The following is a 274,397-nucleotide window of genomic DNA, read 5'->3' as shown; positions in this document are numbered from 1 at the left end:
GGCATGAAGACAAACAGATTCTTCTCTCCCATTTTTCACAATAATAAGTTCACTCAGGGCAACAGAAGCTACTTATTATGTCTTGTAAATATAGAGTGTATGTGTTTATCAGAGTATTCTCTATTCTGTACTTTTGAAAATCTGATGAAGCAAGTAAAATATTGCAAAAATGCTAGGAAACTGCGTTAAAGCTGGGCAGCTAGGTAATTTATTTCAGAAGCATTTTTTGTCATCTCTGTTGAAATTCTCTTTACATCCTGACAGCAGTCAATAAATCAAATGCTCAGACACAAAACTGAAAAACATCCGGTATCTGTAGCTGTTGCAGGACTGTAATAAGCGTGGCCGGCCTCCCTGCCTCTCCACCTGCGAGGGGGTGACATTTTTTCGGTTGGACACTTCTCCAACGTTGCCTGCCCCAGCATTAATGTACCAAGCAAGGTTTCTGAGTAAAAATTCTTTATCAGCCTAAATCATCAGCTTTGGCTGCAATTCCCCCTGCCTTACACACACACACAAACACACACACACACACAGGAAGTCACAAATTAAAACGTTTGCAAAATGCACTATTGAGAGAGACCTTCATCCACAGAAATCTGGACTCACTATCAAAACTTTAACTTCCTCTTCAACTCTATCCTGACCACACACTGAAGTCATGGTCGCATTATACTTCTGTCCTACGACCATTTACCCCATCTCCCTTTCACTTCAATGGAAACTCCAGCCACCTCCGGGGGACTCGCAGGTCAGGGTTTACCTCGGACAGAGAGGAGGAACTCGGTGAACCAATAGAAACACTGATGCACTGTATGTGGAAATGTATTATATTTATAGAAGCTATTATTCTAGCATGTTTACTACAACATTACACTGCCAGGATCACAGTGATCGCTCTGATCAACATTAGGTTATTCCCCACTTCAGATTTGTGACATCACATTATTTTTCGGGACGGTTCAGGGAAATATCATTGAACGGAAGACTAATGTGACCGAACCAGAGCCATTTACTTTTCTCAAGACGACTTTTAAAGATTTCTGGGAATTGAAGTCGTCCAAAAGCGGTAACTCTAAAAGATGCTGACCGCCAAGGTCCAAATGTCATCCCACAATTAAAGGACACTCCAATGATTTAGTACTGAACTTCTATAAAGCTGGGGGACTGACAAGGGACAAGAAAAAAAGAGCAAAAAAAAATCATGACAGATCCTGACTTTTAGTCCCTGTTATGAGTCAAGCTCCAAAAACACTGGATCCTATACTTTGCATTATGCAACCAACATAATTTTGTTTGATGCTCCAAAACCACCCAAGTCACTATACAACTTTTTTTTACAGGTTAACTAGTACTAGCCATGACAAGTATAGTGACCTTCATGTGTAAAATTTTTGGAGCCCTCCTAAGCAGGAAACAGTACAGGATGCAGAGAATGCAAGAAACAAACACAAACATATCAACAGTCAACAGTCTAATTGTCTAATTATCAGTGAATTATCATGATAGGATTTCCTCACAGAGAGGAATAGTAAAAGGGACGTCTCTCTTAAACCTCTGAGGGTTTGTTCAATGACCCATTGACAGATTACCTGATCAGCCGTCTAATCAGAAAGGCAGTGACAGTTGACAGGTCACACACACACACGTATATTTATCAAGCTCCTCATTACCTGCCCGGTTTCCCTTAAGCTCATGTGCACTCATCCGGTGTGATAATGTTAACTCGATTTACTGCTAAAAGACTAGTCTAACATCATTTATCAGAGCGGTGGAGGCTTTATAGTGAGCTGCTTTATTGTCATATACAGCACAAAGAACCAATGCAATCAGACGTCTACATAGCTCTACAGGACGTCCTCCTCATGAGGATCAGATCAGCAGATCAATAGAGCCTTTTATCCTCTCACACTGACAGACAACAGGACTCTATTCTGAATCAGCCAACGTCTCTGTGCAGGATTACAGCGGTTCCCACACAGTGAAAGATAACTGTTTAATCTGGACTGTCCTTGACCTGCCTCTGCCAAAACACTGAGCTCATACACACACTGTCACACTGAGGGAGTGTGTTTATGATCAGACTGTAAAAAGATAAAGGCAGAACATCAATTCAAATTGAATTAATAATAGAAATGGAATAAAATAAAAATCAATTTGCATGAGAGTTATTACACAGTTGGGAAATAATACATTTAAGCAGATGTGGATAATAACCAGGGTCCTATTGACAGATTTGCCAGTTTAAGTTCATTTAAATTCACCCCAAACCAACCTGTGGAATCGTTTTAAACCTGAAATACATCTTAATGACCCAAATCCATACAGAATTAATCATAATAAGCAGAAACCTCTAAAGTGATCTTAACCAGTTATGTTAGGACTGAATAAAGTTACTTAAAAAGGCAATGTGGACTTCATTCTGTTTTTGTTTTTTTGTCTAATTACCATCAAATAAACAAACTTAACAGTCTAGCCAATAAAATAAAGTTATTAAAAAGGCGTCATAGCTGGATCAGTTCGCAGTAGGGATACCAAAGATATGCCCTAAATAAACCCCTTAAAAACTCACAGTTGGACTTCAGTAATTACAGCCATAAACAGCCCACCTACATTGCCCCAATGCTGCCAGTAAATAAGGATCCGAACAGAAACCACACTCATCTACTTAGGCCGATGCACAAACAAAAGCAAAGCAGTGGAGGAGACTGTATCGACCGCATGTATCGATCACCACCAATCAAACATCATAATTCCCAGCAGCCCAATAATCTCCGAACACAACAAAGTTGAAGTTTCCTTCTCACAGAGGAGCAGTGCACTTAAAGCTCACCCCGAACACGGGGGGGATACTCACTCTGTCTGCTGGAGCTCAAACGGTCTCAGAGTGAACTCATCCCTCAGAGACTGGAACCAAGACATCAGCACTGTTAGTGGGCTAATGATTGGATTATTTGTCTCGGTCCTGAACGGGCGTTCACTGCTCCACGGCGCTGCGTTCAGTGGCGGCTCGGAATCCCCTAAATCCTGCCTGTAGTTGCCACAGTCACAGCCTTAGTCGCACTCTAGCTTTCCTAGTTTCATGTCAGCATAACACAGTGTGAACTATAAATAAATAAAAACATAAACGAGTTCAGGTTTACAATATACGTCACGTAGCCTATAGAGTTTGTGGCCTTTTTGCAATATACAGTACGCTTCATTTTGGACAGCACCTGATAGTCCAAACACCAAGGCTATTACTGAGCTTGTTGCTGGTTTAGTTGGTAAACTGATTTAATGAAATGTTAATTGTCAGATTGAGCTATGATGTTTCTTTCTGAAGCATTTGTTTTCTGGGAGGTTCACAAAAAAAAGGTTGGATTTGGAATTATAGGCCACTAAGCCTACTCAAAGACATAAATGTGCACATAAAGGAACAGAATAATAGATACAACAAAAACAAACAACAACAAAACAAAGACATTTGTCATTCAGTTATTTGCAGTTTGAAATCAACTCCGACAAAAGTAAAAAGCTCACTCCTGCATCCCAGTGTTTCCAATATGCGCATGATACAACATTTGGAATTAATGGTCACAAAACAATATCTGTGTGGTTATTGAAGACAAACATAAATCCATTTTATAATCCCCAAATCCTATTAGGCCTATTACTATTTTCAAGATCCCACTGATAACTCAACAACTTTCAATGATTAATTGTTGACTTTTTGTAGTTTTAAATGTATGTGTCCATCCATGATCATATTGCAGCGTGTAAACCTGAAAACCCAACTTCCACAGACACTTTTTTATTCATTTGAACCCTTCAGAAGTTGTAGCTTTTAAAGGCTCAACCGACCTCTAATGGGTTCTTGACTTGGTGCCTTGTTGTAATGAAACAGTTCATTTTATACCCTTACAGGTTTGAGGGTACAGGTTTCCTGTTCAATCAAAATGTATTTAGAGCACTTTAAGCAACTAAAGTGGACACAAAGTGGTGTTTCGCTAGTCTGTATTTTTACGAGGAACACCTGAAGGCACCTTAAGCACAAAGCAGAGTACCGCCCAACAGGCTTCAAATAAGAAAACGATGTCCGCTGCAAGAAACGTCCACATAAACAATATATTCGTGTATCAAGTCTGAACATCTCAAGAAAAAAAACCTCTTGGTCTGTACAGCTAGATTTCAGTTCTACAAAAAAGCAGCTCTATCACAGTTGATCTGTACCTGAAACTGCACTGTCTGCCAACTTCAGTACAGGAATTAGTGTTTGTGCATGTACTTGTGACCTCTGGCGTTGTGGGTATCAATCCAACTAAATATGGTACTTGAGCTCCAAGAGAATGTAAGCTGACTCAGGTTAAATATAGTTTGGTGGAGAGTGATAATAGCTTTGTGTTTACATGACCTGCACGGCTATGGCACCTAACATACTATTATCTCTCTTTTTTGTTAAGGCAGACAACATACTGTAAGCCCCAGCTTATTACTGGTATCCAAAGAGTGGAGCTTGTTTTTGCGTTAATTTAGTTTCACAGTAAAGAAGTTGGACCCTTCAGGATTAACGCTGCCATCTAGTGTTGTGGCTGGATCATTGTAAGAGCTTGCTATATCTTTTGAACATTTTGTAAACCGTGGCCATTTGAATTGCCTCGTGTTTGAAGGCTGCAAAACAAATAAACATGCCTTGTCTTAAGTTAATGCATCTACCACTTTACTTTACTTGATGGAAAAGGCCAAAAGTGTCTGCTTTTGAAACCAGCCGATTCGGTGATTTTGATCGTATTCCAAAGAAGTACAGCGTTAACAGGCCGAGTAGAAAAAAGCCAAATTTTATTCAGTCAGATACAGTTAACCTATAGAAAACATTAAAACATAGATTGATAGCAACTTCCACTTGTTTGACTCATGATGTCACATCCATTTCTCCTTTTCTCGTAATGAAAGCAGGAATAATGTGAAAAGGTCAGACTCAAACATGTATCCACACAGTATTAAAACACGTATCAACTATGCAGACAGTGTTGGTGATTATTAATCAGCCGAAGTGTGAAATACTCAAACAATTATTTTTCTGGAACATTATAGAGTTGAGTTGGGAATCAACAGTAGAAAGATATAAAAATCTCTTTCACAGAGATAAAATCATAGCCAAGCAATTGATCTGTACTCCAGGTGTTGATAGGAGGGTACAGCTTACTGGCCAGCACTGTTGGTGTTGTCAACCGAACTGATAAAAAAAACACATAAAAGAGAGCATTGGATTTGGTCTGACACTCTAAAAAACACAGTTTGAGGGGAATTATGAGCGTACAGCACGCTACAGCCTTCCTGCCTCCTTGAACTTGCTGAGCAGTTCGTCGTCCGCCCTCAGCGGGAAGTACAGGGTCCGGGTTTTGTAGTACAGGGGGTCTGACTGGAGGTTTTGGATGACGTCTGTGAGGAGGTGTGCCCGCTCCACGCCGCAGCCCGGCGCATCGTAGCCCAGTTTGGTGAAGTGGACGTGGAGGTGGTAGTAGGACGGCTGGTAGTGCAGGTAGACTCTCAGCTTGCTGCCTGGAAGGTTGTAGCGCTGCAGGATGGCCTCCTGAGCCAGAGGGAAACACAGACTGTCAGTCTTTGTGCATGTTTGACATTATGAACATGTCCAAGGCTATCATTTGTCTCCCATTATCCTGAGCCATGTCTTGTTCCCAGCTCTCTAAAATGGAAAGCAATGACGTAACTGGTTGAAGATCATGATTGTAATACTCAAGGTCACATTAATGGTAGCTGCTGGACGAAAAGGCCACTTTCTGCTCCAAGAATACTCCCCGAGGTAACCTTTTAACCTCACCTTTCCTTTCTGAAGGATGTTCTGTAGCAGTGGTAGCTGCTCTGACGTCAGGTCTCTGAGACTCCCGATGTCTCTCTGATGCGCTATGGCAAGCAGGTATAAATCATCAACCTGAAAGAAGAAATGAAGTAAAGTGAAGTGAACCTCACACTACTGGGAGTTTTAAAAAAGGACTTAAAACATATCTTTTTAGCAGAACCTGTAACTTTTAATTAACCTTGAAGGTTGCTGCTTTGTGACCAACTTTGCTTTTTTTTGTATTTTATCTGTTTTTTTATTGATGCTTTTAGTTTGTAGCACTTTGAGATTTGTCTTAAATGTAGTGTTTTATAAATTAAATATTATTATTATTATTGTTCCATCTCATTCCCACTTTGTGTTGATTAGAAAGTTCTTTTAAAAAGGGGGAATTTTTTCAGACTAAACACTTGTTTATCTACTATACTTATCATATGCTCAGATCGTTTACTTAAGTAAAAGTAGCAATACCACAGTGAAGAAACGAAGTGCTTAAGTATTAGCATCAAAATATAATTTGCTCCAAAAGTAAATCTACTTATTTCAGAATACTGTGTGTAACTGGATGATAATTATTGATGCAGTCATGTTTACATCAGTTTGTTGTAGCTGGTAAATGTGGGGGCTAATTTTAATTACCTCATATAGTGCTGTTTAGTTTGAGGATTGCCCCCAGCGGATCAATAGAGTCTTATCTATTATTATCATAACTGATTTGTTGATTATATTTTGTATCATTAATCTCAAAGTAAGTACTGAAGTATGTCAAAGTTGCACTAAAGTACAGTGCTTGTGTAAACTGGATTTGGAGCCATAACTTATTGCCACATAAACACTGTCTGATCACCATCTTGGATGGATTATCTCAGCAAAGGAGAAGGGCTCACTAACACAGATTTTAGACACAGATTTGAGAATAATGTTTGAGAGAAATAGGCCTTTTGTGTAGAGAAAGTCTTAGATCTTTGAGTTCAGCTCATGATGAATGTTGCATTTATAATTTTGTTCAGTGTATATATAACATTTTTTTTTAAATCCCCCTCTCACCCCTTGTGGGGCTGTATGTGTCATCCTCAAGCTCGGGTCCTCTACCAGAGGCCTGGGAGTTTGAGGACTCTGCGCAGTATCTTAGCTGTTCCTAGGACTGCACTCTTCTGGACAGAGACCTCTGATGTTTTACCTGGAATCTTCTGTGGCCACTCTCTCAGTCTGGGGGTCACAACCCCAGTGCTCCGATTACCACTGACACCACTGTCGCTCTTACTCTCCACATCTTTTCTAGCTCCTCTTTCAGCCCTTGGTATTTCTCAATCTTCTCGTGTTCCTTCTTCTTGATGTTGCTGTCGCTTGGGATTGCCACATCTATCACTGCAGCCTTCTTCTACTGTTTGTCTGGTTGGTTAGCCATCACCAGTTTGTCAGTCTGGATCTTGAAGTCCCACAAGATCTTCGGTCATTCCCAACTACCTTAGGAGGTGTCTTTCATTTTGACCTTGGGACTTCCAGCCCATACTCATGGCAGATGTTCCCGTACACTATGCCAGCTACCTGGTTATGGCGTTCTATGTACGCACTTCCTGCCTGTGTCTTACACCCTGCTGTTATGTGCGGTACTGTCTCAGGGGCATCCTTGCACAGTCTGTACCTGGGGTCCTGCCTGGTGTGTCTTGTACTGAGTGCCTGTTCTTGTGCCGCCATGATTAGTGCTTCTGTGCTGTCCTTCAGTCCAGCCTTTTCCAGCCACTGGTAGGATTTTATCAGCCACTTCTTCTATTTGTCTGTGGTACATGCCGTGTAGCCGCTTGTCTATCCATGAAGGTTCTTCGTCTTCCTTGTCCTCACCCTCGGGTTTCTGCTGCCTGAGGTATTCACTAAGCCCTTCATCTTTGGGGGCCATCTTCCTGATGTACTCTTGGATCTTTGTTGTTTCATCCTGGACAGTGGTCTTGACACTCACTAGCCCCCGGCCTCCCTCGCTACGCTTGGTGTACAGTCTCAGGGTGCTGGATTTGGGGTGAAACCCTCCGTGCATGATGTCAGTAGCCTCTATCTCCTCCTTTGGCCAGTTTATTATACCAGCGGGGTATCTGATGACTGGCAGGGTGTATGTGTTGATGGCTCGGATCTTGTTTTTCCCCCATTCAGCTGACTTTTCAGGACCTGCCTTACTCTCTGTAGGTATCTGGCTGTGGCGGACTTCCTTGCTGCCTCCTCATGGTTTCCGTTAGCCTGCGGTACCCCAAGGTATTTGTAGCTGTCCTGAACATCTGCAATGTGGCCTTTTAGTAGTTCAGCCCCCTCGGTTTTGATCATCTTACCTCTTTTTGATACCATGCGACCACATTTGTCCAGTGCGAACGACATTCCACTGTCGTTGCTGTAGATCTTAGTAGTGTGGATCAGTGAGTCGATTAATTTCTGGCATACAGCTTGATGTCATCCATGTAGAGGAGGTGACTGATGGTTGTTCCACTTCAGAACCGGTATCCGTAGCCAGTCTTTGTGATGATCTGGCTGAGGGGGGTTCAGGCCTATGCAGAACAGCAGCGGGGATAGTGCATCGCCTTGGTATATGCCGCACTTGATGGTGACTTGTGCAATTGGCTTGGAGTTGGCTTCCAGACTTGTTTTCCACAGCCCCATTGCGTTCTTGATGAAGGCTATTAGTGTCTTGTTGATCTTGTACATTTCCAAGCATTCCAGTATCCATCTATGTGGCATTGAGTTGTAGTCATGGACTAGAGCAGAAATATGGATCTGATAAGCATTTAGTATATGCTTAACTTCACAGGTGAGTTTGACATGAAGTACTAGTTGCAGCCCTGTAGAGTATAATTGTCTGAAAATCCCAACACTAACATTCATAAACATGTCTTTCTAGTCAATATTTGTGGTGTCTCACCTGTTTCTGGTCCCATTTCAAATCTGGGAGGAGGACAAAGCCAACCTCCGGGTCCGGATCTTCATAAACTATCTTGTCAGCCTCCGCCTTCTTCTCCAGGATGTTGTACACCCACTGGGGTGGGGTGAAGGGGATGTTAAGTTAATCCACAGATAATGTTCATACATTCACAAGTATGCATTGTGATGACAATGGAGGAGTTAACACATACCTGCAAGCTTAAACTCTGCTTCTGAATGTAGGGCAAAGTGATGGACTGAAAGTCCTCCCCCGTCTCCTCCACCAGAAAACTCTCCTGACTCTGGTATTTCTTTATATGCTTCTCTGTGGCTGGACACACCACTGTAGTCTTTATCTCTGCAAAACAGAAACACACGGGCTACCTAACTTTCCTCTAGCTGGCCAATTCACTATACCTTGAGTCAGTTTATTTCTTCCTGGCTGTACCATTGAGGTGAGAGGGAGCCTGTAAGCGGTATTTGCTGTAGATGTCGTTCCTCATCTCCAGCTTCAACCTGGAACCACTGAAAAGCTCATCCAGGGTGTCCTCTCTGATGGGAGTCTTCTCCAGGATAACCACAGCCTCCTGATCAGCAAGCTGGTGACGACATGATCAACAGTTTCATTTCTGCCTGTGCTGATAATGAGACTGGCAAAATAAATAAACATATGCACATTGTTGTCATACTCACTTCATCCATCCATATTTACAATAAAGCACTCTTACACAGACTAGTATTTTGAAATATTGGACCGGAAGTCAATAATAATTTTTTTTCTCACAAAACTACTCACCCCAGTTTCAATAAATGTGAAACAATAAAAACCTAATAATTGCTCTCACCATCATAAACAGATGTCGATTTAGCTAAATATCTTCCAACACCTTAGCTAACTGCACAACGACCTTACCTTTCCATGGATGAACATGAGTTTCTCTCGGGCGTAATCACTCAGCACTTTGGATGTTTTAAACCCAGACAGAATATTTTCATATTCAGATTCCTTTTTAACGTCTCCTCCACCATTCTCATCATCAGCTTTCACCTTTTTGACTTTATGAGATAATTCATCGCCTCCAACACTGTCGGCTTCTCGTTTAGCAGCGGTGTCCGCCATGTTCCGAGTTGCTGTTGTAGCCAAAGATCGTCTGTGTTTAAGGTGATACCTCACTCAACCACCGCCTCAACTCCACAAGGCAAACGTGCAGCTGGGTACTCTTGCCGTCTGGTGAAGTGTCAGCAAGTATTTTACCCATTCTAAAATATTTTTCAAAAATGTATTTAAACCAGAGACTGTATATAAAGGTACACACGATAACCGCAATGTTTTTCTGTGATTCTGGGGTTTCAGAATTTACTTTGTGTTTAGTTCCTAAATGTATTGCTATTCAAACTTCAACGGTCTTGTAATTAGGGAGAAAAAAACTGTAATTTATCTTGTCACAAATGCAAAAGTTCATTTGGTGCAGAGTGAGACCTCGCTTTGTTTACCACCAATCAGCACCAGCATTGTCAAGTTAGACAAGATAAACACATCCAACCTCCCTCTTTACAAAATATAAAAGCCAAATAGTCTGTACTATTACGACGGATTGTTAGGGCCACATTGACGAGATTATGAGAATAAAGTCGTAATATTAATAAAGTAATAATATTACGAGAATAAAGTAGTAATATTAATAAAGTAATAATATTACGAGAATAAAGTAGTAATACTACGACAATAAATATGACGAGAATAAAGTCGTAATATTAATAAAGTAATAATATTACGAGAATAAAGTAGTAATATTAATAAAGTAATAATATTACGAGAATAAAGTAGTAATACTACGACAATAAATATGACGAGAATAAAGTCGTAATATTACGACAATAAAGTTGTATTTTTAAACTAGCCTACATGTTAGGGGAAATATATAACTTCACAAAATTCTCCACGTTCCTCATTTTAACCATAGACTGTATATAAAAAGATTTTAACGCATGGAGGCGGCAGGCTGCTCTTCTGATATTTCCCCTAACATGTGGCTTAAAAATACAACTTTATTCTCATAATCTCTGATTTTTTTTACTCCTCAATGTGGTCATAGTAATCAGTCGTAATACTATGACTTATTTATATCTGGCCTGTTTACTCCATAGCAGCAGGTGCAGAAATAATTTCAGTCTGCAATAATAATGTGAGGTTGTTTCGTCTATGATTGTACATCATGGTTTGGACGTAATATACATAGTAACGACATGCAAACTACAAGCTTATGTATTAAGCATTCTGTCTGATCAGGGCCTAAATTAATAACAATGGCAGATACATAGTAGGTTATCCATGCAGTTTCTTTTCTCTTTACAGTATTCTGAATATATTGTCAATGTCAGTTATCGTATCAGATCTCGTCATTCCAATAGCTCTTTGAAATTGGAAATTAGATTATGTTTTCATTAATTAGACCAACTGTGCCTATTTAATAGTCACTATGGGTCTTGTAAGGACCATAGACTATATGACAGCTATAGCGATATTAAAATGATTGACACATAATTTAACTAATTATGATTAGCGCTCCGGGGCGGGACAACTGCTGAGTGGACCAATGAAAACATTTCACTCGGCTCACGCAATAATCAGGAAGTTTTCTAATGACGACAGCGACACGCTCGTTTGTTTTGATGGGAGACGGTGGGAAGGCAGCTGAAACTGTCGAGGAGATGCGAGATGAACTCTTTATCGGAAGGATATCGTGTCATTAGTGTTCTCCAACAAACCAAAATGTACATGTGTGTAATAATATGGCTGCTCCTCCTGCTTCCTCACACACAGGCTCTCGGGGTTGTCCCAAGAAGAGGTAACGAAATAGTCTAGTTTTTACTTAGCAAAGATTGAAAAGATAGCTATCAAAACTTGTGAAAATGTGATATAATATGTGAAGTCTGCTTGGGCATTATGATGAAGAGACTGCTTGTTGCTTGTAGATTTGTAGATTTGACCGGTTTCTGTTAGGCAGTCAGCAAGGACAGTAAATCTCAGTAACTAGTAATTAAGTTAGCAGACGTTAGTGGTTGATGATTGGGATGTTTATTTAGCGGCTGTAGCTAGAGTAAGCTGGAGTTAATTAAATTTTCTCATTGAATGGTGCTTTGTAAGTTTCACTTGTAAGCTAATTGTGTTGAGCTTTATATTTGTTGAAGTGAAACCTGAAAGTTTCTGTTCATCTTTCTTCTGTGGAATTTGTTATCCTCTGTCTCTTGCTTTCATTTAGCACACACTGTACTTGCTTCTGTATTTGCATCTTTAACAGCACCTTGTTCTTGTTTTGTTCTAGTTTCCATTATCATTTTACCCCCACCTGCTATTAAGCTTAGCAGCAGCAACTATGCCTAAACTCTACTACTACAAATATTAGTTTGAAAGCCTTAAAGCAATCTAAAACATTAATTAACTGCGGTTGTTTGCTTTCAGATAGGAGAAATGTCCTTCTCATCATGGCAGATGATTTGCGGACATCATTGGGCTGCTACAGTGACTCTGTGGTAAAGTCGCCAAATATTGACCAACTGGCATCCAAAAGCCAAGTTTTTCTCAATGCGTATGCACAGGTCTGTTGGTGTTTTTAGGTTTTATTGTCTGAAATTGTCCAAGCAGTTCAGTCAATTTGGATGCGAGACTAATTGGATCATATAACCTCATCGAAATGTTTGAAGGTGTATTTTTCTCTCTCAAGCAAGCGGTGTGTGCTCCCAGCCGTACGTCCATGTTGACTAGTCGCAGGCCGGACACCACCAGGCTCTATGACTTCAAGTCCTATTGGAGAGTCCATTCTGGAAACTACACAACTCTACCACAGTACTTTAAATCTAGAGGGTACATCACCATGTCTGTGGGCAAGGTATTTCATCCAGGTAAGATTAATAATATTAGAATAATAATAAGTGGTATGCTGGTACAGCAGCAAACTTAGGAAGTGCTACAGAGACCCTGCTGAATGGTTACCTCTGAAACTGCAGTAAGAACCACAGATTTACTGCTAGTTAATGATGGGCTGCATTTTTCAGAAGAACCCAATGAGGAATTTGTTGTTTACTTGGAAAAAGTCTTGACATTTTTCTGTCTATCCTATTGTGTAGTTCTAACAATGGTAGTGTTGTATTTTCTCTTCTTAGGTATTGCCTCCAACTACACTGATGACTACCCCTACAGTTGGTCCATCCCTGCCTACCACCCAGCTTCATTTAGATATGAGAAAAAAAAGGTATGGAGAGGGAAGAGTATCTCTGACACACTCACAGACATGTCTGACATGTCACAGTTATGTCTGGGTCTGACTTTAATTAAATTAAAAGACTAATGTAGTTTAAAATGATGGCACACCATTCCTCACATGCCTGGTGTACAATTTTGAAAAATCATGACATTAGATTTCTTCATATTTACTGCCATGGCTCACTTCTGACGGTACCTTTTTTTTCACCAGCGGTTGCTGCAGTCCTTGGTCTGTAGAAGACAGTAGAACACGTCACACGTGTAAAACTTCACCTCTCTATCTAAGGCATTGATCCAACTGAATAGTAAAGTAATTTGTATAGACAGTAAATAAAGTGAGACTTATGGTTACAGGAAGTTCAGCAGGTAAAATTTTTAGGTTATTGATAGTGGTCTAACCTTCAAAAACATATTACAAAAATTGTAAAACCAGTAAAGTATAATCTGGCCCATTTCAGATTTATAAGAAATCTAATGAGTACAGATGCAGCAAAACTGTATAATGTCACATTAGTCATACTGTAGCAGAAGTTGGTCTCAAACAAGTAGGGACTGCAAATGAGAATGACCTTTTAGCTAAGTCTGGTACAATACATGTATTGTGCATTGTCCCTGTCAAACAAATAAAGTACATCGATTTAAGCAGATTGTACATTTTGTCCCCATACCACAATGTGGAGGTCTGTAATAGAGCCCTTCATGCCAAATAGAGTTGAGAGCATTCTTGAAGTCAATAAAACAAATGAATTTGTTACCATTTAGGTGTACATGTTTGTTAATTAATTAAGGTATGGGGGGTATATACATGGTCTGTGGTGTGTGAGTTTTGGGAGGAAGCCAATTTGATTTTTTTTTTTCTCAAAATGGATGTTCATCAAGGAAACCTACTATATTTTTATTTAGAATACTACAGAATCATTTAGCCAGACAACTGCTGACACAGATGTCACGGTAGTTACTAGTGTCTGATTTGTCCCCAGTCTTATAAATGAACATCCTGACTGTAATACGATATTGAACAACTTCAGCACCCCTCCCTGCTGGCTGCTGTATTTGCGCTGTGCTGTAGGAGACGCCGTCCTTCAGATGAGACGTTAAACCGAGGTCATGACTCACCATGGTCATTAAAGATCCAGTGGCACTTATAACAAAAAGTAGAGGGTGTCCTGGCAAAATTCCCAACCTGGCTCTCCATCTGGACACCTCTATGTTTCTTGCCCTCTCCACCCCCAGCTGATGAGTGGTGAGCACTCTGGTGCACCCAGGTAGGTGCTACACATTGGCGGTGGTTCAGATTAGTTCCCCCCCTTCACTCTAAAGCTCAAATATTATCTAAGATAAAGTATATCTTTAGCTATATAAATGTAATCCATTATTAGTTTGTTTTTAATTCTTTCTGGGTATAATTTTGGTCATATATATTTTTGTTTAAAAATTTCATTGTATCCAATGCACATGGCTGGGTTGCGTGGTTGGCTATGTTGTTTTCTAATTTTCAGGTCTTTTCTGATTGTCTTGCATTCTTGTTCAAACCATTTGTTAGCGTTTTAAAAGTGTAGTAGTGAATGCACCAGACAGTGACCATTAACCTTTTCAAGTGATTCCTCCTTACCAAATCATCTGGTAGTTTTCAGGTCTGAATAGAAATAGCTGTGTCAACTCAATGTGAACTTCCAGGCGTCAGCTGATCAAATGAGGCCAACAGAAGCCCTAAAATGTAGATTTCGGCAGGAACTGCTCATAAACTCTTACTTGTAATAATTTTTATAAAAACCTTGTTTCTAGATGTGCAAAGGAGACGATGGCAAACTCTACGCCAACTTACTGTGTGCCGTGAACGTGACGGAGCAGCCTGGGGGAACCCTCCCAGACATGGAGAGCACAGACGAGGCAGTGAGGCTACTGAAGAGTCGGGTCAGCAATGATGATCCTTTCTTCTTGGCAGTGGGTTTTCACAAACCACACATACCCTTCAGGATACCACAGGTACATGACTTAATATCAGCACCTTTAGGCCCTTTACACTGCTTGAGATGTAACGTACCTAATGGTTAGATAACAGTTAAATCAACAGTTGTATTTTGAAAACCAGTTTTGAAATTAGGGGTAGTGTCATAGTGACTACTTGATCTACCAAATAACCACCAATTTTAGAGCCAAGGGCATGACTTAAATACGCAGTTTGTTGGTATTGAAGAGTGCTGAAAAGTGCCAGCATGGCTTTTTAACGGATTTAAAAAAAATGATGTTTGGTGTGTATAAATGTGATAGTGTAAGATATCTTATGCGATTTGGCTATGTCTAAGAAAGATTATATCAACTCCATCAAGCCATTCCACAGATTGCCTTTGGCATTCAGGTCAGGCTTTAAATGGCCAGAACATCCCGCTTGTTCTTTGTAAGCTGCTCCATGGTAGCTTTGGCCTTGTGCTTCGAGTCATTGTCCTATTGGAATAGGAATTTCCCATCCATTTTCAGTCTTTTCGCAGGCCGCTCCTACAGAATCTTCCTGTATTTGGCTCCCATCCATCCTCCCTTTTTAATTTTGACAGTTTCCTTCTTTAGATGGAAAAACATTTTGAGAAACTGCTTTTTCCTTTGCACCCTCCAGACTGCACTTCCAAACAGAAGGGATCTTAAAGGCATTTGGTTATTCCTGAGAGAGTTAAGTGATGCTTCAGTAAATTCAGTAAAGGGTGTTTACTTATCAAACCGAGGGGTGTATTCGTATTCTTTCCACTGTATCTTTTGGCTAACTTTTCTCCAGCAAGCTTTCAGATTCATATTTTTCTCATTCAAGCATTTTCTGAGATATGAATCAAATTAATATGAGCCCTCCCTTTAATGTACCTGTTCCAAAACATGTTGCTGTAGATGTGTAACATCCATTTATATTTAGTGGCCAGAAAAAACCTTGATGTGATAATAACCTGCTAGAACAAAGGTAATTTGTTAACACTGTTTTTGAATCACCTGGGGAAAATGCTTGATCTCTGTATCTGCCCGCTGTATCTGAGCCACAAATTCGAACCATTGTGTGGCATCATTGTTTATTTACACAGGCCTTTACAGTGCAGTGTAAAAGAGCAATGTATGGCAAATTATTCTCCCGTCAGATGATCCCCTGCTGTAGATGTGTAAACAGCATCTGTATGCTCTTTTGTGCAATAACAGCCCACATAAATACACTTGAAAAGATAATCATTCACCGTCTCTTAAATGCTGTGTGCTAAACTTTGGACATCTTAAATACATTTTGTGACTCTGACAGTGACTGCATAAACTTTCAGTACTGTGGATGAGCTGCTGATAAGCATCGGTGGTCATGCACATCTAATGTGAGCTACATGACTAGATAATGCTGTGAAGAGCCCTTGTGAGCCCTTGAGGTCGGTACTGATGATGATATTCAAATAACAGAAATCTGATTACTTATCTATTGGCCCAATATTCATTTCCCTATCTGCATTAAACTGATATTTGCTGTCTAATCAGAATAACCTTATTGAAAACCCATGGATTGAAGATCCACAGGTCAGCAGACAAAATACAGTGACTTTAATTGGCTTTGCCTGACCGCAACTACACTCACCGGCCACTTTATTAGGTACACCTTGCTAGTGCCGGTTGGACCCCCTTTTTGCCTTCAGAACTGCCTTAATTCTTCATGGCATACTTTCAACAAGGTGTTGGAAACATTCCTCAGAGACTTTAGTCCATATTGACATGATAGCATCACACAGTTGCTGCACATTTGTTGGCTGCGCATCCATGATGCAAATCTCCCGTTCCACCTCATCCCAAAGGTGCTCTGTTGGACTGAGGTCTGGTGACTGTGGAGGTTATTGGAGGACAGTGAACTCAATGTCATGTTCAAGAAACCAGTTTGAGATGATTTAAAGCTTTGCATTATCCTGCTGGAAGTAGCCATCAGAAGATGGGTACACTGTGGTCAGAAAGGGATGGACATGGTCAGCAACAGTACTCAGGGAGGATTTAAACGATGCTCAAAAAAAAAGTACTAAGGGGCCCAAAGTGTGCCAAGAAAATATCCCTCACACCATTACACCACCACCAGCAGCCTGAACTGTTGATACAAGGCAGGAGGGATCCATGCTTTCATGTTGTTTATGCCAAATTCTGATCCTACCATCTGAATGTCGCAGCTGAAATTGAAGAAGTCCACACAACTTCTGCTCACTGGATATTTTCTCTTTTTCGGACCATTCTTTGTAAACCTTAGAGAGGGTCATGTGTGAAAATCCCAGTAGATTAGAAGTTTCTGAAATACTCAGAAGCCCGTCTGTTCATGCCACGTTCAAAGTCACTTAAATATCCTTTCTTCCCCATTCTGATGCTCGGTTTGAACTTCAGCAGTTGTCTTCATGCCTAAATGCATTGAGTTGCTGCCATGTGATTGGCTGATTAGCTGTTTGTGTTAACAAGCAATTGAATAGGTGTACTTAATAAAGTGGCCGGTGAGTGTATTCTGCTTGTGGAGTTTCTGAATTCACTCACTGGGATGCATTATACAGTTCACTTAGCCTCCAGCTACTAAGTGAACACACATGGCTGTCCATGTGGAGTGGAAAAGTCATTGTCCTCCTGCGAGAGGCAGTTTTGCTTGAATGTGTTGCTGTGGACATCTTGGACATAAACGGATCCAAGATTTTCAGGAGACAAATTATCAAATGATGCCTGCGAATGAATGCCAGTGTTAACATGGAGGAGAGAGCAAGTCGGGACCAGAAGACAAGAGGAAGGAGTGAGGAATAAGTGCACATGACTAGGGTTCATTAAGCTCCCAGAGAATTAAAAACCCTCTGAGCATTGATGTTTTAAAAATACACTGCATTTTATGAAGGGAAAGCCCAAAGATACACCCATCAAGGAGCTAGTTTTAATGTGGGGCTGTGTATTTAAAACCTAGGAGGAGACGAAAGAATGGGAACCTTGGAAAGCTAAAATTGAGAGATGCACACTGTATGTGAAGTGAATTTAATGAGGACCTGTCTAGATATATGGGGGATCCAATTCGGCATAAATGAGGAAGAGAGTATGATGAAGTGGAGGTTGAATGAGAGCAGAGACGGGCGGAAATGAGACGCATGTCAGCATGCTGAAGAGATTTCCCACAAACTATAAATTGAGACGTGTTGAATGAGAGCAGAGACGGGCGTGATTTACACCATGCTGTCTGCACATACAGCGATCTCTGCTCAACTCAGTCAAAAAATGCAGTTTCTGGAATGATGTAAGTCGATAAAGACATGTGCAATACTCGAGTGTCAGAGGTCTAACTTCCTTTATGGCTGTAAGGAAAGGGGGATCCCTGTCTGCCGTAAATTGACAATAATAACCAGGTCTGTTTAAAAAAAATAAAAAATAAAAATCTCAATAGCCCCAAGTTAGTGCTGCATTATCAAGGTTATTAGAGGCAACAGTAAATATCTTAGCAGTAACAACAATATAGGTAGGTAGGTAATAAGGTAGTGATTTCACAATACTAATGGTGTAATATTAGGATTGTACTATTGCAACTTCACACACGATCATCTGTAATTACAGAAAATAATGGAATTCCTCTTCCTTAACCAAAGTTCAAACTCCAAACCTTCATCTTTTGTTTTTAAAGTAATACCTTCAATATTTTTACTTAAAACACAAATACTGTAGTAAGTTTAATGCAATAGCCATAATCAGAATGGGAAAATGCAAGCAGGCAAACTTTTTGTAATCTATATAGCACTGAAGTGCAGACAGAGACACAGAAGACAAATACATGAAGGAGAAGTGTGCAGGCCATAAAATTAAAGCTGTAAAATCAAGAGAAATAAAAACATGGGTTTTAGATGCTTCTTAGAGATGTGGCTGATTTGGCCTGTCTGAGAAATGGTAAGAGCTTGTTTCAGAGTGAAAGAGGAACAAACGGCAAAAGCTCCCATCACATTTTGTTAAACAGCCACAAGTCCCGGCTGTGAAGGCCTGAGGCTGTGAAGGCCTGAGGCTGTGAAGGCCTGAGGCTCCTCCCAGAGGTCAGAAGAAAATATAATACATTCAATAATAAACTGTATGTGATGTAATAAAAGCATGGATGGCTGTTGGTAGACTTATTTTTAGCATTGTTTCATGGCAGAAAAATGGGACCATAGCATTGTGGGTAAACAGGACAGTTAAATTTAGATAATTTAAAATAACTATTAATAGTATCTGGGCCCAAGAAAATAACTTCTGTTGTCACAAATCAAATCCACCTGTTATGTAAATTGTACCTGGCTTTATTTAACATAGTTTAAAAGTTGTTGCTTTTATATTCTAGGAGTACCTGAGTCTGTATCCCATAGACCAAATGACTCTGGCTCCTGACCCCAATGTCCCTGAACTCCTTCCACCTGTGGCCTACAACCCCTGGATGGATGTGAGGAAGAGAGATGATGTCCAAAAACTCAACATTAGTTTCCCCTATGGACCAATTCCTAAAGACTTCCAGGTATGATCTGGCTGCTCTCAACACTTTTAAAACATTTATAATTTGGTTCCCATGTTGCTACTCCCTGAAATATGCGCTAATAATATTGTGTGTCTTGCGTTCCAGCTGCGGATCCGTCAGCACTATTACGCTGCTGTGTCTTATATGGATGCTCAAGTTGGACGGCTGCTTAGCACTCTTGATGAGCTGCGGTTGACTGACAGCACTATGGTGGTGTTTACCTCAGATCATGGTTGGTTGACACACTGTCAGTTTTCAGGTGCACACAAGTTCAGCATTTGAGGGAGATTTTACTTGTTTTTTTATGTAAACATTACAGAGTTTTTGCTTGTCTGTTTCTCCACCAGATGGCAGTGGCGTAACAGCATATTGTGCCATTACCTCCTTCCACAAGTTCGGTCTCCTCTAAAAACCTGGCTCTTTTTTTTTTTTTTTTTTTTTTTTTTTTTTCACTACCTCCCTTTTTTTCAAAACTTTGTGACTTGGAAACTCAATTTCTTTTAATGTCTCCTTCAGTGGAGGATGCTAGAGTGAATCCTTTCCATGACTGTTTGATATATATATATCCAGTAAAGCTCAATCAAATGCCATCTTTTTTAAATGGAAGATGGCTGGGGAAAGACATCAGTGAATGGGATTGCCTCAAACCTTTCTGTATCTAAAATGTTATTTGTATGATATAGATTTACAGTTTTTCGTTCTCTTTTTTCCCTTCCATCTGTCGTTTTGAACTAACATCTTCAATAATCTCTTGTTACAGGTTGGTCGTTAGGAGAACACGGCGAATGGGCTAAATATTCAAATTTTGATGTGACAACACGCGTTCCTCTCATCTTCTACGTTCCTGGCTTCACCTCACTCGCACGTGATCGGCTGGGAGAGTCTACATTTCCCTTTATTGATGTCCTCGCCCAGTCAGAGTTCAGCTTTAAGAGTAAGACATGAAGAACAAACTATTCTTTTATCATTTAATAGCACCTTGCAGTTCAAGTCAGAAAAGGGAACTGAAGTCTCATTTTTGGTCCTAATTCCTCAAATAAACCTTGTTAAAACATGTATTATTATGCCAACTCGGCTTTAATGAAGTCTTTGATATAGAGCTCCCAAACGTATTTAGACAGGGATCCACTTTGATATTTTACCTCGGACAGTTTTCACTCCAAGTGCAAATGTTGCAATGATGATGAAATTTCAGAGCAGAGCTTCTTATAAATTTTAGTGGCTATATAAGACTTTCTCTAATTGGCTGACCACTCTCTCTTCCAGATGACCAACTTATAAGAAACATCGTGGAGCTGGTAGATGTTTTTCCTACCGTCTCTTACATGGCCGGCCTCAAAGCTCCTGAACCTTGTCCTGATGTTTCTTTTCGGGTATGAATGGATGAAAGTTAAATCCAATTATTGTATCTAGTAGTTTTCACTTAAGCTATGCACCTCAAGCTATGATCATACTTATAAGCAAAGTTTACTCATTCATTGGCAGAGGTGACATGGCTGTAAGGAAGGCAATTGTCAGTCGGTCTGTTGGTTGGTCCACCCTCTTTGGTCCAGTCTGAAATATGACCGCAACTGTTGGATTGATTGCTATAAAATGGTGCCTAGAGGATGAGTCATAATGACTTCTGATCCTCTGACTTTTCATCTGGCGCCATCAAAACACTTTTAATTTGTTCAATACTTTGCTAATTTCTGACAGATGTATCTTCCACTTAGTGAAAAGTATTACGCATCAAATGGCTGGCAACAGGGCTCATTTCAAAAAGAGCTTCACAACATTGGTTTGCTTTACCTTGTTAACAAACTGTTACAAATATGTGACACAACAAAAGGGCTAATTCAGGTATTAAAAGTCTGACTCTAAATGTAATACTCTGTAACACTGACTGAACGCCTTGATATTCTGTAATCAACTTCCTTTGGTCTTTAGTTGAAACCATGTTTTCATGTCATTTTTTTGTATTTTTTACAAATCACACTGCAAGAACGGAACTGAGACCTTTCAGCCGTCTTTGTACCGTCTGTTCCAATGCCGTTGTCTTGAGATTGTCAACCAAAATGAATCGAGATGTAAACACCAATAAACGGGCCCTGACACGCCTGAGATGAATGTGATCTAAATGACTCTGACATTCCTTTCCTTCACTCTTGGGCCTGTTTTCTTGCTTTCAGGAGGAGTTGTGTACAGAAGGAGAGAACCTGGCCTACACCTTCTGGCACCGAGAAACAGGAGTTGAAGAGGAAGCCATAGCTTTTAGCCAGTACCCTAGACCTGCTGATACACCACAGGTACCTGAGACGGGAGTGTTTAGAAAAGCAAATGAAAAGGCTTTCATGAGCTGTCTAAAGTTTAAATTGTGAGTTTTCTGCCAGCTAGCAGGTATATTTGTTTAATACATATATCACACTGTTGCTTTTAATGAATGGTTTTTCTAGTTGCATTTAAAATGACAAAATCTGTGAAGGTCGGGAAAGTCCTCTTTACACGACTGCCGCTCTTTGACCCTCTGCATTGTGTGCTTGGCTCATTGCTGCCTGCTGCAAGGTCTCTGGATGAACACATCCAGATGAGTGGTGCACCTGCTGTAGGTTAATTTCTGTACGGAGCAGTTTGGCAGCCTGGCATCAGCTCATTGGCTGGCTCGCAGGATGAGTTGGCAGCTGTAGATCTACAGCACTGCAGAAAGCATTTTACAGTTTTAAGATACTTTTATAGTTCAATGTTCTTCTATTAGGTGAACTCTGACCTCCCTGACCTTAATGACATAAAGGTCATGGGGTACTCGCTACGCTCCTGGGACTATCGATACACTCTCTGGCTGGGATTCAACCCTAAAACATTTCAGGTTGGTGTATTACATACCTCTCTTATCTTCTGTGTGTGTGTGTGTGTGTGATGGATCCATCCATCTTGTCTGGCACAATATGTTGGAGACATTTTCCATGACAGTAACAGATTATATTTGTCAATCATCCATCTAGGTTAATGTGTCCGATGTCCATGCTGGGGAGTTGTACATGTTAGCAGACGATCCTGCTCAGGACAAGAACATCTATAGTGACTCTGACCCCAGTGTGATAATGACAAAGATAGCCAGCCTGCCTCACGTAAGCTTGAATTCATTTTAGGAATATACCAATTTTCTACTCAACTATTCATTCATTTACTTGTTTACTTCTTTTCTGACTTGTGGTTGTCATCCAGACTGAGAGTCTGCAGATGCGAATGAGGCTGCAGCTCCTCTACCTCACAGCAGGGATGAAAACAAGTAGAAGGAAGGCGTGATGACGAGAATAAAACACAACAGATGGACGGACAGTGACGAGGACAAAGGGAAGATGGATGGATGGAAAAACTTTAGAAAGGGAGAATGCCTTGAGTATTTCTTATATAATGCATACTTGATTCAGTATTATGTGGTATCACTGTTAGTCTTTCATGCTCGTGTTCCTTGTTAAGAAGTCATTGGCAGACAGCTCTGAGTCCAGCACATGAGCAAAGTGAAGAAGAAAGCACGTGTACTGTTTAAGACATTTTAAAGAAATTTATGTTTTAGTTTTTTTTTTATTTCCACTGTTATCGTTATCACAGGTTATGTTTCACACCTGCGAATGACACCAGTGTAAACTTGATTAATCACTTGTGAGAAGTGTCCATCTGATTTTACATGACTCCAATATTAGCAGCCAGGTTTTTGATAATCTACAGCAGTTCAGAGAACAATAAGATATTTGGGGAAATCAGCTCATTTGCTTTCTATCGGAGAGGAAGATGAGCAGCTCGGTGCTGCTCTCATGAGGCTAGCCTTCTAGCTAGCAGGCGCTTGGTTTAGCATTAAGACTAGAAGCAGGGGGAAAGAGCTGGCCTAGCCATTTAAAGCTTGAACTTTTTTATCTTTGTTTAATGTGTGCAGAACTGACTGTCAGCAGAAATGACAAGTTTAAGTTTCCAAGACCTGAGTGCGCCCGGGCAGAATGTTCCAGCACTTAACCCCCCATAAAACCACAGCTTGTCAACAACTTGTACAAACAGAGCTAAAACATGTTAATAAGTAATATTAAGGGGTTCTGACTGGAGTTACTTATAAGTGTTACTAGACCCAGGCTAGCAGTTTCTCTCTGCTTCCAGTCTTTATGCTAAGCTAATTGCTAGCTGGCTCATATTTAGCATACAGACATGAGTGTGGTATAGGTCCTCTAATGTGACTCTGGGGGCAAATCAAATAGCATATTTCCCTAAATGTGACACATCTAACTCCCAAAGAACACACATCTGAGCAGCTGAACCAGGCAGCCTTTTTGTCAGACAACTTTACTTAGAAGCATGGACTCCTGAAAGACACGTCTGATTGGCTGTGACCGTACTGGCTCCTCTGTGAAAATCCTTACATCACATTTTACAATCCGTTTTCTGCTAATATGTCTTTTCATCTTAGGGAATATTGAGGAAACCTGAAGAATTACTCCTTTTGGCTAATAGCAACACCAGTTTCTCTTTTTGGAATAAGTGCTCTTGGGTATACTATTGATCATCCAGTCTGCTTCAAGTGGAGGCCATTCACCTGAAAGTACAACAGCTAAAAGGGACTTGCTCAGTTTTGTACTGTAGTGTTAAACAATATGACATTTCTATTTACACAAGATGTCACTAGCAGCTATTTACCTCCCTCCTTGTAAACAGCCAGTTCAGATCAATTTGTGGACCCAAAATGAAGTGAGTAACAAGCACCCATAATAATTCAATGCAAATGAAACGGAGTGTTGCTACGTTTTACTGCTGTTCCAAGCATGAACATTTTGTGCTGTGGCAATTTAGAAGAAAGCAATTTCAGCTTGAATTCCAGGGCCAACAATGAATCGAGGGGATGTGGTCTGTCAACTTTTATTGTAGGCTGCACTGGCTTCATGTTAATGGGATATAGATGAATCATGTCGTTTTATCATGTTGGGATGTTGACGATGTCTTAAGATGGAATTAGCTAATTTTTGTATTTCTGCCTCTCTTGACCTCATTGCATTTGTGCTGTTAGCAGGTGTCCGTGTGTCATGTAACACATTTAACATAATGGAAAGTGGATATAATTTAAACTGTCCATACACACACTGACAGTGGTAAAAAATTAGCTTATCCTTGAGTTTGGTTGCGTCAGAGCAGCTTGGAGTCTGAGCTTCAGTTTTCTGAGGGGAAAATAAAAAATAAATGCTGCAGAAATAATTCAAATCTCTAGCTTTGCAAGGACACACTGTTAATATATTAATGTCTGTTTCGATTGGTTTCTAAGAATTTGCCAGCAAAAGTTGACTGACTTTTTTGGTAACTTATGATCACAACCTCCTCTAGTTTGTTTGTGTCTGTATTTTTGTGTGTGCCAGCGTGTGTGCGTCCTGTACACTTTGCTGCCTGTACGTACACACCCCATCACTCTGTTATTGTAAAGCTGCAGAGTAGTGAGGGAGCTCCTCAGGGACTTCTCCAGTTTTCTGTCCTTCCTTACTCTGTCATTTCCCTCCATGCAGGCGCCTCGCTCTCTGGCACTGGAAGAATTGGGACCGAACTGAACCTTTCCTAATTCGTGCACGATTCCACAGAGTCAATCTCTCCGGACAACACAAACGGTTAAAAGCCTTGTAATTGCATTTTGAAATATAGCATGAATTCAGTCTCATGCCTTTAGTTTTTTTTGTTTTTTTTTACCGTTTTCAATTTCCAGGCAATCATGCAGAACCATGTGTAGAACTCAGCTTGAAGTGAAGTCTGTATGCTACAAATGAAAAGTCAAAAATATCCAAAAGACCAGGGAAGCACTTGACATCTCTCCCCTGCCAATTTCACCTTTTCTAATAATTTCTTCTCCTCTTTTCATTCCATTTATCTTCCTGTCTTTTGAACACATCAACATTCATATTGGCTCATCAGTTGCAGTCGTACATTTCTTTATGATCTTTTTGTAACTTTGTAACTGTATAATGGATAGTTAATGATTAAAAGCATTTGCAAAGTATCAGCAAAATTTACAGTACACAAGAACACAATATTCCAATATCAATCATTTTTGCATCACATGCTATGAAATCATGTTATATTTATTAAACGGATTATATATAAATTATGTTATATTTTTTTCAGGAACAGTCAAAATCACAAGGCACCTTAAATTGACATAGCAAACTTGTTAGCATAGCAAACTGTTACCTGTTCACACATCCAGAAAGTTTCTTATTTACACCAGCAGAGCAACGTTGGTATTCATTTAGGGTTGTGTTCCTGTCTACCTGGTGAAAGTAAGTCCAATATTCACTTTTAGCTCTGTTTTTGGTCTCCACCAGCCACCACCTGAGCGAAATAGGCTCTGTAGCCACTTAATGCTACGTTCACCGGACAGTTGCAAACTTTGTCTGTCTGCTGCTTGGTGCTAGGCAGGTGGTGGACAGTGGGTTTATCAGAGCTTTTTCAGCTTGATTGTCATTGTCATGTTTTGAAATGGAGGTCTGAGTGCAGCTCTAACGGCTCTCTTCTACTCTGCCTGTATTCATGTCAGCTCATATTTCTGCCTCAGTAGTTTTATTGGATCAATATTTATCATCACAAGCAGTGATCTCTGACCATGATTAAATTGATCTAATAGCAATTACATTACCTACTGTGTACCTGCTGTTCTTTCCCTCTGTTCCTCTGCAGCTGCCCTCTCATTTTCTCCCCCTCTCTCTCTTACCTGCTCCTTGTCTCCAATCCACTCTGTATTTGTCTTACTCTCATTGTCTATCATTATGTTTCATACACTAGTAATCGCATTACTGTTATGGGCTCATATTGTGGCAGGTCACACTGTCTTTCTGTTAACGTTGGCGACATACGCAATTACGTTAGAAAGAGGAGAGTGTGTGTATGTGTGTAAAAACCGCTTAGCTCAGCTGCATCATGACTGGGGCTTGTCTCAAGGGGGTGTGTGTGTTTATTGTGTGTGGATGAATAGTCAACACTGTAGTGTACTTGAAAAAGTGTCTCCAGAGTATTTTCTCAGAGGAGCTGTTTTTCACCAGAAATGCTCTTCAAAATTAATTTTGTATACTCGGCTGTCTCCTCCTTGTGAGGCTACTAAGCTGCTTACAGTATTTTATTTGGCCAATATTTACATTGTAGAGATGTTGTAAGAAAGTTACAGAATACCATAGGTAGTAGCTTCATATGAGATTTTACAGTCAGTAAGCTTCTTTACAATAATGGACTGAGGTACAATGGTCTGCATTTGAATCTGAACATAACTGGAACATTAAGTCCCATTGCAACCTGTAGCACAATGTCATAGTTGATATAGAGAAATGAAGAATATGGTTTTTAAACAGACACAGAATGGCTAGTGAATTAGTCCACAGTGTGATGAGGTTTGTGACAGAATAAATGTTGGAATATTGATGTTAAAAACAAACCTTTAAACATGATTTTAGTTTTATGCTATATTTGAGCTTCAAAAATGGATCTGTATTAATTAGCTGTTATGTTCGATTGTATAGATAATAATTGTCCTAGTAAGCCACATCAGCTTATATAATGACAGGCCCCTACACTGGAACACCTAAATGGAATGCAGCCATAATTACTATTAGTTGATATTACAACATGTATACTGTGAGTAAAGGTCTATAATAGCAGCTGTATTCAGTTGTTAAGTGTATGCTCCTGCAGTGCTTATTTCTGAGCCATTTCTTGTACGTGCTTTACTTTTACATAGTATCTGGAGTACTAAACCTGCCAACGATAGCACAAGCTAGTAGAGGAGCTCATAAAAGTGCAAAATATTTTAATGGCTATTTCCTCAAAGTGCTAGTGAGAAACTATTTACAGAAGAAATACACAGTAAAATATATAATCTTCATGGGTAACACTTAAGCTGAACACCAATTTATTGTTGCACCCCTACAATATTTTCAGACTCACAATGGGCAGTTAAAACAAAATCTAAATTGAAGCAGCAGAACCAGAGATATCATCTCTTTCATTTCAAATATCCTTCTTTTTCTTGTCAAAACCTGCTGTCTATATTGCCCACAATGCAAGTTGACAGCTGACAGTTCAGCTGGAGCAGCTACTAGCTGCTAATGTAAACTTGTAGTTTTCAGCCCCAACTGACACAGACTCAAGGGACATCACATGAGGACATTTGCTAGACATCGTGCAGCTCCCTCTGGAGCTAAAAAAGGCTTTATACATATTCAGTAGAACTCCACAGGACCTGTAAACATGAAAAATGGATACAACAAATTAACAAGAAGATGAATTAAGTAAGCAACTTTCCCAAATTGCTGAATAATTCTTAATAGGTGCTGTGAAGTTTTTTAGCTAGTGTACGCAAGCGAGCATTTTTACTTAAAATATCTGCCTCCTTCCGCTGGACATGACGCCAGTGAAAGCAGAGAGACTTGGAAACAGTTGCCTACTTGGGCAGTTTGCCTTCTGTTTTGACCCCTGACAGTGGGAACATGTTGGAAATTTGATACCACAAAATGCTTAATATGCATCTCCTTTATTAGCAGGCTATTGTGTCTTTTTGTACTCTGTATTAAGCCACTGTGTTTTATCTCTTTAAACATGCCTGTTCTTCTCTGCACTACTGTCCGCTCTGACCCACAATGTAGACATCTGTATCTGCAGGGCACGTGGAGCATCAAGGAAGCAGCCAATTAGAAGCCAGACAAGATGTGATATGTTGGCTGTGAAGCCAGTTTAATCAGGAGTCATTCAATTAGAGCTGACGAGCTCTGCCCTTGTTAGCCCCTCTGAAGCTGTAAACCGAGGAGCTGAATAGAAAGCTGTTTTAACTTGACTTTTGCAGTGGTTAGCACTGTCGCCTCACAGCAGGGACGTTCACCAACCTGCTGGACAGCAGGTTTCTGTGCGGAGTTTAGGTGTTCTCACTAAAGACATGTAGGTTAGGTTCTTTGGCAACTCCAAATTGCCTGTTGGTGTGAATGTGAGGATCAGTGGTTATCTGCCTCTTTGTGACAGCCCCTTTACTGACTGGCAACCTGTCCTGGGTGGACGCCGCCTCTCACCCAGTGTCTGCTGGGATTGGCCCCAGTGAAGGGTAAGCGGGGTATAGCTAATGGATGATGAAGTTTTAAACACAAGGCAGAGAATGAGAGGAAATCTATTAAAATTGCCACTCTGCACAATGAGACAGAGGGAATTAATTTTCTGAGTGGGTTTCTATTAATGAAGTTGAAAGGATGTAATCAACTCTGGTGGTAGCAGGTAAGGGAAACCTGTGGTTTTGAAAATGGGCTAAAATGCATTTTCAGTTCAATGTCAATTATAGCAATAACTGGGTACTGTTTGGAGAATGAGATTAAAACATAATCATCAGGAAAAAACTATTTTAAATACAAAAGTGTTCGGTTGTTCTTTTAGGCTTTTGTGCTTGTGGCAAGAAGGCAGAAATTATGTTTTGTTGTCTCTAGATCAGGGGTCTCAAACTACTAGCCTGCAAGACAATTTCCTAAGGTCCCCCACATGTTTTGAATTTAAAAGCTTTGAATTTTCTAATGTCCTTTTTTATTTTAGACTTTCTTTACAAGGCTGCAAAATAAAAAAAGGAGCATAAAAATGAGCTTCTTTCACATCTTTAGTTTACCAGACTGCATTTAAGTGCTCAACATAATCACTTCAGTGGTAACCAGCAGCACACTGTTATCATTACCTTGGAAGGAGTCATGACATCAGAGTTTCTCAATCCTGGCCACGGCCTGGTCTGATTCACTGCGGCGCTCCAAAGTGTATCTAAACATAAAAGAAAGGTTGACAAAGGTTTTTATGTGTTTGCCTCTAAAGTATGAAAACCACATGTGCCTAAATAAGTCCAGACCTGGTCTGGACTTATGAAGAACCAACACACCCTGAGATGTAGGAGGATATTGTAGATATGCAGGGCATCACAAACACTTATAAGTAATTATAACAGGTTTTTTCATACATTTGACTTCATGAGCTCATCAACAAAGTCTGTGGTCATTTATTTCTTTCTGTTTATCATCCATTTATTTGAAGAGCCTCTAGCTACTGTTAGTGTCAGGGAAATAGGACAACTTTATGTTGTTGCTTTCTGTATCCCATGGAAAATGCTGACTTGCTTTGTGTTTAGGATCAGTATACTGTTCTGTATATTCTATAGCAGCATATTGCTGTCACCATGATAAATGTATTTGTTCAGTTTCTTACTATAACAAAAATGGATTGTTTTAACACAATCCTTTTCACATTACAATAAGATCTTATTCATCTTATAATGACACATTTCTCTCATTCTTTATACTTTTACTGTTGTTTCTTTTTTTGTTATAACCAAATGTTTACAGCGAATACCTTATAAGTGCCTCATCCCCACTTTGATTCCAACCAGGGACCTTGGTGCATGTTGTACCTCTTTCTCTACCCATATATCTCCACACACTCCAATCCAAGAAAAACAGAAAGAAAATCAGCATATCACTCGTATCTTGTTACATCACAAAGCACAAAACTTAAGTTACTACACAAAACCGTAAGCTGGTAGCCTATATTGGCAACTAAATGGACAATTACTTGTTTGCGTGGTTTTATTAAACTTAAGATGAGACACAATGAATGTATCATGTTGTCCTTACCAACTTATCCTTAAGGAGTCTGGGGCGTTTATGCGACAGCGAGCCTAGAGCCCAACCCAGCTCACATTGATCAAGAAGTGGGGTACACCTGGCAGGTGAACAACAATGTGACTGCCGGTTTACACAGAGACTTCATACTTACATTATATTACACATTAAATTGACTTGTCATAATGAGGTGTAAAGCAGAGTCCTTTTTTATCTGCTGTAATATTCACTTTTTGCTTGCATTTGAGAGTCCCGTTCACATCCAGCATCGGATGTTACAATTCTGACTCCAGCCTTGAATTCAAATCGACTCACCGCTTCACAACCAGATGCTTTTATTTAAAGAGTTTTTTATTCACATAGTCTATAGGAATATAACATGGGACTAGATAATGAGCTTTTCACCATTTTAAAACTCTGTCAGCGTGTTGGGACCAGACTGCTCACACAGGGGGAAACTAGCACATTGGCTGCCTTGATCACAGCGCCATGCCACATGTAAAAGTCAATAACGGCAGTGTGCACGAGGCTCTAGTGCTCATGCTACATTAGCTGTGCTTCTATCCCGCTGCCTAAACACACTTTTGAAACGTCACAAAGAATAAATCCAGTATGTTTTAGCTGAGCCATTGAGTGGATGTGGAGATGCAATAATTGGACACTTATTAAACAGCAGTGATATGTTAAAGTCATCGTGATCTTCAGCTATAGTTGCGCATATTCATGGTTTAAGCTGCAGCATTACAGTCTACTCGGGTCAGATTTCCTACTGGGGCTAATGGACACTCATTGCTGCAACATATGTGTGTGTGTCCCTATACATTTTAGTCTCTGTGGATGTGTGTTTTGGGTGTGTGTGTGATGCTAAACCATATATCAGAGAGCTTATTTGACTGCATGGTTACCTATGACAATTAAACCTATAAATCTCAGCTGTCAGTGTGTTGGCTCTACACCAAGGAGACACACACACACACACACACACACACACACACACACACACACACACACACACACACACACACACACACACGCGTCATCTAGTATGTCTGCAAATAGGCTTTCCACCTCCTTACTCATTTAGGGAAATACTTAACGAGATGGGATTTATGTCTCCCAGAAAATGCTCACTCTAAGACACCTTGTTTTCCCTCCATCTTTATTCTTCTCATTTCTCTCACACTCTGAAGTCCACCTAGCTCTTTTCCATCTCCTCGTTTACTTTCTGAAGACAAACGGCCGTATTCCTCCCTCTTGAATTCTAATGTGCGGCTATATTCAATGAATTAATCATGCATGGTGAAGTAGGCTAATAGTTGTTATGATGTAGAAATAAGAGTCCATTAGCACTAATAAGAAGACAAGCTTAGCACTTATAATGTTATACATCAAGCCCTCTCAAAGGCTGGTGTCTTATTTATAAAAGAATCTTGTTGAGTGTAAAGTTGGAGAGATTTTATTAATCAATTATTGCAAGAGTGCATTATGGTGTTTATGTTTTGATTTTAATACGTTGGGAACTTTGGTTATTTCTTTTTGCTTTCTCTTGTTTCATTTACTGAATAGGAATCTTTATAATGCAACATGAAAGTAAGGTTTTATGTTTACTTGCAGCGAATATGAAAACATGATGGGTTTGCAAAACTTCATTTTGAGTCCAAATCTTCACAAAAGCTATACACAGCTCTGTAAAATATTGCATTGCAGACTCAATTAAGACCACGAGAACAGCAGGACCACTGGTTCAAACAGATTTTAATCCATATTTTAGAGACATTAAATATTTAAAAACAATGGAACTGCATCACAACTTCTGATCATCACATAGAACAACTTCATTATAAAAAGAACCATATAAAAGGCCAAAAGATAGCACTGATAGAAACAGAAAAACAGCTGAAGTTGTGCAACACATTTAAAAATACAATGCGATCCATGTTGGACAGATGTGTTCTCAGGTGTTATTTTGTAGAAATCTTTACAATGTTGCATTTAGCCAGTGATGTACATCAGAACCACAGAGATTTGTCAGGCTGAATCCGAGGCACCGTGTTGCCGCCCGTCTCAAACCCACCAATGTCTAGCTTAAAATATGCACATTTTAGCATTCTTTAAAGGTGCTGTCTGGCATTTCAACATCAATGAATGCCATATGAATTTGGATTCTGTGTAACTGCAACAACCAAAGTAGATCATCACCAAAAATAAGGTCTACTGGTATCGACATGGTTTACTTTAAAAACCGCTACATTTTGCACCTTTAAAGATGAGTTTGGACAAAATCTTAAGTTGTGGAGGTAACTGAACTGGACCGTTTTTGAACATCCAGTTTTATGGGTTGTTTTCACCTGGGCCATTTTCAATCACTGCATGATTATTGTCCGAGGAAAGATACAAGAATAGCTCCTGTATTACAAAATAACTGCACATGGGAGAGTGAAACCATCAAAGCAACATTGGCAGAGGTTAACATGGTTTCAAAGAGAATATTTCTGTTTTTTTAAAAGTTTATCTATGTACTGTAAAATTGATAGCAAACAAACATATTGTCTTGTTAGTTAACAAATGAGCTCCTTGATTAACTTACTGATAGATTTTTAATTAGATGACTTGTAGGTTTGGTAGGTTGTGTTTACTACTATATTACCCTAATATAGTATCAACTTCATGTCAACCGCCTACAAACTGCCCGTTTAACTGGGTGACATTTCGGGAAATACGCTTCTTTATATTTGCTTTCCTTCCAAAACTTAGATGTGAAGTTCTATACCATTTTCATCTGTGTGTGTACGAAGATAGAGCTCTGAGACAATTATCCTAGCTTAGCATAAAGACTGGAGGACCAAAGTCCAACAGTCTACCTAGCAGCACTTCTAGAGGTGCTACACAGCTTTCTTTACTTTAGAGAGGGGCAGGCTAGCTGTTTCCCCTTGCTTCCAGTCTTTATGCTAAGCTAGGCTTATTAATAGTTCCTTACTTAATGCACAGACATGAGGGTGGTATTGATTCTGCTGTCTGACTCTTGGGGGAAAAAGTGTATACATGGTATTGTACTGCGCAATAAATCAACACAAATCCAGTAAACTGTTTTTTGAACTTATTTGCCAAAGAGGTGTATTCTGTCACAGCTGAATTATCCCACAATATGATTGATTTTAGGAAGGAATTGAAGCGACGTATATACTGGTTACTACTTAGTAATTAAGCATAAATTGTAAAACATGATGTAACATGCTACAGTCTATGGTAACAGTTTAGCATTTATTTTCTTGAACTGACCTGTGCAGTAGTGAGAGTGTATTGATGTCTCCTCCAGTGACTACAACAAATGATTATTCATCAGATGAAGAGAGACTGATCTCTTTCAAATACTTGTTTCTCACACTGACAGTACAACTGAGGACAATCAAATGGAAAAAAAAACAAGAGAAAAAGCAGCTTTCTGGTAGATTATAGGAATTTGAGAAGAAAAAAAAGTATTATCTTTATAAATACTGCTAGTTCATTTACTGTATGAGGCAGTTTTGGCAATTTCCTAAGCAATCAAAGTGTATCTGTGATTTTCTGAAATGACAAACAAATATTAGAGACACTCATCACTACTGGAGAGATTATCAGTGTATTATAGGCTTTTAACCATCTGTTGTAAAAAATAAATCAGTCTGTTTCACTCTCTATTGTAATCACAACAGCAGCGACGCTGTTTCTGTCACTGCTGCTTTTGATAAACAAGTTGACAACTGTGATAATGTAACAGGAGCTAATGAGATATTTAACAAGATGTCAGCAGAATAAAAGGCCATGCTGAGGCAGCCTGTCTCCGAAATGTTTCAGAATATATCGACATATTGACATTGCATATAGTCAAATGAACTGTTGCATGAATTCAACATTTACCATAGTCATCATGTGACATGTAGCATAGTGGGATGAAACCGAGGCTTCCCGTGATGTCACCAATGCAATGTTTTTGACATTTTACAGCATATTATTGTATAAGTATATTGTACCGCTGCATATAATAAAAATAAAGACCATTGTGTGAAATTAACAATAACCATATAGTAACATCACTGTTTCACCATAAAACAAAACAACATCGAACATCATTGAAATGGACTGAGCAACACTGGATCAACTATTGACTTGTAACAGCTGAGGTCTAACAGAAAACAGTTTGTGGGTTTCTTTGTTGGCTGTTGTAGAAGTTTATTGGCTCATTGGGGGACACTCCTAATTTGGCTTCATGACCTCAAATAATAATTAAAAAAATTTTTTCAGGCTTTCAGATGAAGAACCATGGGTCCATTTCAAAGGAATAGTTTGACATCTTGGGAACCGAACATATTCACTTTCTTGATCAGAGTTACCACTCTTAAGTCTGTCCATGAAATATGAAGCTAGACTCAGCAGCCAGTTAGCTTAGCTTAGCACAACAAATTGGCTAGCTTGGCTTTGTCCTAAGGTAATAAAAGCACAGTCATTAGCATGGTATATCTTGTTTTTTAGTCCATACAACCCCCCCCCAAAATAGCATCTACATTTTTTTTAAGCTTAGGAACAATTGACGACTTGAATCATATTATGCAGAAAAAAAACTACTGAAACATCATATTTTAGAACTGTATGTGTAAGATAGGTGAGCAAGAATAATAAAAAACCTGCATATTCAAAAAACACAGGTTATCCCATAGAGCTACTGACTACTACAGTGATTAATGCTTCTACCAGCGTTAGCTACCCAGCAGGTAGGGGCACACTGCACAAAGTGGAATCCGTACACTGCTACAAGAGAGGACACCTCGTCTGCAAACAAAAACCAAGTTGTCAGACCAGTGTGCAGTTAATGTAGCAGCTATCATCTACATTACTTTTTGACTTACACCATGCACAAAAAGGTTATTTTAATATTTTGATTGTCTTCTTACAGACATTTAACATATTGTAAAAAAACAAAAAAAGAAAAAATCCAGCCCATAAACAAACTAGATACATTTAGTTAATTAGTGAGCTTTAGGGGTGCTAGCAGGTGGATTCTGTAACCTTTGGACAAAACCAGGCCTATTTCCAGTCTTTCTGCTAAGCTAAGCTAACTAGCTGCTGGCTTCATATTTAATGTACAGACGTGAGAGCGGTATCAATCTTACCCTCTGCAAGAAAGACAATTAACAGTATTACCTAAAATCTATTAAATGACTTGGTGTTGTTGAATGTAATTACTTCCATCAGACTGTTAACTTTAGTGTTGTGCATTTAAAGTGGCTCTGTATTCTCAGGTGATGTAGAACATTCACACTGTAAATGAGTATGTGACAAGAAATACGCTGACTTTTTTGTCTTTTTTTTTCAAAATGGACACAAGTAGTTCTTGGTCTGAAGCTATCCTTTATTGCATGCGATGGTTTACATTTTTCAGGCATTTCAGACAAACCCATACTTGCTCAAATAATCAAGAAAAAAAAAAAACAGCGACTAATGCAAATTTGACACGTTAAAATCACACATTTTTCTTAAAGCCAAACTCTGGTGTCATCATAAACGCCAGTAAAAAGCTTGTGGAAACATTTGATTTTACGAAAAACAATCTCATATTTATACCAATATGGTATGGAAAATCATTTCGATTAAGTCTTTGTCCTTAAATAAATAGAGCAATTCCCACTGGACACAAATAGAGGCACTTGAGTTTCTTTTTTTGTCAAAGTGAAAATTACTTTTCACATCCGCATTGTCTTCCATACACATTCAGCGATGGTCAAATGATCCAAAACTTAAAAACTCATGCTTGATGTGCTGGATTTACAGAGACCATGAAAAAAAAATCCAGATTTTAAGTCTTTATAGCACATGTGAAAACAGAAGTGAGGCCACGAGAAAACAGGAGGGTCTCCTTTTGTTTTTTTGTACCACAAAGGTTTAAAAATCTGATTATGTTTGGTGCTGTGTAAATGCAGCCATAGCCTGTGCATGGACACCCACAGTCATACACACAGACACACACACACACACACACACACACACACACACACACACACACACACACATATAGATACCCTATTTTCGTGTTTCACTCCCTCATCCATTCACATTGAATCATTCACAAGACACTAAAAAACAAACAGGATCACAGTCTGTACATTATGTTACACAAACATCATTATTGTCCAGCCAGGTAATGCTTTAAATAGACTTGACAATCAGCTGTACACGTATACACACTAACAACACAACACGACAAATGTTGGTAAAATGACTACAAGATTTCCAGCAGGTGATCTGATCTCATTAAGTGTCGCACAAAGTCGCTGCTGTTGCACAGATTTTTTTTTACATCTGGGGCGAAATAGCCGATGTGAGATTTTCACCCTGAGTACTTGATCTGCACGTGGGTGGGGGCTTAACTAGAGCCAAATCATACTGAATCTTGTAGTCACCTCCCCGTAAGTGTCTGACACCTTAGTGGGTGGGTTACTATGGGAAATAGAACTGAGTGGAATTTCACAAAAGCCCATAACCAGTAAGAGAAGAACCAGACAGATGCTTTTTTTTGATTGGAAGAAAGCCCTCATTTGTAGGACCAGAGAACTGAAAGCTTTTTCTGTTGAGCTGTTAACCCCACAGACTGCAACTTCAAAGTCTGGTTAGGCACATCTTAATATTAGGGTTATCTTGATTCAGTTGTAGAGGCTCCAAATCTGAGTTTAGTATAAACAAACCACTGATCCAGGTCACATGTGAGTTGCTTGATGGCAACTGCACAAACGGAGGCTATCTTGACGTCACCTGCCTACACCAGGAGTGGCTACATTAAGAGGTAGGACTGGGTGTCAAACCGCACTACCTTTTTAGACCAAAATGTGTCCGTTGCTGACTGTCAAGTATGAAAAGCTGGCATCAACTGTCAATTTCATTATCTTGTTAACTTATTCATCGATTGATAGTTTATAATTTAAATAAAAATGTTGCCAGTTTAAGACAAAATTCCTATTTTGCTGAAAAGGGTTTTGTAGAAAAATCTTTCTATTTCTTAATCTTTGTTTTGGTATTGGCGCTCAAACTCAGGAATCATATTGGCAGAGTATAGAAAAATGTCACACAGTAACTGGCCCTGTTTAGAGGTAGGCGAGGACATTCGAATAAACTTGAATAATCTGATTTCATGAGGTTAACCCGATAATATAGAATAAGAAGCTAATCTAATTTATATAATGAAGTTGCTAATTCAAAGTTATAACCCTTAAGATCTTTACTTCTTACTTCCTTTGAGCAGCTACTCTGCCAGAATTACAACAGAAGAAGAAGAGCAGCCTGTGTTTCTATACTTCTAGCTATTTAGCTATAGTTGTACCTACGCAAATATGTTTCCTCTTCAAAATGCCTGTGACCAGCTGTTCTGCTCTCCTGTATTATTACATCATTACATACTGCCCTTTGTTCTGAACATGCATTATTCCCTGTCAAGCCCTGTGACTAATTATTGCATTTTGTTAAATTATCGAAGGAATACACAACACAGGCGGGTTCGTCAGCTTCTAGCTTCTGACTGAAATACAAGCAGAGGACTAACTTGAGCCTTCATAAGTTCAGCTCTAGTGGTTGTAGCTGAGCCTCTTTCCTCTACCAGCGAGGACCTTACCTAATTGATTGAGCCGACGCTCCTCTTCTTCATCAATATTAGCCTGAGGCTTTAATTCTAGTCTCAATCACAGACACGTTTCTAGGTCACTGCTGGGGCAGATGTGCCTCTATTTAGCTCCTTCCCCACCTTCAGCATCCTTAATCACATCAGCCTCTCACCTATCCTTTTGAAAATGATCCTGTCTTCTCTGGTTTCTATTCAGGGATACAGGGAGGTTTGTAACATCTATTGTCCCTTTCGGAATTTAGGCTACCTGCGCTGATGTACAGCTGCAGTTGCCCCGAAAAGCAGCAGCAGCCGCATTTGTATTCTTGGATTTACGGTTGAAATTCCCAAACTTAGCTACTGTGCAGTCCTAATTACAGGTGAATTTAGGCCAATTAATCCACCCAGTCTATCCCGTTACATTACTGTGGGTGGTGTCGGGTCATTTGAAGGATCCCAGTGGGAACTGAAGCATCGTCCTGAGTCTCATCTCACTTGTCATCCCAGTTCTAGCTCCCAGGCCCATTTCGTTTTTTGTGTGTAAAAATTTTGGCTCTGGTCCAGTCCTTACAGCAAATGAGCCTCTATGCGGAGCCAGTGCAGTCCTTGCCTGATGTATCGGACCAGCTCAGTCATGCTGCTCTGCTGACTCAACGGCTCCATCACAGAGTCCAGCTCCTGGAAGAACTCTACATGAGGGTGGGGAGAGACAAAGTTACTGGGGGTTACTATATCTGCTGCTGCTTGTGCTGAAATGAAACATAAAGTTTGGTGTGTTTTTTCTGATGCTGCTGTGGGCATCAAGCGGAAAAGTCAGGTAAGTCTGGCCAAACAACTGAAAGTATGTGGGTGTTGATCTGAAAAGACATCTAGTCATGTAAAGTAATTTGTTTGTTGTAGTCCTACCTTGGCTATAAGTGGCCAGTCTGTCGGCCGTCTCCCAGTGTTCATAGCTCCGCAGGATGTTGTTGGTGATGTTAACGTGACTAGCAGCCATGTGGTGAATCCGCTGGGGAATAGCCACACTTCCTGACGAGACTGGGGCACCTCCAGATCCTCCTCCTGCTCCTCCACCTCCTCCTCCGCTGCTGGCTGGGGAGGGGCTGAGTGAGAGGGGAGACGGAGTCCCATTGACCCTGGAAAATACAGGGAGGCAGTGAGTCCCAGGAACAGAGAAGAGAATTAAACAGGTTGGAGGTTCTGTGTGCTAGAAGGGCTTTTGATTTACGTGATAATACACAATGAGGAAAGTGTGCATTCAAGTCTGTCAGCAAAGTGTTTAGTTATTACAAATTTTCCACACTGACTTACTGGCATTCAAGATGTATCAGCCAAATACTGTCTTTATTAGTTTTTTAAAGATTCAATTATAATTTTTTTGAAGATAACGCCACATTAAATTTTGGAAGGAGGAAAACATAGCTGCATTGGCCTCTATGGGTTGAAAGTTAAAAGTTGCACAGGGTGCGGAAAAGGTCTGTTGTCACCCCCAGTTGGCAGGGAAAGATTATTACACTTTATGCAGTTACTCTTTAAATGTTATACAAACTCAATGGCATTAACATAAACCAGCCATTACTATATTATTTTTCATATATTTCTATTTTTACTATAAAAATGGTTAGATTGAAGAAAGTTTGTCAGCTTCTGTATTGTACAGATGTAAAACAAACAAACAAAAAAAAACATTTATCCTCTTCAAAGTACAAATTGGAAGGCAAAAGATGTCAAAGTGTGGGACTAAGAAAGGAATAAGAAACACCAAATTTGTCACAGGAAGCAACAAGTTTAATAGAAAATGTTGTATAAAAGCTACCTTTTAAAGCAGTTCTGGGGAACGTGTTATTAAACAGTTTCCTATTTATACATCCAGCAGACATGCAGTGATGTTTGTGGCCACTTGATAAATGTGACTTCAATTATTCAGTCTCCTGCTAGCTCTTAATTTTGTGTTTACTAGTTAATCGCTAACTTGTCTGTCTTCAATTTAGTTTAGAACAACGCTGATGAGAGACTGAAACAAAACAGTACATTTGCAGGGCCATAAAATGAAAACAAGGTGAAAGTACTGAAAGGTGCTGAAAGACATTAGATGCTCTATATAATTCTCTGTGGGTTCATCAGTCGCACCTTTCACAAGACACATAGTAATTTGAACCCTTGTTAACATAAATTAACTGATTAGTGCTAACACTAAAAAGAGCACAGGTAAAAGACACCAATTTATATATATATATATTTTTTTATATGTGTATCTCGACTAAATTAACAGTGACACAGTATGCTAATGTTTATAATGCCGCACATTAATTATGGTGGAAATTAGACAGACAAAATCACAGTCTCTTGTTGTGGCTTTGAGGGAGTAATCGTTTCAGGCCTTCAGGCTATAAAAGGTGTTAAATGTGAGAGCGTGTGTACAGTAGCATGTCCTATATTCAGCATAGTATCATCAGTCATGCTAGTACAAACTGCTCCCCTGCCTTGCACAGCTGGGTGTGTGGCTCTGTCGGTCATGTAATGTCTGTGATGTAGCCTTGACCCTTGCTGACCCAACGACTTGTGCCTTATTCAGTGCTGCGCATGCACACACACACACACACACACACACACACACACACTAAGCTCCAGCCCTGCTGTTGTGCAGCATCAGAGCTGTCCAAACTCATTAGCTTCACATCCATAGCTCCTCCGCCCCTCTCCTCCTCCATCTATCATCACTCCCTCCATCACTCCTTCTCACCCGGCACTCAGCAGCCCCTCCAGTCTTCTCCTCCTCACATCTACAACAAATCAATCCTTTTATTTGCTTCCTGAGGGGTTTGTTTGAGCAAGTGGCTGTCAGGAGCGGCATGGTATTTTGCAGCAGAGCTCTGGTGAATTATAAATTCTCAATCATCTTTGTGAATGAAGGGGGGCGATACTGTGTGTGTGTGTGTGTATGTGTGTATGTGTGTACATGCGTGTGTGTGTGTGTGTGTGTACACACTCACTTCCCATTGGTCCTCCAGGGAGAGGGTGCCTGGTGGGAACTCTTGGCTGAATTCTGGTTCACAGAAAGGCACATTTATTAAAACATGTTTATTATGGGAAAGAAAGAGAAATGACAATATGTAATATATTGGTATTAGATACCAATATATTACTGTGGGAAAGTAAAAAAATCTACCAGCACCTCTAAAGCTCAGTAATTAACATTTTATATTTTGTTTGTTTAGTCCCTACAAAAGGCCAAGTATAAAAATTATGTAAAAATATTATAGAGACAGGTTAGCTTTGTTCCACCTGTTTCCAGTTTTTATACTTGGCTATGCTGACAGCCTGCTAGCTGTAGTGTCATATTTAATAGAAGGATAGGAGAGTGGTCTTCTCTTCTAACTCTCAGCAATAAAGTGAGTAATTTCACAAAATGTCCAACTTTTCTATTTTTTTATTGGTTTAACAGAGTCAGGTCAAGTTTTGCTTGTAAATGCCCAAAATGCTATTTGCAGTAAGCTATTTACTAAGTGACAAAAAAGTAATTTACTTTAAAATACAAATTTGTAATAACACAGCAAGTTAATACAGGGAGGTTGATATATATTAGAGCCCGACTGATAAATCTGTGTGCCGAAATTATTGGCCGATATGAGCTAATTGCAAATAAATTTGTATCGGTGTTTATAATAGCTGATAAATGACAATTAAAAAAGAGGAGAGACAGAAGATGGATCCTTCAATCATGTTATGAGTGTTGTCACAAGAATGCACTCCCCAACTCACCTGTTGGCAACACACATATTTGGAACCACAAAACAGACCACAGCAATCAGCTGTACTTTTGTTCAAAGTACTATTTATAACAAGAAAAAAGTTTATTTTTAAACTGCATTATGTCACGTTATCTTTGTGAGGTCTCATAACTACACATAACTAATGTTAGGGATAATCTTTGTTTTTGTTGTGTTTCTGAAAAGAAATAAATCCTCAAATATCAAAATTGGTCTCAGTCTAAAACAATGCCATATCGGTCAGGCTCTAATATATATTGCTGTTTTTCCATAAATACATAAGATATATTTTGGATTCACACTCTTCATTTATTCAGTGATATGACAAACCATTGTAGACAAACGCATCAGCTAAATATTAATGTTAATATGAGCTGAACCCCACTGAGCCACCAGTTTGCCCCATACAGTATTTGTAATCTCTCAACAATAACTTGTGTAATGTTATTTAGTGACAAGCGCTAAACATCCACATTAATGTGTCATGTTGATAAGTACATTACAGAATGGTTTAGACTATTATGGGCCATTTCTCTTTTAAAATGAGCTGCTCTGACTGTTTTTAGTTATTTTCTTCTGTGTCAACACATCCTGTATGTACACTGCCTGCGCACACGAACACAGCTGAACCCCCAGTCAGTTCCTTCCCAGAAATCCAATCCCATCAATGCAAATGCAGCATTGTGATAATGACATCCTCAGTAATTAATTAAACTAAACATAATTAATCAAAACAAGCACATTAAACCCTAACAATCCACTGTGATGATTGATGGCGCTAATTAATACATTAATATCAAAGAGAAAGAATGGATTTTAATAACGTCATGCAAAATTAATGCACAGGCACCATGAAAATGAATATGAAATGTATTTGAGGGATTGTAATTAGCTTTTCATGTTTTTCAACCACAAAGGGAGAAAATGAGAGAGAGAGAGAGAGAGAGGGGGGAAGGTCCAAGTCCATGTGTATGCGTGTGTGTGTGTTACCTTGAAGTACTCCATGAGCGACCGCGAGTACTTGACAGCGTGGTCTTTCTTCAGATGGAACATCCTCAGATACAGCAGAGACAGACAGCGGTTACTATGGAAACAAAACCATTAGAAGGCAGATGAAACCTCGGTACAAATTCCCTTTCAAGCTCCATCCTCAATATTATTTTCATGTCATCCACACAAAATGCACCCGGATGTCAAACACAAAGTCCTCAAGTCCTCGTGGATTAAGAAGAACTTCAGTGAAGTAAAGATGAGGTAAAATGTGGGAACCTATTATATGATTATCTAAAAATCCACAGCTGTTTGCTTGCAAATTGTAAAGTCATTAATTCTGCAAAGAGTGCACAGGTAATGTTTTTTGGATCACTGGAAGGAAAGGAAAGACAAAGGTTTTAGGGTTTTGGCAACCTTAGGGAGCTTTACATTCTAGTAGAATGTGTACATTTTTTATGGAAAATTAAAAACGTACACATGGAGAGTATTTCATCCTGTAGCTACATTCAGATCCAACGGGCTTCATGCAAGAACAAAAAAGGAAGAACAGATTTGTTCTTAAGTGGCACGAACAAGTGTTTTAAGAGATTTGTCCCACTCACCAGTTTTCTCTTAGGTATGAATGAAATTCATGAGTGGTATGAGTCATACAGATTGAAAACCCTTGTTTGGCTTCGAAATGAAAGTGCCTTTATCTGAATGAATTTGGAGTTTCTCACTCAGCAGCCTCACAGTCGCTGTCAATGTTGATGCTGTCAAGTCGTTGCACCCAACAGTGTACCATCACATGCTACAATATTCTGCTGTCCGTCTATGTGAATGTCAGAGCCGCCCGCCTCCTGCCTAAAGCCGGGCAGACGCGGCACGTTTTTAATCTTGTACACTGTGCTAACACACACTACATGTTTTAAACAGCCTTTCTGCACGGCCAGAACCACGGAACTGCTCGACTGCAGAAGACAGTCAACCAAAATTTCAGACATGACAGAAATCTGTCTGAGAGCCAAATCGTTGATCATTCAGGCAGTTTTGCAGACGTCCAACTAGAGTGAACTTTGATCGCAGAGTATGCTGAACCCAGCAGCGAGCACAGCGGAAACAGCGGGCACAGCGCAAATCGTGCAAACTGTGTCTGAAAGGGACTTCAACAACTTATGTAACTTCAAACCATTCTCTCTTTATTTCTGTCAGAGGACACGTCATCAGATTTTCAAATTGCCTTTATTTGACGACTGCCACTGCTTAATTTAATATGTTTTTGGCTGCTGATTTCAGACAGCAGGTGTTAAAATCTTTTTACTCTTGGGAGACATTTTTGTGAATGAAATGCATCCACAAACGGAGCGGCACATGTAGCCAGTTTGGCTGGGTTTTGATTTAGCTAATAAGTAAACCTCAAACGAGTTTTAGGTAGGAGTAAGAGAGATTTAGGATAAGAATATGAAAATGTGCTTGCATGAATTGCCGTAAATGTTTAAATTTGTGAAATTTGTTAGTTTTTAACTTTTCCACTTTCATGTACTGCAGGGAATTGCAGATATGTTTACAGACAAGGGGGGAGAGAGAAGGTACGACATGCAGCCAAAGTCCCTAGCAGTGGGGGACACACTAAACCTTCAGGCCACCAGAAAAATCTACCTTTTTTTTTTGTTAATTTAATAATTAAATATAAACAATCTAAATAGTAAGAAATTATTTGGAAACATTTTTGGTATCTGGTCAGAAATCCTGGCAGATGCACACACACACACACACACACACACAAGCACGCACGCACGCACGCACACAAAAAGAGAATCATACCACAAGACAGCGAGTTTCTTCTCAGCGATGGTGGCTGAATTGCTTGTGAAGTTCTTCAACCTCATGGCATACCTGCATAGGAGAGATCCTCATTACTCATCTGACGGAGTGAGAATATGTTCACTCAAGGCAAATTTCAAGAAAATCAAGGTTGAAATCATCCAAGCAGCTGCTCTTTCAGAACGTAAAGAATATAAAACAGTGATCAGTGATTCGTTCCTTCAGCATCCACCTGCTGAAGTGCCCTTTGGCATGACAAGCTACAGGTCACACCCCTGTGGAAGGATACATTTCTCCTTTGGTTATTGATTAGGTATTAAAAAGCTGTAACGATGTTGCCTACTGCCCTCAGTGACCCGGTCTGATTGCTTAGTGAGGTGGTTAATCCGTCAAAATGAAACCCAGCAGTGACGGATGAATCAAGGGAGAGGCATACGCCTTTATAGATCTCTGTAGGAACATTCTTGTCCTTTTCTTCTGCTCCCTCCTCAGGGAGGTCAAAGAGGTCAGAGTCACAAATCTGCAGCCTTGCAGCTGGTAACAATTCAGCGTCTTGCTCAAGGACACGTCAGCAGGATGGATGGATGAGTGCAGACAAGCAGAGCTTGAACCTGAATCCTTCAGTTAAAATACTCTGACCCACTACAGCAACCTGCCGTCAACCTGCCTGCTTTCAGAGGTAGCAGTCATTTGTTAGTCTTATTTGCTCTGACTTCACATATTGGCAGCTCTGAAAGGCTGAAAAACAGCAGAGATCCTGAAATGCAACACTAGTTAAACTACACTCATTAGCAACCCTGCAGGTCTGTGATTCTCTAGACAAAAAAAAAAAAAAGAAGGCAAAAATACAATGTTGGAGAGTTTTTTTCGGATTAGAGCACTGGCTTCATGCTAATTAGGGTTTAGTTTTTCTTCAAGTTTTGATTCGTCATTTTGTGTGGGCAGAGAGGTGACCCTATGCAACCACAGAGTATTATTAAAGCTAATATGCTACATCTTCAACAGGTCAGTAAGGTTGGACTGATAAGAGAGTTGTATAATATTTTAATATTTTACATCTGCATCATGAGTAGTGCCTCCTGAAATGTTTGGTAGTAATTATACAGAAATGAAGACAATGTTCTGAGACAGTGCACATGGGTAGTACCCACACATTTATTTGAGTTTTTAAGGAAAGAATCAGGGAATTTCAGTATATAATAGGTGCACAGTTGGGTAGATTGTATCAGCAGTTGATTTCCAGAGACTTTTTCTTGAAAGAGCTCAAAGTAATGAAAAAGTACACAAGTCAGTTTGTGTCCTCCTGTCAGCCAGAGCCCTGATGACTAAGCTGTCCAGGCAGATACAAAACCTCATTAGCAACAGTTGAAGTCTACAGCCCACATTTGGCAACATTATCATTAACCCCTGCTGCTCTGAACACCATGCATTTTATTGGATAGTTCATCAAGAGGTGGTGATAAAAATATGAGAACATATTTTTCACAGCAGTTCAGCGCAACTGCTTTGAAAAATATTTTAAACTCTTCTTTCTGTTTCACTCTTGCGTAAAATATTCTCAAAAGGCTCCACAGTATTTTTTGTGCTACATAGACTAAGTTTTAGGATTTAGTATTCGTCTTTATACAGAGTCATTTGCTCTCAGCAAATTTTGATGGCCTTCCAATATATTGGAATTAATCTTATATGTACCAATTAAACATGGTATTCATTTTCCCTATAATTACTACCAACTGGCATAATGCTTTGAAGGAACCTTCTTAAAAAATGACATTGATTATCAGTTTCATTTTACAAAATCATTAGGAAACAAGAGACTTGTAAAACAATCCATTTTCTTCATTTCACTTGTCACCTTTCTGTCTGTCTATCCATACCTGATTAGCTCTACAGTCTCAGAGTACATGGTATATGGTGATTTGGCCTCTAGCGGATCTCGCTCCATAGCATTTCCGCACTCTATGAAGGAGAGGGCGCCGTCTGCGTAGTTCACCGCTTTACCAAATTTGTCCATCTACAGACAGAGTGGAAGAAAGAACAATGACAGACAGACAGATGAGTGACAGAGAAAAGGAAGAAATGTGAGAACAATGAAAAGACATGTAACAGAGGATAGATAGAGAGAGGGAGAGAGAGAGACATGAATAAGACGGAGAGAGAACAAGCAATGTCTTAACAGCATTGTGGCAGTCGCACAGTCTGCTCTTTGAATAATCTCCTGCTAAGATGCAAATCCCCAGATAAATCTGAGGAAACAACGCGTAAACATAAGACAAATAACAAGTTAAATAAATCTCATTTCATTGTTTGGAGGGGGATCAGATAATTCTTTTGATATTGTATAATCTTGCAGACATCATCAGTCCTTGAATGCAATGTTCCCTTGGAGACAAATGGTGCAATAAATAACACAAATTATACAGTGCAGTCTTTGATATGAAATAAGATTTTCATTCTTGGGCGACACACACATGAACAACGACACACACATCTAAAGTACACACATAATTACAGTCTAGGCTGTAGGTGTTAACATCGTGTGTTTTCAAATCATTTTCTGGCCATCTCTGCGTGTCTAACTGTCTGTCTTCTTCCTCCTACATGTGCTCAAGCATTGTGTGTGTGTGTGTGTGTGTAACCTGGGTTCAGATCGAAGAAAGAGTCATCTTACCAAAGCATCAGCCTTGTGCTTCAGTCTCTTGGCCTCCTGCATGTAGTAGTCTGCACTGTGGACTCTGCACAATGACAAAAGAACATAAATAGCGTGTTTGCACTGACGCATCGTTTAACAAAAATTTTCTTTTTTTTTTTAGCTTGCACACCTCAGGCTTGGTGTCACCTTAGTATAACAACAAAACATAATGTTTCATGAATAATGCAGGAACCCTTTGGGACAAGATGCATCATCTTTCCAGGTTTCAACTAAACTGGACCAGAGGTGAGGGAGTCACAGATATTTCCCCCCACATACGATACACACTAACAGGCCACCGTTTGGCCCATCAGCCTGGTTGGCCAGTGCAATGAGGATACTGTTGAAATCTCTTCTCTGTCTTGATTGAATGTATTCTGTTATCTCGGCTTACAGAGATGACTCATACGGCATAATTAAATTGTACGATGATACAAAATGATGAAAAAACAGTGCACATTACATTTATACAGTGGAATAATCAAGAAACCTCCTGTGTAAAGAGGAGACACCTGCTGTTTCCTAACAAAGGAAATGTGGGAATTACCTAGACAAGAGTCAAGGGCGTTACGGACATAACTGTACATACATATGTGTTTGTGTGGTGTGCACTGCATTTCTACATACGTGTTGCTGAATGACAGTCTTGGCCTGCGAGGTTCGGCAGTTTCCGTCAGCGGTTCCGACCACGCCTCAGAGTCTGACTGTCCGTTGGCATGGTAACCATCTCCACCGAGCTTCTCGCCATGGGGATCCATTTCCTGTAGTAGAGAGGGCATTTTAATCCATGGTTATGACATATATTAGTGTTACAATGTATTGTTCTCATCAACCAGCTACTTGAACTTTATTATTGGCTTCTCATTCACAGTGATGGATTCACTTGTGGCCATAGGGGCTGAAAGAATGAGATAAAATTATCCTGAGAGATGTGGTTTAACTGACTCAGCAGTCTCAGTCACAAACAAATGGTCTTTCAAGCTACAGCACCTAGAGTCATTTGTGCCATATGTAGATCCTACAGTGAACTTTGCTTATAAAGTCACTTTGTAAATCCACATGACAAAACATGTAAATGTCAGAAACATGCAATTCCATAAAATGTACTAATGCCATTTTAAATACTTAAATCCTACATTTAGTAATTTACTGGGACATGTTCTTTTTTGAACGTACTGCTTTATGTATCTGCCCTGCTGTTTCTGATGCTTTAGTGAATTTGGCTTGTGAAAGTCAGACAAACTGCAGGTGAGGGAACAAAACTCACATCAGTGGGCCGGTTGTACATTTATACGCTTTAACAATTGCATGTCAGTGTCAGATGAGAAGATTATGCCACTGGCGTGCTATCACTCAAACATAGTGTGTGCCAAAGTGTGGAAAATAAAGCACCAGAGCCAATAATCTAGTTGGGAGTGCTGCATTGGTTTAAGGTCCAAGTTATCATAATTTAGAGTGAAAGTTGACCGGCAGTCAAATCCCTTCAAAACATGGTGTTAGTATCTGAATAATATCTGAATATGATATATGGCAACACGTAATAGTATACTTGAGCACTCACGCTGCCATTTCTTGCGTGCGATGACGCCTTGCCTTCACCTCTCCTGTGTCTGTGTGAGGAAGAGGAAGAGGAAGTGGAAGAGGTGGAGCAAGGCAGCATCCCAGCGGCGCCGCCCTCCTGGCTGAGAGAGGAACTGCTGTCACAGGTTCGTTTACGAGGGGGATCGTCAGAGAGGGGGGACAGGAGGGGTGGAAGCAGCTTCTCATCGCGCCGCCGAGACGGCTTCCTGTTTAGAGAGCTACTGAACACACACAGACAAAAAAGGTACAAAAATGACAAAGCAGTGTGATTATTCATTTATTTAGCCTAACGTTTATTACAGCTCATATAGTACATTCGTTAATGTCCTTAATAGAAAATCCATTTCTTTAGAGTTGGGCTTGTTGAAACTTCTCCAAAAATAGTCAGCATTATCTTGACAGTTTGGGGAAATGATCATAACAACAAATGATAACTGATGAACGATCTATCATCTTATAAAGCAAAATCTCAAATAACCAATCTCAATAACGTCAAAGCTTCAGTAACCTCAAAGTACTTCATCATAGCAGATACAGATACATGTGTCATTATCGCACAAATACAACCTAAAAATATACTTTTCTTATTCACGTTGTTATTACTTTTGTCCTTTATGGTGCTAGCCCATGCCTCTCTGCAAATAGAAATACACATGCTTTGGGGATTCTGCTGCAATCAAATTTCACATGCTGTCAGTCTCGGAAAATCACTGCACTTAAAAGATTAGGTGGTTTCCAAGTTCTGTGCAAACATTACATTTTACTTGAGACCTCCTGATAATGACCAGGTGTCCTGATGTGTCCCTGTTTTCTGCTCTTTAAAAGAGCTGGTCCATTTTCAGGGCTACACTAATTAACAGACTTGGCTTGATTTTATTTGGTCCGTCTTCACCGTCACAATATTTTTTCAACATGGTCAGCACAAAAGAAAGAAAAAAGTACATTCTAATGATGCAAACATCCAGCATTTAAAGACCCACTTCAATAGGCTGAGCCAGCAATGTCTAACTACCTTGTTGCAACTTCATTTGCAGTTGCTGAATGATTTTTTTCTTTTTAAAATTGTTGTTATTCTGCCTTCCCTGATAGAGCATCAACGATTATTCCCTCAGCTGCCTTATTGTAGCTCTTGTGACTCATATTGTTTGCAACACAACAGATAATATTTTTATGTTTTTCCTCTGCCTGGAAACTCTGGGGGTTTGAGGCAGCGAGAAAAGTTGCTGAGCTCGCAGAACAGCGCCTCGGGCCCCGACATTAGTGATAATACACAAAACCAGCGAGACAAAGACTAATTAGTTGCTCTAGTGTATGTGTGAATATGTGAGTGTGTGTGTGTGTGTTTTTTGTGTCTGTGCACAGCATAATGAAGGTGTGCGAGTGTCCTTGTATGTATGACTATGCTAATGTGGACGCGTGTGTGTATGTCCTTAAGTGGGTGCCAGTGGGTGTGTGCAGGAAAGCGTGTGAGAGCTCTCAGAGCTCTTTTTGTGCCATTGGGTTGTAAATTTCTGAACTTATTATCTCTTTAAATGACCACAGTATATCTGCCAAATATTCCTCTGTGATACATTTGCAATGACTCAACAGTTACACGGCCAGGTGGGAAGATTTCTGGCTTTTAAAGCACAGCTGAATTGCACACATTTCAGCTCTGTAAATCACTTGTCCTGTGTTCTCTGAAACCAAAATTGATATTTGATATTTTTTGGCTTCATGATGGTGCCCCCTAATTTAGCATTACAGAATATTGTTATCCATCTCCGTAGATGGAGACCTTATTTCAATACAGCCAATCAAATCTTGCATAAAGTCAGCATTGTATCACAGGCAGCGCAGTAGGGGCTGCAATGCATTGTTTCTTATTTTATAGAAACGGAATCTCGGTGTCCTCTTGTGCGCACAGAGCAGCAACTAAACCTTGACCAACCTGTGGAGGTCAGGTGATAAAAACAAACACTCTGCAGAAAAAGTACCGACAGGTGCTCTGACAGGGCTGCGGCTCTGGAGGTAGAGCGGGACATCCACTAATAACAGGGTTGGCGGCCATTTTTCTGTCACCATCATTGTGTGAGTGTGAAGCCAAATATGAAGTGCTTTGTCCATTAAGGTAGAAAAGTATAATACAAGTGCAGTCCCTTTACCACTCTTGAGGACAACCAGGATGGACATTTATCTGATACATGACGCAGCACTGATAACATGTTGTGGTGCTAATCACTGTATAACTCTGTCTCTTTCCCATTTTGCAGTTTTGACCAAATGAACAGTCTGAGTGTCCAGCAGGGCTAAATATCCTCAATTAGAGTATATGGATTATTTAGTTTATCCTGCTGTTATTCCCACACAAGTTTCAGATTTAACTATAGAAAATGTACTACCTCTGTCAGTTGTTGTTGTTATAAACAATAAGACACGTACCCTACTCCCCACTGAACATATGTTCCCACATACAAAGACCTCTTTTTTTCAGTTTAATAATAAAAACTATTAATAATAATTCTTGACTGCAAAAAACTAAGACTATTTATGGCCCTAATTGACATTTCCTGTGCTCAAATGCTCGACAAAATGAGGACAAAGGTAACAAAAGGTTTTACAAAGGCAAAACAAAACTTTCCTGGGGTAAAAACGCAATGATTCATCCATCTCTTTTCCAATTATCTGTTGTCACTGATTAAAACAGGGTGTCAGCAACTGTCAAAAGTTGCAGGTTAGAAATTGCTGAATGAGCTTGAGCAGGATGATCAAATCATTCACTTCACAGCTTCCATAAAAAGCCTCTTGGATGATGAAGAGACTCTCTGAGACGTCTGCCGTACAATGTCATGGGTTCATGTCCAGGTCACCCCCTTTTCCCCTCCCGCCTTTTCCTGCTGTGTACTCTTTGATAATGCTGAGACATTATAAAAAACATTTCCTCTGTAGCTGTCACGTTGAGGCTTATTTATGGTGACAGCCAGCTTAGTCTGTTTTTAATAATTCACATGGAAAGCTGAAATTCACAATTTGTCATTCCAGTGTCACAGTGTGAATTGAACTCTCCAGTGACTTCATAACCACATTAAAAATGTTAAGCCTCTCCCTAAAAATACTCTACTAGTGTCTGTCCCAGTCACATGAGGACGTGGTGTTTAGGAAGCGTGTGAGGGGATGAATAGGGAAAGGCAAAGTGGAGCCTTCAACAGTTTACAGGAATTACTTATTTCTTACATTCTGTCATGTCATGCAGTCGTTTTTATTGGAAGGTAGGGTACTTTAAGTCTGGATTCACAATGAGCGTGAATACCTGCCCCCTCTATTTAACATGGTTTGGAAACACTCTCACTGACATCACTGAAGCAATGCATGACAGTGTATTTTTTTTCCATTACATGGTTGAAATCTCATTCTCCACACCTGCTTTGTTGGTAAAAGACAGAGCGAGAGAACACTGTAAATGCAAAGGATGAACATAATAGTGGTAAAATCTCAGCATCTACACTGTTATATCATCAGGCTGTGATCTTCAGAAGATTCCTGGAGTCAGAGTGTGCAGGAGTGAAAGGGGTTTGTTTTGGTGTGAGTGCTTTAAAGATGCCCTGTGGAGTTTTTGACCACTAGTAGCGCTGTGGAGCAATGTTTTAAGGAGGAGACACCCGTTTGAGGATGTTGATGCAGGCAGGTGAGGTGATACACGGTTCTGTCGATAAGTGGAATAATGTCAACCCCAAGGCACGTAACAATGCAACAGCAAAGGGAACGAAAGAGGTGACTGCTAGCAAGCAAACGTGGATGTAAACAAAAGAGGTTTCAAATTTGCATTACGAGGAATGCATTCAACAGACGTGTAAGGGCTCAAGGATGCTTATAACGGTCTTTTTTGCATTGTAATGCAAACATAGCTTTTTTGGTTTGTAAAAATAAACATAGGTTACTTTTAATGTTGATGAATGCATTATAAAACCTTTTTCTTCAACTTCTGTTGATTGATTTAATTTTCAGGTAATAATGCGCAAAAAAACCCCCACAACTATTTAAATAAACTGCTTCATATGAGAATACTCACAAAGAATGCCATTGATACATTATTGTATCAAAGTATTGAATACTTTTCCTCCTGTTTAGTCCTTCGGTGAGGTGATCTAGCAGCTGTGTGAAGTACGATAATACTCACTCTGTAGAGCTGTTCTTGTGGTTGTGTATTGGAGAGATGCAGGGTGGGAGGAGCTGACAGTCTTTATCCAATCGCAGCTTCTTATTCCCGTTGACTGATGCCTCACTGTGGTCCGACTGGAATGTGAAAGAACACACTATAAGTAGTAGTAGTAGTAAGTAAATCATATAAATTTGAGGGGGAAAGGACACAGATTGGGGTGTTGAGAGTCAAATTTATGAGCAAAACAGGAGCGGGAATGGTTAGGCACATATTGTGAAGAGAATTTTAGTGAAAAATCTAAAAGCAACTCCCAGCCACACCTTATGTTTCCTCTTGCTCTTGCTGGTGTGTTTCTCTGCTGGGACCACTATGTTTCCAGCTGCCTGCCTCCTGTGTTTGCCTCCATTCTCTCCTCTCTCCGTCCTCCCAGCCAGCCTGGGATTACTCTGCTCTTGCGTAGGGGGGTTGTCCAGGACCCCCAAACCTTGGCACGCCTTCTCTCTGTCCCTGCCTGTCATTCGCTCCCTCTCCCCGAGCCCCAGTCTTTCTCTGTCCTCTCTGTCCGTCTGCCGCTCTCTCTCTGTTAATCTGTCACCTTGCCTCTCTCTGTCCTGCACTAACCGCTCATTTTCTTCTTCCTCTTTCTCCCCTTTAGGTAACTTCTGCCTCTCTCTCAGCCCTGGCCACTCTCTCTCTTCCTGCTTCTGTCTTTCTCTCTCTGCCACCCCTATCCTCTCCCTCTCCCCCTGTCTCTCTCTGTCTCTCCCTTCGCTCCCGTCCCTTTCTGCGATTCCCGCTCTGGATCTTTCCCCCGAACCCTGGCCTGGCACCCTGCTGAGCAGACTGAGGTCAATTTTCACCCATAAACTCTGGATCTCTTGGTATTCCCTCAAGGGGGAAAGAGGCACCTCATGTCCCATGTTGGAAGGTGGCGACATGGACTCCAGGTCTTTGCACTGTCCTCCTAACCCTCCAGGATCAGGAACAGAGGTTCCAAATGAACCACTTATGTTGCTGATGCTTAGGGAGTTACCGCTATTACTGCCACCATTACCACCACTGCTGATGCTACTATTATTACTGCTGCTACCATTAGTGGTCACATTGCTACCATCTTTGACTCGAAGTCCTTTCCCTCCAAATGTTCCCAGACTCCCCACAGTGCCAACAGAGGCCAGGCATGGGAGAAGAGGCGTGTGTACGTGTGTGTTGGACACAGTCTGTGTGTTAATCGCAGAGCGTGTCGTCTGAGGTGGCAGAGTGGGGATTTTGACGGCTTCCTCTGAATCTGACTGGCATTCAGAGGAGGAGGAGGAGGAATCTGTTTCGATGAATTCTCTGGACTTGGGTGTGATTTTGGCGTTTGGACCTCTGTTTTTCCGCTTATCCTGTTGTAAGACAAAAATGACAAAAGACAAAAGGGGAGAGAGCTTTGAGTTGAATAGTACGGCTAATAAGTATGTCAGTAATTTTCACTGCACACGAGCCACACAGCTGAGAACAGGCAGCCTGATGTTTGTCACACGCAAATTGAAAGATGCACGTCACATTGGTTATTCCGAATTCTTTCTTAGTTGTAATGGTCTCAAAAAAAGACCCTTTGTATTTTTATCACAGATCATTCAAAATTGTCTCCTCACTGACGCAGGCTACATTTTGAAAAATGGCAAAAGTGAATGAGTGATGCATTTTTCTTAAAAGCAGCAACACATTTCTGACTGCTACTTGGCAGCGGCCTTTCAGCCCAACAAACTCTCAGTACATCATCACGCTGAACTGTCCCAGTTCCATCGTAGAAGTCAAGTTTATGACTTCAGTAGAAATCATAATACTTTTTCCATGATAAATCTATAATTTATATATATATACTGAATTGAAAGTTCTCCGCGAGCGCTTTTTCCTTTAGTGGTGAGTCGCATACCTCCAAAAACGACAGTCACAAATAGAAAACAAGTAAGGGGTCTGTTTAAACAAGTCACTAAACTACACTAAAGACTCCCAAACAGAGGAAAAGAGAATCTGCACGTCCAGCCAAACCAACTACACCTGAAGCAGCCGCAGCTGCAGGCTCTGTGATGAAATAAAAATGTACAAAAAAGTGTTAATTGATACCAGAAAATGAAACCAACGGTAAGTCAAGCTTGTGGTGATAAACTTGCAACAGTGACAAACATGCCTGAGACCGCAGCCGAAGTTGAGCGGATGTTAAAATCAAGCATGGACTGAGCGCCTTTTTTTTTTACAGTTTATAGTGCAGGCACATAAGGGAAAAAAGGAGTGCTCTTCTCTTTCTGTCGGTGTTACTTGTGTGTTTGGCTGCAAGCAAAACTATACAAATAGACATTTTTTGCTGCAATCTGGCTACAAAAGTATCGAATGATGAAGTACTGGTTTGACTGGAGACGTTTCGATTCTACTCGATACTGGGCTGTTTCGGTCGGTACCATGAAGGTATCGAGCAGCGATATCCATCCCTATTTGTTGGGGACTATTTTCAGCTACAGGTTAATACACATTTGGTGCGCTAGTATTTACTAGGGGTGTGACGATACACTTACCTCACAGTTTTGAAGAAATCTTCAATGACAAAAATATATGACTGGAAAATTTGTCTTTTATTTGACTGAATATCACATACCCAGTCTGTCACTCAGGACATCTTCCACTAGTAAGTTTGGTGTGAAAGGCTGCCATTGATATTCCCTGAGCTGACTGCTGTGTGTTTGTGTGAGACGCGGGCGCAGCAATATGCTAACATCTTCTTCACCTCGACGAGAAATTTTGTCACATTTTAATATCACAAGATCTCGTCACACTCCTAGTATTTACAGCAGCAGAATTGATATCAGGCTTTGGATACACAGAAAATACTTTTGAGTAGGATTGATTCATTGTCGGTTTTAGTCTTTTGATGGGAGTTGTAGACAATAATAAATAAATAAAATATCACCCAGCCTTATCCTTTAAGTGAACAAACTGTTTTTTGCATCCTGACATTCTTCTTGTGTGCCAGCAAGCTCAACCAGCCTGCATCTGCTTTGTTTATTTTCCTGGTAGCTCAGCGGAGTTACACCTGCATCTCTGACCTTGTTTTGTATCCAATCAAAATTGGCCTTCAGATGAGGGATGCTAGATTTTCGATGCGAAATGATCAATGATTGTTGTTTGAAACAATCATTGATCGCGAGTCACAGAGCTGCGAGTGCAACAACAACATGAGAAAACAACAACAGAGGTAGATGCAGCGAAGAGAATTCCACTAATGTTTCCAGTCTTGAGCAAAACCCACATGCTTGGCAGCCACAAAGAAACAAACTTTTGGATTCAGTCCAATGCATGTTGCCATCTGCAAATCCATTTTCAATAAGTGCCATGCTGTGTTTTGTTGAAAAAGAGAAACAAACCCTTTATAATGCTTATTTCCCGAGCAACCCCAGTTTGGATCCAAAGTTCTGACAGTTGACACTAACATTAGCCGTCCTGCCAGCTGTTGTGCACAGCTAAGGCTGGCAGCAGATCAGGGGCTGTGGCTCAGGAGGTAGAGCGGGTTGCCTGTCAATTGGAAGGTTGGCGGTTCAATCCCTGGATCCTCCAGGCTGCATGCCCAAGTATCCTTGGGCAAGATACTGAACCCTGTGTGTGTGAATGTTAGTTTCTGTTCTGGTCCCATATTTACAGTACTGTAGGTTAGTTAAAATTGTAGAATCTGCCTTTTAATATAACAGATGTAAACTGATAGCCCTTGAGATTTTTTTTTTGTTATATCTACTTAGTGAAGCAAAGTTTGAACCTCACTCTCAGGTCAGTCTTGTCATGTTTGCTAGTTGTTAATGTCAAAATGTAGTTTTCATTGGTTCATTGTTATCGACAGTTGTCTGTTCATTTATTAACTCAGTTTTTCAAGCATATTTTCTTCCAAATGACAGCATAAAAATGGAAAAGAAATTTAATGAGGCGAGGCACCGGTGCCATGAAGATCAACCAAGATCAAAACATGGCACATCCTTAAAAAAAAATGTCTAGAGTGCGTTGTGTGAACTGATGTTCACTCCTTTTGTTCTGCCAGAGATGAGCGTGTATATTCGGCTCTCTCATATGTCAACCTTATTTCTGTAGATTTCAGACATTTTTCTCTCGAGTTACATAAGGTCAACATTTGCAAGATTATTTGTGACTATGGGCTCATTTACAGACTGCTGTCTCGGCTTAAATCACCCTGTGGTATTTCAATGTCTAAAATTGTAGAGACTTAACTCTTTGTTAGTGACAATGATATTTTGAATTTGGTATTATTAAATAAAGGTATTTGGAAAAACTCTACTTTCTCTTTTTAATTAAAGTAAAGTATAGAGGAGGGATATTTCCATCATCTGTAGCCATGGCATGATTGTTATCTAATCTTCATTCCTGTCCTTTTTCTATCTATGTCTTACATAAAGCCTGCTTAGTGAGTGGTTTTCTTTCTTTCTTTTCCCATCTCCTTGAAACTACCCAATCTTCATAAAACCATAGAGTGTTAACTCATTATAGGTTAAGACGATGGTCGATGACTCAGTTCTGTCTCTCTGACACCCTCTCTCCCTTTCCATATTTCAATAAAACCAGTCAGCGTTGAGCTGTAATAGTCATGTAATAACACAGTTTTTATCCTGTGGAATTTTAAGAGACTATAAGTATGAAATGCTCATTACAGCATACATGGACAGTGTTACATGCGTGCAGCTGTGTTTTTACATATTCTAGATAAGTAAAGTTATAAAACTGGACTGGATGATACTCACTTTGTATCATATCCTTTCACCAAAGATACACAGTGCTGAATAACTACTGAATAAACTTTGAGACATTGGTATTATTATGAGCAACCATTAAGGCCATCGCTGAGAAGACAGAAAATATTTACACCCCCCAACAACTAACCTGGTTTACACTGACAGCAGGTATTGGCACAGGAGTTTGCTGTAGTGCCGCTGGTGGAGTAACTGTGTTGTTGTTTGAGTTGGTAGCACTGCGAGGTTCTTTCCTGGGGGCTGTTTTCCCACTGGGGGGTTTGCTTCGTGGCCTCAGGGGGTTCTGATGCTCCAGGGAGGGGGGAGGCAACAGGTCCTTCTCCCTTGCTGCAGGGCTGCAGCGGGAAAAGAGGAAGCGTCACAATCCGATTTAGATTCACCCTTGAGCAAGGCACTAGTACCGCAGTGGAGTTTCACACTGACAAACAGTAGAAGATAATGTTTGCCTTGGCCAGCTCCAGGGGGTGAATGTGTGTTAAAATGAAAAAAATATATAAGACAGCATGAAATAATTGAAAACAGCATGTATTCAGCCCAACTTTGGATGAGGAAAGCTTAAAAATGGAGAGGGGAAGCGGACAAGTGATTGAGGGAGAAAAGAATAAAGAAAAGAGTCTACGAAGTCAATGTTTTTTTTCTAATTAGCCCAGCATCAAGCTGAGCAGGCAGTTTGGCATGGCCTCTACTCAGTCTGAGCATTTTTCACAACAGATGTGGGAGTGACAGTGTTCAGTGGCTAGCTGCCAAGATGCTCAGTGATCCACTAGAGCCTCTGTAAGTTCTTGATACTGGCAGTAATGTCTTAACAGTAATTGTAATAGTTTTACCGATATTCACTCAGATGCACACAGGCACAGGCACAACTCCTTCCTGTAAACTCGTTCGTGTAGATTATGAAATTTTGCTGTCCAGATTAAGAGCCATTGGCTTCGGTGAAGCAGCAAAGTGATATTTCAAATTCTTCTTCTTCTTATATATTATAAGTGATTTATTTAAAATCGAACCTGCACTGATTACATTAAATAAAGTTACAACTGAAGTATAGAATATGTCTCAAAAATAAACACACCCCTCATTTAGGGAAAACTGAGGCCATTTGTGTTGGATATTGAATCAAACTGTTTTTGTTTGATTTTAGATAATTAGCTTTTAGATAATTACAAGAGACAATGGCACTGAAAGCACTAAAGACTAAATTGTTGAGCAGGAAAGGGCTGGGCCTTGAGTTCAATGCCATTTTGAGTATGTAGCCACTTCCTGGTACAGCAGAAATTTTGTGGGTGTAATGGAAAAAGCAATGGATCAAAAATTAATAGAAACTGTTGCTGCAAGGAAACAATCACTGCTAATTTTACATTTTATATAAATAATAATTAAGTCATACGTTTGGGATGCAGCTACTAACTGATTGTAAACACTTATAGCTTATCCCAAATGTTAAGGATGGGTCTTGTCCTCCCTTCCTTACCTATGCTGGTTTGCTCTGCTCCATGTCTGGGTCTGATTATCCTCCACACTGTTTGATCTCTCTGTCCGCCTGGGCTGTTTCTTCCCTGTGGTGTTCCTCCTTGGGGTCATGACTTCTGGTCCTGACAACAGGCCCGGCGACAACCTCATCCTTGACCTCTGGCCGTCCCCAGGGGCCTTCTGGTTGAGCTTGGCCTTGGCCTTCTCTCTGCCTGGGCTGTGGGGAGCAAGAAAATTGTCTTTTCTTTTATAGTTAGAGACACATTTTTGCCAGTTGTTGCCAGATTGCAAACAGATTGCAAACAACTGCGAATTGCGAACAAATTTCCAAACAAATACACTTGCAGCTCCTACCAGAAGCCCCCCCTTGTATCCTTGTGTTCCACCGTTGGTGCAGCTGGAACAGGGGTGCTGTTGGATCCGCAGGGCTTGGTCTTAGCAGCTGTACCCACTGCTGGTGATTCACTCCTTGGAGAGAAAGTGTCCGGACCCTGGGTGACGGAGCCTGGGAAACATTGTACCAGAAAAAGTATTCCAGATCAAACCAGATTTTTTACTACATACCATAGTTTCTTTAAGACACAGTAGGTGTAAGTGTCCATACCAACCTGTGCTATGGTGTTCTTGCTGTGGGGGAACCAGGGGTTTGGTTTGAGCTTGGACCTTATTCAACCAGCTGTCCAACTGCCACTTGTTGGTGGAGGGGGGCTCAGGCTATAGTGGGAAAAACAACTTATTTTATTATTAAATATTTCAGAAGTAACTGCACTCTGTAACACCTTCATTGAATTACGATGGCTGTATAGTGCCACAGTTGTAGCAAAATTATATTAGACTCAAGGGAAGTTACAGATGTGATTTCCTTTGAAAGGGATTTTGTCTTTAAATCATAAATCATTAAAGTGCTTATTGTTTGCAGAATAAAAAGAGAAGTTATTTTAGTGCGATATGAAAGTAGCTGTGTTTTAACATATGGCCGCTTCTGTGTTGCATGCTACCAAATGATTTTTCTCTTTCTCTACATGTCTCTCTTTCTCTCAGTGGGTATGACTGCATAAGCCCATCAAACCAGGCAGCGTTGAGCCATTAAAATAATGTGATAAATAATGTTATAATTCAGCTTTCTGCAGCAGGAGTTTTATGACTTTCAGAGCACCACCCAGAGACTGTCGCAAGTGACTGTTTAATGCACAGGCAGTGTATCAGGGAGAGTAAAAAAGGACAATGAAATTGCATCTGTCTCTTTATGAAACGTAAACAAAATTGGAGACACTTGTCAGAGCTGGAGACACACATGACATGTCAATATTTTCTTACTGCCATTTGTTGAATAATTGCTTAATGAATATAATTTCTGTATTTCCATTCATAAAAGAAAGTGCACCAGGAATATGAGATTCTTACAGCTGGCATAAACATAACTTTGCATCCAGAAATGATAGATTGGATCCAAACTGGGGTTGGAAATAAGCATGTGGCAACTGAACGGACTGCTTACTGAATGATGGGACAATACATATATAAAGGATTTTTTATATTATAACTTTTTAAAAAACATTGTGATTGGTTTTGTATTGATAAACACTTGATGACACCTAGCTCTTACTTCTCCTACTGTGTAGAGGTTGAATACATGTATGTTAAGTGGCCATGGACCACTGCGGCAGCTTAATGACTGAGACTGAGTTTTATCTATGTATTTCTCAATGTATTAAATATAATAATGGATATTTTATTAATATTAGATATTTTCACATTCATTAATACAGTTGTGTCTTCCGCAAAAATTTTAATTTCTAAAGAATAATGTTGTTATCCATTCCATTCATTTCATCCATAAACTCATATTCACATGGACTTCACATAAACACACACACTCCCACACAGAAACACTCGTCTCACCTCTGGAGTGTTTGTGCGGGTGGCCTGATTGTACTCGCTGTCACTGGAGCTGCTCTCTGATTCGTCTGTGTCCGACTCTGAGCTGCTCTCTGATTCGCTGCTGCTCCCTGAAGCTCCACTAAAGAAGAACGAAAGACAGAAAGAGTGTGTAACATGAGAGAACTGCAGAATTGAATTTACACGTCACACTGTAACAAAACAAAGGCAGTTACAGTGTCACAAGATAGTGACAAAGCACATCGATGGCCACTGTGACTACTAACAGGGTTACATCCAAGGGGGAACCTCCGGATTTGAAAAGTAAAGGGAGTGGTGATGGTGCAGTGGATAACATGCAAGTCTTTGGTGTGAGAGACTCAGTTTCAAGTGACACATTGTGACACGCACATTGATATTTCAATACTACTCTGATATAATGGCTGCTGTGGTGTTTATCATTGCACTGTTTAGCCACCAAATACTTGATGGATGTTGGGTTAAAGGAACATTGCTCAGGGATGCAAATAGTCCCTGAGCAACACACTTAACCCCTAATTGCTACAAAGGCATGCAACCTCTGACATACTTAGAAATTGTAAGTCGCTTTGGATAAAAGAGTCAGCTAAATGAATAAATGTAATGTAAAGCCAATTCGGAAAACCTGCATTCTTTCTAATGACCAGCAGGGGGCGACTCCACTGCATTCAAAAATAAGTCAGATTGGATGTAAGCTTATGAGGAAAAAGACCCTACTTCTCACCTGATTTATTACTTCAGTAAACACTTTCCTAATGAGTGTATGGTCTTCTTTGATATAGCATGATGTCACATCACTGTGGCTACGCCCACAACTTTTATACAGTCTATGGATAATTCACAAAGTTTCAGACTTTAACACACCAGCGAGGGTTGCTCACTCTCTCCCTTACTATTTGATATTTGAAACAAACCACCTGCTAGCTCTATCTGGCAGAACTGAAAAGAAAAAAAAGGGATTTTCACAATTCACAACACACGAATCACTTTTATGCAGATGATGTTATACTTTATCTTCAAAAACGATCAAATGCGCTACAAGGTGGAGAACAACCTCATTCGCTCTCAGAATGTACCATGGGCTAATTACGCCAAACTTATCTACCTATCTTAGCAAACCGAAGGCCAGCAGTGAGTTGTTTTATTTTAAAATGAATGTAATGCTAGCGGAAACATGTAAAAGGGAACATTTTACCTTAAGTCAACTACCTCTTTCTTATTGATTCCAAAGATTTTAATAGAAAAATGGTAAATGTGTCCACTTTACTTTTTCCACTGTGACTTAGCATATCAGATGCATTACCTTGCTATGTGTATCTTTCTCTGAAACCATCAACATTTCAAGATTACCCTTAAGGTACAAATATCAAATATTACAACTGCTTCAAAACCATTCTAAATTCCCAAATGTTTGACAGCCATGTGTATAGTTCTCAAAACTTGCACATGTGGTAAGTGGGAACATGTTTTCTTCATTGCATTTAAATGAAGCCCTGTCATCTTTACTGACTCATCCTGCCAGTTAGTCTCAATCAGTGTCAGGGTTATTTAAGGAACCTGCTGGCACATCTGGTTCTCTCTCTACCTCTAACTTTGTCCTGTGGCTTTGGCTTCAGGATTGTAGCTTCTCTACCTGTCTAGCTGACCTGTGAGTGAGCTGAAATGTTTGTTTGCAATCCCCATAAAGTGGTAAATAAGGTGCTGGACAAGCATTATTGATTTAGTCATGCTAATACAGTGCAGTTTCAGTGCAGCTCTTGTTGTGCTGGTGTTAGATTTACAATGATATGAACCAACTGGTGCATGTTGTTTGCTCATCTTCTCTTTAGATTACAGAAGCTTAATACTGGCCTGTTGTTGCTAGTCATCCTGAGTAATAAAGTCCCTAAATAAGTATATCTTTATAACTCTACTTTTATAATAAAGAATTGATTTCTTGATTTCTTTACATATATACTGACTTTCTATATATACTAACTACTAATCCATTCGTTAGTTCCAGCTACTACAGATTTTTACTGTAAGACTTATTTTCATCTTTTAGTGACATTGTGAAAACCTGCGTGTCTTGTCTTAGTATCTTACTCTTCTCTCTTGTTATTTCCTGTGGTGAGATTCCCCAGGTGGTGTAGTTTGATGTTCATCTCATTCTTCCTCATCCTTACATACTAAATCTCCTCTACACTCCAGCACAGTTGAAACAAAACAAACATTTTCACCACAAATACTAGGACAATACATTCATTTCATCTATGGACGGGATTTAAAGGTATCTTATTTTGATCAAAAATAAGATAATTCATAATCTACTCCAACTGCCAAAATTAGTGTATCGTCTCAGTAAACTCTTAAATAAAACAGAACTCTCTCTAAGCTGTATAAATTAATCTTAGTTTATCTGTTCTGTTGTGTTTTTGTCTTGTTTCACCAATTTAAAAAAAGGATAATAATTGGGGAAACCAGCCACCCTGTCACTGATCTGATTCAATAAAAATGAAACATCTGACACAGAATATAATCAATGGCTATTAATAAACTTTTTCTCATCCTCTGTGGTGCTTTGCTTTGGTTGGCCTTGTGTTCATCCATCCTTCCACAGTCCTTTGAAATGGCCTCCTAAAGGCAACACACCCGTTCGTCCCGACTTAAGAATACACACAAATGCACTCGCACACACAGAAATTGCAATTAAGTGTAGTTCTCTTTGTGTGTGTGTGTGTGTGTGTGTGTGCGCGCACACACGTAATTTCAGTTCAAGGCTGCCATCACAGCAGGCACCAATCTGTGTGAGCAGTCAAGCAGCAAATCCATCAACTGTTCCGCAGGCAACACACACACACAAACACACACACACGCACAGTGACAGATACTGTATGAAAGCAGCGTCTGCCTTGTTTTTTTCTATCATTACTCATCTCTTCCATTTGTCTCCCTCTTTCTCTCTTGCAATTTCAATTAAATTTTCAGCTCAGTTTGCTCTATTAGCATCACAGTTAAAACAATATTGGAAAAGCGTTGAGTTAAACTCCCTGTGTGTGTGTGTTTCAGTTTTCCCTATGCAGACCCTCCTCTGTGCAATCACTGCCAGTTGTGTGTTTGGAAACTGTAGTGAACTAATATAAGAAAGCTGGTTAGTTTCTGATTTTACTAAACAATGCAAGTAGCTACAAAGTGGGGTCTTATCGAGTTTTCATTTTGGTTTTCAATGTTGGTGCATCACAATAAAACAAGAAATGTAATCAGAGAAATGAATCCCATTAAGTAAGTTATTGCTCATTACATTCAGCTTTCTGTCTAAGCAGGAGAATTTGAATTTCTTTCACCCACATTATTTCTGAATAACCTGGGGGAAATTATTGATGAGGCCAAGCACGTACAAACAAAGATTTGGCAGTGTATCACTGCAAGCAGAACACAGAAATACAGCAGAAGAGCTAAAGACAAGGCTGTGAGAGACATATTCCACATTACATACATCCAATAAACAGCGTGAGTAATACCGTTTTAAGGGTAGTAAAGGTTAGTTGCTAACTTTGTCTGCCTGCCATTTCGTGCTGAGTAGGTTTTGTACAGTGAGTTTATCCAAGCTTTTTTACTGACAACAGCTGCCTGCTGCTGCTGGAAACCAAGTGGATTTGAGAGCTAGCACTGAACCAAAACAGTAAAGGTGCTTGTTGTAAAACCAAAACAATGACCTGAAAGATGCTGAAACAGAATTGCAGAGTCCGGTGATAATTCTCTGTGGGTCCATCCCCAAAAGCAACACCTTTCACCTTACATATAGTTATTTGAGCTATTGTTAATATGAAAATATTGAGTGGTGCTTTAAACATACCATATTTTCATGTGCAGATAATGTAGAAAGGAAGAATTAAAAAATGTTTGGCACTAAACATTAAAAAAAGAGCTGTTTCTGAAATCAGTTCAGTTCAGTGTGCTTTATTGTTTCATTTAAACAATGTTGCCAAAGCAGTTTGGAACAAAATCAAGTAAGTTTACATTTGAATATGACATAACAAGATTAATCCAATCGAGACCATTCAATTTAGCAGTTATACATTACAAAAACATAAGTGAACAAGATGTAACCTGCCATGCAGCGAACGTTAGGTGCAACAGTTGGCTGAGTCACTTGCTGTGAAATCGTTAGCAGAAGGTAAATACCGTGGACACACTGGACTTGTTGAAGGCCTTATATTGTGTATAAATTACACCCTACTAACCCTAACCCTAACCCTAATGTAACGCACTACATGGAAACTAGGGAGTGATTTCTGAAACAGCCATTCTCATTAAACATAATCTTTTTCAGATTTGTCCAATATTAATGTTCTTGTCTGGCAATGGGGTTGCTTTAAATTTACAATATCTGTTTTGCTGGACTATAATGTATGTGTCATGTATCTGCTGTCACTGCCTGAAACGCAAACAAGATGTGCTCATACAAATAGTATGTGAAAGTCACTGAGATGTGATGTTTCTTGTAACAGGATTGTCACACAGTTTTTCATTAGAGTGAACAGCCAATTCATACATGGATTACTTGGATATGCCAGACAGATGACGATCCTGGACTCCCTGTCCATTTTTTGTCTCTTATTGCCTTTAAAGAATCTTTTGATGTGCAACTATAGAGTCCTGTGAGTCAACAGCAGCTCTCTGATGTAGAAAAGACTCATTAGTATTCGTGATTCAGAAGATCATCTTTCAAACTGACAACTTTCTGAATAGACAAACAGCCAAAAAAAGGAAGTTTACGTTGCTGCTGAGAACTACATTAGTCAGTAAATACATTACCATCCACCCGTTTATATTAACATTTTGGACAGAGTGGAAAAACTACTACTGAACTACTACTACTACTACCACTAAAAACTACTGAATCCAGTTGGAAAAAAATACCTGATCTTAAAAATACTGACATTTATTTAATATAGAAACTCCTCCAAGGTAAGTAAAACTAAACAAATAAAAAATATAACAAGTATAAAATGAAAATGAGTATAAAATTTTTCAGACAAAAGCAGCTTAGATAACAAAAACTAGCACTTTATTTTTCTGGAGAATAGTAATTAATGGTTTGAGATTCTCCTCTACTAAATCTGCACTGATTGGAGCTAGCTGTGCAGCCTGTTTAGACAGAGTAATCTATCACAGACATTGTGCCACAAAAATAATACCAGTTGGCGGATGATTTTTTATCCAAAGCGCCTTTTTGTTTGATAGGAGCCTACATTTTAACTCTCGGAAACAAATCACTTCCCCCGGTGGGCTAGCCCACATTGTCGATACATTTGGCAAAAAATCAAGGTGAGAACAAACATCAAGCGAGTGTCTGCTTTGTAGGAGTGTGCTGTTCTCACTTGTCATTAGTGCTGCAAATGCTGGATAAGATAGGATTTCTGGGATCGCTGGGCTTTGTCCTGTATGAGCCCAGGGCCTGAAGCAGTGCACTGAGGAATGAATGATTGAATGAATGAAGTTTTCTACATGTCATTTTTTTTTCGCTGTCATATTATCTGGACGTTTACAACATGAAATGGCTCTTTTACTTGATGAGAGAAAATCTCTAATGGGTTGAACATGTTATACGAAATCGTGCAAGGCACATTTAATACATTTGATGGTAGTCTTTTTTTATGGCATTTCATATCATCCTTTAATTTGCCAAAAGATAAAATTGGCTGGAAGCATGAGACGAGTCTGTATTTCCCACACTGATATGCTTGTGTTTTTGTTTAAATAGCACTGTGTGAAATTAAAGGAAAGCGTGAGTGTCTTTTCCTCTCAATGGGATTTTCACTTGAGTGCTCTCTAGCCTATTTTATTCTGGCAACATAAACAGTATGTGCTGGAGGAACAAGATGAAAGGAGATGAGTGTGTGTGAAAGCATTACATCTGGCTCACTTTCCTCTCTTTTTTTCCTCAGGAATCAGCCATTAGCTGTCAAAAAAGATTTTAATGTCGTGGTCGATGCCAAATTAAAATGCAACGCCAGCTGGTGCAGACTGACAGACTGGCTTTTTACTGGACATTTTAGATACATTTCTGTGAAGTTTTGTTGAAGACATATAAACTTCATCCAGGAGTACATTTGTTCAAGTTGTTCAGTCTCTTAATCTGTGTATGAAATACTGTAGTTCTTTATCCACAAAGCAAATGCTTACATGAGAAAAGGTACTTTTGTATCTTTTATTCAGGTATACATCTGTAAAGTTTTATTTCAGCTCTCATTAACAGCTACATATTCTTGGTATCCTTTGCTTCCCACAATATCTTTCCCCATTCATGCATTTATTATCTCTTTTCAAAGTCCATGTAACAATAACAACAACATAACACACTAAGGAAGACATTGACACAGACAGCATTTGAACACAATTAAAGACAATTTACTTTTCGTTTCAGACAGGTGTCTTTCTGTCAGGTCTATATCGTCCGCATCAACACAAGTCTTTGGCTTAGTTAGGACGCACAGCCTTCACTCTGCATTTTCTGTGTGTGTGCCTGTGTCAGTGTTGCATAAGTAACACAGATAAGACTTACAACATCGCCTTTGTCAGATCTTCAGGCTCTAGCGGAGGCTGTGTCTGTTTATTTGTGTGATAACACAAGCACAACAGGGGAAATGAAAGCCCTACAGCCTTGACAAAGTGATCTGTTGGTTTGATATGTCCAGTGGGCCTCATAACACGACACCCACATACTTACAGGCTAGTAGCAAAGCTAGCAAAGCTAGTAGCTACACTTTGGTATACAGTGACTTAAAACGCTGCCAGGATTCATGCTTGGCACCTGACACAAGGTCAAGTGGAGAACTGGCTGTTAATCAAATAATATCTTTTTACAGTACACCTGAGAGTTACCTGAAAAAGACTGCTGTGTGGATGCAGGTCACTTCACTAATGTTTCAGTAAGAGGGAAAGTAAAGTAAATAGTTTCCAACTCTGGGTCACTAAAACACTTTAAATGTCGGTCTTTCATTTGTTTTTATGAGGCAGCGGCATTGATGCAGCTGGTGGGGGGTGGAAGGTGGGGGTGTAATTCAGTATCATCTTCCTCGGTCAATCAAATTCATGCAAGCACAGTGCAAGTTTACTTTGTAACATGATTGGTGTATTTCTACCGTTTACCTTGTGATCATCACCACAGAGGATAAAATGATTGTCTCATAATATTACAAATGTTTGTGCAGTGATGTTTTGCTCAGACTGGACTTCAGGGATCATTACTCCTCGTCTCGTTAGCTAACATTCCCCCTGCAACAAACGCAGTGCTGTTTTTAGTCTGAAAGTTCACTTATTTAAATTAAACTATTGATATTTTGCTTTGTTAGTCTGCTAACTATCGAGTAGCAAATAGCAAAGCAATCAAGACTAATGTTAAAATAAGATTGCTAGTAAGCACAAATTTTAACTGTGAGTCAATTACATTTCCTGCTCCCTTCACTCTGCCCTATTCACCAGTCCTCATTATATTTTACTTGAATTGAACTAAAATCCAACACACTAAAATTTATTTATTCAACTTTGTTGTCACTGTTTAAGCACATGTTCTTTAATTAAAGGTCCAAATTGCATTTTTCAGCTATATCATTTATGTAACTGAAGTGTTTTTACTATGACAAAAATATCAAACAGTCCTAGCAAGTTACAATCCTGTGTGTTGAATTTTGGTGGTAGTGTGATCCTCCACGGTTTGATTATATTAAGCAATTAATATAATTCATTTATACTTAGGACCTGTATTCTTTTAGAATGCTAATGCAATCATGACCTTTGTGTCAGGTTCTGTTCTGCTTCTTAGAACTTTGTACCAAACATCATGTGAGAGCTCCAGCGCTACACATTGGACTGCTGCGAGCTTATCACGACACTGACTTGTTCTTGATGTCACAGGAAGTGGTAGCAGGTCAGGGCTGATTTTTATCCTCTACTTTGCGCTTTAAAACTTCAGCTGACTGTCTAGTCACCCGAGACAGGATGTCGGTACTATTTTCCCTCTTCAGACTGATGCTTTGCATGTTCAGCCTTGACATGAGCAAATTTCTTGTCTACCACCTGCATCTATTGATCGTGTCCTGAAGGCTCTTGCCTCCCTCATGAACTCTTCAATCTCCACCATCTTTGCTATTTTCTTTAGAGAGCATCGCTTGAAGATTAAGAAGGGTCTGATTTTATATGTCATCCTAGGTTTTTAGAAAAACATTAACAGGATAGTGAAAACCTGTACATTTTACACATGACTGGATCTTTGATTATGTATCAAACTACCTTGACCCAAACAATAATAGCAATGCAACACAACAGGGATTACAGAAACTATGTCTTTCTTCAGTTGTATAAGTGTTGTTTTTCCAGCGAGTTTTAAATACAGTGGCTTTAATATAATTTGTCAAATTAAATATTTTAAAAATAGTAAAATTTTAGACCAAAAAACTAAATTAAATTAAAGTGATTTAATATTCTCAGACAGAATTTATACCTGGCTGGTTAGAGAAGGCTTTGAACCTACATTTAGACCACAATGATGGAAGTAATAACAATGCACCTAAAATGTGAAATCTTATTTTTTTGGTAAATCCTAAAATTTGGTTGGTGGCTTGTCAAGAATCAATAAACTGGGTGGGATTGGGCCAGGGGGAATTAATGACATAAATTTCTCTAAAATTGGCTAGGCTCCTGCATATACCCGCGATTCTAATACAATACATGTCGTCATAGTCAAAGTCAGCGAATATCTCCTCACGTCTGTGTTTGTACGGAGCCCTGGCTCTGTAAATGGGAAACAAACAAAGTGGCTTGGACTGAGCCACACAACACTATTCCAGCCGTTCCAGCTATGATTTGTGTGTCAGTGACGTTGAATTACTCTCCCACAGACATTCAGTTATGTAGTGTATAAAAAATATACTGATGTATTGTTTAGGCCGTGTGCAATATTGTGTATCCTGGATCGATTAAGTATTCATGCATACTGAACTGTCCCATTCCTCATTCATGATTACAGAGAAGAAGCAGATATTAGCATCCTATAATCATTATGTTTATCTGTATCTGTTCGGTTTAGTTTGGACTGTGTCACCATTAATTAACCAGCAGGAAGTGAACATAAGGAGGACATTCAACAGGCAGTTGCAGCTTTTTTTCTCTACTCCCAATCGCTTCTGCTGGAAAACTGAATTGATCAGCCAAACAACGGCGCAGACAGACCATGGCTCAGATAAACTGCAGTCAGTAGAGATAAGATGTAACAGAGTGTGAAGCAGGAGGATCATATAGTCAGCTTTCATACACAGTAGGTAAATATAGGTTCTGAGTGAGAATATGTAGAATTATAAGGGTATTACGGACTGATAAGTGAAGATGTGGAGGCCATCTGGGCTCAGTTCATCTGTCATCTTATCATCTGCCTGCAGTTCACTGGTTCTGCCCTCCACTTGGCAGGTCTTCCTGCTGCACAGCTGGCTTTACAGTCTCTCTCTGTCTCTTCTCAACCAGTCATGTGCGTGTGTGTGTGTGTGTGTGTGTGTGTGTGTGTGTGTGTGTGTGTGTGTGTGTGTGTGTGTGTGCGTGTATACACTCCAGCATGTGTGTGCATGTGTTTGCAAGCATATTTGCATGTGTGATTGTTTATCTGACTCTGAGGTGCGTGTTTGATATGCAGTGCATTTTGAGAGTATTTATAAATTTATTGCAGTTACTCTATAGCAGTCTACCAAATTTATAGGTAGTTTATTTATTTTATATTACTGTTTTATTTCATGACTTGCATGTGTTGCACTAGCCTCACTTCTGTGTTTATGGTGGACTTTTTCAATGGAAGCTTTTCTTTACTCCATCATATACACACACTATTTTACGCAAAACATCAATTCGGCATTACAAAGGAGGCTAACCCCACCTGGTAACACATCGGCCCGTGACGCCAATGTACAGAGCAGTATGGTTAGCCGGTCAACATGCATATATTTGCACAAACTTCTGTGATGGTTAAGCCTAGGATAAGTTGCCTCATGGGACTAAACACAAACTTCACTAGCTAGCTAGCAAGTTAGACCAAGTCGAGACCAAGACCAGAGTTTATCGAGACCGAGACAAGACCAAGACTTTTAGGGGCTGAGACCGAGGGAGGGCGAGACCGAGCGTGTGTAGGATGATGCTTGAGATGAGAAGAGGCTGTTATATGTCTAAGTTACGTTAAACAACTTTAAAGTGGATGTCTTTATATATATATATATTTTACAATTTGGAGCTAAGGTTTTCTTTATTTTCATGCATAAATCTGTGAATTATAAGAGAACTTAGGTGAGAAATGTGTGTTGCAGGTCTGCCAAATAGCTTAAAATGCTAGAGTGTACTGCTGACCATATTGGCTAGCATGGAGCGTTTTGTGACTCTTGACGGTATTACATTGGCACAGAGAACACTTATAAAAGACCCATGTGGAGTCTTTGTTTTGCTACAGTTGCAGGGAAAATACGCTGATTTAATTTCTGGTAGCAATAAAATAGTGAAAGGCAGTCCCTGAGAAGTGTGGTCCTTATTCAGTACAACTCAATAAAGAGGTAAGCCCACTACATATGCATGCACTGTTTGACTTTGTATGGTGAGTGTGCGTAGGTCTCAATCATCAGAGTAGTGTTTTCTCATGCCTTAATCACTCAGTACAAGTCATCTTGCACCGTGCCCTGAAATTTATCATGTAATTTGTTAAGTTAAACGTACAATACTAAGATTATATATCAAGTATCAGACAAAATCATACAGTGCATTTATTATAGTGTTGCTTGTGTATCATAAATTATGAATTTCACTTTTCACAAGCACATTTGCTGATGGGTTCATTCAGCATTGCGTCCATTAGTGTGTGTATTTGTGGTTGCGTGTGTGTGTTTGCCCGGGGCAGTACTGTGGGGAAGGCTATAATAGGTTTCCATTCCTACATATGTAGTGTAATGCTCCCTGGCAGCAACGGGAGTTTGAAGAAGTGCATCATATTTGAACTTATGTCACAATTGATACACCTGGCTGGCAGGATGCATCCATACTGCTTAAGCTGTCTGTGTTTCATATTATTGATCATGATTGTAAACACTATACATTTCAGCAGAAGAAAGATGACTATGGATGACTTTTTCAGCAGATTTGCATTCCTGCAGATACATTTTTTAAGATAAATAACTGATTAACAGTAAACTCCTATTTGTCACTTTTGATATAAATGCTGTGTAAGTGTAACTGTCATTTTTATTTAGAAGTAAAGACTACTTTGTCAACGTTTTACCCATAAACACATATAAACACACACCACCTGCTTGGAAGAAGACTGAGACGCATTTTCCCCCGGGGTATTGCATTTCAAAGGGCATCAGTTTCACCAGGCCCAACTATTACAGACTTTTACAAATTACAGAAGTAAAAAAAAATGCTCAAAATATGCTACCAGTAAATGTAACCTTAAAAGTTAGGTCACACCAGCTTATAACAGGCAAATTTCAGAGCAGACTAAGACTGAATATGCACATATATCTTGTTTAATGTTTTGTTTGTTCTAAAACAGAGAAAGCTGTAGGATATTATCTGTTGCGCAATTAACACTTTATTTACAGTTACAATTTAATCTTTTCTGTTGGAGTATAAACTGCTCCACAAAAGTGGACTGCTAAATGACAGTTGGCTCAATTGATGGTTAACACGCAAGCTAGCTTGGAGAACTGTTATGGCTGAGCAGCGCTAGATTGCTTCTGGTTGACTTGTTAGTGGTTAGCTACACTATACTAACACTGCGTCACCAAGATTCGAGCACGACTTATTTATTTTTATGTCATTATGATGACATTATGTCAGTCCGTGTTTATTCGCCCACAAAAAGCCAGTGTACGTTAGTTGTAGCTTGCTAGCAACTTATGTAAGCCAAGTGTTTTAAAGCTCTGGCTGATCTCTACCCTCTACTTTTCCCATTGTCTCTGTATACTAGGGTGACCAGACGTCCCCGTTTTCTGTGGACAGTCCCCGTTTTTTTTGGCATGTCCCCGCCTGGAGCTGTCCCTGGAAATGTCGCTGTTTTTAAATGTGTCTTCATGATAGACTGGATAAGGTGTTAACAGACCTGAAATCAGATTTTACCATAGACTGTATGGATTTTACGTGGCCAGAAAGACTGGACAGCAGAGCAGACGGGTGTCGTCCCGTAAAGTGATCATCCGCAGAAAACTGACTGCCGTCCGTGGCAGAGCGCACAGCATGTTAAAGCTGTATCGCCCAGTCTCTGTACGACTACAGCTGCATCTGGGTCAAACAGACATAACGTGCGAATAAACATCATTTTATGTCCGTGGTAATAGCAAAGGTATGTCTCTGTGATATCTTTTAACAGAATAATCACAATTGTGGCCAAATAAGTGTTTGCAGTTGATAGCGCAACCAGGCCGGACATTTACGTAATTATAGGCAATAATAGATATAGATAGATAATAATAGTATGTGTTTGGTAGGCCTATTTGTAATATTCTTTTTTATATTTGGAAAATGGAATGAAGACTATAACTAACATGACTTACTGCTGAGTTATATATAAAATAAAGACATGATCTCTTTTGCAATTGTCCTTACAATTTAACAGTCCTACATTATTTAACTTGCCGTGTACCAACCAATTCATTAATTTTACCTGTTAAAATTCCTTTAAATGGCAAATACAACCGATAACATGAAGTATTCCACTGCCAGAAAGTGATTGCAGCTTCTACTAATTGACTGAAAGGTAGTTTCTGCCTCAGAATTACTTGATTTCATTCAGAAGAGTTATAATTGACAGATTATAAAACCAAAATTGTCCCCCCTTTTTTATTTCATATATAATAACATTATATTTTTTAATGACATACTGACCACCAAACCAAAAATGTCCCCGGTTTTCATTTTCAGAAATCTGGTCACCTTACTGTATACGAATATATTGCAGTCAAAACGCCTCAGGACAAACCCAACCCTTTTGCTCAAGTTGAAACTGTCAACTTCTCAACTTACACGGTCACCTCCCCTGTTCACCTCAATATGTGTTGCCCACGGTGAATTATTATCCTCTCACATCTTTTACTCTGTTCAAGATCTTAGCCATGCTATTACTACTAAAATAATTAGAATAAAAAGACAAATCAATATCTTATTCCAGGCAGTTTTCCTCAACAGGGTATATACGATAAAAGACGCACGTAGCCTAATGACGAAATTAAAGGGAAGCAGCTCGCACAAAGATTTTAAAGATTACAGGGCAGAAATGTAAAAATGATACGGTCTAATATCCCACCATGGATGGATGGGGGTAGGTGGTTGTGTGTGTGTGTGTGTGTGTGTGTGTGTGGCAGCAGCATAATGATTGGTATGTGAGTGAGGTTGTCAGAGCAGAGGATTTTTTTTTAAATGTGTGTGTCTGTGTGGATTGTGTGAGGAGTGTGAGTGAATGTGTGTGTGTGTTGCTATCCATGGGGGATATAGCCAGTGGATCGCTCGCAGCATCTCTAGTCCCAACGTCCCTGCGGACATGTGTATGTGTGTGTGTGTGTGTGTGTGTGTGTGTGTGTAGTGTTCAGTAGATTGGACTGCAGAGTGAATGGGCTCATTAGCGGTAGCAGAGTAACACATGGCCTGGGGCACACACAGACACACAGCACACTCTCACTCTCTCTCTCTTACACACACACACACACACAGTCACACTCTAGACTTGCATACTAATGCTTTCAGACTGTGAACACAACTAGCCTCATTTATAAAAGATTCTTATATTCGTATGCACCAGTCTGGGCTTTACAACACATTCCAAGCAAAAGATGAACTTATGCAAAATTGATCTCGAAGCCAAAATCAACTGTTTACATGAATTATCTCCAATGTTCTGTGATGTTACAAATGCAACATTTTTTTACTAATGATTAATTAGGTGACATGTTCCCTCAAGATGTCACAGGAAGACAATAATGTACCACAATGTGTAGCCCACACAGAATGTAACCATGGAAAATGGAAAAAGACTTTATTACGCTCAGAAATTACAAAGTAGAAGGGAAGTTATTATGGACTGTTGTTCATCTACATTGTCTCCTGTCTGTTAGAATTACCTCAGTCTAAATTACAAATTGGGAGCTGCAGGACGATGCTCTAAGCATTTCTAGGTCATGATGTGAAGACACTGCCAACCAATACAGTGAATGAAACTCTTCCAACAGTCACTACTGTAGCTCCGGCCCCCCTGCTGGAATGATTGACAAGGACGGAGTCTTCTGCCTCAGATCCCACTTTGAAATGAGCAAAGCAGGGGAAAGATAAGCTTTCATTGATCCTGAAATTTGTAAATATTTTCTGCTCTGTCACTGACAGCCAGATGTGGTCAATTATTTTACGTTCACTATCAAATAGAGTCAAGATAGTTATATTTTGATTTTAAATTATGGAATAAGATACATACACCACTACAGTGCACAGTGTAAGTGTCTTTGGTTTTGTCTTTGCTATGGACAGCCAAACTTTAAAGGTGCCTCAGAATGCTCATTTTCACATTCATACTTTAGGGTTTCTACTAGAAATTATGCTTTAATGTTCAAAAAACACATTATATTTCTCATACTGTCCACTGCTTCAGCACCTCTTTTAACCCTCTGTTTTAGCTCCTGTATCTTTAAGACCCCCCTCTCCGAAAGCCCACTTGCTTCTGTTTGGCCAAGAGTGGCCTGGATTAGCGACACCGCGCTGAATCAAGGCCTCACTGATTACTGTACAAAAACACAACTTTATTCACTGATTTTACTGATGGAGAAAATATTGTCTGATTTTCCCTCTGATGTCCTCCAGCTGCTCTGCCTCCACTTTTGCCGATTTACGGAGTTTATGTTACTGGTTACTTTAACTACTGCTAACAGCAGCGGCTACTATGTTAGCTACTGAGTTAGCTGTAGAACTAGCTGTCCTATTACTGATTCTGCCCTGACTGGAAGCTTGGTGCTCCGGGGTTGTGTTTGTGTTTACACCTCTAAAATTACTTCAGAAGCTTTGGACCACTGGTTCAGAGCCAGCTGATAAAGAGAGCTACTGTTAGCAACAAGTAAAGCTATATGTCCATCAGGAAACTTTATAAATCACAGAGTTGAGGCAGAGCAGCCAGAGGACATCAGAGGGAAAACCAGAAAATATTTACCTTCCCTTCATAAGCATAAAAGCACTTTCTGTAAGATATGCTGCACTGCACTGTACAACCTCCAGCTGTGGCTCTGTGAACTTCTCGATGACCGCTTCTCTGGAATGTGGGCGATTCTATGTAAAGCTTTGAATATACTCTGGAGCGGACGCATACACCACGGACACCACAGACACGGACTACTTCTGTTTGTACTACTTTCTGGAGTAAAACATGGGAAGCACGCAGACGTCCGCACAGAGCCTACATGTGCCCCCTCTGATGACGAATTTTTTTGTCACACGCACCATAGCGGACCCTCGTGTACTCGTGGAAGTATAATCCTTGCTTAACTTTGGGGAGCGTAAACATCCCAGATGTTACGTAAAATCTAGCGCTTGTTAGCACGTTTTTCGGGGGTATTTTGGGTGAGTAAGATTTACATATGAAGGAGAAAACACTGGAGAGTGAGTCTCACGGTATGTCAGTTACATGCACTTAACTCTTTTTATTCAACTATGCCAATGAAAATACAGTTTTCCATTCTACAGCACCTTTAAGTGAACCGTGTGAATTGCACTTCATACACAATATGAGCAGTGGTTAAAGAAGTGCTTTTAAACTGCTCAAGTCAAGTCAAGTTTTAGCAACAGCTGTTTCAGGAAAAAAGCTCTGATTAACTCACTGTACACCTGCTCAAAAGCAAAAGGCAGGCAAGACAAAGATAGTGACTAGTGGGTGAACGTAGCATTTAGAAGCTAAAGAGACAGATATATTTCCCTGAGGGGTTGGTGGAGACACCAATAACAGAGCTAAAAGGAGAATGAATATTAGACTTATAGTGGCCAGAAACACCACTCCACAGTTTGCCCTATCAACTTTCCAAGGTAATACTACGTCAATGTTAAAAAGCCGGAAAAGAGGTAATGACACATTTTTCATTACAAGTAATGTTTTTGCAAATTGAGCTTGAAAGTACGCACATATTATCTGTAACATATCTTAAAAGTATCAAAAGTAAGAGTAATAATTATTCAGTATTACACTAATACATATATTATTACTTTTTATTTTTATAGAAATGAAATATAGTGGAGTCAAAAAAGCATAAAAGTAAAGTATAAGTGCCTCCAAATTACAATAAGAACAATGTTTTATCTCAAAACAATATTAAAGGTTAAAGGCTTTGACACACATCAAGTTTGATAAAAACACAATATTACAGCCAGGACAAAGCTTTGGATTTCAAAGACAAATTGCCTTATATGTTCACCGTATGTATGTTTTGGATGACTGTCAATGGTTAAATGGTTAAAAGAGGTCTAAAGAAATCTTACTCAGTGACCTTCTATCATGTATACTTGTATGATGACAAAAAGGATGTTATGTTTCATCCTTTGAACCATAATCCCAGGTGAGCGTGCAGAAGCCCTGTTCAGATGTGGAAAGATTAATGTACTAACCTACAAATAGTGTGTATAGAGGACATCTGCTGCCTAATTTCATATGGTACAGAGTTGAGTGTGTGAGTCCAGGCTGGTGACTGGGGTTATCAAGTGGGCACCTGTCGTCACAGATGCTTCTGTGAATTAGAGCCTCACCTGCAGAAAGCTTAACAGTGGTTGTATTTGCAATAACCTTCAAACGTTACTAATCCTAGAAAGAATCTTTGATCCGCACACAAACACTTCAACAGCACCAGGTAACCTTAGCCTCTTCATCTTTTAGATTTAAGGTGATATTGACTAAAATAATAGATCTGTATACACAGCTGGGATATACAAAATGTTAACACATTTGCTACCTTTTCTTGTACCACAATAGATATGCAATTGAGATAAATAAATCACATGTTACAACACAGAGTTTGTCTTACCTTACGGCTGTGCCTCTGGCTTTGGGCTTGTCAGACACCTGTCAATACACATACACAGAAACGTTATATTAATATATGCAGTGTAAAATTAAAGTGCAATTTTATTTTTGCTTTGACTGAGCTCAAATGCCAATGATTAAAGGATGCAGAACACATTTTCGCAGACAGGATTTTGCCCTGATCTGTTTCCATAGATTGTGATTGTTTCTGTAGATTGTGGTATAATGAATCTGTCTGTGAGACAACGGCGTAAATGACAAAAATCACGGATGTTGGAGCTTCTTGTCTGACTGGTCCTGTTTATGTTATATTGCGAATGTGAGGCTGTTTGATGAAGCCATGATAGACACCGAAGGTGATGAAACAAAGATCTGCGTTTCTTGATCCTCTAATAGTTTCATTTGCTAAATCTCTTGACAGTTTACAATATCAATTAATTGATTAGCTTATTAGCATGATACGATTAATCAGGATTACATTACATTAGGTAGACCAACTATAACTACTTTGTCAATGCCAAATCTTCATGTTATTAACCATTAATATTAAAAATAAAAATGTATATGTACCAGTGAAACTATTTTCTTCTACTGCTACTAATATTATTAATACGCGGCTATACGCTCCTGTGTCTTTATTCAAGAGTGTGGTCTTTCAATGACTTATTGATTTCACATTCAGATGTTGCTTTCCCTTAAACCCCTGCCCTTGCAGTCAGACAGCCCCTGCTTGTGTTTACATTTGTTCTGCCTCTGCTCAAACTGTGTCTATTTGTGTGTGCTTGCACTCAGATATATTTTTGCTTGCACAGATTTCCTGGTCTCCAGCTTCAGCTCTTCTGCTGACGCTCAGGCTGCATCTGTGCGCTCGTGAAAAGTTTGCTCTCAGATTTCTGTTCTGCGCTCAGATTTTTTGTGCAGTAGCCTCCAGCCAGGTGTAGTGTTGACCAATGAAATGATCCCTGACTTGCTGAGGTGCCCCTTTCGGGCGGTTACTCCCAGGTTCATCCCCTCTCACCCTTCACGGCTTTATTATACCCTTGCTTTCTTTACAACTTTTGAAATATATGATATACCAGTGCCCATACTTTGTACATTTTTTGATCTCCTTACATTTTATATATTTCTATTTCTATTTATGTTCATGTGTACTGTAAGCACCAATTTATACCTAGGCAAATTCCTCATATGTAAAAATGTACCTGGCAATAATCTGATTCTGATTCTACTTTTTACTATAATAGCTACATACTGTATAATACTAGCTTTTTACTTTAAACTTCCTTCAAGTTGAATTGATCCGTGACAAAATTGGCTTTTAAGTGTTACGGTATGGGAACACTGTTGCTAGGCAACTAACAACAGTGTTCCAGTATATTTTGAGGATGAAGTCGTAATTTTTCAAGAAAAGGGTAAAAAAAAAAAGAAAAGTTATTTTTCCAGAAAATAATTTTGATTTTGAGACTAAATTAAATGTTTTTTTGAGAAAAAAGTAAAATGAAACAAAGCCTTAATATTTAGAGAAAAAAAGTCTCTTCTTACCAAGGTTAGTTAAGTACTTTACACGGAATAAAAACTGCAATATAAATCATAGACCGTACTAATTGATACAACTTGAAGACACTACCCAGCTTTTCCTTTTCACTCGCTTAAACCTCAACCCTTCTGAAGCTCACTTGTCCTCCCTCAATCTGCTCTTTTTCTCTTCCTCTCTTATTTCTTTATGAGAAGTGGGTTTCCTTTCATTCAAATGAGAGAAAAACCTCTCTATTTTCTCTTTATCTACTCTTCCTTTATCCCCTTCTTCGCTTGTTTCCTCCCTGCCCCTCCGTCTTCACCCCAGCCTCTGTTCATTTCTATTCATACTTCCCCTCCTTTCAGTAAAAGAATGGGGTGATTAAGTTTGCTAGTGAAGCCTTTCCTCCCTCCCATTCTCCCCTCTCATCCTCTTTTCCTCCCTCTGTCAGCTCCGAGTCAATTTTGTACATGACTACATCAATTACAATAACAAAACAAAAACAGTAAACTCAATTTCTGAAAATTTCAGCAATTAATTCATCTTCAAGCACTGAACCCCTACAATTACGATGAATTACTCAAACAAAAACAGGACCTTTTCCTCGCCTCTGGCTTGTTGTTTCTATCTCTCTCTCTTCAGAAATAAGGTGATTAACTGGACCAGTGAAGTTTCTGATAGATCGATGCATAGCTGCAGGCTGGAACAACAAACCTCCTCAGATCTTTGGCTTTGGAAGACTTGCAGGGCTCATGGAGAGGATCTATGTGTGAGTATATATTTAGCCAGCTGGTGGCTTTACTTGGATTTAAATAAAGAACAACCTAACCTGTATTTATTCACACAATCTCCTCTGTTACAACACGGCTGTAAGTATTGTTCCTGACAAAGACGACAAGCCTTTTGACCCAAAGCCAATCCGAACCTTAAAGCTTTAGAAAGCACTCTTTATATGACTTGTGTTTATTTGTAAGATCTCCATATACTTTTCTCCATTCTTTCTCTTGTGGGTGCAAGACGTCACAGTGTTTCACATCAGGCCTGGTTATACAGTTTTAACAAGGCTTTAAACACCCCCGCACCATCTTGAACAGTGGCTGAACAATTCATTCTATGCTTGTCTATACGCTGTCGCTTTACTTTGCGTGAGAGACTTTATAAAGCATTTCTAACACCTGAACACCGGTGTTCAAAATCCTGGATTACTGATGCAACTCTTGCACAGAGGTTGCACTGCTGATAAACAGCAGCTACTGGATTTTCACAAGTGCAAACAAAGAGGCTCTATATCCCGAATTTTACCATCTTTCCATCGGTTGCCAGTTGGATTTAATTCAGCTAGCTCACTGAAGACTTTTATATTGCCATTTACATCTGGCTGTGAACAGAAATAATATTAGCCTTTAGAATGGTATGCACGTCTTTCATCTTTTAGAGCCAAATTACATATTCATAAATGATTAGATATAAAAAGTGTTTTAATTTCTCACATGTCAACCAAGATTTCTCTATTTACTCGCCTGCCTTTAAACTCAAATAGTCACTTTCGCCCCTTCCATATACTCGATTGATCGAGTATACTTCCATTGATCTATGCTTTTCTGTACCCTACACGCACTTGTGTTTGCTGTACTTTGTGCTGACCGTCTAGTTTGCTCTGACCATCTGTCACAAGTTTTCCCTGTTTCAAGGTCAATTAGTTGCCTCTGCACTCTGCTTTTTTTGTCCGGATCCGTTCTGCTGCAAATTCTCTAGTAGACTGTGTACAACCTGCTGTTCTCTGTTTGACATAACACAACCTGAGAGCCCAGTGATCTGAGACGCAATGCTAGACTGGTCATTACCACAACAATAATGAAACGATAAGATAGCTATCCAGCATTGTAGCAGCCTTCCAGCAGCTGCTGATTATACAGACAATATAGCAAACTGCATGATAAGCACAACATCAAAAATATAAATAAATCAAAGCATAATTATTCCAACTTCTTTAATTAGGGTGGTGCATCACTTTGACCCTTACCCTGGTGTCCTGGACTCCTCCACACATGCTTCACTTTCACAGATTTTCCTTATTTAAGAAACGTTCGCAACTGCACATTTAAACCAACTCAAACTGTGATTTGAGGTCAATTGTAACTACATGCTTTAGTTGCATAATGGTAAGTTGCCATTGGTTAAAAGTCTGAGTTTATGACCATTTTCATGCAGATTCCACATGTCCACTTTACATTCAGTGTTTCTCCCCCAGGCATCCTTAAGGCTTAATAAATATGATAAAAGTATTTTCTTCCACATAAAACACATCGACAAATCAGACCTTTTGATCATATTTTGGTCCTGCATTGTTTACATCTATGTTTGCAAGCTAACAGTCTACTTGATTTATTTTTCCTGATGTGTTACCGCCACAAACGATTCATCAATGGAATACCTTTCACTACATTGTCACATTTTGCGGTCCTACATCAAGGATACAGATATATGCCCCGACTCGCCAAAATTAAGATTCACTCCACTATTGTCAAAGGAAATTATTGCATTTTTATGAAATTTAATATGTAAGTAGTACATAATAGTAACATATTGTAATAAGTGTCAGGGACAACGAGCAGTGGCACTACATCATATCACAAAGGCCTCATGTGCTCTGTGCTTTTCCTACTATGAGGAGTCAAAATATTTGATGTAAAGGACGATAGAGTTTGCATTAAGTTAGAGTTAGTTGAAAGTTGGTAGTGACCAAATGGTTTTATATCATCAATGGCTTTGGTTAGACGTGATTGGCTGCGCACAGCACTTAGCACCTCTGCTAATGCGTTTCCTAAGGCAAACCCTGAATGCTATTATGTTTATTAGCTATAACTGCTTTTACCCAAGACATTTGTCTCAAAGCTACACAGCTGAAAACAGATCTCCTGTGACATTTTTTCAAGTTTATTGTTGTATGACATGTACAACAGTAAATATACTGCACACGTATGGAAAGCTGTCTAAATATATTCACATCTAGCTGACTGTGCCACAGTGTTTAGTGGACATGGCCTTGTTCCCCAGTGTGCTAGACATTTTCACCAGCTGCAACTGTATTTTTATATAAAGAGAGAGCTTTTAAGCTTGACTTTGCTCTGACCGAGGTGATCTGTCATCACAAGCTCGCAGAGAGAAACGAGAGAAATGCAGGGAGATAGAGAGACAGTCCTGCAGAGGTAAAATGGGTTGCTGTTTGTCAGTTTCTAAAGTCATTAGGAACATCTCTCTCTCTTTCCTATCTCTCGTTTCCTTTTCTCTTTTCCCTCTTTCTTCCATCCCTCCTTCCTCTGCTCTTTCAATTCCCTCCTCTCCTCTGTCTCTTTGCTCTGTGCCAAAAACATATTCATCATACTCCTCTGTTGCCCTCACAGCGCTGTGCCACAGCATACTAATGACAGTGTGTGTCTGTGTCTGTGTGTGTGTGTGTGTGTGAGAGAGAGAGAGACTGTCAGCATGTGTTTTTATTTATGTGTTTGCTGGCGTAAATGCTTGTGAGTATAAATCGGCTTGTGTACACTCTATGTGCTTGTGTGTATGGGTGAAATGTGTGTAACACACGCACATCTGTGTATTTGATTAAGAATGTATGTGTGTGTGTTGTGTTTTACTTCAGGCTATAAAAGCTTGATAATACACCATGCACTCATTTGCTATAAGCCTGTTAACAGCATGCACAGAAAAATGCCACTGAATTCATCTCAGCCTCTCTCTCTCTCTCTCTTCGTCGCTCTCATTCTGTCTCTTTGTCTCTCGCTCGGTCATCTTGTTTTTCCTTCCATCTTTCCCTCTCTTTATCTTCCACTCCTGTCTGCATTGTTATCTGTCTGTCTCGTCTGTCGTTGTCTTATTCCCTTTTTTCTCACTTTCCTCTCTGTTTATTTTGATCACTCTCCATGTCTGTCTTGCACGGTCATCCAAAGAGAAAGAGATTGACAACAAGATAAAAACAGAGAGACAGAGTGTGTGTTGGAGAGACTTAAAGGAATAGTTAGGGTTTTTGAAGTGGGGCTGTATGAGGTACTTGTCCAAAGTCAGTGTACCTGCAGCAGAGATAGGCACACACAGTGACTTCAGATTTGACTTGAGACTCGTCCTCAAAAGACTTCTGGATTCGTGCACAATGTTTATTTTTAGGAAATGTCTGATGAGCTTGCTGTTATTCCCCTCCCTTCGTTATCTATAACCTGCCTACGTAACACATACAACGGATCTGCTGCGCACGGCCAGCTGCTGTGCCATTCATCATATTCTTTGGCCTTAAAACTTCATACAACAAGGCCCAAACAAAGAAGCACTGAATGCAAAATAGGTTAGTAACCTGAGGTTAGTTAACATGTTTAGCTCAGCATTGGCCAATTAACGTTAGCTTGCTTCTTCCTTTAGTTGCGACCTACGGGAGGTTAACTCCAACTGTCGTTTGCTATGCAGTCTTCTAAGCAGCCTGGATACAACACACATTGTAACCATGAGTGACTTGAGACTGGACTTGGACTCTAGCTCAAAGACTTGAGACTGGACTTGGACTCTAGCTCAAAGACTTGAGACTTGACTTGGACTTAAGCTCAAAGACTTGTGAGCATCTCTGACCTGCAGTAGGCCATAAAGCAGAGTTGTAGCTCTGAGCAGCTGATATCCAGCGACGTTATACAGTACGCAGCCAAGTTGAGCTTACGCAGAGGAACACAGAAGTTCTATGGTTGAGAAAATGTAGTTCTAAAGGAAATGGCTGTTTGACAGCAAAGTAAAGCTGTGAAAATATTAAAAACATAGCATACACTTGAGATGATTTTGATTATTTTGGTGGGCCTTCTTTAAGGTGGCTAATATACATAATGCTGGTGACCCTGTCCACAGCAGGACATTGCTTAGCTTCAGTGCTGGTAAAACTCTCTGCTTCTTCAAACTGGGGACTGACTAAGTACCTCATACTTCAAAAAAACAAAAAAGAATAATTAATTTGTGGCGTTAGTCCCCCTAACACCACAAATGAATAGACAGTGCAATGACTGTGTCTTGTCATCACAGTGAGGTTGCCAAGTTTGGTAACGTTGTGCCCGTACAGAGACAAAAACCTGTGCAAAATTATTTATTAATTCTTAAAAGAAAAACTACAGTAAATTAAAACCTTGGTTATATTTTTGTAGCTTCGCCAATCAGTTCTGTCAGTTATGATAACATCGTGCTCACCAAAGTTACCGTTGAGTTAGCAACATTGCAAAAAAAAGGAAAGTGTAACGCGACACAGGTTGGAAACAGCCGACAATTGAGTCAAATTTGTCAATATAAGGAAAAATCACAACTAAGTATACCTGAAATGTCAGTAATCACCCCTCATTACACAGGAAAACCTCGAGGATGCATAACTCTGATATGTACGGTAGGTAAAAGTTGAACCAGGATGTTGGTCTGTAAACTGTAAGGGATGTTTGCAACAGACAGTTTGGGTAATAATTTTACATGTTGTTTACGTTTCCAATTGTGTGACTGCTCATGTTTTTTTGGGCTTATTTTTAGCGATGTCCTAGACCTGAGCCATTTCATTGGTGAATCCTTTGTTGTCCTTTAAAGTCACAGTGAAGCGGAAGTTCGAGGGTCTTATCTGTGAAACAGAATATGTCAGAGTATAGCTACAAGAGGAATTTAAATTAATTCTTCAGATTTGATTTGACTTCTTAAAAGGGTGTGTGGCTTAGTGGACATAGTGATACGCCCACCCAATTTTAAGATGAGTCGTCAAAAATATTTTTATGTTTTACAGTAAGTAAATAAAACATTTAAAATTTATATTTTTAACGTATATTTGGTAGATACCAAGAGATACTTTTCACTGTCTTTAAGGAAAGATAAAGGCATTGTGATCCAGCAGGAAATAGAGCAAGAGAAAAAAACGAAGATGCATTTCTGACAGAAAAGGGCAATAAAGAGAGATAAAGAAATAAAGAGATAAAGAATTAAAATTAATTGTATCCAATCCATCTTGTCTATTCATCCTAATACTAAGAGTAATCACATGTAACCCCCATGATTAAGGAAGCCACTTGCTACACTTCTGAATGTACGCTAACTATCTGTAATTAACAGATCTACTTTCAGCATAATTATAATAACTAAAACCACTATAAATGACCTGCCATCATTTATAATTATAATATCTGCCATTATAGTAATTATACAATCAGAAGGCCAGTTAAAAGGGGATGAGAGGAATTGGTATCTTTTCATTAACAGAAAATATCTCACGGACTCTTTGATGAGCGCTGATATCAGTCTGCACAGTGGGGGGAGGGGACAGCAGCATGACCCCCACTGACTGCTTTGAACTCATCCCTGGCATCATTAGTGCATGATGATAGTGATTAGAGGAGAGAGGGCCACCATGCCAATTTTCATACTGATAAACAAGACAAGAAGAGCAGGACAACTGCATCGCTCATATGCCCCGGCGGGACAAACCCGACTGAACTAAACGTGCAGAAACACCCCTTTCGGGCAAAAACAACAACATGATGCACAGTCACTCCAAGGTCTGTCAGTATCAGACCAATGGTGCAGTAGGTATGTCCTTTCAAAGTTTAATATTGTGACCTGAAGTGATAGAGCCTGAAGAGTGCCACCTGAATAACTATAGACTTTAAGCATGTTTAATTCAAATGATTTAATAATTTAAAAAAAGCTATCACGACTTGATGAATTGAATTTGCATTTAAATGATTCTTTACAAAACCTAAAGGAAGAATAATAATAGTAAATTGTTAATAAAAGGAGAAATCTGAGAGCTCCAACTGCTGTTACTCTGTGGGTTAGAATTTATTTGTAGGTGACACACTGATTATAGTAAAAAAAAAAACACAAAAAACAATATGTAAGTAAGTAACAGGCTCCATACACACACATCCTTCCATAATTGAATTCAGACCAGTGGTGCATATTACCTGAGCTATCATGTTTGACAGATGAATGGAAATAGCTTGCTCTGTGGTCTTTATCCCCTACGTGGTTCACATATTGTATGTATAACACTAATAAGTAATTACTGTTATAAATAACTAGCTCTTTGCAACATCAACAAAGCAATTATTATGAAAGTCACAACTGGAAGTCCTGCCTTGGTGTCTCTGAGTTGTGTGACATTTAGGGACCACATTCAAAGGGAATATAAACACTTGTACATCAAGTTCAGAACGTTTATAAAGCCTTTCCAAGTGGGTAAACTGTACAATAAGCTCATTTATGGGAAAGTATTGCTTTGATTGCTACAAAGTATACACTTCGACCGGCTAGTGTAAACTCACAGCCCTTCAAGATAGTTCATGGAACTGATTGGTAGTTAAAAAGTACTTTTAAGAAAGAGGAGCCCTATTCCATAGTATTTATACAGTGAAACTCAAGCCGTTACAGCCTAAACCTTTTACGACTTCAGTGGAATCACATTACTGGAATTTTTGGCCAGAGTTTTTATGTAGTTTTAAAGCACTTTGTTTCTTAGCTGTCTGTGATATAATGATTTGGTCGCTTTTTGGTTTGACATGTCAACGTGTTATCACGCAAGAAGTTGTGGCATCCGCTTAGACTAAACGAAGAAAATAGCAATGTGCAGGTACGTTTTTTAGTGCAGATTATCGATACCTAGCAACTGCAAAGAATTTAAATATGTGCAAGTGCCCCCTTTTGATTGTTATTACTATTCTTACCACATTTTACCTGTTAACCCATTCAGTAGCAGCAGAAAGCTGGTGTTCTGTTTAGGTGAGGCTTGCACATGAACCGACTGTTCGGTGTTTCTCGCTGTCAGTCAACTTATCAACAGCTTGGCGTACCCTGGTGGCCTGAGGGTTAAGGTGCTGATGACCCTTCACTGCAACGTTTGTGTCCAGCCCGTCGACCGTTGTTGCATCTCTCTCTCCCTTTTTCTCCTTTTATCTCTCTACTGTCAGCTGTCTAATAAAGCCATGTGCAACAAAGTTTGTTTGTGCCCCGTTCTCCTGAATGGGAGAAGAGTTCACTAAATAGTTGCCTGTTATTAGTTATGATGCTTTTGTTCTTTTCAACTTTATACATTTACTCCACTACAGAGGAAACTGACCCTTGCTAAGCCACATCTCCCGTAGCTACTGTTGGTGAGTTTGACAAACTGTCTGACCTGTCGGATATATCACAGCGCTGCCACTGTCTTAACTGCTCTCCCTGGAGAAATGCTGTCTAATTTTTGGAAAAAGGAAAAAAGCGATCTCAGAAAGGAGACTGAAAGATTTGTATTATACGTTTGAAGGTTGTATTCAGGCTGTCAAACTTTTAAAACAAATTATTAAAGACAGAAGCTAAAGCCTGCTGATCATAGAGTAAAAGTGAACCACTGCATCACCTGAGACCGAGGACAACGATATTAAGGATCAACAATGTTCCTGTAGAGCTGGGTAGGTCTCTTTTCACTGTTACAATCATTAAAAAGCAGAACAGTAGGGCTTTATAACTTTACATTCAGTAGTAATTTCGCTAGCGTTAGCAAACTAACACTACATTAGCAACAATCCACAGCCGACGTTTTACTGGATTGTTTTAGATTTTGGAAAGTGAATGAATCGTACTTCTCCTTTCAACCTCTCTGGGTAGGCACTGTGACTATTACAAGTGACCCTGGAACAGCTTTGACCATACGTTGGGGAAAAAACAGCAAAAAACAAGCTAGACTCCTTTTGCATACAAGTCAATGGAGCGCAGCCATGAAAGTGTCGGACCTCAGCGAGTCCTATACTGCGCTTTGATTGGTCAGCTGTATATTCGGGGCGTGGCTTTGCAAAGGGTCAATTATTAGAGATTTTATTCCACTTTATTCCATTTGTCTTCCAGCTTTAGTTACTAGATGCTATTCCGATTACTAATTTCATACCTTGTATGGGTTAAGAAAATTCTACTCCCTCCCCCAGGACAGCGACACCACATACATCTGATATAATGATTTGCTGTAGATTAAACTGTCCAACCGTATATAAAGAGTTGAAATGATCAGTGCGGTATTGCTACTTTTACTTAAGTAAAGTCCACTACTGAGTTTAGTAACTTGCTTTGACCTAAGTAAAGGATTTTAGTTTCAGTTTAGGCTGTACTGATTTCTGGACAGATGAATGAATCAGTAACAAAGACACACAAAGATGAATTTAATCTAATGTATGTGAATGCATAACTGATTGGAGGACAGGTGGAGGGAAAGCTGGAGCGAGGGATGATTTGCATAGATACGGACTGCATGGGGGCGCTCACCTTTTGTTCGGCTTCTTCCTCATCGCTGCTGATCTTCAGGTCATCCTCCAACATTCTGCACAGAGACAAAGGGACACGTGTTATTGCAGCCATGAACTCCTTTCTGCTTGTATTCCCTTTGAGGAGCCTTTCTGGCAAATGCATTAATTACACGGCAGAAACAGCGCTGGGTCATGTTAGGGAATGAGGAAGTGGACAGTGCACGTCGCTGATACAAACCTACCAGATGTTCAGCTTTTATAGCTTGGAGAGGAAAGCCAGATTGTTTTTTCATCTGGAAACTTTCTGTCTGACAACCGCTGACCAACAGCCAAGAATTCCTTGGAAACAGAGAGGACGTGCTCGACTGAGATCAGTCCCTCAGTCAGGATTGTACGCAGATATTTTGGGGGCCTTCTAATCAGAAAAAGGACCTGCTTGTTGCCCTGTGTCCTTCATTATTTCTGCCTTCTCCCCACACTAGAGATGAAATTCTAATAATATAGATGTATAGAGGCTATAAAACAGATATACAAGACACAGTCGATAACATGACCTCCCTCATAGCATCACCTGCTCCTTACCACACAAATTATTCAGTATTTATGTGCTGTGCATTGGCAAGTTCCTGTGTTTTATTGCTTTATATAAACCCTCCACACAAACTACCGTTATTTTAAGCTGGCACTGCTATTGTTATGACAGGAGAATCCCCTAAAGGGATTTTTACTGCCTCACGAACCACTCTTGTCAGTGCTTGCACCGCTAAAAAACACTCCCCAGTGTTGTGGTGTTTTCAGAAGGGACCGTACGAGTCGTGAATAACTGAGGCACAATAAGAAACAGGTTTGCAGATAAGCACGCGGCGATGATAGATATGTTTGAATGAATGAATAATGGATTCATGTTTTATTTCATAAGAAGGGACAGATGGAGAGAGGGAGATAGTGAGTGAGATGGAGATGATAATGATGGAGAAGGGGAGCGAGTGATGGGGGGATAGAGAGAGGGAGATGGAGGCTAAATAGAGAGGGAGGAAAGGAAGCATGGAGGGGGAAAGGAATAAAACGCAAGATAGAGTGGGAGCATCTATGAGGACAGACGCAGTCAGTTATAAATGAGTTATGGACTAAAGCATCCATGACACGCAGAGCTTAGAAAGCACAGCATCAAGTTTCTACAAGGCTCTTAATTGCCTTCATAAAATGGAGTCTTTTTTATTTCTTAAAGTAAAGCGCTAGTAGAGCTCCATTACTTGCGGAAGTTTATCTGAGAGGATGTTAATATTTTCCAAAGCTAAATCAAAGCCACGCTCAGCTAATGACTAATTGCTCAACACTCTGATGTAGACAATTTCAAATGCACATGTACTCAGACTGCAAAACACTTGAGTAACTAACTAAGCTGAACAAGTGTCCTGCCAATGTCTCTGTATTACTGTCCACTATCACCTTATTCAGACCAGCTCACAGCCTTAATTCTGTCCCTTTCGGCCTCTTGTCCTGCTGGGTTTAACTTGAGAATGTGTAATTTCTTGGCTCCATTTTGGCACTAAGCGAACATTCACCTTTGATCTTCCTTTAATGTTTAATGTTCTATACGCGATGCTCTTCCCATTGTTTTTTAAGGTGGTCCTTCACTGCTCGTGCAAACATCCCAGTTTAGCAGGTATTTAAAAGCTATGCCAAAAATGGGAAACACATACTGTAACTTGTTGCATGTCAGTAGGTAAGTGTTTCCCATCCTGGGGGTTGGGACAAAAAAAAGATTTCTGCTGCACCTAATTAACCTTTTTCAGACTGCCTTGTTTTCATAGTGCAATACTCTAATAATTGTACCTCTAAAATGTATTAAAATCACCCTTAGATTGATTAGGCCATGTATGAAAGACATATGCAAACAGTGATGAGGGGTTGAGAGTAGACAGTTTCATTTTAAGATGTCACAAGCTGAAAAGGTTTAGGTACATAAATGCAAAAACCTAGTAGTTGGAGGCCGAATACTACCAAAGTTCAACATTCAGCAATCTTTAGAGGTCTTCTTGCAATTCTTCCATATTTTCTATAACAATAACACAAAGAGCAAGATTGCTATGTTTGAAGCTATGTGATCTGATTTTTGCTTTCAGTGTGAGGCTTCATTGGCTATTCTCTTTCATATTGTGTGTTATTATTGAGGGAAAAGATGTACTGTAAAAAAATCTATCCCTGTTTACACCTGAATGCATTAGAAAACTTCAAGAGTGCACGCCAGGTGTGTCTGGGGTTTTCAGTACCAGGACGGTGGTTCACTTCTTACCGGGGGTAACGGCTAACCTGCTCCAGAGCAGGGTATGTTCCAGATCAGAGATTGACTCTATAAAAACGCCGCCAACTGACCAATCAGCTCTCTTGGAAAATTACATATAGGAGATCCCACAGACTGTTTTATAGGCTGCTTTATGTTTGCTGCGGTGATGTGGAAAAACTTTTGTAGACTATAGAATATCATCCTACAAAGACCAATAAAAAGCCTTAGGCTATTGTAGGCCTACAGGTTTTTTACAGTAAGCCTACTTATGCTTTGATGTGTTTTATATTTTTATTTGCTCCCAGTCCGTTTCAAACAGTCTGTCGCAGTCGTTAAAGTAAATGGGTTTCATTTTTCTTATGTTAGGCTGAATATTATGAGCAGTTTGGTGGGGATATTGAAACACTAAATTTTGATATGAACATAGGCTTTTTATTTGAGGTTGTAACAATCATTCCTACTCCCACTATACCATCCCAATAACACTTTGGCTGCTTATTGTCCTTTTGTCCTCCTCTGACCAGTCACCTGCTACTTGGTGGTGACGAAGCATCAGAGTTAACATGGTTTGATGGTATTCTTTACACACTGAGCAAAACAGAGAACCCATAACCCGTAGTCTTGTGCTTTCTCATCCCTCTCCTCTCTCCTTCTATCACTTTCTTCAGGTGTTTCTGGCTCTGGAGCTGTGGAGTCTGGATCTGTGGTTGCGAGTCACCTGCTGCCACCATGTTCCTGCTCAACACCCTTTGCTTCAATTGTTATTTCTAGTCCTATTATTTTTATATTATCATTAACATTACTATAATTATCTGTGCCATTATTCATTTTAATTCTTCAGCACTACTGTCAGTGACAATAAAAAGTAGAACCCAGGAGTTCTCTGGGTTTCTGTTGCTGCCAGCAGGTGAGACAACCACACTGTAGACTGAGCAAACACAAAAGCTGCTTCCACTAGACACTCCACTGCTTCCACATCTTCTGCTCTGTTACATGCATGCAGTTGTCTCAATATCATGTGATTGGATCAGAGCTTAATGAAACTCCTACAGCAGGAGGGTATAGTATTCAGCTGGATACAGTAATGAAACACCACAAGTACTCTTGCTTTTGTTATGGCTAATGTGGCATTAAGGTACAGAGCCTCTTTGAGAGGGATTACGGTTGGATGAGTTTTCTGTAATGGTCAGACATAGTAAACATTCAGCAACATTTTACGCTGTTGAGCATCACAGTAAAAGTAGAGAATAGCCTAATGGCTGCAATAAACTAGGCATTGTTTTTAACCAATAACAATTATTTCACCCTAATAAACAAAGCAGCATTTATGCATGAATACAAGATGGGGGGAATGACACCTCAGGGCAAACAATAGTAATCAAAAGGAATAGGCTTATCAGCTTTGGCAGCAAAGCAGTGTAATAAGCCACAAAAAGCACTACAGCTCCAGCAGACATCATCCTAATAGAGATGTAATTAACCATTTAACTACATATCCAAAGAGGAAAAAATAAGAGTTTACATGCTGACCTGGAACTTTAATCAAACAAGCTAAATTACTGCTAACTATAGATTGCCTCGACATCTTCTAAACTTGCAGGATTTTTGCATCATCTTCTGACCAACAAGTTTTTCTCATTTTCAAAAGCCCCTTTTTGACACCACGCTTGCCACATTTTCTCTCCTTTTTTAAATTAGCTTTCATCAGATGCATAAATAATTCATTGCACTTGAAAACTCTCATTAGAGGTAGTAACACAGGAGTTGTCATATTGAACTCATTTTTAAGGGATATTGTGACAGTGGAGCAAAAAACCTCACGCCCAGATGAATGAAGAAATTAAACAAGAAGTAGCAAAACATTTGAAGGAAAGCAAAAACTACTGAAGTCACACTTGTGTCTGCAAGTGGATTAAGATAATATTCTGATTGATACATTGAAACAGTTCCACCAGTTTCTCCAGTCCTTTGATGGCAGAGAGATGTAGACAAAAGCAGGTTTCTCATTTCTTGTTGATGACTATACAGTTTTGCTAGCTAAAATGACAGCTGTGACTAGCAGATTTTATCAGCGATAACTTGCTAATTAAGCTAATGTTTGCAGCATGAGTAGCAAAAACAGGCTCTGGCTGACTTTTTAGTTTCCATTTTAAAATGTGCACTCGATGGCTACACACAGGTAGTACTAAAGCTATATATCTGAGAAGAAAAGTCCGCTTTCTCACCAGTTTATGATACATGTGATCATCATCCAGCATCCTTTGCACTATGCTCCATCACACTGTGTACATGTGTACATGTATGCGTGTATGTGTATGTGTACCTGATCACTGCACTATTTGTCAATATGTCTATATTGTTTTGTTCATAGTGTGTATATTAGTGTTGTCTACTCTGTAGTTTGTGTCTGATTTTATTTTATTATAATTATATTATTATTTATTATTGTATAAGTAAGCACATCGTGAGCAATGTACAATCCTGAGTCAAATTCCTCATATGTGTACACATACCTGGCAATAAAACTGATTCTGATTCTGATTCTGATCATGACATGGAAGTAAAAGAGCAGTATTGTTCTTGTAATGTTACTGCGTTGTTCAGTAAGGAACTGTAAATGTAAAATCAGACTCTTATTTCATTCTAACATAACTGTTAGACCAAAATGTTTGGCTAACATAAAGCTATCTTGGATAACACATTTGGCTGGAGTAGCTGGAGTGCAAAATTCCCCAAATCCAATAAAGATCAGGACAGAGCTGCTAACGTTACACTCTGATTTAGTAGCGTCCGGCACCAGCTTTCAAACAGTGGGAAAATAATACACAGCAGATTTACTATTTTATTTTTATTTTGCCTAACCTACAACCCCCACAAAATGTAGTTAGCTAATAACACTCCTAGCTCTTGGAAGTAAAGCTGGGTCTGGTTACTTCTGTTAGTAGCAAGCTAGTTAGTTAGACACGCATATTTTTGCAGCTTACATTTGAGCATTTTTCATGCTGTTTAATCAATTTATTATAGTTTTCCTCTTGTGTTTTTTATTTTGGAAAGACTTAAGGCCTTGCCACTACAGTTACTAAGCTATGATTAGACAATCACTAGACAGAACTATCAGTTTCTAAAACAAAAATTATTAAGCTTGTTGTGGTGAGGCACAGGATAAACCAGAGTCATCGCTATCGCAACCTGCCATGGATCCTGTGGTACAGCTCTGTGAGTGAAGTGGAGTGGGCTGCAGCCAGAGATGTTGCAATATGTTCCTGGCTCACGGTAAATTAATGTAGCTGCACTTTCCCGCTCTGATCCACACAATCTTTTTTCCTCCTACTAGCAGTGAATTTCATCCACGAGTCAAGCTTAATTTTACCTTGAGGCAAATGCAGCAGCAGTGGGTCAAAAACTCCCTGTGTGTGTGTGTGCGTGTCAGAGAGCAAGATACTCACGACTTTTGTGGTGCAGTTGGAGGTTTAGCAGCAGGCTTGTTAGCTGATACAGTACATCGCTCTGCAATACAACAGAGGACATTCGAGCATCACTGTTTTGCATGTGTCTTGGGTTGTTAGTACTTACTGTTTGACAAGGAGCCAGGCTGAAATCACTGCAGATGTGTAATGCTTTTGTCACATTGGAAAACATGACACTCTGCTCCAGTGTTATTTAATTAGTGTGCGTGAGTGTGTGTGTGTGTGTGTGTGTGTGTTTGCTAGAGAACAGGAGGTTGGATAAAAACACAAAGCAAATACCCATTTACAATAACATTTAAACTGAAATGCCACAGCCTGACAAAATCTTGAGGTTGTGGTTCATATCTTAAATTCTAGTCTGGGGTATTTCTTCTTTTCATATCAGAGAGAAAAACCCTGCCAGTGGGGGAATATTTCAGTTTTATATACATCACAAACATATCAAAACACTACAAGATGAGGGTTAACAAAAGAGCACCAGTTCAGAGGAGCTTTTGATGATCTGATGCCAACACAGAAAGTCAAAACTACAGTAATGTACCACATGCAGTATTGGGCAATATAATTATTTATATATATATATATATATATCATGAGACAAAAGAGAGTCTATCGACTGGTCTGGATTTTACTATGCAGTAGCTATCGCCTCAAAATATGTTATTGTATTGGACAATTGAGGCCAATCAATGATCAGGTTTAAGGCAGTATTGGTGGCCAATACATTGGTCAATATCACACATTTTTAAATGATCCAGCAAATCTGATCACATTCTGACCATAATCCTTCATCTCACAATACTGTAACATGTTGTTACAGCCTGTATGGAACAGACAGTGTATAAATGGCAGGTATAAATTGGATCTAACAGTCAGATTATTGTATTTTTATTACTATATGTATCAATATTGCCATCTAAAATAACATATATGTAATATATAATATAGTATATTAAATATACTGTATGTGACAAAGTTTTTCCATATTGCCCACTTGATGCTGTAAGTTCAAACACAAGCACATGATAAGGTCCTCCACTCAGCACTTTACTGTAAGTGTGAGCTTGTATAAAAAAAATCCAAATGTGTAACTGTCCACAAATGGAATAAATCACAGTTTGGTGTATTTCAGTACCCACATCTAAACAAAGTCTGTGGTCCTATTGGGGGAGCTGATTTTAATAATTAAAAAAATATTGGCTCCAGAATCATTGAATCAACTGAAGTGTGTTTAAAATCATGTTTTTTCTCATCGCTTGTTTAGATGAACACAAAAAGATAAAAGCAAAGGTTTTCATGCTCCTGTGGCTATGAAATCATTTGAACATCAGCTGCTTTTCTTACATTTCTTCTGGGTGGTATTACCTTTATGGCCTCACCAGTGTTAATTATCACAGTGCTAGTATGTGAGTGTTGATGCCGGGAGACTTACTCTGAGTGTTGTAGCCCGAGGTCACATGCTGTGACTCCTAGAGAGATGGAGAGAGAGAGAGAGCCAGAGCCAGAGGGCGATGAGTTGAATGAATAAACCAACAGATGTCATTATTGATTTCACAGCAGTACAACGATGCCATTACACAGAATTCAGATCTTCTCATCTCCCTGCGTCGACGCTCCACCTCATTCTTAAAACTCACTGTCAGGATTAGTGTCACGCTGGGGGCTGAAAGCGCCACAACAGTATTTCCTAATTCATTAACTACTAGGTCAGATTTGCTGCCTCGTGTTTACTTCTGTTTCTTTTGACATAACCACCAATGTGACAACAACATTCCTGCCATTTCTGAGATAAATGTTGATTATAACAATTGTGTTTTAACGTCACTATGATTCCCTCTATTTACATTACATGGTGTCATAAAGCATTTTTGTAGTGGCAATTCTTCAGTCTCTGCTTTTATTGTGTCTCAGTTGTTGTTAATATTGTCATATTTCTGCACTTCACTTCTCAAACATGTTTCTGTTTTTTATGAACAGAAAATCATTTGTTGCACACCACAAGTTTTTGAAATAGAAAAATGGAAGTGGACTGAAGTGTTTCTTTATGTTAAGAAACTGACATTAGTACACTTTCTAATAAGGCCTCTTCTTCTGTGGGCCTGGTCGCACCAGTTTGTATCATCATAAATAAACATATTCCAATTGACTGAGTGGAGGGAACTAAGTAAATCAGTTAAAGCTGACCTCTGAAGAAATTTGTTCCAGATGGAGCAAGTTATCGTCGCTTATAAGCGTTGATGAACCATCCACTTTTATAAAAACTGCTCTGCAAAAAAGGCATGGTTTGCAGACAGCTATGAGACAGGAGTAGAAATAATTGTAAAATTACCGTCCCGCTAGTGTGGTCATGGTTAGTAAATAATTTCCTAATGCTTTACATATCAGTTATAGGTCATTCATTTAAATATATTTTGGGTAGCCAGGTTGGGAAAAATCTCTTTAGTTGTTGACTTTTTAAATAGCCAAGTTGTCAAGAAGGTAATTTGTAATAAAATCCATGTTAATATTACAATAAATGTTAATAAATTGTTAAATAGTAATATTAATTTTGATTTAATAAATTAACAATGAAAAGACCATAAAATGTCCGACTAGAGGAGAATAAACACCAGCCAAAAGATTTTCCCAACCTAGCAACCCAGGATGTGTTCTATTTAATGGCTTACAACTTACTATAAACCATTAGATTAAATAATCATTAATAAAGTGATTAATTTCAACAAAAAAAAAGGATTTATAAAGGGTGCCTTGTTTAACAAGCAACTATTAACAGCTACAGAGCAGACATCTTTAGAGAAGAAGTGACTCTCTTCAAGAGCATGTCCACTTTCTCACAGGAGGTGAATTAAACATGCATTACTTAATTAACATTGTAATTTCATTGGCTGTCACTTGTGCCACTACACAGGATGAGGCAACAGTAATCTGATTCAATCGCAGCTATCACTGCCGCCGTGAATTTATGAATCAGATCTAATTTAGCAGCCTGAATATTTCCAGTGACTAGTTCTGTGATGAGCCACTACTAACTGAAGGTTTTTCAACTGTTTCACATATTTCACATATATAACTTACTGACTCTTGCACTAATAAAGGAAAAGGATGCAGTCAGAGTACAAGTAGAGAACATGAAAACACCATTTAAGGAAGCGTACATTACCAGGCTTGTCATCTAAAATGAATTTGCACTAATAGGCTTCAATGTGAGCAGGCTTTATTTTACTTAGGGAAACAAAGGTGTCTGACAACGAAAGAACTCATACTAACCTTGTTTGGGATGGGGAACTTGGTCTGATCAGCCTTCCCAGGGGTGTGTATGGCTGTGAGAGGAGGAGGCCAGGAATGGGTCATCTCCTAAATACACACACACATTTGTAATACATGAATACAAATCATTTAAAATAACTTAGCATCTCTGGCACTCGTCCACACTAAATGAAGTACATAACTCACAGTAAATGTACTTTTGCCCTCATGTGGAAAGTACCTGATGAATAACAATGATGACTAAAGTTGAGCAAATTTGTGCAAAGGGCCTGCTTATGCAACATCTTTGATGCAGAGGAGTTGAGTCAGCGTTCGATCAAGGTTGTGCTGAACCGTCCCCGTTAAAACTGGACTTTCTTATAACTTAGAGTATAAACTGAGAAGAGCATGGGGAGTTGGTGGCACACCAGGGATCAGTGTACTGAGAGTGAACTGAGTGCAGAGTTGTTCAAAATAAAAGCTGACTCCAGTTGGTTGCATTACAGCTAAGCAGCACAGCAGCAGCCACAGACTCCCCTTTCAATTATTCCAATCACACAGTCTTCTCAGTTGAATTCCAGTTTCAATATGCAGAAGCTTCAATTAGTTAACAAGATAAGCATACTGTGTGTGTGTGTGTGTGTGTGTGTGTGTCCTGCAGCTACAGAATCTGTTAGGTGTTAGCTGCTTCTTTTTCTCACAAAGAGTGAATAGGTATAAATTGGGAAATCTACTATTTTTCTACATTTATTTCTATATCTATATTTTTCATATAAGGAGATTTTCTCTTCCATTCCGGCTCTTTCACACACACACACACACACACACACACACCTACCACACAGCAGGTCATCAGTTCAAAGGGCTTGAAAGGTCACTGACATCACAATTTCCCATCATGCGTCTCTTCAACCCCCTCTGGGGTGGATGACTCATATTTATCAGATGACTCACATATTTGTGTGTTTGCCTGTGTGTGTGTGGGAGTGTGCGTGTATATGTGAGCTGTGTAGCTCTACATTACTTAAGATCCCTGAGTATGAGTCTAGTCTATGTGCATGTGTGTATTTTCCCTCTGCTATCGTAATGCACTCGGCGTGACGGCATACGGTGAGTTGCTAAGCAACTCCTCTCTGACATCATCATGTCCCTCCTAGAAGAGTTCCTGTGTTTTGACAGACAGCACTTGTGTGTATGTGTGTGTGTGTGTTACTACTGCCATTGTATGCAACAAACTCTGTTCAAATGAAGTCTGTTACCCAACACACACACAGACACGGACACACATGCCACTGTGATTTTCCATTTTCATCTACCAGTCGTATCATCCATCATCTATCACATACTACACCTGAACACAAACACACAACATGCACACGTGGGGTACCACCGCGTTCATGAGTGGATCATCTGTCACGTTTTTCCCCCTCATGTTTCTTTTTATTGTCTTCCCTCATGTATGCATATAAATGGCTACTGACAACAGATTTAAGATTCATATTTAATGTAGTGTTTCATTTGTTACAGTCTTTGTCTTTGTCGTTACGTTGAGCCAACAGAGCATGTTGATCACCATAGCTTCTCTTGCGTGCTTGGAAAGGGAGGGATGAGCACTGACTGATGGTTTATTCATGTGATGTTGGAATAATCCAGACTTAAAGCAGAGACTGAATGGTCTGAATGGCCAGACATTTACAGAACAGTTTATTAAAATATTGTTTTTTTATGGATTTATTGAAAATATACCAGTCATATATGTGACGGACCCTTTTTCCCCCACTATTTTGAATGCCACATAAAATGAGAACTTTCATCAACATCTCTAAATGTCTTGCTATAAGACTTAAGGTGGCTCAAAGCTCTAACTGCTTTGAAGGGTCAGGAATATGACTTGGTGTACAGGAAACATCATTTTGAGAAAACGTAAAGATTAGCTAACGCAATAGAAACACACTTAGCATAAACATTACTGTTTGTCACATGAACACATCTCTTATAGATATATGATATATGGACTACCCAACATTGTGCTCTAGAAAACAAACTTTCAAATGATATATGAATTAATACGGAGAGTTTTAAAAAGACCTGTTAAACATTTAATTGAAAAGTGCTAACAAAGGTGAAATTTACGCAATCTGAAGTTGATGAACTTAGTGTAAAATAGACAAAAAAATTATGTTTATATATATTATTCAAGATTGTTTTGTAAATTTTATGACAGTATGGTATTGCGAGCAATGTTGTCACACAAAGATGACAATGGAATGAATTTGTAGCTCCATGATTGTTTAAAACAGGTCAGATGCGCAGTACAATTAACCTACATTTTTAATCGCAGTCTTCACGATTAGCTAATCACGTTCTTTCAAATTTCCGTTTGAAAGCGATTAATCGTTCAGCCCAACTAATAATAGTTGCTAAATAACAGATTGAGTGCAGAACAAGCAAAGTCACCATTTTTGACTGGGGTGTCTTGCCTTAAGAGCGCATGAACACACACAGAAGTCGGAAGAACGTCTTCTCAACTTGGGAATGGGACCATCTGAGTAGCTCGTGAATGCATCATGAGCCAATGGTTGCAATTTGCAACCTACACCACAATATGCCACTAAAATTTATGCACTGAACCTAAGTATAGCCACACACAAGTATTTATAACCAAATCAAAATAAAATGAGATGCAAACGTGTCTTCAGAACTTCTTAACCATAAATTATTTTGGTAAAACAATGTTGGAAATGTGTTTGCTGAAGAGCAGACAGCTTGAAGTCTTGAAATGCTTCCGGTGAACATTGGTCCGTGGAAGATACGACGGATTCAGACTCAGATTCAAAAGTTTTCATAGATTTTTTCTAGTGCTGGGCAACATTTAAATGTTTTCGCATTGTTACGCGCAAAATTAAATAATGAATTCAAAAGTAGTGTATTGCGTACTTTTAATTTAAATGTACTGCTATGTACACAAAAGCGCAATAACATGTGGTTTGCAAACACTTTCAACAAATAAGATGCTTTTTACCAGCAGTATTCCCTTTACACAGCAGGAATAAAATTATTTCTAGTAAATCTCAACTTTAACATTAATGTAATCCAGTTTTCTCTGTGTTTTTTTTTTTTTGAACAGGTATCAGCAGAAACATTTTTCTTTTATCAGGAAGCAGCATCAACAGTCGATGTTCAATCCGTATCAAGTTTCCCTGTTAGAGTGAGGTGAAGTGGTCGAGCAAGGCGTAGCGATGCATGCTCACCTCACTCACACAGACGCCCGCTGCCAATGTTGAATTGTCTTGAATTTTTGGTGTGTGACATGGAGCACAAATCATTGGAAGAGAGACTGATCGTCACTGTTTGTGAGTTTCCAGAATCTATTTCTGTTTACTAAACAGGACATCAACAGGAGGGAATTCACATGGCAGAGCATCCCCGCAAAACTAGATATAGGCCTATCAGTTATGTAGCCTATAATTTTAACTTTAGGTAAATAGGCTACAGCTGTGTGGCACACAGAAGCCGTTGCCATGATTACTCTCCATAGAGCGCCTGCCGTTTACTCGCGGAGTGCTTGTCTCCCTGTCTGATCACCGGAGCAAAGAGCGGGACCAAGCGACTACGTTGTGATTTTAAGAACGTTCCTAAGACCGACATCTTCCCCAATACTAATCAGCATGCAGTGTGTAGCTATCCACTTCGCTATGGCATTTGATCACGCACACGCTGCACCCAGCGTAGTCTGCCGAAGCCTCCAGCTGCTTGCTTGGGTGGGTGATTTGCAGGCTGATCAACATCCCACCCCTCCTGTGGCCCATGGTTTGACTGTATGTGTATTCAGAGCCAGAGAGCAATGGACTTTCAAAATAATAACAATAAAAACTGCGTTAATGTGCGATAAAATAATTGTCGGTGTTAATTAATTAATGAATGAACGCGGTAATAACACATAAACGTGCCCAGCCCTAATTTTTTCACTATAAATATTTCTCATTTCGGACTGGGGGGTGTCCATAAAATGGTTAAGTAGGATACCTCAAACATAGTTACAATCAGCAGTTTATTTGCCTTCCAAAATCACAGTGAAAAGTTAATGAAACTTTAGGTAACCATGACAACAGTCCTAATACAAACATACTATATAAACTGACCCTAAGCTAATCTTTAAAAAGCGGATGTCAATTTAAAGTGAGTTCACCCAAATTACCAGAAAAAAAAAGAAAGAAAACTAGTGGTGCTTCATCTATCAATGCCGATAGTCTTGCTTTTATTTGTCTAGGTTTTAGGATATCTGTCTTGTGAGATTTCTGCTTCCACGGCCCTCTCAGTTTTTATAGGGACTATTTTTGTATAAAGTTGTTCCAGTGAAAAGAGTTGAAAGTGAGGTCTGTGGATTTCTCAAAACATATTTCGCTGTGTGCTGTGTGGTGTGGACCTCCATCACCTCCATGTTGGGGTGGCAGAAAATGACCCTTTATACACAGGCTGCAGTCAGATAGTATTTTTTTGCTTAGGAAGGTTCCAAACTGAGTGAAATGACCTAAAAGTGGCAGCCATGATAACAGCTGGTTGAATTCTATAAATAAGTAAAGGTGCTTCAATGCTTCCTTTCTTATATCCTTTGGCAAACACTTTACCATCCTTTACAAACAGAAAGGATATAATGCCATCCCTCAATTCTTTGCAGCAGCAACATTTAAGCACCGCACTATTGTAGTTTCACTATGGCAGACCAATATAAATGTAGAAACAACAGAGCGCCTCATTTCTGCTCATGATACGATCCAAAACTAATTGAAATCCTTGCATGATTGTCTGAGCTCCAAATCCATGAATATAGATTTTTTCTCTTTCAAATCTATCCAGGAGTAATCTTGAAGAACAAGCATATTGAATTTCTTGTTAACAATATCATCATAACATCCTCCCATTGTGGAATGCACTAAAAAATGTATTTTCTCTACTTAAATGTATAAAAAGGTAAAAGGGACCCATCCCACTAATCTATATACATATGTCTGAAGATTATTTAATCTACCTCCTTGCTCAGTTCCTTATTTTAATTGAATTATTATTTTCATGGCTCAGCTTTCTCAAATTTTATATTGCCTTTCATGTTATCATATTATTTTAAGATTTCAGTCTAGTTTGTTTTGTTTTGTTTTTTTCTTTTCAATAGTATCTATTTTGTAAACTGAATTGAAGTAATTGATGGATACATGCACACTATGTGTAAAATGAAAACTTTCTTAGGAGGTGTGATTCTGTTTTGGACAGGAATCCTTACTTGAATTGTAAAGGACTGAGTTTGTCACTGTACTTATCTTCTATGTGGTAGAAATAAAGTTGGTTTAAAAAGAAAAGCCCAGTGTAAGTGCAGTCACATTCTCTCAGCAATTTCTCTTTGTCTTTACCTAAATCCTTATGAATTCATCATTCACATCTTCCCTTAACACCTCATGTCGTTTTTCACTAAGGTCAAGGGAAAGTGTTTTGAACAAGACGTAATTATTTTTGACTATTTGACCCCAACCTTGTTTTCTTTTGTTTAGTTGGCAAGTCTGAGGTGTCCTGATATAGGAGATAATAGACACAAAGGAAGCGAAGAAGAAGAGGGTGTTTCCCTTATATCCAAACTTGGGATTGCTAAATATCTATCTTTATTGTTTGGATACTTGTTTATTATTAGTTACCATGTCATATGCTAATGTATTGTATCAGAAGTCAGTTTGGTCTTCTAAAGGTTTGAACGATGGCAATTTAGAGTCAGTTTCATGCAGCTCTACTTCCGTACACAATATATCTGATACACACTGTTACCTTGAACTGTGAAAACATCCAAAACAACAATGTTTCTGTGACGACTGACTTGTAGCTGTGCCGCCACAGAAAGGGAAAAATGAACCGTAGGCCTCCGCTCTGATTCACCTCACCTCACATTTTGAACTCCTCGATCTTTCCACTTGACATGGCAAAAAACCACAGACTGTATTCAATAGCGCACCGATATTATTGGCAAAGGCTTTTTATGCAGCTCACAGCACGCTATCTGTCACACAGCCTGTTGGCCAGCATATTGATTTGTGAAAGGGAGAGAGAGGTGAATGACAGAGGGCAGAGAAGAATGAAGAGAAGAAGACAGACAGGGAGAGAAAGAGAAAGCTAGCACAGTACGTGATATGACAAAGAAGAGAGAGGAGATGGAGACAAATACAAAGAGGAAGACAGAAAGAAAAAGATAACTTGACATCAAGCAGTCAGAGACGGGGCTTTGTCTTTATAGCTGCAAATCTTCTGTCTGGCGAGAAGGTTTGTGGGAAAACATTTCTGTTTAGACATCCTGCTGAAAGAACACAGTAACAAAACAAAAAGACAGGGGAGGACAGGAGGGGAAAGAGGGGGGAAAGAGTGACGCTTGATGTAGTTTTGATGACATGCAGATAGGAAAAGAGGAGGACAGAGAGATGAAAGGAGGGTAAAGGAAAATTGTGGAAAAGATTTCTGCATGAAGTCATCCTACAAAAACAAAAACTTGTATAATCATTGACCCGAGCCAACAGATCTCTTTCTTTTCCCTCCCACTGCCCCCTATTCCCTCTGTTTCTCTTTTCCCTTCAGCCCTGTCCTTTCCTCCTTAAAACCAGACTCTCGGGAGAGAGATGAAGTTCTTTGTGAGCAAACACAAAACAGCTGATAATCAGTGCAAGTACTCTGTGTGTGTGTGTGTGTGTGTGTGTGTGTGTGTGTTTGTGTGTGTGCCCAAGCAACATACCCGCAAAATCTCTTCAACACAGCTGGAGTCATTTGGTAGGCTGACCTGGAGAAAACAAAGAAGAGAGAGAAACAGACTGACTTCAATACTTTTCATAGATCCATCAAATTACATGAGAGTTAAAAGCAAATAAAAAGTAAAGCAGATCCATCCACTCCAGTCAAAGCCACTGCCAAGGTTTCTTTTCTCACACTGCACATATGCAATTTTCTTTATAAATTATAATTGTAAATAATCTCCTAATCATTTTTGAAAAAATGGGTCTGTGATATCAGACAGAGGTAGACGGAAGCATACTTTTCATTTCTAGACAGTGACTGTTGATTTAGCTGGCCAAAATGAGCTAATGAAACTACTGTTATGAGTTGGTTGAAAATACCATCTCCAGCTGAGTTTTAAGTGTTTCCAGCTGACTTATTTTAAAACTAGAACCATGTCTAAAGGGCTTAAATATGCACTTAATGGCTACATTTATGATACCGAGCCTAAAGACTGAGGCTAAAAAGCATGTCCCAGGGAATAAGTCAGCATCCACACGAGTTGATGAAACATGCTGTGGCTCAGGAGGTTAATCGGAAGGTCGGCGGTTCAATCCCTGGCTCCCCCCTGGCTCCCCCTGGTTGCGTGTCGAAGTGTCCTTGGGCAAGATACTGAACCCCGAATTGCCCCTGGCGGCTATTCCGCCAGTGTATGAGTGAGTGTGAATGTTAGTTTCCGTTTGAGCACTTAGGCTCAGTGTATGAATGTGTATGACTGGTGAATGCAGATGTAGTGTAAAAGCGCTTTGAGTGGTCGAAAAGACTAGAAAGGCGCTATACAAGTACGGAGCATTTACATCCTAAATAAAACATTTTTCTTGTATTAAAGTTTGGAGCTAGTATAGTCCCAGTAACCTATTATACGCACGATATAAAGATAAGATCAGAGAGTTAATTTGCTGTGTAAGGCTCTTTGGCGACTGTGTTTGGCTAACGTTATATCAAGTAATGCTTACAGAGCAGGACATTGGCCGCTAACATTAGCCTGATCTCTGTTAACTTCCAGGATTGGCTCTACCACAGGGGGAAATACATACAGTAAATGTGTCCTTGTGAAGGTGGCCTTGCAAGTAACAATCAGCTACAAGCTAAGCTAAGCTCATTGTAAAGATTGCATCTATGTTAGAGTTGATAAACACACATGTTACGGCTACCGAAGGCAGCCATCTATGTCTTGTCACTGTTGCAGCAATTTTTAAAGTATTCCTTACAATTTTGCTCATGTGTTTTTGGTTTGTAAAAAGATTAAAAAAAATTAAAACATAGACACCACCTTCCAAACTCTTTAAATTCCAGGAATTGCTTTTACCACACCACTTTGGCATGGTGACAAATCCAAAGCTTGACAGACCTGCCAAGCCTAGTTGCAGTTTCTAAGCTGTAACTGGACATTCATTGTTCTGTGGAGGGATTTAGTCAAGATCAAAACATTCATCAATTTCAAAACATGAAAATAAATAAAGCCTTATTAATGCTTCTGTTGTAAATCTATAATAATACTCTGAAAGTCAAAATATTTGTCCATTTTGGTTGTCTTGTGTGATTTATAAATACTGGCTCTTCCATATGGGCAGAGAGAAGTAATGAGGGGATATTGAGAGCTGAGATATTTCAGTTTTCAAATTCTAAAAAGCCATGAAATGCCTGTGGATTGGCCTGTGTCGTGTTAACCACACGCTATTTCAGCTTGACAATTCATGGTACTGACTAGATTTTGGACAAAGAAACAGACAGTTTGAGCTTAGACATACTACTCTGATTGAATTTACCAGTTCAGCAACCGCACACTGCTAATCTGTGTTAACATGTGCCCTTGTCAATAAATTCTTTCCTACTGAACAGAAATGATCTGAACTGACGATTATAGCGACATTACACCGGGTGCTTGGGCTGTCAATTCGGACAGGTGTGTAACTCTAACAACACAATTTAAAGTGAAAGTCGAATCCAAAATGAAAATCCAGGGTTTCTCCTGCATAGAGAATAACAAAGCCTTCCCCGCATCTAGCTCTGATGCACTTTATGGATTTCTGTCATTTTCCAGGAAAAATGCTGCCAAAACTTCCAGAGAGGAAGAAGAGTCTGTTTGGCTAGACAGCAACGCAAGAGTGTGCTTTCAGAATGAACAGGTGTTGGTAACGCTCTTGCCACACAGCAGAAATAATCACTAAAGAAAACAAATCTTTTTTTCCACGCCGTTCGATATTTAATATAGTTTTATATTGTCAGCTGGAATTTAAAAATACACAATACACATAAACACATCTGTGTTCGTGAACACTGCTCTATGTGCCTACATGTATGACTGGTCCTGTACAGCAATTACAAAGCTAGTGTTTATAGAAAGTTACAGATGAACATTTAATATCGAGGAATTTACATCAGCTATACTGCAAGAGGACCCTGAACTATCAATGAAAACAGCGTATGTTTGATTTTTTAAACAACTTGCTGTTTGTTAACTGTTTATATTAACACATGAACTTTTATGTTGTATTGATTTAATGTAGAACAGGGCACCTTTGTTTTTTTATTAAATGTGCATTAATGTGATAATTATTTTCTTCAATCATATCATTATTAGAACTCATAAAATACATACATGCTTGTAAAAAGTCTTTGCTTTAGCCAGTTGAAGGCACGTTACACGTTCATGTGTGCATGTGATCAGATTGATCCAGGAAAAACCCTGAAATCTTAATGTCAAACACTGAAATGTCAAACAACAAATTTAAACACAAGTCAAGAAATGCTGTCTTTGTTGCTAGAACTCTTGTCAGTTCAGCCAAAGTGCATATTTGCTGCAAATACAAACTACAGAGTTGTTCTTCTGTTAAATAAAATGAACTGTTATTATCCGCTGTTGGAAACACATGACTTTGTTAGCTAAAACCTATAAGACACATGAATAAATGCCCATTGCCAAATTCTTGCTTCCAAAAAGGAATTGAAAGCAAAATAAAGCAATTTGCTGGGCCAGATCTTGGCTTAGATCAATCCAACATACAGGCTCATTAAAGAAGAAAGAGAGTGAGGAACAGCTGGAGGAAGGGAGAAAGACTGAAAGACTGAGAGCAAGTCACTGTAGAACCCATGTCTCACATATTGTAGCACCATAACCTCTGTCACACACCATTAGTAATAGCACCAACATGAACAGAGGAACAATTTAGTAACCATGATGAGGAGGGTGACATCATCTTCAGCCTTAAATCAAAACAATAAAAGTAATTCTAGCTGGAGTGTTTCTGTGTGTGTGTGTGTGTGTGTGTGTGTGTGGTAGACAGAGTCAAAACTGCTTGAGCTCAACAACAAAACATCCATCTGAATGTTTTTTAGACATGAGCTAAGCTCATTACACTACATCAACATTATGATGTTTAGACAGTGAGTCAACAGGAAACCATAGTGGGAGGATGAAGATGTGTGCTTTCCAACAAAAGATCTGAGGTTACATTCAACCAAAACTGTTTTGACGCGTCAGTGTGTTGGGAAATAGACTGGCGCTGTTAGGATGCTGCCGGTGTGGGTGTAACCCTAAACCTACATTCACTGATTGTGAGGCCACCAGCTGTAAACACAACATTTACCTTTTATCAGTATCAAACATTTAGAAGACAACAAACAAAATGATTAACATTCAGGATGAACTTTTTTACTTTTTGCTCTGTTTTAGCCTCCCCCAACTCCTGAGGAAAATATCTGGCTCTTAAGCTGCTTAATGTTCAACTATGTTCACCAGCTAGTTAATTATTAAAGGCTAATTAGACCAGTGAGAGTGAACCACAATAACTAAGTAGCCTGTACAACCAAAATAATCACCTGAATGACACTAAAAAGCCTTGTAGAGCTGAATAAACTGCAGATCCAGATGCTTGATTCATCACTGTGAGTGATGACATTTGCAGATACTTGATACCACTGTTGATATAAAAATATCTTTTAATGCAGCTTACAGATTATTTTTTCCATTGTGGCATTTCAATACATAACAATCTGTACATTGATGTTACAGTAATGTACTTATATGTACTAATGTACTCATTAAAGCTACTGTGGGACAAAAGGGAAATAGGTTTACAAAACAGGAAAATGACTATGACAGGATATTAGGTCAATTAAAGGTACTAAATACTAAAAATACTGTAATATTAATATTCAGATGAGCTTGTGTTATTAAAGGCTCTTTACACTGTACAAAGCAGGGAATGCAGATGTTAATAACATCAGCCATCACATACTTTCACCAAGCAGTTTTATGAGATACTTCCTTCTGTTCAAAAAACTGCAGGCATTTATAAATGACTAAGATGTGACACATGCTTTCAAGTGGCTTTGTTGCAGTCCCCCATATCTGCCTAACTGTGTGAAAGCTCCACCTCTTCTCTTATGTCTGCACTGACTCTTGTCTTGGATCATTAATGAGAGAAAAAAAAAACAGTTTTTCACAGAATATTGCCCCCCTTCCCCTGGCTCCGTAATTTATTTATTTATTTTTACCTACAGTGGCCCTAATATGCTGTAATAAAAGCTTTAATAATTCCTCACACCCGAAAAGTAAGTGTAGATGGTGGAAATACAAAACAGAAAATAAATCTGACAAAATAAATATTTAGAAAACTAGCTCGGCCACAGTCTTACTTTGCTTTTCATGATGTTCTAGGACTTGCTCCGATAGCGCCTAAATTGTATGTTACTGTCTTTACTTCGTTATACTTTGTTGCCCATTAATTTGACAGTGATGTATTGATTTACAAATATATGACATACAATTTAATAAAAACACTTTTGTCCCAAACCAATTAGAAGTAGACCCTTTGCGCAATATAAGGCACTTCCTGTGTCATGGTTTCACACTATCAGGTGGCATATTTGATGAATGCAAACATTTAAATGTGATTTTCCACTTTGTATATAAAAACCCAGCTGACAGACAAAAATGGAAACACTCATATGATTTCAGGCTCAGTGAGTCTGTCTATTTCTGTCTCTATCCATCCGTCTATACATCTGTCTCCCCCTGCCTCACTTTAACCATCCCTGTCCATCACGGTTGTGTATAGTTCACTGGAGCATAACGCTGATACTACCAGGGTTTGCTGTTTGATTCCTGTTTGCAGCACGGACCTCTCAACCAGATGGCACATTGTTTGTATTATAATAAACATTGGACCATGTAGTAATTTCAAACATAGAAGTCTGTTCTGAGCTCAGTGAATAGAAACTGGCTTTAATGGATTTTAATAGACATCTTACATGTACTTACGTGTTTGTGTGTACGTGCGTGTCTCCCTAATTGATCGTACCGTGAGATCACGGTTAATGTCAAGGACTTAGAGACAGAGGGAAAAATAAAAGAGAAATGAAAAATGAGCGAGAGCCGGGGAGGAAGTCTGCAGGAGGAGAGAGGACAAAATGCAGAGAGAAAATAGAAACCAAAGAAAAATGAGAAAGAGAGAGAGAGAGGGGGAGAGACAGAGAGAGAGAGATATTCGGGGGAAAATATAGCCGAGGCAATTACTGAGGCAGAAATCCTTTCTCTCTGAAATAGCTGCTGAGATAGATAGACGTCTACACACATGTACACATCAACTATCTCTCTCACACTCACACACACCAACCTAAAGGCAGATACACTCAGTCATAGAAAGGTACATGTGGATATACAGGGACACACAAACACCTAAGCCTAAGATTGCTTGTTTTGTCTCAGCCCAAAACCTGAAAAATTTTATTATATATAGGACAAAGAAAAGAATCAAATTGTCACAACTGAGAAGCTGGAACAAGAGACTATTTGGCGTTTTTGCTTGCAAAATGGGGATTAATGAAAACGATTAATCAAATACTATTATACTATTTTTCGGTGGAGATCTATGCACATTGTAATAATAACCTTTCAAATAATAACCTTGGCAAATCTAACTTTCACAATTGTCCAATTATAAAATTATATTATGAACAAAGAATGTAGTCAACTGTCCCAGGTTTTTCATAATCATCCACCGAGAGGGACTCATCAGAAATGACGGACATTTTACTAAAAAAGTGCAGCTATTAAATTATCAAACGATGAGCAATAAAACGTGAAATGGAACTCATCTTCATTGTCACCCAAGGTCACTTTCACACCTGTAGTTCGATTGAGTTGGTTCAGAGCAAGGCCAAAAAATGATTTATTGTTGGCTTTTAGCTCTGGTGTGTTTTCACTTTTTACAAGCAACTCAGAGCTATAGCATGGCATCACGTGTGCTGACAGGTAAAGCATACATTGGATGTGTTGGGGATGGTCTTACCCACATGATGAAATCAAATTAATTAATAAATGTTAATAAATGTTTTTAAAGTGTGTGAATAAACCCAGAATTGTAACCCTAACTCTCAAGGTAGGGCATCAGTGCGCATGTGTAGGCGTAGCGTGTATGTGTGTGTGAGTGTGTAGTGGCAGATGAGGAACTTGCTGCAGAGACGAAGCCTAAACTTCACCGTTGTTGTGCAGAGTTGTCCGCACCTCGCGGGACGTTCGGATCATTTATCACCATTGATGAACCACACAAAAAATAATACATCGTTTTTAAATAGTACTTGAAATAGACCCGTGAGGAACTGCGATGTGCGTGCAGCTGCCGCACAGCATGCACGCAAAACTCTGCACAAGACATGCAGAGAGAAAAGGGTCAACAATAAGACTTAGTTTAGCTGGAAATGTACAGTGTAAGTTACAGTAACTAATGAATAGAGACTACAGCTGTGCAGCTTCTCAAGTTCTCAAGTTCAAAGCGGAGCTACAACCCCTGCTCGCAATCGCTGCACACAAACACATATGATTCGACTATCAGTTGACTATTATAGGCAAGACTTGACAATTCTGATTGGATTATGTAAATCCTTAGTCGTGGACAGCCCTAGTTTATTCTCAGATGTCCCACATATGACATGAAATATGGCCTGACACTCAGTTCTGATTGGCTGAATGAGTGCTTATTACATCAATTTGTCATATTAGCGAGGAGCCACTTTACACTCCACAAACATCCACCTAAACAAAATTGCATAACAAACATGTTTAATGTGATTCCAGTCAGATTATTTCCTTTTACATAACTGTGTCTTTTCATGTTTCAAATCCAGCGTCTTGTTTCTTTTGTACTGGGATTAAAAATCATTAAGAGATAATTATAGTAATGTGTTTGAGACTGAAGAAAAGGGCTCCTCTCTCTGTATTTGTGTGCGAGAGAGAGAGAGAGAGAGAGAGAGAGAGATGAATGAATCAGTAAAAGCATGTGGGATGACAAAATGTGAATTAATAAAAACACCCCAGAAGACATGCAGTCTATTCATATCCACAATAACATAGAGATAGTAACATTTGACATGGAGATTGGCAGGCAGAAAAGATAAAAGGGAGAAAAGAAAAGAGAAAAAAGAGAAAATGAGAGAGGATAATGAGCAAAGAAACAGAAAGATATGCAAAGACAAAGTCAAATGGACTCAAATCCAGAGCCTGATGAATGTAAACACTTTCTCCTGCACTGCCTTCTGAGAGCTATTAACTCATCCTCTCCTATTTCTGTTTTATTTTAGAACCATTTTCTCCAGACATTTTCTCGGGAAAATGAGGAAGAGGTTTACTTTGTTGGCTAAATTACACAAAGTCACTGAACTTCATCTTTTTTTTAACTCGGCCCTCCTCGACACCAGAGAGACCCAAAATGTGCCACAGAGAAAGACCGTTGCTTTGCTGTCATGAAAAATGTCAAAGTCAAATGAAAACCGTCAATCATCCTCTTGGCCCGACTGAAGTTTTGAGTCGTATACGGTTCAGAATGAGGTCCAACAGGGTTTGGAAAATCTTCAAGGATTTTTTGTCCACAGGCTTCTCATTTATTCAGTTTCATCTGCTCCTTTTATCATCCATATTTCAGCTGTTTACAGAGCTGGAGTGACCGCCATCACTGGGATTACCAGCATGCGAGATAGATCACAAGCACTGCCCTCAGAGGAGACTCTGTGTGTGTGTCTGCGTTGGTTCAACAGCTGCTGTGTGAGATCCACTGTGTACACTCATATGTGAGCATGTTTGTGTATGAGTCAGCCTGCCTAGTAATCTAAAGATCGTTGGGTATATCCATAAGTAGGTCTTTCACCCCAGTGTACACACTTTCTTTGACCTAATCTCTCAAATAAAAAGTCAGCTGGTTTTCTGGCTTGTATTGTAAGTTTTGTGGTCCTCTTTAAAGTTGCTGCAAAAGAAATCTTTGTTGCTGTTACTAAAGGGGTTTTCACTGTCACAGTACTATAGCCATTACTCATGTTGATGATGTGCTGAACACAATTATACTTCCTGTATCTCTCTCATTCATGCCATGACTCTGCCTGACGAGCTCAGTCTCTCTGGGTCTCAGTGGTGGCTGAATGGCATACATCAATGTCCCACCATTAGCGGTGTTGGCACTTACTGGTGATGGTCATAGTTGTGTGTCTGATGTCATGCTCTGGACACTACAGTTGTTTGGAATCTACTGAGCATAAAGCTGGGCAAACAGGAGGCGGATTTTGCTCCAGCGGTGGTTTGAGAAGTTTCTGTTGTACCTCTACTTGTCACTATTGCAATCCATTGCAACCAACATGAAGCAAAGGTGCTGTTGTAACTTATTACAACCACTTTCCTAGCCCGCAGGGGGAGTGTTTGATACTCGAAAGTTGAGCCTGAACAATACACTTCTATTGATATTTGAGAGTAAAAAAAGATTTGATAAATAGTCCAAGATTTGTATTTCAAATATAAGCAGAACAGTTATTTTATATAAGTTCATTTTCTCAAATGTAGGCGTTACAAAAATGGCACAAGATACTTTATTTTTAAAGAAGCTTAACACCGGCTGAGAAGCTGGTTCAGAAACAACACAAGTGAAACTTTCTACCAGAAACAGCAGTGAAATACTGTTTCTCAGGCGACTGCCAAAATTTCTCTGCCAACATAAATGCCTAAAACAAATTTCAAATTCATGTTTTCAGATGTCTCATGTGAATGTCTAAAAATTAAATATGCCTTTTTAATGTAAGTTCTGATCACATGTTAAATGTCCAAATTGTGCATCTAGTGATTTGCTCTGACACTGAAATAGAATAAAGACATTGTAATTTCAATTAGTTACAACCAGAGGTGGAAATGAACTTTTTGGCTCACCTGCCAAGGTAGCTGGTAGATGAAAAAATCCACAGGTATTTAAGATATTTTACCGGCCAAAATAATAAATTGCCTTTTTGTGTCACACGCATATTTATTTTGGTCCTTTTAATTGAGATAATAAGGTATTCTGTCAAATACAAAGTTAAAGAAGAGGCCAGAGTGCATTAATTCTATTAAATGCACATAAGACATAACAGTAGATTGTTTTCTAAATGTACAAGATGCTTTTTAATCATTTAACTTAAATCTCATCAGACTGCTCACTTTCTACAATCACTCTCGTCTGGCCTCCTGGTTCTGACCAACAGTGTCAACATTTTTTATAGTCTATAGTCAGTGTCAGACACTAGACAGGACTGGCAACTTAATTTTTTTAATGGTCTGCTTCAGCCTCCTTTTCGTCTGTGTTTCTTCATTTTGTTGGTTTGGTTACTACACCTGGTAAATCTTGCCACATTACGGTTGTAGCTAGCTAGCTAAATGCTAAAACACTCCAAGCACAACTTTTGTAACTCCCAACACAAGCTGCTTTCACAATGCCTTATTTTCCGGAGTGCTGTGTGAAAGCACAAATGGCTGCAGATTGTGCTGCAAACATTTGCTCTGTGTGATTGAGCGAATGCGGCACACTGGCGGATATTCTTTCTGCGTTTACTGCAGGATCTCTGTATGAAAGCGGCTACGCTCTCCAGTCTTTCCCTTTGGACTCCTATCTCCCAACGCCCACCCCCCTACAAATATACACCAATCAAACACAAGTAACATGAAGCAAACAGAAACAGTAACCAATGAACCCCCCTAATCCGTGTGTTACATGATTTTAGATTCCTGGGTACAGCAGGGACCAATTTAAGTGCGACACACAACGCATGGCTGCTGTTGCCGTCAAATAGATATTATATGTTGATATCATGCGGAATACATTTACCCGCCAATGTGGTGGGTTTCCTTCCGACATTTAGTCGCCAAACAGAAAATCTACCCGCATTTGACACTTGGTGGGTGTTAATTTTAACCCCTGGTTACAACTATGCTTTTCCTGCTATGACATGTCAAAATGTTTGCAGTGGAAAAGTTGATGGCTGATAATATTTGCTTTTCTACTTTTACTTTTATTCATTCCGTTTCCTTGATGCATATCCATCATGGTGTCCATGGTTGCCTTCCTCTTTAGTTGTCTTCTAAACTAACTGTTTCCTTTCAGCAGAGGTCACTATACAGTCCCAGAGTTGCCACACTAGTATAAGTGACTGGCAAGGTTACAATATATTTCTGTACATATACATACACATGTACCAGTTTTCCTCTCTCTCTCTTTTTCTCTGTCTTATCATTTGTTTGTCTCTTGCTCACTCACTGTCCTCTCAGTCCCCTTTTTTTCTTCCATCTCTCCCTCCGTTTCTCTACCTCTCCTTCTCCATCTCATTCTCCCCACACCAAGCTGTGGAGAGGCAGATAAGGAGTTGATTTACCATCCAATTAAATGTGGCCATTGAAACATTGCTTCAAAAAAGCCTGTCGTTTTCACCCTGTGCTAATTGGCCTTTCTCTAGTAGCATGTGCATGTCTTTGGAAGTGTGAGAGCTTTTTGTGTGTGTGTGTGTGTGTGTGTGTGTTTGTGAGCTTTACTTAAGACCAGCAGATTCAGATTGGGGTTGTTCCCCACTTTAAAAAGGGTCACTTAGTTTAAACTAAGATGTATGTAGATGTTTTGTGTCCTCTGGCATAGCATGGTGCTTCACATTCTTTCTTTTCTTGCCTTTCTAAACATTCAACCGTCCAAATGAACCATGGTATACATATTGATTTTAAAATGTTGTCAAACCTCCAATAATTATTATTTTTTATATTAACATCATCACTACATGTGAAAGGGGTCACAAACCCACAGAGAGTAATCACCCAACCCTGCAGTTCTTTAGAGGCTAAAACGGCACCTTTTTTAGCTCTTTGTTATGGTTTTATAGCACATTTACATACAGTTTAGTCTTGTCTCTCACATAAAATGTATTTTAAGCAGCAGCAGGCAGCTGTTTTCAGTCAGCTTCAACAAGCCCACTCCACACAACCTGCGCATTACCAAATGGCAAAAAGACAAGAGTTAGGATAGTTGAACATCTAGCTAGCAGACTTATTTGTCAGGCGTTAGGGTTAGGAGTTAGACTAAAACAGAGCTAAAAGGAGTGTGAATATTGAACTTACATTTGTCACATGGCAGAAACATTACTTTAATGTAATTCCAGTGTTGCTCTGCTGGATGTGAAAATAAGCAACTGTTTGCTAATATGTTAGCAATAACACGGTGCTATCTCGGGGTGTGTGTCTGAAAAAACAGCAAAGCCTGTTCTCTAGAGTATTTGATATTCACACACACACACACACACACACACACACACACACACACACAGTATTAATAGTGTACCTCTCCCCATCACTTTCTTTCTCTGGCACACATCCACACACACTGAAAAGAGAGTTTTTATAGAATTTTAATAAATCCATGAGAAAGCATCCTCTAAACTCATTTATCAAACATTTAACAGTGACTTAGCCATTAAAGGGGGTGAGAGAGGGATAGAGGAGAATAGATTGAAGAAGAGGAGCTATGATCAATGCCAGTGGACCATATAATTGCACCAGGAGCGGTTTAGCTGAAAACATTAGCCTTGTTTTCTGATGGATCACATCCTGGAGCCAGCCAGCCAAGCTAAACGCTTCAATCTGTATAAGTACGACCACTAAAATGAACTAAAAGTTTTCTAAACAATTGATAGGCTGATAAAATGCTTTGTTTCCATTTTTAAGAAAGAATAACTGATAGTTACCTTAGTACTTATAGTACTTCAAGTCCCCACTCAAAATTATGATTTTTCTTCTTATTCCTACAGTTGAATATTTGAGCTTCACTGTGTAGAACGATGTACGTGCAGAGTTGGACACTCTGTCTGGCTGTTTTCACGTTCATCTGCTGAAAGTGGAAAGTTTCTCTGTGCTCACTGAAAATCTGATTTTAATCATTTGTCACATAATGCTTGGAAGACAATCCTTGACGTTACAACCTGGAAATTTGAACATACGCTAAGAACGGACCTCACAGTGAATCAAGAGACATTATTCCTATCAGACACATTATTGTTCAAAGCAGATATATATATGTTTTAACACATGTCTGGAGGGGATATTTAAAACCTTTTCTTTGTTCTTTACATTATAAGCAGACATTGAAACCAATGCTGCAACTGTAATGTTCAAGCCTTTTCATGTTCAACATATCTTTTTCTTCTCCATCGATTTGCAGGCAGAATAATGTGGGTTTTTTTCACTCACCGTCTGTACAGGAACACACACAGTCATGTTCATGAAAAGAACTACAGCACATAATTTCCTCAGCAACAACAATAACTGGCACCACTGACCTTCCGCTGAATATTTTTTCACCTAGTGCAGTACCAAGCGTGCCAAGACGTGAGTTTTCAGCTCACTTTCACCCCATTACAGAATCTTTTCTAGCTGCTCTTCTCTGAAAAATACTGCAGATATGTGACAAGTGAAACCATCCACTTCAAGAACCATTTGTCCCTGCTGTTATGTGGACATGTCACAATAATGTCACAACACTGGTCTGTGTGTGTTCCAAACGTCCCATCCTCAATGTATTGTGCTTCATTATTACACATGCATATTCTATAAATAAATATTTCTGTGATTCATAACAGCTTAACTGTCTCTGATTGAGCTAAAGGCCCGACACTCCTACACAGGTGTTTTCAATTATTCTGGCTGGTTATACCTCTGCTCAGGTTGGCAAAGCATGGCTAAAGATAATGTAAGTATTACATCCCTATAAGTGAGGTGCAACAAAACATCAGGACAGTAAGAATGATGTCATTTAAGCACACTTGCCAGGGCTCCACAGTGCAAGTATTTTACTTGAAAAAAATAAGATATGTTTAATTAGTACTCAGCACCATGTAGACCATTTTACTTGATTTAACGATAGTAATGTTTAATAGTAACATTATATAATTAATACATACAATTATACTATCATTAAACTATTAAATTAACAATATGTAAGCAACAATCTAAAAATACCTGAGTGGGTGGAGCCTAAGAACCACAGTTTTACAAATCTTTACAAACCTGGACAACAAAAAGAACTTTGGTCATTAAATAAATAATATAACATAGTAATGGAAATGACTTATTTGTGATCACTTCATATCTACTTAGCTAATGAATTAGCTTACTTTGTTATGCTAAAAAACAAACAAACAATATAAAATATTGTGCTTTGAATAATATTTTGTCCGATAAGTTTTTTACACCAAAAGTTAGATTATCCAGTCTAAATATCTTCCCTACATCTACTCCTTCTCCCGCGTCAAAAACTCCAGAATCTATGAATATAAACAGATTTTTCATTTCAATATTTAATAGATGGACACAAGATGTCTTATACCTTACCAAAAAACTTTTCCCAGTGAATGTGCACGGAGGTTTCCACATCATACTTGTGTAAGTTGCATACTGGACCATGATTGGCTTCCAAACTAGTTGTTACGTTACAAAATCATCTTGTATGTATCAAGCGGGAGCCTTTGGGTCTGATAGTGAAGCCAATGTGAAAGTGCCTTAAACCTGTATTCTTTCTAATGGCCAATAGGGTTCATTGTCTCGATTGTGATCACTAGTATGGTCCTGTTAAGAGTAAAATAGACAATAAAACAGGACATGCTTTAGGGCATGACTAACTTGTGATTGACAAATCACTACCACAGTGTTTTCGTCTAAGAACTTTGCCCCTTTCACAGTGGTTTTCAGTTCGTGAAAGTTAATTATAATATTTTGTTTGCCTAAAAACGTCTCGTTCAGTGGTCAGTTGTACTAAAAGACACTCGAGGTGTCAGCTGCTCAAACTACCAGTGCCTGTGAGTCAATGAAACTTGGTTTCTTTCATATCCACGATAGCCACTAACAGTCTTTGGACTCACCACTGGGGGTTTATGAGACAAGGTATTCTTTAAAAGCTACAAAAACAAAAACACCAAACAATATCAGATCTATACGTCCTCATCTAGACATGAGTGAACAACACAAAATATAATCGCGTAAGGTGATGTTCCAAGACCGGATTTTCAGTTATTTGAGTTATTACATTATGTAATAATGCATAATGTCAATTAGGATTTTGAATGACCCTTTCTTACTCTTGGAACACTGTATTATCTCATACTGTAAAACAGCCAATGCAACCTATGGGCATAATAATATATAATAATATTTGAAAATGTAATTAAATGATACTGAGATCAACAATACTGCTTGAATCACTTGTGCAGCAGCAGCAGCACTGTGGAGTTACTGCTGTGGATGACAACTATATTATACGACAAGGGGAGGGAGATTCACTACTATGATTAATTGCGAACAGAACACCTCCTACATACACCCACACACACTCTATCTCTTTCTCTCCCTGCACTTATACACACACATTCAGTGGCAAAGAAAACCCCTTTTATAAATATACACAATAGACACATAAACACAGCTATATTAATGGGAAGAAAAGGGCTTGATATAGTCACACACACACACACCTCTGTTTTAATTAGAAAATAAACGATTAACAGGTGTGTGTGTGTGTGTGTGTGTGTGTGTGTGTGTGTGTGTGTGTGTACAGAGGCAATATTCAAGCTGAGTATATTTGATTTGTTCTGTTGGTAGGATGTATTTTGAGTGTGCGTGTGTTTGTGTGTTTGCCGTGTGTGTGGTCTATCTGTGTGTGGTTCTCAGCATGACGTCTGTGTACCAACTAAATAAGCGCTTCTTGGGGAGGGGGGTGACGGGTGGAAGGCAGAGGGGTCCTCAGCAGTACAATAGGGCATCAAATGTGTCTGTGTTTGAGTGTGTGTGTCTGTTCTTCTATACATTTGTATAAACATAATTCCCAGAGGACTGTCTACATAATCAATGACATTATTTCAACCAAATTATTATTTCTTACATTTTATGTAAATTACTACACACGTCTAAAAAAAAATGATGAAACACAGTTTGGGTATTGGCCTCTCAGCATGGTAGATCCCTTCAGCATGCAAAATAGACCACTAAATACCTTTTCAAAGTCAAAAAAGCAGTCTTTAATGATGCATCAGTTGGGCTCCACTAGCATTTTGCTATCAATTAAAACGTTTGCCACCAGTATTGCTGGAGGTTTTGTCTCTTCTCATATAGTGCATTCCTCTTGAAACCTCTTATTTTCAACAGAATACAAAGACAAAGCAGCTTGTTTTAATCAGGACGTATCAAGTGTTTTATTTAGAGGATAATCCAGCAGCAGAACACAACTTGTTGGCTCACAGTCTTTCTAAAAATCTACTCCTCGTTAGCATGTGGCTAACAAGTAACCCGTTAATGCCTGGCTAATTAACAAGCCACTTGGTCAATTTGCAAAACTGAAAGTAACACGTAGAAATGCTTATAGAAGATCAATACAGTTTGTTATAAACTTTATTTAGACAGGTAGTCTCAATGAGATCGCTTATGCAAGAGAGACTTGAGTGCAGTAGGGGAAATAGAACAGACACACAACCAACACAGCCAGTCACACCCAAGACCTCACAAACCACATCAGAAACAGTCACACGCATCTAAATAGCAGCCCTCATGCTAACAAAGTAGACCATTTAGCTTTACTTTTAAAAAGTTAGAATATGAAAACTTATGACACTTCTTTATGAAAGGAGGATTCTGGGGAGAAGGACTGCACTAACATTATGGCTGGCAAGTCTGTTCTGATGACCAACTTGAAGAATATTTTATAGTTTGTGTGAGTGTCTTGGTCCCACACTGATATCTTTACTCCCCTCCTGTCTCTCTGCACTGTCTGTTAGAAATACCAGAAAATGTGTTAAAGAACAAGCTACATCTGCGCAGGTTACCCAGCAGAGACGTCTCAGCGCCATCGCAGGTGCCAGTGTTGGCCCTCAGCCCGGACGCTGACAACCACGGAGCTATGAAATGAGGTGAGACCTCCTGTATGTGACTTCACAGGTAAGCTGTGTGTGTTTGCACCGCAGCCAAAAGCACTGCCGCAGTATTTCACACCACGGTGGTGCAGACATTGTCATTCAAAGCTGCGGCTCTTTCCTTCCCCAGTGGGGAAGTAGCTCCCAAAAGTTAGATATTTGTATCTGTGCTTTACTTTGTGAACGTTCCTCTTTCACCTGAGTGCTTATTTAAGTCCTTCCTTTGTCTGTTTCTTCTGTTTACTCCAAATAAACACATTGTTCCCTGTGTGCTAAAAAAATGTGTCATTACTACACCAGATAAAATGAACACTTCTCTCTTTTAACCTCCCTCCTAGACGCAGAGTCTGCTATCTCATCAGTCTGGCCCTGCTCTTCTATTTTTCCTCTTTCCTTCACTTTATCTCCCCCACTTTCCTTTCTTCCCCCCCTCTTATTCATCCCCCCTTCTTCATTTCCTTCCTCTCTATGCAGTTTAAGTCTAAATCAGGGGATTTGGGGGTGTTAAGAGCTAAGGTGTAAAACACCGGCTGGTTCTCTGTAAGCTCCTAAGAGGAGAAAATAATCCAACACAAAGTCTTTTTCTCAACAGCAGCTCTCCTCCCCCTCCTCACCCTATTAGCCTCCTCTCCTCAATGGAAAATAAGGGTCAGAGACGAAACTGTTATAATAAATAAACAGATGATTTGGTGCCTGGAGTCTAATAATTTATCACATAGACCAAATAACACAGTCTTGTTGTCATCAGTCACGGTTGTTTGACCGGGTTTGTACATGTCTGTTTGTTCCTGTATTAATGTCCATTTAAATCATCAGTGATGCAGCCGGCTGCACACACGACTAACAATGACGAAGCATTTGCTCTGATTGCACCCTGCCTTTTGTTCAATCAACCAATCACACGCTTCATGTTTATTGATGCCCGAGCATTTCCATGAATCTCAGGCTTTGCGCTGAAAATAAGGTTCATCTCTCGCTGCCAGACTCCCTTAATATCAAGAAACAATATACAAAACTGAAAAATGCAACAACAACAAAAAAACCCTGGCAGAGAAAGACTGAGGGAGCCATTTAATCGTCTATCTTCCATGTAATCTCCCAATGCATTCTCCCATGCAGTCTCCCTCTAGAAGTTAATAAAAAACAGAAAAAGAACAGAAAATGTTGTTTCCTCTCACTTTCCTCCCCGGTCATATCTCTCCTCCCTCTCTCTTCCCTTCTCTCTGCCTCTCTCGCCCATCTCTCTCATCTTCCTCCTCTCACTTCCATCCTTCTCCCTCTCTCTCTTTTTTATATTCATAGGATTTTAAAATGTCTGTAATGGCCCTGGTAGATCAAAACACTCCTTCTCCCACTGCGTGTGTGTGTGTGTGTGTGTGTGTGTGTGAGAGTGTGTGAGTGTGTGATTTGCATATCGTGGCTATGCTCTGATTGGCAAACTGGCAACGCACAGCCCAGCGGGGCATTTTTTATTAAAAGGCCCTACCACACACACACACACACACACACACACACACAAACACGTACACAAAGTTAGGAGCAGCAACTGGCCTGTATCAGAACCTAATGAATAACACTAAAGAGCTAGCAGTTGGGGTTCTCCGTGTATTGTTCTGTAATGCCAAGAGCAATAAAGATTTTTATTACCATATCTTTATAGCACCAGACATAAGCTGCTATGGAATACTCGGATATTTTATTAGCTGACCATTCTTTATTATATAAAATTAAGTTGCATATTAATTAATTCATTTTTAAATTATATTATTTATTATACCAGTCAACATGTGTAAGTATTAACCAGGATATGATGTTTTATTACCTTAAAATCCTGGGGAATTAATATTACAGCAGCATGTGATTACTAATCACCTATCAGCAATGTTCTCATGACATCATAAATAAATTAGAATATGAGAATAATTTGGAATCTTGAGGAATTATGCTAAACCGCGCCCCTCTTTTTAAACTACATAAAGAATTTCAGTCTAAGTTCTGTAATGTTATGGGAAGTAGCCTACAGCCTCATGAGAGTATGATACATGGACTTACTACTGCAACAATATATTAGCTATTTTTTTTAGAGGGGAGGGGGCAATCCACTTTATTTGGCACCGTGTGGGCATAAAAAGAATAAATGTACTTCCAGAAGCGGAAGCTCCAGCTAGATCAGCAGAGATAATACAGTGGGATATAATGGGCCAGAAAGAAATACCAGAAATGTGGATTTATGTTTTCTCAAAGCCTAACTGTGTATCCAGACACATATGAAACAATGTTCTCTGCTAGATATATAAACACACTTGCCTATAGTGTTAGAAGTGGAGTGACGCACTGTGTGTATTATGGTTGTTCTCTGTGTACTGTTGTCCAGCTGTTGAAGTGGCCTTAAAGTGGACAAAGTTACAGAAGATGCTGTCCCTGTTCTTTTACTTTACCAGCCTCCCAGAAGAAGTTTCCATGCACTTCCATGTAACCACCATTACAATATGAGGTGGGAGCACAACAACATAACTTTGTGGCCCTGTCTTGCAGAGGGGCCCTGTCTACAAAAACTAGTTTTAAGAGCTAAGTTATTTTAGTTTATATGGTGTTCACATGGTGCATAATTCTAACTGGGGAAATGGTTGTGCTGTACTTTGATGATCATCTTATAAAATATGATCACTGTTATTGATGAAAATATCTAACAGTATATACAATATTAAAATAAGCTCAACTTGCTGCAACAATGAAATGTGTACATTTAGACAATAATAATAATAATAATAATTCAATAATCTAGTTGACATATTCTTGTATATTATATTCTCCATAACATGTGATTTTACATTTTGCTGCTAATACTGCTGTACTTCAACTTAAGTGGAATTTCGATGCAGGACTTATAAATGAATAGATTTTTTTACACTGTGGAATTGCTACTTTTACATAAAAGGATTTGAATACTTCTTCCACCACTGCTCATAATTCTTTTATTAAAATGTCACAGGCTCAGGCCTTAAACTATGAATTAAAGTCTTGACTGTGTGAACCCATGACATAAGGTACATGCTACTGCTGGCACACTAAGCCCCCAAATCACTCCAGCAGACCGTGTGGATGCTGCAGTTAAAGTGCAGGGATTGACTGCTGTGACCCCTGGTCAACGATCACCGGGAACCGCTGCGTGTCGAGTGCTCGGCCCTGCCCTGGCTGCAACTGCAGACCTCAGACTACAGCGTTACGTGGCTGGAAATTTCTAAAATCACAGCAGTTTCATCGGACCGGCCTCTTGAAAAATGTCCACTTCAGATGGTGTGAAAGGGGGATTTACTAAGGAGTGAGATGACATCCCTCTGGGGGGGGCGATAATACACACTATCAGCCTCTTATAATGACAGCAGAGATCAATGCTGATCATTGCAGCTAATCCACTCAGGAGAGCTATAATGTTAATCCTCAGGGTAAACAGTTCATCTGAAATCATATTCTGTCTGTTATAAACAGCATCACTAAATAACTAACTGCTCTGTGGCAACCACAATCATAAAACCACTATCCTGTGTGTGTGTGTGTGTGTGTGTGTGTGTGCACTCTGTGAAAAAAGCAATCTGTGTGAAATGTAAAGAGAAATAACAATGTACTTTTAGCACATAACATCACCATTTTGTTAACACCTCACCGTTCATGTGAAGTCATTATCACAGAGCACAGCCGTGTCCAGATCATCTCGTAACAAACCTGAAGATAATCTTAGCTGTTCAAATATTGAACTTTAAAACCCAGAGAGACTTGCCCAGGCTGCTGACCTCTCTCCTCTGTGATATCTCTTATCACAGGGCAGCTATTGCTGTGATGACACCCCAGCAGCACCTTGCTGATGGGAAACCTCCCCTCGCTATTTGGCTTAAGTATATTTCTCCCCAAGCACCCTCTTCTCTGTCTTACTGCAGCCACTCAAGTGGAGTTTGATTCATTGGACTGTATTCTTTGTTTCTAGAAGATGATTTTATGATCATTTTATTAGCAGCATAAAAGCTGAATCATTTCATCTCCCTCTCTCTGCAGAGGTAATTAGTCTTCTTTATGAAAATCAAATAAATTAAAGTGTTAAAAAGCTTTCATCGAGTCACAGAGGAGCTTAGAATTTACGCGACTGATAGAGTATCACCACTCCAACTTTCTAGAAGATACGATGTGCCTATAAATATATAGGTAGTGTCATGAGTGTGTATATTCGTGTATGTCTCGGTTGTGAGTTGACAGGATGCCTGGGGGAAAGAGAGGCCTGATGGGTATTATGCAAATGAAGCCAGCTGTTTGCTGCATTGGCAGACTCCTCGTAACTCACTTCTAGTTCTGCTGGAAGTGAGAAAATATTTTATCCCTGTTTCCCTCATCGCCACCTTCTCTCCTTCCTCTTCTTTATTTCCTCAGAGAAGGTATTTCTATACACTGCATCTTTATATACACCCTTCTCTCCACATTTTACCGCCATTACCCCGTGTCTGCCTGACTATCCATCTGCACTGTTACAGTAATGAATGTACAAACAGGGAAAGCTTCCTTAAGCATTTGTTGACTTCTGGAGTGCGGAGTAAATTATTCTGGAGGCTCTGAATCCATAGCTCACTAAAAAAACAAACAAACAGTTTTCCATGAATAGGTCTCATGTTAATTCAGATATTTTACTACTGCAGCCACTAGTCAGTAGAAACTGTCTGTCCTCATTATTTCATCTTCTATCTTTGGTGTTTTCTTTCCAATATTTCCCTTCATTTCCCAGTTTTGACTCTGCACTCACTTCAAATCAAAGAGGCCTCACTGGGACAGTAAAATGCATTTACATTCAATACTACATTCCTTTTTTTCTCTCCTTTCTCTCGCTCACTGATGGGTGTTTCCCCTAGTAAGTTACAAGGTTAAGCATCTAAATAGATTCATTTTTTAATTCTATTTGTATCTATACATGTTTTTTCATTTTCTTTACTACTTTATTTTTTGGAGACACTGACATAATAACACTTTATAAAGTTTCTATGGCTAACGTGGTATGAAAGAGCTGCCTGAGCAATATTAGCATAAGTTAAGGTTGTGTTTCTGTCCACCTGATGAACGTCCATCTAGTATTCACTGTTCTTTTAGCTTGGTAGTGCTCTCCACTAACTCCTAAGGGAACTATCTGCCTGTTTAGCTGCTAAATGCTCCACTATATTCGCCAGCTAGTTGCTAACATCTGTGTTTGTCTGCTGTTTCTTGCTTGGCGAACTGTAAAAAAACAAAACAATGAGCTGAAAGATGCTAAAAGGTTTTGTAGAGCGTCAGGTGATAATTCTCTGTGTCCATCCATCACTACAAACAAACTCTTTCACATTACTCACAGTCATTTAATGCATTGCTAATTTGAAAATATTGATTACTGCAGCTTTAAAATGACCCTTCACTCTAGAAAGCTGGCAAAGTGCTGTTTGGATGGGTGAGAAGGTAAATGTCCGCAAGCTCATCACTGTAGCTAGAAATAACTCTTTCTAAGCATGGCAGAAGGATCTTAATGCAATGACTCAGTAGAGCTGATGCTGATTTGCACTGGCCTATCTAATTCAAAGATGTAGCAAATTAATATGCAAATGAGCAAATTACATCATCTGGCACCTTCCAGCAACACTTGCAACGCTGCTTTCCCTCCAGCGTCAGCGACACAGATGTCAACATTATGTGTTTAACCCACCGGGACTGAAGTTAGTGGCTAAAATATTCCAGGCGGCTTCAGGTGACATTCGCACCCTTTCTCACTTTACTCAATGTGATATTTTGTGCCTAAAAACTGAACGAGAGGCAGCAGAGCAAAAATACAGAAGCCACATTTTAGAAAATGCTTTTTGACTAAACATGATTGGTTCTCGTGCTGTGACAATTTAAACTGGGTTTGCATCCCAACCTATTCCTCTTGAGGTTTCAAACTGCCTTGTAAAAGCTGTCCCTAGGTAACCCCTTTCAGCATATATTGTGCTTTCTGCTGAAACATAAAGAACTTTGACAGACCTCATGTTGGAGGGCAAGAAGCCAAATGTAGTAGAGAGAAAGTCCATCTAAATTCAGTTTAACCAGCTTCTTAAGCTGACACCCGTTTTTATAAACGGATTCCCACATTCACTTTTATCAAGCTGGTGTGTTATATAAAGGCAGGATCTTTTCATGCAAAGAGGCATAAATGAATGCTTTCTCTGAGAGCAGAATTGATTTGGTTGGTGTTAGCCTCATGGTGATTACTGACTGGAGGTCTTAGTCTACCCTGCTTCTTATTTACCGCTACATTAGTGGTGAGGCGCCGTGTGCACCTCTGCACGCGCCTGACGGAAACACCACAGCAGGCCTTCAAATCAGTGTGAAATTACATCAGCTCTATACTTTGAACTACATGTAAATGAAACTTGTCACAGTGCCGGTGGAAATGTCACCTGTCACCTCGATGTTTACCATCTTGCGGCCTCGCTGGCAGGGCCTAACAAATATACTTGTGTATCCACTTGACTTGGATGTTGTTTACCTGAATGAGAATGCAGCAGAGACTGTAAGCAATCGATGTCACTAAAAACATAGTGACAGCTTGACTTCAGGTGAAGAGTAAAGTGTTCTTCTGCTTCTTCTGCTTCTTCTATTAGAATAGAATTTCTGTACAAGCCTTTTGAATATATGTGACTTTGTGATACAGTAAGTTTCTTTAAAGGATCTTTAAAAAAGGTATTTTTGCATGTGATATGAATTATTTGTTTATTTATTTTGGTGGCTAGAGGTGACAATCCCACAGATAATTATAACCTGACTCTCAGCTCACACTTTTGGTTCAGTCTCATTGCTCTCATTAACCTTCTTTCCAGTCACAGCAGCAGCTGTTTTCAGTGCTCTGAAGTCCCACTGTACGCTTCCATAACAGCACCAAACAGCAGGCAGACAAAGTTAGCAACTACCTGGTGACCAAAGCAGAGACCAAAACAGGGCTAACAGGAGAGTGAACATTGGACCCACATTTGCCAGATGGCCAGACACACAACTCCAAATGAATTCTAATGTTGCTCTGTGTATGCTACATGTGTAAATATGCAATTGTTTGCTAACACATTTGCTTTGTAAGGTAATATATATACAGCATGTTCGGCTGTCCTCAAGTGGCCAAGCAATTACTAAATGCTGTGTCAAAGGCCCCGACAACAGACAACCTATTTTCTACCTATCATCTTCTAACTATGAGTGAGAGGGGCACCCTCATGAACGCATGAACACACCAATTTCTCTTGGAGTTCACTGTTCAGCTGTTTTGGCTATTTCACATTTGAGATATCAGATGAGCAGACTACATAATGGGCACTATTGTTACTATATGACAACATAAAATAGGATTCAGAGGATGTTCTGGTTGAGCATCAGCATCTGTTTGCACTGTTTTGTCACGATTATAGGAGCTACACTGGTGTGATGATGTATGAGTGTTCTTTAACGGTTTACTTTTATTCATTAGAGAGGCTGCTGTCAGTTATTTTAAAGGTTTCCATGGGCGCAGTAATGTCACAAGAAATACCGTGGGACATTTATGTGAAACTAAAAACTGTAGTTATAAACTTGACAGGACTGAGGAAACAAAACTGAACTTTTAGCTTCTGAAATAATTTAGATGCTCTGATGGAGCTCAGGATTGATCAGGAGGGCGGCTGCTTTACTCCAAACAGTTTATGAACACTGTATGAACCTGGACTGTTTGTGAGACCTTTTGGAAGTGGAGAAGAACACAGAGCATTAATTAACATTAGATTCTGACTGATCCTGTCAGCATGTCGGGAGATTTAAATATGACGTTATGCTGCTGTGCCTCGTGCGTAAATGCACCCAGCGTCTCTCTTAATGGGGAGACGCTTCACTCTATTTCACACACCCGGAAATTCACAAAATGTATCGTCCAAAACTCTGCTAACAGTGCTGCTCTCAGTTATTGCACGCACAAGGTTTTCATGTGCTTCATGTGTTTCCCCAAGTGTGGACACTGACCATGTTTAAGTTGATCGTGTTATCAGTGGTTTTTATTCTAATTATTTTATTGATAGGCTATTGCCAATAGGCTACATATAATTACAGAGGTCCGGACCTCTGTGACCTCATAGCTGGTTACAACCATGCTTGTAACCACTCTGTGTTGAAGGAAAGTGTGTAAGTGTTTGCCCACACACAGTCTATTCCATTTATTCCTCATTGAAAAATCCACAATTAAAAATATGCAAATGTATTTTAGTTTCACCACTGGACACAAGATGTCTCCTACGTCACTAAAAAAGTCCATTCTAGGTGTTTGTGCACTGGAGGCTTCAAGTTCCCACATCACACTAGAGGACGTTTCTTACTGGACCCAAACTAGTTGTGATGTCATAAATCCTTCCAGAAAACAGGAGATTAAGTGCTTAGTGCGTGTGCTAACTTGTATTGATTTTGTCTTCAGACCACATTTTAGCTTTGATGCATTTCACACAGCAGATATCACACATACGTTCGATACACATTACACATTACAGCATACACATTATTACACATTCATTTAGCTGAGGCTTTTATCCAATAAAGCTATATGTGTCAGAGGTCCACGCCTCTGGAGCAACAAGGGGTTGGTGTCTCGAACCTGGGTCTTATCCACTGTTCCATCACCACCCACAACAGCATTAATAGCTAGACATCATAATATTTCAAACTTGATCATTCCAAGGAAAATGTTGCTGTGCCTCACTTTGAGCTGCTGACAACAACTAAATGTGTGTGTGTGTGTGTGTATGTGTGTGTCCAGTGGTAAATTTAAGCCTGTAACAATTAGGAAAAGATCAATAGTATTACAGTATATCTCTCTCTCGCTCTCTCTCTCTCTCTCTCTCACACACACACACACACATACATACACACACACCCCCACGCTTGGGAATAAAGGGCTCTAATCAATAGTTCTATGGTGCTAACAGAAAGCTTCCACTGCAGTTTAAAGGCTTATTGCGCACATGGATACACACACACACACACACACACACACACACCCTTGACACACACTCACACCCACAAAATCACTGTACACTCAACAACACAACTGTGAGCCAAATATTGAGTATTTCAACACACCCAAGGCACCTGAACTAATTTGAAAACCATTAAATGCAAAATCAATCGTGCTGATTCACTCCACAGGAATTCCTTTCATTGATTTTGCATTCACGTGACACATTACAACCACCCCTGTTATTATTGTCACCTGTTACTGTGCTGCTAAACTTTCAGTTCACACGTTCACCAATCAAAGGGTAAAATGCTCGTCTTCTTCTTCATCTTATTTGCTGGCATAAAATGAGCAACAGCGTCCTCTAAGTCTTTCATTTGGTGTCTGATTTGCTGCTATTTGCTGTTTAAGCTGCAGAACACATCCTATAACTAATCTAACCAGAACAAATACAGTGATGATAAGGTGCTGTAATCAGTCAGTCACTGTCTTCCTCTATCCCTTCACACTTTCTCTGCCCTCCCTCCCACAATCTCACATCATCAGTCTCCCCTTTTTTCTCCTCATATCCCTCTCTTCCTCCCCCTCAGTCAGCATTGAGTTTACATTTTCCTTCCTACAAGCTCTCGCCGGAATAAATATGAGAGGAGTGAAAACTAAACGGTAAGCAGGCGATAACGGAGCATCCACGGACGTGTGGGTGAAACAAAGTGAAAGAAACCACTCACGGCCATGAATGTACTTACTCTCTTTCTCACCCTCCATAAGAAAGTGTTGAAAGTAAAGTACATTTTAATTCCGTCCCTGTTTCCCCTGTCTCCCTTGCTTTCTCCTTCTCGGTGCCATATGCTCAAAGCTCCATCTCGGGCTCATTTGGAGCGCTCCATACACACACACACACACACACAAACCAGCTCTATCAAAGCACAGGAACAGCTGGCTTGCTCGATATGGATGACTACTCGCCTGTCAACCAGTTTCACACACACACACACACACACACACACACACACACACATATCAAGGCTGGTGTTTCTTGCTGTTTTGAAAATTAAGTGCGTGAAAGATAGACAGAGGGGGAGAGAGTGAGAGAGAGAGGAGAGAGAGAGAGAGGAGAGAGAGAGAGAACAGGATGGAGGAGTTTGGTATTGTCAGGTACATTTGACATTACAATTAGCTAAATGTGTGGATATTCACCAAGCTATCATTCGACAACACAATACACAGCGCTAGGCAATGGCTAAGACAGAATTGCTGTTGTTGCAAACATGCACTCACAACATCAGAAGCACAGACAGCATGCTCAACGTTAACCCAACCAAATGCTCATCAATACAAGTTAGTAGGGCTGACCCCGAATAGTCGAAGATTCGATGCTTCGATGGGCGGAGCCTGATTTGACTGTCAATCACACAGTGGAGGCTTCGCAGCAAAACAAGGATCATGCCATTTTGGTGATATGGGGGTGCTCAACGTCTGATTTTACATAGAACTAACAGTTTTCTCCCAATAAGTTAATTTACAGCCTATTACAATATACATTTCAACGTTTAATTCTGTAAATAAACATGTAAAAAGAATCAATAAATGTTTTTAAAGTGTGTAAACATATCCAAAATTGTAACCCTAACCCTGGTTCATCAGTGCGCATGAGTAGGCGTAGCATGTATGCGTGTAGTGGCAGAAGAGGAACACTTGCTGAAGAGATGGAGCCCCAGCTTCACCGGTGTCGTGCCGAGTTGCCAGTGTAAACTGAATTAATAGAGACTGCAGCTCTGCAGATTATTGTGTATTATTGTGTTTATTTCTGCAGTATGAGATAACCATACACTTTAAAATTTAGCTTCTTCTTTTTCCCCTTTTTTCCCCTTACTTGTAAATCAACAGTGGATTGAGAAATAGAAAAGTGCTGCTGCACTGCTCTCTATGGGTTAAAACTGTTAACAGTGTTGTACTTCTGACCACACCCCAATCAGTGATGTCACAGCAGACGCTTCAATCATCTGTCAAGAGAAAATCTATTGTTACATCGCTGATTGTGGTGTAGCCAAAAGTGCAACATACTGAAAGTCTCTACGCATGAAGACTCACTTATCACATTGTGACATTATCAAACATTACCTGTGACCCACTTGTAAATAATATGTGGTCTGTTACTGTTGGGATAATTTTAACTACTTATCAGTAAGTGTTCAGTACACCATTCATCGCTAAACAGTTTGTTATGGATAAGTCTGTCTCTTACCTCCCCTGCGTGGCTGAGACTCAGTTTTGGCAGTTTATTCTTCACATTCCCCGAGTTTCCTCCGTAGGCCTGACTGCTGTTAAATGTCTCTGTGGCCACTAGAGGGGGTTTAAGCTGGGGAGAGTCACTAGGCGCCTGGTCCTGGCCATCCATTGGTCGAACATACGCTGTGGGCTTCTGCTGCACTGCGATCGGCTTCCCTGATAGGCTACCAGGTGGGAAGGTGGGGGTAGTCAGTCCAGATGTGGGAGTGGTCAGACCAGGAGTAGGCGTTGTCAGAACTGATGTGGAAGCCAGCGGGGAGGAGGACATAGAGAGTTGAGAACCTGTCTCATTTTCAAACGGGGAGGATTTAAAATGTCCGCCATTTTCTGTGTTAGTGGAAGACTTAAAATGGCCACCGTCCATGGTGGAAGATCGGAAATTGCCACCATCTGTAGGAGAGAAGGAAAAAGGAGGAAAAAAAAGTTAAAAATCACCAAAGCAACACCTGTTATTGTAGAATACTGCTCGGCTCTGTGCTGTCAAAATCTAATGAAGGCTGAATGCCAAAATTCCCTCTCCCAGAAGGATGGAGCCAATCACAATCAAAGCAAATTATGTGTTGCTGGGTGATTTAGAAATCAACTAAAAGATGCGGTTTTCATCGAATGCAGATGTTAATTTTCATAAATCCTACCCAAACGGTGACAGAGTCTGTTTTTCACTGAAATTATTCCTAAGCACTCATAGCTCCTGCAAATACAAGGATGTTCCATGAATATCAAAATAAAAGAATGCCCATTTTTGTTGTGTGAATGGCAAGTTTAATCAAGAATGAATCTACACACACTAGCAATGGCAGATATTCCTGGAGGCACTTCAAACTATTCTTTATGAATGGTGGAGGGGACTTATTAAGTATTGTTGCTGTATTGTAATAATGGCTGTGTCTGAATTACTAGTACTTCATGTAGTATAAAAAGCTACAAAGTCCGCGTAGGGAGGAGGTTGTGGTGCACGATTGGGTCAAACAGGATTTTAAACCCAGCAGACCTGGGTTTGACACAAACAGCAGTCTCCCAGTGGAAGTGTTTCTGAAAGGCTCTCTAGCAGAAAGCCCTGAAGGCAAGCTTATCCCACATGCACAACGCGCACAATGAAGAAACCATACGTATAAATCTAATCTAGGGTTACCATCTATTTACGACCCTAAGTAATGGGTGTTTTTCAAGTTCTTCATATTTGACATTGCATCAATGCAGCAATAGCTTAGCATAAAGATTGGAAGGTGGAAACAGCTAGGCCGGCTCTACTGAATGATTAAAAAAATCTCAAGCAACACCTTGAGATATAACATGTTAATTATTCACATTTAGAGGTGCTTGTGGACATATTTTTTAACAACTGACAAGAGCCAAACTAGCTGTTTGTCCCTGCTTCCGGGATTTATTCTATGCTAAGCTAAGCTAACTGGCTGCTGCCTGTAGCTTTAAATTTAGCGAACAGGCCATTCCTCTGAAGCCTTTCTGTCGGACTCACCTGGGAGAGGAAGAGTTTTGGAGGGGTGCCTTCTCCGAGAAGAAGAGGAAGAGGATGAGGATGAGGAAGAGGAGGAAGAAGGGCTTGAGTCTCCTTTTAGACCGAGTTCATCTTTAAGTGAGCTAAACAGCTCTTCATGCCTTTGTTCCTCTAATAAAGACATTTTCCCTCTTCCACTGGGAGCAGCTGTAACCTGCCCCTGCCCGTTCTGTCCTAACCCCAGAGTGAGGCCTGTTCCTTGGGTACTTTGTCCATGGCCTGCCCTTGACCAATCCATGGAGCTTCGGGACTTTTTAGAATTCTGATGTGGGATCGTTGTGGCGCTTGATGACGATGTGGTCGAAGCAGGAGGTTGCATTGAAGTTAAAGATGAGGAAGATGCATTTCCCACCCTCTTGTCCCCACCTCCCTCAGCTCCTCCTCCTCCACCTGTTCCTCCTCTCAGGGCTTCGTTGAAAAGCTGGGACTCCATGGCGGGTCTCTCTGTCGTTGAAGTGGTCGGGGTCTGCAGGTTGTTGCTGCCTTTGGGGATTCCCACCAAGTGGCTCTGGTTGGAGTGGCTGGTTAATAGGTCTTTCATTTCTTCGTAGGAGCCCAGTGTGTTCTGGACACGACTGGCCAATGCGTCACCTTTATTAGTCTGGAAGGAGAAGAGGAAGAAAAAAAAGATCGGGGGGAGGGGAGGGAGGAGAGAGAAGAGTATTAATTAAGTCTTCAATTTTTCCATTTCACTAGGCTTGATGAAAAGCCCTCTTTACTCATCCAGAGAGGAACAGCGAGAGATGGATAGGGTGACCACTGACCAGACATCAGGACGAGATGATTAATTAAACACATGCCACACTTAAGAGGGTCCAGTCCAGGCTGGAGCAGTAAAATTAATGGAGCAGGAATCATTATTAGCCTGACCCCAGATTCTCAAGCAATCATCGCTTGGAGGACAGTGCGGGCCTTACTGATATATGACGGTATAGCACCTTCATCTGCTACGTGGTAATGCTCAGATGTTCCTCAGAATAGCTCAAAAGTACCTTCTGTGTCAGTCAGTGATTGCTTCTTTAATGATGAAACTACATGATTTGATCATTTGGCATTTTTTAAAAGGACAATCAGCAGTGGGTTCGGTGGTTCTATATTTGGAACCAGATTCTTGCACAGAGATATGAAAGAGGGGGAAAAAGTGTTTTTTATCCAATTCCTTGACCTTTCTTTTCTACCTGAGCAACAAATTGTGAAGACACCATTAATCATGGGCCACGTCTGAATTATGCAAGATCTACAGGCTATAATTTAATCGTGGCATTTCATCATGAATTACAGACAAATGACGAACACTGGAAACACTGAATAAGATCAATGTGAGAAGTGGCAACTTTTGTGGTTTGATCAATAGATTTTAGCCATAAAGTCAAGGCATTTGACACCCTGAACTCTGTCCTGGGGTAACATAAGGTGATCAGTCAAATAAAGCTACAATAGGCTAATATCTAATTTTCAAGACAGGGTGAAATTGCCTGTATTCTGAGAGGTTAATGAATTCATGAATAATGAATTTATGTTCATAGGAAGTAGGAGCTAAACTAAACTTAGCTAATATTTCTGGTAAGAGCATCAAGTTACATGTAACAATAATAAATAATCCCTTCACTGACTGTAGCGGAACTTAACAGCAATCATGCAGATGTGTGTGAAGCTGTCAGAGTCAATTTTCAAACTACCTTTATTTTCACATGATTTGTAGATTCAAAGAAATGAACACAAAATGTGTCAGCTAAAGAACATGATCCATATGCCCTTTATTCTTGACATCTTTAGAAAGCATGTATCTTGGTTATGTGTCTGTGTGTGTTTTGTTTTCCCTATGCAAACAGCTTTGGTCGAATAACCGAATAATACTGTTGGAGGGGGGACGAAGAGGGCTTATTGCTGAGGAGGGAATTCTGAGTGTGTGTGTTTATCTATGTGTGCTTACAAGCTTACAAATTAGTATAACACTACCCTTGCATTTACTCTAATGGAGGGCAATGCAAGCATCATTTCATGGTAATTGTTATATTGCAATGTTGACATGCAGATGTTTAGCAGGTATAATGTTTACCACTTTCACCATCATATTATAATGAGTTAGCATGCCTGTACCACATTTTATGCAAGTCTGGTTAGTGGATGTTCAGAGGTTGGTAGTAACAAGTTACATTTACTACGTTACACGTACTCAAGTAACTGTTTTGAGTAAACTGTACTGTGAGCAGTTTTAATGCATTACATGCGTTACATGTTGATAACATCGTGCTACTTATTATTTATTTAGTATTTTCTTTTTATCTGTTAAGAGGTATTTAGCCAGCTGGTCCCAAGTCTGCTATTGCTTTGTTATCCTACCGCAGTCTATATGCATCTACATGACTCTGTTCAGAGCAGAATGGCTGAAGCTACAGCATGGTAGTATGGCTTTCAAATATATATTTGCAGATGAAAATTTTGTGCACAGTGCAGCGGGCTCTGGTTGTGATGTCAGAGAACCGTACTGACACTGAAGTGACAGAGAGCAGAGTCTGTTGTGCTAATGCTAATATGTTTTATAATAAATAGCTACACACAGTATATCATGCTTCAAAACTACTACTCCTGCTTTCTGTCATAATTTAAATATTCAAGCTAACAGTGTACGAGCAGTATGCATTTAACTAGTCATGCTCATTGGTTTCAGCTGGATATAAAGCTGAAAAATTATATCCACATCAAATAAAAGACTTGTGGAAGAACACCCAGTATTTTTTATTAACTTACTCGCTACTCAAGTAATTATTTTCAATAAATTGTACAGTAACTCTTTCACTCAAATTGTTTTTTTGATGACCACTTTCACTTCTACATGAGTACTTTTTTTTTATTAGTTGTGCTTGTTTTAGTAACAGTATCAGTGCTTTTACTTGAGTGCACCTCTGTATATGTTGAAATATTTTACCGGGCAATCGGAAACAAATGTCTGTGGTAAATTTCAGGGCAATCAATCCAGTAGTTGTTGTTACAGTATTTTAGTCTGAACCAAAGTGGTTGCCTGACAAATATTTTCATTAAATGGATGCCACAGCACTAGCATGGCTAAAAGTTACTGACACAATTAATGAATTATAAAAATAGATGCCAATCAATATTCTGTCTGAAAACTAATTGATTAACTTGTTTCAGCTCTGGAGTAAAGCCCCTTTTGTATTTCATGGAATTACTTGGGGACTGGGTGATTTTAGTGATACAGCCCCCTCTATGTAATAAATTTTATATTTAGTGCATTTGTGCAAGATAATGGTAGGTTGTGTTTCACTCAAATGTATGGGTCCAAATCCCAAGGATTATCTGGTGGCTGAGACATAACTCCTACTTTACCTCTCAGCGCTGATTTTATTAACCAACAAAATCAATAGCCAGATGAGTCTCTGATATTTGCACCTAACGTGCTTTTGAAGCTCTAACTAATCATTTCCACTGCAACTTGCACAATTTTCTGCCTGGAAGAGCAGGAAAACACAACCTCAAATTACTGAGATGCCAATCTAGATGGGATCAGACCACTATGTATGACAAACTTTGGTAGGTAATTTGTGGTTGAATTTTTACTTTATAGTTTGACGACATGGCAGATTTGCACAGGATTAAAAACAAAGACTGAAAGAATATCTCTGCAATTATTAAAAAATCATAAGTGAACTCTGGGTGATAGTACTGAATTTTATGACAGATCCTTGTGATGCCGTGGTCCACAAAAACCTTCACTCACACCTATGTGACTGGAAGCAACATTCATCTCTTCTACCATGTCTTTCTTCCGTTCACTGTATCCTTCATTTTTACACTCTAATAAAGCAGGAAAACTACGGAACGGCAAAGATTCAAGCCTTATTTACAAAAGATTCATACGAGAAAGGAGAGAATTGCTTTCAAATAATCTTAACAGATGTAATTTCTGTGTGTACATACACAAACACTACACACCGTGGCGAGCCAAAGTTAGCTGTGAATAAATTAGCCCATCTCTTCTCCATCTCGGGCTCATGAATAAAAGATCTGGTGGCTGAAGAGGAACAGAAAACACATTTACAGAGAGGCAAAATGGAAAACAGAAGAGAAGGAGAGGATGAATACCTATGTGTGTGTGTGTGTGTGTGTGTGTGTGTGTGTGTGTGTGTGTGAATAGATCATCCCAAATAGCTGCTAACAGCATAACGCTCTTTAACAGGATTAGAAGAGGGATTAGCTAATAGCTGACAGAGAGAATGAATACTGGCGAGAGGGAGAGGGAAAGACACAGAACTAGAGTGATGGACACATGATAAATATACAGGTACATGGTGAGAAAGATGGTAGACAAAAATGAAGAAGAGAGAGACCAGGAACAATAAAAGTTCTATAAATCCTATGGGATAATGCAAACTGGCTGATACAGATCTCTAAAGGAGCAGTTCAGTAAGTTCAGGCAGCACTTAGACACAGAGAAAGTGCAGTGAGGTTGTAGAGGTCGTGGTAAATCCACTGAATTGAATGAAGTAAAGCAACAACCTCAGAAAAAAAAAATGAAATTGTTAGTGTGGCAAATAAATCAGCAGAAGAAAGTAGCAAGGTGTGCCAAAGCCGTTTTTCACATTGAGCAGCAGCGAGAGATAAACTGGGGAAGTGCACTGAGGAAAAAGATTAGTTGGAAAGAGCTGGAATATGAAACAAGTAAACATGTTGTCCCCTATGAGTGATGCAGTCAGCCCTTTGGGCCAGTCACTTATGAGATGAATCATTGCTCCAAGTTTTATCTGAATTATTTTTACCTTTAATTATTGTTCTCTTGTTAAGTTAATCGCTGTAATAACTGAGGGATGTAGAAATCCTCTGCACAGCAGCAGACATCAGGTGCTGGTATGTGAAAGAATACAAAATGAGAAAAGGGTTTGATACACACCAAAACTCAACTCTAGTCCCACTACTTTTTTTATTTTTCTATTTCTTTTAGTAGTTATGGCATTTTTGGAAGTACTGAGCATGTGTTAATTCTCGGTGAGCTTGGATTACCTGTGAATTTATTGTATCTAAATTGTAACTGATAATAAACTATGTGTAATGAGAGAGGTGTCTATAGAAAGCCTAAGGGCCCGTGTCCACCAAAGCATTTTTTTCTGACGGCAGCGTCTTTTTTCAATTCATTCCAATGGGAGCGCTGCGTTTTTACTAGCTGGTAAAAACAGCAGGAGCGTGAGGAGGCGCTGAGCGTTTTTTTCCGGTCGCAAAATGTTCAACTTTGGGAAAAACGCTGTGCTCGTCACTGTCACTTTTTACAGTTTTCACAGTGCAGGAGGGGCGGGACAAAAACCGCACCGAGCACATCCGATCTTGAACGAAGCGATGTGCCTACTCGCCGAGGTGTGTCCTCGCCCGCAAAATCTCATCAACCCACTACGGACAGTCTGTGCTCTCATGTTTCAGCCTTCTCTTTATGCTGAGCAAAGGCCAGAGCAAGTAGGCCTACATACCTTGTGGTGACATTTTACATTCACATTTCATTTAAAAAACGCTTTGGTGGACACAGGCCCTAAGTCCCTCCCCTTCCGGTGGACCACCATGGGACCTTAGGGCCACTCAATGCCTTAAAACAGATGCTCAAGTGCACCATCCACTCAAGATTCATATAAGACTCAACGAGCCCTTTAAACTTGTGGGGTCCAACATTTTGGTCCTTACAAAGCTGTCGGACCCCACAAGTATAGTGGCCTTACAGTTTTTGGACCCCACAAATATAGTAGAAGAACCCCCCCCCCACCCACACACACACAAACACACACACACACACACACATCTTGACCTCACCTCAGCGCCATTAATTAGTTGGAAACAATTAGTTGGAGTATGGAGGCACATAGGACTAGATTCATTATCAGAACAACCTCTCTGCTGCCATCGTCCCCGAACCTCGAGCAGCGTCTTAGTGAAAAGCCTCTGTGTCCTCTGCGTTCAGACACAGCAGTTAAACACATTCTGTCAAGATTCAAAGCCAGTCTATCCCAAGGATATCCCACTTGGTGGCATAACCAAGTGTTGCAGTGTCTGGCAGTAGCAAATGCAAGTTAACAAACCAAAATCTATTTTATATACAGGGGCAGGAGAGTGGCCAGAGCGTTCATCCGAGATTAGTACACTTTTACCTAAAGAAGAAACAAAATGATGATCTCAAATACCATAGAACAGAACAGACCAGAACCTTATGCCCAAGGATATTACAGCACTGGCCTCAGGGGGAGAGCATGATTAAAAATGGTTACAATGGCCTATAATGGCCCACAGGTTATCATCAGCTTTATCATCCACAAAAACAGCATAAAGTGCATTATGGTACAAAAAATATGTTTGGATAATTGTTAGTTAGCAATGACAGTTCCTTTCAATTCATTGCTTGCACAAGGCAAATTCGTTTCAGATGAGTCTAAATCACAAAGCGGGCTGCTTTAGAGGAGAGCGGCCCATCCTCACTGATTAAGATGTCGTAAATTCACTCCATTTGCCCAAATGAAATTCTGGTGTCAGGTATGTACATTGTCCTCCCGCACAGATCAATCAAAACCTAACAGCATAATATAAAACTGTCTCCTAAACAGCAATGAGAGAGCACTCTGTGTGGTGAAAGCAGCACTCGGTCTAAAGAACCACAATGCAGCCAGGTTGTAAAGACGAGTGTGTGTGCTGTATGTAGCTTGCTGATGTTAGCTTACAGGCTCGCTTTGTGTTTCTGTCCTTACATTTAAACCGACTGTTTACTGCAATATAAGTTGTGATTCAAAGTGTTTAAGAAATAATAATGAAAAAAGCTTATTCACGTTCTTTTTGAGTTAGATGACCACTATGTTGTTACATACGTAGCTGGAGCAGGGAGGCAAATGACCTCAAAGCCCCGTTCAGACAGGATTAATATAAACAGGGGTAGGTGGGGAATGAAATATTCACTGTGCTCCTCTGTAGTTTAATTCATTGTTCTGGACGGCTTTTTAACCATCAGGAAATGACAGGACATGGTCTGTAATAGACAAGGACATCACACAGGACGAGGTCAGTAGCCAGAGCGACAGACGTGAGGCAAAGATACTGAGTGAGGTGAAAGTCTTAACACATAGACATGAAACAGATATTGATATCATTTACTGTGACTTCCCTACGTCCATCACGAACTAACATCCATAAATCCACTCCGAAATCATAAAAAGGACAATCCTTTTATCCTTTTACACATTTTTGTCAGGATCAAAGTAATCCAATGATAGTTGTCTGTACATCCATGGGCTCGGTGTAAATAGGAACAGCTAGTAGCTAATTTGGCATAGTGCTCGCAAATATAAGCTAAAATAACAGGCTTAAAAGAGAACTGTAACTACTGTGTAAATGTACAATTTTGATCTTTAATTTGTTATCAGATTAGCAGCATAAAAAATGTTTTTGAGTTGATTTAAAAAAATATGCTCTTCCTGTAGAAAAAGCATTTTAAAATACTCTTTAAGTTAGAAGAGGACCAAAGAACAGTAGGTAATTGCAGCTGTAAATATTACTGAGTTGGGGGTGAAATATTACCCATATTATGTTAAAATAACCCTACCTTCTCTAGTAAATCCAGCACAGAATGGGGCTTTAAAATGTAAGTGGGGGAAACTAACTATGTACTTTAACTATGTAAAAATGATTAAATGTTTAATTATCTAATTATTACCATTCACTAATATATCACTCTTACTTTATAAGGTTCTCCAAACAAGTTGAATCCAGTTGAGAACAGGTCTTCATCCTGTTGGACCTCCTGGTTCCTCCTCTCCCACTCTCTCCTCTTCAGGGCACTGCGCTCTGACTCCAGATGACTGGAAGGACACAAAGAGAAAAGCTTGTTAGTCTCCCCCACTGAGGCCGACACATTGCCTGCCACTGGTTTTCTAATGAGTATTGCTAACAAGTCATTTTTGGATCTGCAAAGAGCACTGGCTGAAATTCTTTTCCTGCAGTGTGATTAGATTAGCCGGGTAGCTGGTAAAGGAAAAAACAGAGTAAATCATGTCAGTGCACTGTCTGAAAATGACTCAAATTCCACTTAACATATGAACAAGGAAGATAGAGCAAAAAACGACAACTGAATCTTGGTATGAGCTTCAAAGTGAGAGCAAGAATAAATGGTTTCTGTTAAAGAAGAATTCAACAGAGAATAAGTAATGTAGACACACATATCCAACTTGATTCATCAAGCTGGATGGTTTGTTTAAGATTACAAATAATATTTAGACATTGGCTGCTTATCAAACCTGGCTCTCTGACATCGATATGTCCCTCGATATGATAGGTTCCAGAAACCATTTACTTCACTTCTAAAACACGCTGTCTTCCACAGAAACTACTATCCGGATAATCACTTAAACACATAAACGTGACCTAAGTGTTTGGATACTTTTCTGTCTCTTTAAGTCAGCTCAGCACCGAGTTTAAGTAGTTATTTTTTACTCTGGACATTTGAATGAATTCCAGTAGTCTTAAAATTGATTTGCTGCTTGATCTTCCATAAAATGCTTATCCAATGCTACGACCCCTGTGTCATCCAGCACTTTCTAAAAGCTATCGCCCATAGCTTTGCTGTATCTGCAGCAAACAGTTTGAGTCAAAAAGAAAATACTTTTTTGTCAAAACAAGATTAGCCAAGTTCAGTATACTGCAAAATTCATGAGGAATAGCACAAAGATTGTTTCATGTAAAGTGAATCCTCCCATTTGCTGCAAAAGGACTTAATAATTGTCCACATACTAGATCAACACCACATTCTTCTGTCTGTGCGCTCTGCATGGAGCTGAAGCCAGACCGCGATTAGCTTAGCATATCATAAAGACTGGAAGGCGTACAGCTAGCCTGGCTTTCTCCAAAGTTAAAAGTATTCCTAAATGAACATGATGTATCTCAGTTCAGTACACAAAGAGGAGTTACGCTGTGTAACTAACTAGCCTACTTCTTGACAGACATGTTTATCCTTCCACCCAGCACGTCACTGTACCTGACCATTGTTCACCAAGAAGGCAGACAGAAGCCATGTCCTTGACTAAATAATAAAATTAAATGAATTAGACAATGAATAATCATCTTTATATACAGCCTATGAGAGCAACCAACTCACACAATAAAGTTTAACACAGCATGAACAATAAATTGTCTGTTCCTTCAATATTAGCCAGAGCTCAAAAAGGCAAACCTTTTACAGTTTTTCTATTTATAATAAGGTCAACATGATGTAACATATGCCATTAGCTGGGTGCTTTCATTCATGAGTGAATTCATTTTTAACGCAGGTGGGCCCAGTGGGAATTGAAGTCCTAATCCAGGCAGTGTTTATGGCCTGCTGTACCCAATGAACCATGACACATTGCAAAGGACAGATGCATTTATGTTCTGTCATTGGACGGATCCCAATAAAATTTGCTTTTAATCTTTCAATATTCCTACCCTACCGCTATGAACCATGGTTTTCTGTCTGGAAAGCCAGAATTATTGCTTGTGGATATGACTCAAGATTGTTTCTTGTGGCATTTAAAATATGAGACAGCTGACAGAAGACAATGAATGATTGGGAGCAAAGGAGAGTGGTCTGTGGGTAATGGAGAGGGAGGTGAAACCTAGGTCCTTGGAAAATGTTCTTTATATAACCATGTATCTTTAGCAAAAAAAAACCTTTTACTGCACAGTTACGATTTCACCATGCCCTCCTAAACTTTTTCAGTCACCAGCCTCCACTGAGAAATCTACAAGATGACAGCCAAACTGGAATCTCGGGAGTACAAAGTAATGTGTGTGGATATGTGTGAGAGTGTGTGAGAACAAGTTATGCATGAGGCTGTGGCCTACTGACCCAGGAAAGGGCATCCTGTTTTACCACATCCACTGCAGAGAGATGAGACAGGCCGGCTAATTAGTGATCAACACAATTAAAAGAGGCTTTCTCTTTTTCTCTACAAGACCTTGCCTTCAACATTTAATCTGTCAGCAAGATGTGTGTGGGAGGGAGAAGAGCGGAGTGGCAATGAGAGGAAAGAGAGAGGGGGAAAAAAAATCACAGAGACCCATGGGAGGGAGAAAAAGCCCCAGTTTCAGGGCAACAGACAGTTTCTTAAAAAGGAAAGAAAAATAACAGAATGATGAAAGAGTGGTGGGATGGGGAGATAGAATAGAAAGAGGGGAGGAGGAGCAAAAAGCAAGAGAGAGCAGTGGGAATACCAGACAAAATGATTGACAGGTTAGGTGTTTGCGCGCGCGCGTGTGTGTGTGTGTGTGTTACAGCAGAAGATGTGATCATTGTGTGCGCTGGGACTGCTGGTTGACATGTGCATTGTCTGTCAGTGCAAAGAGATAACTGACAGAGCTGTCTCTACAACACACACACACACACACACACACACACACACACACACACAAACCATGTGTATACAGCAGGCATACACATATACACAGGGCTGCAGTCCCATGCCACAGATCACTGTCTCTGTGTCTCTGTCACACACTAGACATTCACACAGAGGGAATCAGGTCAGATGAGGAAATTAACACATCCAGGATTTATTTCCCAGGGTGCGGCAAGAACAGAGTATGACGCTACCTGTCACACACAGGTTAGACTGCCACTCTGCCTTTCTACACCTCACTGAATTGACTTTTGGTCAGATCAGTGAGGTGTAGATCAGGTCAGGTTTTTTGAAGAAATGTTATACAAAAAGTCACGTAGTATGCTAGTTGGTTATTCTGGACGTGACTCTGTCTCATGATTCAAATCACACGATTAGGTACAAAGCACTTAGGTTACAGGACTACCTATTGGTGTAAGCTTTAACAGTTATTATTTACCACAGCCACCCATGAAAGAGAGCCAGGCATTTCTAGCCCCCCCCCTTTCATTAATGTGGGATAAACACAACATTGAGCTGTGAAGGAGCTGTCGGTGACTCAGCAAGTGTTATGAACGTCCATAGGCTTTAAAGCATCATTATGTAGTAATTTTATCTTAAAATAACAGCTTAAAAATCATTTTGATGATACAATGACTTGTAATAGGGTGAATGGCGCCTCTTTCATTGCCACTCCAGTCTCGTAGCGGTTGCTATAGTTCTATCATGGCAGAGGCGGATGTTGTTGAAGGAAGTGAGGAAGAAAAAAAGAGAAAGTGACAGAGCAAGAGACCGGGTGGCAAGCTAGCCAACAAAGCTAGACATCAACCGACGCAATTACCGCTGTCCGAGTGTGTTATCTAGCAAGTTTGTTAACTCAAGATTTATAGCTGCCACAGATTGACCAAGCAACGTTATATAACTTTTCTGCCATAAAATAACTGCTTATTGAGAGTGGCACCGCTGTTGTGCAGCAACATAACCGGGCTCAGCAGCCTCTATGGACATAACGATATAGGCGATTAGACAGAAGAGGACGTAGACGGAGGAAGCTAAGAACAGAAAAGGAGACTGATGAAGCAAGAGGTTCTCAGACGTTGGCGAGAGCTTTGTAAAAATTAAAGGCAGAAAAACAGATGCCCCAGCTGGTTTGCTATGTCTTGTTGATGTTTGGCTGTGTTAGCTAAGTTAATATCAAATGTATGTGTGCAGCTGTCTTTCAATCAATGACAGCGGTGAATTACACTCTGAAACAGCAGGGAATGAACTTTAACCTAGATCCAATAGCGACGTCACAGTTGCACCTGGACCTTTCTCCATAAATGTCAGTTTCATCTGTTTCATCCACTCTAGAAAAATGGAAATAGATGTGAAAATAATTAAAATTTCAGTTTGACTTTGAACTATAAATGTTAAAATTATATCTGTTTTCATATCCATCTTCAAATTATTTTTGATTAGACTACAGCACATGATGAAAGAACAAAGATGTCAGATCTGTAAGATTGTCCGCACTGCTGACAGATAATTGTAAAAGACACACATTTGAAAAACAGACAAAAAAAAAAAAAACGGGAGAGAGGTGATGGACAGATGGACAGATGGATGGATTGGTAGGGATTAATAGCAGTGGTGATATCAGCAGTGGGCATACTGTCGATGCTGATATTTTCTGTGAATGAAAATGTAGCGATGGCAGCTTTCTTTTCTACCACTCTGCTTTCCTTCTGTGTGTGTGTTTGTGTGTGTGTGTCCTGAAGTAATGCTGATAGCCAGAGTAAGCTCTGGGAATTTAATCTCAGCAGAGCTATGCTGTGCTCCCCTGATAACTAAACACACACACACACACACACACACACACACACACACACACACACACACACACAGCCGCACTCACCAGTGTCTCTAACACAGCCTCATCACCCTCTCATTCACTTTCACTGCACAGAACTTCATCCCGTTTCCTCAGTAAATGCTACTCAGGTGCCCATTAGCAAGGCATTGAACATGCAACTCAGGTTGTGCTAGCAGGCAGCTGCCCAGTGGAAATACAGATTCCTTTCCTTATTGAATGAAAGTAAATCAAAGGGGTTATCACTGGGAAACTGGACTATCGCAGCTGTAAGTGTGATACAAAAGTTTAACTGACATGCTTACACTACAATTTATATGTTCTAATAATGATAAATGAAAAATGATAGTTTAAATCATTTATATTATAGTTACTTATATTATATAACGCAGAACCCTTCCATTTAATGGAAGTAAAAACCTGAAAACTGTTTCCAACACACTGCACAGCAGCCAGATGTTGAAGCTGGTCAGTCGATTGAGTTGAACATGTTGAAGTTTCTGTGTTCTGTCGTGAGTGGGAAGAAAGGCTCCAGTCTGCGTAAGTCATCAAGAGAGTTTCTGGAGCTGCTTCATTGAAAATCAGCCAGAGCCTGACTTTGTGGACTCATGCTGCATCTGTATCTTATGGGAATAACTGTCAGAACAGTTCAAGGCAACAACCGGAAATATATTTGAACTCATTTAAAGCCATGAAGTCATTTTAAGCAAAGCTTTCTGCACATTTTGGTCATGCGCAATCAGCTTTTCTGTACTAAATACATACGCTACCCATGGCACATATAGTCATAGTTTAGATCAAAGCATTTGTTTTAACTTAAGTTCATACATTACTCATCATTTAACGATGAGTAATGTATTATCATTTATTAAATCCTTCTGTTTCTGCTTCTCTTACATCAGAGATGGAATTTTGAAGTTGTGCTTTTGCTTTAAAAGATGTACTGTGTCCTTTAATGGAGTTACAAGATTGAGGTCAAAGCAATAGCACGGGTTTGACAAGGTTTCTCAACCTACCTAATCCACATCTTATTTTGCAGTTCAAGTTTTCCAGTGGATAAAAAACATGCGTCAAGACAAGACATTTTTGCACGCATACATAGCCTGTATGAAACGGAGAAAGCAGCCAAACTGAAACTCCTCATTGGTTTCAACTGAACTCTAAAATAATGCAGCTATGGAGTGTTTTGCTTGTTATGCAATTTATAATAATGTATACATTTTGTACATGCACTTTTGCTGTAAAATTTTTGAAAGCAAGTTTAAGGAAGACTATTTTTCTGAAGACATTGATTGTTTTACCTCAGCTTTGTTGCACATCTTTTGATTTGAAATAATCAAATCAATCTAAAAGGTACATAAAGTAACTTTCTTTGCATTAATTTGATTTCCAATCAAGATACAGTGGTAAGAATTGTTATCACTGTTAATACAGTCTTAAAACAGTTAAGATAAGATATAATAATAATAATAATTAGAATTAGAATAGAATTTTAATCATGTGATAAAACATGCAATTAATCGCAATTAAGAAAAAATTAAAAATATAAAAATAATATTCTGTACAGTTCTAAATTTGATAATGCCAACTCTCATATGTTTATGCAGGGCTTCCTCGCATTCCACAGAAAGTGCCAAATTAACTGATTAAACTGTAAAAATCACTGGAGGAATGTTGACTGGCACCATCATTGAAATAATATTATATATTTTTATATATTATATTACGTTATATTATATTATATATTGAGGTGCAACTAACATTTTAATAATATGCTTGTGCTTCCCCATAAACTCAAGTGTATTAGTTTCCATCTGTCAAATTTAGTTTTAATGTTTGTAGTAATGATAATACACCAATCTGCATGATGCTGATGAGATCAATAAATGTCCCCCACATCTTAGTAAATTATCTTAGTCATTACCACAGGTCGAGGTCACCCACAGTATAAGATGAAGAAGTCCCACTTGTTTTAGCGGATTAGCATCAGCTGCTTCGTTCATGCTTCATAATCAATGTCTCATCACAGCTGTGTGGCTATACCAGCTGAATAGTAACTTCATGCAGGTGTACAGGTGGCCATTATAACTTGACAGTCATCACTATTTCTCTGCTGATTTGTTCATGCCAATGCTGCTCTACCACCACAACCTTGTCCTTATGCGGTATTTTTGGTATTGTTGATTCAACTAAGATTTAATGGTTGATGTTTATTAAGGGGGATTAGTCCTCCCAGCAGAATCCTTGTTGCTGCTTGTTTGAGAGCTTTTCCGCCAAATCTTACTTTAAAACTATTAGCTATAAATGGTCAGTTCCTTTAAGTTTCTCAAACACACTGCCAATCAGTTAAAATCAGCACACTCTTTTCAACTCGGTGAGATTGGGTAAACACAATATTTGTACAAAAAGAAAACAAAGTAGAACACTAAGATATGTTCAACTTCATCTCAGACATGGATTGTATTATTCATCAAATTCACACACACAAATTTGTTGCATATTTGACATGGAATTTTAATTTGGTTTAAGTTTAAGCCTATCGGGAAAAACAATGATTTTTTTAAAACAAAAAAACGTTGTATTCTACCAAATAAGGTCTCGATTAAACAGTGTGGATCTTGTGTTAAAATAAATTTGAATTCTAGATCAGGACCCTTTTAAGTCTTGGAGTTTTTGTTTTTCATTTTCAAAAAACTGTTCAACAAGATGGCAATACTCATGGAGATTTTGTTTTTATTTTACTTCAAAGTTTAACCCACGCTTTTAGTGACACCTCTGCCAGTCATCGTAACAATTTGCTTTAAAACCAATCATTGTATTAATCTATTTCTTCTAGAAATTAAATACAACTGATTATTATGCCTTTAGTTCAAGTGGTGTTATAAAAAAGCCTTTCATATTTTCAATCTTCGTATTTTATTTAACCTGCATTAACCAGGCAGCTCAATTAGGAATAAGCCCTTGAATGTGTTTGCGGTCTGTGTGTGTGTGTGTGTGTGTGTGTGTGTGTGTGTGGGAGAGAGCGAGGGGATGAGGGGGTAGAACGAGTGTTTTGGAATGACAGGGAGAAGTGAGGGGGATAATGAGAGGAGGAGGAGAGGGGGAAGGAGAGAGGAATAGCTGTCAGGCAGCAGACAAAAGCTTTGTTTGAAGTGTCAGTTCAATGACGCATTTTTGTGCGCGTTTGTGTGTGTTTTCTGGTTTGTGTGTTCATTCAGACGGCATTAGACATCAGAGAAATATCAGTAGGCATTCCTGGATAGACAGAGAAGAAGAATATCCAGAATGCCATCAATATGAAAATATACAGCTTTTAGGTTTCTGTATGTGGATGGATTTCAGAAATCACAGCTTTGTGCCTTTGTGTGTTTGACATGAGAGCAGATATTATAATGAGACACAGCCTTCAAACACAATGTTACTTCCAGCTTTGTTTTAATGTACATCACACAAACCTGTGTACGTGACACTGACGAATAGATACACAGACAGAGAGGGAGGACAGAGCAGTAGTATGCTTTGTGGTTGTTTGTCCCGTGTCACGTAATACTGTAGGATAACAACATCACACAATATGTAAAAGGGCTTTTCTCATTTAGATATGTACATATTTTCTAAGTATTTGGTTCTTGTCTTTTGTTTGTACTTAGCAAACAGTGATCTCAAAGCATATCAATATGAAAAAAATATTCTAATCTGTTTGTTACTGGAACAGAACAAAAAACATCAGGGGTACTACTAGAAGTAAAGAGCTCTGTGAAGTCTAAAATATCATACCAGTGATTACGTAAGTTATAGCCAATTTACTACAAATTCCATTTACTTTAAATCACAGCCAACCATCGGAAAAACCAAGCTGTTGGGTTTTAGATTTTTGAATGTATATTACTTTTCACCCAACCACTGAGTTACACTGGCACAATTGAAAAAAAATTAAAACATTTAAATCAATCGATCTGTGGGCCCACCACCTGCAGGTTAAGGATTGGCCATAACAAACACCATGTTCAAGCATAGGGTCATTCATAGGTGTACTTGGAACCAGAAAACCTTAGGCCAAAGATCGATGATCTTCAGAGCTGGGGCCATATACCTTTGTCACTTAAAGTAAGGAGAGGAGCAGAGCTGTCAACTGATCACCAGATGGTTGTGAGTTGGATCAGGTGGTAGGGGAGGCTGCTGGAAATACCTGGTAAACCCAAACATGCAGTAAAGGGTAAGCTGGGAAGAACCTCTGGAAGAATTTTATATGAATCATGGGGGAGGATGGGGACATGGAATCTGAGTGGGCCATGTTCAAAGCCTCCACTGTAGAGGAGGCTGATAAGAGCTGTGGTCAGAAGGCTGAAGCTGAAGGAGGTGGTCTTTTGGGTTTGGTTGGCCCAGGGGTCTCCTGAAGCAGCAGACAGGTACCGGATGCAAAGCAAAAACCTGTGTGTGGAAAGAGTTCGGGGAGGCTACGGAGCAGGACTTTCAGTTAGTTTACTCAAGGAAGTTCTGGTAAACCATTTGACGACTCAGGAAGGGAAAGCAGGGCTTGGCTCAGGCTGTGCTCAGCCTGGGAGGAGAACTGGTGACCCAGACTTGGATACTGTACATCAGTGGACAGAGCACTTTAAGGAGCTCCTAAACCCAACCAACACATTATCTGACTCACCTATATACTTGGCAAATGTTGCAGAAAGGGGGACCAATTATCGAGGTATCACACTGCTGGATAGGAGGCTCTAACCTATTTGTCGCAGATTTAGCAGAAGCAATGAGGATTCTGTGCTGGCCATGGAACAGTGGACCAGCTCGTTACCCTAGCAGGGTTGTTGGGGGAGGTCTCTGGGGAATCCTGTGGGGGGTACTGCGCCATCCGGTCCTTGTCAAACGAAAGGGAGAGCTGTGTCCGTATTCTTGAAACAAAATCAAACACGTTTTCAGCGGGTGAAGAGGGAGCTGAGCTTAAAGGCATCCACGCTCCAATGTAATGAGCTGAGCGTAGAGACTGAAAGAATGAGATTGCGGATTTCAAGCGGCCAAAATGAGTTTCCTTCTTACAGTGGCAGTGCTCAGCCTTATGGCGGACTCACACAGGAGGCGTGTGCACCGCGTTACAGCTGTGCCATGGCTGCCGGAGCAAATCTCTGAGTAGAGCCACTGCTCCTTTGCGTCGGAAGGAGACAATTGAGGTGGTTCAGGCCTCTGATTAGGATGCCTTCTTCCTTTGGAGGTTTTCCAGGAAAGTCATACTGGGACGAGACCCAGAGGTAGAGCCAGAATTCACTGGAGCGATTACATGTCTCATATGGCCTGGGAACGCCTTGGGATCTCCCAGGAGGAGCTGGAAAATGTTGCTGGACAGAAGGACGTCTGGAATACTCTACTACCGCGACCTAATAAGAAGGGCAGTAAATTCCTTAAAGGGACCCTGTGGAGTTTTTTTGTGAACCTCACAAAAAAAGAAAATAATGTAGGCTATGGATGGATGGAAATCAATCGAAAATATAAATTATGCTTAAATTAGATTTTGAGTGTTATACCCAGCTCATTTCATCTCTCAAACATGGTCTCAAAACATCCCAAAATGAGCTTTGCTAATGTTTTATAAGAAAGGAAATGCATTTGCAAACACACTTGATAGACCTCAAGGTGAGGTTCACAAAAACTCCACAGGGTGCCTTTAAGCACTTATGCTTTACTTGACTACTTATTAGGACTCACTTGAGCACATTTTTGTCGGCACTGGTTGAGAGCAAGATGGATGGTTTCAAATAAATTTCTATAATTTCTATTTTAATACATTTTATTTCGTTGTGACTTGCTATGGGTTCTTCAGATCAGTGCATCAAATCAAATTATCACTGACATCTGATTGGGTGTGTCTGATATGTTTACAGTAAATTACCACTTATTCAGTGCCTTTACAGCATTAGAAAAAGTGTGTTATGTGTGTGTGTGTGTGTGTGTGTGTGTTATGTGTGTGTGTGTGTTATGTGTGTGTGTGTGTGTGTGTGTGTGTGTGAGAGCATGTATTTAATCATGTGCCTCTATCGTTTCAGGTACTCTAACATAATGGCTTTTGGAGCCCAGTGAAACAAAGGATTAAAGAGAGCGAGAGAGAATGCAATGATGAGAGGGAGAAAGATGTTGAAGTGTGTGTGATACAATGAAAACAGGCCACTCAGGCACATTTCTGAGTGCAAACACTTTTGAGCAGAATGATTGTCAGAGCAAACACGGAGCCTAGTGACTCTAGAGGCCATTCTCACGCCATCTCATCTCATCTCTCTTTGGCCATCACGTCTCCGTATTCATTGTAATTGTCTGAAATGGCCCTTCACTGCTCTTTGTCCAATGATCAAATTCACGATAACATGGCCTCTTAAAATATATTTGAATTAGGCTATGTATGATTGTTACTTTTCACATTTTTTCCAGTGGTAGAAGGCAGAAAGAAATCCTTTTAAAAAGTCTGACTCCTGGTTTGAGCCTGGTCCAATCATCAGCGATGATGACCTATTCTTCTTAAGAATACAAGAAGAGCATTGTCAAAGATGTGTGATAATTCACAGCTAAGGTGTGAAGATTCGTACTGTTTTCATTAATAATGGAACATGTACTTCCTTTTATTAATTAGGTGCTGCTGAAAAATAACCAGATTAAATGTGAAAAAAAAAAAAAAAGGTTCTTCAGAAGATTTGTAAAAACAACAACAAAAAAAAGGCTGCAAGGTGGAGGGGAGAAAGTGTTTCAGCATGACTGAGTAACCTGACTTTACCTCTGGATTACTGTGGTGCTGATGTTAAAACACAACAGGATCAATGTGTCAGCCTTTTACTGAGATGACTGGAAATATTAATGCAGCTTCACATATTGCAGATATCTAAGGTGAATGTATCTGTGAAACCATGCATTGTATTTGAGCTTGAAAGCTGAAGTGAGATTGTCTGGTTTTTACAGCAAACAGGCCTGTAAAATATTTGCATTCAACACATCAGAATTAATATAGGTCATCACACCTAAGAATTGCAAGCTGAATGTGAATGAATCTCCTTACAGCTATATTCTGTTCTGACGTACTCAAGCAGAAACTAAATAGCTCTATATTTGCTGGAGGAGTTTTGTGTTGATCAGAGAAACTACTGCTGAAACGATTAGTCAATCAATTACATTTTAAACGATAAATTGATCCAGTAATTAATCAAGCGAAAATGCTAAGGGAATGTACAGAAATGATTTGAGTGTGGAGGGGTGCTGGAGGCCTTGTGTAGAGTTTTCAGAAGAGTAATCCAAAAAATGTAACAGCACACTGTGGAGGTTTCTTGTAAATGAACAAAAGTTGTGTTTACATTCAGGGTTTTTAACCAAATGAACATTGTCACATCCAACTCTTTTACTACTACCTTTGAAGGTGAATTGTTTTTTGCCATCTATAGCTGTTGATCTACTCAAAGGCATAAAACCTGCTTCAGGAATGTGTATTACATTGCCTGTGTGCAGGATCCAAACAAAACAGGAATCCTCTAAAAACATTGCTCACTACTAGTGCTGTACACTAGTAGTGGTCAAAAACGCTACAGGGTACCTTTAAGGACACGCACCTGAGTTGAAACATTTATAACCTCATATTCTGATAACAAAATAAATATGAATAAGATGATGCTGCTGATGAGATCAGATGTCTGAATGTCTGTCGTACATAAACCAATAACATGCTTCAAGTCACAATAAACTCAACAAGGGAACACTAACATAAAATGTAGAGAGAAAAATAAAAGATATGCTTGAAATCAAAAAAGATTGCTCCTCCTTCCTGAACTAATACTTTTCATACATAACCTAAGCATTCACTGTTTATTGCTTCTTAATTCTGAGGACTTGCTGTTTGTCTTGTTTAATATCGTTATTTATTCAATATCTTTGGGACTGTTGAACATTTTTTTACTATTCCGAAATATTTTGCAAACTAAATAATTATATAAGTAATTGAGTTGCAGTAATGATAGAGATGCAAATGAAATAGTTTGGGTGTGGGTTTAAACCTACACCTGTTGTGTTTGGCTACATAATCCACATATGTGCAGAATACATATTTTATTAGATCAAAAACAGATGTTTAACTTATCGATTTAATGTAATTACCAATAATTATTAGCAAATTAAAATCACTCCTGAAATGTTCTGTGGACTTATTCACAGTGTATTCTGCCTTCAGCTGCATAGGCTCTCAATGAACTCTGATTACACCCAGCAGTACAAATGTTTTGACGCTATAGAGGGCTGCTCCCCATCATCAGATTTCAAGATTTCTTTCCGCTCTGCCTTTGATGTGTAACTCCACAAGTATGCCTGAAGGGTGTTTTCACGTGGCAGTGGGCCCAGTGACTTCCAAACTGCTCTGGAAACCCCCCCCCCCCACAAAAAGCATGACATGAATCACTGGGGAAAAGTGAGTTTGCGCAGTGGCAACGACGACACTGTATTCCTAACGTTAAAATGTGTCATGGCAATAATTTCACAGGAATGTTTTATGCTAAAAGGCTACAGGTCGTTTCTCCAGCTGCCCACAAATGACACAAAATCAAAAATGATGGTGTGAAGAAAAACACGATTGCTCACTTTTGCCTTCTGAAAGGAAAACTGATTATTCCCTGATTATCCGGATCAGGGATAAGGGCGTTCTTTATCTTCTGACTTTCACCTGATGATGAGGGGTTAATTATTTAACACACACTCAAAAAGCAAACCCCGCCCCCCTCCTCCTCCACACACAGACATACAGTACACACACACACACACACACACACACACACACACACGTCCATACTTAATCTGCAGGCTATTAGCTGATGAAGAAGAATTAGCGCTTGGTAAATTAGTTAATTAGATAATGAATGAACACACTGAACTACATCCTGTGCTCTGTGAAATCAGAGCAAGGGAGAAAGAGACACTGCAAATGATCAGATAACAGGTTAGAAAAAGAAGGACAAAAGATGGAGAGAGAGGGGAAGGAGGGAGGACAAGGGGAGATTGAAAGAGAAAGACAGAGAGAGAGAGTCAGGCCGAGGCATCTACTGATGTTAATGTTTGCCTCCAAATGCTCTAAGAGCCGAGCTCTGGAGACATAGTCTGGCTAAAACAAACACACACACACACACACACACACACAGTATCCCTCACTGTCTTTCTCAAAAACACTCACATTAGGAGGTGTTCATGCAGTCGTACACACTTGGCACACAGTTGCACAAATCCACACGCAACCATGCAACAAGCCTGCATACGTGCACACACAGACACACACACACAGCCCGATAAGAAAACAATGTTAGACAGGCAGTTTATCATAAGGGCAGGAAGAGACAGAGAAAGATTAGAGACCATCCACGTATTCACAGGAACATAAACACTGTGTGTGTGTGTGTGTGTGTGTGTCTACACAATTTCCAGAAAATGACTCAGAGGCAAAATAAGGTAATTTAGGGGGAATTAAAATTAGAATAGGTCAACACGAACTTTGTGTCTTTTTGAGTGTTGCTGTGTGTGCGAATGTACAATACACACTATGTGTGTGTGTCTCTCCATATCTAATGACATTATGTTTGGTAATATCTGTATCATATAATCCATGTGCTTTAATCTCCTTCGTTTATATGCATACCAGTATATACATTTTTGCCCATGTGTGTTTGTGTGTGTGTGTGTGTGCGGGGGGCCTGTTAATTTCCACGGTGAATGCAGTGGTTAAGGCTGTTTATATGTTAATGGGATCTGCCATCTAGAACATAATAGCTTTACTAATGTAATCACAGCCATTATCACGCTTATGATCTCTGTCTCAGACATTATCGCTGATGTCACATGCTTGTCAATGCTGCTGGGATCCTCTGACAGTGTCCTCGGCGCTTCTATAATGCACCGGTCGCTCGCACGCCGTTGACATTTCTTTTGCTTCCTCTGCTGTACACAGTAAAGGAATTATGTTATTCTGAAAATTTAATTGAAAAGACAGCCGTGTAATCCTCACGCTTTAATCTCGCTCATTCACATGTGTGTACATGACCACATACAAGCATACAATTGTGTGTGTGTGTGTCTGGGATGTGGATGCATGTGCTGTTGCCTGTAGCTCAGACATATAGCTGGTATATTGACAAATAGTTTTTTGTGTGCAGCAAATATTTGCAGAGATGGATTTATAAATTGAGTTAATATTGTAAAATGTATCAACATTATGGATTCTAAAGTGTTTGTCATAAGCGTGGACATACTGTAATGCAGCGTTCAGACCAAACGCGAATTTAATCCTCGCAACACTTTCCTCGTGGGGGTTTTATCACTGAACAACTGCAGAGTGTTCACACACGTGATAATGCAAATAAACACAACTCGCCATTACTACAGCTGTATGAACCCACAGCAAACATTTTGCTGTGATTTAATTGCAATAAATGGATCAAACTGATGCCAAAATAACTACAATATGATGCAGATTTGTTATGAATTAACATATGAATTCATGCTTTGTCAGGTTTGTCAGCAAGTCCGCATGACAACTTCTAAATTGTTTGTTTTCTGAATGGGGTTCGGATCGATCAGGACTAAGCTATGCTAACTTGTTTACAGTAAAGTACAACGATAGCTGGAATAAAGTTACAGACACATGTTTTCTGAACTTCAACTTGCTCGCTTTCTTTTCTCCAAGCTATGTCCAGTTTTGTCTGGTTTATAAATAAATATGAAGTAGTAGTCCAACAGAACTCTGGGTGCCAACCGATGCTAACAACAACAGTAGAACCAGATGTGCTTGGAAGCTAGCTGCTGAGAAGCTCCAGTGAAGATAAATCAACGTTGTAAAAAGTAAAGTAAAAAGTACTTCTCGCCCAGGTTTAGAAGCTCTCCACCAGCCAGCGGCATTTCAATCCCCCACTCTGCCTGGCCCTCTCCACACAACGCTGCGACAGTGTCATGCGACTTTCTCGCTCGAGTTGAAAATTTTCAACTCACGCAAAGGCCTTCACGGCGCCAGCAGTGCCCCCTTCACACTGCCCGACAGGAAATCATGGCTCTACGTGTCTTTGCATTGACTTTGTATGTAAACGCAACGCTCACTTCGCTTTTGGTCTGAATGCACCTTAACAGATTAGATAAAAAAGGCTTTTTCTTATTTGCACTATCAAGCATTACCACCATCATTGTGGTCTGGTAAGGCTCAACAAGTCTTTGCTTGAGACAGACTTCATTTCAAATAAGTAAGTACCAAAATGATGGACAAGTCTCTTCTTAAATCAGACACCAGAAAAAATACCTCGAACCTACAGTGGTAGGCACAACCTGCTGGGCCATCACTGGCATTTGTACCAGATCTTAAGTCAGATAAAAACATGGAGGTTGTTATGGAAGTTTAGGTAGATACAATTGTGTAACTGACATCACAAAGTCACTTTTATGACTTTGTGAGTCTTCTTACCATTCGCTATTGTTACTGTTTGTTTTGTTTTTGGCATGATAAACATTTCAGTGTTCAGATCACCTGGTGATGATGTCCTTAAACCTGCATTCATGGATTTTTGGCCGTACTACGGCAGCTCAATGAGCCATAAACACAACACTGATTGTAATATTATTAAGTTAAGTTAGTATTTTAATATAATATGGTGAATGTGTAGGCAAACAGTTAGCTATTTACATATATAGTACATACTGAGCAACATTTGTTTGCTGTTGTGGTCTCTGACCACCTAGCAAATTTAAGTCCAATATTCCCTCTCTTTTAGCTCTGTTTTTTTGTCTCTACCAACTCCTGAGAGAAATATCTGGCTCTTGAGCTGTTAAATGCTCCGCCGTGTTCACCAGCTAGTCTCTTAACTGTGTCTGTATACCGTTTAGTGCTGGCACTGTGCATTTCTGAAAACAGCTCCCTGCTGCAGCTGGAAACTAGGCTGATGAGAGTGGTGACACTGAATCAAAACCACAACAATGAGTAGAAAGACACTATAGTCCTTTAACAAGAGCAAGTGAATCCACATAACCACTACACCTCTGTGAATAATAACGATCATCTGTCTGAAATCTAAATTTATTCTTTTTTTTATAGAGTGTCAAAAAACAAAACAAAATAAAAACAGTGAATGAGGGGCAAGGGTGGGATTTCGGACATTCCAACATATATCTATGTGTAGCAGACTTAAATCTCTTTGCAAGGCTGATGTCCACCCTAAATATTAGCTAAAATCTAGCCTGAGATATAAATTCAAGTATGAAGTACCATGAGGCACTACTACACCACACCATGTACAAAAACGGAATGAACGACCCCAAAGTTAAGCCACAGAGTGCTTTGCAGAAGCCAGATAACCTTGCTTTACGGCACCTTTGCAGAGCCAAAACTACCTGTTGTCCAATAGGCTGACAACTACAGAAACACAAGAAATAATGAATGAGTAAAAGCCAATTATCCCCCTTCAGTGGCATAAATAAACTACCCTGCTGTTCTTACATGACCTCGTCTACTCTACTGCAACACTCCGCCTGTCCTCCTTTTCCTTCAACCAATTTCTCTCTCTTTCTCGGTGCATGCGTGTGTGTGTGTGTGTGTGTGTGTCTCTGTATGCTTTTGCCTGCCAGCATTAGCAAGCTGTACTGGACACACACAGATAATCACACACGCACACACACATACACACACTCATACACTGCTGCCTGCCAGTTTGTATATATGCAAGATAGACGAAGTAGTAGCGTCTGCATGTGTGTGTGCGTGTCTGAAAAAGATAATACAATTTTTGGGACTCCGGCAGCAGTACCTCTTCTTCTACGTTGCTATGGTAACAAGCTCCGGACCAGAGACTGAGAGCGAGAAAGATGGATAGAGAGACCCCCAAGGACACACACACACACACATACACACACACACACACACACTGCAAACATGCCTCTACGCCACCTCCTTCTCTCTCTCTCTCTCTCTCTCTCTCTCTCTCTCTCTCTCTCTCTCTCGCTGTCTCAGACAAAGGCTTTTCCAGCCAATTATCCGGCGTCGGCACATGAAGGGTTAACAGCTGCTTGGTGTCTGTACCACAGAGATTTTACCTCGAGCCATTTGGTCTTGGCTGTAATCGCTGCACACTATTCTGCAGTGTTACATGTATGCCAACTATGTGAAATAGCATTCTCTCATTGTGGGAAATTGCAATAACAGTGTCCCACCAAGCACACATTACATGCCAGCAGTGTGACACAGTCTGACTAACCATGTACCAGCATGAGCAAGAGCATGCTGGGGCTTATTGTCATTGGACTTATAGTGAGTCTGAATCAATATCTCTGTCCCTTAATATCATTTTACTTACTTAATTAGTATATCTTTGGTGAGCCAGAATCAATATGTCACTTTGTATTATATTTCAGTGGCTCTGAATAAATATATTTTATTAAAATAAAGCACAATCAATATTTTAAATCTATTGTAGTATATCAATATTCATGAGCACAATGTCAAAACAGTAGGTCAGAATCAATAAACCTGTGTTTATTACAGTAGCCCAGAAGCAGTACATTGATATATTTTAGCATCATCACACTAACTCGTAGATTTGTGTTTAATATTTCATTGCGTTAAACAAATTGCACGTGCAGCTCAAGCAATGTTAAGAAGAAAAGACTGTCTAAATGTTTCGATTTAAATGCACTGTCACCATTATCTATAATTTAAGTCATTAAGATGCCTACTTGCCTAATTAAAAGCTGCAGCAGCCTATTTGTTTGCTGTTTTTATACTTCCAAGTAAAAAAACAAAACACTTTACTCTAGAATTTGAGGATCTAATAGTCTGAGGCTTTCACAAACATGGGGAAAACATGAGGAAATGTCACATCACAGAGGAGTAAAACAAGCCTGGTATTTATGTTTTAAGGAAGGCATGATTCTGCTCAGATCCATGAGAGAACTGCATCTGACTCACTAAAAAAGCTACATATTTACACATTTTAGAAGTGTCCCTTCCATAATCACACAGTACTCCCCTTTGGGCAGTAGAACAAGCTATAAACCCAACATCATATTATCACCTTATAAAATTGTTACGGGTAGCGTGTTAGCAGAGGTGTATATTCACACATCCAGCATGCAGGGAGTGCCATCAGCATAAATTTGGAATCTTGTTTCTGGCCTATTCATAGTTTTCACGTGACATACTTTTCAACGTTCCCTTGGAGGGCAAAAAAAGACGCTGCCCGCCAACCAGGAAGCAAGTGATACACTGTTACTTTGAGTTTCTTACTTTTGCGTTGCCAAAATGCTAGATGGTTGTTGTGCTTTATATGGATTGCAAGTGCCCAACACTTGCAGTTTGTGTCCATATCTATCTTTTTCTTGAGTTGAAAGGTGATCCAAATAAAATTTAACAGCTTTTGCGGTGTCTCTACAAGGGGTCGTGTTGTGAGCCGCTATGTTGGTCTGTTGTTTTGCTCTCCAGGTCACCAAGCATGTCGAGTGACTGAAAACTATGAATTGAGGTTTTTAATTTCAAAAGTCACTCTCCTTTTACTGTTTTTGGTCTCCAAAAACTCCGGGGAGAGATACCGTTTTTGACTCTTCAGCTGCTAAATCTTGTTAACTTTGTCTGTTTGCTGTTTGGTGCTAGTGGGATTATCAGTGCTTTATTCTGAAGCAAAACGGTGAAGTTGAGCTGTGGGACGGCGAAACACTTTGCAGAGCAGATCGCAGTACGCTGTAGGTTTGTGACTACAAGCAACACTTTTCACATTATACATGTAGTAATTGGATCCACCGTTAATATATAAAATTAATTTGTGCAGCTTTAAAGCTTGATTTGCACTTTATTTTCAGCATCATCGCTATTAGTTTTGTGTTCTAGTCTCACTTTCAGTTATTGGGATATCTGGCATCAGAAAATATTTGGTTGAATATAAAAAATACCTTATGCATATTTAATCATAATATAAATAAATATGGGTTTAATATGAATAGAATTATTACTTCACAGCAGGATACAAACAATGCTGACAACGCAGCCTCCCATTTTCAGGTGGGTAAACTCAAAATAGAAGAGTGAGTATGACTGCACTGGGAAAAGGAGGAGAGGCTCTTACAAAGTGGCAGGACTACTGTCACTTTGATCAGACAGATCGAAAGACATGACCTTTGATGTGATGTGCGTTTTTATCCACAACAACACCGAGTGTAATTTGTACAGAAAAAGTGCAGAGGCATATAAACCTCTATTAAGCACGAAGATCGGATTGACCAGCTGGTGGTTGAAAACCTGATACGGACCGCTGTCAGGGATCTTGTGTGAGCGCTTTAATCACAAACTGTAGATGTATGGAAATCCTTGGTCAGTTATCTTATGCATGTAAACCCTCTGCTGATCCTGTTGAGTCGTTCCTAACAGCAGGTCCGATTCAATGGACACTCTACACACTGTATCAGATCTATCTCTACAGAAAAGCCTTGAGCGTTCTGTATTACCACCAGCGCTGTTTGCTTTGCATACAGATGACTGCAGGAGTACAGACCCTGATATGTTCTCTCTGAAATACTCTGATGACACCGTAATCCTGGACGCATGTAAGAGGCTCCTGAGTGCTGCCGGTGCTTTTGTTTCCTGGAGGAAAAGCAATCACCTCCATCTGAAGGCATCCAAAACAAAAGGAATGGTTATAGACTTCATGTGTAACCTAACACCCCCATGAAATGCGACAGCGGATAGCCAGGCCATCATCGAGCAGGCGGATGAGTGTAAGTACTTGAGCACTATAACTGGCCCATGGGCTTCACTTTTAAGAGCAATGATGAACAGATCCACTCGACATGCCAGAAGAGGCTCTTCTTGCAGGTGTCTACATTTGCAATTTTACCAAGTTTTTACTGAATTTGTGTTGAGGTTTGACACCGTAGCATGGTTTGGATCTCTGTTTGAGCCCCAAACAAGACTGTGTGTGGGAAAAACCATCAGCCAAGATCTGCCAAACCTCATAAAAAACGATTCTTCAGAAAGACTGAACAATACCTGCCAACTCAAACCACATATTTCACACTGATTATAAACTACTGCCAACAGGGCACAGATTCAGCTCTGTGGATTTTACAACTAATGCCAGGAAAAAGACTATACAATATTTTTGTATTACTTAGAAATTATTTCTTGTGTTTTAGCCAAGAACTATGGCAGACTGGGTGTTGGACCTGACTAATCAAAGCCCACCAAGAGATTAACTGGCAACTAAGAATAATATGCTTGAGACTGACTTCACCTGGCAGCTGGCAACACCAACAAAATCATTCCTTGTTCGATTTGCCATGTTTACAGAAGTGTGCAGTAGAGCACGCTTTGTCTATGTCACAGAACACATCATAGAAGTTGTCGAATTAGGGGAGAGAAAAATCACATTCAAGCGAATTTGTCATAACATTAGTTCAAATGAATTTGAACGCACCCTGCGTATAAACAGTAGACATAGCCATATCCTAAATTTGTTGTAGAACAAATGTTCTGTTTATTCATGGTGCCTCATGCGGGCTCACTTCTCAAGCTAACTCACTAAAAGGAAATTACTATTTACAGTACTGCCTTACCTTTCTCAATGATTTTTCCATCTGTGGCGTTGAATTAAAAATGCTCTCACAGATTACTTCTCGGGTGATTTGGTGTCATCACTATTCACTCGCACGGCTTGCTCGCCCATACTCAAATTTACTGCAAGGACAACAGAGCATGCTGTGGCTCAGACTGACAGTGCATAGAAACAACCCCAAGTACAAGGTACAGCCTATTGCCTACACTGAGAATTTAGAATTTACACATGATCATTTCTGATTAAATACTATAGCCTACTTATATTGTAATACTTTCAAACATTCAAATTTCAAATGAACATTCACAGCACTAGCAAGGAAAGGCAAAACAAATCTGTCACTAGTATTTTTGTCAGGATGCCCCAGATACTGCAATAGTTGTCTTCATTTATCACACTACACACAACAAAACGTGCAGTTGTGGTGGGACTCTCATGCCTGACGCCCTACCCATGCAGAGGCCACTACTGGGCTGATGTCATGTATTCTGATCCTGACCTAAGAGAGCTACTGTATCCACCTTTGTCTCTGCATCCACCCGACAGAATCTTGCTCATCTGCAGATGACCTTAACAGCTCGCTCAATGAGCTCATACAAGTAAAACACCATGCATAAAGAGGAGCTGTTTACAGAGCTCTGTTAGAGAGATGTAGTGACCTACTACAAACAATTACTACTACAACAAAAAATGAGAGCAGCACAATTACAGTAGCAATTTCATTTGTGTGCAGCAATGTGTGGGAAAACTAAAATTATATAAATCTATTGTACAACAGGTTCTTTCTGAGTTTAGACTTTTCCCACGCAATCCAGCTTTAGAAGGAAAGTAACCTCAGTACAAGGCTCAAAATGTTTTGTTGACCTGAAGAAAAACAACACTGTAACAGAAAGTCAAAAATGTTTTTTTTTTAAATTGTTTTGAAGCTGTGAATGAGCTGAGGTGAAAATGCGCTGACTCAGATGTGTGGTTCATTTCATCAAAACATTTAAATGAATCTCTGAGGAGTAAACATTCATTCTTTGTTTCCTTGTCTTTCTTTCTTTGTCTGCCTGTCTAGCAGGGCACTACCTGGGGGGTTCTAGGAAAGGGCCTGACAGGACAGCCGTTGTTTTCTAGGTCAGTTCTTCCTGCATGGCAGACCATCAAGGCCACCCACGTACCTGGTCGCCACACCGGGGATATGATGTTTTGAGAAGACTCGCTCTTCAGCAGACTCAGACAGACAAGGACTCTGTGTTCTGTCAGTGTGAAAACGTCGGACGGGACCTGGAATCTGTTTTCAGTTGTTATCCCTTCGCAGGCACAGGCTGGCTTACGGTGATGTAGCCTTACAAACTGACACAGCCAGCTCCAGAAGAAAAAAACCCCACTAATATGGAGTCAGACTGTAAGACCAGTTTGTCAATACATTGGGCAGACATAGTACTGCTATTACAAGTTGGATGTCGTCCAGTTAGTGTGATCCCTCACAGTGATGGATTTAGTCGAATTGATCCATGCTATTCAGGGAGGATTGTAAATGAATAGTTCAACATTTTGTGAAATACATTAATTTGCTTTCTTGCTGAGAGTTAGATGAGACAATTGAAAGCACCCTCATGTATGCATGCTAATGAAGCTGTGTTAACTTTTGAACAGAGCCAAGCTAGCTGTTTCCTCTTTATCTCTAAGTTAAGCTAACGTCTCTTGGCTCTAGCTTCATATTTAGCAAGAAATCAAATGAGTGGTGTTTTCCTTTTGACTGATTCTAATGCAAAATTATTGTATTTCATAAAAAATATTAATGAATACTGTATGTCTTATTGTTTTTTTCTATGATCCTTGACTTCAGTTCATGTAATTGGTCCAGTGCATCTTAAGATGTCAAGTCAACTAGCCCAAAATCACAAAAAACTTGCAACCCTCTCTGTCATTAGGCTGAATTCAGACACTGTTTGGGAGTGTTATTTGTCCTTTAGAACTGATCCGCTGTGAATCAATAAGAAAATAACATTTTTATTTCTCTGATTCACCGGTTTACTCGCTACCAGCGCTCCCTCTCCTCCTCATTCACTCTAGGTCGCTCGACCGCCTCTCCCTCTCTCTCTCTCAAACAAATGAATAAAAACTCCATGGAAGCTTCTTGGTATGGCCATTTTTCAGCATAGACTGCAAGCCAGACACAGACATTGAGACATATGCAAAACAAACCAAGTGAGGACACAACTGGGAGAGTCTCTTAGTTTGGTCCATGTTCTCCGCCTGGTTTCAGTGGTATTCCAGGCTGACTGTGAAACACTGTGGCCGGGTTGGCTACTGCAACGTGACGTCGGGTTGCAAAACTGCAACGTGACGTCGGGTTGCAAAACTGCAACGTGACGTCGGGTTGCAAAAATATATTGTGTTTCAACGTTTCCCCTGCAGGTAGCTGCGTTTTTTTTCAGCATCCTCTGTGGCCCCCAGCGTTGCAGCCTAAAGCGACAACAAAAATGAATGGGAGGAGCTGCATTTTTCACCGTAGCACATGATTTGGTCTGAATTCAGCCTTAGAACCTCCATTTGGATAATACAAACTCCTCCACAATACCTTTAACAGAAGCTTAATAAAACTGATTTCAGATATAGTTTCATTGCTTAAACTTTGAGTTAAGAAACCTCTAAAGATACTGAACATTGCCACAAACTATTACTTATCTGCAACTTCACACCAGAGATTATCAGTGTAAATATCACTCAGACTGCTACTTGACAAACCAGTCAACAAGTGAGCAGGCAAGTTGCAAGCATCCCACACATCTCAAAGGTTACCGAATGGCTACAAAGCAGAAGTGAATCTGACAGCTACTAAACAACAGCCCTGAACTTTTGAAGAAAGTAGCCATGGGTCGAGGTTTCTCTCAGTGATGGAGTGTAAGTGGAACCAGAGAAGACAAAGCGTCGAAATTGAAGCATTCACAATTCAGATTTTTTCCCCAGCTTAAAACCACAGGAACGCTGGAAACTTGCAAACCACGTATCACCAATGGAGCACCAATTACACAAAATGTACATTGTCTGTGTAAAACTGACAAGAGTTCATAAGTAAAACCATACACTACCATCTACTATCTAAAAAAGGGGTTGTCTGACTTTTTAGGTCTCGCTAACCACATCTGAAAATTCACCAAGATGATAAAGAAATATATCTTTAGAGAGTAATTATAGCTGGAGTCTCAGCACAGCGCTGTTTCACATTATAGAGATCTCCTTTTAGTCTCTAGAAATAAGAAAGTCGAATGTTATCGCTGACTAAAATAACTAAAGCATGATATTATAAAATAAATGAGGAAAATCCCCATGAAGCCAAAAGACTTCAGTCTGAAGGATTTACTCTGATAACATGGTGATTATACTGAGAGAACAAGAGCAATAGAAGAAGTAAACCTGGGAGAAAAAGACAAAGACATACATAGAAAAGAAAAGAATAAAGGGAGACAAAGAGCGGACTGAATGGGCGTCCAGAGAGATGGTGGGCATTATGTGTTTATGTGAGAACTTCTGGGAGCTGGTATGTATGATGGGCTTTGTGTTTTTGTGTTGTTATTTACAGTAGCATTAACAATTTGACCTGGTTTCTTTCTTTCTATCATCTTTTGAGGTTCAAGCCCCGCAGGGTCTGAGACTCCATTGTTTTTGCACAGGTTTATTATCCTTATTATTCCCCTCCAGCTGTTTCACAATATCCCCCTGGGAGCCTGGAGACTTGTGTATAACTACATATCTAATGACGTGCAAATGCTTCAAAACAAATGTTGCTCCTATTTGCCTAATGGTGGCACTAAAAATAACGCTCAGGACCCAAACCAGCTACCGCTGGTTAAGAGAAAAGTACATTATTCTGGTCCTAATGTCTCAAAATTAAGTTGGAATGACTTTTTCCAAATTCCAAATGATTTATATCCAAAAAATACATAACTATTTAGGAACTGTATAAGACATGATTAGGCAGGGTTATCTGGTTGTTTCTCATCCATGTTATATTATGGTATGGTATTATGGATGTGAAAATAATTCCACTATTAGCATTCAGGCTTACTCAGGGGTACACAGAGCTTTATTAATGACACTGGGTATGGCCTTTCTGAAACTTAAGTTCAGCCCCGGTCCCCATCCGAATAATTTTTGTATTGTCCCTTAGCCTAATATTTGATAGATTTACAAAATGCCAGTGGTTGCCAAACATTTTGGCTATGGCAGTGAAGCAAAGTCTGACAGTCTTGCCACAGGTGGTGGAATCAGTGTGGACATGAGTGACACCATTTCAAAAGGCTTTTTAAAGGCTTGGTGAGCATCTTTATCAAATTTGATAAATTTGATGTGTTTTTAAAATAACATTATTTTGAGTAACTTTGTGAAATTTTCATATGTATATTGCTATGTTCTTACAATATTATAGACTACAATGATATTCAAAGTCATCTGAGTTATTTCAAATAGGAATGATTAGACTGATGCATTGAGTAGATATTGATCTGCTAACAGATATAAATTGCAGTTACTCTGTAAGAATGTATTTCATCAAGATCAAACTCATCTCAGGAGACTGAGTAAGACAAATGGTGTAGAATTATTTCAAGAGGAGTAAGGAAATTTGCAAAAGCATTAAAAAAAGATTTATTTTTTGCCAGTTATCTATTAAATAATACACTGCAAGCTACATGAGAGGGAAATAATGATGAGAACGCATCAAAGAGATGATGTGAAACACAAACTAAGAAACACTAGAGAAGAGATGTGGTATCAGTAAACACAAACAGCAGGACCAGCTGAGCGCAATGTGCACGTCCAGTGAGTGTGTGTGCATCAAGGATAAAGCAATCGAATCCCTGTCGAATACAAGCCTTCAGTGTAGTATGTGCAAGTATTGACACAGACCCCATCTCTCTCTCTCGTCGTGTTGTGTGTATGTGTGAGTGTGTGAATAGTTGAAGCTCAAAGAAGACTCAAAAAAGGAGTAAGGAATTCTCCACACACTACCCACAATGCATCAAGTCGAACCCCTGAGAGCTGACAAATGTCCTGAGACTACTCTTAAAAATCACACTGATGAATCATGCTTCTGTTGGCTTCATCTGTCATCATTTGTGTGTGCGAGACAAACTTAATGAAACTAAAAGACAGCAGACCATCAGATACACAAAACAACACCTCAGGATCAATACACATTTAGACAGCATGTGCGTGGTTACAGATGCGCATGCACATACACACATAATGCAAATGCTCACACACACACACACACACAGTCGAGCAAGAGCCAGACTCACAAACATACGTGCACACTTAGTGTATTGATTGAGCTCCCTGTTAGCCATTTTCTCCACTAGCTGTATGGGCAGAGTGAAGGCTTACAGCTTACAGTGTGTCCTCACCAAACTACTGCCATCTATCTACAGGTTAATGAGGCTCAACTAAGGGTTTTTTATCCTACTGTGTTTAGCAGTAGTGTAGTTAGGATTACACAAAATTATAAAGAATCTGTCTCTGTTGGTAGAATAACATGTACTAAAGATGGTCAGTCCTCACTGAAAAACAGAATGGAGGAGAAAAAGTCAGTTTCTTTTCCTTGTTGTTACAGTCAATTTTTACTGAAAGAGCTCATTCAGAAAGACCTTTTAAGCCACCGCATTGTCAAGTTAAGTACCTAAAACTACTTTGTGTGGTAAAATGTAATTGGGGCAATTTATATCTGTTATTGCAACTGCAGAATATCCCCTGCCTTTATAATTATTCCTCAATACTCATGTCTTGTTTTTCTGTTGGTTATGGGAAATTATGTTTAATATTTATGCTATTACAAATGTCAGAGTGATTTTTACACAACATTTTCCTATTTTTGGAACAGAATGTGGAAGTTCTGGTTTCACTTTGGCTATATGTTTAGAAGAAAACACTTCTAGCATTTTAGAATTATTTAGAATTGTTTGGTCTTTATAATATAATGTGTAGGCCAGGTTATTTGACACACATATCAACTTTAACAAACATCGTGAAAATTGCAGTAGGCCATATTGCGATTTTGATATAAGTTTGAGTAATTATTCAGCCGTAATTGATGTGGGTATATTTCAACAGGAACAAGTGAGAAGATATATGAGTCAGGAAGGGAAGTTTCAGGCTTATCAGATGCCAAAACATTTTTCAATACTATTAGACAGAATTATATAACTTTGCAAAGTTATCACAGTAACAATCATGTTTTTTTCTGTCTCACTGATGCACTGCAACTGCCAGTAAACACTGACAATGAACTCAACTTATAATATCAACTAGTTTGCACTGTTACTACATTGTTCAAATGTATTGTGTCAGAATTTCTTCACTTTACTTGGATAAGTAAATTGGATTGGCCCTCCTGACTTATGCTGGCACAGTACAAGAGTTACACAATGTAGTAGCCGCTGTAGAAAAGTCCAGTGCATGACAGCAGACTAAACAACACACTCCAAGGCTGTACTAACAGCTGAACTATGGCTCTATTGTAACAGTACTTGCAATGACAGAAATGTTGAAATTCTGCCTGGGCTGAAAACAGCGTACATGACAAATGCAAACCTGTCTAAGGTGACAAATTACATTTAGTAGCCTACTCCTGTTCATGTGCTGGATAAGCAGTAAAATTTTCTATTGAGGGTGTGTCTGTGTATCTTTGCATAGTTGCATGCAAGCTTGGAGGCTTGGAGGTGTACACTGGATGTGGGGGGTTTTGGGGGTGAGAGCATACATTTGTAGCATTGCTACCAATACTGATGCTAGTAAAAGGGTGTAAAACTAACTCCTCTACAACAAATGTTAATGTTTTTTGCTGTAAGCTGTTTCCTAATGTCAAATGTACACAACAAATTCAATTTTCTTTTCTTTTCAAGGGTTGATACAGGACCTTAAGAACAATTACACTGAGGAGGAGATGTTATAGGTCAACATTTAAAGTGAAAGCTAATAGCAATCACACAGAAGACCCATGAACCCAGTATGGGAGCCTGCCAAGGAGTACGAGACTAAGACCACAGCTTGAGAACAACTTGGCTGGACGACACAAAACCACAGCGACAGACATACAGAGAGACACTGCTAAAGCAAGAGAAGCTGAGACAGATGGAGATACACAAGCTCACACATTCACACAGAAAATGGATCTCCGTGTCCTTCTGGCTTTCAGACAGACAAATTGTCTGTCTGTAGATAATAGAGCCTCAGAAGTGAAGGTGAGGAGCCGTCCTGAAATTCATCTATTCACAAAAATGAGAAAGACAGAAAAAGAGAAGATGCGGAAGAAGTCAGAATGAAACAGGAGACAGTGAATAAGACATCTCGACAGAGTAATAGAGATAGGAAAGACTCACACAAAGAGGGGGCATGTTAATTAGGGAGAAGGTTGATAACAAATGTATTAGCAGGCCTCTGAAGGAAGGCCGGGGAGAGGCAAGGAGAGGAAGAGGGGTGAGAGAGATAGGAAAAGGTTAACAGAAAGAGGAAAGAGAGGGGAGGCACTGAAGAAAGAGGCAGAGAGTGACACAGGATAATTATGAATTAGTTGATAAAGAGGTAATAAATGTCCTGCAGGGGAGCAGGAGTGACAGATAGAGGACACAGAGGAGCACTGCAGGAGAAAATGAGGACTGGGATCCTTTTGATAATAAGCACCGACCATCAAATAAGTTATTACCACTCTTATTAATTACACTTGGTCAACAACACTTAAGTAAAGATATTATGAGGTCAGAAATTATTTTCTCTTGTTGGGATATAAGAAATGTAATGCCTTATGAAATGTTAATGGTAAGACATTCTTGCTAAAAACGAAGCTAGCTAGCGTCACGTCAACATGGCTACATAAACAGCTAATGTTAAGTGAATATTAAATTCAGTACGGTTGAGTCCAATATTTAGCTTTATTAGAGCTGAAATTTAATTAATTAACAGTCTGGTAACCAGTTAAAATACTCACAAAAAAGTGCTAATTGTTACTACTGTTCTACGCTAGCTAGAATCACAAAACACTGTTTAAAGATAGCTGCTGCCTGTTGATAGAAACCAGCTTTCATCAGATCCATGTGAGTATCTTTCTCGCTTTTCTTCTTAGTTCTTTCCCAAACTGAGCCTAGTAAAAAGTAATTGTTCATATAAATTTTATCCATCACTTTTGAATGTGATGGACTATAACATCTTCTGTTACAAGTTTCCCTTTTTGTCTGGAGAACATCCTCCAAACAGAAATCTATAAGGGCCCTAATTTAGTCACTAAGCCACAAATGTTTCAAATTCTACAATTGATTGTAATTATAAAGAGTGTTACGATGCCGCAGCACTACATCTGCATCATCAGTATCCCTTACAAATAAAGGTGTAAAATGCACATTATAATGCAATTTTAAATTGTAATGATATAGAGAACATGTTTTTCAGCACAATCAATCATAGCGAACAATTCTCCAATTAGTCTTTTAGTAGCAACATGAAACATTTTCTACACACTTACAATAACAGAGATAAGATTGATATTTTCTTTACAGTACGTTTTTGTGCACTTACTGTGGGATGTTAATCAAATATTATGCTTTATTCATTTAAGACATTTCCTTTATTATTATATCTAAATATTAATATTTCTGTTCATTCCCAAGTCCCAAACCATTTAACTGCTAATCCCTTTGGCTCTTCCCTTCTCTGGATAGCCCAGGGGACACACAGACATACGCACACACTAAACTGGTCTTACGGGAACTGGGTCTTCTCCTCCAGGGGAAATAAAAAACATTGAAATGTCTTCATTTCACCGCTTAGCAGTTTAGTTTCTTTAATGCGGTGAAAATAACCAATGGAATTATCATTATGTAGTGTAAGATAATGCATTACCAACTCACCTTACAAATAATGATACAATGTAACATAATGTAGCTGTTACAGCATCTCACAAATTTTAAGGTTTTGTGTGAGTTTCTTTTCACCATCTTTGGCAGTTCCCATGGACCACCTGTCAATCAAACAGCTTCTGCAATGCACTTTCCAGAGTGCACTTGTCACTCAAAAAGTGTGTGAGACGTCTTCTTCAGTTTTTCTGTCGGTGGCGCTCTTTTTTTTTGTCTGTCCAGCCATGCTGCTCACACTAATTACCCACTTCTTTACCTTAAGACGAACCGAACACACCACTTCCTTAGCTCCACAGGGGTTTTCCATGAAAAAACTCACCTGCATGACACTGAGTGTTTACAGCAGTAAATAATAAAGCTTTGATAAACAGGGAGCCAGTTAGAAAGATGCCATGTCAAAGAAATCAGTAACAGAGGGACTGCAAAAATGCTGCAGATAATTGCCTGAAATTGTGAATTTAATTTTTTGTTATATAATGTCCCCACAGCTGCAAGTTAAAGCGGCGGCCTTTGCAGCGTACAGTGCAAGTTGTGCACAAAAATTAAAACATCAAAATGCTGCGCTAAAACATCTCTTTGTAGCAGTCCCGTGTCAAAAATGTAGGTGTTGTGCTTTGATAAGAGCATCATTAAGAAACGTGTTAGCAAATGTCTTCAGGGTCTCGTGTTAACACTGTAGATCAATTACAGTCCAACACACTCTTTCCTCTTCCTCTCTCTTCTTTCAGTCTCCGCGTTTCCCTCGGTCTCGCTGCCTCTTTCTACCCGGTGTAAATAATGTAATTTGTCACAGACAGGCCTCCATGTAGGAGATGACCTTTCGAAACCTCACAGTAAATTGGCCTTGGCTAGAAAAGCTACGTCATTAGCCCTCTCCGTCTCTGTCTCGCTCTCACTTCCACAATGTCTCCCTGCTTTCTAATGCAGTTTTATTACTTCTGTTTAATTTAAATTCAGCATTTAATCTACTGTCCTGTGAGGCTAACTAGCTCTAGCTGTCCGTCTCTTTATTCAAATCTCAAATGTGCACACACATGTGAAACACACTCAACTGCTTAGTGTTCCCTGCTATGTCGCTCTCTCTTTTGTTTGATATATATGTATTATTATATGTAAGTTCAGTATTTAATGAAACACCCAACTGGTCATGATTTTTATTTATCTTTTATTAATTTGTGTATTTCATTATTATGGTCAGTTGTCTGTGAGTGAGTAATAGGCCTACACACCCCTAGTTAACATGATACCTGATGAAAAAAGGAAAATGACCTTTAATATTGTTGAGTCTAATTATTTTCTTTATGTGGAATGAAATGTATAGCACAATGGTCCAGTAATCATTTAAACGTATGGATTTGTACATATACAAAAGAAGCAAATGCACTTGCTACTGTTCTATCCTAACCAGCTAGCTAGAAATCGCAAAATATCGTTAGCTGCTTGCTGTCATTAGCTGCTTCAGGTGGGTATCTTTCTCTTTACTGTTACTACTACTACTTTACTGTTTAGCAAAACTGAGCATGGTAAATGTAATTATTTATGCAATTGTACCTACAACCTACAACCTACAAGATTTTTAACCATTAACTTCAAATGTAACAAATGTCTCTATTAGAGAAGAACATCCTCCTTTGATTTTTCAAAAACATGGAAAACTGTAAGAGCCTTAATTTAGTACTTTTGTAGTGATGAATTGTTTTAGAATTTGCAGGTACAGATAAAACATTAATTAGATGCCAGCGGGCTGCGTTTGAAATAAACAGGCAAAAAGAAAAAAAATAAGCATAAAGAAAAATAGATGAAAATAATTTGCTGTGTTGTAGTCTTTATATTTTTTATCTTTACCAGCACCAGAAAAGCAATTGTCAAGGTTTGGATTTTTATCGAAAATTTAAAAAAAAAATCACTATACCCAGCTCAACATTGTAGGAACACACAAGAGGTAAATTCCCACTCATTTACGATGTCATGCCAGAATATTTAAATAATTAATGATGGTACCCAACAGGAGCTGTAGTCAGGATTTTTGAAATCCCCCCCCAACGCACCTGCCCCAACCCCGCCGAAAATTCAGACCAGATGCCAATAGAAATAAAATGTTTTGATTAACTGGAACAAGTAGAGTTTGGGGGGCATTGTGATAATAGGTAGTAATCCCAACTTGTAGGCCTAAATTCAGCTTCTAATATGTTAAATCTATACTAGAATCAGCCAATTAAAAAGCTACCATGTGTCATTTTTACAGTAATTGTAGACTGTAAACTACCCCCAGGTCGATAAAACTATTCCCAGATATAAATGTGTAGGACATGGCCTCAGTGGTAGCTACGCCTGGCGTACCTATACCCATTTCATTATTTATAAATCATAAAATAATTAATGCAGGTGGAGGACAGGTATGGGTTTACAAAGGTGGACCTGGGCAGGACTATGCGAGAAACATGTGTTTTCACCATAATGATGTTAGATAAAATTAACCTGCTAAAATATCCAAGTTCTGAAGGCTAAAACATCCCTCTAACAGACAGCTAGACAGATTTCCAATATGTCTGTGTAAAGCAAGAATTAAGTCGGCTTACTGCCTCCTTAAAATGCTCACACACACAAACACACATTTATAGAGATATACAGTCACAAAGTAGGTATCAGCAATATCAACTGCCAGCTACAGCAGAGAGAGAACTACTAGAGCACGGGGTTCAAGCCATGATGTGTGTATGCGCGTATTAAAGAAAGAGAGAGAGAGAGTTTGTGTGTGTTATCATTCCTCAGCACCATGCTCCTCTTGGCAGATGGCTCTGCCAACCTCGGGCCACGGGGTGTGTGCGCGCGCGTGTGTGTGTGTATTGTCTTGGTATCTCGGGGGCATGAGGGCAGAAGCTACCTGGTGTTGACTGCCAAGTCTCTCGCTCTCTTGTGCTCTCTCTTTTTCTAAACCCTCCAACACATACACACATAGTCCTTCTGATATGCCTTGCCCAGTCACGACTTTTATTATGTGTTAGGATTTAGTTTTTTTTATAAGGTACAGCAGTTAAAACCATTTTGGAAAGCTTAGTCTTTTTACAAGTAGTGGTAAGAGTAGCATTAGTAGTAATGTGTAAATCTGTTTGCACCCCCCCTCACCCATTTTCGATTTCCAACGGGCAAATACCAAAGAATGCGAAGGTGGCCAGACGTATCTGCCGGAGTAAATGAAACATGAGCTCCCCACAGAAATTAAACAGAACAATCGCTGGTCAATAACTCACTTATCATACAAAATCACATCATAATCAATGAACATCATTCTGATGACATCTGAATGAGTGTTTCAGACCAATTACTGTACCGCATTAACTAATTTAACTAATTACTAATCAAAATTTCACAACAAATTAAGCAATACTACTTTAAGCAAATACTTGATTAACAAATCAAACTAATTCTTAATTAGTTTAAACAACAAATTAGGGAATATAATTCCAAGCAAGCCCCTCATTAACTAATCTGACCCATTCTTAATTCAGTTCTCAGAGCAAATGAATGCAAATGATCTGAGTCAAATAGTTTACTAATTAATAAAATGTATTACTCAATAAATAAATACAAAAATACACATTTCATATTATCATGCACTTCTTCATGTTGTGCTGCGCAACATTTTACAGCTACTGCATGCAGATCCATATCTGATGGATGTTACACTTTCTGGTAATTTTCACATCAATTCTGTCCCCCTCTCTCTGTTGTGTTTGAGTGTGGTTCAACAACTCTACAACAGCCCTCCCCTTATCTCTCCACTGTGTTTTCTCTGATAAAGAAAAAGAAACCCCAAAGTAATCTTTAAAAAAAAGACATATAAAGGACTCTGGAGCAATAACTACACAGATAAATAGGTGGGAAACTCTGCCAATATTAGAACAGCAGCTACAACAGAAGCTCGGTGATCTGATCCCATGGGGAAGATCCGGTACAGTTATGTACGCTATTGTGCTTTATAGTCTAATTAGTAGTTACAAGGCTTTTAGTCACATCTATTGATTTTTGCACACCATTAACAGAAAATAATATGTCAACACAGTGCAGCAATCTCCATTTCTGCTTATTTGGTAAACTGGCAGCTTTCATTTGCAGCAGCGTTTGATCCGGGGGAACACTCTATCTTCTATTCTATCAGTCTTTTTTAATAAAGATATTGCAGCTCAGAGAGACATACCTCAGTGTGAGCACTTCAGCTGCACTCATGAGTGACTTTTTATTGCACCTCATTGAGCCACTGAGTGCCTGTTGGGTCTTATCATCTGATGTTTGTCATGGTAATTTGCTGTGTGTGAATTGACGTTGTGTTTTTTAAATGATCGTTTCATTGTCTGTGTGACATTTAGTTTTAATTTAAATACATTTTTAAAGATATTACTAAGCAAAATCTACCATTTTCCTGTATGATGAAGAACGTGTGATGGTCCAGCTACAGATTTGACATTTTAAAACATTAGTAACAATTACTAATCTGGTTTATTTAAAGATTTCATGTAAATCATTATCCAACTCAATAAATAAAGCAGAAGTTTGACTTCTGGGGATTATGGTGTTATAACTAATAGTCGCATTGCACTTTACTGAGCCTTGTGGTCTTTTGGCTAATTATCCATGACATGGATTGTGTGCAACAATTAGGGGAGTCTCAAAACTTATTTAGGAAAAGCATTGGCTGTGACATCCTCAGCCAATGCTAGTGTGAATGTCGCTAATAACGAAGTGTTTTCTGAAGCTTTGAAAGACTGCAGATTCTGTCACCATATCCACGTTATGGGGATTTCTGACAGAGCAAAGGCGTTGCAAGTTCCAATCAAGTTCTCTTAGAGATGGTTACCAGAGTTCCTACACCTGCAGACCAAAGTAGGCTGCATTACAGTGGAGCAGGTAAATCCCACCTGCAGCTAAACCAGATCCCAGTCAGTGCCCTTGGCCAGTGATAATTAGATGTCATCATTTATCCAACAAGGGGCTATGTAATGTTTGGCATGGTGAAGTTGATGCTCGGGGAACGTAGCACATAACAGAACATATGCGTTTACTGTGTCCTGCTGAGGTGCAAATTATGGTTGATGAAGCCTCCAAGACTTTCCAAGACTCCAAGAGCAGAATTCAAATCTACCTTGGACGAGACAGAAGGCCGACTGCATGTTTCTGGACATTTCACATTTATTCATTTAGCTGACGCTTTTATCCAAAGCGACTTACAATTGCTTTATATGTCAGAGGTCGCACACACCAAAGGCATGTGTCTTATCCACTGCTCCATCCACTCCTCCATCACCAGACACTCAATATGTCTAAAATAGTTTTGTCGTTTATATTGTGTCTTTGTTTATATGCTCAGCTCTGCCACAGACTGAGCCCCAGGCAGAGGTACTATATAGTATTGTAATAGCTAATGTATCTACTGGATGAATGAGTCTTAAATTTTAGTTAAAACCTTTACTTGGTTTAGGTTAGGGTGCTGTAGCTTAACGTGGTTCGGAAACCTTTTATTTTTTGTAATATTACAGTATGTTGAAAGGCCTACTCAGTTTGACTCGTACTAAGCTTATAGGCTTTGTACATGGAACATGGTGTCATTAAAGTGCTGCAGTTGTGAGGGTGGATTTTTAGTGTGATGTTGAGTTGAATTAGTTCAGGATGGTAACACTTCTTTATATTTATTTCAGTCTCCTTTCATTTATTTTCCTCTGCAACAAAAGAATGATGCCTCTAAAGTTAATAGAGAGCTTCTTCGCTGGATTAGATCTGCCATCCACTTCTAAGGAACAGATGTCCATTTTGAAAGCTTCCATTACTTTTGATGAAGCTGTACAAAACATGCAGAAGAGAAAAGCCCCTGGAGCATATGAGTGTAGCAGTGACTGTGATGAAGAGTTTAATGATTTTCTATGTATAATCACTCATTTTCTCTCATCGATATGGGAGGCGCCAATTTTTCCTTTCCCCCCTTTCTCCTGTGTCAAGAGATATGTCCTTATACAGGCCAACTGTATGTGAACTGAAGGGGGGGGGGGCTGCTCTCTCCTTACATCTTGGATGGGCAACATTTCACTGATAAAGATAAATGTTCTGCTGAGGATTTTATATCCCATCCAGATGGTTGATATTTTATTTTCTTATAAGACACTTAAGAAACTGAACAGATGGCTTAGCTCTTTATATGGAGCCAATGCAAACACTCCAACTCTCAGCATTAGATAGGGGTCTACATTTATTCACTAATAAAGTTTTAACAGTTGAACCCAATTCAGCAATTTTTATGCATTTATAATCAAAAATGACTGTATATTATCACACCAATTGTGTAATATGATAATATAAGTGGATCGTCTACTGAACAATTAGCTCAAAGGCTCCTTAATTAGGATTTCTTAGGATTGAGGCATTTTATTATGCTGGAGCCTATCCCAGCTGGCATCGGGCGAAAGGCGGGGTACACCCTGGACAGGTCGCCAGTCCATCGCAGGGCCACACATAGACGAACAACCACTCACGCTCACACCTAAGGACAATTTAGGTTAACCAATCAACGTAGCCTGCATGTCTTTGGATGGTGGGAGGAAGCCGGAGCACCCGGAGAGAACCCACGCAGACCATGCAAACTCCACACAGAAAGGCTGGGGAAACCGGGGTTTGACCTTCTTGCTGTGAGGCAACAGTGCTAACCACTGCACCACCGTGCCGCCCGGCTGACAGGACTGTATCAGTTATTTTACTTCTAGTGTTTCTATAGATATCTTTTGCAAGGTTTCTCTGAGATCCCTAAAAATGTATGATACTAAAAAGACTAAAATCGACTGTCCGTTTCAGTAAGTGATTATTACGTTAAAGATATCTGTAAGAATGCAAGAACTATGTAATCGCACCAGAGCAATTCAGTTGGGAATAGTTCACCTACTTGTGGTATGGTAGATGTCTCAGATGTGGTACGTGAATGGATTGTTTATGGCCTTGTGTCGTGTTGCGGTGATATTGGATCTAAATACTAAAAGATGAAACTGAGAAAAAAAAATTAAGTTGATTTGGAGATTCAGTCTCGTTATTACCTAGACTAGCTCATTAAAATGTATACACAGTTGGAAAGACACATCTGTATAATATTACATCCTTTGCAGCAAGGGAAAAATTCAGTCCAAGTCTGCAGTGGATCACTGACAAGTCCTCAAAATTATTCTTCTGCCCACAATGGAATAAATACTTCTGGAATACATTAAATCCACATGAAACTGGTGAGTGTGTTTTTTTTTAAATCTGAAAACTTCAGCTGCTCTATTCATTTTTTTATATTATCAATGAATTAAATGAATGGAAAAATGGAAATGGAATGGAAAACTGTGAATCGTAGTGGTAAAGCCACAGAATTGTCACTGGTAGTTTCTATCAGCTCTACGTAGTGTTTCAGCACCTTTCCTTGTTTTGTTTTTACTCCAGCAACTCAATTGTTTTGGTTCAGTCTCACTGTTCTGTCAGCGTGGCTGTTTTCAGCAGGCCAGCACTAAAAACCCACTGTACACCAAAACAACAGACAGTTAGAGACTTACTGTGGAGCATTTAGCAGCTAAAGAGCTGAATATTTGTTTCATGAGTTGGTGGAGACCAAAACTGAGCTAAGGATAGCGATTGTTGGAATCAAGCACAATTGTTAAACATTCTCTGGCTCCAGCCTCTTAAAAATGCGAAATGTGAGTTTTTCTAAAACATTGGCACAGTGCGTCCTCCTATAACCTTTTAATGCTTCTTTTTTCTTTATGCCCATTTTTTATTTAAGCTGTCAAGATTGTTTTTTGTTGAGAATATTTAAATTTATTTGTAGTTGTGTTTGTCTTTGTTCGTTTATGTAGTATTAGAACTTCAAAATGAAAAAGCGCAACAATAAAGTGAAAAGTAAAATTGAAAATTGATTGAATTGGGACTTCCAGCGACTGCTTCCACGCAGGTGATCTGACTGATTTTCTAAGCTTCTTCACTCTGGTTCACACCTGCTGACAGAGCAGTTTTTTTTTTTTTACAGCACTGAGAAATAATTGTTCCACCAGCGAGGGATAAAAAGGATTTCTTCCAGATACAAGGCTTCCTTCAGTGTTATCTGCTGTTAGTTTTTGAGCATTTGTTTGTGAATTCTTAGGAGTTTGGGATGAGACACAGCTTCCTTTCACAGCCTCCGAGCTGCCGATGATGTTGGTGTGAAGTATCATCAAGTGGAGCTGGTTTGGCAAGCTGAGGCCCATCACACAGCGAGGATGGAAATGTCTGCGTGATGAATGATTTTGAGCGTATTGAGCTCACACGTGTGACTGAGCTGATTGAGAGCTTGGGAGGATTGACGGGCAGATTGAATACTGGACTGTGAGACTGAACATTGAATGCAGTGACCATGAGCAGACTCTATCACCACTTTTTCCTGCAGATCCACTTGTGAGCTTATCCCCATGTTCAGTTTTTTTCATGGTCTGGAAGCAGCATTTTGACTGCAAGATTTTTAGTCCAATTTTTACAACTTCATACAGCATAAAAGTAAAAATCATTCAAACTATTTAAATATCCAGTGAGATCCAGTCATAACAATAATAATAAGAGTTTGCCTGCATAGATGTGAACTTTTAAGCTCCAAAACGCGCAGCTGGAATCTTATAATTCCATGCTGACAATATGTGGAATCAATTCCCTAATTAACTACCTAAATGGTTCAACCAATCACCATCAGTGTCAATTAAAAGTCAAAGCGATCTCCCCCAGATTCCACTGCCGTGATTAGCAGGCTACATGATGGGCAATTACAGTGAGGAATACCCAATATTCAATGCAAGCCCTATTACAATTATACAAAGCCTTCAGATTTCATAGTGAGAGAATGAAACAAGGAGCGAGATGGGAGGAGGAGGAGGAGGGAGAAAGAGCAACAAAGAGGAGAGGAGATGAAAGGGTATTTCTTCAGGAGGAGGAGGAGGAGGAGACCTACAGTGTTGGATTCGTTCAGATTTAACAAAGGCGTGGGGAGCTTCAAGATTGTTTTCTCTCTCGTTTTTTTCCCTTAAAGGGAAAATCCACTGTCAAACAGGAGCTACACATCAATGGCGAGTGACAGACTTTTAACTCCAATCTGACTGATTGTCATGGTTTCTACTGAAGGTGTGTGTCGTCTTTTAAGCCTGTAAAATTCATTGTACAATTTGAGAAAAATAGGTCCTTTTGAAAGTAACTCTCTCTCCCCATTGTGGTTTTCTTCCTCCAGTGGAGGTGTACTCCTGCTTATAATCTCAGTCCAAGAGTCCATTCTAACGTTTATTAGCACTGAAAAGTCAGCGACATCAAAGTAGCTTTCCAGAGCTGTTGGGAGAAGACTCTGGTTAAGAGCAGCAGCATCATGTGCTGCACTGGCTCCACTCCCAACCAAATACATTTCATTATGTTTTCTTTGGCATGGACCACAGAGGAAAGGTTGAATTTTTTGTATTGTTTCTATTTGACTAGTTTAAGGGTTCAGTGTGCTTGAAATAAACTGGTTCGTACAAGTCGACCATGTTTAAAGGCAAAAGTGCGTATACTCAGAGACACTGCTGTCGAATCCTTCTCTGACTGTATTCTTCCACGATTTCTCTTCAAGAAATCCGTCTTTCACAACTCTTTGTAGTCTCAACACAATGGATTGTACAAATGGGGTTAACAGTGCACACTTTCAGACAGTCGTTCCTCCAAAGCTTTATTTATATATTATTTATATATTAACCGTGATGGAGGTAGTACAAAGACTTGCTTGAGAGAGAAGTTCAAACCCTGCCCACTTTCACCCCTCCACATACCTGCCCAACAGCTGCGTGAAGTGGCTGTCGCAGCCTCCCCAGTGTGATGTATATGACTGTTTTCTAAGGTTATGGTTTGGTTGGGTTTAGGCATAAAAAATACTTGGTTAAGTTTAGTGAAAGAAAGAAAGTTGGCATCATGAAAGAATCCAACGAGAAATGAACAGCGGCCTCCAGTGTCAAAATCTCACAGGTCATCAACAGGAATATTTGTTGTTTAGCTAAACCTGCTAATTAAACACACAACAAATCAAGGTACTTCATCACATTGAAGCAAAGATCCAATATAATATAAAACACTGGCATAATACACCTAGAGATAATGATAAAGAGATAAAAAAGATAGCTACCATGGTATGTACAGTATTGCATATATCGCCCAAACCTACATAAACACGGGCTGTTTTAGGCTTTTGAGCAGGAGCACAGTCTCAAAAGAGCGCAACTGAGTGAACTTGTTAGTGCTCTTTTTCTCTGAGGACATCTAAAGGAAATATTGACTCCAAGCTGGAGTCCAGACTTTGCTTTATTATGCCAGACCATGAAAATGCAATTATAAGTCAAGGAGTGTCTTTTAGTTTCCATTCCCACCTTCCGCTACAGGTAAAGCTCTAATCAGATTTCAACTCATCACCAGCTTTTTTAAACAGCTCTTTCTTACACGTTGCTGTGGTTTTTGTTTTTTTTCTGTACAAGCCCAATTTCCCATCATTACCAACGGACAGCAGTGGCATGATGGAGTGGTGGAGGCGGCGGGGGTTACATGTGTAGACACCCTGAGCTTGCTGTTGAGCCCTGAGCAGCTCCACTCCACCAGCGGGGGGTTAAGTACCTTGCTCCAGGGCCCTTCCACGGTGGCTGCTGAGGGACAGCAGTGTGTGTCGCTTTCCTCGCTCACATTCTCCCCGCTGGAATACGGATTCAAAACAGCAACACGGTTGCCAAGTTATTGTTCTCCCACTATAATACATATTTGAGATGGAGAGGCTGACTGTATATACTCTACTTCCTGCAGTCCTCCTCACTATTTTAGCACTATGTGAAACAGTTCAAAATTATATTCAATACAGTATTTATCCACCAGGTAAATCCTGTGGTGTCGATCATGTCTTTAATATCATTAAACATGGATATGTTATATATTTTATTGTTTTGATCCAGAAGGGCTTGTTGATGATCACCTTATATGAAATTAGTGAATTTAAATTTTGGATATAAGAGCTACATAAATGCAGCCTAAACTGGGAGCTGACCAGTACAACCAGTGTCCAAGCTGACAAGTTGTTCTTAATTTTCATAAAGCTCCTCCATTATTTTCCATATGTTTAATTTCTGTACATATCAATTTTGTATTAAATTCCAAGAAATAGACTTAATTTTGACTTCTTTCGGCTGACAGCCTCTCAGTTGTCTTTTAAACCTCCAACATCTTTTGGCCTCCTGTGTGTTAAAAGCCTTTCTTTCCGACTGTCTGCTGCCTTTCTAATTTAATGGACTGAAATGTAAGGCACTGCAGTATATACTACAGTATGGATTAGAGCTGCAACTGACAATTATTTTCATTACAGATTATAGCCCGAACCAAGCTGACATTTTGAGGCAGACGTATCTATATTTGGAGTTAAAAAAATATCTGATTACAATATATGGCCCAATATTTTTTTTTCAAATGCGTAACATAAACATAACAATCTTGACACAGGTCCCTTATTGTGATGAAGATATGTACTGAACAGAACATTTTATAGCTGAAAAATCAACAGCTCTCTGGTAGACAAACTATGTAAAGGTGAGACTATTAAATAAATTACATTACCTCAAACCTTGTTACTTATTGGTTGATACCCTGATACCGATAAATCTGCAATATATATCACAGCCAGGGCGATTTATCGGCCTAGCTCTAATCTACAGATTAGTTGTTTATTTTTTCTTTTAACAAATTAACTGTTTGGCCCATAAAATATCAGAAAAAAAGGAATGCCATTCACAAGGTGATGCCTTCAAATGTCCTGGTATGTCCAAACGACAGTCTAAAGCCCAAAGATATTCAACTTACTGGGATACTGAAGATTTTGCATTGGCCTGCAAATGACAGCAGCAGGCAAGACTGAGCTACAGACCACCACAGCACAATGCTCACCTTTCATGTAGTGAAATTACTCCACATCCCTGTGGGCTGTGGAAGGCCAATCAAGTTTTAGCACTTCAAAACTAAACAGCTCCATTGCTTGACTACAGAGATGCACAATCAACACACATTAAGGCTCCAGTGACATCCCAAAAGCATCACAACCCAACTTCGTCATGCGTCCATGACCAACTCCGGTAAGCAGCACATTGTCCAAAAATGCCTGATTTTTAAGATCTTCACGTTCACACTGCCTGATTTGTTCCTACCGCACCGCTGCTCACCGCGTCACCGCTCTGCCACATAGCCTAACCCGGTGCGGTCTCACATTCAAATCAAACATTCCTTAATGACACAGTAAACGCCGGTGCCGCGCTGCTTGTTGGTGTGTGTGTGTGTGTGTGTGTGTGTGTGTGTGTGTGTGTGTAGACTACGTGTGCACGCTGAGCCTCCCGGTTCGTCTCAAGCAACAACGGCAGCTTTACGGTGACAAAGAAAGACGGTTTGGCTCGATCTCTCCGGGACTCACTTTGGCTGCCTCTAAATCTCAAAATAAAAAAAATAAAAAAAACACGCAATGTTGCCTCCAAAGCGGGGATGCCATGTACGTCCACCCCCTTTAACACCTTCCAGAATTAAACACACACATTGAAAACAAACAAACCCACAATGGTAATAAAGCAGGAATAAAAGTGCGCAGGACTTGCCATGGTTGTTCAAGCTCCCAGTCTCTGAAAAAGTCGAATTCAAAGAGATCCATTGCTGCTTCGGCCGCTGCTGCCGCTAAAATCCAAAGCTGGTGCTACGTGGTTCTACATGGGCTACTGATACTGAGTGTGTGAGTGTGTGACAGAGAGAGGGAGAGTAGACACAAGCGGCTGCCGCTGCCAGGAGGCTGCTACGTGGTCGAGGCAAGCTGACAGGCAGGCAGAGGTGGAGGGAGGGAGGGAGGGAGAGGGCGCGCGCGCACTCACGCACACACTGAAGAAGGCTGTGGAAGACAAGCCACACTGACATATTCACTGCAAACATTTCCCTTCATAACAAGTACAGCTATTCATACTTAAGGGGTCATACAAAAATAAATGTGCGCCCCCCACAAAGAAAATTGTGTCACTTAATGTGAAACAGTGACTTTACAGTGTCTTCTAAAAAGTGCACTTGTTGCCTGTACTTGTCAGAGTATTCAGGAAACCACCTTACACTAATGACTATTGCTATATCTGTAATCTGTTTCTTTTTATTCTTTTAGGCTTTCTTTTGGTTGCTTATTTATATACACACTATTATAAAAGCTAAGTTCAACAGTTTGCTGTACACTGCATTTCCTTGTACATTTATCTACAGTGACAATAAAGCATTATCTCACAAAAGTGAGAATACCTCTCACATATTTGTAAATATTTGATTATATCTTTTCATGTGACAACACTGAAGAAATGACACTTTGCAACAATGTAAAGTAGTGTGTACAGCTTGTATAACAGTGTAAATTTGCTGTCCCCTCAAAATAACACATCACACAGCCAACGCTGGCAACAAAAGTGAGTACACCCCTAAGTGAAAATGTCCAAATTAAGCCCAATGTGTCAATATTTTGTGTGGCCACCATTATTTTCCAGCACTGCCTTAACCCTCTTGGGCAATAGTTCACCAGAGCTTCACAGGCTGCCACTGGAGTCCTCTTCCACTTCTCCATGACAACATCACAGAGCTGGTGGATGTCAGAGACCTTGCGTTCCTCCACCTTCCGATTGAGGACGCCCCACAGATGCTCAATAGGGTGTAGGTCTGGAGACATGCTTGGCCAGTCCATCACCTTTACCCTCAGCTTCTTTAGCGAGGCAGTGGTCGTCTTGGAGGTGTGTTTGGGGTCGTTATGTTGGAATACTGCCCTGCGGCTCAGTCTCTGAAGGGAGGGGATCATGCTCTGCTTCAGTATGTCACAGTACATGTTGGCATTCATGATTCCTTCAATGAACTGTAGCTCCCCAGTGCCGGCAGCACTCATGCAGCCCCAGACCAGGACACTCCCACCACCATGCTTGACTGTAGGCAAGACACACTTGTCTTTGTACTCCTCAGCTGGCTGCTGCCACACACGCTTGACACCATCTGAACCAAATAAGTTTATCTTGGTCTCATCAGACCACAGGACATGGTTCCAGTAATCCAGGTCCTTAGTCTGCTTGTCTTCAGAAAACTGTTTGCGGGCTTTCTTGTGCATTATCTTTAGAAGAGGCTTCCTTCTGGGATGACAGCCATGCAAACCAGTTTGATGCAGTGTGTGGCGTATGGTCTGAGCACTGACAGGCTGACCCCCCACACCTTCAACCTCTGCAGCAATGCTGGCAGCACTCATACGCCTGTTTCCCAAAGACAACCTCTGGATATGACGTATGACGTTGAGCATGCGCATTCAACTTCTTAGGTCAAACATGGCGAGGCGTTCTGAGTGGAACTTGTCCTGTTGAACCGCTGTATGGTCTTGGCCACCGCGCTGCAGCTCAGTTTCAGGGTCTGGGCAATCTTCTTATAGCCTAGGCCATCTTTATGCAGAGCAACCATTCTTTTTTTTCAGATCCTCAGAGAGTTCTTTGCCATGAGGCGCCATATTGAACTTCTAGTGACCAGTATGAGGGAGTGTGAGAGCGATAACACCAAATTTAACACACCTGCTCCCCATTCACACCTGAGACCTTGTAACACTAATGAGTCACATGACACCGGGGAGGGAAAATGGCTAATTGGGCCCTGTTTACACTGTTATATAAGCTGTACACTCACTACTTTACATTGTAGCAAAGTGTCATTTCTTCAGTGTTGTCACATGAAAAGATACAAAGAAATAAACAAATGTGAAGGGTGTACTCACTTTTGTGAGATACTGTATCTATCTGACATGCCATTCTCTGACTGTTAAGAGATCATCTCTCACTTACTGTACGTTCTTATGCATCAGAGAATTTCCCATCTAACAGTCCTGAAAGGTGATTTCTGTGCACCTATTCAGACTCTACAAAGTGTGTAAGTGCACTTGCTCACTGAGCTGTGAGGGTTATTTGCTCAGTTACAGGTTCTGTATTCATGTTTGTATGGTGAAGGGCACCGCGCAGGGCGGCTTGATCTTTTTTCTGAACCTAATCAAGTAGTTTTGGTGCCTAAACCGAACCAAACCATGACATTTCACAACATTAACCACTGGTTTTAGTTTGAAATTCTAACTGGACGTTGGATATTTATTATTGCTAATTTGACAGTGAAGCCCTACATGTGCAAAACTAAAGCTAAAGGGGTACCCAGGCCATTAAAAAACGACACCAAAGGGTCTTGACCAAGCGTCCATAAGTTAGTGAGAATGTGTACATGTTGTTTCAGGATTTCTTTCATAAAGAAAAAAGTATGTACAATGTAAGTTTTTTGGAAGAAGCTAGCTCAGCATTCTCAGTTTGGATATCATGGCAGGGGCTGCAAACAGACTGAAGGCCTCAACAGCCTATATAAGAGGCCAAGGAAGCTAAGAAGAGAAACCAAGAGTGACCAAGTAAAAGGCTGCCAGATGTGGCGAGAGCTTTGTGAAATTAAAGGCTGTGAGACAGAAGCTGAGCTGGCAGGCTTTCTGTTGGACTAGTAAGTGATATTGCTATGATTTGTGCTGTCGCACTTCCTTGATGTTTTGCTGTGTTAGCAAAGTTGGTGACTTGCTAGTTTTTGACTGTAAGTAATGTATTCATAACAAATGCAGTTGTACAGCTGTCCTTAGAAAACGGTGAATTACACTCTGAAATGGTAGGTCTTACATAATTTTGCTTTAAACCAGCAAAGTCTGCAGAGGTCTGTAACCTGCTGTGCGCTCATTCCTTTTGACAGATTATGCTGTTGTTTGTATATCCTCAAGTCTATGTGCTGTCACGTCTTTCCCTTGTAATCTGCCATCGGTGATCGGTGATTAATTTCTCTGAGCATTTGATTTGTTTTCAGTACATGCACCTGACACTGCTTATCTGTTTAAACCATACTGTCAGTTGAACGGTGAGAATAACTGAGCATGCACACTGAGGAAAGCTCTTCTGGATTACAAATCAATGATACTGCAAACGTAGAAATGCAAAAAAAAAAAGAAAAAAGACCAGTGTAGCTCCAGTTGGGCAGCGTTGCAACGTTGTCTGTTCAGTCCAGTAAAGTTCAGAAGCTCTACTCCACTGTGTGGTTATTCTCTGCTTTCCCCATTGCTGACTGCTGTGCAGCACCGGGGCTAAATATAGGATTGGATGTCCAAACAACTACTCCTCTGTATCTTCCAAACTTTAGCCTCCTGAACAGCGGCGAGTGAGATCTATGTTTTGCCTCTTCCATCCATTTGGTATAAAGCGATATGTTAGCGTGTGCAATTTCCTGTTGCTTCCATTACAGGACTCCATGGTTTGCACACAGTTGCCCCTGTAATTTGGTGCCACTAGCGCAAAGTTCAGTGAAATAAGCTAATGCAGAGAGGCATCAAAGCAGCAGGCTCGGTCAGGCAAATATTCCCCAAAATATGTTGCACTACACTGTTGTTAATCCAGGTGTCCCTCCCTCAACTGTACTTGTCACCCACTTTTGACCCGACCACATCACCTTTGTTTGGGATCAACTAGATCAAGTAGCAACGTGCTAATAACTGTTCAGCAGCCCATCCTCCTCACTCTCTATCAGACACTTGCTGCAACACATGCCCAGCGGCACGTTGTCCTGTTTACGCCTTGCTATGAATAATGATTGACCAGATGGTTGAACCTTCTCACACAGCATGTGCTGTAGCTGTGGTTCCTTTGTGACATCACTGTCCTCTCCTTTAAAAAGTCCTCCCACGCAAAAGCCTGCGTGTTTTTACTCGTGATGAGAGAACGAGAGAAGTCCAAATGTATCGGAAGTAATATTTGAAGATATACTGTGTGTGTGTGTGTGTCTTTGTTTTGGATGGTGTGCCTCTGTGTGCATGTGTGTGTGTGTGTAAGTATTTTGGTCTGGTCTGGGGCAACATGCCAGCACTGCTCTGCATCACACTACCCCAAGTACAAACAGCAGCCTCACATGAAGAGGAGAGAAGAGAAGAGAGTTAAACATGGTGCATGATGGGAATAAAACACTGCCAGCCATAAGCAGAATTGTCTGAAAGTGCTGTTTCATGACCTTGATCAATTCCAGCCATTTCAACCTCACAAATCAAAATTCCAGACATCTCCAGACCTTAAAAACACCACATCGAAATTCAACCAATTTTCAAGGTCTTAAGCACCTGCGGGAACAGTGGTTGTGTGTGTGTGTGTGTGTGTGTGTGTAAGAAAGGCTGTCCAAAACTAGGTCAGACACTGTGAGACAGAGAAAGACTGGAGAGAGGGAGAGGAAAGGATAGAAAGATATGGCAGAATTTTAAAAAGCAATTGTAGGGTGACTTGATGGAGAGTCAGATGACAACAAAAAAAAGATAGAGACATTAAGATAAAATGTAATTAAGGGCAAACATACAGAGAGCTACATAAATCCAATTCCAACTCATTACACAGTCTCTGCTGCGACCAGAGTAGCTGTTTGTTTAGAGATTTTCCATTTTCTTCGTTAGTGTCTTTCGCAGTATTGTTAAAGCCACAGCTGTGCCAGTAATTTATATTTAAATGATAACACGAAGAGTTACAGTCTCACACACAGACACAGAGCCCAAAAGAAATACAAACTGATAAAATAGTCAGGAAGTTCTCAGATTTGAGCTCATTATACTTGCTGTGTATCTTGCAGAAGTTGAGAAGTGCATGTCATGAATTTTCAATATGTGCCCTGGCTTTCTCTGGCCCCCACCCCGCTCACTCTAACGTGTTCAAGCAGCAGCGCATCAACACAGTACCACAGCTCCCCCATGTGGCTAACAATAAGTACTGCGCTATGAAAGAAAACATGGGCCAAAAATGTTATCGTGATAAAAATTTTCAGATCATTCTATATCGATAAATGTCAGATTATTCTTTCTTTCCAGTTTTAAGGCTGATTTTTTTGCTCCTGGTGAAAGTTGAAGAAACCAGATGGTTAATTGTGGTTTATGGTCAGAACATGCCAAACACTTGATGCCAAACACTGGATCACTGAACAAATCTGAACATTCAAAACAATTATGATAAAATCTTTTCTCAAAAAATAAGCACGAGTAAAATTAAGTAAAATCTTTTCCCAGTCCCTTTTCCTCAACAAAATCAATATCTTAATAGAAAAGAAATGAATCATTCAAATGATATAAATCAAACATTTGTTGAAATTTTGTTATAGTTATTAAATGATTAATTATGATTGCAGTTTTATTGCCCTAAATTCAATCTAATTTCTCATCACACTTTTGGAGAAATCTCCCTCCTTCTTCTTTTGTTTTCTGCCTAACCTTTATGCTTTATCTCAAGTCTCACTGTCTATGTCTTCTACCGTTGGGCTGTTCAATAGGAAACCAGATGAAAACCATCAGGGTGACTCAGGCCATAAAACTTGAAAGAATTTGAACTCCTTTTTTCTCACAAACTTTGGAACACGAAGCCAGCCTGGGGAGCTAGCCTTCTTTCGTCCAATCTTTCTTTTCATACAAATATTTTATTATTAAATATTACAAGAAAATATGTTTTATTACAAAAGGGCACAAACTTATCTCATTCATATCTTTCCAGTGTCTAAAAATACACAGTCATATCGTCCTACATTATATCTGGAGCCTCCTAATTGCCAAGAAGGGGTTTTTCAGCCTTTTTGTGCTGGCAATAGTTCATTTGTATTCTACATCTGGTGGTCAGGCACTTCATATAGTTCATTATCATGATTTAGAACACTTACGCTATCCACTCAAACTGTGTTTAAATTCTTTCAAGAGTTTTTCCTTGTCCAATTTCGGAAGCAGTGGGGGCAGCAGTTTGGCCTTGGCGCTTGATTGTCATTGTGCTCAGTAGCCACACAAAGGGAACCTTGAATAATAATTTTCTTTTATCCTGAGCATCCTTGTGGTCATTTCACTAATGGACCAAACATGGTGATTCCATTTAAGGACACAGTGCTTTATCAAACAACGTTGTAATGAACGGAACAGAAGTGTGACCTTGAATTAACTGTGAAAGGTAAGGACCCATGAGCATCTTTAATGTTTTGGTTCACTCTCACCGACCCGTGTTTTTCCCCACACCAGGCAGCTGTTTTCAGTAAAGTCGCTTCCTTAAACTCACTGTACACGACCCGCCCAGCACCAAATAGCAGATATAGTCAGAGACTAGCATAGTGGAGCATTTAGCAACTAAAGAACAAGAGGAGAACACTAAACGGAGCTAAAAGGAGAGTGGATATTGGACTTGAATTCATCAGGTGACTCCAGAGACTCCAAATGAATGATAACGTTGCTCAGTGTGTGCTGGATGTGAGGTGGTTGCTTCTGGGATGCTGGAACACACTATGGAGCCTTCTCGCTGTCGTGGGCCCAACTCAACCAAACATGGAGAGACTTACCTGCACTCTTGCACTCACACACAGACACAACGTAGCTAAACGTTGAGTATCTGCTCTTTGCAAGGAAACTTTAAAGGAGCACTAGGTCAGAGTGCGGTGAAATGGTGAGAAATGTTTCCGGATATAACTTGTAACTATGTGTAAGACGAGTGGCTAGTGGAGCTAGCTAAGCAGGGATGCGGGCAGGATTAAACTGATCAAGCCAGTTGGGCCAACTACTGTAGTTTAGCCTAAGCAGATGCAATGTAGAAATAAGGCCGGGTTGAGTATCTGCTCTTTGCTTGGGTTTAGGATTTGACAGCATAGAAACCCACTGCAGGGCCTGGTGATAGGTCAAAACATCATTCAACAGTTAAACTGGGCTACCATTGGACTTTTACTGTTTATTTATAACTGGCAGTAAAACCCTGAAACTCATAAAATGCAGAGATCAGCCGGAGCTCACCGAGGAAGATCAACCTTTATTTATTGAAACTGCTTGCATACAAAATATATTGCACTATAACCAGACATGTCAACCCAAACATCTTAAATGCTAGTAGTATGTACAAAAGGAAACAAAAAAATGCCCAAAAGTGCACACAAGGTTTACAGCTTTTTCGACTACCCTGGTTTAAGTATCTACAGATTCTCTGCGTGTCTTCACCTTCTGACACCGTAGTGTTGAACAGCCCCACAGTAGAGTCTAGTTAGTATTTGTTGATGTTATATACATTCTGCGAATAAATAACTGCTGCGGATTGGCGAGCAACAACAAGGACGTTTTTAGGTCGTCTTATCTCATGTTGGTTCCACATGAACCATGTTGCAATCCCAGCTGGACTAGTTAAGGAAAGATGCAAAAGGGTCACATGGGACACTTTTACAGTTAAAAGGATTGAAAGTTTCTTAACTGAACTGGGACACGCCGTTTCAAATTCTTGTGCTTTCTGCATTATCACTGCATGTTTGACATCGACAGTATTTGTTCACTTTTGAGATCTCAAGTCAAAATCAAGGTTTGTGGATTGTGGTTTGGGTCAGTCCCCTGAACACATTTGCAAGACAACACAGTGTTGTAGCTTTAACAGCAATAATTGGTTAATCCAGTCTGATGCTTCGTTCAAAGTTGAGCCTGACGAAGAACAACAAATGCAGATTAAATCGCAAGCATTCACTTTCTGGTAAAAACTGCACTCTGTACACCAGAACATTAGAACAGCACACCTCTCGAGATAATCACGGCAGTTGAATATCAAGAAAAGTCAGTTACTATGCAGCAATTTGCTGAGAAAGACATGTCATTAACATTACCGACTGGCATGAAACTTTTCAATCGCCGAACAGCTGCCAAAACTTTTTTTCTGTAAATCAAAATGAATTTCACTCTCAGTTATTTCAGAAGTCCATTTACAACAACAATGCTGGAAAAATGCAAATAATGTCTGAAGCCACAAATTTCTAATCCAGTCCCTCCATATAATCTGTTGATAACAAACACAGCTAGGAGAAGACACATTTTGGAGCACGCTTTTATGAAAACAGCCTCACATCATCTGTTTGTGAAAATAGTTAGCAGAATATACAGTACCAGTCATCAGGTTTAATATGAAAGGTTTCATGTGAGGTAACAGTGCTTCACTATTTTAAAGAAGCATTACTCCACCTTTAAGGAGTAAACAGTTTTTGTGCCATTTTACTTTGTGGAGTACCAAATTACACTTGTTTTGGACTATTCTAATGTACTGGAGATAGAGGATTGCATTAAGGACAGTGTCATGCCTAAACAACAAAGACGCAGTGTTCTTGAGAGTGCCATTATGCTGAATCACACCAGGATGAAACAAAATGTACACATCTTGATCCTGGGAATTAAATGTGCGCACGCTAGTTCCTCCTCATAAACTTTGGGATCCCAGATGGTTCACATACCTATTTCTAGGGAAATGTTTCCCATGCAACTCTTCATATGACCGCATTTGCAATGTTCTCCAAAGGCAAGATACCAGACCGAGTTCTCGACCGTACTCATTTTATGTTAGTTGGTTCCATGGCAGGCCACTGGAAAACAGCAGGATTGAATAATGATGTCACAGTCATTTATAGGAGACTCATTGTGGAAATGCTTCCTTAGCACCAATTCTTCAGTGACCCCAAATGGTCAGCATGCAGCACTGCTCCCACATCTTTTTTTAAAATTTACATTTTCCACTACAGTACAAGCCTTGGCATAGCATTACAATTTGTTAGTAATGCCCCTAAAGATCAAACCAAAGCATGAATAAGCCATTAAACGGATTTTGTTTGTTCAATTCCAGCAGTTTAAGTCAAGTCTAACATACACTCTAAACCTGGTGGTTGGAGGCACAATAAAATACATCGACAAACAGGTTGAAGCACAGCCACAGATGCAGAAATTCATTGTCTCTGGGATGACACACCAAAGCTGATGTGAAGGTTAGTCCAGTGACTTCTGTAGCCCCGAGGTCTGTAACACCTTCCAAATGCATCCAACTTGCACGTGGCTCTTTTTGTCAGCTCAAGGGGAACTGGTTTTGGGAAATACATCTCACCACTAGCACCTTGCTGGCTTAACCTCATGAAACTTTTACACCCGTCAAAAAGAAAAGGAAAATAAAATGTTAAGGGAATCCAAACAAAACACACATCATTATCCATCACTATGGAGACGGAAAATTAAAGGGAAAATCCACCATAAAACATAATTCACATAGGTGACTTAAGTTACTATAGGAGGCAAACTTTCTCTACAGCTACAGTATGTTATGCTAGAAGGTAGACCAATATATGCTTTCTCTACATAGTTGAATGAATTGTTACATTTTGGAAAATGCACTTACAGTACAATTACAGTACATACAGAGTTCAATCAATACCACTCTCATGTTTGTATGCATATTGAGTAGCTATAAAAGGGTTAGCTTAGCTTGGAATTAGGACTGGAAGCAGGGGGAAACAGCTAGTCTGGCTCGGTCCAAAATTCAAATTACACCTATTTACACCTGTAAAGGTCACTAATTAACAAGCTGTGTCTCATTTGTTGAATCTGTAAAGTAACTGAAATGTGAAAACATCAAATTGCAGTTTTACAGGAACTTGCGTGCTGGAACTATCACAAGCTTTTACATTTCTGTTGGTGTTTGAAATAACCAAGAGGTGCTGATAGGTGTATTTTTGATCTTTGGAGAGAGCCAAGCTAGCCGTTTGTCCAGGTCTTTATGCCAAGCTGGGCTAAGCTAAGCTAATTGCTGTTAGTGCACAGACATGAAATTGATATTGATTGTCTCATCTAACTCTAGTGTATTTCCCAAAATATCTATCTATTCCGAAACATGGCTAAAGACACAAGTTGTGTTTCTATCTAGCGAACAGAGCTATTGAAGTTTGTTGCTTGAAACCAACTGAGTACACGATTGGACGGTGGATTATGCTGCAAGAGTAGGATGAGAAATGTCTATGGACATCGTGAAAACATATTACAATCCATTCCAACTGCTGTTCTCTATTCAGGATGGAACTACATATTTTTAAGATCCACCAAACCTACAGGTGTAAAGAACTGTATGAACTTTACATTGCAAAGGACTGGTTATCTCTGGAAATTCAGTCATTATGTCAGTCGATATTCCTGTGTGAGGTTTTGCAGTGGATTTTCCCTGGCAGATAAACAATTAACTCCCCCTCTTTCTGCAATGTAATGCTATTTTTCAAGTTCTTCAGCACTATGGACATTTCATTTTTAATGACAGCTGTGTGTGGCTCAACCCTGCTACAGAGGATACTATTTTTTCACACATCATTAAGTTTATTATGAAGAGCTCTAGCATTTAACTGATATTAAACAGCAAAAAAAGAAAATATCAGGATAAGTGCACATTTGAAACAATAGTCCAAATCTTTTCTCAGACAAATAATGACATCATTATATACAGTATGCAACCCGCCCTTCTTTTTTCCCCCCATCATGTTTTTGTTTTTTTTTTACAATACAAAGCAACTCCATACTGTTGATGCTCTATTGACAATATAGAGGCCATTTTCAATTTCACTGCAGAGAATGCTTACATGGCTGCAGTGAGAACGGCAAGTGAAAGCAAAAGGTCCTAACAGATTAGTGAGAGAGAGAAAATTGACACCAATAATATGTTTTAAAAAGAGAAATGAACTTCTTAAAAAAAAAAAAAAAAAATTCTATTTCATGAATCATTACTCGTTAGTTAACCGTTTCTTTTGACATTTTCTGAAGGTAACAGTTGCTTATGTGTCAATGACTCTAAGTTGATGGTTTTCAGAAAATGTAACTCATCACTGGCTACTCCAGCTGAACTCAGGCCAAGGAGAAATTAAACAAAGCAACACTGATTCAAAAAACTAAACTTATGTCTTTTTTTTCCTTTTTTTTTTTAAAAGATGTGTCTGAACTTATAGAAAGTCTCCAAAATCCATAATAAAGATGTACATGCATCGCAAGATAGAAAGGTACACTGATCTCTAGTAAAGACCTGGCTCAACCTCTGAAATCTTTTCAGTTCCTTTCACTGCTTCAGCTACTTTGCGGGAAGGTAAGTGACATAGGGAATAAAGTTACATGGGGTCACACCATTTTGCATCTCAAGATGACATTTAAGAAGTATGGAGAAATGGCTCTCAAATTAGCCACTCAAGGTCATGAGATGCACTGGTGTACAAAAGTAACTGAATCCATTTTACAGATCAATTGAACCAGGTCGGTCATAAGTTACAGGCTTATGTTTGTTGACTGTACAAGGATACAACACCATCAATGGTAAAAAAGGATCAGGTGGTTAAAGCAGGCAGTTTCCTGGCGAGCCAAAATCACCCTGCATTTAATATCCGCCCTTTGAGTTTAAAGGAAGCTCAAAAATACGACCCGGTCCACGATCCAGGGTGAGTCAATAATGTCCCGACAGGAAACAGCCACCTTTACACATCTGGTCCATGATCAACGTCTCATCATCCCTGATTTCCATGTCTAGGTTGTGATACTAGCCACAATTAAAGGCACATGTCACACAGAATATGGTGAGGTTTCTCTGAGCATTCGCAGCTTTCCAGCTAAAAGAGACAACAGTCCCGCCCAACTCGGTTTTTACCACAACATTTGAAGCACCTGTTGAAGATGGAGCACAGTGGATATTTTGTCCAGTATCTTTTTTTGTGTGGTTAAAAATTGATCCAACCTTGCTCACTGAAGATGCTCCTAATGAAAGCATATTTTAAATAAGGAAAGGTTAGCTTAGCATAAACACCTGAGCTAGGTGAAAACAGCTGGCCAGAAAGACGTTTAAGAAGTACTAGGACCAGCACATTACAAACGGTTTTTACATTTCAGATATAACTAGTCAATTAGGGAGCTTTAGAGGTGCTGGTAGGGGGATTTTGGACAGAGCCAGACTAGCTGATACACCCATTTACAGTCTTTAGCTACGCTAATCACCTTCTGGCCCTAACTTCTGATTTACCGCATAGACATGAGTGGTATAAATCTTCTCATCTACCTTTTTGCAAGAACGCAAATAAGCGTATTCCCAAAAATGGCAAAATAAACTTTTAAGAGCACCACAAAGAGTGAAGCTAAATTGAAGGGCTAACTTTACAAGGTTATTCCTGAACAAGTCCTTAGCTACAAAAGCAATTAAATGATCAGATTTAACCTGTTACTAAACTAAAACTGATCACAGCTAATCTGCTTTAATTTGTTACAGTGAAAAGATACAGTATTATGATGTAATGCGTATTTAAGCATACGGATGCACAGAGAAACCTTCAGAAACCTTTTTTTTTTTGCTTTTTTTTTGTTTTACAGCAACTTTCTCACATTTCAGCAGTTTTTTTATTCAAACTAATGCTATTATCAATCTCCCCTCAATCACAAATCCAGAACTACTTTCTACACTAGCCCATCTGCAGTCAGATGGGCTACTGCAGTCAGTTTGAATTTAGGATACAATTTGGGATAACTGAGGATGTCCATGGTCTTTTAAAGGCCTTTACTTTATGCCAACTAAATTGTATTCTTTTGATTTTGATAATAATGCCACTGAAGATATTTCCATGCAGAAGATTCATGAAGTCAGCAACTCTCTGAAGCGTCTGAACAGCAGGTTGGAACACCTCAAGATGAGAGCTTGATGTCAACACATTTTTTGTTTTGTCTGACGTTCCTTTGATGTCTGGACAAATCACTGCCGGCTATTTAATCACATGACTGTCTACTCCTCTTTAAGTCTGTGTCTCACAGAGCTCTAACACGAGGCACATACATTTAGAGTAAAGACAGAAAACTGGACCTGTTCTGGGACTAAATTAAGTACCACAAATTGTAGAAATCATCTTACACCGTTGTGCCACCCCAAAGGAATTCAAACACATAATCAGCGAGCAAGAAACACCCATGTCTGAAAAAAAAGGGGGGTGTTACACTGAGTTTAAACAGAATGTGTAAAAAGCTTTGATCTATTCAGAGGTGCTTTAAGAATGGGCCAAACTCACAGAAATGGCGAAACATAAATCCAAGGCACAAAGATGCAGGGAGGGAATGCCCAATTGTGACTGAGGAAGGGCAGAAGATTGACAGACAGCACACTTAATCCAGAGGGGATTTCACAAAGAAGCTGAGGAAAACTTACATTTCATTAAACCTGACTTTCTGCTCTTAGAGCGGTTTCACTACAGCTTTATTTCAACTTAGTCAGGTGACATCCACAGTACTGCAATTTCAATGCAAGCCGAACAATGCACTGTTGCATAGGGATGCACAAAAATTTCACTGCACTGTTCATGGTCACGGAACAAGACCTGATATTGTTCCATGATTACAAGATTCAATATTACAATTTGGTGAAATGAAAAGTAAATCTGTCAGGATTAAGGTTAGAAGTCAGACTCCCCTCTCTGCCCTACAATTTACAGAACGTAGCCAACAGAAAATAATAAAATTTTATTAATACACAAAATGTTAAGAGAAGCAAGCCCAGAATAAGTTGGAAAACCAGGAAGAATAAAATGTATACCAACTTACACCTACTACTTACACTTATTTTATTTTGTCAAGGTATAACCCAACTCTGTCGTTTATTCTACATTAAAACTTAAAAATACTTTTCTAACTGCAATACAAAAAGGTTAAATACAATGGTTTTCATAGATTAAAGAAAAGCTCAAGTGATCAGGCGACAGGAGTTCATGATGTTTCCACCTTCAATCGTGCAACCTGCACGTTTGTGTGAAAGCAAACGTTGCTGTACTACTTGAACTGGTGTTACTGTAAGCAAGTGAAACTAGCCAAACTAAGTCTAGCTTCCAGCCTAAGCCCTCTTTGTGAAATACCCCTCTGTTGAGGATGCCAAGGCTCTCATCAGTCTGGTACAGGATGTTGATTCATGTTGACAAGTCTTTACCAGTGACATTATGTATTGGAAGAAGAGGACGACCGGTGCTTGCTGGACCACAGCAGACATGTTGCCATGAATGTATCCAGACAGGATGGATTCTCTGTATCACAAAGCTTTTATTCATGACTGTAGTAAAGGCTTTAGTCACTGTTTATTTTATAATGACTGCATGTTATTGTCAATAGACAGGATTTTAAATTTATGATCATTTATTTTTAGTCTTTTTAGGGCTGATCATTTTTTTGTATTACGATTTACAGTAGGTGATGTGTGTGTAGGTTTTTTGTGAGAGATCTTTAAGTGGCCAATCTACATAGAACCCACGTAACACCTCTAGTCTTTTGTGAAGCGTAATATCCAGACACCTGTTTTCTTCTGCTGTTTATATGTTTTAAACTTATTAATGGTATTTGTAATGACTGATCTACACTCCCAGTTTCACCGTGAGCTTGTGTGGGGAAATAAAAATCAATTAATTGATAAATAAAAAGATATAAATAAAAATGTCTGAGATCAGTCAGGAGCTGCTGCTGACAGATGGCTGAGAGATTGAGATAGTGTGAGCAAGGTGTGGATTGAATGGAACAAACTGCATTTCGGTAGTGTTGCTCACATCTCACTTTTAATGTGAATCCCCAGTCACTCTTGGCCAAGTCATGTGACATTTTGTGCCCTGCTGAAGACTCTTGGGAGTCGGGATCTTTGCAGTTTATTTGCATCCGAGTGCCTCAGATTTATTTGTCTCCATTGCTGAATTCATGCTTAGTCTGAAGGAATTTTACAACGGGAAACAAAACACAGATGACTCTGATGATGCGATAAGTATGCATTGGTAACTTCTTTGCCCGTAGCTGTTCACATTTCATCCTGAAACATTTGCTGATCCCAAAGGCAGGTTTGATTTGCTTAAGTGTTGTCATGGTGATCAGGGCTCAAATCCCCCCCCCCCCCCCCCCCGGAAAAAAGTGCCTTCTTTTGGTGATACCAAAAGACATCTACCGCTCCTGAAAAACTGTTTGGAATTTATATAATACATTTAATACTCAGTATAGTTTATATTATAAATGCAATGCTTTGTTATAGCTGACTTCCAAGAGTTGGATTTTGGGGCCTTAGACCACCGAAAAAGGAATTCTCAACCTGTGGGAAACACTGAAGCCACCTCCTAAAACTGTGTGTTGCAAGATCATCTCTACAATAAACATCTGCCGTAAAAACACCTCTGAAGTGTGCAGCAGCAGGAGGAGGGAAAGAACACATATTTCATCCTGCCCTCTGAGAGGTTGTAAACCACTGTTTCCTTGTCAACCAATTATTTCCTTGATTTGCTTCCACTCATTTCTATTTTCTGATGTGAGAAAGTCCGAACAGGGCAGTGGCAAGTAAATTCAATCATCCAGTTTAGTAGATTGAAAAAAAATAAAAACCAAGTCTTGGAGCGGTGGGGGAGCGAGTTTGGGGTTAATGCCTCAGGGAGAGATGAGCGTTAGTCAAATCTCTCCTCTTTTTTTCCTTTTGTCCAAAAAGTGCTGTTTATTTTATTTGTCACTCCAGAGGAGAACATGTGATACCGGACCAGTCAACAAACCAGACCAGTACACTCAAAGACCTCAACAGAACAGACCAGCAGTTAACAGATCTCCTCTGGTCTACGACTACGGTAAACTCTTCCATGCTGATGAAATATGTGTATTCATGTGTTTGACAAAGACAGAGAAAGAAAAAGTGAGAGAGACTCTACCATTGTTTATGACGAGTTGCCTGCATGTGTGTGCGCATGTGTGTGTGTGTGTGTGTGTGTGTGTGTGTGTGTGTGTGTGTGTGTAAGTGAGAAGGTCCTCCAGTGGTGCATCTACGACACTCCGTTCACCAGCGGAGGAGCGTCCTGTTTGTCCTTCTTCATCCCTCGGTCTCTGATGGGTCTCTGATGGTGTTGGCGAGACAGGCCGTCACTGATGCCACCCTGGGATGAGGAAGGCCCTCCTCCTCCTCGCCCCCCTGAGGAGTGCTGCACGCTACGCTCATTGTTACTGTCCACACGGATCTGTGGGAGAACAGAAATAAATACAGTCTGGTTCCACAGTTTAAAGCCACAAGTAGAGGGGAAATATAATCAAATACATGATCACGGATGAATTGGGACATTAGATCTGGACCCATTTTTATCAAACGGCGCTACGTCTAAAGCTCTGTCAGAATAGAACAGAGTCTATGAAGCTTCCTACTGTGACACTTAGCAATGAGCAGCAACTCCAGAGTGTCTTAGAACACAGAGAGCCCCAAAGTACTGTAGAAATTCTGTTGATGTATCACAGTATCCGACATTGGTAAAATCTGATTTGAAGAAAATAGCACTGTCTGCTTTATAACTTATGTGGCCTCACATGTGGGGAAAATCCTTTCCATACTGTCAATCAAAATACACCATAGCAACGTGAACATATCAATGCTTAAACGGCAAGTTGGGTATTTTGCGACCTGGCCCATATTTCCCATGTTTTTGTGTCTATGTGACAATTTTTGTTGGTCTAGTATAGGGCTGGACTACAAAACAATAACAATAATTATTGCAATGTAATTTTTTTCAATAACAATATAACAAATGTTCAGTAAATATTCAATAAATATTTGATTTTATTTACTTGAATTAAGAACTAGGACTTGATTTTTTTAATTAAGATATTTATTTTGTTGAGGAAAAAGGACTTTGTTAAAGATTTTGTCATAATTGTTTTGAATATTTTACCACAGATTTGTGAAGTCATCCACTGTTTGGAATTAAGTGTTGACCATAAAGAAGAGTTTAAACCACAATTAACCATCAGGTTTCTTCAACTTTCACTCAAGAGCAGCCTTTAAACTCGAAAGAAATAACAATTTGATAGTTTTCGTGATAATTATCGATATCGAAAGATATGGAACTTTGTATTGCCCTAACAATTTTAGCCATATCATCCAGCCCTAGTCTGGTACTGAGCCCACGCGCTGCAGTCGGCAGCAGTGCAACAGGGCTGCGTCGTAATCATGTTAAGAGTTCTGTCTGGATGTACATTGACCTTTATCACCAACAAGCTGTTCATGCAGGGGAACATGACTGTGTTCAAATTAAAATGTTAGTCCGCTATCATTACTCAATTCGCAATTCTGCCATCTATTCCACTTCCATCCTAAATATTGCCTGAGATATGAGTCATTTCAGATATTAGGAAAGTTGGTACCATGCGTTTGTTCCTAGTTCTTAAAATAGGACCAAATGTGTGTCATTGAGAGGTTTTGAAGAAATAAAAAGGTGTGTGTTTATATTGTTTTCTTGGTCTTCAATAATTCAGTTTACAAACGGTTCTGTGTAACTGATGCGTTTCCTACATATTGTTAGGATTTAAACACAACAGAGCATGAATGTGTGTGTGTTACCTGTAGAGTGTCTTCCTGCGCTCTTGTCTTGGGATCTCTCACATGACGAGGTCTTGGCTCACTCCACTGCATGTCTTCACCTAAACCAGAATGGACAAACCACGAGTCTAAATTTACAGGTATCGTCCTCGTTCCCATCACCTCGTGGGAAATGTGAAACAAATCTGCACTTAAAAACGGAGTTCAATTTTATGTGCCATAATTAGACTTATGGCGAGGGAAGTTATTTTTGCAATGTAAATGTGGATCTCCTTGAAACGCAAACACTCCAGGAGAATTTATTAGCGACAGGAGTCTGCAGGGATCTCATTTGATTCATTCCCATTTTTCAGGCTATAATTTGCCGGAAAGCATCTCACGCTGTTATTTACTCACTAATTTCTTTCTTGAATAAAGATAATCTCCATCCATTATCTTCAAAATTAGCTTGGTAGAAAATAATATGAATACAGTTATATAACTGAGAGAAAAAGTTTATCAAGCTTTTCCGTTCTCTTCTCCATATATTCCCCAAAATATCTGCAGAGGAGAATCCTGACTGACAGGAGATCGCTACAAAAAGATCAATGACAGCCAATGATAATTACTACCTACCTTTATACCCTCCCCCTCCTCTCCCTCGCCCTCCTCGTCCCCGGGGCCCTCCTCCGCCTGCTCTCTTTCTCCCATCTGTCCGTCTAGGCAGGGTCCCACCTCCTGTCATCAGTTCCTCAGTGGGGGCCAGCGACCAATCGCTGAGCTCGTCTTTGTGGTCTGACTCTGTCTCTGAAGCGTTGGATGCCTCTGAGTTGGTGCCTGGGGGGGGGGGGGGGGGCAGAGGACACAAGTCAGACCTCATTTAAAGTGCCTCAGAAAGACAACCTGGAATTAAGCTTTGTTTATACAGCCCGAGTGATTTGCAGGACCCTCTGTCAACCATTAAACGCGCAGGTGGGGGGTCCAGAGTATAACTGGATCAAAGTGGCCTGTGGTCATTTTATTTTACCTGAGGCGAAAGCTGCACCTCCTCCTCTTCGCCCTCTGCCCCCTCGTCCTCCCCCTCCTGCGTAGGGCTTCCCTCCACCTCCTCCTGCCGCTCCTCTCCCCATCCCCAACCCCATGCCGTTATCGAACACGTAGGTTTTGTCTTTGAGGTTCCGAGGCCCCGTCCCTCCTCCGCCGCCTCCCCCTCCTATTTGTCTCAGCTGCTCGTCAATCTGAAGACGCTCCAGACGAAGCTGATCCACCTCCTGTGGACACGAAGAATAATAAAAACAAACCACGGAAATGAATATGCACTGTAGTAGCCAGGTTTTAATCACATTGTAGCATCGTGGGAGATTTGATGTAGTTGAAAGCCTCCCAGGATGTACCGGGGTAACACGTTTATTGACATGGTTCAGTCTGTTGATGCGCTTTCCCTGTCACGTCACTACAACTGTGGTTTTAAATATTTTCTTAAGATAGGTAGTTTTGGGCAAAATATGGTTAAACAATGAATGCCGTTGTGTGTAAGGTTTGGGCTCTGAATTGGACTGTTTTTAAATTTGCAAGAGTCCCGAGTCTTTTTAAAGTCGGTTCTTTTATCGGTAGTTGAAGAAACCAGTGAGTGAGTGAAATTGGTGGCTTGTAAAATGTGGTCTCGGTGATACATGCAGCCTCTCCTCTCTTGTCATTCTCATCTCTGTGTCTATGTTTCCCTGGGGGTGGGACTTCCTACACACACAATCATATTTTCCAATTCTGCACAGGTACATTTCAGTCACAGTGCGCTTGTTTGGCTGGTAAGAAATCGTTATGAACAAGCTAAAATGAAAGCTGACTCTTCAGCCTAACTTGCCACATGCCTTTAAATTGATTGTAGTTTCTGGCTGACACAGCTGCTCGCAAATCCCATACCAGCCCTCCTCTCTCTACCCAGTCAGGTCACATCAGCTGTCGCTAACTAACCTTCCATGACTAACTTGAAAGTGAAAATTGTTGCTTGCATCAATAAATTCAGCACTTCAACTTTTAGTTCTTTTCTGAGTAAGGACTTTCAGTATTTGGAGCAAGTAGCTTTCCACTTGTTTCCACTTGCTAACTGTCTCCTGGCGGTAGCTTCATTTAATATTAGAAATGCATATCAGTGATAGCAATCTTCTCATCTAACTCTCGGCAAGAAAGTGAATACACATTCCTATGCCTGCCAGTTATTCATATATTAACATTCCTTTATGAATATTGTATTTAAAATGCTTCAGTGTTATTATGCTTTTGTGGGAAAATATTTTTGCTGAAGTTATTCAGTATGTCTGCATAAAAATTCAGTGTGATTAATGACAAAGTGCCAAAAAAAGTTGTTTTAATCTTCTACAAACTTTTGCTTGCTCTAAGCAACAGAGAAAACAACAAACCTAAATTACGATTTTTTTGGTCACACAAATACATTATTATCTCATGTTAAAGGAAAAATAGTAACATTTTCAGTCACAATCAAAGGGATTGGTTAAATTGTCCACGACGCACTGATTGGCTCAGCCCCTCAGGTAGAGATGGAATAGACCGGTCTTTCCCCTTGTCCTGCATGTTTTCGATTTCTTCCACTTCAGCTCACAGCTGATTCAAATGATCAACTGGTTATAAACTCCTGAAGCTGCTTGATAACAGGCTGATAATTTAAGACAGTACATGGGCTACTCCAGGAGAGGTTTGGGAAACGCTGCAACAGCCCCACGACGGCTACCACCACCACCACAAAAAAAAAAAAATTGTAGTTCCGTAAGAAACGCTGTACAGGATGTTGTTCTTACTGGTGATTTTACCCACCTTAAGATAGTTGAGGTGGTAGTCCAGCAGTACTGTGGCATTGGAGATGCTTTCCTTGGTCCCAACAAATACAAATGGCACCATTCCCTGCAAGAGAGTAAAGCAAGAAAGAAGACTGAATTATTGTATCTGATCTACTCTCAAATGATGCATACCAGCAGTAGTATAGATGTTCGTTATTAGAATCTAGGATTTAGGGGTATGAGGATTGAGCCTGACTTCAGTGTACAGCTAGTTAGTTGTTGCGTGTTAAGCAGGCAGAGGCATTGGGCTTTTCTTTCTCACTGACCTCGTCTGCTGCTGCTGCCGCTGCTGCCGAGGGCTTTTTGTCATTCTCAGGCTCAATACGAACCCGCACCACTCCAGACTTATCAACCACTTCCTGGATCAGTTTGCCGTTTTTGCCAATCACCTTCCCTATAAGGGGAAAACCCATCATCAGGCAGTCTGCCAGGACTCTGGCGTGCAATAGTCTGGCTAATTATTAAATCAATTCAAGTTACTGCATGAATAATCTCATTGTCTCAGTCGATTTTCTCACCTACTAAGTTCCGTGGAACTTTTATGATATCTTCAGAGAATTCCAGGAAACTCCTGGCAATGCGTACAGCATCCTGGTCCTAGAAAAACAACAAGCATAAAACCAACATACTTCCACTTCTGTTCCTTCCATACCCCACTCAAGTTTATCTTGAACATAAAATAACAACAAGTTCTCAAATGTTTTCTCAGATCATACAGTATATATGGAAGGTAAACATCTCTATACTAGTAACTGTACTAATAAAATAAGCAGAGTCATTCTACCTCTCCATATATGTGAAAGGTGCATGTCTCCTCATCCAGGTCTATGTTAGTGACTCCAGGGACTTTACGTGCTTGCTGAATGTTGGCCCCGTGGGTCCCGATGGCCAGACCCATTAGATCATCCCGAACAGCAAACTGTTCATGAAACCGTGACGCCAGCTGCCTGGAACTCTGCAGAAACAGAATGACAGGGACAAACACAAAAACATGAGCAAAAAACATTATCGCTGCCACAACAGAGAAAGTAGAAGTTAAGTGTTTCCTGACGGACAATCCTTTAATAAAGCCATAATCACATTTAAACTACACAATGATCAAATTATACACATCCATACAAGATGACACGTTCATTTCGAGTTGCAGTTGTCCATAAGTCTCATTTGTGTGTGTGTGTGTGTGTGTGTGTGTGTGTGTGTGTGTGTGTGTGTGTGTGTGTGTGTGTCTACCTCCAGTTGTCTGCTGGCCTCTTCGTTCCTCTGCATCAGAGACAGTTTGGTGCGGAGGCTCCTGAAGTGCATGTCACTCATCATATTGGCCCGCTTTGTTGTGACCTCATTCACAGACTGCAAGAACAACCAAAGTTTTGATCACTCAAAGAACCTGAATTTGTAATACGTTATTGATGGAGGTTGTCTACAAAATGATGTGATGTTGTGATTGTTGAGTGTATTTGCATAAAATGTCATTTAAGAGATTGACAGGAAAATTTCCACTTATGCTCCTAGGTAAAAAAAAGAAAGAAAAGAAAATAGTTCAACAAACCAAAATGACGAGCTGCTTTTTCTCTGAGTCATAGCTGACACTGAATGCTCCGACAGCCTTTTTAAAGTCTTTGTGTGCCGATTCCTTGGAGCACCTGTCAACACAGAGTCATTACTGATTATTTAGGGACATGTTTGCACATATCTTCAATTGATCACAGATTTGTGTGAAGCTAATGAAGCATTATTTAGTCTTTTCAGAGCCCGATACAAACATGTTCACGTGTAATGAGGAACCTACAAGAGTGTGGCTCGCACCTTCTCAAACTGCTGCTACATTTTTGTCATGATGAGACATTCTGGGCAATTAAAGAGACAAGAAACAGTTCTCTGCAAAGTAGAGCCTTTAATGGCATTCAACACAGGGGGACAAGAACTGAAAAAATGCAGTAGCAAAATACAGCTGGGTTCAAGAAATGTAACAGCCACCTCACTATAATCTATAAACCAGCACAAACATGACGACATAAGCCACCATGTTCTGAACAGACACATTACAAACGCTACAAAAAAGCAGTGCAAAAATAGTACTACTAATAATATTCATAAAGACTTATTTAATATATAATGTGTATTATAACGTTTTAATTTGGAGTATAAAATGTGAGAAAAGATTGCTGAAAAGTGACTCTCATCCTTTTTGGTTGTTCTAAGCACAGGTACCATTACAGCACAAATAGACGTGCATTAAAATTTCAAGCGGCGGCTGGCTTGACCACAGTGAGCTCAATGGCAAAATGGCTCAATAATCATTTTATCGCAATTACTTTGTTTTCATAATCATAAAATTCAATCAAATTGCCCAGCCCTAGGTGATGGGAAATGTGTGTGTTCGCTACGATACTCTCAGCACTGTCTGCAGCACATGTGGCAGAGTACGCACCACAGCTGAGCAGACGGCAGTGGAGTCGACTGGTGTCTTCACGTATTGCTGGAAAGTTAATAAACAATGACCTCATCATTTACTCTTTTCAATATAACTAATATAACCCCGTCCCTGACAACAGTCATGTCACTCATGCTTATCACATCTGGTTGCTATGTTAGCGAGGTAGCTAGCCAACTACAGTTTGTCAGTACAGTCAGTAACATAAACTAAAACAAGTAGGTCTATCCGCGGGTCCACATTACTACAGGACACGCCCTCTAAACATAGTTTGGTTAGGTTAAGGCACCAAAACAATTTGGTTAGGTTTTAAAATAAATGTTAATCCAGGCGGTTAACTCAGGGGGTGTGTCGTGTAGTCTGTTAGACTGCAGATACACTCACCTAAAGGATTATTAGGAACACCATACTAATACTGTGTTTGACCCCCTTTCACCTTCAGAACTGCCTTAATTCTACGTGGCATTGATTCAACAGGGTGCTGAAAGCATTCTTTAGAAATGTTGGCCCATATTGATGGATAGCATCTTGCAGTTGGTGTAGATTTGTGGGATGCACATCCAGGGCACGAAGCTCCCGTTCCACCACATCCCAAAGATGCTCTATTGGGTTGAGATCTGGTGACTGTGGGGGCCATTTTAGTACAGTGAACTCATTGTCATGTTCAAGAAACCAATTTGAAATGATTGGAGCTTTGTGACATGGTGCGTTATCCTGCTGGAAGTAGCCATCAGAGGATGGGTACATGGTGGCCATAAAGGGATGGACATGGTCAGAAACAATGCTCAGGTAGGCCGTGGCATGTAAACGATGCCCAATTGGCACTAAGGGGCCTAAAGTGTGCCAAGAAAACATCCCCCACACCATTACACCACCACCAGACTGCACAGTGGTAACAAGGCATGATGGATCCATGTTCTCATTCTATTTACGCCAAATTCTGACTCTACCATCTGAATGTCTCATGACTAATGACTCATCAGACCAGGCAACATTTTTCCAGTCTTCAACTGTCCAATTTTGGTGAGCTCTTGCAAATTGTAGCCTCTTTTTCCTATTTGTAGTGGAGATGAGTGGTACCCGGTGGGGTCTTCTGCTGTTGTAGCCCATCCGCCTCAAGGTTGTGCGTGTTGTGACTTCACAAATGCTTTGCTGCATACCTCGGTTGTATTTCAGTCAAAGTTGCTCTTCTATCAGCTTGAATCAGTCGGCCCATTCTCCTCTGACCTCTAGCATCAACAAGGCATTTTCGCCCACAGGACTGCCGCATACTGGATGTTTTTCCCTTTTCACATCATTCTTTGTAAACCCTAGAAATGGTTGTGCGTGAAAATCCCAGTGACTGAGCAGATTGTGAAATACCGGCCCGTCTGGCACCAACAACCATGCCACGCTCAAAATTGCTTAAATCACCTTTCTTTCCCATTCTGACATTCAGTTTGGAGTTCAGGAGATTGTCTTGACCAGGACCACACCCCTAAATGCATTGAAGCAACTGCCATGTGATTGGTTGATCAGATAATTGCATTAATGAGAAATTGAACAGGTGTTCCTAATAATCCTTTAGGTGACTGTAGATCCTTCTTGACTGAAGGGTAAGTACGAAGCCTCGTTTTGATCCATTTTGCCCTGTTAAAGTTACTGCATTATGTTGCTAAAACAAACTCAATACTTCCTGTAGACGTTTCAAATTAAAAGCACCCATCACTTTCAGTGGACAAACCCTTTATTTCTTAACAAGGTTTTTATTGTGAAACATTTCCAAAAACGTGTTGTGGAAAAATCATCATTCATGGCCTTTTATTATGTTACACTTGGGAGGGATCGAGTTACATGTGGCACTTTCTGGGAAATTCAGTATTACCAGTCAGGTCTTTGTCTTAATATCAAACTCGTTTGAAGGTTTTTACACTTGCTCAACTCTTAGTCTTTACACTTATCTGCTGTATAAAAAAATCCATGATTAAGCATTTTTATTACTAATTCATTACTCAAATTCCTTTTCCTGTCTGTATGTGTATCAAACTTACATCTGCCGTAGATCCTCAGGCACATCCAGTCTGATCTTGATGAAGGTGCTTTTGGTGGCTGGTTTATTCGGGTTGACCGGCCGTAGCCGCTCCAGCGTCACTATCTCGTTTAACGTAGCGTCGCATGCAGCATACTCTATTACGTAAAACTAGAGATACATAGAGACAAGGAGAATATCTGAGGGATCCAATTATGCACATTATGAAAAGCACAATGTGCGACTGCAGGGTTGGGGAAAGAAATATGACTAACAACTGTGTATGAATACATAAAATATAAATACAATAACATAATTAAAGAACATAAAGAACTTGGATGGGAGATAAGAAAAAGAGAGACTGGGGAAGAGACCTAAGAGCTAGGGCTGCCCCCTACTAGTCAACTAAACCGATAAGAGTCTTAGTCAACCAATTTTTCATTGGTCAATTAGTTGCAGGAAAAAACACAAACTCAAACTCCACTGTTGTTGTTGGGGCCGGGACGAAAGTATCAGGGGAATGTTGCAACACAGATCTTTTCGCTTGTAACATGAAAGTCACCTGCTGGCGCATACTGCTCATGGCACTGCTACTAACGGTTGCCTCTGCCATTAGCTAGTTAGCGTTCCTATTAGCTGACTCCACCCAGACTATGAGCCTGGATCGCAGGGGAAGTGTTGCCGTTTGTTTACACCATTGTTATAGGAGCAGAGGAGTATTTCTCTGCAGGGTTTTTCCTGCATAGAGAATTAGTAGCTGATTGAGAATTCCTGGATATTAAATGTTCAGCTGCAACTTTCTGTAGTGTCTTGTAAAGGTGTGAGGGGATTACTTAAAATACAATTATTCTTAAATAATTTTAAATGCTTCAAAACAGGAGGCAATCTACTTCTAAATAATATTTTGCAAGCATAATATTCAGTATATCAGTATTTGAGGTCATGTTCTCAGTCTCAAACGGAGCTTCACCAGGTCACATGACGTGCTTAAGAAACAACAAATATTACTGGGGAAACTACAGATATCCAGGAATTCACATCAGCTACACTGAAAGAGGACCCTGAACTATAAATGAAAACAAGAGCGGATGTTAAATTTGATTTTAAACAACTTGCTGTTTGTTAACTGTGTAAATTAACACATTATGTATTTGATTTAATGTTGAACAGGACACCTTTATTTTTTTTATAAAACATGCATTAATGTGATCAATCATATCATTTTTCGAACTCTTAAAATACGTTGTTTGTAAAAAAGGAAAAAAAAGAAAAAAAAGAGTTTTCTTGAGCCAGTTGAAGGCGCGGATCAGGATGGTGCCACCTTTCATTTTGAGCCAGGAAAACACCCCGTCTCTAATGTAGCACAGTGTCAACAATGTTACTTATAACATTCTTTCTCAGCTCTGAAACCCTTTTCTGATGCCCCAAAAAACTACTAGTCAAACAGTCAGGGGCACCCAAGCATATAAAAGACAGATGAGATAAAGCATAAAAACAGGCCACAGGAAAAAACTTGTGGAATAGAATGGGGTAAAAAAAACAGTTCACAGCAGTGAGACCCGTATGACAGGTTAGCCTAAATTCTTCAAAAGTTGATATGTGAATCCTGATCATAACAGTGATACCTTGAACACAGGCAGTAAGCTCACTACCACCTCTACTCAAAATTAATACCAGCCTCCAGAGGAATGATGGTAAATCATACTACCGAAGAATTTTTCTGGGACATTATATATGAACTGATGAAAACTTGTAACCCAGACTTAGATAAAGACTGTTGTGAGACCTACCTCTCCTTTGACCATGCGAACCTTGGCCAGCCACCATCCACATGGCTCCTTGTCATTAGCCCTGGAATATACCTGGCAACACACACACACAGTAAATTATACAAAGTTTCCCGCTCATCACCCGAACCTGAGATGATTACATTAAAAAGTCCTCTGTCCCTTTGACACACACACCAGAATTTTGTTCTGATGCATTTCTTCTTTCACACACTTAAGACTGCCTCTGCTTTCTAAACAAACCACACCTGAACGCAATATTCAGTTTATGAAACAAGTATTGAATCAGTCCCACCTCGACTTCATCGCTCTCATTGATCTCCTTGCAGGACCCTGTTGGAGGAGGAAAACGCACATCCTGGAACGGGATCTGACGCTCTGGCTGCCAACTGGGACAGAGGGACACGAACACACATTTACAAAGACAAGTGTGAATTGCATCATTGGCAAAAGGTGACATTTTGCAGTAGGTTATGTTTTGTTGTGTATGAGCATTACTCACTTGTTTTCAAACGCCACGGTCACCGATCCTTCGTGAACATCCTTCACAAAGGCCTACAAGAATCAAAGAGGTGAAATAACAAAAGTTAGTTAATAAAAATAGCAATACAGCTTTACACTGGCATTAACCATGTAAAAGGGTTATAATCCTGCTACTCTACCCTGACCCAAGTCCAAAGCAATGAAACTGCTTTTTTTAAGGGGTTTGGGCAAATATGCTCTATAAAAAAAAAATTTAAAAAAAGATATGTGGGCGCAGCCACCTCTCCCCAGTTAAACACATGTTTTATTTCAGTCTTGTTGGCAGGTTGGAAAGCAACGTCGGCAGCACTACAATGAAACCAGACCAACGGTTCTGCACTAACAGAGAGAAGAGATATGTTTGTGTTGCTGAGACAGGTCTCAAACTGATTACTGATTTGTCTGTGTTAGTGTCATAATGCTTGGAAGATATGTGGTTTGCAATGATGGGTCAAATATTGACTATGGGGCAAAAGAATTTGTCGAAATCTGCGCTCACGTTTATTTCTCCAGTTGAAGTGAATAGACTCAAGACCTGCAGCTAGGCTCCAGAAGGGGAGGGGCAGTGCCAAAATCCATGTGAAACAGACACAGCAAATGACTTAATGCCATGATTCCAACAGGCACGGCTATAGCACTGCAGCTGCAACGCGACGCAGCCGTGCCTGGTGGCATCCACGGGTAAGTGTGCCCTCTCCTTTCTGAACGGTCTCTGGTTTGGGTATTGGACGGGTTTGGTTCTGTCTCTCTCTGGTTGGACACACAGTCGGCATCCATATGTGTGAATTACTGCAAGTAGGACATGCAACAACTTGAAGGTCAGTAATGGATGAAACGAAGCAAAAGCTTAATCCTGAATGGCAGCTAATCTAATCTAAAAATCATTACTGGCTAGTGTTTAATATATATTGTTATATTGTAGAGAATAGAGAAAATCTGACAAAGTGTACCCCACTCTCCCTTCAACACCATCACGTTCTGAAATCACCCAATGTATTTCTCTATTACATTAACTTATAAAAATTCCATCTAAACCAACACATTTCTGGCTAACATAACCATGTATATTAGATCGTAATCTACATGGAATAATGGAACTATGCATGACTTCTTTGTTTTGATATCAGCATTACATATTATCGGCCACCCTGCTCTCTAAATATCAGCATGGCCATTCAAAAACCCATATAGGTCGACCACTATTCACTTGGTCACTCAAAAAGTTAACAAAATCTTACAAACTGCTTTCAGGTTAAAAACTTTTCTGTTCATAAACACAAAACAACAACAAAATTATAAATAAAATTATCTGCAATAACCTCCAACCTATTTGGCTCTATTACACCCTGTACACATGACAAATTTTACATTTTTCCTCTGGCATCCTGTACACAGCCACCAAAGTGAATTATGTAAAGCAGCACTGTAGCTGAGTGAGAAACACATCTGTTTATCCTCTAGCTCGATGTACAAGCTGGGCATTTGAAGATATTTAGGAAATGAATGACTTATACCAGGGATCACCGCAAAATAAAAAAAAAAAAAAAAAAAAACACTAATCAAATTTCAATACAAAACAGTATATCAACCTAAATGCAACTAATTGAAACATGAACCATAGTCCAAGATATATAGCTAATGACATGTACTATATTGTATATACTATTACTCATTTCAAGGAAGCCTTTAACACTTCAGTGAACTAACTAACTCAGAGACTGACAGTTTTTAAAACAAAGTTGCTCTACAGTTGCCAGGGTTCACACCTCTGCATCCCACACCAGTGATTTTGTTTCAGCAATTCAAATACTGTAGAACAACATGGCTGTTCAGTTTAATTATTTCGCTCTTAGCTCCACAGCAGCAAACAGCAAAAGTTGAGCAGTTGGCTTTTATTCTAAGTGGTGATGAAAAACTGCATTTTGTGGATCCTGCTCAACTAATTTTCAGAAAAGTGTCTAATTGCCTTTTAGTGCTATAATTTGATAACAATGCTTGCCAAATAACTAAAACAGTATTCAAACTGTATGCCATAAATCACAGTTAGAATCTATAAAGTGCTATGTTTGGCCACTGCCACGCCTAACTAGGAGACAAAAATGCATCCACTGCCAACGCTGCCTTGACCATTTACTTGTATTTAAGTCATGGAAAATACAAAAGAATACACTATTTTTTTCCTCCAGAGAGGACTGATCTAGACACATGTTTAACTCGGGAATTTGCTTTACTCAAATGCTTGATTTCCTTATTCATTCCAATCGATGGAGCTGGCAGCGCGGGTTTGCAGGCCGACTCAACACTCATAACATCTCAAAATGCTCTGTGGCTGTGCTGCACATTCGCCCCATTCATAATCTTTAGTTTGGCAGCAAACAAACTTCTACGTCGTGTAGAAAGATGACAATACTTACAAGCGATCACAATTTAATATCACTAGTTCTGCAAACAAACTAGTCATTCTGGTACTGTCTTTAATGTTTATCTATTGGTCTGCTATCAGCTGTGGAACTTGAAGTAGACAGTCAGCAGACATGAGCAGAAGCCATTTTATTTATTGTTACCACCTTTCTCTTTTACTGCACTCTATAGCCACTCACTTTATTTCTGTATAAAGTGAGTGGCAATAGTTACTAATTGCTTTGCAAATTAAGGATTTCCAATTAAACATGAGTTCATAAAAAGCCAGTAATGATTTTTCCCCCCCTTCTTCTGGCATTCCTACTTTTCTTGTTTCTGACATGACAACTCCCAAAATACAGAAATACAAGGTTTTCATCCCACAACAAAACTTATTTCACAATGGGTATTTTTAATCTGGATACCTCAGTACACTAGATTACAAATAGGTGTCAACTGACACTGATCATAGGAATAACACCGGTATGCCAATACATGGCCAAGGATCCATAAGCAACACTCCCTTACCTTGAAAAAAAAACAAGCTACTAACAGACTCTCTCCTTAATCTGTGGTGTAATATCATAAGGACACTTCAAATTCATGTCCATCCTACCTGTTGACTCTTCAGAATAACCCCAAAGATCTCAGCAGCCTTGATAAAACCAAAACTACCTGCCCACTACGGGAAAAATGCAGGTAAAGCAAAACAACACTCAATTTGCTTCTGTTATCATGAATTAAGTTACTTTGAAAAAACACACATCAAGATCGAATTTTGGCACTTGTGCCTCTGCTACCGACTCAAGCCCATCACTTTACAATCACATCAATAACTCTGCTACAACAACTGCATTAGTTTATCAACGTCAGTGTCACAAATAACTAACACATTTGACAAGCAGCACGGAGGTAACAACAGCAGCTTAGCGTTAGCTTTGTTTACAGATTTTCAGCCTCCACCGGGACGTGGACAGAAGCACCAAGGCCCGGAGATACAAGCAGGTATCTCTTGGCTAGCGTTAACGTTCCTCCAGCAAGACAATTTCATGTCAGTTGGCCTAACGTTTGTACATGGTGTGGTAACCGAGTTGACAAAGCTCAAGAAAAGTCACAAACTTACCTTGTAAAAGGCCCCACTTGTTCCTCTCACTTCCACGACTAGTTCATCCATGACGCAAGTTACTACAGCTCGCTAGCTAGCTAACCACCGTTAGCGATGTTAGTAGCTAGCTAGCTAGCTGGCTGGCTAGCCTGACGCTAGCCAAGGCAGAGTTTGCTATCGTTGGCTTTCGGTAGCCAAAATAGCCTGCCAGTTGGATGCAAGAAGAGGCCACAGTAACTGTGTGTGACCGTAACGTTGTTTCCCGCTTTGCGCCGTCTATGAATCTTGCGTTTGTTTCGTGCAGATCTGTAATTCCGAATGTATGGTATCAACGGCGAATTATGTAGCAAGCTATGTTAGCTTGTACCAGCTAGTTATGTTAATGTTGTGTGATTAGTGGTGAAGCAGCTACTGCTGGTTGCTCATCTTTCCATGTGACGTCTCTGCTTTCTTCCTCTACTGAAATCTGAGGCTGGTTACACTCATCTATGCCTATTGCTGCTCTCCACAGGTAAACCATAGGAATACCTTTTTCTCGTAGCAGGACAATTCAAGAATTGTTGGGTTTCTGTAAATTATTCGCTCAAGACCTGCTCTAAATGAAAAGCGCTATGAGATAACTGTTGCGATTCGGCGCTATATAAATAAAATTGAATAGAATTGAATTCAGCCTACAACAAAAAAAAAAGGAATGTTTCCCCAACACAGATAAGACAGGATAACTTCATTGTCTATCAGACAGTAAAATAAATTTTCCTTTGCCCAAGTTCAAAGAAAAATGCACATAAGATACACAGAATCGGCCTGAAACTGTTGAAAAGGAGTGTAGTACTATTTTAATCTGTTCAGTGTGATGATTATAGAGGGAATAAATAGTATATATATAATATAAAGATAGCATTATCCCAGCAGTATGGCCATATCGATCTTATCTTTGCCTGAAAAAATATCTCTACTACTCATCTACTCAGATTTCCCTACATTTGATCATATTTTTGGCATTAAAATAACTGCTGGTCTGTTTCCAATCAGATGCCTGTCTCTTGATAGCTGATTTATTAAACCACATCATCCAATCCTAGAAAAAGTCCAGCTTCTCTGGAATATCTCAACATTACTAAATTTACAACATGCCTCAGAACCCCCAAACTTTAATGTCTTACCATGTTGTCTAAGGACAGTTTTGATGCTTAAATATATCTTTAGAATTGTAAAATGTTTTGCTCCTTTTCCCACGGATAACTGTTCAGACTTAGTCACTTAAACATTTGAACTTTCTTTCACTTGTAGACCTGGAGAGTAGTAGTACAGAGAAGATGAAGAAGAATGAAATGACTGGTACGACTTTTGTTTAACCTCTCTTCTCACACTCTCAACATTCGGCAGCACTCGTCTGCTACACTCATTCATGGACACTTGATCTGCTTGAGAATGACATTTTCCAGCCACAGACAGACAGAGTGAGTTACGGAGGCAGAGAAAGAGGAAAAAAAATTAAAAGTATTATGGGTCACCGAAACATAGACGCACTGACAGTGAGATATGAGACAGGCATAAACTACAAGGGATAAACTACGAAGATTCGGACAGAAGGTTGAAATAAGATACAGGGCAGAGAGAACGAGAGAAAGAGAGTAAGGGAATGGAAAAACAGACATGAAATGTTCCTGTGTGTGGGAGGGAAACAGGCTCTAACATTAAATACTTTCATCAGCACACAAGTTAGTATCTGGCCAAGCAGATATGTTACTGAAAACTTCATCATGTTAATGCTTTAGGGGCACATCATCTCAAAAGCTGCCTTAAGTTTAATCACTCAGAGAAAAGTTGGGTGTAGGATGATTGAACCGGTCTCCAAAGAATGAGGATCTGAGTCAAGTGAAGCTTCTTCAGCAGTTTTATCACAAGTCCTTTGTGAGATTGTAACGACCACAATGTTACATGTTATAATATGAAACATATAGTAGAAGAAAGCAAAGGACCCATTCCCCATACTGATGGATTGTACAGAGTGTACTTGACATTTATTAATTCAACAATTAGAAACCTTTTCTTGTCTTAACATTGTGACTTTTTGCAGATAAACAAAATTACAAGATTACATTTCAAAATGTCAAGGCATCCCTTTAAGAGCAAATGTGGGTTATTAAAAAAGACCCAAATTAACTGCAAACATTTTATTTTATATAAATAATAAATAAAATATAGTACAGGGGGAAGAAAAGGCAAGCACACATACTGTACATTTGTATTCTTAACTTTTAGACCTGGATAAAATACAAAGTGGTTATGAGTTCAAATGTTTGAAAAAGAGAAAGAGAGTGTAACCACACCGTGGACAAAGTTTAGGCTAACTGACATGAAACTCTCTTGCCGGACTGATGCTAACCAAGAGATACCTGCTTGTATCTCTGGGCCTCCGTGCTTCTGTCCAGCCTCCACTGGGATGTAAATAAAGTTAAAAGAGAGAGCTTTATGTGATATTTGAAATTCATATCCGTAATGAGTGATGAATGCTAATATGAACATAATTATATCTTTCTTTTCAGTCATTTGAGACAAAGTCAAATGTTATTCTATTCAGATCTGGTAAGTTTTTGAAGGAAATGCAGGCACATTCGTCTTTTCCACGTTTTTCCTCTTATTAAGCTAGCACAGTCATCTTACATGTATTACAGCGACTAAATTAGCCAGGTTATGCTAACCTAACAGAGCCATAGATATTTGTTAACAGATAAAAAGTTGTAGGGTGTGACCCATCTCTCGTGTATTACATGCTGGGATAAGATCCAGCCCCCTCCACAACCCTGAGCAGAATAAGCGGTTTGGAAATAGATGAGTGGATGTTATCTTAGTTGCCTGTACATACAATGAGAAAGAGAAGAGCTTCTCCTGGTATTTTACAGTGATTTGTTCTCCTGTGACGGCTGCTTGATCCTGCTGCTACTGATACAAATGTGTTTGAGACTGAGGAAGAACAGAGGAGGAGAATTTCTGGATAAAAATCAACAAACGTGAAACAGCACAGACAATAGCTCTATGGATTTCACTATAGCATTTGCACAGTGTTTATGTTGCTGGATCGGATGAATTAATTAGGTCGTCAGGCTGTCAGCTTGGAGGCTGAAATGCTTTTTTTTTTTAACATATGGTATCCAAATATATTTATAGCATTGCTCAAAAGTAGGCTACAGTGTTAAAATAGGGTCAGATATGGTGAGTGTGCTGCTATATCAAACTGACAGCATCACTGTCAGGCTTGTAGATTGATGCCTTATTGCAAAGGCTTAATAGCTCCAACACTGAGTTATGTACAGTGTGTTCTTCTATCCACAATCCAGCTGGGAGTTATCTCAGTGTAAAGCGTACTGCATCATTGTGAACAGTAAATAACGAATATGGCTTTCTACAGTGTTTCATGCAGCCTGTGTCATCCATGGCTCCGTTTCTCCTGGACTCATTCCTTTATATGCACACCAGGCTGAAATGTCCACTCACACCACACATCCAGACTCAGGCTGTGGAGCAGTATAAATATATCCATCGTGTATCCAGGGGGTGACAGCTTTCTATCATCTTTCCTGTCCTCTCTGAGACTGGAGGCAGTGATATTGATGTGGAGAGCACACCATCCTACACAGACAGAAGGCTTTTACCTCAAAAAAGGTTCATTATAGAATATGGAATTGCTGTGGGTGACTGGCTCTCCTGAAGTCACATACTGCAAAGACTGGTTGTTGCTGCATTGATACACGAAGATGAATCTGGATAAGCCACTCTGCCAGAAGGTAAGCATGGAGTGGATCTGTGTGCATCAGGGTAAGATGAGAAAAAGGAGCCTTACCATGACGCCCCTTCTTTGCAGAAGAGAGCATTTCTCTTGCATAAGCGTAAGAGGATCTTAGTGTCAGCCTCGAAATCGATACATGACATGCTGCCTGACAACCTCTATATGGTCTGTTTTCAGGAAACCTTGTTGTCAAGGTCTTCCTGCAAACGTCCTTTAAGCTCATCTTTTTGCCCCTTATTTTATGCAGATAAACTTAAACAAAAGATGTGTTTTCTTATCCATTCCCATGTTTATGTGATCTCACAGTGATTTTAAGTCAACTGTCCTATTTGTGAAGGCTTGACCTAGACAGATATATCAGGTACGTTAAATGAATGCCACTTCAGAGGCTGTCAGTGTTTGGTTGTACCAAGATCCTCTCGAGAGGCTAAAATTCTTGAAACCTTTCTTTAAACAAAGACAGAGTTCAGCTTTTAAGGCAGTAGATAAAGGTTTTAAAGAGCTGCAATATGTTACCTCAGAGTGTTGCTGTCAATAATGGTGGTGACAAACATCGAACCAGGGCAGGTTTAGGAAATTACAGCCTTGCATCGAGACTGTTTAGGATCCCCAGATGATGTTAATAGTGCTGTGTTGTGGCTGGGCACTGGACACAGGGAATTTATATTTACTCAGTTTCTGTCTATGTTTGAATAAATGGAAGCATTTCTTCATTATACTGTAGTCTAAAAGGCAATATCCTCTCATGTCAGAATTGTTAATAAATTTCCCACTCCTTTTCTCCTCTCTCTCTCTTTGTCACCTTCCTCTCTCCTCCCTCTCCTGAAAAACAACAATATTGATACAGTTTCAGTCCCTCACAAGCCTTACCACTTCCACCCTATCCTCCTCTTCTTTGAAACACACACTCATAGTGTCATCCTCCACCCCCCATCTACCTCTGACAACAGAAACGTTTAATTTAAAAGACTCTTGTTTTAGCCTCACTCTCCCATCATCCCTCTCCTTCTCTTCCTTGACATGTACAGTTACTCGCCTCGCTTCCCCTCCATTACGCCTCCCACTCCTCATTTTCCTCAACAAGGACAATTGCTCTTTGTTTCAGTCTCTTGTGTGAGTCGGACTCTCCCATCCTCTCTCTCCACGTCTCTGTAGAGCAGGGATTTCTGGGCCTTCAGGCGGCAGGCCAGAGACATGAAGATAGAGTCGACGTTCTGACTCTCCCTCGGGTCCTTGGCCGATGTCTCAAACAGCAGCATGTTGTGGGCATCAGCAAACTTCAACGCTGTGTTGGAGGGCACCTGGGAAAGCACAGATGTTTGGTTGTAAGCCCTTATTCAATCGAGGAAGTATTATATTGATTAGTGGTCCTTGCTTGAGTACACTCACTTGTATTTGGTCTATGAGGTCACACTTATTTCCCACCAGGACTCGAGGTACTGATGCTGAGACCCGATGGCCATTACACTCCTGGAACGCAACAGAATAATAATAATACACTTCATAAACTATGGCCATGTTCAAGCGATATGTGGCCATGAATATGAGCAGCTGAGTGGTAAAAGTTTTTACCGTCAGCCTCTTAGTTGTAATTACAGGGAATTCGTGAATTTATGTCCCACTTGGTGAAAAAGAAGTGTTGGTGCCAAAATGGCTGCATAGCCCCCATTCCCAACAGCTCAATATAATACAATACAATAAATCCTACACTAATTGAACTGATTCAGCCGATTGAAAAAGGGGCTATATATATCTGTATGCAGTTATTAGCTGTTAAATGTATGGCATGATCAATAAAAGAACTGACTACAGGTGTAGTACTGGAGGTAACCATCACCGAATAAAGGATGAATGTCTCAAAGTCATAAAAATCTCTTTCCATTCTGCTTCTTCTCATGTAGCATAAATTCAATATTAGTCGAGTTCACTATCACTCACAGAACTTGTGCCCTGAGGTATGGTATCACTTTCTGTTTGAAATTCAACCTACATGGGAAAAATGTAAATGTCCGTACTTATCTAACCAAATTCAAAATTTGGTTTTAACTCAACTTGTAAATGGTCTGTGCCTTTCTAGTCTTCCAACCACTCAAAGCACTGGCACATTCACCCATTCACACACACATTCATACACTGAGCCCAACTGCTCGGTAGTGTTATCACGACTACAGATCTGAAGTCACCTGTTAGCTTGTGTCACAGAGACCTGTTACATTCCTACAGAACCACATCAAATCCACAACATAATGCTTTTACGAGGGCATTTTGAAATTAGTTCAAACAAATGATGTGTTAAAAAGTGATAGGTTAAGCCCTAATGTGTACTACTGACATTTTACTAATTTTTAAACTGTTGCTAATACCAGCACTACTGCTGCTGCTGATGACTCAAGGCCACTGAAGTGTCCCACGAAGCCTGAAAGTGGCAAACCTAAATGGAAAGCAGCTGATAATTAGTATTCTTCATTGCACCTGAGCTTTTTGCAATGACATGTCAAAATATCTGCCCAGATAAGTTCTGTTACTGCTGCAGCTTCAATTACTTTCACTACATCCACTACTGCTGTCACTATGACTGCTGCTAACCTTCATACCAAATACAACTACAATCACCTAAATACCACTACCTGCTACTACTAGTATGACAAGCATTACTACTAACACAAGTAGTAGTGATTTTATTATTATTACTAATGCGAATGCAACTTCTTCGTAACTAATGACTGACTATTGTAATTATTATTACAAGGAATAGTCGCCACTATACCAGTAGAGGTAATGGTAGAAATATTGATAGGTAGTAGAAGTAACAGTATTTTAGCACACATCGGAAAGATTTTTCCTACAAAACCCATTGAATTTTCTTAGTGATCAGTTGGAGAATTAGCATTCAGAGAGTCAAACCATCTTTTGTGATGGAAACATTACAGTGCCAACCCACGGTAATGTATTGAGCCAGTTACCAACCTCTATCCATGTCTGCAGGTTGCGGAAGGAAGCCATCTTGGTGACGTCATACACAAAGACCACTGCGTGGACATTGCGGTAGTAGTGTTCCACCATAGATTTACGAAAGCGCTCCTGGCCTGCTGTGTCCCATACCTGCACCTGCGGAGATAGAAAAGATACGCCTGTGTTGTTATATGACTGAGGAAGACTGAATATCTATGTACGAGTTCCTAGGCTGCATTTTAGTGTTTAGTGTGGTTTTTAGACCATCCAGGTTAGTCATAAATTATGTTCAGTGCTAGATTTAGATGTTAGAGAAAATAACAACATTCAGAGTGACAGCATCCAGACATCCAAGTTAATTATATATAAAAAAGATTTATCTCAGTAAATTAGAAGAAAATTACTAAAATGATTCTGGCTACAATGAGTTGTCTAAGCCTATAGGGGCTTACAAGAATAAGTACATGGTACTGTAATGCTGTAAGGAATCCTAAGATATTCCTGGCTACAGGGTCTCAAAAGAGCATTGCTCTATAGCACGATGGGCTTTTCTGCTTAATGATTAACAAAGGCCTCAGGCAGGTGTGCTCTGGGCTGTATACAGTGTGTGGTGCATGCCAGTATCAAATGTAGTGACACAAATTACGGGTTTAAAAACAGAACAACACAAAACACCACATTTGTCAAGAAGAACAACGAGGAAGTGAGCTTTATTTACCCCCTTTGCACAAGAGAAGCACTGATTCAGACATGTCTGAATGCGTGAAAATTAGTAACATCATTTATGGCTCATGTACCACACTCAATGGTCAGCTTATTGAATGTATCTGTATGTCTGTTTAATCAGTAGCACTTTGTATATCAACATGGATGTCTCCCAACACTCAGCCCAGGCCTTTAGTTAAAAAGAACCAGTGAAGTATATGCTATTATCATTTGAAAGGACAAGCCCAGCTTTTTAGCATCTGTGATTGAATGCTATATTTAATGACGCTCATAACATCAAAGCTTCAAGGTCTTTGTTGAACACTGTGTGCTGAGAAAATTGAAAATGCACAAAATAGAAAAACTGATGATAATGCTTTATATATACTTTCATCATTATGTACCTTTCATCAGTGAAAATGTTTTTTTTAAACATTTTAAACGTTCATTTTCTCCCACAAAGAAGATCATTACCATTATTTTGACTCCATAATTTGTATATCTATACTATTTTAAGTCCTCTGCAAATTTATTGTTGTTTGCTACTTTTATTGGCCTTCTACATACAGTTATTGAAACTTAAAACTTAGTTTTATGTTCATTTTTATGAGACACTAATCCTGTTTTATGTAACTGGGAGTGAAATTTTGACTTGTGCTGCCATGGAGTTGGATCATAACCTTTTTTCAAAGCCCTACTACCTAGAAGGGCTTTAAAACTAGTAGTAGCCTAGTTTTAACTCCAAAATGACAGATTCCACTGTAGAGGCAATGAAATCACTATCTGGATGATGCAAAAATACACAACATTTTAGCTTCCTGTCTGAGCTTTGGTGGTAAATGTTCCTGGAGCATGCTGGATCTAAAACACCTGCCTGCTGTGTTGACACAAATTATATGACACAAGATACAATAAAAACACAAATCCTTTACTCAAAAGTGTCTCTTAATATCTCTAAATACAAACAGTATGCCAACTGGCTGTTAACAGCCCTTGAGGTTGCAGTGCAGGAGAGTATTTAACAGAATAACCAACACACTAACAACTTTGCTACTCTTCAGAGTCCTAACAGAGTGGGGCTTAAACTGTTGAATTTGTCCTGAGAATGGCACTAAAGGCAAAATTCTGGGGTCATTACTATTAAAGGGCTTATTCCCTTAGGACTGTAAATGTGACAGTTTCATGACAAACTGTCCATTAGCTGCTGGTAAATCTTCTGTGCATGCAGAAATTGTGTCCTGACAGTGGCATAGCATTAAAGGTCAGGAGGTCACCAAACATTAGGAATCACCCTCCAGGGACCATAACTATTCACAACCAAATGAATGGTCATTTTGCTCTGGGCCAAAAGGACAGGCAGACCAATGCCTTCCTTGATCACACTTCTAGCATGTCTGAAAAACTCTAAGGATTTCTAAGGATCAAAAAAGTACATTTTTAAAGAGTATTAAAGAAGAAGTCAGTGCCTGTACTTACAGCAAGAGTTAATTACTTGAACAGGTCTAATCTTTACTTAATGCACCATCTTGATGTACCAACATTACCTAACCAGCTTTGAAGTCAGCAGCAAAGCCGCATAGTGAAGACAGTGAAAACAGTCCAAGTAGTAAATTGCAAGATTATTTAAATCAGTTAAATTTACATATAAAAGTGTTTAACAGACTTCCTCACAATGCTGATCGTACAGTATGCGTGCAGCAGGCCTTTTGAATTTTAGTGACTCAGACACACTGACCTAATAGGTGTAGTGTTTGCGGTCTGTGTGAGTGTGTTTGTGAGTCAGCATCTGGAGGTTGTTGACTGAAGGAAAAAGTGGGGGGAAGGGAGGCTACACATGCATGTGTATGTGTGATACCAAGGTTGCATGCATGCTCACTGGCCAAGTGAGGAGGGGGATGGTGTGTACATCACACAACAGAGTAAGAGATCTCAGTACAAGGCCTATTATTTAATCACAGATCATCCAAATGAATGATTAAAGATGTGAGTAAATGTTCCACATATAAACACTAAAATCCTGACCAGTATTATTTGTCATGACATAGGACTGCACGATTAATCTAATCGCAATCGCAATGTCAACATGTGCGATTACATAACCGCAAAAAGTGTGCAATTTAATAAAACTGTGTGTCTCATTATCTCCACCCACACCGGGCTCTCGCATGTGCCCCTAAAAACAGATAAGCCTACATGCAATAAGAAAAATGCTTTATGAGCAATAACTTTTATGACAACAACCTACCGTAACCCCCCTCCCCACCGCTAATCGTTCAAAACAAGGCCGGTGCTCCGGTCTCTCTGTGAGACAGAGAGACGTCGGCAGCAGCTGAAGCAGTCAGACAGAAGATGAGGAAGGTTTGGGTTTGGCTCGCTGGCCATTTAATGTTAGTTGGATTGGTTCCTTTTGCTGTTCAGCATGTTTAACTTTTCACAGACCGGTTTGTGCTTGTCAGTCACTTTTCGTCAACCGACCAATCCCAGCCTAGATGGGGCGGAGCATAAAAAAAAGTTTGACGTGCTACAGCAAATCATTAAATGTTGAACAATATGATTATTGACAAGTTAGTACTTTGCATTAACAAATTAGAGACCGATGTAGAGCTTTTTGCTTGCAAAAGGATTAAATGAATAAAAACAACCCACAGAAATGAAACAGATAACTGGATTATTATTATTCAACTAGTGGTAAAAAAAGTATACTATAATATGAAATTCTAATGAATGTAGTATTTAATATATTATTGTTATACTATAATATAACAGTATACTATTAACTGAACATTATACTCTTTATTTAATACTCCTGCACAGTTCCTCCTCCGGGTTGTGGATAGAGACTCTGCAGTAGACAGATGTACATTGAGCCAGTGCCAGTGTGCCAATATTTGCTGCTTCTAGCCGCCTCCTCTGTAGAGCAACACGCTCCCCTTGTTCTGTTTCACTAGTTATTGTTATAAATATTGTTTGTTGTTTAACTTTGTTCAAGTTGAGAAATCCACATTTCAAAATGTCAGTATTTCCTTGATAATTAAGCAAGTAGACTCGTAGTACCATTTGTTCCTTTAAAATCGAATCAAATCGCAATATTGTCCACAATAATCACAACATGACCTTTTCTCCAAATCGTGCAGCCCTATCATGACACTTCAGTGAGCTTGTTATTATATTGTTGTGCTTCAATTGATTTTTGTTACATCTGCCAATAAGTATTGCTACTAAATACTTATTGGCAGATGCTGGAAATCATTAAAATTTAATTAATCAATTACCAGGATACCTTTAGAGTACTATGACCTACATGTCTAATGCTGTTGGTTTTACTTGTATAGAATCTGCTGAGACTGATGATATGTGATACACTACGTTGGATGGATGGATACATGAATTTTATTAATGGGTTTAAAAGAGGAATGTGCCTTAAAACATACCTGAAATTAGGACTGCAACTACTATTTAATTCTTGGTTCTTATCCCAAACTATGTTCTCGATTAGTTGAGTGTTTAGTCCAGTTTAGTCTCAAAATAGTTAAAAACCCTATCACGTGGAAAGGGATGTATTTAAGTTGATTAAGATATTCAGTTCACCATCATATAAAACACAAAGAAAAACAGCAAAACCTCCTGATTGATAAACCAGAACCAAGTAATGCTCTTGTTGTTTTTGCTTGAAATATTACTTACCAACTAATTGATTGATCCGATCCAATCATATTATTTGGACTGTTTCAGGGCCCTCTGCTGTTTTCAGGGGGCACCAGAATTTTAAGCAGCACCCCTGTAAGTTGGATTTAATTCTAACATTACAGAGATTCCTTTAACATTAAGAAAACACAACACAGTACAACATCTATTGTCAAACCTGTAATAATACATGAATTTCTCCATAGAAATATTTCCCTAAAATACCCACTGGCCAACTGGCCACACAAATGACATTCATTGTTATGTTTTCTTCATTTAGGTTCCAAGGACACACAAAGCCTAGGCTATTTGTTGTCCAAGATGTAAATACTTGTCCCTAAATATATTTTCAGTGTTGTGAAATGTAGGCTATAGTCTGTTGTTTCAGAATGTGAGGACAACATGTAAGAATGGGCCCTGTGTCATCCACTGGCAGACTTTGAGCTGCAGCTGATCAACAAAAAGAAGAGAGGAGAAGGAGGGGGTAGGAGGAGGGGGAGTGAGGAAACACCACTAATCACCATCCAGCCCCACTGTTGCTTTTACCTTGATAGTCTCCCCTTCAATCTCCACCGCCTTTTCCCTGAAATCCACGCCGATGGTGGCCTCGGTCTTGTCCGGGAAGCTGCCGCCGGTGAAGCGGAAGGTGAGGCAAGTCTTCCCCACGTTGGAGTCCCCGATGACGATTATCTTAAAGATCCGCGTCTGGATGCTCAGCTCCAGAGAGGAGGTGCTCAGATCCACGGAGGATGTGAGACTCGGGGCGGCATCGTTGCTGCTGCTGGCTCGGCTCCGGCCGGCTCTGTGGAAATCCATGGAAGATGTCAGGATGGTGACATTGTCGTCCGCTCGTTTTCTCCGCGGGATTCCTTTTCCACCTCCTCCTCCACCCGGAGCTCGGGTCTCCTCCTCCGGGGAATCGTTGGTCATTATGCCGGAGGAGGCGATGCGCAAATCGGTGTGCCTGTGTGGTTCGGATCTAGGGGTGGACGGATGGATGGATGAGTGAAGGGAGGGGAAAGGAGGAGGAAGGAAGGAGGAGACCAGAGATGCAACAATAGCGACGAGGCTCGCTTTGAGCAGCTGAGTGTGGCCTTAAAGGGAGAAGCATTGGAAAAGACAGGAAAATCATAGTTTATATGGAATCAATTTTATTTTTCCTGTAGTAAGATGCTAAATGAATCCACGAAGACAATTATTTAAATTGATTCAAAATTATTATATTAACAGCAGATTAACATTATGCTATTAGGGACAAAACATTACCTATAGAAATTAAAGTAAAATATTATAGTGATACAATTGGAGGGCTGGAGAGGTTACTATGAACTCACCAGTGACTCACACAGATACATAAATATCTATAGAAAAATACAGAGCAATTTTATATTCATACTATAGAAACAATCGTAGGCCTACTCAAGAACTTTGCTGCTTTATTCTTCTGCTCTACTACATTTCAGTAGGAAAACAATGACTTTTTACTCCACCATACTTACAGCTATAATATTTTACCTTTTAAACACTTTAGGTTTTACATTAAACCACCAGCTTTCATCCTGTCTGACTTGTGAGCCCTTACAAAAAGCCACTGTCTCGTTGGGGCTCCTCACATGAGATGAGTTGTTAACAATTCCACCAAAGAATGATTTATCCTCCAGATGTCTTAGATGGTTTCGTTTATTAAACAATGAAATACAATAAATGCAAGAATTAATGTCCAAAAAATGAATACACATACTGTATGTGACAAGCAAGATGTTAAGAGTCACAGACAAAGTAACTTCCCTATAGGATTATTCTATTGTTTTGATGGTATTGTAAAGAGCAATTAAGCTAGTATTGAGTACCACAAGTTGCATAAAGTAATTTGTTTCATTAGCGGAACGTATTGTAAGTTTATGTTCTCCATATACCATTTACTTAGTGCCAAAACCAATGCATCATTAGTTCTGGACTGATGTTCCTGAAACCTTTAAACTCTCCTGCCAAAAGAAGATTGTGATTCCAGATAATATATTAAAAATATTTAACCCAAATACTGTACTTCTAAATATAATGCAGCAGAATATACTGATAATAAAAGCAACTTGATTGTATCTATCATTGGGGGTTTTAACAGAAAGAGAGAAAGTGAAACAGATTTTCTCACACTATTTAGTCATGTGATCAGATCAGCTGCTCATACTATCACATTCCATAAACCAACATGGCCGTACTGCAAGGGACTGTAGCGGTGCCAGATTCCAGGCCTGATACGTTTGTCCTCCAAGATGCAGAGAATGACAACAATACCTGGAGTCCCCATTTAAATCAATATCAATACCATTTTCTTTTACTTGCATTTAAATTAAACTGTTTCAAAGAATAATACATTTTAGAGTGGCCTTTTATTGTGGCCAGCCTAAGGCACACCTGTGAGGTGGATGGATTATCTCGGCAGAGGAGAAGTGCTCACTGACACACATTCTGACAGATTTGTGAACAATATTTGAGAGAAATAGGCCTTTTGTGTACATAGAGAAAGTCTTAGATCTTTGAGTTCAGCTCATGATGAATGGGGGCAAAAACGTGTTTATAATTTTGTTCAGTGTATAAACAGATCTGTCTTTAGACATGGTAAGACAGCACATTCTACAAACTAGTTTGTTTCAAGCATACCTAGTCTACCGTTGCTTTTGTTTGCTCTGTCATTTTCTAGTGCCAATATGAGCTTTCATGCCGACAACTGTTACTTAAAACCCCTAAATACCATCATGAAAAGCCTGAAAAATGGCTACAAAAGTGTTGCGTTTATAATTTTGTTCAGTGTAGTTTTTGCTCGTGAATAATGAACTCTGCTGCTGTCATTGTCAAAAAGTACAGATGAGGCTGATAGAAATGTCAATAGTTTTGCAGGTATATATATGGCAATAAACCTACATACTGGACAAATTCTGATTTGATGATGATGCTAAATGAAAGGTTAGGGGATCACTAAAGTTATTAAGTATGAATGGCTGCACCAAGTGTTACTGAAATCCATCCAACAGTTCAAAAAAAATAAATAAGGGTAATGTTAAAAATTATCTCCTGACTAGATGAAATGTTAAAAGATTAGTCACTATGATTTATCCTCTGAGGAACATGCATATCTGTCCGAAATTCTATGGCAATGCATTCAATAGTTAGTAGAGTAAATATTTCAGTTTGAACCAAAGTTGTTGACCAACTGACTGAAATTGCCATCCCAAGAGTCACATGGTTAAAAAGGATACTACAACTGTAGCATCTGACAGCCTCCTTACTTGCAGCTTTCTTCACTATCTCACTATTAGCATGTTTCTTTCTGTGATCATCATCTAAATGTCATGCTTACAATTAGCTTCCACTGGAATGGCATATCAGTTATGTTCATACTTCATCACAGGAGATATCTAAAATGTTCATATAGAATCAGACAGCTTTTCATAAGGTATTAAATAAAATTCAAGAAAGAAAGGAAATCAGTGGCACTCACAACATGAAATGTAGCTGTGTTAAGTGCTCTTGTGTGTTTGAGCTGCTTTGCTTCCATTTTGTCTATCAGTAATAGAAGAGTGCACACACACACACACACACACACACACACACACACACACACACAGGCTGTACATGTACACACACTCCCTTTCTGTTGATCTCTGACTGAATGCGTATATATAAATAAATATGCTATATATATATATAGCGTATTTATTTATATATATACATACACATAGGCACACCACTCACTGTGTTCAACAATCCCTTACACATAGACACAATCTCTTCCTCACAGACATACACTCTCTCTCAAAGAGACGCACATAATCTCCTTCTCACACACACGCACAACAAACACAAACACACACACACACACACACACTGTGTCGAACAAGCCCAATGCCTGTGTCTGACAAAGCTCCGTTTTTCCTCAGTCAAAAGCCTATTTGTTTGGAAGCAAAGCTGCGTGGGACATTGACATTCTGGTGAACACAAACCAACAGTGAAATATAGTATCCATTTACATACATACACACATTTGGATGCATGCATACACACCAAAACAATGTCCTGGTTTTACAGTGTCATATGGGGTTACGGTGCAAATACACAACTGCCATATCTGTTATAGCATTAAAATACAGTAGGGTTAAGGGAAACAAATGAAATCACTCATTATTGTTGTGATTATAACCATCAGAAACGGTCATGACTGCTTCTCAACTGCCACTCAAGCTTAAGCGCTAATATGAATGTATAAAAAAAGTCTGTTATAGTTGTTATACTTATCAGTATGTGTTGTATCCATGGATTTAAAAAAATCTGATCTCCAAAATCTCACTTGTACCAAACACCAGAAACAGACAAGCTATCACAGACACAGACAGTTATAGACATCACATTGCTATGTATGGGAACATCCTGTAAGCATGTGGCAGAATATCAACAATAGTGTGTTAAGTGTTGTGGATGAGTGCACACATTCCTAAATCCCGCATCATTTAGATGCAGGATAACTTGACTGTTCTTTTGATTCTTTATGGAATTAACATTAGTGATCTCAAAACTAAAATCAGAACATATGATACAAAAGTAATGCCATGATATTACTTCTAATATCTCATACACAGGGCACTCATTTCCCATGAAAATGTACTTTGGAGGCATTTTTTCCTACCCAATTTTAGACAACTCTCACTTAACGGATATACAAGCTTTTGTCAAGTCCTGCACTCTACTCTGCTTCTTATTGGCTAACCGTAACCCCACCCTAACCCTAACCAACCTAACCAGCGGAGGCAATGAGTATTAGCTAGCTCAGAAGCACAGTTGTCGAAAATTTGTTGGTACAAAAAAACAACATGTTTTTAAGAAGTGGTTTAGAGAGAGCCCTGAAGGGGGTGTGGTTTTTTTTTTCTTCAGTTGTGTACTTAGGTTGTGTAAATTTAGCTGTCTCTTGCTAGATTCTTAAACCTTGTCCACCCCTAGTGCCTTTTGTTGTCTAAATGTTTTGACATGTAATTACATATGATTACTTACTTTCCACAGCTAAGCAAGTGGGGGGGGGGGGGGTCCATGGTACTGAAATGGAGCGGAGGAGCTCGACAGCCAGACAGATATACAGACAGACACAACATTTTGCCACCATTGTAGCAGCAATCCACAGACAGAAGGAAAATGACAGGGAATACAAATTAAGCACTATTCACACAAATCAGTTTAAAACACACAAGGCCATAGCACCATAAGCCTGGAGGTCCTTGATTTTGGTGGTGACTGAGTCACAAAGGTGACATTATTTCCTCCTCTAGCACACTGATAGGAGGTGGTGTGCTATACAGTTACTATTACACAGTATGTAGCTATGATCGTAAAATCACGGGCATTGGTATATATAATAAAAGTTGTAAAGAAAGCAAGGGAAGTATATAATAAAGCTGTGGAGGGTTCATTGGTCAACACTACACCTGGCATTCTATTGGTGTACTACCTATAAATTATATACATACATATTTTTTGTTATGTGCACCTTTGTTTTGTATTGGTGTCCTTCAACAGTTAATAGCTACTATAAGCTAACAACATATGATACACATTGTAGAGCAGGGGGCATTTATATCCTCAAAGAAAAGAGTCACTGCACACTAAAGGTTCATAAAATGTAGAACTTTATAAGCCCATGAGTATAATAGTTGATGATATAGCCACATGTATGACACTGTATCCACTACTCATTACTGCTTACTGTTCACAGGGAAAAGTCCCCAAGGTGTTTGGTAAAGTGTCTACCAGTACACAGACAGTAATAATCATATAAGGGGTGCACATTACATTTACATATATCAGTCCAGAGGAGAGTTATTTCAGTTGCAAAACAAGCAATGTCATGTTAAAGTAAAATTGTGCGGTGAGGTAACATTTTACAAACTATAATGCATGGGAACTATGATATTACATCTACAGGGTAAGGCTGGAAAGGCGATGCTTTAAGTAGGCAAAATGCATTTAAAGTCAGAAATGTAGAATTAAAAGACTTCTGCAACACTTGAACAGTAAAACAAACAAAAACAAAAACTGCAGTTAAAAATCACAAAAGATGAATGTTAACTGTGAAGTCCACATTTGAAACTTCATTGTTCAGTGGAAAGTGCTTTGCAAGGTATCTCAAGCCAACCCACCAGTCAGGCAGTTTAAAGTCTTTCTTATCTCAATATCTTTATTATGTAGTATATTCAAATCCTGATAAAAAAAAATCCTCATCCGGTCTTTTTTCAAAATAGAATAATCATAACTCACTCAGATCACTTGTAGGTAAGTAGATTTAAAGTCTGTTCCGAGTGTGTTTTTAGCGTTGCATTTGTAAATGCCAGAGTTCATTAGCATGGGGTTCTGTATGACCAGACTGCCCTCCTCTGTCATATGAATCCCTCTCTGCGCTGTGAACCGATTATGTGGAAGCAGCGTTGTGCGTCCAGGTAATGTCCATGAAATATCTGGCTTTGGAATACCAGTCCCAACACAATTTAATGTCACTGGTGATCCCCGGTTGACTCTAGTAATTGCGTTCAGTGTATTGGTGATACGTGGGGGGAAAACCATCACTGCAACTGGGTAGGATAGTGTTGACGAGCCAAAGGAGTTGGAGGCTTTGCAGATGTATGTTCCTTTGTCAAAGGTGGCAACTTGCCTTAGTTGGAGGGTCCCGTTCGCAAGAAAAGAGACACGGCCAATGGTTTGAGGTTTGTCCAAAACAAGACCATTAGGTAGGGTCCATGTGACTGACGCCTGCGGCCAGCCATCCACAGTGCAGGGCAAGTTGAGATTGAGGCCATAAGTGATCTGCATCCCACCTGGAATAGAATGATAACAGTATGTAGATTTCACGCAAAACATTTTGATACAACAAAAATTGCAATACAAGTGAGGCAATATGGCCAGATTTCTTCAAATGCTTTTAGGACATTTTCAAATCTGTTATTTATTCTGATTGAATTAGACTGGTTTGTTTTCCACCGTATTCATTTGGGCAGAACTGAGCACAAAAATCATACTTGGGTGCAGACCAAAACAACTGCACAAGAGACCCTTTAGAGTCTGTCTTTGTCACAAAAGAATTCTAGAGCGGTGCATCCACCCAAAACACATCTAACGTATGAGCTGAATGACTGTTCTCATGTGACATGCAAAAACATACCTGTAGATCCTCTCATCACTGGCTTTCTGCCCGCCTCCAGCGCATAACGTTTCTCTGCTTGTCCTGCCACATTTTTTGCTAGGCACCGGTACACTCCCTTATCACTTGCAACTGGTTGAAAGATCTGTAGAGTTCCATTACCCAGATGATGTGTGAAGCGTTGAAGTCTAACACCAGCCGTCAACATTGTCCCATTGGGTAGAATCCATGCAAATTCTGGGTTCGGCTTGCCACGAGCGGGGCACTCCAGCATCAGTGCCCCACTATCTTGCTTTATTGGTAAGATTTCAAAATTAGGAAGAGCAAAACTTGGTTTCTCAGCTAGTGATGCTACGTCTAATTCAATCAAAAGTGAGGCTTCACCCAGATTGTTTTTAGCCAGACACATGTACCTCCCTTCATCTGTTTTCCTCACCCCTCTCAGCTCCAGGCTCCCGTTCCGATGGACTTGGAAGCGACCTCCCAGGTAGGGTGTTGGGAGCGAATGGCCATAGGGAGTAATCCACCAGACTCTTGGTTCAGGTTTCCCTTCTACTCTGCAATCCAGTAGTGCTGTTTGGTAGGAAACAGCCAAAACCTTTGTGGTGCTCTTCCCTTTCATGCCATTGATGAAGGGTTCCTGGGGTTCAACTTCAAGTATCATGTTTTTAACGTCATCACCAGCAGAATTTCGTGCCACACATGCATATTTTCCTTCATCAGCCAGTATTACTTTTTTCACCACTAACATTCCATCGTCCATGATCTGAAATTTGTCTGATATCATCGATATCACATCATTTCTTGGTGAGATCCACATGATTTTTGGTGTAGGTTCACCTGTTGCCTGACAGCTCAATTTTGCTGATTCTCCTATCTTAGCTGTCACCAGTGATTGCGATTTCAATCTAATTTTTGGAGCATTCGGCCCCACTTTGACGCTCACTTTTCTTTCGTCTTTGCCCAGTTTGTTCTTAGCGTAACAAGTGTAGTCACCCTCGTCTTTTTTGCCCATTTGCTGGAGAAGTAAAGTTCCATTACCAAAAATAACATAGCGGCGGCTGCGAAGGCCACTGTCGTCTGACTGAAGGGCATTGTTGATTAAAGTTCCATCTGGGAGACTCCAGGAAACCTCTGGATCAGGGAGGCCTGTTGCAACACAGTCCACCTAAAAAGGAAACAAAAGAGGGAGAATGAGTGGATGTAGTAGAAGAATAAAGATAATTCTAGGCTAATTTCTGAATAGAGATGTAATTTGTAAGGGGTGTTTTTTAAACTCATTCATTCATTTTAATTTAAAACTGTCCAAATCCATTTTTTTACATTAGTAATTGGTTAAACAGCCATTTATAATTTGAAAGGTGTCGCTTGTACTGACGAACCTCTAGATTATTATAACCCAACAATGTAGTTCCCCTCAGCTTTACAGGGTTTTTAGAATCTTTATTTATTGCTTTAAGACACTTTTGTGAAATGAGAATATCGATGAATTATGTCTTATTATAAGATCAAATGTGTTAGTATGCATTAAATCATAAAATACTGAAAAATAAATGGTATATACTAGAAAACACAGGTGATATTATAACACGACTACAATGTCTGACCCGGCCTGTCCTACTTTAAATACATATAGCTACCTGGAAATTTTCTCCAAAGGTGACCCTGGTCTGTGCAGTCTTCATGTGTTCGATTCTGGGAGGGGTCATTAACACTTCCACCTGATCAAGCAAATAGATATAGAAAAATAACAAATAAATGAAGAACTTTTAATGGGAAAAACGTTTCAGCAAAAGCTTCAGTCATATTGATTACTGAATGACCTGCTGCTACACCTTTTGCCAAAACATATACACAAAGGTTTAATCCTATTCTTAACTGTGAGGACAGACCACATCTATAAGCTCTTGAAGGAAGTTAAGGCATGTTAGACATCGTATTATAGAAGTGAAACAGAAATGAATAAAGACTAATGGAAAAGAGTTGGCAGTAAAAAAAAAAGTCATTATCTATCCTGTTCAGACCTGGAAGAGCTCCATGTCTTCCCCATTGGGCCGCTGAAAGACACACAGATAATTTCCGCCATCAAGCTCTGTTAGTTGAAGTATCCTCAGAGTCCCATTATGGAAGACTTTAATTGGTCTCTCTGGACTGCAGGCAGATGAGGAAGAGAAATTAGGTTGAGGCTAAATCAGTCAGCCAAGTGTAATGGAGACTAAAACCTTTTAATATGTTATTAAATTGGTCAGTATTGTGCTGATTCATGAATTTACAAAAGTATGTTACCTGTATCGATGTTCCATGATAGTTTTGGAGGGTAGCTGCCAGATGGTCCCTCTTGTGGATCCGGTAGACTCTGGACAGTGGAGGTAGACAGCAGACCCATACATAGCTGAGACAGAGTGCTGGCGGGATGGCACACCTTGGCGGTGGGTTGGGGGGATGGGAAGAGGAGGAGGCTGGTGAGAGAAGGAGGGGTGATCTGCCCTCACCTCCAGCAGGACAGTTCTTTTGGCAATGCCCACGGCATTAGTAGCCAAACACTCATACCTGTGGAAGGATTAAAGAGGTGGTATTATGCTCATTTTCAGGTTCAAAATCTTATTTAGGGGTTGTACCAGAACAGGTTTACATGGTTTCATTTTCAAAAAACACCATATTTTTTTCCATACTTCACATTGCTGCAGCTCCTCTTTTCACCCTGTGTTGAAGGCTTCGTTTTAGCTACTGTGTGATACATCTTGTCTCTAAATGATCTTTGTTGGGAGTTGCACATGCGCAGTTCCTAGTTAAGGACTACTAACCAATCAGAAGCAGAAAAAGGCGGGTAAGTAAACAGCTTCGATTCAGCTGACCAGTTTGGCAATTTGGACTGGAGCAAGAGTTTCAGAGTTGTGAGTTATTGATCTGTAACAAAAGTATCTTTCGTCCATAAAGTTTTAACTGAGCTCTGTCTCTGCATCACAGTAACAACTTCATGTCCATTGACTGCTTGGAGGGTAGCTAGTGTTTGGAAGGGAGAGGAGAGGTGTGCTGCAGCTCAGTGTTTTTCCACCAGAGTTTTTGAGGGTGTGCCGGACTAGTCACTCAGCGAGCATTATGACACATATTTTCATTGTGACGTCACAAGAAAGGGAAGTAAAGGCTGGACTACAAATGAGCTGTTTTCAGGCAGTTCAGAGCAGTGTTTTCTGTGGGAGATGGGAACTCCCTTTGGGCTGGGCTTTGGTTTGGCCTTGCAAGGAGAGGGGAAAAGCCAAAAAAGCATAATACCACCTCTTTAATAGCAGCCTGGTGACATTTTAAACGGCCTGATACTTTGAGTTGAATTGTAAATTGGTCTTGCTTGGGACATGAATACTGTTCATTGCCTGATAGTACAAATCGGGGAGTATACACCTCTACTTTCCTTAGCTATTGATGGATTCCATTCAAAGTCAGAAATGGAAAATGTACAGTTGGTATTTCCCAATTACAAATGACTAAAACATGCTAGCAGCTTTCTAAGGCTGATGGGAATGCCACTAGTTTTGCAGATAATTGGTTAAAAAGTATCAGACTAATTCAGTTTTGGCCTGATGATGGACCTAGATGGCACCACCTTCTGTGGGGAACATGAATGTCTGCACCATATTTCATGGCAATCCATCCAAGAGTTATCATGGGATTTCAAAGCTAAAAATGTCAACTTGCTGATAGTGCTTGAGGAAAAGTATGGGGATTAAGAAAGTCATTAGGATACAATGGGGAAATCAATGGGAACTATGAATGTATATCTTGTGCCAATCCATCCAGTAGATGTTAAGCTACTTCACATGAGAATATAAAAACTTTCACCTGCTGGCAGCACTAGAAAAGTAATGGGAATCAATAGGGTTCATCCTCTGGAAACCTTAAATATTTGTACCAAATTTCATGGAAATCCATTCAACATTTAACAACAAAAAAAAGTCAACCTCGTGGTGACGCTAGAGGAAAACTTAGGGGAATCCTAAGGCTTAGATTCATCCTCTGGGGACCATGAATGCACGTACAAAATTTCATGGCATCCCATACCGTCGAAATATTTATGCCTGGGCCAAAATGGTGGACCGACCAATGATGCCCCTAGAGCCAGTCACCAGCTTTGCTAAAAAAGACAAACGTTCAGTGATCAGTGATACTTCATGTTTGCTGAAAGTGCACTGCAGAAAGTTTACAATGCACTTTTTCAAAGTCACTAAAATCAGAACCTTGGTTTATGATATAGTAAGCACAAATTCAACCAGACATTTAACCAGTGCACGGACAAAAAAACATAGACTAAAAGAAATCTCATCTCATACCTCCCACCATCAGCTGGCAAAACATTCTTCACATACAGCGTCCCATTGGGGAAGACAAACAACCCACGTCCAAGAAACTGTGATGGCTTTACATGGACGCCTGCTGGGAGCATCCATTTCAGAGTGGGCACCGGTTCGCCCCTCACAGAGCAGTGGACATACACACTCCTGCCTGGTTAAATGTGATTTTATTAGTTTAGATTACTCATTGTGACATTGGGAAGATTTTATTGTCTTTGCCATATCATAAGGAAAACTTTCAGTTATGGGACGTTTGAAGATGTTTTGTTTGCATGACTTTAATATTTCTGTACTATACCTGGCTGAATGATCACAGTATCCATTGCTCCTTCACTGATGCTTGGAGGCAGAGCTGCGACATGAAGATGATAAGTGACTGTGTCAGCACCTGCTGCGTTGCTTGCAATACATTTATAGTCCCCTTTGCTGGAGAAATTGGGAGAGTGAATTTGCAGGGTTCCATTTTGAAGCAGAGAAACTGGAGAAAGGAGCGTGTGAACAGTCCCGACCTCACGTACAAACGTCCTGTCCGGAAGAATCCAGGAGATTTGGGCAAGAGGTTTTCCTGAAGCAAGGCAGTCAAGAGTCACACTTTTCCCTAGGTAAACTGCTATCTCTGTAGACTTGGGTAGTTGGATCTTGGGTGCCTGAGTCTGGACAGCTAAGGTGATGACCAAGCGATCTGATCCAAACCTGTTCTGTGCCGCGCAGAGGTACTGGCCTCTGTCCTGAAGCTGGATGTTTTTAATAACAAATGTTCCATTTTTGAAGACTTCAAAACGGGGACCATGTCTGGTGTTGGCTGGAATGGTAGCACCTGAGAAGGGAACAGAAGAGATAAGGAGACAATCAGGTGGGATAAATAAAAATTCAGAATTATATCTCTCATGCCACATTTGAACATTTCTGTCTCTGTTGTTCCCCAGTGATAGCATCAAAATAGTAACAGTGGCAGGCAGATCTGACCTGGCCAAGGAGAGGAATAAGCTGAAAGCAACACATAGACTGTGACCATGTTCTAAATTTGATTTTGCTTATTCCTTCCCTTTTCTTTTTTTTTTTTTACCTGTGGAGACTTTGGTCCACGCAATGCTGGGTTCAGGATTCCCTGTTGCTTTGCAGGGCAGGAACAAGTCACTCTCCGCCAGTACTGACACACTAGCTGTGGTTACAGTAGTAATAAGGGGCTTCACTCCACCACTTTCTGCTCCAAACACCCATGGGAAAGGAGGTGAAGCTGTGGGCCGCTGAGAGCTGATTCGTCCTGCTACAAAGACACATTCAAATAGCAAAAAATAACATCATTATCACTGATTAAAGCAGATTAAAATAAGCTGCTCATTTTCCTTCATAAATAAATAGCCTATATCATTTCAATACCTCCAGGCCACCGACCTCCATACTGAACCCCAGGGGTGGTGGGTTGGTAAGAATGAGGGGTCGGGATGAGACCAGAGAATGATGATGATGAAGATTTAACAGGGTTCGGTGGCTGCAGGGTGTAAGTGTAAGAAGCAGAGGGTGCTGGAAGTTTGGCGGTGTAGGGGCTATATGGTTTAGGTGTGATGGGGGAAGGAGGGTTGTGGTGGCTAGTGCGAGGTTTAGGTGTCACCATCTTCCCCAGCTGAGCAATGCGATCAAGTTGTGCCTGGCAAAACCAAAATCAAAATGATCAATTATTATAGTATCAACCCAGATATTAACCTGGAATTGAATCCCATCTGTGAGAGCTGATTTATCGTCATTACCATCATTGCTATCATTACCATCATTACCATCATTACCATCATTACCATCATTACCATCATTACCAACTGTGTTATTAGAAAAGCCAAGTTGAAACAGAAATTGCCCTAAAAAAACAAGAAACACGAACATAAATATACACTGGGTGATTATATTCAATAGGAGAGAAGAAAGCACCTTTTTTGGAACTCCAGTTGCAAAGCTATGCCTACCCTAACAGAACCATTTCACTGATTGAAAGGCTGACCTGAATATGAGGTGTGTCGTTTTTGCAACATGCATGAGCATCCTTGATGGATCTCTGGCCACAAGCTGTGGAAAATTTTCAATGCACATTTTCACTTTCAATAAAACCAGAACCTTGGTTTATGACATACACATATTCAACCATACATTGAACCAGTGGATAAACAAAGACTGAATAGACCAAAAAAAAACTCTGGCACTGGCACTGTGGACACTAATGGCCCTTTTCCACAGCAAATCTGAACAAGACTTGCACTTTTTTTCTTAAATTTACAGTTAACTTAAAATTGTTAAACACTGCAAGGGAAATTAATGTGTCAATTTACAGCATATTCTTGTCAATATCTTGTCAATTTTGCTATTTGTGTTTTTAAAGCAGTTTATGAACATTCAGATGTACAATTACATTTATCACATATTGCACACCCACAAAACCACCCCTCATCATACCTGTCTGTATCTGTTCCTCAGCCTTGACAGAAACAGTTGATCTCTGGATTGGGTCCTGCCATCCACATGATGATTTTGTTGTTGATGATGATGATTAAGTGACAGATCGGGATTAGATCTGGAGTTTTCTGTTATTCCAGAAATGGTAGGTGTGGGCTTCACTGTTTCAGCTGTGATCTCTGGTCGGTTGGTGACAACCAGGCTTTTAGCCCAGGGGTGGGGGAGAGGCCAGGGTCGATGGGTGGGCGCTGGGTGTGACACAGCACCTAAGATCAGAGAGCAAATATTTAATAAAATACATATCCTTATATTCCAAACAGGATTACAGTGACATATCATATTATAACACCAACCCAACATTATATATCTTAAGTTAAATATTTTAGCTTGTTAAAGTCAATATTATAGTCTTGTTCTTTACCCTGTATCTCTTACACTTTCTATCAATAATGTTTGGTCACCACACCTGATTTCAATACTTTTAAGAAGAAGGTCATTACATTAGCAGCTTTATTTACCTTGCCTTGGATGAGGAAATGACCTTTGACTTGGCCAGGAAGGGTAGTGAGGGTAGTGATGATGATGGAGAGAAGGCCAGTGGGACATCGGAGGGACTCTGTGAGGCTGGGAATGCCTGCCTGGATTCACTTCACCTTCTCTTCCTGTATTTCTGTTTTGGTTTGTGTGTGTCATCGTGGAAGTACTAGTTTGCCCTCCTCCCTGTTTGTTCTGATGGAGCCACGGGTGAACTGGCTCCATTATTGGGAAACTGTGATCTGTGATCTCAGGCATCGCTTTTGGCTTGTTTACCTCTTTATACTCTTTCTGTGTGACTTCCTCTCTTGTTCTGCCTCTTGTTGAATGTGAGGTAATGACCCTGGAAGATGGAGTTCTTGCTTGGGTTGGTGTATTTTGCTCTACTGAAGGTTGAGTGTTAGGTCTTGGTCTATTTTGTGTTGTTAACTGGATGCTATGCTGCACATTGTTGCTCTGTGTAACCCGCTCCGTTTTAGATTTTTCTGTGTCTTTCTCACTGCCTTCTGTATCTATTTGATGGTTTTCTTTCCTTCCTATTGCTGGCATTACCTCCCTCTCACTTTCTCCAGCAAATGTTTTGTTGTCTCTGGCATTTTCTTCAATTTGTGTTTTTATCTCAACCCTCTGTCTTTCTGATTTCATTAGATTTACAGTGTCTTTCTCCTTTTCTTCAACAGTCCTTTCATTTGTACAAGGGGTACTATCTAACTTAGGAGTCACAGTCGTCTTTGGATAAGGTAAATTCTGTCTACCTGTAGAGTTACCTACATGTTCTCTAGCTGATGGAAATGTGGTATGGCTACTGTCAAGATCATTAGTGGTATGAGAGGTTTCACTAGTTAAATTTTCTTTGGCTTCCAAACTATCGCTATCATTGTAATCATATTCTGTATTGTATTCACTTTCATCTTCCTCCGTCTGATACTCAGCAGATAGGGTTTCATGGTTTTCCACTGTGGTTGGAACAGGTGTTGTAGTAGTAGTAGTTGTGGTTGTGGTCATTGTTGTTGTTGGTGTTGTGGTTGTGGTCATTGTTGTTGTTGGTGTTGTGGTTGTTGTTGGGCGAACAGTTGTTTGGGGCTTGTTTGATGAATTGTAGAAGGGGTGTACGTGCGGATGGACTCTCATTGGGGGTTTTCTACGTCTATAAGGTGGCCTTCTCCTGTTTGGCCGACCAGGAACGAGGTTGAAGTTCTTTATCCCCTCTCCAGAGTGCTTATTTTCTGACTGATCGACTGGCTGAGCAGTTCCAACAGAAGGAGGGTCTGTGATAGCTTCTGCTTTTTCTGTGATCCCGCTAATGTGGTGTGGGGTTGGTTCTGTACTTCTCGGAGGCTTAGGGTGTAAAACCTGTGGCACACTTTCTGAGGTTTCTGACTCTTTTTTGTTATCCCCTTTCTTCTCTGTAAAATAGGCCTCAGTCTTAGCTTTTGTGTTGATTTGGAAATTTGTTGGCTCTATCCTAATATCAGGAGGGCTAGTTGTAGAAGCAGTTGTAGAAGGAATTGTAGTAGTATGTTTGGAGGTACTTGTTTGGAATGTTACAGTGCTGGGCTTTGGTAGTGACTGCTCTGTGGGCAGAGCAACACTTGGTTTAGCCTTAGCTTTAGCCAATATCTCTGCCCAACGATTTGGATCTAACTCTTTAACAGATTTGTTGGATTTTCTCTTTGAATCTTTGATTCTTATCCTTTTTGAAAAGCCATTAGGATTCCTTTGCTGTGTTCCTACCTTCTTAGGGAACTGTGTTGCAGAAGGACGTATAATTTCCTGGTAATCTCCCCCTGAACCCTCTACTTCTTCCATGCCAACTGGAATGATCTGCTGCTCTCTCCCAGTCAGTACTTTGGACCTGTCAGTGGCCTTTTCTCCTGTGACTTCCACCATGTGTGACAGCATGTCAACTCCATAGAGATTTGAGGCCAAGCAGCTGTATTCCCCTGCATCTTCTTGTGTCAACCTCCTTACCACCAAAGTCCCATTTTCCATCACTTCTGCCCGTCTTGTCTGTTGTGTGGGGAGAAGAATTTGGTTTTTGGGTAGGTACCACATAGTTTGACTGGGCTGGACTGAGGTCACCTCACAAGGTAGAGAAAAAGAGTGTCCCTTTTCAACTACAACTTTCTTACCATTGAAAGCTGTGGGACTGAGTGAACTTTGTTTGATGGTGAGCCTCAAAGGCATCAAGTCCACTCCAGCTTTGGTTCTAGACATACAGTGGTACAGGCCTGAGTCAGACAGTGTAGCATTTAAAATCACAAGTTCTCCTCTTTCAGAAATTTCAATTTTATCAGTTGTATCCTCCACAAAGGACAAATCTGGACGCATCCACTCCACTTTCACCTCCGGATCTGAAGTGATGACACTGCACTCCAAGTGAACCTTTGAACCCTCGAGAGCAGTCTGAACCCGCCCTGCTTTCCCTCTGCGAATTAGAGCCCAGGATATGCTGTCGTCATTGTCATCTTTCTGCCCTCTATTTCGATTGATTAGCTTGGTAATTAGAGTAGTGAAATCCATTACCAGTTTCTTGGTTGTTGTCTGCTGTCTGTTGAGCCTCAAAGTGACTCTGGGTTGAAGCAACCACGAGGGTTCTGCTACCAAATACCCTTTTAAATCTGTGAAATATGGGGAATTTTCATTTACGGCTTGGGCATATTGATAGGTTACTCTGCTTGCATTTCCTCTCTGTTGACCTCTCTCCAAGATAGCAGGGCTTTCATAGTAATATGCCACCAATTGCCACAGACTTTGTAACGTCTCCCGATCAATCTCACACTCAAGGGCAGTCACCAGTGACACATTGACAGACAACTCCCCAGGTGGATTTACTGTCCAGGTCATGGGTGAACTGTCTCCAGGGTGGCGCACATCACATGCTACATGAGCACTGTTCCCATGGCTGTCAGAGAGAACGAAGGTCAGATGGCCTAAAGGCTTTTCAAAGTCACGGGTGTACGGGTGGTCAGGCTCAGCTTCAGATTCAGCCCACACAGGATTGTCCCACTGTTTAAGGGGGGAATGAAGAACTGGTCGTTCACATGTAAGCTTGTCTGGAGTCAGTCCCAGAAAAAGGGTCCCATTCAGGGGTTGAGGAGAGGAGCACTGGGGGCAAGTCTCACTGGAACCACGTTCCTTCTTGCACTTTATTACACCTGGGAGAAAGAATGATATAGAGGAAGAGAGGGAAGGATAAAGAGGAGAAGGACCGATGGAAACAATCATAGGAATTGGAGGGAAAGGAGGAGAAAGGGTAAAAGGGAAGGGGCAGTTAGTGAGATGTAGGTAAAGACAGAGAAAGGGGGAAAGAAAGGAATTATTTTAAATGGGAAAGAGGAGTGTGAAAAATAAAACATGAATCTGGCATTATAAGGGCTTGGGGAAATGCAGGTAAAATATTATCTCTATAGGGGTTTGAGTTCAGTGAAGGTTCATCCATCCACTAATAAAGTTCTGGCAGTCACAGGCCCCTATTTTGAGATGAAGCAGTCCATAAACATAATTATATATTATCAATGTTCTGTCGATAAATATAACTAGCATATGGGACTGCTTAAACGTGATTCATGAAAAGTTAACAAAGCTATGACAAATGAGACAAAGCTCATGTGTCATAAACGTTTTTGAATAAGGAAAAAGTAAACAATTCAGTACATTTTCTGGACTGCATATGGCTCAAATAAAGTCAATTTATTAAGACTAGCTGTGTCCTTCAGATTTCGTGCAGAACCTGGATGGCAAACATGCAACACTTTCTGCCAGTACTATGTTCTGCTTCTGGTCAAAAACACTTGTCTGAAGCCCAGAGAAACACTATTTCGACCTTTTGTGCGCATATATTAATAATATAGAAATAGATTACAGCCATTTATTTAGCTATGAGTCAAGCCCTTAGATGATCATTTTACAGTAGTGTGTTCATTTAAAAGTTTAAATAGTTTTACATGATTTCTGTTTCTTTGTATATTTAGTTTTTCAATGAAATCACTTTTTTACTGCTTATATGTCAACAGGCTCACATAGAAATGTACCACATGCTTGTTTCTCTGTTGCTTGGACCAGCCACTATTCTGCTTCTTATGGAATCAGGGCGGGTCCTCTGCATGCGCGCTCTTGCTTAATAATAACACTGCAGCTAACAAAATGGACTCCACTAACACCACTAAATGACAGGCTCCAAGCACAACACAAACTCGACGTGAAGATAGAAAACAACAACAAACGTGCTGAAGCCACGTAAAACACTGTCCACATCATAATGGCTCAAGTTGCAGAGAGACCTCTGCTTTGTTTTTAAACTGACAAAACCCACACAGATTTGGCTTTCATCCTATTGGACAGGTAAACTAGCATTACTGCAAAGCATGTGAAATATATTGCAATGTTGTGCTTTAGCTCAATTTAGAAAATGTTAGCACACCAGCTAACGCCGAGCATTTGTTACTGTTATTCTGCACAAAATACTACAGTTGTATGGCACATTACTTTACCAGCTAATGTGCCCCATATTACTATTCTTTGTACCATTGGTGTTATGTCAAAGTGTTAGCTTACAAGAAATTATGTAATCGGACAAAGCAAATGTGGAATGATTTGTTTATACTAGCCTATAGTTATGCAAGGCAGGGTCAGCCAGCCAACGTGACATTCAATTTAGATTTATTATCATTTTACCAATACTTCTTCACCTGTCTCAGTCGCTGTAACTTACTGACCCACATAATATACAATGATGCAAAATATCAGTGCAGGATAACAATACAGCAGAAGACCCATTCAATACGCTAATGTTACTTACTGTTATAAAGTGTGGCAACAATCTCATTTAAAATATGCAATCCGGCTCACTAACCGTACATTTAATTGTGCTCACGTTGCTGAGCCTCCGGTAAAAGATGCACAAATAATGTTAGGTACTGAAAAGCAGGCAGGCAAGCTAACGCCAATGTATCACCTTGGCTAAATGCAGTCAGTGGAACGTATATATATATATATATAATAATTGTTGCATTGGGAGTTTAGCTGTAAAAAAGTAAGTAAGTTTGCTAACAAGTTCACAATATCAACATAAAGGTCCCATGCAAAATGCACATTTTGTCTTTTCAACATGAAAAACAACACACACATAATATGTGTCCCTGGTGTGTTAGCTAAAGCCAAGAAAATCTTTTCTCCATAAAATATGATCCAGTTTCGCCAAAATCAGTGAGCTATAAAACTTATAAAAGTTGTGTTTTTTTACTGTAATTTGAGGCGTAGTCTCACATTGCCAGACATATCTCCAAACAACTACTGTGAACTAGTTCCTGCCTCTCGGGAGGTTTCAGAAGTTGGTCAAGAATAAAATGGACTTTTAGGGAGAGGGGCATTATAAATACAGGAGCTAAAATGTGTTCAGACCAAGTGGGACGCTTCCGGTCTGAGACACGAAGCCTATGCCGAAAAACCTGCATTCCATTGAACGGCCAGCAGTGGGCGACTCTTCTGGTTGCAAAAAGAAGTTCAGGTCCATTAGAAATAATGGTAAACTGACCCTATTTCTCAACTGATTTATTACCTCAGTATACTCTTTCATAATGAGTTTATGGTATCAGTCGCTAGTTTTAAGTCTTCTTCAATACAACATGATGTTCATTTAGTAAATTATGGTCATATTTATAGGAAAATAGACCATAAAGCAGTATGCTTCAGGGCGGGATTATCTATGATTGACAAGTTGTTACCAAGGAAACCTATCAATCAGGTAGGAGTGACTCGTACCCACAGCACTGTGTAAAATTTAACCAGTGCCGTTAGTTTTGAAGCTGTTGTTCGCTAGATAAAATTGTCAGCCCTGTTAAAATGAAAGTTAATGTGAAATACAGATGCACCTAGCTAAGTAAGCTATTTAGCTCAGCACACGACCGTTAGCTCCACCATCTCGTCCAAATATGGTCATGTCCGGTGCTACTGGTTGCAAAAACTCAATATGGCGGCGCCTTATTGGCCAAACTCAAGGCTTCAGAACAGCAGTCCACAAACCAATGGGTGACGTCACGATGACTACGTCCACTTCTTATATACAATCTATGGTTTAGACAGAGGGTAAATACAGGTGCTGAAGCAATGGACAGTATGAAAGTTATTAGTTAGTTAGTTAATTATAGTTTCTTTTAGCCCATTCTTCTGGTTTTAAGGGCCAGACCTTTGTTGTTTTGGTTTACTCCATTAACTCCTTTATCAGCCACAGCAGGCAGCTGTTATAAACGAAAAACCTTTGATAAACCTACTTGCCCAGCACCAAATGACACACACACTAACTAGTAGTGGAGAATTTAACAGCTAACAGGGTGTTCCCCTTCCCAAATGTGACCAAAAATCAAATAATTCAGCCTTATTTTTTACACTGTCCCTCTACGATTCTTTACATAGCTGTTAGTCATCCAGTTTAGATGAAACTTTTTTGGCACCACAGAAGTGAAGAAGTAAGCAATAGAGTCAAATTTCATAACTTCTAATGTGAGAAAATAAGAATGGGGTAATCATATTCACGAGTCCTTACCTTCGTGTGTGGAGCTCCATTCTACCAACCAGTGGAGCTGACAGTCACAGGTCCAGGGATTACCATGTAGAGAGAGGAGCTCAAGCCTGGGAGCTGTCTTAAGTGCTGCGGCAGGGAGCTGCTCCAACAGATTGTCTGACAGGTGTAAGTGTCTGAGAGAAAAACATTATATATTTTCCTTTGTTTATTGGTCTACAGGATGACAGGGGGCTAACCTTGAATGCATTATGCAGAAGGCAGGGAAACAACTATGTATGAGGTACAGGTATTGACTAGCAATTCAGTACCTATAAGCAATTTGGGGTATCTATGCATCTTTTAACTGGAGGGAACTCTTGTTAAGAACATCCATTCATTATAATCTCAATCAATTCAATTTTGAGGATTTTCCTGTAAGCAAGGATGCCAAGTTTACAAAAACAAGAGAAACAGTCACTGTCTTTTTATGTCTTACTTGAGTCCTGAGGTCCAAAAGCTTCCTAGTAGTGACACTGTTATGAAGGTATGAGGGTGGATATCTTTGAGAAGGTTCCCCTCCAGCTGCAGCAGTTTTAGGGAGGTCATGCCAGAGAAGGAGTATGGCTCTATAAAGTCGATGAGGTTGTGGTCCAGATGGAGACGGATCAAACCAGCAAGGCCCTCAAACAGACCAGGGTTCACCGTTGTTAGCTTGTTGTAACTCAACTTCAAGATCTGGAGAAAATGAATAATTAGTCTTATACTGACATTTATTAAACATTAAAACTGTATTAAGCTATTATTAAACTAGGAGGCAGAAGGACTCAAACTGAGAAACACAGGTCTGACATAGAATTTGCTTATAAAGTTTCTATGGCTAAAGGGTACCAGACACAGAACCTGACAATGTAAGTCCACATTAAGTAGCCTTTTAGCTCTGCTTAATTCCACCAACTCCTGACTAAACTATTTTTACCTTTAGCTTGTTTTACTTGTTAATTTTGTGTCTTTGCTTTTTCATAATAGACAAGTAGTTTACACTGGCTTGTTTGCTAAAAATGGCTGCCCCACTTCAGTTTTATCTGAAAAGAACATGTTGACACTGAATTGTACCATACAGCCGTGCGAACAGGATACAATGGGCTAAAAGTGACTAAGATTGGAAAATGTGCAGAACTGCTTTTTCTCAATGGGTTGGGCAGCATGAACAATCATTTGACATTACACCAAGTCATTTAATGCCTTTATTCAGACGCATTCCAGTTTCATATTGTGTTACTGAAAAAGTGATTTTAATAACTTTGGTCTACAAAGTAAGGCTTCAACAGAACAGAGCATCCCATCCTCATTATTTGAGATTAAGTGTCTTCCTCCAAAAACAAGTAATCAACCCAACCTAAATCAAGTTTTGATGTAATTGATTCTGATGTATTGGCATGGCTCTTCAGTCTGTTTAAATTGAAAACTTTGGTTCTGATTGGACCCATCTGCACCCAACAAGACTCACTGCATTTGTACTCAAGCAAGCAAAGCGTAACTAATTATTGGTTTAAATGTGGTTTAGGTATTGGGGGGATTTCATTTGGCTCTGTTTGTACATATGCTGTGTGTTATTCTGGTGTTTTTTTTTATGTATACTTTTACACATATAATTTTCTCTTTGTTGTGAGTATCTCTTCCCTAGAAGAAAATACCAGTCACACTTAAAAGAGAGCAACATCATTTGACTCATGTAATGCAGAAGTAAACTTGGAATGAAATTTAGTCTCCACCTGTGATGTAGACCCAGATATGGAGAAGGTAATAGATGGAAGCACTCACGAGGGTTTGTCACAAATTAAACACACCACATCAACAACCATAAGCATTTATTTAGTATTTCTTGACTTGGATCTTTTGGAACCACTGGACCTGAACATATTGTAAGAGAAACCAGAGGTAATTGCCAAAAGGTTATGTGACTTAAGAATTAAGCCTGACATTTCAGTCCTTGGTGCAGGTCCACTTGCTCCCTAGTTCACGGTTCAGTAGCGCATAAAATGCAACAATCAAGTTCTCAGTCAGGAGAAAGCTGAATTCAGAGGTTATATTTTGAAACGGCCACAAAATTTATCACCACCTTTACACACACAAACTAGTGAAAAATTAGAAGACCCATTGAGACATTATATGCCCTAACACATACACACAAACTGTACCTGTAGTGATCTCAGGCTGTAAAACGCTCCAGGATGGACTGTGCTAATGTCGTTGCCATGCAACATGAGCATTTCCAGTTGTCGTAGTGAGCTGAATTCTGACCCCTCCACCTCTGTCAGGCTGTTATAACTGTTAGAGAGAGAAAAGAAACAGCCAGTCACTGGGGTGAAAGAGTAAAAGAGAGTCGTCAGGGGTGTCAGAAGATAGGAAAGTAATATTAGTCTGCAGTCAGTGCTTGCATATGTGTCTTGGCAATGTGACCTTTCACCCGAACTGGGAAAACATGGCTGGGAAGAATGGATGTAAAGAAGGAAAGTCGCATGACAGAGAGACCTTAGTTAACCTTTGACCCTCAGTTATTTCCTCATCCATAAAACTTAAGCATGTGACAGGCAGAGGAAACACATACACGGATGAAGAATTACCATGCTGCATCTGTTTCACAAACTTCTGTAGAACCAATGTACTGTAAGCATTGGCCCAATATACCTTTAGAAATTCAGTATAGACAGGGGCTTTTCATATGAGACTTGCCCTCTTGTAAACAACATCATGTAACACTTTAAAACAGCAGGTCTATGTGCAAACCTTTCTTGGAGTCTTCAGGTTTCAGTAAATTACAACAGACATGTGTCAAAGAGTCATACTGATTGCCAAGCACAGTATAGACCAGTGTATTGTCTAACAAAGTCTATAGTACGAAACTTTTAGACACGCAACATTCCCTGGGTGCAGTTATCCCTACCCAATTGAACACATATGGGAGACTCTGCCTTTTTCCACTGCCATCAATAAAACAGCCAGCTCACAATATATCATCTAGTGGTCACTTTCATCCAGAGTGTTTTTCTTTACCATGATGCACATATTTTTAGTATGGCTTTCCCCATTGGGAACTGAACTCTGGCAGTGTTACAGTTATGCTACAGTTAGGCAGTCATTGCTGCTATACCACAGGGTTCGACAATAGCGGTGGCCCGATGGCCCGGGGCCAGTAAAAATTAAAGTGTGTTTTAAAAGTCAATTGTTTTGTTAACTATTACCTTTTTATAATTATATTTTTTTATTTTATTTTTTTTATAATTTTAACTGTGATTACATTTTAGTTTATTGTTTTTATATCCATGATGTATTTAATAACTGATTAAACATATTAACAGTATAACATAACTTATACATCTTTGGTTTTGTTGTAACACTGATAAATAACTTTTATTTAGGGAGATCCAGTAAAAATTGTCCTCGGGCCAGTAAGTTTCAAAACCACTGACCCGGTGGGGCCAGTTGAAAGAAGGTTTAACGTTGAGCCCTGTACCATAACAAAAGCTGTTGCATTTCTTCACACACAGGAGTCTACTGGTCTATCACTTGTCATCTCATTAAAGATTAGCGGGTGGTTTTTTTGGTGTTGGTTTGCATCAGTGGTTACAGAAGATAAATAGAACCTGATTATTGTCTTTTTTGGCATTTTTTCTCTTTATTAGCTAGCAGTACAGAGATGTGGAACAACATGCAACAAATATCCCTAACCACATGTGAAATGGGGACACTGTGATTGGCATTTTAACCCATATACCACGGTAGTGCCCCAGACTGTTTTGCTGTTGCCAAGATTTTTGACACAAAATCAATAAGAAAAGACAATAATAAATTCTGCAGCATAGTATGAAAAGAAGAAGAGCTCCTGTAGCCATTTTTCAGGCTTTTTATGATGGTATTTAGGGGTTTTCAGTAACAGTTGTCTGCATGAAAGATAATATTGGCACTAGAAAATGACAGAGCAAACAAAGGCAACGGTAGACTAGGTATCCTTGAAATAAACCAGTTTGTAGAATGTGCTGTCTTACCATGTCTAAAGGCAGATCTGTCTATAGAGTGAACAAAATTATAAACATAACACTTTTGTTTTTACCCCCATTCATCATGGAAAAGATTTATTTTCCATGATTCATCATTACTGTACCATGAAAGAGCACATGGAGAAACAGCTGAATCTTAAGCCCTATTGTCACTATGCCAGGTTCTGTAAGTATTTCAAATTCATAACACAACCAGAAATCCTTGTGTGTTGGGGATGTTTTCTGTAGGTAGTCCATACTATCCTCCACGCCACTCACTGAACAATCGGCACAACAGTTCCATTGAAAGCGGATGGGCGCCAGTATTTGTAGGAGCAGTTTCCTTTTTTATTCAAACAATATTGCTCTGAACCCAAACTAAAGGAACACAGGCTCCAGAGTGTAAATAAAGCATTACAAACATGCCTGGTGTGAACATACACCAAGAGTTTTGCATTAGAGACCAAATCCCCCTGGTCTGCACCCCAGTTTGCAGGGTGGTCTAATGTTTAGAATTCCTTTAGCTCCCCAACGGTTTGGTCCCCTTCCAAATGTATGCTCTGCTGAAGTGTCCTTGAGAAATTCCCTTTATTCCCATTAGAACAGACACTGCTTCAACCCCACACAAAGAATCAATAGGAAATCAGAAGAAACAAATATAAAGTGCAACATCAAACTGACAGCTGTGTGTTTTGCAATTGACCTGTCTTTTCTTATGGTCGACTGAAATGACAACTGTCACGGACAGCTGTAGCTAAATAAGCTAACGTTAGCTCCACAAGTTGGCCCAAAACACTATCCTTAGACCTTTTTAATATTTCCAGCTGTCTTGTTGTAAAACAAAATGAGTCTTAAATATGCACTTGACTACATACAATCATCCAGATATTCAAGATATTCACTGGTTTGTGATAAAGAAGATAACAAAACTCGTTTTTGTATTGCAGTGTTGAGTTATTTAATATGAGGAAAATATAAGTCCAGACTAATAATACTCTTTGGTTGCTAAGCTTACATACTTGGACAAGCAAGACAGAGGTTAAATTGATGTCTTAATGTCCATTTTCATAGTATGGCTCACTTTGCTGGAGTGTAAATGTCCCCATATCTAATAATGAACACATAACAGAGCTGCTAACCTTACTTTACACTTCCAACACCGCTTCCAACACCGGCTTCCACACAGTGGGGAAATACTACACAGTCAATGTGCTATCATTAAGGATTAAAAGTAACACTGGGGAAGGTCACTGCTATTGATAAAAAGCTAAATAGCTGGACATGCTCATGTTTGCAGCTGACATTAAAGCAGATGAACACACTGTTAAATCCATTCTTTACACTTGCACTTCCTCCATACTCTTCTCTAGTGTCTATGTTTGTAACTTTTGATTGTCATGTTGTGCCTCAGCAATGATATTATATCATATTATTATTATATTATATTCCATCTGTCTATTTCCATCCTGCAACATGTCTTTGCAAAGGTTAAAGGCAGATCCATAAAACAAAGGCCAGAATGCTATAGTTGTAGGAATTGTTTCAATTTGACCTGAAGGGGGTGGTGTAATTTAATGTCAATATAACACTTGCTGTTGCCAAACCCTTTCTAACATAGTCCCTGTAGTGTAATACTGGCTGTCTAAAACAGCATATGCATTTTGTTTTGGTTTGAGACCAAGATTATCTGGAATGTACTGATTGCTTCCACAGTACTGTTCTCACAGTACAGGAGCGCATATGGAGACATTTACGTCCTGTGGAATGGAGCTTTTTTGACCATTTACCTACAGAGATACACATCATCGCATTATATCCAGTAGTGAAGAGCTTGAGAACTACTCCGAGCCCAAATGTAATGCACCTGAAATGCAGTGATAGCAATAGAGCCCCACATGGTAAGGGAAAGCCTCATGTGAACAATAGTAGAGCTCTGTCTGCTCCTTGCCAAGTAGTTTGCCATGTAAATATGTACTGTTTGGAGCCAATTATTAGACAATGCAATTTGTTATGTACAGAACCGTGGCTGGACTATTTCTCTGCTGGAGGGCAGTCAAAGATCCACAATACAGAGACCCACATGGAAGTGATTTGGAGATGGATCCCCTCTGGAGTCAATTCATCACCACATGCTGGTGCTAGGCCCTTATCTTTCGGGTTTAAAGCAGATGTGGTCAAATTAAATGTACAATAGGCTATGAGCTGATTATCTCACTGATCAGACTGTCTTTAGTGGATCACTGACTTGTGTTGACCATTTGTTAGCTAAAGAAAACACTTCTCTGACAAATCACCAACACCACATTCCACACTATTTCCTGTAGCGTGTTTAGTTTTCTTCCCTTTGGACTGGCATTCATAACAACATCTCAGTGCTTCTGTGTGTGTGTGTGTGTGTGTGTGTGTGTGTGTGTGTGCATAGTAATTGAGTCTTACCCCAAGTTGAGCCTCTCTGTGTCTTTAGGAAAGGTTTTTGGTATGGTGGTGAGGTGTCTGAACGTACAGTGGACCTCTTTAACGCCTGGACAGCTGCAGCTCCGTGGGCACAATGGGATGGCATGGGTGGAGGAGATCTACAGAGAACAGAGAAGGTATGCAGGAAGACAGGGCCGTTAGGATGAGAGGAAAGGGTCAAAATAGAAAGAAATCAGATGGAGATGGTTAGGAATAAAAGAGAGGCAGCGGAGAGGAAGAGAAGGAGAAGCAAACAGATGAGTTCAGGCCTGTGTAGGCACTGACAGTTTGGAAAGAAATCAATACTAAGTGGAGTAAATAGACTTGAGGTTTACATAAAATAAAGTGTGTATTTGGTGTATTAACATTGTGCCCAATTCCATCAGACATTTTCTTAAAGATGATTTACGCATCTGAGAGGAAAGATTTGTCTTAAATGCAAGATTGTTAGGAAATATAGGATATTTTATTCACATATCATTATGTTGTGTGTATCACCCTATGCCAGCCTCATAATATTTGCAAACTTAACAATGGCTGCAATGGAAAACTGTGTGATTTCAATGAAGCAACATGCACAACACATGTTGTGATTATATGATTTTCACATTGTCTTCTCAAGCAGAGATTTCTGGCACAACTTCACCTTGTGGTGAAGGTGCATGGAGAAGGTCAAAAGTCTGAAGTCAAAACACTAGCAATGCTTGTAGTGTGTAGAATAACTTATGCTTATAACTTAACCTATGCTTATTGTCATCAGGTTAAACACTTAGTCTTCACTGCCAGGAGGACTCTGATTCTTTTTTTGTTTTTATAGATCAAGTGTCATGTTATAAGTGACTTTCATTAGTCAAGCAACCACTGGCTCATATAAGAACTGGAGAGCTTCTTCATTGAAGATTTACCGTTTGGTATAGCAGCGATAAGAAGAGCAGGGGAAACCATGCTGCAGCCAACCTGCAGTAGATGTTGGTGCACCACCACAGCATCATGACTGGATGGCTGTCTGATAGCTCACGTCATTAATACGCCTGCAGGAAGGGAGCAAATTATTTAGATGCACAGATTTATGTCAACAAAAACTAGATATTAGAAACACAACATATACTGGATTTATTGCAGGGCTGTTGTAGTTGATTGATACTGGTTCTTTGGGATAGTGATATTGCTATTGATCCATGTAAAATAAGTTAAGATTAGATACTTTATTGGAAATTTGTCTTGAACATATACTGTATGCTGTTAAAAGATACAAAATGGAGGGTACATGCAGTGACTGATTCCAACCAACTAATTGCACACTGCCGGTCGAACAACACAGCTGTATTTAATCACAATAGTGATGTTGATGAGTTAGCACCCTCATCAACATACAATCATCATAAAATGTATGTGGTGTACTATAACATATGCCCATTGCATAATGTGTTGGGCTCCACCTCCTCATGTCCCTGAACAGGATAAGCAGTTTAGTTTGGTTGCTGTGTTAATAAAAGAATATGTAGGTAATCGCATTATGTCCGGGGCTCATTCGTCTACATAACACAAGTTCTTGAAATTCTTTAGTTCCTCTTAGGGTTCATTAAGGACACCTGCATTATACAAAGTTAACACAACATATATTACACCTGTATTAGCAGATTTTTTGGCCACTTGGGGGCAGCATAAACAACCTGTAAACCCAACACTTGACATATAATCACCTTATACAGTTGATAGTGTAGCAAACGTTTTAGCAAACAAAAGTTGCTATTTCACAAATCCAGCAGCTACAAAGCAGAATTAATTTCCAGTCGTGTCAAGAACTCTTGAGGGAAGTAGCTGACTTACGGGAATCATTATTTGTGGGTTCATCACTACAAGCAACCCCTTTCACATATAAGTAGTCATATGTTCCACTGTTAAAATATAAATATTAATTTTAGCAGCTTTAACATAGTCTTTAGCTGTGAAAAGTTGTGGTTAATAATAGCTGGTTGCTTTCAATATACATTTATATATATCTATTACTTATACTTCTACAATGTAGCCACATTCACAAGCACACGGCCCTAATAGTATTAATGCTATACACAGCTTTTAGTGCAAGGACATTCTGTATGCAGATGCGAACACACATATGCACCCATACAAATTTAGCTGATTTTTCAGCTCAGCTTCAGTTCTTGAAACAACTATAACTAGCTCTCAGATTTTGTTTTTGACTTTGGCTAGACATGATGAAATCGAAAATTAACATATTAACTTTATAAATGCAGTGCACTAATAACTAATAACTTTGCACAAGCCCAAGCTGGTATACCCACAAATGTTACATAAAAGAAAGAAAGAAAGAAAGAAAGAAAGAAAGAAAGAAAGAAAGAAAGAAAGAAAGAAAGAAAGAAAGAAAGAAAGAAAGAAAACTCACATGATAGTATTGGCAAGACTGCAGAGAAAGTGAGAACTGTGAGAAAAATCTCCAGGAGTGAATACATTGACAACCGTAGCAGCTCTCTAATACTAAACTATTTGCCCTCAAGGCTGATAAAACACATCAGAGAAGTTTGAACACTCCTGTCTGTCTTCGCTACACCTTTCCTTAGGGAATTTTGTGGAGCACGAATGATCTTTTATCCAAAATAATCATGTTCAAAACTAGGAATATGTGTGTTATTTGAAGGCACACAATAGGCACATTGCCTTTCAGCATTGGGGATTAAAGACTCAAAGTCACACTGGTACTGGAATAGATTATAATTCAATACAATAAAACACAATGCACTAGTAGAAAAAAACGACCACTTAACATTGGCTGTTGTGGTTTTCTACATTGCCAGGTGGTTTGGCACTCACTGTGTTGCTTTAAATGCTCCTTTGAGGGCATTACATACTAATTACATGCAGTCACACTCACTGCAACCCACACTCACACGCCTTGACACAATGGCACACCAGTCAGATAGTTAATAAACTCAGAACAAAGAGAGAAACCGGTGGAGAAAGAGAAGGAGAAGCGTTTACAGGTACAATCAAACAGCACACACATATTTGAAGTCATTAGAGGCCAGTTTGGGGTTTCTGGTTTCCACTCCTATCTCTGTGTTCCCTCGTCACAGGCAGGCTAATTCATCTAACAGCTGTGTGTGTGTGTGTGTGTGTACGTGTGTGAGCTGAGTTGATCAGTTTAGGTACAGATATTTGGTCATAACAAGTGGACAAAATAAAATGTTTACCTGATGATGGCACTTGATGAAGAACAGTTCACCAAAGTAATTAGTTCATCCTGAGATGGATATAAATGGGTGTACAAAATCCATCCAATAGTTAAGATATTTTAGTCTGGACCAAAGGGTTCCTCAGGGTCCGCTTACTAGATTTTTTTTTTGCTTTCACTCACAGCCCTTAAACATGCATTAACTGATTTGGCCAGCAGAGACCAGCTCTAAATATATTATTAACTTATAAATATTCACTCTCTTTTTAGCTCTGTTTTGGGCTACACCAGCTCATAAGAAAAATGTATGGCTCTGCTAATTGCTAGCAAAATGTTAAGCAGCCAGTAGCCACTTTGTCTGTTTGACATCTGGTGCTGGGAAGGTCGTGTACAGTGGGGTTTTTGAGCTGTTTTTGCTGAACTAGCTGTCTGCTACTACAGTTCAAAACCAAACAATAAACTGAAAGACTCTGAATGGCTCGGTAGTGTCAGGTGGTAATTCTCTGTTTATTAGACACTACAAGCAACGCCTTTAACAGACACATTCTCATTTGAAACATTGTTAATTTGAAATATAGATCAGTGCAGCTTTAAGTTAATACTATTGACAAGGTCAAGAATTAACTTTCACGCTCAAATTACTAGCATTTTTTGTATGTGCATTATTAACAATCATTTATTGATCCACAGAGAAATCCTTTCCTCTTGTGTCCTCCACAGGGAGGTCAGAGGTCAGGGTCAACTACAAAAGAGAAACTCTGTTCGAGATTCATTGCTGCATTCAAGGATACTCCAGCAGGACGGATGCTTTGTGTAAGAAGAACTTGAACTTTTGACCTCAGATCTTTAATGGCTTTGCCATCTTGTGGCCAAGATCATAAAAATTCACGCCTAACGTTTAAAAAAACGTCAGTATCTGACATTAGTCATAGGATACACTACACCTATGGCTTGCGATGAATGTCCCATATTGTCTGTGTAAATTTGATCATCAGTTCTATAATTTAAATAACATGTTGAAAGGATATTGGGTGCATTTTATTAGGTGTTACTCACAGATGTTCAACGACCCACACTTTTAATATGGCTCAGGTAAGACAAAAACCTGATCTTGACCACCTTGACTTTACAGAGCAATAAAGGTGTCCATTCGGTCAGTATCCAGTATCCAGTACCAGTAGGTAATCACTGTCAGCCAGCTCCTGCTCCTGCTTTCCTTTAATGGCTTTACCAGCTCTCCTGTCCACTTTGGAAACATACAGAGCACATGCAAGGGAGAAGAAGGTAAAAACAGAGAAGAGAGGAGGCGCACAGTGGCAAGGGGATGCGAGGAGAGAGGAAAGGAAAGGCAGGGAAGGGAAGGGAAGTATGATAGAGGAGTGGACAGCAGAAGAGAAAGAAGAGAAAGAGGAAACAGATGAGGTGAGAAAAGGATTTTTCTGCGCAATGAAATAACCCCTCTCAGATTCTCACCTCCTGCTTATCAAAATCATATAGCACATGGTGGTTTTTGCTCAATCCTGCCAAAATACATTTGTATCTTTCTATATGGGCTTGTCTTCATGCTATAACAAAATAATTTAATGAATGAAGGATGGGCAGAAACAAGTTAGTTGTACTATACCTGAGAGAAATGTACTGTACATTAAACTCACAAAGAATATAAAAATCCTCTCAGTAGATAAAACATTTGGCAAAGAGGAATGTCACTGTCACTTCTCATATGTCATGTAGCAATGTAATCTCAATTAAAGCATCACCCAAATCAAAAACACAAACAAAAAGCAGATTTTTCCAGTTATGCCTTGTGGTATCTAGCCATTTAATTAGTTTTGATTTCACCAGGAAAAGTTTTGAGGTCTGAGGACTTTCTGAGAAATGATGATGGTGAGTAGGATATTATATATGACACTGTTGTGAAGCTGTTTCAGTGTGGTGCATGCGTCTGCTTACCAGTAATAGTTGTGAGTATGCTAATCTTTAGCAAAAACTATGACAATAAAACCCAGGTTAATAAAATGCTTTCCTGGCTTCCTATTTCTAGCTAGCTAAGGATGGATTTTTGCATTGTCTTCAACGTGATGGACGTGTTTAGAATGCTGCTAACACACTTTAGGCACTTTCCATTTTATTTGCCTCACACTTTTGGAGGAGTATGTCCGAATAAAAAATGTTAACATTTTGTGGGAATGCTCTAGTCTATGCCAGATCTTGTTCTCTGCTGTCCAAAAGGCTTCTTGGCAGACATTTCTACTTGTCATGGCAGGAGGAAAAAAAGCACAGATGTAATAGATAACATAATTGATAACCATTATGTCCCAGTCCTAACCAAAGTTAATAGTATTAATTAGGCTTGTGTATTTACTGTTATGCCATATCAAGATGTATCCACTAAATTCATCTGAACTGTCAACAACAAAAATGGAGAGAAAGATTGAAATTATTGTTGTTGACATCTAATGTTGTGTGATCCAACGGACAGTAATTATCCAACAGAGAGGGCTTTGGCTAGGTTTTTTGGGGGGAGATTTTTTTGACTGCCTGACCCTAGCTGTTTTTCATCGGTAATGCTGGCACATCAGTGATTGACAGTGAGCTGCACAGTTTCCTAACATCAGCAAGGCATACTATATCTAAAAGCCAAAACACATTTGTTTAATCAGAAAAAAATACAAAAAACATTACCACGCGTCTTGCTTTCAAAGGTGAATGCCCGCAATTGTGGCTAAAGTGCTAGTGTGGCGAATAATTTGCCAATGACTTCTGGTAAATTTTGGTGTCTGTACTTAATCACTTAAAACTGATCAAAAGCCAGCTCAGTCTCCTTAATACATGGTATATTCCTTTAAGAATGTCTGAGTGAGGCCAATACATCTTTCTGTCAAAAGCATTACACTGACTGCCAGCCAAGTCACAGCTGCTCTATACAAGATAACACATGTCAAGAGAGCACAACAATATGATTCCCACATGTTTTCCATGCATGTCTGTAATATCATGTGCTGCTCCTATATCCTCATTCAGAGATCTCTTTCAACATAATGTGTTGCTATTGGATGCCTCTTCTCCAAAAGGTTATTTTACAAGTTCAAGCAGCTGTTTTTTGATTGATAAACACATATTAATAATATTTAGGGGAATCACGTGATGTAATAATTATCTCTGGTCCTAATCACTTCACTATCTGGGTTAAATAGTAATTATATTAACAATTAAATAAATTACACAGTGACATAACTTTTTCATATTCATAGACTTCTGGGGGTAAATCGAGTCCACTTTGGTTTTACAAGTCTATTTAATTTATAGATGTTATAAAACATGTAGGATAAAAATATGAATCCTCTGACTGGATGTTAATCAATTGTTTAAACTCTTTTCCTTCATTCAGATTCCATTCAGATTTCTCTTTCAAGTATTGGCTTTAAATGTCTCAAAGTTTTAGCGTGGCTTGCTGCAGCGGCACGGAGAGAAGCTAAGGTGGCTTAAAATAATCTAGGATACTTTGTACACTCTAGGAAAAGTCTAGCAAGTTTTCTTTTGCCTTTGGCTTGTTATTACTGAAAGCTGCTCCCCTTTATTCATTAAAACAAAACTGCATGTTGGTGATAAATACTTAAGAGTGTATTTATACAGAGCGTCTGTTTGTCTGAAGTGCTCATTGATACCAATATGATTTAAATGCACATCACCAGGACCAGGTCATAGTAAACACACTTTTCCAGCAACAGGCTGTGTTTGACAGAAATGTCTGTATCTTGCACACAGTATATCAAGCATAAATATTTGTGATTCCATATGCTTTTTGAACACAATCATATGGGAATATTTTGCTATTACATTTTTTGATGGGTGGTACAAACGTACAAAAGTTTTTGTAGATGGGCTTCTTTTTCTTCTTTTTCACAGTTCTGCTCATAGCTGTGGACTCAGTACAACAAAATAAACAGCACTGGACTGTTTTGCCTGCTGATAATTTCACAGGCAAGTCAATCAACAGATACATTACTGTGACACCAATCACATCTGTCACTACATGACACTGGGTGTGAAATCAGATCTCAAAGTGAGACGACATTCTTTGATGTCGCAAAAACACATTTGTCTCTCAAAGTGTCACTTTTGCACACTCTAGACAAATTCAAGTTTCAATTAGTCATCAGCCATGCATCAACTTCTCAGTGTCAGTTCACTGCTCAGCTCAATGTCCTGTAAGAAAATGGCACTCAATTCATGCAACCACTTGGGCTATTGCACCAACATGTGAAGAGAATTTTTAAATGAGAATCTGAAAAATAAAAGCAGAGATATGCACAGAAAACAGTGTCCTGAAAACTGACTAACCTTAACCCAAACAACTGCCTCTGTTAAAGTTGCTTTTACATCTGGGAGCATTTAACAAGCTCTCATTATCAAAACCACAAGAGACTCACCTGCAAATTCCTCCAGAAGGGTAGAAAAATAAACAGTTTAGGTACAAAATAGCCGACAAAACAAGTCCTTTAGGTTTGACTGCAGGCTGGAAAGTCAGAGTTTTACAAGAAAAACAGGCGTAAAATAGTATCCAGTTGATGTTTTAGTCCCGTGGATGTTTGCTGACTTGTAAAGCCAAGCAGGTCTGTTAAAGGGAGAGCGAGAGAGGGGATAAAGCTCTCTCTCTCTCTCTCTCTCTCTCTCTCTCTCTCTCTCTGTTGATTTGACCCTCTGTTGGTCCTTAAGGCATCTGGATTTCAGATTAACTTCTTTCTTGTCCCGTTTTGTAACTGTGCGGTCAGGAATGCTGCTTCTCCATCCCCTCCTACACCTACGCTCCTTCTTTCACCTCCTCCATTCATCTCCTCTCCCTCCCTCTTTCTCTCCGCTTTAACTACCCCTCGCTCACCCTCTCTGAAACTCTTGACTTCCATTTTATGCAGACAATTCTGGTGGAAACATTATCACTGTCCTTTTCTTTTCACTGTTTCCTTTCTTTCTCACCCACCTGCTTACCTCCTCTCTCTGTCTTCTTTCTTTCTCTTTTCCCTCTCTGTCTGTTGTTCTCTTTACACGCTTTCACCTTTCCAACCCTCCACCCCTCTCTTCCTCTCCTTTCTCCCTCTTGAGGTACATTACAGCTTCTGAATACAGATTAGCCAATTATAATAATCCGTCTATACATATCAAGCCTGTGGCTACACACACTGACACGTACTTTGCAAAAGTTGGCAGGCAGTCAGTATTATTCATGTGATCTGCCCAGATCAAAATTACAGTGAATTAAATAGGATGGGGAAGTTTTAACAATGCAATTGTCCTAAAACTGTAGGTAATACTGTACCTGCAGTGTTGAAACACAGTGGCAACAAAAAACCACGGCCATGTTGACTCAACAGGATTTAAGTCTGGGCTTTTCACAACATGACTGATGGCAGGTAACTGATGAATTTGAGTCTTAGACATATTGTGCCTATTGACTGTGTAATAGGTTTGATCTTGTTGGTACCATTTGGAAACACTTCCTTTTGTTAATGTGCCATACCCCTCGCTTCACTTCTATTTAGTTTACGTCATCTAGAGAGTAAAGAGATAAAGCCAATAATATGTAGTTTACAAGCTAAAGCTTGTAAAACCTTTAGAAAAGGGCTGTTTATTCACTGATGGAATAAAGGCTAAATAAATGTACAACAGATTCTTGCTGGTTGTCTGGGTTTAAGTTTTCTATTACCCCTAAAGGACATTTTTGTTAAAACTGTAACATTTATAGCTGACATAACAATCTCATCTCAGGGCTCATAGCAACATTCATGGTTGCCAGAGGATGTATCCTAATGACTTTGGTGATCTTCTGACTTTTTCTCAACACTTCATGTTTAGTGCTAAGTGGCAAACCTTTGAAAGACTTTTCATCCAACAATGTCCAACTGCGCAAGTCTTTTCTGCTGATGAAGTTACGACTGAAAGCTCCAGCGACTGAAAGCTCCAGAAAAGCTACTAAATGAACCTTGAGGTGAGACTGTTTTGTCAACTGCTGTTTTCAAGGTCAAAAATAAACATTTAACCTCCACATACCACATTTAGACTGAGCTTTTCGTATTTTAGAGTTAATTCATCCATGACCAAAGCTTGATTCCAGACCTCTGAATCACACATAACTCTGCTGGTGTGATCGAAAAACAACCTGGCCAATAATAGTTTATAGGCAAGATTATGGGGATCTTCTACGTGTGAAAGCCAGAAAATGGCGACAGAAAAGTGTGGATGACACTGACATAGCTCTACAAGTTCTTGTGAGTGGATTTACATGTCGCTACTGATTAGTTAGAGTGAAATAGCAGAAAATGGCTTACGTGAATTGTCAGACTGAATTGCTGTGGTGTTGTGGTGTCATTTCTATTAATTTCATTATCAGTTATTCAGTCTGATTATCAGGCTACCATCATAGTAAACAAACAATTCAGTATGTTTTTTAAAATTAAGATAGCATTTTTGAATAGAACTTCTCACTTGCATTGAGACATTATCATTTTGAGAAACTTGACAGAAAAGAGTGGGGCTTTCATTCCAAAAGAGGGCTGCATATATTTAGATGAAAGAAATTATGCACATTTATATATGAAATTACGTGTTTCATCCGGGATATGCTAGATTTACTACATGAATTCATTCATTCTTTTCTAATCCTGAGTTGTCTCAAACAGAAGACAACTGTACTTTGGCATCACTCAGCATCTTTTCTCTGCACTTTTCTGGTATCCAACACCATTGCACACACACACACACACAAACAGGCAAACGCACATTTCAGTCATCAGCTTATCATAGTGATGATGGTGCCTGGTGCCAGTTCCATGGGCCAAATCTCACTGGCATTCTTGTACCACCTTCTTTTTCTCACACACAAATGTACAGAGACAAGTGGGTCATTGTAAGCAGTAACAAGCTTTGCGTGTTTTGACATGCTTCTTTTCCTCCTTCTTGTAATGTTTTTTTTATGTGTGTGCATTGTGGAGCAGCATGTGTGCACACATGAGTATAAACATTACTTTGGCTCATCCATCTTAGAGAACAAATCTCCTTGTCTTGTTCTGTTCTGGCTAATATTCCATATGGCAGGAGGATGAACTGTCCCAAAGTAGCATAAAATATTAAACAGAAATTATGCTGAATAGATTGACTACTGTTAACCAAACATGAACTTGATTAAATCCCATTTCAATTTCGATACAGAGGCTTCTTTGTAAGACTTAATCAGTACATCGTGTTGGCTTACCCAACTGTTCACCACCCGATGGGAGATTGACATTTACACTGCAGGAGGCAAATGTATTTATGTTCAACCACAGTTACACATTTCACAAGCAGTGCCAGCAGGGTAGCTGGAATACAAGGGTTTGGACCTAGTAAGCAGACATCCAAGGCAAAGAAGATACAGGTCAGAAATTTATTAAACAGCGGCAGAGTGGTGATAAGGCAGGCAGAGATCACAAACCAAAGTCTGAAATCCAAAGTCCAGAAAACAAGCAACATCTAAGGGAAACACAGATAATCCAAAAACACTGAGAAACAAACACAATTCAAAAACACTGGGAAGAATTAGAAATTAGGAAGAAGGCTGGAACAAAGGTCAAAAGAAGACCGTTGAACATACAACAAACAAGAGAAACATACTGACTTAAATATACCAGCGGGGTGAGGATAACAAGGGACAGGTGAAACTATTTAGGTCCGGGCAAACAATTACACAGGTGGGAAAAACATAAGTGGTCTGAAAGGAGAGGTGAGGTGATTAAAAGTAAAACAGGAAACAGAATGAATGAATGACCAAAGGAAAAACATAACATAATACACTTTGCTGGAAGACAGGAAGTGAAGTTAATGAGGTCACCTGAGGAGGGGTTAAACAAAATAAAACAGGAAATACAAAACAAAAACCCACAACCATGATGACACAGAGTTTGCCAATGTCTTTCAGTTCATCTTTCTCTCTCCAAGTGGTATTTTAACTTTTGTTTATTAAACATGTTAAATACCACCAGTTGGTTTTATGCAGTGCAGTAGATTAATTGTTGCTGGTGGATAAATGGGGCCCCACTAGCGGTGTAGTCTAACTGTGTGTTTATACAGAAAGCCAGTCATATTTTGGAGATGGCGTGACTCCATACAAAGTCAACTGAAAGACCTGATTAGCCACGCACATACATGGGAGCTGAAAGCACACACAGGCACTCTACCATACATATGGTCAGTGCGTCCCTTGCTAGCTAGCTTACAGCTAACATACAGTGGGCTGTTTTGGGCAAATTAACACAGACAGCCCCAACAGTCCAGCGGTGAAATACCTGTGAATTACTCATGTGCTAATGTGACAAGACCTTTACACTCTTTGCCTACTGGAATTTCTCAAATGCCCACAAAATGAACCAGGTTATATTCCTTCTCTAGACCTGCCAACGTGTAAAATTTAGCCATAGTGGTTTTCTGATTGTAGCCTATGTAACTTTGTTTCAATAAAATATTAATTTACCCCATCTTAGACATTTCCTAAAAGTGTTTTAGGCCTTGTTGTTGAAATAAGCTACATACAAATAATTGTCAAGATTAAGCCAAATGGGAATCTAATGCGCCAACAGGTAAAATTCACTCCTATAGAAAACGCGGTCATTTTTGTGCATTTAGATAAACATTCTGTGTTGATATTTTCAACTCATTTTGCCTACTACAAAACAGACATTAGACCTGAAGGAGTGAAGGAGAGTCTGATGGTGGGGAGATTTCAGGACTGAATGTGTCTTGGGTTGATTCATCATCTGACGGCTCATCATCTGACAGCGATCCTTCTGCAGAAGGTAAACATGCATAAATGCTGCATGTGTATTAATTATCATCAGCCAATATAGCAAGGCTGTATAAACAGGTAACTGTTACATGATCAGAGATTTCATCCACCATGTGTTATTTAGCAAAAGCAATCATCATACAGTTTTCCATTATGTAAAAATCTATTTTGATTTTTGGAATCGATTAGAATCTTTTCCAATAAATATTTGTCTTTGGAATTTTTGCATGTGTAATTGTTTGGATGACTGATGGAGTCAGAAACAAACAAGAAGAACGGGAAGAACATCTTATTATAATTACACTTACATTTTTATTATTATTACCATATTATGTAGGCCTATAAAACACTGCAATGGTCAGTTGTTTCTTCTAAATTGTATGATGTGTGCATGTCTACCGACCAACAACTGCATGCACGTCGTGGTTCCTCATGAGTCTATTCCAAGTAGCCTTCTGTTTAAAATGATATAATATTCTTTGTGAGGTTAATTAATGTTGATAAATGATTCAAACGTCCAACAAAGTTCACACACAACTCTGCACATCACCAGCGCTGCTGCTGCTCTGTCTCTCTCCCTCTTCTACCACACACCAGTGTTGCCAACTCCTCAGTAAGGAAAATAGCTATTGGCTGTCCTAAAAGTCGCTAGAAGTTGCTAAATGATCATAAATCATTGCCTAATTTGCATAATTGGCAATGTACATGTCATTGTGAAAGATGCTGTAGGAGAGAGGAATAACGTCGTTGGAGAGACAAAAAGTGAGTAAAAAACACCCTAAATATGTTTGGAACTACAGCCATGTAGTGCTAAATACATTTGTACATGCGCGATTCATTTGCAGTCTCGGGACGTGGTGGGGTGAACATCTTCGGCTCTGACTGCAGCTGGGAGGGACTGCTGCATGAGGACTGGGCCGCCTGAGAGTGGTTTAGGATGGGGGAGGGGCCCATGGCAGCGCCCACTGCTCGTTGAGAAGAGTATAAGAAAAATACCTGCTATAACGTCAGAGTCTTCAAAAGTCTCCAGTAACACCAGAAAAAGTTGCTAGATTTGTTGCTAGTCCCTTTTTTGAAAAAGAGTCGCTAGAGGGGTCTGAAAAGTTGCTAAATATACCGACAAAGCGCACTGAGGGCCCATTCCTTAAGTTGCAATTTTGGATTTATTCACACACTTTAAAAAAGATTAATTAAAAGCTTCTTTCTTTTCATATGTTTATTTACTGCATTATATGTTGATATTTATATCATAATAGGCTGTGACTTATTGACAGTAAACTGGTAGTTCAATGTAAAATCAGATGTTAAGAAACTCCAAATAGCCAAAATGGTATGGTTTCATAACAGCTTTGCGAAGATTCGATGGTGAGATTAGGAGTTGAATAAGGCTCCTCCAGAGTGGATGGCATCAAAAGAAGATGCAGAAGAGCGTAGCAGAATGACCTGCATAGAAAAGTGCAACCAAAATAAAACCTTCTGTAAATGTCTTAAGTACGGGGATGCTGTTTGTGGGAAACGCACATGTGCCAAATGTTTGCCAAAGTGTGTTGCGCAAAACTAATCACAAAATCAATGAATTTTATAACAGGTAAATTTTAACGGCTTTGTGCTTGGTTGTAGGTATACAGCGGCCCAAAGACGAGAAAATTTAGTGTTACAATTTACAGGATCAAGTAAATGCACAATTGAACTTGCAAGGCAAGAAGTTGAGGTTTCCAAAAATGAAAATCTCATTAGTTACACTGGCTCCGAGGAAAGTCAGAGAGGCAATTGTATAACCATGTTTTATTGTGATGTGATGTGTCTCAAACCCTCATAGAACAATGACAAAGACCTTCAACATATAATCATGTGCCAATCATTTTATGTGCCTTAGTGTAGATTTTCATTTACTTTCTTTGTTTATTGCAAACCTCAGCTGAAAGTTCTGGGTACAGCTATATTATTCTGTCTTAACATTAGTATGGAGTTCTAGTGATCTCTCAATCCCAGCCATTCCTTTCAAATCTCTTACTGCTGGTCTGTCATTCTCTTAATCTCACAAGCTCTAAAGTTGCACCCTCTTTCTCTCCTTACTTACTCCCCAGCCCCATATGTCTATAAACCGCCTTCACTAGCTATTTGTTTCATTCTCCTATGTTATAGTCCTGTTGGCTGAGAAGCAGATTTCAAAGCAAATCCCCTTTGAAAGGATCTCTCCAGTTTATTTGGAGTATGTTTAGTTCAGGAGAGACTCCATTCCAAATATTAGCCGGTGGATTAGACACTTGTTGACTGTAGCTCTACTGATGTCATGATTCAGCAGCTGGGCCCTAACCCTGTTTTGTTTATTAACTTTCTGCTTCTCCTATGGAGAGCAGAAATATCCTTCAAAAAATACACATGAGAATGATCTTGCACAATACATTTTTAAAAAGTGCTTATAAGAACATTCCAGTTGTGAGTTTGGACAGTGTTAACAAGAAATAGTTTGATAAATGGTAAACACACTAGTTTATCTACTAGAGAAATGCTCGTTTATCAGCACAACCAAGAACAAGACTAGGCCATGCTAACAGCTTTGTGAGGCTGTACACAAGCGTGCTTTGAGCTAAATGATAACACCAGCATGCTAACATGCACACTTTGACAATGCGGTTAGTTTAGCAACTAAACAAGCGCTAACACTTGCTAAACCGTAGAAGTACAGCTGAGTCTGATGGGAATGTATTTGGTCAAAAAGCAAAGAATTTGACAAAGTAAGTTCACCAAAGTTATTTGAATTCATCCTGACCATGACAGCCCGCTCCAAAATTCCAAGGCAATCCATCCAAAGGTTACTGAGATATTTCAGTCATGACCACCAGTCATAGAGTCATGTTGCTACTGCCAGTATGGCTAAAAACGGTTGGCTAAATTAGACAAAATTAGTCATATTGACCTCAGGTGTCACTGGCTAGGTGTTAAAAAAGTTACCTTAAAAAAGAACAAAGCAAAGCAACGTTTATTTTAAAAGTCACATTTAACGTCATGCACAAAACTGCATGACCAAGTTGTAACTGTTCCAATAGCACTAAGTTAATGAGACAGGATCCCATGAATGGACACTTCTATTTGTATTTCACTGTAATAATTATTAATAATTAACCTGGAACGTGTGGTAATAATAAGTCCAACATACATAATTCCAGGTTTCTTTAAGATTTCCTGAGAAAGCTGCAACCTTGTGAAACCTCATCTTTACTTTAAAACTACCACTGGAGATGTGTCAGTCCACAGATTACAGAGTGATACATGGCTGCGTGTTTGTGTTCTCGGGGGTTTACGTCTTTTCTTCCATCCATCCATCCATCGTCAACAGCTTATCCTGCATACAGGGTCGCGGGGACCTCTTTTCTTCTTCTCTATAATTTTTTTTAATGGTACCTCTTATATCCACTTTCATACCAGTACATTCTCAGTGGATTATCCAGCCCAGCTGTGTTGATTTGTCAGCAGTGATGGGAACAGAGACAGAAGGAACTGAAGCACCTGTATGTCTCTCATCTATTTCTCTCCAGCTCTTGTCACGCACTTTCTGTCTTCTCTTCTTCACTCAGTCCTTCGCAGAGCCAAGATTCCATCAACTGATGGACCATAAAAAATGAATGCTGTCCATTTGCAGTGTGTTGCAATATTTTATGTGTTTCCACAAGCTCAAATTTCTACTTTTTAAGAAATCTACCAAACATAAAATACAACTTAAAGTGTACAAGTGTGCGTGAATGCATCCTCTGTGCAAGGTGAAATCCACTGAAGAACAACTGAAAAAAAATTGTTTTTACCATGTCCTCCATCACCTTGAGAGATAATGCAGAAACCTCACAGTTTGATTTCATTTTCACAGCCACTATTTGATACTAAAAACTGTTACTGGAACCAGAACAACGTAAATGTCACCCACTGTTGTTGAAACTAAAAATTAATTTTAAAATTAACACAATGTGAGGAAGTGACAGTTTTTGACGTTATGTCAATGTCATCTATTGTTTTGCAGAGATATCTACTGAAGTCAGCATGCTAACCAGCTAGCCCAGGCCACTTGTGTGTTGTAATAAATCTTAGGTGCCCTGAGAGGCGACAGTCCAATAATATAGCTCAGGCCTTCCCCTGTAGTTTCAGCAGGGAGATATCTGCGAGCAGTGAGTTTGCTACGTTACACAAGCTTTTTTAGCCTATTAAATAAACACAATAAACTCATTTTCAATCAATTTCAAGAAAGGAAACATTCTTTCTCTCTTTCACCAAACTAATGTCCTTGTTAATTCATGTAAAAATAACACTTTATTCAAACTCAATAGAAACAAAATCTCACTCACTAAATCCATCTTGGTTAGTCTTTCTACTGTTCCAACAATTACCAACTCTGGTTTTATCTACATAAACCCTTAATTCACAGACTTGACTGTGAAAATAGTCTGGCTGTACACTCTGTCGCTGCCTCTGTGATGCCAGACTTCTCAGCCACTCTTTTCCCGCTTGACACCTCTACTGTCCCCGCCTGAACTTGATGATACTGAAACTGAAACACACCTCTTCTTGTGCTAAGAGCACAAGCATTCATGAAAATCCAGTCATGGCCAAACAAGTCCTTGAAAAGGGCAGTGTGCAAGCAAATGGCTGCTTATCACCAACAGCAATGGCAAATTACAAGTTATTATGAGTCAGCCCTAAAATGAATCCACCCATGTGCCTGAAGCCAACTTTATAATTTGATCACTCTTTGATAGGTTAAATATGGCAGCGCAGGAAAATCTGCATGTCCCCTGTTTGTTCGGGCCAGCTACAGTGTCAGTGTTAGCGACCCATCACTGATGTTTTGCTCCATTATTCCTGGAACATCTTGGGTTGGTGGAGCCTCTTGCATCTGACCCTACTATACCTAAGACCCTTGCCTACCCCACGCCTAATCTTTGTTACTCAACCAAAGCCAGAACTTTGCCAGCTCCCTCATGGCCTTCTTCAACTGTGGCCCCTTGATGCCCATGGTCTTCAGGAAGTGCCCAAAAAGCCTCTGAAGCCAACTCCAATGTAAAAGGTGGCCAGCATCTGCACTAAGCTGTCAGCTCTGAGTACATATTTTTTAAAACCTTGAATTGGCTAAACAATCCATTTACTGCTTGGGACAATATTTATTTGTGACAAGCAAATGACAAATGAGTCTGATTATAATCATTAGGTAGCAATGGCAAAAAGCATTCAGTCACTGTGTGGAGTTTACTGCACACTCATCACCATTAAAAGATGTATTTTATTTACATCTATCAGTTGGCATTTCTTCAACATATCTGTTGCATCGTTTAAAGCCACGGCACAGAATGAGACAGGTCCTGTCTGAGGAGTGCTCACATGGGGAGACAAACAGCTTGTTTGAAGGCTGATTATATTATATTTGTGTGCAACATTATAGAATTAAACGAGCAATTACACAAAGGCAAGGTCTTTGTGATGACTTGTGTAACAATGATTTGTGTATTTTTTCCGCCCATAAAAATATCATGAAAGCCAAGTCTCTCTAGATTTGTGAACACTTCCAAATAACTTTCAGCCCTGCCTGCTACAACAGGTCTCTCCTTGTTTCATAAAGCTTGATGTTACTCATGCTCATGGTATTCCTAAAACTATAAGCAGTTTGCTTTGAGTAGGTTCTCTCGTGTGTCTCCTATCAATTTAATTCCTCCCCAGAATCACATAGAAGCCTATTTTAGTGTTCACAGTTCAAACCTACAAACTCATGGGTCTCAACATGACTCTCTCTCCACCTCTCCTGATTTGACTTGATAAGACAGGTGTATGTCTTGCCAAGCAATAGTTTTAATCTAAGGGCAGTTAAACTTCATAGTTGTTAGCATCTGCTGTGCTACAGGCAATGCAGCAGACTAAATATTTGGTTTATGGTCCAAATATTAAAAAATCTTCAATACATTTGCATATCTCAAAAGGCAGAATGATACCCACCATTGAACACACAGACTCATACATACATGTAGAAACAAAATAAGACTTTCATCGAGATTATGGTGAAAAAGTGAATGAATACTGAGACACAAGAAACAATGATTTCAGCTCTCACACTCAACCCCAAAACCCCTTTCTCCCTGAGGGCATTTGAAAACCTTCTATCCCAGATCCTCTGTTAAAGCTTCCAGCCAATCAACCCTCCATCAATCCATGTTAAACACCTATAAATCACTTCTGTCTTGCTCTACATCTCAAACAAAGCCAGCTGATGTCATACAGAGCCACAAAGCTGTAAAACACCTCTGTGCAGATCTGTAACGGAGTGTTTTTGACGTTTGTTTGCATGGCAACTGTTCCACAGCTCATTTATCAATAAATACATGAATCGGTGTGTTGTACTGACTGTTACATTATGATTTTTATTGCCTGTATCCACTGAGTGATTTACAACTTGGACGGCAGGAAGTGTTCTTCATACTGGGTCAGCAGCTGATAATGTATGATTAGATTAGATTTTCTTACTGTTTTATTTCTTGCGTTGGTCCAATCGATTGGCATGAAATTTGGTGATGTTTTGAAAGGTATGCTGTTTACCAACTTCACCATCTTAGTTTTGTGTGTTAGCATGCCAGCATTTGCTAATTAGCACAAAACACAAATGCTCGGTTTTTACTTGCATCTTGGGTGATCTGATCAAGTGGACAGCTCCAAGAACGTCAGTTCATGCCTGGGATTAGAATGCATCTTGAGTGACCCCTTGTGATTGGATCTCTATGTGCTAATAAACATGTACATCATTTCTGTTGACCAAATTGTTGCTGTTTTTAACCCATATTTGATGCATTTACTGTTTATCAAACCACAGATGAGACAAGGATTAGGGTGTAAAAACTGATCACTGTACAAAATCACAACTTTATCTCACTGATTTTGGGGAAACTGTTAGCAGTGTAAACAGCAACACTCTCCTGGTGCTCTGAACTCCCAGTATGGGAAGTCAACATGCGTTAATAGGGCTGCTAGCTGTCAATCAGAGTTGAGGCCTGTTGTTGTGGCTTTAATGTGAAGCCATTAGTGCACAAATGAGTATGTACTTCCCACTTATGCAGAAGACATCACTGAGTCGGCAATCCTTCTGTGTGGCCCAGGGCACATGTGCGTACATTCTGCAAAAAAAAATGTGGCCAATATGCGGTCCACTACCACCTCTGAATGTGGTCTGAGCGTGAACATCTGTACTAAATTTCACAACAATCCATTCAATTGTTGGGCAGACAGTTCAGTCAAAACCACAAATGTGAACCGCATGGTGGCACAAGAGGTAAAGTCAGGGGATCACCAAGGGCATTAAGATACATTCTCTAGGGGTGATATGCGTTTGCATAACTTTTCATGGCCATCCATCCAGTAATTAAAATTTAGTCTGGACCAAAGTGGTGTGCAGATATATAAACACTGATATTGGCATTGCAAATTAGCAACTCTATAGATTATTATTTAATGTGAAAGCCAACCTGTAAGTATCAAGTAACAAGTATTCATCTCAAAGAAAACTTAATATAAAAGTAGTAATAATAAGTAGGGGCAAATAAGTTTTGCACCATTAGATGGTGGGTGAAAATATAAGGCATACTATTTGAACTGAACATTATGGTTAGCTCAGTTGGTAAAGTACAGGACTCTAACCTAGAAGGGTGTGTGTTTGATTCCATGTTGGGAACATTGATTTTCCCCCTCTTCAACAAATTGATCATGAAGCGACTGTTTCACATGCTCACATTAAAGCATGTTTGCTGTGTTTCAGTGTTTGATCCACATCCATCAACCTCCGGACACTTTTTCATTTCCCCAGTATCTCCCGGCAGAGGACATTTAGGGGAATCATGTTTTCTGATGGCTATTTCAGAGGTGTGTCAAGCAGACTCTTCCTTCAGAATTTTTCAAAGGGTAAAAGCTCTCAATTCAACTTGAAGTAAAGCATTGCTGCAATAAATGTTCTAGAGCTTTTATTTTGCAGGGAAGTGATTATGTGAGTAACTGTTTCAGCACCGCCTCATAGTATTTACTTATATTGCCGCGATCAAAGCTCCAGAATCTGGACGCGGGCCAGATATTATTGATGGCAGACAGCTTTGGGTGAGAAATTTCTTAATATATCAACCTGAAGAAACCTCATTTCTTGACTGGCTACTCTCTGCCGTATCGCTGTGTCAGCCACCGTAGTTATCCTACGCTTACCTTGATTCTTTCAGCGCTTGCAAATCACTCGGATGCAACAGCCTGTATCACAATGATTTGTCTTGTCTGGATACTGTTTTTCATGGTCCTTTTTTTTGTTGGCAAATGTCAGATGGTGGCACTACACTTGTCGGCTGCGACAAGCTGGGGCGAGTTCAATTTCAAAACCGTTTTCAACGGTCTGCAACGTTTTCTAATTGAACAACATGTTTCCTTACAAAGCTGTGCAATGTTCTGCAACAGGCTTCGAGGTATGTGGTCGTGTCACAGGTGTTACCCAATCAGCTGCGATAATAATCAAACATTATTTATATAAACCTAATCAAAAACAAATTACGAAGTGCTTTACATGGTAAAGGCTGCGCTCTGACTCACAGGGGAGCAGCCAATGTAATGGGAAGCTAATCCATGAATGCTTCAAAGGTGACTTTCTTAAAATCAATTCTTAACCAAACTGAAAACCAGTGAAGAGAGGGTAAGAAAAGGGCTTACATGATCTTGTCTTCTAGTATTTGTTAAAAATTTTTGGGCTCAAACCTGAATGCAATGGGTTACAATAATTTAATCAAGATGGTATACAGTGTGTGCAGGAGATGGGAGGAGTGACTTAAAAATGATAGCTTTGTGGCGCACATAAGCTAGCTCCGGAGATCAACACTATCAAGACTAAAATCAGAGGGCAGAACAATGTCCAGGGTGTGTTTGAGTGGGATCCTCGACTGACTGAGTAAGGTTATTATTGTGAATGCACAATGTCTATCCAAGGCCAAGGACTGCTGGCTACCCACAGGACCAAGACACATTAGCTGGGAACACAGCTCCGTCTGCCGCTGGAGGAGACCTGAGATGAGCTGCAGCTAATTTTTTAACTCTGCAACCTCTGCTGATGGGGCTTTCAGAG

The 274,397-nt window shown here is 39.7% G+C and overlaps 7 protein-coding genes across 10 annotated transcripts in view; 1 reads left to right on the top strand and 6 right to left on the bottom strand.

Moving 5' to 3' along the window:
* zgc:66433 (uncharacterized protein LOC321250 homolog) overlaps nt 1-2,997 on the bottom strand; it is a 46,500-nt gene extending 43,503 nt beyond the window's left edge. The window contains exon 1 of one of the 2 annotated variants that reach the window (XM_038698559.1): nt 2,858-2,997. In XM_038698559.1, coding sequence (XP_038554487.1) covers nt 2,858-2,922 — 65 coding nt within the window. In that variant the 5' untranslated portion in view covers nt 2,923-2,997. The remainder of the gene's footprint in view (nt 1-2,857) is intronic. The other variant, XM_038698561.1, reaches the window with a different exon arrangement.
* Nucleotides 2,998-4,800: 1,803 nt separating this feature from the next.
* dcps (decapping enzyme, scavenger) lies at nt 4,801-9,888 on the bottom strand. The gene is made up of 6 exons (XM_038700053.1): nt 9,654-9,888; nt 9,189-9,339; nt 8,953-9,098; nt 8,742-8,855; nt 5,822-5,932; nt 4,801-5,572 (listed from the first exon to the last, which is right to left on the bottom strand). The coding sequence occupies exons 1-6, from the start codon at nt 9,858-9,860 to the stop codon at nt 5,306-5,308; spliced, it is 996 nt and encodes a 331-aa protein (XP_038555981.1). The 5' UTR covers nt 9,861-9,888; the 3' UTR covers nt 4,801-5,305.
* A 1,483-nt stretch (nt 9,889-11,371) lies between these two features.
* ids (iduronate 2-sulfatase) lies at nt 11,372-26,130 on the top strand. 2 transcript variants are annotated; one of them, XM_038698679.1, is made up of 13 exons: nt 11,372-11,589; nt 12,204-12,340; nt 12,466-12,643; nt 12,905-12,993; nt 14,790-14,990; nt 19,324-19,494; nt 19,600-19,726; nt 20,255-20,428; nt 20,761-20,867; nt 21,666-21,782; nt 22,229-22,339; nt 22,476-22,601; nt 22,699-26,130. In XM_038698679.1, exons 1-13 carry the CDS (start codon nt 11,460-11,462, stop codon nt 22,777-22,779), a joined length of 1,749 nt encoding a protein of 582 aa, XP_038554607.1. In that variant the 5' UTR covers nt 11,372-11,459; the 3' UTR covers nt 22,780-26,130. The 2 variants fall into 2 exon arrangements, with proteins under 2 accessions (XP_038554607.1, XP_038554608.1); XM_038698680.1 differs by lacking the exon at nt 11,372-11,589 and having other exon boundaries at nt 12,470-12,643.
* Nucleotides 26,131-31,857: 5,727 nt separating this feature from the next.
* On the bottom strand, nt 31,858-184,160 carry aff2 (AF4/FMR2 family, member 2). Of its 2 annotated transcripts, none has more exons than XM_038698676.1 (26): nt 183,958-184,160; nt 141,290-141,410; nt 133,531-134,170; nt 132,010-132,443; nt 104,496-104,540; nt 97,754-97,840; nt 95,919-95,955; nt 94,466-94,526; nt 88,752-88,806; nt 77,946-77,983; nt 60,880-60,997; nt 59,586-59,691; nt 59,332-59,482; nt 58,979-59,194; nt 57,641-57,845; nt 53,041-54,108; nt 52,739-52,854; nt 48,563-48,803; nt 47,629-47,762; nt 46,981-47,044; nt 46,187-46,323; nt 44,310-44,381; nt 42,504-42,597; nt 40,737-40,789; nt 38,650-38,879; nt 31,858-38,432 (listed from the first exon to the last, which is right to left on the bottom strand). In XM_038698676.1, exons 1-26 carry the CDS (start codon nt 184,008-184,010, stop codon nt 38,311-38,313), a joined length of 4,698 nt encoding a protein of 1,565 aa, XP_038554604.1. In that variant the 5' UTR covers nt 184,011-184,160; the 3' UTR covers nt 31,858-38,310. The 2 variants fall into 2 exon arrangements, with proteins under 2 accessions (XP_038554604.1, XP_038554605.1); XM_038698677.1 differs by having other exon boundaries at nt 48,563-48,800.
* Nucleotides 184,161-191,197: 7,037 nt separating this feature from the next.
* Nucleotides 191,198-215,133, bottom strand: fmr1 (FMRP translational regulator 1). The gene is made up of 15 exons (XM_038699020.1): nt 214,667-215,133; nt 211,124-211,176; nt 210,917-211,010; nt 210,625-210,696; nt 208,857-209,005; nt 205,942-206,035; nt 205,626-205,742; nt 205,180-205,350; nt 204,914-204,992; nt 204,662-204,789; nt 204,373-204,459; nt 202,571-202,814; nt 202,180-202,380; nt 201,586-201,665; nt 191,198-200,215 (listed from the first exon to the last, which is right to left on the bottom strand). Exons 1-15 carry the CDS (start codon nt 214,715-214,717, stop codon nt 200,024-200,026), a joined length of 1,812 nt encoding a protein of 603 aa, XP_038554948.1. The 5' UTR covers nt 214,718-215,133; the 3' UTR covers nt 191,198-200,023.
* A 1,394-nt stretch (nt 215,134-216,527) lies between these two features.
* rab33a (RAB33A, member RAS oncogene family) lies at nt 216,528-226,801 on the bottom strand. The gene is made up of 4 exons (XM_038700008.1): nt 226,326-226,801; nt 221,406-221,546; nt 219,828-219,908; nt 216,528-219,739 (listed from the first exon to the last, which is right to left on the bottom strand). The coding sequence occupies exons 1-4, from the start codon at nt 226,707-226,709 to the stop codon at nt 219,515-219,517; spliced, it is 831 nt and encodes a 276-aa protein (XP_038555936.1). The 5' UTR covers nt 226,710-226,801; the 3' UTR covers nt 216,528-219,514.
* A 4,633-nt stretch (nt 226,802-231,434) lies between these two features.
* si:ch211-159i8.4 (matrix-remodeling-associated protein 5) lies at nt 231,435-261,313 on the bottom strand. Its single transcript, XM_038700007.1, has 17 exons — nt 260,898-261,313; nt 254,177-254,302; nt 253,254-253,390; nt 248,979-249,108; nt 247,277-247,515; nt 246,823-246,974; nt 240,263-243,436; nt 239,745-240,010; nt 238,683-238,950; nt 238,369-238,569; nt 237,601-238,119; nt 237,282-237,453; nt 235,243-235,506; nt 234,981-235,107; nt 234,597-234,677; nt 232,978-234,124; nt 231,435-232,633 (listed from the first exon to the last, which is right to left on the bottom strand). Exons 2-17 carry the CDS (start codon nt 254,261-254,263, stop codon nt 232,080-232,082), a joined length of 7,518 nt encoding a protein of 2,505 aa, XP_038555935.1. The 5' UTR covers nt 254,264-254,302; nt 260,898-261,313; the 3' UTR covers nt 231,435-232,079.
* Between the last annotated feature and the right edge of the window lie 13,084 nt (nt 261,314-274,397).

The sequence above is a fragment of the Micropterus salmoides genome, unplaced genomic scaffold (genome assembly GCF_014851395.1).
Source record: "Micropterus salmoides isolate LMB-PRFRI ecotype aquatic unplaced genomic scaffold, ASM1485139v1 Ms_hic_scaffold_5, whole genome shotgun sequence".
Taxonomy (NCBI): Eukaryota; Metazoa; Chordata; class Actinopteri; order Centrarchiformes; family Centrarchidae; genus Micropterus; species Micropterus salmoides.
The sequence above is the reverse complement of the archived record's forward strand: the minus strand, read 5'-3'. Positions and strand labels throughout refer to the sequence as shown.

Bases quoted from the DNA above. Each gene is read 5' to 3' on its own strand.
- dcps (XM_038700053.1), bottom strand. From the start codon at position 9,860: ATGGCGGACACCGCTGCTAAACGAGAAGCCGACAGTGTTGGAGGCGAT. The intron at 8,856-8,952 runs GTATGTGTTAAC...ACCCCACCCCAG, and splicing joins AGCAGAGTTTAAGCTTGCAG to TGGGTGTACAACATCCTGGA. The intron at 5,573-5,821 runs GTGAGGTTAAAA...CCTCTGGCTCAG, and splicing joins ACATCCTTCAGAAAGGAAAG to GAGGCCATCCTGCAGCGCTA.
- ids (XM_038698679.1), top strand. From the start codon at position 11,460: ATGAACTCTTTATCGGAAGGATATCGTGTCATTAGTGTTCTCCAACAA. The intron at 11,590-12,203 runs GTAACGAAATAG...GTTTGCTTTCAG, and splicing joins CGGGGTTGTCCCAAGAAGAG to ATAGGAGAAATGTCCTTCTC. The intron at 12,644-12,904 runs GTAAGATTAATA...TTCTCTTCTTAG, and splicing joins GGGCAAGGTATTTCATCCAG to GTATTGCCTCCAACTACACT.
- aff2 (XM_038698676.1), bottom strand. From the start codon at position 184,010: ATGGATCTCTTTGAATTCGACTTTTTCAGAGACTGGGAGCTTGAACAA. The intron at 47,763-48,562 runs GTGAGTGCTCAA...TCTCTACTACAG, and splicing joins CGCACGCAAGAAATGGCAGC to GAAATGGATCCCCATGGCGA. The intron at 38,880-40,736 runs GTGAGTGTGTAC...TGTATTTTCCAG, and splicing joins CCCTGGAGGACCAATGGGAA to GGTCAATGGGACTCCGTCTC.
- fmr1 (XM_038699020.1), bottom strand. From the start codon at position 214,717: ATGGATGAACTAGTCGTGGAAGTGAGAGGAACAAGTGGGGCCTTTTAC. The intron at 211,177-214,666 runs GTAAGTTTGTGA...TGATTCTTGTAG, and splicing joins CAAGTGGGGCCTTTTACAAG to GCCTTTGTGAAGGATGTTCA. The intron at 210,697-210,916 runs GTGGGACTGATT...GTGTGTTGCCAG, and splicing joins ATGAGAGCGATGAAGTCGAG to GTATATTCCAGGGCTAATGA.
- rab33a (XM_038700008.1), bottom strand. From the start codon at position 226,709: ATGACCAACGATTCCCCGGAGGAGGAGACCCGAGCTCCGGGTGGAGGA. The intron at 221,547-226,325 runs GTAAAAGCAACA...CTATCTCCGCAG, and splicing joins TTGAAGGGGAGACTATCAAG to GTGCAGGTATGGGACACAGC. The intron at 219,740-219,827 runs GTGAGTGTACTC...GTGCTTTCCCAG, and splicing joins ACCTCATAGACCAAATACAA to GTGCCCTCCAACACAGCGTT.
- si:ch211-159i8.4 (XM_038700007.1), bottom strand. From the start codon at position 254,263: ATGATGCTGTGGTGGTGCACCAACATCTACTGCAGGTTGGCTGCAGCA. The intron at 249,109-253,253 runs GTAAGACTCAAT...TCTCTCTAACAG, and splicing joins ACAGAGAGGCTCAACTTGGG to TTATAACAGCCTGACAGAGG. The intron at 234,125-234,596 runs GTAGCTATATGT...TTTCCTTTTTAG, and splicing joins CCTTTGGAGAAAATTTCCAG to GTGGACTGTGTTGCAACAGG.